The sequence below is a fragment of the Lissotriton helveticus genome, chromosome 5_1 (genome assembly GCF_964261635.1).
Source record: "Lissotriton helveticus chromosome 5_1, aLisHel1.1, whole genome shotgun sequence".
Taxonomy (NCBI): domain Eukaryota; kingdom Metazoa; phylum Chordata; class Amphibia; order Caudata; family Salamandridae; genus Lissotriton; species Lissotriton helveticus.
In genome coordinates this window covers 335,866,382-336,154,739 of record NC_136065.1, presented here as the reverse complement: position 1 = coordinate 336,154,739, position 288,358 = coordinate 335,866,382, and the positions used below count along the sequence as shown (strand labels likewise).

At 45.2% G+C, this 288,358-nt stretch overlaps 1 protein-coding gene across 1 annotated transcript; it reads left to right on the top strand.

Moving 5' to 3' along the window:
* The first annotated feature begins 67,050 nt into the window (after window positions 1-67,050).
* On the top strand, window positions 67,051-277,850 carry LOC144754518 (taste receptor type 1 member 3-like). The gene is made up of 6 exons (XM_078642415.1): window positions 67,051-69,471; window positions 127,085-127,385; window positions 129,882-130,664; window positions 167,207-167,404; window positions 264,599-264,719; window positions 273,040-277,850. The coding sequence occupies exons 1-6, from the start codon at window positions 69,272-69,274 to the stop codon at window positions 273,939-273,941; spliced, it is 2,505 nt and encodes an 834-aa protein (XP_078498541.1). The 5' UTR covers window positions 67,051-69,271; the 3' UTR covers window positions 273,942-277,850.
* Window positions 277,851-288,358: the final 10,508 nt, after the last annotated feature.

Here is a 288,358-nt window from a genome sequence, read left to right as displayed (position 1 = left end):
AGTAGGATAGATTGTGTGGATCAGAGTAATGTAGATTGGATTGGAGTGGGGTAGTTTGGATTGGAGTGGGGTAGATTGGTTTGATGTGGGGTAGATTGTGTGTATTTGAGTGGGGTAGAATTGGAGTGGGGTGATTGGAGTGGGGAAGTTTGGAGTGGGGTAGCTTGGAGTGGAGTACTGTAGATTGGAGTGGAGTGGGGTAGAGGGGGGTTGAGTAGAGTTGGGTGGAGTAGAGTTGGGTAGAGTAGAGTTGGGTAGGGTAGATTGGAGTGGGTGGGGTAGTGTAGGGGGATGGGGTAGAGTGGTGTACATTGGAGTGGAGAAAATTGGTATGGAGTAGATGGGGTAGATTGGAGTGGGGTAGATTGGGTAGGGTAGATTGGAGTAGGGTAGATTTGAGTGGTTAGGGTGGGTAGATTGGACTGGGTTAGATTGGAGTGGAGTAGGGTAGTTTGGATTGGTGTGGGGTAGATTGGTTTGGTGTGGGGTAGATTGTGTGTATTTGAGTGGGGTAGAATTGATTGAAGTGGGGTAGATTGGAGTGGGGAAGTTTGGAGTGGGGTAGATTGGAGTGGAGTACTGTAGATTGGAGTGCAGTGGGGTAGAGGAAGGTTGGGTAGAGTTGGGTGGAGTTGAGTTGGGTAGGGTAGATTGGAGTGGGTGGTGTAGTGTGGGGTGGATGGGGTAGAGTGGTGTAGATTGGAGTGGAGAAGATTGGAATGGAGTAGATGGGGTAGATTGGAGTGGGGTAGATTGGGTAGGGTAGATTGGAGTAGGGTAGATTGGAGTGGTTAGGGTGGGTAGTTTGGAGTGGGTTAGATTGGAGCGGAGTGAGTAGATTTGAGTGGAATGTTGTAGATTGGAGTAGAGTGGGGTAGACTGGAGTGAAGTGGAGTGGGGTAGATTTGGGTAAAGTGGAGTGGAGTGTGGTAGAGTGGAGTGAGGTAGATTGTACTGGAGTGGGGTAGATTGGGTTGATTGGAGTGTGGCAGATTGGAGTGGAGTGGGAGTAGAGTCATAGAGAGGGGTAGATTGGAGTGGGGCAGATTGTGGTGGAGTGGGAAAGATTGGAGTGGAGTGGGGAAGATTGCAGTAGAGTTTAGAGTGGAGTAGGCTAAATTGGAAGGGAGGGGGTACATTGGAGTGGGGTATATTGGAGTGGAGTAGATTGGAGTGGAGTTGGGTAGATTGAAGTGGGTTGCAGTAGGGTACATTGAAGTGTGGTGGATTGGGGCAGATTGGAGTGAATAGGAGTGAGGTGTGGTAGACTTGGGTAAATTGGAACAGAGTGGGGTAGATTTGAGTGGCGTGCTGTAGAAAGGGGTGGAGTGGGGTAGATTGGAGTAAGGTGAGGTTGATTGGGTTAGATTGAGTGCAGTGAAGCCGATTAGAGTGGAGTGGAGTGGAGTAGATTGGAGTGGAGTAGATTGGATCGCAGGGGAGTGGATTGGGGTAGAGTTTAGTGGGGTAGATTCGGTTAGAGTGAGGTACATTAAAGAGGGGTAGATTGAAGTGAGGTAGATTGGAGTGGGGTGGGTAGATTGGAGTAGAGTTAGATAGATTGGGGTGGAGTGGCGGTAGATGGGAGTGAAGTGTAGTGGGGTAGATTATGGTGGAGTGGGGTAGATTGTGTGGATTACAGTAGGGTAGATAAGAGTGGGGTAGATTGAAGCAGGGTAATTGGAGTGGGGTAGTCTGGAGTGGGGTAGATTGGAGCATGGTAGAGTAGAATGGGGTACATTGCAGTGGGGTGTGATAGATTGGGGTAGGTTGGTGTAGAGTGGGGTAGATTGAAGTGGAGTTGATAGGGGTAGATTGGGGTGGGGTACATTGGAATAGGGTAGATTAGGGTGGAGTGAGGTAGATTGGGGTGGGGTAGTTTGGAGTGGGGTAGATTGGAGTGGAGTAGGGGATAGTGGAGTGGGGTAGAGTGGGATGGTGTAGATTGCAGTGGGGGTGGGATATATTAGGGTAGAGTGGGATAGAATGGAATAGAGTGCAGTGGAGTAGATTGGAGTGGGGTAGATTGGGGTAGAGTAGATTGGGGAGGAGTTAATTGGAGTAAGGTAGATTGGGGTGGAGTGGGATAGGGTAGATTGGAGTGGGGTTGAGTGGGTTAGGTTGTAGTGGAGTAGGTAGATGTGAGTGGAGTGTGGTAGATTGGAGTGGGGTAAATTGGAGTGGGGTAGGTTGGGCACATTGCAGGGAGTCTAATCGCTGAACTTTCAATTGGCTTTAAGGTGACACACTACCATTATATAGGGGGAAAACAGAGAGGAATAATGTAGGCATGGAAAGCAAGAGGGAACCACAGAGCATGGGGAAAGAACAAGAGTGCAGTGGAAGCAACACGGAGGGTGGGCGGAAGTAACAAAAGGGTGCATGAGAGAAGCAGCACTGAATGTACGGTTGGTGGAAACCAAACGAAGAGACCAGGGAGGAAAGAAGAGATAGAGCAATGTCTAGGGGCGTTGGAAGTGAACAAACAAGAGAGCAGGGGTGGCTGACATCTACGGGGAGGTGGGCGGCGCACTCTCAAAAATAATATTAAAAAAAGAAAACACTTACCTGAAGATGAACACGACGTCCTCTGCACCCAACATCTTTTTCCTCGGACTGTAGCCTGCCAACAGGAAACTCGCTTGACCAATCCTGACGCTGCTGTCATGCAGCATGAGAGAAGTGCCCTGATTGGAAAGAGTGGACTCACTCTGCACTCCACAGCGCCTTGGAGGCCTGCACTTGCTCTAACCCGCTGTGAGCTATTTAAAGTGCGCATATGTAGCTGGTCGTCGCAGGACGGATGGCCAAAATGACATGCACACTTTAAAAAGTGCATTCACGAGCCTCCCTTCTGATGTCACTCAGGAGGTCCTGCGCTGTCCTGAGGCTCTGTTTGGGACAGGGGGAATCAGATAAAACGGTAATAAATTATCATTTTATTTTTCATCTCTGGAGGTAATTTAAGTGGGACAACGCTCCACTCCTCCAACGGAGGAGCCACCCCTGCAAGACGGAGCGCATACTGGAGCTAAAGAGCACAGGACAGCAACTTGAAGGCGTAGTTGCATAAAAATAAAAGCGTATGCAAGAGTGTCTCGAATGACAAAGTTATGGAAAAGGAAATATTTCTGTTATTAAAGAATTGTGCTCAAAGAAACGAACAAATGCGCTAAATGCAAAAAACACATGCACTATCATGAAATGCTCATTAAAAGTGCTGCTTGCGTTTTTGAAATTATGATAAAGTTAACAGTAGGGAATTAAATGTGCACCTAGAAGTATAAGGAAGGCCTTCGATGAAATAGCTTAAAAGTGATAATGCACAGGAGACCAAGTGGCAGAGTGAATCTATATAAAACGGTAAACACACCAAGGGCAGCTCACAGGAAAAAGGTGTTGAAAGTAGAATTTTTATAATGCTATGAAAAGAAATGTTCTGAGAAAACACAGAGACCTTGAAAAACACATGCACTCTTGACTTAAGCGTAGCTTTTAGGGGAAAAAAACGCCTTGGAACAGCAGACACTTGTAGAAGGATAGTAGGAGCCCAGCCGAGAGATGGTAAACAGATTATGCTCCGTGAGAGGGACAACAATTAAATATGTAGAACAAAAAAGCAAGAAAATAACAGTGACAAAACAAAAAAGACAACGGAAGTAGTGGGCAAACTTGCTTTCCGGGTTAGCTGTGAACATGTACTCAATAAGTATTTCGCAACGAGTCACTTGGGCTTTCTTACAGGCAAAGACAATAAAAAAAAGAATGCATCACATGTGAATGAGTATGCCTTGAAAACTTTTCTAGAGTACCATTCTAGGTAGGAACTGTTGCAATACCCTTTTGGCCACCTGCTGTATTAATTTTTCTTCCGAATGTATCTTTATTAAGGGGTCATTTGCAAATAAGTGCAGATAGCGAGTGCTAATAACCCAATGCAGGTGGTATTAGTGTGCTATATGTAAATACATGGAAAATAATTGGCCAGTTTTGCACATTGGAATATTGGTAGCAAACTGGCTAACCAGAGCAATCACTACCAGGGGAAAACCTGGTGGTAAGTGCCTGGGAGAAAGGGCTTGAAAAGGGACACATGCAATTTCCAGCAATTTTAGCACTACCTCATTGGTTGATAGAGGCCCATGAGCGTTCATGGCATGTTATAATATCCCTACTGGCTACTGAGTGACATTGAACACATTTACATGATAGGTGTCTTGTAGCAACACGACAACTATACACAGGGAGAATTGGTCAGCTCACCTGGACTGAGACGGGATGGCAGCTGGCGAGAAAACACAGGATAATCCTCAGTTGTTGAGTGTAAGAGAAGTGACATGCAAATTCTCGCTGGTGAATGCAAATGCGTATACCCAGAAGAGATTTTACAGCATGAAAATCCTTTGTATAGGGTTACAGACATTAACAAAGACCATCTGAGCACGTTTGGTGTTTAACTAGTCTGCGAATGGGAAATACATTACATTTGTAATAGTTCGGCTTGCATCAATCAACACATACAATAACTCACTGACTAACATCAAATCATGCTCAGTAGAAGATTCATCTAATTAAACCTACATTCAATACATACATACGTAATTATTAAACTATCTATAGGTATTCTGATAATTTACCCTATCATCTAATTGATTTGCGTAAAAAATCACATTATTAAAATAGTTTGAATGAACGGTGTAATGACCTCAAAAGTAATGGTTGAAATCTGTGCTTAATATTCAAACAGCAAAAAGAACAATTAATGGACAGAATGCAGACCAATGTCATACATTCACCACAGTACAGAGATCTGGTCCTAAATCCATCGTTTTTTTGCTCTCCATGCCATTCCAGTTTGGACCCAGCCATACGCAAATCAGTCTTGACCCTGCGCCCAATGGGAACAGTCCAGCCTGAACTGCCAGGCCAGGTCCTCCCTGGACTGGAAAAAGCATCCTGGGACTGGTTTTGGGCTTTCAGCCCTCATCAGCCAGGATAGCTTGACTCCAGTGGCATGGAGAGCACGGGGCCCACGTCTGGGCATACCCGTCCCACTCGGGGTGACAAATGTAAAAAGACCAATTGATGGACAGGATGCAGAACAATGTGATACATTCACCCCAGTACAGAGATCTGGGCCTCAATCCATAGTTTTTTTGCTCACCATGCCATTCCAGTTTGGACCCAGCCGTAGGCAAATCAGTCTTGACCATGCGCCCAATGGGAATAGTCCAGCCCGAACTGCCAGGCAGGTCCTCCCTGGACTGGAAACAAGCATCTTAGGACCGGTTTCGGGCTTTCAGCCCTCATCAGCCAAGATAGCTGGTGGGTGAATGTTTGCATTGTCCAGCATTCCTTCCATCAATTGTTTCTTTTGCATATGTTTTTATTTATTTATTTATTTATCTTAGAGTTTTATCGAGCACAAACTATGCCCGTGAGGGTATCAGAGCGCTTTACAGGAATGACAAGTGGTAAAAACAGTCTTAGGATGGGTGTATACAATTAGGGTAGGAGCAGGTAGATGCATTATACAAGGTAGAAATAATAGGCAGTAACATATCCCGGATACAGTTGGGATAAAAACAGGTAGATACATTATATGAGAGGACAGCAGTCTCAATTCCCGGATGGGATGCCCAGAAGTGCCAGGTAGGTATCATCCGGAAGAGCCATGGATAATGCCGTAATAGAAAGAGAAACAAATCGTTGAGGTGATTGAAATGCAGGCGTTAAGCGAGGAATTTGCCCATAAGGAACATGTTGGCCTCTTTTTTAAAATGTGCCAAAGATGGAAGTCTTCTGATGGTGGGCGGAAGTGAGTTCCATATTCTTGGAGTGGCCTCAGAGAAGGCCTGATTATAAGTTTTTTTTTCCACAAGCGTGTTGGTTGGAGCAAAAGATCTCTGGTGGATCTTGAATTTCTGGCTCCTCCGGATATCACGAGTTTCTGGGCGAGAAATGCTAGGGATTTGGAGCACAGAGCCTTGTGAGTGTTGCAAGCCAGCTTAAGTTGGATTCTGGCCTCGAGACGAAGCCAGTTTAGAGCTTTGAGCTGAGGAGAGATATGGTTGAATTTCTTAGAACCTGTTAGGAGTCCGGCTGCGGCGTTGTGGCAGGCTTTCAATGGGGCCAAAGAGTTTTTGGGTAGACCTGCTTGGGTAGAGCACCCATATTCTAGTCTGGAGATGACGAGTGCCTGGGTTGCCATTTTTAGGTCGGGGTGTCAAGGAAAGGTTTCAGGTGTCTTAGGTAGCTCAGGTGAAATCTAGCCGTTTTGGTTACCAAATTGATATGTCCATGCAGACTAGGGTTATTCCCAGTGATTTAGCAGAGTCCACAATGGTAGGAGGGCAGTTTAACGCTGTGATAGCCTTGATCCATTCCTGAATGTCTGAGTTGGTTTTGGGTGGGGGGATAAGGAGAAATTCCGTTTCATTTGCGTTAATTTTTTCAGCTGGTTAGAGGTGAGCCAATGCACCTTCAGCTTCAAGGCCTCATTCAGGGAGTGAATGTCATCAGGGGAAGAGATTTTAATGTAGATCTGCATGTCTTCGGCATACATGTAATAGGCGATGTTGGCAGTACGTAGCACCTCTGTGAGCAGTTCAAGGTAAATATTGAAGAGGTTATGGGACAAAGTTGATCTTTGGGGGACTCCAAATGTGATCGGAGAGGGGGCGGATAAGTTACCGTTGATTAGAATTCTCTGTGACCGATTCTGGAGGAAGGACCTAAACGATTCAAGAACGGTACCCTCCAATCCCATCTGGAGTTTGAGGCAATCAAGGAGTGTTTCGTGGTTGACCGTATCGAACGCTGAGGAGAGGTCTAGGAAGATTAGGAGACAGGTTTTGCCTTGGTCAAGGGCTAGGAGGGCATCATCCACGATGTGGAGGAGCAAGGTTTCCGTGCTGTGTCCAGGTCTGAACCCGGATTGAAAGTCATCAAGTAGGTGGAAGTTGGTAATGTGTTGGCTCACCTGATGTTGCACACATTTCTCCAGAACTTTTGCTAGGAGTGGGATGTTCGAGATCAGTCTATAGCTGTCAGGGGAAGCAGGATCCAGCGTAGGTTTTTTAAAGATGGGGATGACTTGTCCTGCTTTGAGAGAGTCAGAGATCGATTCCTGTAGTAGGGATGAATTGATTATTGCAGTCCAAGAAGGGATGATCACCTGAGAGGCGGCGGCTATCAGTTAGAAAGGAGAGGATCATTGTAATGATTGTTTGGGTTTAAGGAAGAGCGAATTTTTGAGACAGAGTGTTCGTCATAGTCTTTAAAGTTGGACCAGTGTGCTAGGTTTTTGGGTGAGGTGTGGGAGGGCAGTGCGGAGAGAAGAGGTAAAGCAGGCGGAGTTTGGGAGTGCATTGTGGAATTGAGTTTGTGTCCTAGGGCAGTGATTTTGTCACAGAAGAAGGAAGAAAATTCCTCGCATGATATTAGAGATTTGTGGTTTTCTTTGGAGGTTTTAGCCAGTTTGTTAGATTGATGTTTGACCAGGTCGAATAGCTTGCGAGGATAACCAGTCAAAATATAGAGTTTTTTTTATCGACTAGACATAATATCGAGTCAAAAATAAAGAATAGACATAATATCGACTAGACATAATATAGACTACCAAAATATCGACTAGAAAATTTTAATATCGAATAGAATGGACATAATATCGAATCAAAAATATAGAATGGACATAATATCGACTAGACATAATATAGACAACAAAAATATCGAATTTTAGGTAAGTTAATATAAATTTTTATTTTTTGTGTAATATAATTCTGTAGCGGGTTGTGGGTTTATAGGGGAATAGGGTGGGAAGTAATTTAATTATAATTGATTAAATATGTTAATTTATTTATTGTTATTTATTTAGAATTTATTGTTAATTAATTATTAATTGGTAATTAATTAAAATATAATTGGTAATTAATTTTAATTGATTAATTGATAAATATTTTAATTTTAGTAATTTATTTTCTGTAGCGGGTTGTGGGTTTATAGGGGAATAGGGTGGGAAGTAATTTAATTATAATTAATTAAATATGTTAATTAATTAATTGTTAATTATTTTGAATTAATTGGTAATGAATTTTTAAGTGATAATTAATTAATTGTTAATTGATAATTAATTTTAATTAATTGTTTAATTGACAATTATGTGAATAATATTTTTTTTTCTGTAGCGGGTTGTGGGTTTATAGGGGAATAGGGTGGGAAGTAATTTAATTTTAATTAATTAAATATGTTAATTAATTAATTGATTGGTATTTATTTAGAATAAATAGTCAAATAATTTTTAATTGGTAAATAATTAATTTTTAATTGATAATTAATTTATATTAATTGAATAATTGATAATTATGTGAATAATATTATTTTATTTTTAGTAGCGGGTTGTTGGTTTATAGGGAAATAGGGTGTGAAGTATTTTAATATAATTAATTAAACATGATAATTAAGTAAGTGGTATTTTTTAAATACATTGGTTATTAATTTTTAATTGGTAATTAATTAATTCTTAATTGGTAATTAAAATGTAAAAATTGATTAATTTATAATTATGTGATTTATAATAATTTATTTTCACTACAGTGGGGATATTAAAATTTACTCCTACGCTATCCAACGCTTTCCCTACTGATGCACTTTCTGGAGGTGTAATAGTAATTTTTACCCCTATGCTATCCAACGCTTTCCCTACTGTTGCACTCGCTGGAGTGGGAAAAGTAATTTTTACCCCTACACTATCCAACGCTTTCCCTACTGTTGCATTCGCTGGAGTTGGAATAGTATTTTTTACCCCTACGCCATCCAACGCTTTCCCTACTGTTGCACTCTCTGGAGTTGGAATAGTAAATTTTACCCCTACGCTATCCAATGCTTTCCCTACAGTTGGACTCGCTGGAGTGGGAATAGTAATTTTTACCCCTACGCTATCCAACGCTTTCCCTACTGTTGCACTCTCTGGAGTGGGAATAGTAATTTGTACCCCTACGCTATCCAACGCTTACCCTACTGATGCACTTGCTGGAATGGGAATAGTAATTTTTACCCCTATGCAATCCAACGCTTTCCATACTGTTGCACTCATTGGAGTTGGAATAGTAAATTTTACCCCTACGCTATCCAATGCTTTCCCTACTGTTGCACTCGCTGGAGTGGGAATAGTAATTTTTACCCCTACGCTATCCAACGCTTTCCCTACTGTTGCACTTGCTGGAGTTGGAATAGTAATTTTTACTCCTACGCTATCCAACGCTTTCCCTACTGTTGCACTCTTTGGATTGGGAGTAGTAATTTTTACCCCTACGCTATCCAACGCTTTCCCTACTGTTGCAGTTATTGGAGTGGGTATAGTAATTTTTACCCCTATGCTATCCAAAGCCTTCCCTACTGTTCTGTTCTGAAGAATTTCTTTTTGCGTTGAGGATTTTCCAATTGTAAGTGTTTCTGGACTGACGGAGCAGTTTTAGATGGGCTGCTGACGGGTGTTGGTTCCAGTTACGTTCTGGCTGCTGGAGGGATCTCCTCTCCATTTTGAGGGAACTGTTGAACCAGGGATTCCTGTCTTTGATCTGGGTTCTTTTTAGTTTTGCGGAGCAAGGTCATCAAGAATGTTGGATATAGCTGTAGAATAATGGTTGGTTATTGTTGACTGTAGTGAGATGGGGGGGGGGGAGGTCAGACTCACAGCGTGCAACTAGTTTCCTGTGGTCAAGTTTCTTGGTGTCTCTAGCCCATCATTTGGGAGTCACGGTTTGCGGTGTCTAACACTTGTGGGTGCCACCCAGAAGGAAGCTGATAGCATGGTGGTCAGACCAATCACATGGGTCTATAGAGATAAGTTTGACCGGTGAGTCCTTGGCAATGATCCAGTCCAGAGTGGTGCCTTTTGAGTGAGTTGGGAGTAAGCAGGCTTGGGTAAGGGCTTGGACGGCCAAAAAGACTCAGATGGCATTGACCTGAGGGTCCTTGGGCCATTCCAGTGCAAGTTGAAGTCACCAAGGAAAATGTCATTAAAGTTAGGGGAGGCCTTGGCTGTGATAATTTCCATGAGGAGGTCGGTTAAGGTGTCATTCGTGCCTGGGGGGGGTGGTAAAAGATGTGCAGTCTGCACAGTTGGGTGGTGGTGTTACATAAGGAATATGCAAGGTATTCGCAGGAGTCTGTAGGATCAGTTAGAAGTTCAGTAACATGGAGGTTAGAGCGGTAGATGTAGGCAGTACCTCCCCCTTTTTTATGGGATTGCTTGTCCAGCCTTACGATGTTGTAATTTGGCGGTACTAAGAGGTCTAGGCACGGCGATGAGGATTCATTGAGCCAAGATTCAGTCAAGACCTCTAAGTCCGATTTTTGGCTCAGGATGACATTGGCGACATCGAAGGCATGCTTTACTGCTAAGCGGAAGTTAATTAGGAGGCCGGATAGTGGGGGGTCAGAGTGAGTGTCTAGAGTAGGGGCAGAGATAGGTACTAGCGCTAGGTTGCTGTTGATCACTCCTCTGTCACAGAGGGTAGCTGATCTATTTGGGTTGGTTGCAACCGCGGGGATAGGGTGTTTGTCACTCAGATCTGGGGGGTATGGGCTAATCAGGGCCGAATCATAGCTAATGAGGAAGTCTGCAACATCATTCTCCATGAGGTCTATAGGGCTAGGCATTGTAGGGGGCGGTTTGTAAGCTCAGAGGAGGGCCAGTTTCCTCCTCTGAGAGGTGGCAGGAGAGCTTGCGAGGGCGCAGGTGTCTCAGGGATAGTGGTAATTAATTTTAATTGATTAATTGATATTTTAATTTTAGTAATTTATTTTCTGGAGCGGGTTGTGGGTTTATAGGGGAATAGGGTGGGAAGTAATTTAATTATAATTAAGTAGATATGTTAATTAATTAATTGTTAACTATTTTGAATTAATTGGTAATGAATTTTTAAGTGATATTTAATTAATTGTTAATTGATAATTAATTTTAATTAATTGTTTAATTGACAATTATGTGAATAATATTTTTTTTTCTGTAGCGGGTTGTGGGTTTATAGGGTAATAGGGTGGGAAGTAATTTAATTTTAATAATTAAATATGTTAATGAATTAATTGATTGGTATTTATTTAGAATAAATAGTCAAATAATTTTTAATTGGTAAATAATTAATTTTTTATGGATAATTATTTTATATTAATTGATTCATTGATAATTATGTGAATAATATTATTTTATTTTTAGTAGCGGGTTGTTGGTTTATAGGGGAATAGGGTGTGAAGTAATTTAATATAATTAATTAAACATGCTAATTAGGTAATTGGTATTTTTTTAAATACATGGTTATTAATTTTTTATTGGTAATTAATTAATTCATAATTGGTAATTAAAATGTAAAAAATGATTAATTTATAAATATGTGATTTATAATAATGTATTTTCACTACAGTGGGGATATTAAAATTTACCCCTACGCTATCCAACGCTTTCCCTACTGATGCACTTTCTGGAGTGGGAATAGTAATTTTTACCCCTATGCTATCCAACGCTTTCCCTACTGTTGCACTCGCTAAAGTGGGAATAGTAATTTTTACCCCTACGCTATCCAACGCTTTCCCTACTGTTGCATTGGCTGGAGTTGGAATAGTAATTTTTACCCCTACGCCATCCAACGCTTTCCCTACTGTTGCACTCTCTGGAGTTGGAATAGTAAATTTTACCCCTACGCTATCCAATGCTTTCCCTACTGTTGGACTCGCTGGAGTGGGAATAGTAATTTTTACCCCTACGCTATCCAACGCTTTCCCTACTGTTGCACTCTCTGGAGTGGGAATAGTAATTTTTACCCCTACGCTATCCAACGCTTACCCTACTGATGCACTTGCTGGAGTGGGAATAGTAATTTTTACCCCTATGCAATCCAACGCTTTCCATACTGTTGCACTCATTGGAGTTGGAATAGTAAATTTTACCCCTACGCTATCCAATGCTTTCCCTACTGTTGCACTCGCTGGAGTGGGAATAGTAATTTTTACCCCTACGCTATCCAACGCTTTCCCTACTGTTGCACTTGCTGGAGTTGGAATAGTAATTTTTACCCCTACGCCATCCAACGCTTTCCCTACTGTTGCACTCTCTGGAGTTGGAATAGTAAATTTTACCCCTACGCTATCCAATGCTTTCCCTACTGTTGGACTCGCTGGAGTGGGAATAGTAATTTTTACCCCTACGCTATCCAACGCTTTCCCTACTGTTGCACTCTCTGGAGTGGGAATAGTAATTTTTACCCCTACGCTATCCAACGCTTACCCTACTGATGCACTTGCTGGAGTGGGAATAGTAATTTTTACCCCTATGCAATCCAACGCTTTCCATACTGTTGCACTCATTGGAGTTGGAATAGTAAATTTTACCCCTACGCTATCCAATGCTTTCCCTACTGTTGCACTCGCTGGAGTGGGAATAGTAATTTTTACCCCTACGCTATCCAACGCTTTCCCTACTGTTGCACTTGCTGGAGTTGGAATAGTAATTTTTACCCCTACGCTATCCAACGCTTTCCCTACTGTTGCAGTTATTGAAGTGGGAATAGTAATTTTTACCCCTACGCTATCCAAAGCCTTCCCTACTGTTGCACTTGCTGGAGTGGGAATAGTAATTTTTACCCCTACGCTATCCAACGCTCTCCCTACTTTTGCACTCTCTGGAGTGGGAATAGTAATTTTTACCCCTACGCTATCCAACGCTTACCTTACTGATGCACTTGCTGGAGTTGGAATAGTAATTTTTACCCCTACGCTATCCAACGCTTTCCCTACTGTTGCACTCTCTGGAGTGGGAATAGTAATTTTTACCCCTACGCTAACCAACGTTTTCCCTACTGTTGCACTCGCTGGAGTTGGAATAGTAATTTTTACCCCTACGCTCTCCAACGCTTTTCCTACTGTTGCACTTGCTGGAGTTGGAATAGTAATTTTTACCCCTACGCTATCCAACGCCTTCCCTACTGTTGCACTTGCTGGAGTGGGAATAGTAATTTTTACCCCTACGCTATCCAACGCTTTCCCTACTGTTGCACTCGCTGGAGTTAAAATAGTAATTTTTACCCCTACACTATCCAACACTTTCTCTACTGTTGCACTCGCTGGAGTTGGAATAGTAATTTTTACCCCTACGCTATCCAACGCTTTCCTTACTGTTGCATTCTTTGGAGTGGGAATAGTAATTTTTACCCCTACGCTATCCAACGCTTTCCCTACTGTTGCAATCTTTGGAGTGGGAATAGTAATTTTAACCCCTACACTATCCAACGCTTTCCCTACTGTTGCACTTTTTAGAGTGGGAATAGTAATTGTTATCCCTACGCTATCCAACGCTTTCCCAACTATTGCTCTCACTGGAGTGGGAATAGTAAATTTAAACCTCTCGCTATCCAACGGAAAAAATATTGTATATGTTTTGTTAATAATATGTATATATATATATATATATTTAAAAAAATATATATATTTTTTAAGTTACAATAATTATTTATTAATTTTAAGTTTATTTAAGTATTTTAAGTATGTTTTAATTAATTATATTTATTATTATAGTACTTTAAATTTACTTTTAAGATATTTAAAAAAATTGATATTTTGACTGTCTATATTTTTTCCTATTGATATTTTGGAGTCGATATTTTTGTACTTACCTGTTTGTAGATAGGAAGTCGATATTTTGACATTCTATATTTTTACCTCGATATTTTGGTAAGTCGATATTTTGACTGTTGATATTATGTCAGTGATCTGCTTGCGAGATCTGTTCTTGGCGTTCTCCAGTTCTGTTCTGAAGAATTTTTTTTTGCGTTGAGGATTTTCCAATTGTAAGTGTTTCTGGACTGACGGAGCAGTTTTAGATGGGCTGCTGACGGGTGTTGGTTCCAGTTACATTCTGGCTGCTGGAGGGATCTCCTCTCCATGTTGAGGGAACTGTTGAACCAGGGATTCCTGTCTTTGATCTGGGTTCTTTTTACTTTTGCGGAGCAAGGTCATCAAGAATGTTGGATATAGCTGTAGAATAATGGTTGGTTATTGTTGACTGTAGTGAGATGGGGCGGGGGGAGGTCAGACTCACAGTGTGCAACTAGTTTCCTGTGGTCAAGGTTCTTGGTGTCTCTAGCCCATCATTTGGGAGTCACGGTTTGTGGTGTCTAACACTTGTGGGTGCCAGCCAGAAGGAAGCTGATAGCATGGTGGGCAGACCAATCACATGGGTCTAGAGAGATAAGTTTGACCGGTGAGTCCTTGGCAATGATCCAGTCCAGAGTGGTGCCTTTTGAGTGAGTTGGGAGTAAGCAGGCTTGGGTAAGGGCTTGGACGGCCAAAACGACTCAGATGGCATTGACCTGAGGGTCCTTGGGCCATTCCAGTGCAAGTTGAAGTCACCAAGGAAAATGTCATTAAAGTTAGGGGAGGCCTTGGCTGTGATAATTTCCATGAGGAGGTCGGTTAAGGTGTCATTCGTGCCTGGGGGGGTGGTAAAAGATGTGCAGTCTGCACAGTTGGGTGGTGGTGTTACATAAGGAATATGCAAGGTATTCGCAGGAGTCTGTAGGATCAGTTAGAAGTTCAGTAACATGGAGGTTAGAGCGGTAGATGCAGGCAGTACCTCCCCCTTTTTTATGGGATTGCTTGTCCAGCCTTACGATGTTGTAATTTGGCGGAACTAAGAGGTCTAGGCACGGCGATGAGGATTAATTGAGCCAAGATTCAGTCAAGACCGCTAAGTCTGATTTTTGGCTCAGGATGACATTGGCGACATCGAAGGCATGCTTTACTGCTAAGCGGCAGTTAATTAGGAGGCCGGATAGTGGGGGGTCAGAGTGAGTGTCTAGAGTAGGGCAGCGATAGGTACTAGCGCTAGGTTGCTGTTGATCACTCCTCTGTCACAGAGGGTAGCTGATCTATTTGGGTTGGTTGCAACCGCGGGGATAGGGTGTTTGTCACTCAGATCTGGGGGGTATGGGCTAATCAGGGCCGAATCATAGCTAATGAGGAAGTCTGCAACATCCTTCTCCATGAGGTCTATAGGGCTAGGCGTTGTAGGGGGCGGTTTGTAAGCTCAGAGGAGGGCCAGTTTCCTCCTCTGAGAGGTGGCAGGGGAGCTTGCGAGGGCGCAGGTGTCTCAGGGATAGTGGGAAAGGGTGAACGGGGCCTCGAAGGGAGAGGGGGGAGTAGAAGTCTGCGAGAGCTTGAGAGGGAGAGTTCTGTGAGGCGCAGGAGGTTCTGTAGATCCAGAATGGAGTTGTGGATGCTTAGGGTAAGTTCTGTAGCTCTGCAGTGGAGAGTATCCAAACCCCTAATGGAGGGATGCTCTTGCGGGCAGGGGGCCGGAGGGGTGGGAGGTGGAGTGGGAGCCCTAAGTGGGAAGGGTATGCCCAGACGTGGGTCCCGTGCTCACTACACCACTGGATTCAAGCTAGCCTGGCTGATGATGGGTGATGCCCTGAAACCGGTCCCAGGATGCTTGTTTCTGGTCCAGGGAGGACCTGGCTTGGCAGTTTGAGCTGGACTGTTCCCACAAGGAACAGGGTCAAGACTGATTTGCATATGGCTGGGTATAAACTGGGGTTTTGTGGTGCGGTGAGCAAAAGAATGGTGGATTAAACCCAGAACTTTGTGACTGGGGGTGAATGTTTGCATTGTCCAGCATTCCGTCCATCAATTGTTTCTTTTGCATATGTCACCGTAAGTGAGAAAGGTATGCCCGGATGTAGGTCTCGTACTCACTACACCACTGGATTCAAGCTAGCCTGGCTGATGAAGGGTGATGACCTGAAACCGGTCCCAGGATGCTTGTTTCCGGTCCATGGAGGACCTGGCTTGGCAGTTCGGGCTGGACTGTACCCACAAGGAACAGGGTCAAGACTGATTTGCATATGGCTGGAACCAAACTGAGGTGGTGTGGTGAGCAAAAGAATGATGGATTAAACCCAGATCTTTGTGACTTGGGGTGAATGTTTGCATTGTCCAGCATTCCATCCATCAATTGTTTCTTTTGCATAATATTCAAACAGAACATAAGTACAGGGGTCCAAACTTTTTCTTTGGAGCATGACACTGGCCTTACAGAATGTTAAGGTTTCTACATAATAAGGCAATCTAGTATTGACGCCTCTTTCCTTCACCACCCTACACTGCCTCTCTCATTATCCCACACCTACAAGTCTTAAGCCCTGCTTTCTCCTTTTGTCACTGTTGTCCTATTATCTTTCTTCCTCCTCCTTTTTCCCTTTTCTGCCTTTTCTTGCTATGGATCAAAGTCTAATGACGAAAAAGAAATCCTGGCCCCAAAACAATACCTGTAAGGCATGTGCTTCAACACCTCATCAAGGGTAGCAAGCGCAAATGTTGTATAACACTCAAATGGCCAGATGTAGGTAATCCCAGATTACCGATTCTTAAATACCGAATCATACCGATTCGGTATTTAAGAACAGGCAAATGGGATGTAGGTAATTTTTCTTACAAAATTACCGAATCTGTAAGTTTCGGTAATTACCGAATCAGTATTTACTGATTTGGTAATTGCCATTAAGTTGCAGCAAGCAGAGGCTTCAAGAGAGTACAAGAGAGAGAAGGAGGGAGGTAAAGATGGAAAAAAGAGAGAGGAGAGAAGGGATAGAGAGAAAGAGAGAAAGGGAAAGTATGCATGGAAAAAGAGAGTGAAGAGAGGAAGGGAGCGGGCTGGATTGAGCATTTTTTGTCAGTGCTGCATTTGGTTCCCCAGTCCGACCCTGGAGTTCAGACATCACAATGCCTGCAGCCAGAGCCTGCAGCCATGAGGAAAGGCAGTAAAAGGAGCATAAATTAATCAACAGTTTAAAAAAACGAAAAAGAAATCTGGCTTTTTCTTCGTCAACTATGTTTTTCTAGATGAACAGTGATAAGCAGAAAGGAGATATTTACGCAACGTTTCTTCTTTATATACTTTATGTAATAATAGGGGAGATTGAATCCCTCAGCATGTTTCTACATATTCTGAGCTACAGAGTGTTTTTTAAATCTGACTTGCTTTACACTGATTCTAATTTATGTTTGTAACAAATACGTAACTGCTTTTGGTGTGTTTAATTTTGCACTAGAGATTTTACTTTTATTCTTCATGTTTGCAAACATCCTATTTCTTTCATATTATAGAGCAACACCAAGGACATGCAAAATTTATTAAATACCACAGGGGGTACTTTATCCCATATAACCAGGGGCATAACAAATGCCCCCGCAGCCCTCGCGGTGCGGGGGTGGGGGCCCACTCTCTACAGTTAATGAAGGGGGCCTCGGCCCCTCAGCTCTTCTCCAGGGCAAAGCTCATATGAGAAGGGATGAGGCAGCAATATGGTGCCCTTAGGTAAGCACTCTTGTTAGAACACACCATGGGCGTCCGCAGGGAGGGGCGAAGGGGGGCCAAGAAGGGTGCAAGGCAGAGGAGAGAAGGGTGCAAGGCAGAGGGGAGAAGGGTGCAAGGTAGAGAAGGGTGCAAGGCGAAGGGGGAGAAGGTTTCAAGGCAGAGGGGAGAAGGGTGCAAGGCAGAGAAGCGAAGGGTGCAAGGCAGAGAGGAGAAGGGTGCAAGGCAGAGAGGAGAAGGATGCAAGGCAGAGAGGAGAAGGGTGCAAGGCAGAGGGGAGAAGGGTACAAGGCAGAGAAGAGAAGGGTGCAAGGCAGAGAGGAGAAGGGTGCAAGGCAGAGGGGAAAAGGGTGCAAAGGCAGAGGGGAGAAGGGTGCAAGGTAGAGAAGGGTGCAATGCGTAGGGGAAGAAGGGTGCAAGGCAGAGGGGAGAAGGGTGCAAGGCAGAGAAGAGAAGGGTGCAAGGCAGAGGGGAGAAGGTTGCAAGGCAGAGGGGAGAAGGGCGCAAGGCAGAGAGGAGAAGGGTGCAAGGTAGAGAAGAGTGCAAGGCGGAGGGGAGAAGGGTGCAAGGCAGAGGGGAGAAGGGTGCAACGGGGAGGGGGAGAAGGGTGCAAAGGGGAGGGGGAGAAGGGTGCCAGGCAGAGAGGAGAAGGGTGCAAGGCAGAGAAGAGAAGGTGCAAGGCAGAGGGGAGAAGGGTGCAAAGGCAGAGGGGAGAAGGTTGCAAGGTAGAGAAGGGTGCAAGGCGGAGGGGGAAAAGGGTGCAAGGCAGAGGGGATAAGGGTGCAAGGCAGGGGAGAGAAGGGTGCAAGGCAGAGAAGAAAGGGTGCAAGGCAGAGGGGAGAAGGGTGCAAGGCAGAGAGGAGAAGGGCGCAAGGCAGAGAGGAGAAGGATGCAAGGTAGAGAAGGGTGAAAGGCGGAGGGGAGAAGGGTGCAAGGCAGAGGGGAGAAGGGTGAAACGGGGAGGGGGAGAAGGGTACTACGGGGAGGGGGAGAAGGGTGCAAGGCAGAGGGGAGAAGGGTGCAAGGCAGAGAGGAGAAGGATGCAAGGCAGAGGGGAGAATGGTGCAAGGTAGAAAAGGGTGCAAGGCAGAGGGTGAGAAGGGTGCAAGGCAGAGGGGAGAAGGGCGCAAGGCAGAGAGGAGAAGGGTGCAAGGCAGAGGGGAGAATGGTGCAAGGTAAAAAAGGGTGCAAGGCAGAGAGTGAGAAGGGTGCAAGGCAGAGGGGAGAAGGGCGCAAGGCAGAGAAGAGAAAGGTGCAAGGCAGAGGGGAGAAGGGTGCAAGGCAGAGAGGAGAAGGGTGCAAGGCGAAGGGGAGAAGAGTGCAAGGTAGAGAAGGGTGCAAGACGGAGGGGAGAAGGGTACAAGGCAGAGGGGAGAAGGGTGTTAGGCAGAGGGGAAAATGGTGCAAGGTAGAAAAGGGAGCAAGGCGGAGGTGGAGTAGGGTGCAAGGCAGAGCAGAGAAGGGTGCAAGGCAGAGGGGAGAAGGGTGCAAGGCAGAGGGGAGAATGGTGCAAGGTAGGAAAGGGTGCAAGGCGGAGGTGGAGTAGGATACAAGGGGGAGGGGGAGAAGGGTGCAAGGGGGAGGGGAGAATGGTGCAAGGCAGAGGGGAGAATAGTGCAAGGTAGAAAAGGGTGCAAGGCGGAGGTGGAGTAGGGTGCAAGGCAGAGAGGAGAAGGGTGCAAGGCAGAGGGGAAAAGGGTGCAAGGCAGAGGGGAGAAGGGTGCAAGGCAGAGGGGAGAAGGGTACAAGGCAGAGGGGAGAATGGTGCAAGGTAGAAAAGGGTTCAAGGCGGAGGTGGAGTAGGGTAGAAGGGGAGGGGGAGAAGGGTGCAAGGGGGAGGGGAGAATGGTGCAAGGCAGAGGGGAGAATGGTGCAAGGTAGAAAAGGGTGCAAGGCGTAGGTGGAGAAGGGTGCATGGCAAGGGGAGAAGGGTGCAAGGCAGAGGGGAGAAGGGTGCAAGGCAGAGGGGAGAATGGTGCAAGGCAGAGGGGAGAATGGTGCAAGGTAGAAAAGGGTGCAAGGCGGAGGTGGAGTAGGGTACAAGGGGGAGTGGGAGAAGGGGGCAAGGGGGAGGGGGAGAAGGGTACAAGAGGGAGGGCGAGAAGGGTGCAAGGCAGAGGGGAGAAGGGTGCAAGGGGGATGGTGATGAAGTTAAAAATGTGCCCTCCCGGAAACATTTCTGCGGACGTCCATTGGACGCACACTACTTTGTGAGGGAGAGTGGGAGAGAGTGGAGAGAGAGAGAGTGGAGAAAGAGAGAGTGGAGAGAGAGAGAGAGAGAGAGAGTAGAGAGAGAGAGAGAGAGAGAGTGGCGAGAGAGTGGAAAGAGAGTGGAGAGAGACAGTGGAGAGAGAGAGAGAATGGAGAGAGAGAGTGGAGAGAGAGTGGAGAGAGAGTGGAGAGAGTGGAGATAGACAGTGGAGAGAGAGAGAGTGGAGAGAGAGTGGAGAGAGCGTGGAGAGACAGTGGAGAGAGTGAGCGAGAGAGTGGAGAGAGAGAGAGTGGAGAGAGAGAGTGGAGAGAGTGGAGAGATTGGAGAGAGAGAGAGTGGAGAGTGAGTAGAGAGAGAGAGTGGAGAGAGAGAGAGAGAGTGGAGAGAGAGTGGAGAGAGAGTGGAGAGAGAGTAGAGAGAGGGTGGAGGGAGACAGTGGAGAGAGAGAGTGGGGAGATTGGAGAGAGAATGGAGAGAGAGAAAGTGGAGAGAGAGTAGAGACAGAGTGGAGAGAGACAGTGGAGAGAGACAGTAGAGAGAGAGAGAGAAGGGAGAGAGGGTGGAGCGAGAGAGTGGAAAGAGAGTGGAGAGAGAGGAGAGAGAGGAGAGAGAGAGAGAGTGGAGGGAGACAGTGGAGAGAGAGTGGAGAGAGAGAGAGAGAAAGAGAGAGATAGTGAGAGAGTGGAGAGAGAGTAGAGAGAGAGAAAATGGAGGGAGAGACAGTGGAGAGAGAGACAGTAGAGATAGAGTGGACAGAGTTGAGAGAGAGAGAATGGAGAGAGTGGAGACTGACTGACTGACTCTGAGACTGAATACTGACTGAACGAGAGACTGACTGGCTGAGAAACTGACTGAGAGAGAGACTGGCTGACTGAGAGAGTGACTGACTGACTGACAGAGAGAGAGAGAGAGAGAGAGAGACTGTTTGAGAGTGAGACTGACTGACAGAGAGAGAGAGACTGACTGACTGACAGAGACTGACTGACTGAGGTAGAGAGATACTGACTGAGAGAGAGAGAGACTGAGAGAGAGGCAGAGACTGACTGACAGAGAGATATACTGATTGACTGCAAGAGAGACTGACTGACTGAGAGAGACTGACTGAGAGAGAGACTGACTGAGAGAGAGACTGACTGAAAGAGAGACTGACAGAGAGAGAGAGACTGACTGACTGAGAGAGGCTGACTGACTGACAGAGACTGACTGACAGAGAGAGACTGACTGGGTGAGAGAGAGACTGGCTGGGAGAGAGAGAGATTGACTGACAGAGCGAGGGACTAAGAGAGAGAGAGAGACTGACTGAGAGAGAGAGAAACTGACTGACAGAGACTGACAGAGAGACTGAGAGACTGACAGAGAAAGAGAGACTGACTCACAGAGAGACTGACTGACAGAGAGAGACTGACTAAGAGAGAGAGACTCACAGAGAGAGACTGACTGACAGAGAGAGAGACTGACTGACAGAGAGAGTCACTGACTGAGAGGGAGAGAGACTGACTGAGAGAGACTGGCCAACTGCGAGAGAGAAAGAATTACTGACTGGGAGAGACTAACAGAGGGAGAGAGAGACTGTCTAGAAGACTGACTGACTGAGAGCTAGAGACTGAGAGAGAGAGACTGAGAGAGAGAGGCTGAGAGAGAGAGCCTGACAGAGAGACTGACAGAGAGAGGGACTGACAGGGAGAGGGACTGACTGAGAGAGAGAGAGAGACTGAGAGAGAGACTGACAGAGAGAGGGACTGACAGAGAGAGAGACTGACTAAGAGAGAGACTGACTGAGAGACTGACTGACTAAGAGAGACTGATTGAGAGAGAGAGACTGAGAGAGAGACTGACTGAGAGAGAGACTGACTGACAGAGAGAGAGAGAGAGAGAGAGAGAGAGAGAGACTGAGACTCTGACAGAGAGAGAGAGACTGACTGACAGAGAGAGAGAGAGAGAGAGAGACTGGAAACAACTGGGAGGTTTTTTAGGTATTCCAGAATTTCTAGGCGCACAGCCAGAGTACCCGTAAGGTAAAGGTGAGAAGATTGAATAGTCAATATAGGCAATAGGGCGAACGGTAAATCCTCACAACCGCTCAGGGATGGACCAAGATTGATCCATACGAAAAACAAGAAAACAACAAGGCCCCTGCGCTATATGATATTGACAATTGATTGTTAAGTGTAAAGAATGTCAGTTCAATAAGTGGAAAACACCATAGAACAACACCCCATTCTGTTGGACACTTGAAACATGGGCGAACAGTCTTTGACAAAATAAAGTTGTAGAAAAATCCGTTGTTGGTGTGATAGTTCTGTTTATTGTTCCTATATGTAGGCCAACACGTGTTTCATCGCAGGGAAACAGACTGCGAATCTTCAGGGCTGAATAGAAACATAGAAAATACATTTGCGATCATGTTTATAATGCAAGTGTATAAATAGGTGACTTGGTAGTGTCACCCATTGTGAGAAAAGCATGCCATTTTGTGACTCCGTGGCAATGTGCATAAAGAACATTACTTTAGTGAAATGAGTGAATTTCAATGATATCTAGTCTACTCAGTATGAACTGTAGACAAAGTAAAAAGAAAAGGAAACTTGGTCGCGGAAGATTATGGTGATGAAGTGAAAAAACGTGAAGTGTGTGCAAAAGAAGAGTTCGAAATCCCAAGTGACTGATACAGTGTCTTTATATATAATACTGAAAAATCCTATGAAAGTCTATACAGGAAAACTTTGTACAGTCCGTATTTGAATCTAATAAGCGTCTGTATTCATTCAAATTCAATTAGTTAGTTTTATGGGCTGTATGAATGGTAGATAACTGAGCTGCACTGTTCTTTGCTTGTATATTTATTTTAATACCGAAATGTTCCCTGTAGTTATTGCAGCTCTATGTCGACTCAAAGAGAAAAGGCTGGATTAATTAGTCTCAGGAGTTTCCGAAATGGTGCAGAGTACTGATCTGCAGCACGGCTAATATATATGTCTACTTTTCATTAGTATTAAGATTGGGAGTAGATAAAAAGAAAAATACGAAGGAGGTGAACCAATTATTATACATTTCAACAAGAGATGTCCATGTTTGTAATCTCTCTATACTGAAGACAGCATATTTTTAAGGCAAAAAATACAAAAAATACTCTGGAGACAGAGAAATATATCGTAAACAAAGGGGACGAAAGACTCACCCTAATGGGTGAGGGACATAACCACCTCGATCTGACGCGTGATAAGGAATCCTGTGTTTGGAGTTTCAAAATATACGTGACATCCAACTCCAAGAGACCCGATAAGTCTATAAAGAATGTAGGCAGGTATTTTGTTTACAATTCGGTGAAATGTAATACTGGTGGTACGATAGTCTACACATGGAAAGAGAAAACGCACAACACTAAAGAGACATACCTCAATGGTTTCGCAAAATTGTGTAAACCGGGAGGAGACGAACTATAGGTTACTTCCAATTAATGACGTTGTTTTAACGAAAACAAGGCGGGTACACCTGTAACAATAATTAATGGGGAGACAAACAAAACGGAGTATTGGAAATCCTCAAGTGTAATGCCTGCGAATAGCGTCTGGTTTTTGGTTGCAAAGGAACACGGAAGGGAAAGCCCGCTTACCTCTTCGTTAGTATTCTCCCTCTTGAATTTCCCGGCGCCGTTTTCCTAGGACGGTCATGTGACAGGAAGTGATGCCTGAATATGTACCGGCGAATCACTTCCTGGACGAAAACGACTAGACTGTAACTCCTGAGAGAGAGACTGACTGATAGAGAGAGACCGGCTGACTGAAAGAGAGAGACTGTGAGAGTCTGACTGACAGAAAGGGAGAGACTGACTGACTGAGAGAGACTGACAGAAAGAGAGAGATGGAGAGACAGACAGAGAGAGGGACTGATAGAGAGACTGACAGACAGAGAGACTGACAGACAGAGGGACTGACAGGGAGAGAGAATGACAGGGAGAGAGAATGACTGAGAGTGAGAGACTGAGAGAGAGACTGACAGAGAGAGTGACAGACAGAGAGAGTGAGACCGACTGACTGACAGACTGACTGAGAGAGAGAGAGACTGACTGACTGACTGACAGACTGACTGACTGACAGACTGACTGACTGAGAGAGACTGACTGACTGAGAGAGACTGAATGACAGAGATAGATAGACTGACTGACTGAGAGAGACTGACTGACTGACAGACTGACAGAGAGAGAGAGAGACTGACTGACTGACAGACTGACTGACTGAGAGCTGAGAGAGACTGACTGACTGAGAGAGACTGAATGACAGAGAGAGATAGACTGACTGAATGAGAGAGAGACTGAGAGAGAGAGAGAGAGAGAGAGAGAGAGAGAGAGAGAGAGAGAGAGAGAGAGAGAGAGAGAGACTGTGATGGAATTTGGGTCAAAGTTTGTATGAAGCTATGCAATGCCTCTTAAGATTGCTATTGTCTACTAATAAAAATGTATTATCAAAATGTGCTCTTTGTGGTTACATCTGCTTTTGAAATACTGCATTGTCGCATTGTCTAATGTTTTAAAACGGAAACGAGAAGGAGCAGTGGATGCACTTTTGTCAAAACTGAACGATGAGTGGGCCCGATGTTGTATATCATGACAGGAGTCTGCATCAGGAAACCCACCTAACATTGGGCAAACTTCCCCGGTATACCGATGGCAGGGACCCTGTAATAAATGGACCACCACGTATGATAGCCTGCAGGCAGACTAAGCCCAACCTTTAACTCCACCATCCAGTGTTACTTATAACGGCTGTATTGGTGACATGGCATAACAATAGCCCCGCATCCCCTGCAGTATGGCGGGTCGCTGGCCTGAGAGCTCTAGAATGGCACAGAGAATGTGGGGGGGGCCCTTCATGTAGTTTGCAGGGGGGCCCCCTCAAGTTTTGTTACAGTACTGCATATAACATACATGATTAGCCCTTGCTATTATCAACAAAAGTAACCATCGGCTTGACAAGAGCAGGGCCGGACTGGCTACCGGGCAGTTGTGTGTGCTGCCGAGCAGGGGGATCATTTCGTTGATGGGTACCTGTGTGTGCAAAACGAAATTCGTTTTGCTTTTTTTATTTCAAAGCGCACGCAGTTCCCCATCATCGAAATAAGCTCACAACACGGAGAAATCCTCCCCCTGCTCGGCAGCACACACAACTGCCCGGTAGCCAGTCCGGCCCTGGACAAGAGAAGTGCTATATATAGCCTTAATTAACCATCTCACCCGACTTCCCTTTGAGTGATGGCAGTGCTCTAAGGATCATAGACCCTGTTATGGATACCTCATCTTTTAACCAAGTCTGCTCTGTCAATAGGCTGTCAAATCCTTGATGCAGCTCTATATAGTTTCAGGGTTCTAATAACAAGATACACCTCTTCTATCCCACGACACACTTCCAAAACTAAAGACATTATTAGGGGTAATGGTCCCAATCACGCATTACACATTTGGCAGCCATGACAAGAAATGTGGCTCTAATTTTTGTAATGCTTCAGCCACTTCGTGTAACTCATACTTATTTTGCAGCCGTGATTTGCATAATTTGAGAAATTTCACGTTACTTTTTGTAGTATATAATACGCCTCCATTTGTGGCTCCATTATAGCGTGGGAGCATGCAGGTAGATGTTTTTAGCAGCACGTGTATGTTTTGTGAAATTTGCGGAATTACATTTTTGAGCAATTATCCTTAAATTGTGCATGAATATATGAAAGCAAATTACGCGAATGTCACTCACAAACTCCTAAACCCATCCTCTGCTAAGAAATCTAATCTTCTGCATTCATTCACAAGTTCAAACCTTGTGAGTGAAGGTGAACCCTTCTGATGCCTTATTGTGCAGGTTCTGGGGGCTGAGTGCACTAATGCATCATCTGCAGAGATCTGCCTTTCACCTCATGGTCAAGAGTTTGGTTCGTTGATAAAATGAGAACCATTAAGTTCCTCTATTAATAAGCCCCAAGAGCTGAAGTTTCATGATTTCTTTATATTTTGAAAGCTAATCATGACTTCATAAAATTCATTTACTTTTTAGAAAATGTTTAAACGATTTATTATGTTAAAGTTAAAATACATTTTATTTGAAAAGGTTTTACATTATAGTAGAAGATAAGTATGGTTTGGGCATTTTCGAACTGCATTTTGGAATTGGTAAGCTTATAAAAAAGTGAGATGAAATATTTCTTTAAAAGCACAACATCCGTGTAATTACATAAATATAGTACAGTTCATCTATACAAAAAGTGTTGCAAATAAAAGAGACAGCGATGTAAAGGTATACTGTGTAAATGTTGATTCAATTAACTAGTGTAACATGCATTGTAATTACATGTATTTTAAATAATGTGTTGCCAATAAATGAGTTGTACGTGTTTCCCAACTACGACTATTATCACTTACACATGCATATTCTGTACTTAAACCCCTCTTTTTTTAACACCAGGAGGACGTTGACGACCCCCCACCCACCCACCCCTCAAAGAATTCATTTCTGCAATGGTAGCATGAATTACATTTGTCACCTGTGGAAGACACTTTACAAAATCTGATCCCCACATGTTGAAGCACTTTCTAGAAGCTGTAAATCAACCACCATATGTTATCGGATTTTGGCGTGATCCTTTTCGTTGTTCAAAGATCCTCTTTGTGTTTAGCAGGGGCTGGGCTCTCTGTTTTTTACTGTGTGTGCCTATGCTTACAATCTCTTTGGATTGAGCTTAGTTCTACATAGACCCAAGCTCATGCTGTCTAGCTTTTACCCCTTCAGAGACCTTTTCCCAATTGGCAGGTCTCCTTGGGTTTACTACCTCAATGGGCCGTGCGCTACTTTCCAAAACTTCATTCCTTCCACCTATTAAACAATAATCAACTTCTCTCATTCTCCCGTCCTAGTCTCAATCAGTGCCAAAGAGGACAGCCTCATAGACCCAACCAAAGCAAAACTGTTTGAGCACTAATTCCAACCAATGAGTATGTCCCACTGTACTACCCACTGACAAAAATATGCCTCATCAGACCGAGCTTATCCAAAAGTGCATGTCTAGTGATAGCCATTGTAAACCACAGAAGACCCAAACAGCGATAAAGATGGAAGTAATGATAGAACAATGGGTGGTGGTAGTAGAAAGAGTGACTATGAAAAGGAGAGAAGAGGAAAAGATCTGGCGAAGCAAAGGAAATAATGATGGGAAAAGGGAAAGATAGAGGGGAAGAAGGAAAGAACATAAAAAAGAATCAAGGAAAGACAGGCGAAAGAATGAGTGGATGGATGAGTAGAAGAAAAGGAAGGGAAGAAGGGATGACAGAAACCAAACAGAGAAGAAAGGAAGGTAGGAAGATAGAAAAGAAATCATAAAGGAGGAGTGAATGGTTTCCAGTTGCAAAAAAGGTGCCACTGGTTGGCAGGGTCAACACAGAGTAAAAAAACACTGTACAAAAAATCCATGCGAAAGAACACATGCTTTTCTAGAAAGATTCACCACAGCTAAATAAAGTGAATACCAAAGTGCTATGGTTTGTATACATAGGAAAACACCCCTTTAAGCCCTTAACTCGAGTGCAATTTAACTAAACCACGCGTGCCTAGAGCGAACTATGCAAATTCAGAAATGCAAATAGTAGTCTTAAGGCCAAGCCATGATTCACCTCCCTCAACATAAAGCAATCATATCTGTTTACTGACTATTTATGGTTCAGTTTTGTATACTTGGGTCTAAAATGTTCTAAATGGGCATTGGTTCTTCTCATTGACAACATTTGCATTGCTCAAGTAATCGAACATAAGAGGCCCTACTCACAAAGTTACATTTACATGTGCATATTTAGTTACATGTAATTTTACTCCAGCAACTTTACACTTTTTGCTAGTCACCACATCCAAGTGTAAAATTACTCAAAGGTGTACACTTACAGGTCTCCACTTCTTGGCGGAGTCTCCCAGAACAGGATTTATGATAGCAAAGGTACTACTTGTAACTTTTCACACATAGGCAAAGGTCTCTACTAACAGGGCACAGATCTCCCCACAGGAAAGTATTGGAAAATGTATTAAAGTATATTAAGCGTAAACGAAATAAACAAAATATCCAAGCTATTTTGTTATAAAATAATTGTATATATTTATTTTACATCTGGAACTCATAAAATAAATTGTTACAGCACATCAACTTAAATGCGTATTAAATAATTAATTATTCAAAAAGTATGTATTTAATTTAAAAATAATATTCATAAGGGATCATTTTAAAAAATCCCATGTACATCAACATTTTTAATTTGTTATAATATGTCTTACACTTTATTGAAAGATAGGTACTGGGTTAATTTTAAATAGTAACACTTATTGAGAAAATGTTTTAGAATGTGTTATTATTTTAATATTAAAATAACTTAAATATGACATTGCTAAATATAATAGCAATCATTTGTTTTATATATAATACCAAACTAAACTGTAATGATATATTTTAAATGTTGAAATATTTTCTAATATTAATTCTGATGGGGTGTTATTTTAAGTCCCTGTCTCCATTCTTTTCTATTGAAGTTTGTTGCAGAACTTTTGAGTGCTGAACTTACTTGAAAACCGGGCTGGAATACACTTTGACAGTTTTGGGATCCCCTAAGATGCAGTAAATTTAGAAGTACAGTTTATCAATAGCAATGGGCCTACCCCTGTGTGGGTGGGTGGATTTTTTTATTGCCTCTCCCTAAAATCTGCCATTCCCCTCTCTAAATCCCCCCACCATTTTGATGTAAGTATTGCCCATGTTGCCTCTCCCTCCAACGTTCACTACTAAAGGTAAATCTACAATTGTGGATATCTTCATGCTCACAGAGGAGAGCTCTGCATAGAAAGGAAGGAGAAGCAGGGATTTTCGCATGTAGATTTGTGAATAACATTTTGTAGTATGTACGAAGCACGACTTTAGTACTAACATACATACCACAAGCTGCAGTTTGTGCAAAAGTCCCATTGTATTCTATAGTTATATTTACTGATGGGGCCCTGTGTCAGACTCCTTCACCCATTTTTTGCTGTGGACCTTTCTGCTATTGGCCCTAGACACTGTCAATCATATCTTGAACCAGCTGGCAGGAATATTTTAGTCTTATTGTTTTTCCATTGGCTGTTTGGATGTGTTCTTCTGCCTCCGCTGGGAAGCATAGGGGACTTTTTAAATCTTAAATCATTTGGAAAGTAGTCCAGTATCAGTGGGAAAACAGCACTGACAAACATTTGAAAAATGGATACAACCTTTCCTTAGGCTTCCTTATTTTTAGTATCATACACTTTTCAGATGCTTTTGTCAAGACTTACTTCCTAGTGCTAACGATCAAACAATCCAATTGATTTAGCATTCGAAAATCAAGTGCACACCCAATCTGCATGATTGATATACAAGCATCAAACCTATTGACTTTGCTAATGCTTGTTTGTCCTCCTTCTTCCCCTTTTGTCTGGGAATTGAAGACCATCAGATGCAGAAATGCCCTCTCTTGCAGCCTATGAACATTCTACATGCCTCCCATATCAATTTTGTCACCAATAGGCCATGTACTGGTATTTGCTCCACTCCAGTCCCTCTTTATTTTTAGCCAGTTTTCTAGCCCTCATAAGGTTTTTTTCTCTGCAATGGCATGAATCCTTGCAATTGAAGAGGCACTTTAACAGCAATGGGGCACCCATGCATTAGTTTACCCATTACATTGGCATACCAATGGGGAGGGCTTCGTCCATACTGTACATGCATTTTAGTAACTCACGGTCGCCCCGTAGATACCTGTTCACATTAATAGCACAGCATTGCATACAGTTGTCAGCAGCAGTGAATACATCCACATGTCCACCAAGCCAGTAAAAGTCAGTTAAGATCTTATGGCACTAAATCTATGCACCTCCTTTAGAGGTGGGTAATAACTGGACATTTGCAGAAGATTGTGGATATCTGTCAGGATGCACTATCCTTTGAGCGCAGATTCCAACAAGAGCAATGCACTTTAACACTCGTCCCCTCCACTGACCACATTCACAGGAATATGAGAGTTAGTAATAGAAACAGAGAAAGGGGAATGGGATAAGAGAGAAAAGAGAGACACAGAAATCCACCACTCTGATCCCTCACTTCTGATAGTCAAGGATGTCTGCAGAAATTAGTGTATTTTTGGAAGAAAAAAGATGTCTAAAGTGCCTTGTCAGTAACCGTTGTATATATGGATATATCTTAGCAATATCAAAGTGTAACCAATTCCTCTGTGTGTAGCAATATCTCTGTGTAACCAACTCTCTATATGTCACCAACTCTCTTTGATGTAAAAGGTTCACTGACACAACCCTGATGTCATTAATATAAATGTAAAAAGTATAGAGTAAAAAATATAGACAACAAAAATATCGACTTCTATTCTTAAACAGGTAAGTGCAAAAGTATCGGCTAAGAAATACTGATGTAAAAAACTATAGATGTATAAATATTGACTTTGATATATATATAAATTCAAATAATATATTAAATATTACAATGCATTTTAACAAAAGAAATACATGTAATATACATTTTAATAAAATATAACAAATAAACTTAGGAAAATAAGATAAACACACAAACATAATTATTTATACATATATAAACTTTAAAAGAATAAATAAACAATTATTTGTAATTTATGTTAAAAGTTTAGAATTATATAACAAATATATATATATATATCAATGATTTAAAATATAAAAAAACTAACATCTATAATAAATTAAAACATTAAACTATTAAAAAATGTTTAAACTTAAATTACAGAATACAGTCAGTGCAACAGTAGGGAAATTGTTGGATAGCAGAGGGGTAAAAATAATTATTCCCACTCCAGTGAGTGCAACAGTAGGGAAAGTGCTGGATAGCGGAGGGGTAAAAATTACTCTTCCCACTCCAGTGAGAGTAACAGTAGGAAAAGTGTTGGATAGCAGAGGGGCAAAAATTACTATTCCCACTCGAGTGAGCGCAACAGTAAGGGAAGAGTTTGATAGCGGAGGGGTAAAATGTACTAGTCCCACTCCAGTGTGTGCAACAGTAGGGAAAGTGTTGGATAGCAGAGGGGTAAAAATGACTATTCCCACTCCAATGAGTGCAACAGTAGGGAACGTGTTGGATAGCGGTGAGGCAAAAATTACTATTCACACTCCAACAGTTACTATATATATATATATATAACAAATTTACGAAAAAATGTAAAAATGAATAAATAATATTTTACAAATTTAAATATAAATATATTAAATATATAAAAAGAAAACATATTATAATATTGATTACATATAACAAATATCTACAAATATTGTATATATTTAAATAAAATTATTCTTTCAAACTAGAAAACATTTCCAAACAAGAACATTAATTAGTTTTTATTCAATTCCTACCCTATAACACCACACCAACAACACACTTCAACATATTAATAAAAGACTAATAAACATTAATTTACCACACACACTTTAACACTATAATGCCCAAAATACACACCTAATTTAAACTATACAATAATAAAACACAATTAAACCTTATTTTTAACATAAAACCTATTACGACAACTAATTATAAAGTAATCAAAATGTATTTGATACTCACCCTTTGCCCCTTTAAAAGTAAAAACAAACACCCAAAAATAAACAATTACCTAAAATAAATATTAAATAATTAACGTTAATTAACAACTATATATTGATTAATTAAACACAAATTACTTCCCATTCATTGCCCCTGTAAACACCACAACACACATAAAATTAATTACACAATTGCCATATACATTTTTTATTAATGTAATTAATATCAATTAACAAATAATAATTAATAAAAAATAAATAAAGTACCTAACACCCTTCACCCCTATAAACCCCAAAACACACACCTAAAATTAATTACATAATTACCATAATTAATTACCAATTAATTCATCATAATTAATTAACAACCCTTCATTTATCAATTAAAAATACATTACTTCCCACCCTTTACACCTATAAACACCAAAACACACACCTAAAATTAATTACACAATTAACATAATTAATTACCAATTCATTAATTTAAATTAATTAGCAACCAATTATTAATTCATCAATTAAAAAGAAATGACTTCCCACCCTTTACACCTATAAACACCAAAATACACACCTAAAATTAATTACACAATTAACATAATTAATTACCAATTCATTAATTTAAATTAATTAGCAACCAATTATTAATTCATCAATTAAAAAGAAATGACTTCTCACCCTTTACACCTATAAACACCAAAACACACACCTAACATTAATCACACAATTAACATAATTAATTACACATAAAATAATAATTATTAAATGACAGCAACGGAATAATTAATTAATTACTCATTTAACACTATAACATCTCAATTAAACAACTATTAATAAATACAAAATAATCAATTTATTTAATATAATTAAATTACTTCCCACCCTATTCCCCTATATATCCACCACCTGCTATGCAACTAAAAACATAAAAAAAATCAATAACTACACATTTTTTTAACATATGTTAAAAATACAAACAATTCTTATACAAAAAACATATATCACATACATTAAAAACATATACTGAAATACATGACACTATGTAAAAAATCGATATTTTTAACAACTATACTTTTGCAAACGATATTAAACACTTCGATATTTTTTACATCGATATTGCTTACCTTAAGTCGATATTCTTCACCACAATATTCTTGCAATCGATATTTCTGAACCACGATATTTCTGACTCGTTATTTGTGCAACTCAATACTTTAAATTTAATATTCTGTCTGCATACCGATGTAAAACCAGTAATTCCTGAAAACAAAAACTAACCAAGAATGAGTGTCAAATGCCCATGCGTACACCCTACACACACAAACACACACACACGCACTTTCCCTATGATATGAAAAATTTCCTCAGGTTTCATCACTATGCACTCTATTATTGATGATAATTTCGACTTTACGTCTGTAGAACTACAAAATAACCAACAATATTTATAGTCTGCTGTACCCTTTTCTTAGTGATTTGTGTGTACTAGAACTCTTTTAACTTTAGTGTACCATTGATTCACATGTGGGCAAACATTCAGTCCAAGAATCCTTCCTGTTCCATCATAGGGTAATACATAGGGGTCCATTAGGATGACGGGCGGACTTTGCCCGCCCGTCATCCCATCGTAAATCGGGACCGCCCGCCATAAGGGCGGGGGTTCCGGGGGTGCCATTAGGATGTACCCGCCACAGTGGCGGGCACATCCTGTATTTTCAGCATTGTGGCGGGCGGTGCTCTCTGCACCGCCCGCCACAATGCTGAAAATGCACTTTCACATTGTGATTTGCAAAGCGGCAGGCACCGTGCGGTGCCTGCTGCTTTGCAAATGATCATGTCCACCCCCCACCTGTACTTCACTCTGGGGGCCCGCAGGGGGCCCCCAGAGTGAAGACCGCATGCCTGCCGCCACGGAAAGGCACTTAACACCACACATCATAATATGTCTGCGGTGTCTATTAGACACCGCCACCATATTATTCCTTTTCTGCCCCGGCCGCAAGGCGACCAGGGCGGAAAAGTGGCGGGCGATGTTTCCCTCGGTTGCGGTCCCCCCGCCATTGTAATGTGGCGGGGGGGGAAGGGTGGCGGGCTGGCCTTAATGTCGGGCGGATCGCCACCGCCACCATGGCGGTGGCGATCCGCCCGACATCGTAATGGACCCCTTAATTCTTAATATAATGCAACAGGCCCAAGTCTTAGAAAAGTTCAGATAAATTTTCAAGAAATAGTTCATAGTTTGTTTTCACCAACACGTTTCTGAATACTTTTTTATATTCCTAATGTTCATTCTTAAAAATGCCTTATAAAGCAAGAAGTTTTGACAAGAGAAATCAGAGATCAATGTAGAGAGGTACTCGGTGTAATACATTGTATTACGATTGCCTAGCAGAGACGCTGTAAAACAAAAGAGCAGTACCAGATAATCGAGTACTGCTGGCACCTCCTCAGGATATGCAAAGATTAATGGACTGCTGAGAATTGTAGTTCATTCTAAGTATTCTGATGCATAGAGCATTATCTGCGTACACGCATCTGCTGCCCATACAGAGATGCCACTCCATGATGAGTGCCAGCCTTTCGTTTGCTGAAAGGAACTTAGTGCAAGGAGGGTTGGAGTGCCACATCCCCTTGCTCGAGCCATACCAACCTTTAAGCAGTGTCTCCAATCCACCTGCCAACCTTCTGGTTCTACACACCATTTAATGGCTGGGAACCCGTAGTTTAACACAAAATTAAGGGCCCCACATACAGAATGCAAACAGGTAGCCTTGTGTCTCCCATATCTCACAAATATCCATTGGTCCTGGGCTGAATGATGGCCACCAGAAGGATTGGGGGCACCTGAATTGTTGGGGTCAATCTGTGCTGCAGTTAGCAAGGCTATCTGGGACTATGTCCGGAACACAGTCAGGGATTTGGGCAAGGACTGGTGACTGGCCAGGAAAAGTAAGCAGAAAGAGGTGTACAGCGCTGCCCAGGATCACAAAGCGAGTCAGAGGAGAAAAGGAATTCAAAGGCTCTGTGGGGATGTCCAGAAAGCGAGCTGAACTTAGACACAAAACAGCTTCTCCCCGACACAAAGCTTTATTCAGGTACGGGCAGTCACGCTCACCAGTTTCTTAAAAGAACTTGAATGCACCGACGCGTTTCGAGAAGATCTCTTTTTCAAAGGTGACGCAGTCCATGAGCGCATGTACACCCAAAACCTCCTTTTCAGCAGTATCGCACGCCATTAATTGGACACTCATGATGAAAGTGCGTGGCTTTATTGGAGTTGTAGTGTATGAATTCTATCCTTGATGGATGCGCTCCAATTCCTTGCCAATTCAAGGCTCGCACATGAGCTCCAGTGCCCAGAAATTGTCCTCAATCCTAGTTTTGTGTCCCACTTTGTAAGCCTTGTATATCCAGTACTCCGTGGCCCCATATATTCTTGAGTGGTGCAGCTCAGGGGCATATATATATATATATCGTTCTCCGTATTGCTCTCCTGCAGTTGCATGCTGTACACCAAATCGAAGGGCGCGTCGCCAACCGGATCTCGCAGAAGATGGTCTGAAATATTATTCTAATCTCTGAACCAAGGAGGATGACGCCATGTGCGATTGTAACAATCCTTTATTCGTCAAACCGCATCAAACACGTTTTGGTGATCTGGGATCAGCCGAAACTTGTTTAATGGCGGTTTGATGAATAAAGGATTGTTACAATCGCACATGGCGTCATCCTCCTTTGTTCACGGATTGGAATAATATTATATATATATATATTCACTGAAAAACCCATAGGTTTCAGGCCTTATATAGTTAGGAATTAGCATTTAAAAAACCTTTAAAATTCACTCAAAAAACTATCAGTTTTAGGGGTGTTATAGTTAGCTGGACATTTCACTCATACAAAACCATTGAAATTGCTCCTATATAGTTAGTTGTACTAACTATATTTCGCGCACCCGCAATCCACTGCTGATGATGTCACATATTACATCATTCATGACATGGTCAGTGACATCACTGATGACATCTCAAATGACATCACTGATGACATCATCCACGTGACAATCACATACACCTTTTAATACACTAGTAAAATCTTTCATCACTCTTTGTAAAATACAGAGTATCATATTTAGGAAATCCGCAACATTCTATTGGGAATCACTCTGGCGCCGGTTGAGGAATTTGCGTGTAATTTTCCAAAATTTTGGCCAGCTCCGCTCCCCTCCTTCCCTGAAAGTTTTGGGGGGATTCGTGAAGTGGGGGCTAAGAAAAAAGGGGGATCCCAAAACGTGTTTTCCCCCATGTTAATTTCCATAGGACGGTCTGACAAGTCTACAGCCTGAACCGCTGAACGGAATTACGCCAAACTTGGCAAAATTGTAGAGACTGGTACGCAGATGTGCCTTTGCTATATTTGGTGAAAATTGCTGCAGTGTTTTTTTTTAAAATTAACTTCAAAAACACATATATATCTATAGGCGCGCTCCGAGCGCTCACCGGTACGCGTACCGGGGAGCGCACCCGGCGCGCTACGGGAGTGCGCGAGCGGAAAGCTGATTGGTTGTCGGGTGTCTGTCAACATTCTAAACAGTCCGGAGAGTCCGCCATCTTGTGTCTCGGTAGAATCGAGACACAAGAGGTGAAAAAGAAAGGGGGAAATAATTAAAAGGGGGCAGAGTAGACACCCCCTGACCCCCTAGGTTTTCTGAGGGGGCCTAGAAGGACCCTAAAGGGCGAAAAAACTTTTTTTTAAAATTTTCGCGGGGTAAGCGCTGGGTGCATTCCCAGGTGCACTCTCCGGTACGCGCACCCTGAGCGCACCACAGGGAAAAACAGTGTAAGAAAATAGAGTAAAAAAATAATTTTGAGAGCTTAGAAGTAGGGTAGCTCTGAAAAGAGCTGCTGTATTATGTGGGTGTTTTTTGTACCTACAAGTAGGTACCAATGCAGAGTCTTATATTCAAGAGGAACATGGTAACAGAGGAAAACTCTATTCCCCTCATCTGTAAAATGCACACCATCTCTCCTATAGATGCCTTGCATGTTGTAACGCAAGTTGTTGTGGTAAATGGAACCCATACCATAGTCTCTGAGGAAAGCAGAAACAGATTTATTTACATGTTTCCTTGCTTTCTCAATCTGTGGACAAAATTGGTTGGACCAGTTCCATTTTTGCCTTTGGCATATATTAGAAAATACCAAGGCAGTTTTTGGAAAAAGTGACATCAATTGCCCAAAGATGTCCTTTAAAAGCATTTCCAGACCTACCCCAGTCAAAGTGCCTAGGTCATTTCCACCACAGTGCCCAATTATAAGGTCAGGGTGTGGAAGATGCATAAAGGATTTTACCAATGGTATCGATTGGTGGCATCTTAATCCTCTCTGTACAATCCATACAATGTCCACATTTGGTAAATCAAGGTTGTAAATATCTCTGTTAGCTGCATATTTTTGACTCCAGTGGATAAAGCTATGACCCACAAACCAGACTTTTGGCATCTAGAAGGTAGATGTGCTTATATTCAGATGAGTTGTGGAAATGAAATGGCAGTTTGAAAGTAGGAGTTATGTAAAAAAGTGGTTGAGATTCAGTGCACTTGAAAAACAAAAAATGATTGGTGCTTTCTTAAAATCCAGCACTGAAAATTAGGGTACATGCTTTTTTTTGTGAAAGAAGTCATTTCAATGGTTGAGGAAAAGTCATTTCAAGAAACATTGCACATGATTAGCTGGTACATTGAGAGGTCAAACACCCTTGCTGCATTTTTTTGCAACATAGTATGATGAACTTTTCAACAATGTGCTGGGTGAGGAGGGAGTTACCATGGTAACAGGGGAATGAGCACTGGGGGGATGGGTGAATGTTATGTGACTTTCAAAGTGTTCAAATGTACAACCAATTAAAATGTGCAGTTTCTTACTCCACTTCATTAACTCCTTCTCTTTCTTCCTCTGTCCTCTTTGTTCTACACTCCCCTTCCCTCAATCTCTCTCTGTTAGCTTCATTCTCTCCGTCCCCTTAGTCTCTCACTCTTCTTCTGTCAAGCTCACTGCCTATAACTCAGCCATACTCCTACACTCACCTTCTTTCAGACCTTCTCCTTTACTTTCCTTCCTGTCTCTTCCCTTCTTTTGCTCCTTCACACTTTTCCCTTCCCTTACTCTCCTTACTCCACTTCATTAAGTCCTTCTCTCCTGTTAGTTCTACACTTTCCTTCCCTCATTCTCTCTCTGTTACCCTCATTCTCTCCTTCCCTTTAGTCTCTCACTCCTCTTCTGTCACGCTCACTCCCTATAACTCAGCCATACTCCCACACTCACCTTCTTTCAGACCTTATCCTTTACTTTCCTTCCTCTCTCTTCTCTTATTTCATTCCTTTACTCTTTTCCCTTCCCTTACTCTCCTTACTCCACTTCACTAACTCCTTCCCTCTCTCCTCTTACTTCTACACTCCCCTTCCCTCATTCTCTCTCTGTTACCCTCATTCTCTCCGTCACTTTAGTCTCTCACTCCTCTTCTATCACGCTCACTCCCTATAACACAGCAATACTCCCACATTCACCTTCTTACAGACCTTCTCCTTTACTTTCCTTCCTCTCTCTTCCCTTGTTTCGCTCTTTCACTCTTTTCCCTTTCCTTACTCTCCTTACTTCACTTTACTAACTCCTTCTCTTACTCCCTCTGTCCTTTTAGTTCTACACTCCTCTTCCCTCATTCTCTCTGTTAGCCTCATTCTCTCCATCCCCTTAATCTCTCACTCCTCTTCTATCACGCACAGTCCGTTTAACTCAGCCTTACTCCCACACTCACCTTCTTTCTAACCTTCTTCTTTACTTTCCTTCCTCTCTCTTCCCTTACTTCATTCCTTTACTCTTTTCATTTACACTACTCTCCTTAGTCCACTTCACTAACTCCTTCTTTAACTACCTCTGTCCTCTTACTTCTACACTCCTCTTCCCTCATTCTCTCTCTGTTAGCCTCATTCTCTCCATTCCCTTAGTCTCTCACTCCTCTTTTGTCACGCTCACTCCTTATAACTCAGCCATACTCCCACACTCACCTTCTTTCAAACCTTCTCCTTTACTTTTCTAGTACTCTCTTCCCTTCTTTCACTCCTTAACTCTTTTCTCTTCCCCTACTCTGCTTACTCCACTTCACTAACTCCTTCTCTTAGTCCGTCTGTCCTCTTAGTTCTACACTCTCCTTCCCTCATTCTCTCTCTGTTAACCTTATTGTCTCCGTCTCCTTAGTCTGTTACTCCTCTTCTGTCACGCTCACTCCCTACAACTCAGCCACACTCCCACACTCACCTTCTTTCAGACTTTCTCCTTTAGTTTCCTTCCTCTCTCCTCACTTACTTCATTCCTTTACTCTTTTCCCTTCACTTACTCTCCTTACTCCACTTCACTAACTCCTTCCCTCTCTCCTCTTACTTCTACACTCCCCTTCCCTCATTCTCTCTCTGTTAGCCTCATTCTCTCCGTCCCCTTAGTCTCTCACACCTCTTCTGTTACGCTCACTCCCTATAACTCAGCCATACTCCTACACTCACCTTCTTTCAGACCTTAACCTTTACTTTCCTTCCTGTCTCTTTCCTTCTTTTGCTCCTTCACTCTTTTCTCTTCCCTTACTCTCCTTACTCCACTTCACTAACTCCTTCTCTTACTCCCTCTGTCCTCTTACTTCTACACTCCCCTTCCCTCATTCTCTCTCTGTTAGCCTCATTCTCTCCGACCCCTTAGTCTGTCACTCCTCTTCTATAACGCTCACTCCCTATAACACAGCCACACTCCCTCACTTATGTTTCTTTCCTCCCTCACTCAGTCCTCTACTCTCACTTTTTCTTTCACTTTCTCTGTCTCTTCACTCCCTTACTCCCCTTGTCTCACACTCACTTGCCTTTATCCAGTCTGTATCTCCACTCTTTCCTCAACATCACTGCTCTTTTCTTACCCTTCCACACCCCCGTTCCTTTACTACATTTTCTTCACTTATCCTCATTCCGCATGTTCACTCTCCTTCTCCTCACTCACCTCCCACACTCACCTTCTTTCAGTCCCCCTACTTCACTTCCCTTCCCCTCTCGTCCCTTTCTTTGCTTTCTCACTCATTTTCCTTTCCTCTCTCACTGCACTCCACTTCAGTTACTCTTTTTGCATTTTTTTGAGAATTGGAGGTAGTTCTAAAAAGAACTTTTTTTTTTCTTCTTTTTTTGTTTTTTTCTCAACAAAAACAAAAACAGGGAATGCAAAACTGCTCAACAGGAGCAAAAAAAAGGGGAAAAATTAGGGCTGGGGAGGGCAGCGGTGTTTTTGCCTCCTGCGTGTAATGATCTTGATGCTCTGCTCACCATAGCAGAGCAATTCATCGCATTGCCTGCATTTTATAGTAATGTCATTAAAAACAGGTTGAATGTTCGGAATCATCTCTAATTCCGCTGCACGTCCTCTCACTGAAGTTGTGGCTCCTCCTGTTGATGTAGAGGCACCATCCCTTGGGGGATTACGTGCCAGGTCTCGGACACACTCCCGGGCATAGTTCTGAGGATGCCTGCGTTGAACGTGGCGAATCCTTGTTGAATTTCCAAAACTGTACTTCCTTCTGGGGTCTCCTCGGGAAAGCACAGTTTGGCAGATTTTACATTCAACTTTGGGAGCATTCACCTTTTTTAATCCTTCAGGTATTGAAAAAACTTCCAAATAAAATGTTCCTTGACCTTGGGCTGAGGATGCTCTTCATCAATGAAACCATCTGACTCCTCACTGCTGCTGGGTGCTCTGGCAGCCATTCTTTCCACAAAATGGTAGGACAGAAAAAAACAGGTCTTGCAGTCTCCAAAGTGAAAGAAGAAGTGAAGGAAAAGGGTGGGGTTTTCATTAGTTGTAAAAAAAACTGTTAACAACCAATGAAAAGAGTTATTTTAAGGTCACATGACTTGACGCGCTTATGCTGCGCGCACCGGAGCGCTTCCGGGGGCGCTTACGCGGCGCGAACGTAGGCGCTTCTGGGGGCGCTTACGCGGCGCGCCTGAATGACGTTTTGGTAGCTTTACGGAAATGCAAAATAATTTTCATTCGGAAAATCCAAAATACTACTTTTATAAGTATGGTACTGAATGTCTTGCATTATTATTTAGTTTTCAGGCATATTTTTTTTTACGTTCGCAGAAATAGCGTTCTCGCTGCGCTCTCGGGAAAGCTTACCGGTGCGCGCACCCTGAACGCTCCAAGTCAAAATGATATGGGTAAGCTTACTGGTGCGCGCACCCTGAGCGCTCCGAGACAAAATGATAAAGAAAAAAAACATGAAAAATACATTGAAAAAAAAAAAAAAACAAATAATAATAATAATTAATAGTTATAAAAAACAGCTAATAAAAAACAGTTTAAAAATCGTAGGTTACAAACTCGATATATAAAGGAATTAGTTTTTAAAAAACCTTTGAAATTCACTGAAAAAACCATAGGTTTAACACTCGTTATAGTTAGGAGTTAGCATTTAAAAAACCTTTGAAATTCACTGAAAAAACATAGGTTTCACATCAGTTATAGTTAGCTGGACATTTTACTCATACAAAACCATTGAAATTCCCACTTTATAGTTAGTTGGACTCACTATAACTCGCGCGCCCGCAATCCACTGCTGATGATGTCACATATTACATCATTCATGACATGGTCAGTGACATCACTGATGACATCACTGATGACATCTCAAATGACATCACTGATGACATCACATGGTTTGTTTTTTGCTATGCTGGCTGTGATCACAAGGAAATAAAGAGGATTGGGATGTAACTCCGTGAGTGCCGACTCGTTCTTCTTTTTTAAGAGGATTTGTGCAATATATATATATATATATATATATATATACATACATACATATACACATATATATTTATATATGTTTTTCATTTTTTATTTATCAAAATTAACAATAAAGGGAATGTGGGGTAAAGCACTCAGAAGCTCCACATTGTAATATTGAAGCTGAGTAAGTTCCTCACCCACACTTTCAGTTACAGATGCTGACTGCAAATACCCACATATAGGATATACATGCAAAAGCAGGGTCTGTGGAGCTGATACCTCCGGTGAGACCATAAATGCAACTCAAAGACAATACTCACAGTGGACAAGAAACACAACCTAGGTTGTCAGTTGTGCTCATGGATCCCGGCGATCACCAGGAACACGTAAGTTGGTAACAGCATGGGTGGCAAACTAAATACACAGCCAAGATAGACAAGGAGCTAGTAAGGAGGAGAGCTTAATATGAAAGAAGGGAAAACAAATGGCAGACTTGTAAAAAGTGAAGAAACAAAACTCACAAGGATACTGGAAGCTGAATACTAGAACAGGAAGACAGCAAGGTCAACACTGGAACAAAAAGTGAACGGAAAAATGCAGGGACTGGGAAAACATGAATGCAAATATGGGAAAGAGGATTCCAGGCATGCACAAAATAGTACTGGTTCAGAAATCTAGGAACTAAAGAATAGCTAAGGCTCAGGAGTCAAGGAGGCACTGAAGGCAGTGCTATTTCAGGAATAAGGAATCAAGGAATAGCTATAGCTCAGGAAACAAGGACTCACAGAATAACTATAGCGCAAGAACTCGGGAAACAAGAATATCAAAAGCTCAGGAGATAAAAGTGGGTCTCACAGGAGCATAGCTACAATGACCAACCCGGGACTGAAATTAGCAGGGGTTTAAAAGAGCTCACAGAAATCACAAACATCAGGTGGGAGCAGCCTAGCAGCTGCTAGCCACAGGTATGCAAATTCCTCCACTCATCCGTTGCCTGCAGGGGTGGAGATGAAGCAGTACAATGGGGGTACGGCTCGTACACCCATCGTACAATGGGGGTACGGCTCGTACACCCATCGTACAATTGGGTACAGCTCGTACACCCATCGTACAATGGGGGTACACCTCGCCTCATACCCCCCATGATCGCAGGGGTACGCACCGTACCCCTGCGATCATGGGGTGTACGAGCCGTACCCCCATTGTGCGACTGGTGTACGAGCCGTACCCCCATTGTACGATTGGTGTACGAGCCGTACCCCCATTGTACGATGGGTGTACGAGCCGTACCCCCATTGTACGATAGGTGTACGAGCCGTACCCCAATCGTACAATGGGGGTACGGCTCGTACACCCATCATACATGGGGTACGGCTCGTACATCCATCGTACAATGGGGGTACGGCTTGTACACCAATCGTACAATGGGGGTACGGCTCGTACACCGATCACCCATCGTACAATGGGGGTACGGCTCGTACACCAATCGTACAATGGGGGTACGGCTCGTACACCCATCCTACAATGGGGGTACGGCTCGTACACCCATCGTACAATGGGGGTACAGCTCGTACACCCATCGTACAATGGGGGTACGGCTCATACACCCAATGATCGCAGGGGTACGGTGCGTACCCCTGCGATCATGGGGGGGACGCACCGTACCCGGGGGGGCCGTTCCGTACCTGTTTCGACGCGAACTCTGCTTTTATGGCTGTTTTCAGCTCCCGTAGAAAAAGGGTCGTACGGTGCGTACCTGACACGTATCGTACTTGCTGGGTCGCAAAAACCAGCCGCGAACCGTACGTCACGTACAGCGGGTTCCGAGGGAGAATCGTACGGAGATTAGAGTCGTACGGTGTCTTGTACGACTCGTACAGAGTACGGCTCCTGGTACGAATTGTACTTCGTCATACATACGGGGGACGTTGCAGGGTACGATTCGTATGGGAAAAACGCTCCGAACGGCTATTTGGAGCGGTTTTTCCCGAATCGGAATCGACCCCTTAGTATTCTTAACTCCACTGCCACCTACCTTGAAGATTTGGTTAGTCGAGGCAGATATATGTGGAGTTAAGTATAGAAAACAGCTTTTTGCAGCTGTCCTCCCACTTTTTGGCCCCTTCTTGACTACTAGAGTCTGGCTTTCTGACTCTGACTGTACCCTGGGCTCTGCTAACCCCAGGCCCAGAGCCAGTGCTCTGTTTTAAAGGTAGGTGGTAATTAGGTGTAATTACAATTCGTACTGACACACTACCTATAAGTCCCTAGTATATGGTAGGGCATGTGGGTTTAGAAGCCTAGTGGATTAAATGCACTTACGTGTGCACTGCTGTGGTGTCTGCTGTCATTTTAAAGCCAGCCCTGCTTTGAAGGCTGCTTTTAAAATCAAACTATGTCCAAATTTGACTTTGGAATTAAAAGTAGTTCCATAATCTTCAACTACCTTATTTGTACATATAAGTCACCCCCAAGGTCTTCCTAGGGTGTCCCCGGGGTAGGGTGTATTGTTAAAATAAGCAGGGACACTATAAAAGTAAGAGAAAAACTGCCAATTTCATTTATCTCCATTCTATACTGCTAGCTCCATAGGCTAACATAGGAAGGCTTTATTAATCCTTAATAAAGTGTAACTTTTGACAGGAGTGAGCTAGAAAAATAATGCAAAGGATGAATATAATAGTTGTAATAAATCCAGCCACTTGCCGCAGTTGGATTTAATAGAACGGTGGCAGGAAAGAAGTTATAGAACTGCTTTCCTAAAGTTACCAAATTAGCCCTGTAGCAGCCTCTTCTGATTGGGCAGCCTTTGACAGGCTGAGCCAAACTTCCTTTATTGGGTGTGCAGTGGCCTGGCATGAAACAAATGAGACATCTGGTGGGAGGAGAGCTGCTGCAGCAGATGCCAGTACAGGAAGGGGACTGGGTAACCAAATTGGCCTTCAAAGAGAGAAAGACAGTAGGACAGGAACCAAGCCCATCTCACTGCCTGCACCCCCCCAGCCAGATGAGAGCCCTTCAATTGGATTAGGAGAGGGGCTGGAATGGGAGTGTAGGGAAAAGTTAGCCACATCTGTGGGTTGGGTTAGCCAGACCTGAACCTTTGATTTTTGTTGAGAAGTGCTTTCTGGGACAAAAATATGTCACACTTTTAAGGAAGTTGTCATCACAGATGACACTGGGCACCCTTTTGGTCAGGGTGCCCTGTTGGTCAGGGTAACCTCCTTCTTTTCAGCCTAGAAACGGCAATAAATATGGGAGAGCTGCTCAGCAACTCAGATCCCTGCCTGGAAATATCAAGGAAAGAAGGGCTGGCTTGCTGAACCCTTGACCTGCACCACAAGAGGACTGTATTCGTAAGGACTGCACCTGCTGCCTAATTTGGGCTTCACAAACGAGGGCTTTGCCTGGCTTCAAATGATTAAGGAGTGGACTTCCTGAAAGCAACAGGTACAAAAGAGCTTAAAAAAGTCACCTGCATCAACTCCTTCAAGAGAAGCCCAGCTGACCAGTTTCACATGGACGTTAAAGGTTTTGACCAGGTGCATTGTGGGAATTGTAGACCCAAACCTCCAAGAGGCAAATCAGAGCTTCTGGTCCCTTGGTGGGTGTTGTGGATCCTCAAAGACACAACAGAAACACCTGGGGGAGAAGGACTGCCTTGCTGGACCCTCGGTCTGTACAAGAGAGGACTGCACTATTAAGGACTGCGCCGGCTGCACTCACAAGGTTTCACAACAATAGGTCTTAGTTAGGGAGTGGACTCCCTGATTAGCAGCAGTTAGAAAAGTGCTGGAAGGGCTACCTGCAGCATCAATAACAAGGACAACTCCAGCTGACAAGCTTCACCTGGATTTTACTTGGATTGACCAGATGCATTGTGGGAGTTTTAGTTGCAGACCCCAAGAGGCAAACCCGAGTTTCTGAACCCTAGGCTGGTGCTGTGGACCACTTTCCTGCATCAAGAACACTTCTGGAAGTAAGTGTAAAAGTGTTACATTGCAGGTGGCCTAAACCCTTGACTTTGTCCCAGAGCAGTGTGACCTTTTTATAACCCTTTGAGCACTACTTGCATCTAACTGCTAATTTTACTTTTAATCTTTCAGCATTCAGATCTCTGGTTCCCTACATAGGATTTTTGTCTTTTTGGTGTCATTTTAATCATAACAATATTTCCTTTGTTTCTAAATTGGTGTTGGATTTTTATTGAATGTTGTGTTTTACTTATTTACTGTTTTGGTGTTATTACATTCTTTACACACTTGTCTCCCCAGTTAAGCCAGACTGTTCGTGAGCCAAGCTCCCAAGGGTTGAGCACAGATTTATTTATTGAGACTTGAATGGACGTCATTTGTGATTGTGGTGCTGTTACCAGCTGTAGGTACTTACCTGCACATACTAATAAACCATCTTCCAACAGAAACGTAAACTAATCCATATATAAATATCTTAATTATGATTTATTTTAGCCATAATATTTTTGTAGGACAATATTTTGTACACCATATTCTATTTGTAAACGTTTTTCACTGAAAATATTAGCTAGTAATTAGTTGGCTCCTGCCAGTCACAACTAGAATTAGGTATGATGAGCCAGCAGATCCTTGCTATTTAATTGCCTATGGTGGGAGTTACTACAGTAATTGTCTGAAGAGAGGTTATGCTCTAAGGTCTATACAACGGAGGACTGTCCAAAATTTGCACACAACCAAACCTCTACATATACAAATCCTTAAGTCGATGTTAATACCTTTAACTTAGCTGTTTACAGCCGCGGCCGGTAGTGGGAGTACCGGCCGGGCGGTGACGTGGGGAGGGGGAGAGGCAGGGTGGGGGGTAGTAATGTATGGATTACGGACTTTAACAGGTAAGTAAACATAAAAATAAATATAACGAATTTCGTTGCACGCACTGCATCGCATTTGGTGAAGCAACTATTTCACTATTAGTGAAATCGTGCCTAGTATCGTATGGCTCATGTGGCACTGGAATCATTACATAACAGTATGTTTTGTTCTCTTTCTCTTTATTTTTCCTCATTTTTTTCACTGCACTAACTTAAATACTCTGGATCCCATAATAACAACGATGGCATTTCACTGAGCAATCAACCTTCCTTCAGCCAACTATGGTAGTTTTTAGAGTGTGTGATTTATGTTGATTGTTTGTTAGTCTTGTCTGTACCCTTTTTTTCATACTATGCACGATTTCACTAATAGAATGACAAATTTTGTCTAGAGATCTGAGCCACACGTCTGATTTTTGTCCACAGGTCACTTGGCCTCTGATGTTTAAGGAGTGGACCACCACAAACTTTTTTTGTCCTCTTCCTTTTCAGGTCAGCTATTATGCGACAAGATTCATAAATTTGTAGGTACATTGCATAACCTATAGTATATCTCACTTTTTAGAATCACACAATTTTTAAAGTAGAGAAACGTGAGTAAGGTGGGGATTTGTGTACCCCAGTCCTGAAGAAGGAGTTACGACTCCGAAACATGTTGACACACACACACAGGAGGTAATTCACATTGTCCTGCATACCACACCTCCATTTCTTTCACCCTTTTAATAGCGCCCACGAGCCAGGCTCTTTTTAAACATCACTCGCCGATGACCTCACCACTCACGCACATAAAACTAAAACCTTCACACACCACACATAGTCATTTGTAAGTGCTCCCGCGTAATCGTAGGTTGCAGCACGCCGTATCCCGTAGAGGGGTGCGAAGACCCCAATGATGAAGCATGACACCAAGGGGCCTGTTGGTGTGTGAGGGGTATTTTAACAACTCTGGTGATCCCTACCACTGTAAGGAAACCTCTCCATTCTAGAAATGGATTCATCTTGTTTATACATACTTGACTAGGGAGAACGAATCCATTTTCAAAACTCTCTCTCCCCCCTTTGTTATTTACTTTTGACAATAAAACTGGGCCAGCTTGTCTTGATATTGGCCAAGCTCTAGTATAATTAGAAGTGAGATTAACTCTTGTTAAAAACCACACCTAACTGATGTTTATATGCAGTTAGTATTGTAAGTCCTCATTCAGGGTTGCAATCTGATGGTTCATGACTATTATGTTGAGGCGACCAGCAACAACTTGAGTCGTCTGTTACTCATCATATAGAACAAGGGTGTGGGCATAAAACCTTTATAGCAACATCCAGGGGATTGCATCGTTCAGTCCCTGGGGGTCACTATGCAATTTAAACACCCATTTCTGTTCCCTGTTAAAAATGAATTTGGCTTTGTTATTAAAATGAGGTGGTATGTATGGTTTCTCCAACACTGTCCATGAAAAATCATCTGGCATACTAGAGCTTGGCCAATATCAAGACAAGCTGGCCCAGTTTTATTGTCTACTGACCAATAATTTGTCAATTGGTATATCGGAATATGGATTGTTAAAAAAAACTTTGGAAACTCCACGTTTAATAAATCACTGACATCTATGAGCACCCGGGCTATTTACTAGTTGTTTTCCTGTGTTAGCGATAAAGCATTGAATATATCGGCATGAATATAGGAATTACAAGTCGCTTTTAGATGATGTCATCTTGTAGTCCTTACTTAGGGTACGACGACATCACGTATTCTAAACACGTGATGCGACATCAACAATGGGACACGACGTGCATCGGCAGGCCACCTCGTAAATGCAGACTCTCCAGTGCCTCGGTACCTCCCACGAACTCAGGTCAGGTCCGAGGCACCGACCGAGAGGTAAGTGCACGGGATAACAGACCGCTTGGCTCTTGGTTATCGTTGCTAGAGCGGCTATATTTTGTTGTTGTTGAGTATGGTATTTCTTACTAGTGCACGGTACAATAGACCTCTTTGCGCTTGGCTATTGCTGCGACAGTGGTGATCTAGATGTTGAGTATGTTATCTCTTGCAACTGGATCTGCCTCTCGTATGCGGCATACTTGTTGTTACACACGCTTAAGAAGTAACCGTGTGGCAAGATTGGACTTGCCATGATATTGGACATGTGGTGAGTAAGGAGGTCATTATTACATGACACTGCTCGCGTAGTTGGAAAGCGACTTTAGAGTTAGCTCCATTTTGGGGCTGGGAGCCATACCTCGAGGTCGCTACGATAAGGAATTAAGGCTGGGGTTCCCAAACTGTGCGCCGCGGCGCCCTGGTGCGCCGTTATCAGGAGCCAGGGGCGCCGCGCACGGTCTGGGAAAGGAAGTGTGAAAGTCACACTAAGAATGTGTCACTTTCGCCTCCGTGATGAACAGGTTGCTCTGCCCCTAGTCTCTGCCTTTCTGAAGCAGAGCTTCACGGAGGCCGGCGGGGTGGGTGTGTGTGTGGGGGGGGGGCAATCAACTCTTTCAGCTGCTGATGAGATGTAAAAGGGATGCTGGTCAGTGGCAGAAAGGAAGGTGTTGCAGCACAGGAGGGGGGTCATGCTCCTTGTGGAGTCATGAGCACCTTCGGTTATTTAGATGCAAATAGCATTGAAAAAGTAAATTAAACTAATCTTTTCATTTTTTCCCCTCAATTTTTATATAGAGCAAACCCAACCTAAACATATTGGAGTGCTTTACATGAGCACCAATGACATTTCATAAGGACATGTTCCTTTTTTAGATACGGAGAGATTAAGTCATTTGCCCAGGATCACAGGATGTTGAGCCAAAACCAGAATCAAACCTAATTGCTCAGTTCCAAAGTGGGTAGCTCTGACCTCAAGCTCCATCTTCTCCCCTCCTCTACCCATGCTCAGGACCTGTCCAGGGAGTACACTCTTAATATCTATGTCATACATCTGTGGTTCCCAAAGTGTGCGCCGCGGTACCCCGGTGCGCCATGAAGGGAAGCCAGGGGCGCCGCGCCGCTGTGCAGGATGTGGGTCTGAAAAAAATATATAATTATCCTCAAAATGTAGTGAAACTGCAAGCTGCCAATTTTGGAGCTGGGGAACCGGGTTCGACCCTCGACGTCAGCTCAGAATCCGGTGTCATTCTGGGCAAATCACTTAATCTCCCAGCGCCTACAAAAACAGAATACATGAATGTATCCTTGTGTAATGTGACTGGTGCTCTTCGGGTCGGGTGCAAGGTCAGGGGTCTGGTGGAGAGCGTTGGGTGGATGGGTGCGGGGTCAGGGGCCTGTTGGAGAACGTTGGGTGGGTGGGTGCAGGGTCAGGGTCCTGGTGGAGAGCGTTGGGTGGGTGGGTGCAGGGTTAAGAGCCTGGTGGAGAGGGTAGGGTGGGTGCAGGGTCAGGGGCCTGGTGGAGAGCGTTGGGTGGGTGCAGGGTGGGGGGGCTGGTGGAGAACGTTGGGTGGGTGCAGGTTCAGGGGCCTGGTGGAGAGCATTGGGTGCGTGCAGGGTGAGAGGCCTGTTGGAGGGCGTTGGGTGGGCGCCTTATGCCCTGATGCAGCCGCACTCTGCCAGCTTCTGTCTTTGCCTCACTCCTCGTTGAGGGGTCGTCACTCGTGACTGCTGCATGTTGGAGAGTGTGAGGGGAGAAGGGTTCAAAGCAGAGGGGAGAAGGGTTCAAGGCAGAGGGGAGAAGGGTGCAAGGCAGAGGGGAGAAGGGTGCAACGAGGAGGGGGAGAAGGGTGCAAGACAGGGGAGAAGGGTGCAAGGTAGAGAAGGGTGCAAGGCAGAGAGGAGAAGGGTGCAAGGCAGAGGGCAGAAGGGTGCAAGGCAGAGGGCAGAAGGGTGCAAGGGAGAGGGGAGAAGGATGCAAGGTAGAAAAGGGTGCAAGGCTGAGGTGAAGTAGGGTACAAGGGGAAGGGGGAGAAGGGTACAAGGTGGAGGGGGAGAAGGGTGTAAAGCAGAGGGGGAAAGGGTGCACGGCAGAGAGGAGAAGGGTGCAAGGCAGAGGGGAGAAGGGTGCAAGGCAGACGGGAGAAGGGTGCAAGGCAGAGGGAAGAAGGGTGCAAGGCAGAGGGGAGAAGGGTGCAAGGCAGAGGGGAGAAGGGTGCAAGGGAGAGGGGAGAAGGATGCAAGGTAGAAAAGGGTGCAAGGCTGAGGTGAAGTAGGGTACAAGGGGAAGGGGGAGAAGGGTACAAGGTGGAGGGGGAGAAGGGTGTAAAGCAGAGGGGGAAAGGGTGCACGGCAGAGAGGAGAAGGGTGCAAGGCAGAGGGGAGAAAGGTGCAAGGGGGATGGTGATGAAGTTAAAAATTTGCCCCCCCCCGAAAACATTTCTGCGGATACCCATGATCAGAGCCCACCTCACGTAAACTTCTTGTAACGCCACAGATCTCCTTTAGCCTTCCTCTAGCCTGGTTACTTTTAGTGCGAGTGCTTTATACTACTCTATGTATGCATTGAGATGTACTTTATAAGATCTTTGTGATTGCAAATAAAGTTTTATGACAGATGGCTACTCTCTGAATCCTTCATCACGTCTAGGCTTGATTCTTCATGTAGACCAGTGGTTCCCAAAGGGTGCGCCGCGGCACCCCGGTGTGCGGGTAAAAAAATTGTGGGGAGCCACGGCCAACTGCCAATTAGGTCAAGGGAGCCACGGGTCAAAAAAGTTTGGGAACCACTGAATTAAGGGCTCATGTGGAGCCGTTACTACCTGACAAGCCTGAATAGCCAATGTAGGATCCCTTAGGCGACAGCTGGGCGGGGTTTGCATGACTCATGTAGCAGGCTATGCAGTATGCAGTGTTGAGATGACTCCTATTGACGGCATACCCATTTGAGATGTCTAATACCATATAACCAGTCAGAGAAATATGGCCATTTTTTGAGAGGATTGCGCATTGTCAACATAAGGCACAGAAACAGCGTAATGCGCACATCTGAGCTCTGTCATCGAGGCCGCTAGGCCGGGGTATAAAGGCTTAGAGATGTTTCTTGCAAAAGGACATTTTTCCAAATGAATTGAAGGGACTGGGAACAAGAATAGAACCATCCCAGCAATACGATTGGGGGGACTCTGACTGAAGTAAACTGATTTTCTTACAGGGCGGGGTCTCTGAAACCTGAGTGGTTACCAGGTGAGGTGAGGCCAATACCTCGCACAGGACAGGTGAGTGTATCTGTCCCAGCATTTTTTAATGATATGAAGTAAAGGAAATGTAATTACGGGTTTTACCGTTCACTGTGTGTTGTGTGTCACCATCTCTTACAGGAGTGAAGATCACCCTGCCCGTATGGAGGTATTAATTTGATAAATTACATTTAGAATAAGTATGTCTGTTCACGATTGCAGTAGCTCAACAAAGATAGGGTCCTGAAGAAAGTCAGGGCAAGAGGCCCTTTTTTGGCTGAAACTAGCAGACCGATTAAAACAGCGGCATATTTGGTACAAGCCGCTCCTGCACTATTTTTAATAGGTTTGAAAGCAATACTGGAATAAAAGTGTTTTTTTGCTTCCATATCCTTTGTAAAACTTTCACATTATTTGCACTGCACCCACACTTCTCATCGACTGCTCTTACATAGGAACGTAGGCATATATTGTCCATACTGGCGACCAAGTTGGTTACTGCTTTTCCAAAGGCTTTCCTTTCTTGAGGAATTGCCAATGACTAGTAGGTCATCCCATCCACAGAGGCACCTTCCTTAACCAAGAGGTGTTGTGGTAGGAAAGCAGGAGTTCCAGATAATGACACTGGCCACAAAGGGCAGTTGATGGAAATCCTATAGCTCCTTTCCTATGTTGTAGGAAGATCACACTAATGAGAAGGTGTATGGTGTCACATACGGTTTGGGGGCTGTTTGATCAGTAATTGCATTTCTTACTGTAATTTTATGACCACCAGATTCCTGTTGTGAATGTACTAGCACTGAGACATTGACAGAGTTGCCTATAACACGACTTAATTTTCTTTCTTTACCTTTACCCTAAACCAAAGTGCAGAGTTCGCTGTAAAACCCTAATGTGCACTTCTATTGTCACTTGATAAATGACAAGGCTGGAACCTTGATATTACATTAAGCTGTATATTAGTTAGCTAAACTTCTGATCAATTCACAAGCTGTATGTCATTAAACAATTGGAAAATGATCTACTGCTTACGGATTTATCTTTCGGTGTGCTGTATGTAGTGTGCAGATCAATTCTTATGATCCATTACCGGCTACATATCTAAAGTGGAGCTCTCACTCAACTTCTTCAGCACTGTGATTTAGGATATCAGTAATGAATCACTCAATATTGGTCAAAGTGCCACCCATACCTTACAGTGAATATTAATGGATACAAAAGCAATGCAGGCAGCAATATAATAGATATCTGATAGAGCTCTGAACGCTGGTTGCATGAACCCAGGTGTTTGTTCAATGAGGGGCTTAGACCATGAGTAACAAATTGTCAATGCCGTCTCAAAAGAAGTTGAAGATATCTTGGGAGAGAACGTCGGCTGCACAGGTTGGAAATTTACTTCAAGAAACCAAGAGGTCCTGTGCGACAGCGATGACATTTAACATGATTCCTCTCACTGCAGAAGACCTTATGAGTTGCCTCAGTGACCTGCAAGGAACCTTTCTCATATCAATTCAAAATCATGTAAGACCATATGGTAAAATGACTGTCCGTGTTAACGAAAGAAGCCCAACAAAGAGAAAAACTGTCTTCCAGAACTGGCAGGTAAACTTAATGAAACAAGAGAACTAATGTTTATGAAAACCCAGCCGTGGGAAATGCAAGTGAAATCTGGTGACTGAGAAGATTGTTTACCTGAAAAATATCAAATAAGGTCTACAATGTTTTTTGTCTGGACCATTCCAGGAGACGCTCAATGAGTCAAGGTCCATCTCAATAAATGTCGTAAGAACACATAGATTTAAGAAGTAGGGACTTTCTAGTGAATCTACTCTCCTCAACGCTCAAGGACCAAACTATGATGTAAGAAGGGACCAGGAATCCACATTCTACTAAGAAAGTGAGGTTATAGGTCCGCAAAGACTTGCAAAAATATGCATAAGCCAGAAGGAGAACTATGCATTAAATCATGAATGAGCTCAAAAGGTATCTAACAAGAAAACTATGGTTCCTCCCTCTAGCGCCTTTCAACCTGAAGTAATTGATCAGATCTCCAGTAGAACGCATTAGCCACATAAAGTAGTGAGCAGTGAAAGCAATTTCTCTATGCTCCCCGATAATAGAACCCTATGGACGTGAAAGTGATCTGTCAGAGGCAGATCATGAAGGATACACAACCCAAAGATTTATTTTGAAATGGACCTTCACAATACCAAATAACAGTAAAAAAATGTTATCCTGTGCATTACAGAAGGTAGTGAACTAAGCTAAGAGAAGGTTGAACCTAAGAATAGGCACATCAGGTCATGAATGGATACATTTAGTAACCTGGCGGGGTCTCACTTGCCTCCGGGAATGTTGTGAGATACGTAAATGCTCAGTATTCCCTAGTACAAGGTCAAACTATGTTGCTTAACTCTTGTGAATTTGTATTGCTGGAATGCAGGTATTTGCAGTGCTGGATATGGACATGACACACACCCAGAAGGATTTGCCTACTCAAAACTATTATGAGTAAAAGGGTTGTACAGTGAATCAATATGCTTGTAACTAAAGTTGAACTTATGGAAAGGGAGAGAGGGTCACCACACAGTGTAATCCATGCTTGATTTGAGATTGAACAATACCAATAGAACATATCTTACGTTTGGCTTAATAACACATTCCTTGTTTCCCTGCCTACACGGTTAAATAATCATCTTGTAATCTTAAAGGGTTTTAGATGAATATTAGAGAAGAAGTCTGTTATAATATACACACAAAGGGTGATGGGGGGAATGCTTTCATTAAGTCTAACCACTAGGAATCGTGCAGGGTAGCATTCCAACCTATTGTTCTTTTAAACACCAAACCACCTCAGTTTAGAGCCAGCCATATGTGCAGACCTGACCCTGCTCCAATTGGAGCAACCCAGCCTAGCTGCCAGGCCAGGTCTTCCGTGAACTGGAACACAAGCAACCCAAAACCGTTTTTGTCCAGATTGAGGTTCTTCAGTTGGGTGTAGCTTGGTTGCAGTGGCACATTGAGTACGGGATCCACATCTGGACATAACCTTGTAAAATGGACCCACAAAAGGGAAAGGGAAGAATGCTTGCATTAAGTATAACTACTGACAACTGCTATGGGGAACATTCCAACCCATTCTATTAATTACCCCTCTGCCACCACAGTTTTGACCCAGTCATATGCAAATCAGTCTCACCCAAGTCAGAACAGTCCAGCCTGAACTGCAACGTCAGGTCCTCCCTGAACTGGAAAGCAAGGAACCTGATTGACTGATTTCACCCTAAGTGGGGCTCTGCCAGTGGTAGACTTATTGCAAGCATTCCTCCCATCACCTTTTATGTAGTGGATATCTGTTAGAGTGTACATGCAGAAAACGCATTTATTATGGCAAAACAAACAACTGTTTTACCACAAACACAATGCAGAAACATTATTTAAACTTACATTGCTTTACAGAAAGATATTCTGCTTCAAGTGACGGAGGTAAAGTGTGATAACATTTAAGGTAGAATCATTTTTCTACGGGTAAGCTATTGCTATTAGGGTGATATATCCCCAAAGTCTCTCTGGTTTAATTCTTGGGTGCCCGAGTGAACGGTATCTCATCCCAGCACCAGGGTGCCAACCAGCACTGACGGAGACAAGTGTCACCATAAGAGGGTCCCAGGTACGAGGAAAGAGCCTTAAAGGGAAGAAAAACCTCCTGGGCAATATTGGTTATTCTTGGCTGAAGATGATAAATGATGCACAAGTAGTTAAGCAAGGCACAAAAATTCCCATGAGACAGGGTTGAGAAAGAACACACATATTTCTTGAAACTCATATTCAGGTTGGTCTTGCATAATCATAAAAGGTGAATCAGAAAATTAGGGTTTACATCTATAAGTTAATCCATGCCATAATAATGCCATCTGGGTCCTCACAACCCAAGTCGTTTCAGCTGCCCTTTGACGATAAAGAATCCCCTAAGTCAAAACCTCTATACTACCCAACTGAATATCACAAAAAGTCTTCTCAAAAGGAGGACATTCAAACATCTTCTTAAAAGCAAGTAGGAAAGCAGCATAACTATCCAAGCTATCAAAGCTACGATCTGAGGTGGTACTAAAGATCTGAAATGTAACACTCAAATACACTTTTTTAAAGACTGCTAAACTTCACTGAAGGATTTGGCAAGGGAGAAGTGATCCAGGCAAAATAATGCAATTTAGTTGAGGGAAAAAGTGCAAAATAAACCCTCAAATGATCATCACTCAGAAGCGGAGCCAATGCCCAGGAGGCTGTGACATGGATTCAAAGACTTGGCCCTTAAAGATATCTGCATGGAAATCCAACCAAATGCTAATGTTGTCACCTTTCTTCCTACATTGACCTAATATATTTTTTTAACAGTGCTTTTCTATTAACCAGTGCACAACATTATAAGTTACATACAAAATAGTGGTGTGAAGACAAAGATCAGACAATAGTGCATTACAGTGTACATGCCAATGGGATACAATAAGGTATAACGATAACAATGTTGGTGGTTCGTCAAAGGAGGGGAGAACAGGTGGGACATAAATATTCCCTCGATAGGCATTCCACTTTCCCCATACAGCAGACCATTGTTTGGGGCAGCCTCTCGCAACATATACTGTTTTTTCTGAGCATACACCAGCCAATGTCCGCCTGCCAGGCATTAAGTTTTGGTGACACTTCTTCCCCCCACAACTGTTCGATATTTATTTTGGCAACCATTAAACCCAGAGTGACCCATAGTTTATCTCTGTTGTTTAGGTCAGTGGGTTCCCACACGTTTAACAGGCATCTCCCATACAATCGTGAATCTTCTTCCAATACTTCTAGACGCCCCCACATTCCCATAAAGTGTGCATAATGGTGCCCACCTGTCCACACTGTCTCCTGCAGCGCTCGTCAGTCACCCTCCCCATTCACACTACCCTGGGTCCAAAGACGTAATCTCTGTGCAAAATGTTTAGTTGGACGAGGCGCAGTCTGGAGGAGATCACCACTTCCCGCGGGGAGGCCACTGCCTCTTGCCACTCCTCGTCAACAAGCTCAAGTACATCTCCCACCCAATGCTCTCGTAGCTGCCCGAGGGGATCAACAGTGTTATTTATTAACTTTTTATAGGTCAGTGAGATCGCTTTTTCTGGTAGGTAGCCGTCAAGTAGTCTGTCTTCCAATGGAGAAGAGTCTGGGGGGGAAGTGCCTCCTGTCAGGTTCACCTTGAGTGCATGCCGGACCTGCAGATATCTAAAAAAACTCAGTGTCGGCACACATTGACCTAATATTAACTCAAAATTCACTCCTACTGAACTCTCACAACATAGAAATATACCACATTGCTATCTCCAATCATGTACTCTAATTTAAAATGTGAAGATGAATGATACATTGCAGCACAGAATCTCATGGAAATTTAACTTGGATACGTTAAGTGATCTGGCCTGTAGTTAGGAATTGAGGCCAAATATCTGAGCATTTTGATTTGACCACTACATATTGGACCTCTGTGTGGCGATCTTGGAGTCACCTAACATCTGCCATGCCACTTAAATGTGTAGCTTTTCAGGTGGACAGGAATATGGTATATAGACAATTGTGAGCAAAACTAGGTAAGGAATTGCAACAGGCAGTATAACAGCCAAACAAACAAATTGGACTGGATGACACATTGAGATTTGCACAACTGTTCAACTATACAGGATTCACTCTGGTTGTACTAGGTGAGTCACAACCAAATGCGGTTTGGTTGTTTTTGGAACACACGTAAAAGAAATATGCCTAACTCGTGCTCTGTATAAATTTGCAGGCTGTCAACCCTCCCTCTCCCACCTCAATGTCCTGATGAAGACCGGCAATGACCACTCAATAGTGCGTATATTGGGTTGAAACGTCAACGCTACTTCTCGGTCCAGTTCAAGGCTCTGCGTGTGAAATAAATTTGGATTAGCAGCAGAGTAATTGCCCTAAGTCTGGCCTGGTCACCCCATTGTTAGCTTGATAAGCCCTTTGTGTGGAGGCAGGACACAGCCTTTTCAAGTGCAAGTGGTGCTATGCCAAGATCATCCCTCCCATTGTGCCAGTGATGGCCCAACCAGGCACACAAAAACTCCTTATTGTGTGTGGTTGTGTAAGAGAAATACAACTGTCAGCTACACCCAGTCATGTGATCCAGGTACAGGCTACAAACACTAAGGGCCAGATGTAGGTGCCTAATACCGGTCGGTAATGGACGAAATTACCGAATTTCGGACGTTACCGACCAGTATTAGGCTTGTGAGATGTAGGAGGCCAAATTGAAGGATTCGGTAATTTACAGAATCAGTAATTTAAGGAATTGGTAAATTACTGAATCCTTAAGATACCGAATCTGTAATTTACCGAATCCTGAATGTAGGGAGCACTCAAGTGAGTGCATTCCTCTTTTAAGGATTCGTTATTTACCACCAACTACAAGTTGGTGGTGAATATCGAAAACCTTAAAAAAAAGCAATTTTGTGCTTTTTTAACTGAGCCATGTGGCAGACATACATGCCCTTAGGGCATGTTTGTGTGCCACATGTGCACACATGCACGATTCAGGGGTGCAACAGGGTGTCAAAGTGACACCCTGCCACCCTTGAATGTGTTCCCCATTTTATCGAATCGGTATTTACCGATTTGGTAATTCCTATTAATTCCTATGGGCTTCCAGGTAAAATATACTGAATAATCATCTACATCCCATTTACGTATGCTTAAATACTGAATCGGTAAAATTCTGTATTTAAGAATAGGTAAATTGAGATTACCTACATCTGGCCCATAATGACTAGAGCAGGAAAATGTTAACTTTCTAAAAGTGGCATTTTCAAAATTGTTATTTAAAATCCAACTTCCCAAAGTTATGACATTTCATTTCAATTGAAAAGGCACCAAACATGGACTCGTACCTGTTCCCATTTGGAAATTACATCGTATTAAATGTAATAACGTCACTCCAAAGTTAGTCTATGGGAGAGCTAGATCTGGCAGTAGTGAAAAATGAATTTAAGAGTTTTTCACTAACAGGACATGTAAAACTTAAAAATACAAATCCTACTTTTTGAATACATTGCACCCTTCCCTGAGGGCTGTTTAGAGCCTACTCTCGGGTGACTCATATAGCCTTATGAACTGCCATAGCAGGTTATACCGGGCATTAAAGACCCGCTCCAGTGTTAAAGGCCCTAGCCTCCATGCTCGATGTATTTTGAAAATGCAGGGGAAAGACGAAGGCAGAGGCTGTTTATTAGTACCATTGTAATTAGGGCTCCCGGTTTCATGGTATTTTTTTTTTTAACAATTCTGTCTAAATGTATCCATATTTATTTTTGTGTCATTTTATCTGTATATAACTGCATTTATTTTTGTCGCAAGAAAAAAAAGACGCTGCAAAGAGTATTTTTCTACATTTATTTATATAGACAGTGCACCCGGTTGATATATGTTTAGCTATATGTCAATTTTTTCAATTTCCAATCTTTATTTTGACCATTTGGTCATAAAAGATACACAATACAAAGAAGGAAAAACACATATTCACACATCATTACATTTAAAATATGAATACGTAACAGGGTTCAGTACAGGGATAAACAACTTTATAGTGAATTTAAAAAAGTTCAGTCACTACCCAACATTCTTTAAAAGACGGTTTCGTGTAAACCACACATTGGTAAAAAACTTAGAAAGTGCAAAAACAGTTGGGCCAGTAACATCAGTTTTTAAAACCCTGTACATTGGTGCGTATTCCCTGCCACCCATGTTCCTTATCAACGGAAGCAGCCAATACTTTCTAGCTGCCCTATAGGCTGGGCAAAAAAAGACCACATGCAGGTCGTTCTCCTCCCTATCCTCACACACAGGGCAATACTTGCTGGGGGCAGCCATCGACCATCGACTAGTAAAAGACCGGAGGGGCAGTGTGCCATACCGCCACTGGAGATACAGTCTTCTTGCCAGTAAGGGAAAAATAGGGTCCAGAACCTTTTCAAACTTATAAGTATCCTTGCTTTGCAGGAACACGGCTGACAAAGACCCATCTGGCTGGGCAGCTATGGCCCCTGCCAATTTATGTTCGTGATATAAATTCGACAGAGACTTCTTAGAAATATTGAGTGCTGCCGTGGCCGGGTCTGTCCATAAATCAGGAAGCCCCAAATCCATGCAGATGGCTTGGATATTTTTAACCCAGGGGACACTAAGCACCTTGGGGTGTTTCAGTATTTCGACCAATTCTGCCCGGTAATCCGTAAGATCTTTGCTACTCCATAGCCTGCGCCAGAAGGCTATGGGTCTCAGGCCTATCTCATCCGCTAGTGGTCGTAATCCTAAATCAAGCCTCAATGGAAGAAGCGGAGTGCTCGGGGGGAGAGCAGCCACCCTTCTTATAAACTTGTTTTCTGTTACAGAAAGGCTATGACAAGGCATGTGCCCCCACAGTTCAGCCCCATACATAATTGCTCCCCTCGCCTGGGCCTTATATATCTGAACTAAGGCGCCCAACGGCCGGTACGTCGAGCCGGTCATAATTTGTGCAATACCCCCAGTAGTTTGCACGAGTTTGAGATTTGCCCTGCTCTGGTGGGATCCCCAAGTCATAGTTTCATTGAGGGTTACACCCAGGTATTCGAAGGTGGCCACTCTCTCGAGCCGCACGGTTCCCAGTAACGGACTCTGGCGCAATTTGTGACTCGGGTTTAAAACCATATATTTGGTTTTAGTGGCGTTAATTTCTAACCCTCTATCCAGGCAGAATGCGTAAAAGGAGTCAAGTATCCTTTGGATACCCATAGGGGTTTTTGAAAGCAGCAGGGTGTCATCCGCAAACATGATTGCGGGCACCCTGCGGCCGTTTAGTTTAGGGGCGTCGGTATGATCAGTGGCGTTGAGATGGGCGATTACCCCGTTGACGAAGAGGCAAAACAGGGTCGGCGCCAGCACACAGCCCTGTCTTACCCCTCGGCCAACGGGGAACCTGTCAGTAAGCTCCCCAGACCTCCCGCACCTCACTCGGGCATAATTCCCATGATGCAGCCTCTGTAAGATTGACAGGATGTCCGGGGGGACGCCCATCTCAGCCAGGACGCTCCATAATTTCCCCCTGGGGACCAGGTCGAAAGCGGCCCGTAAGTCCACAAAAATTGTGTACAAACTGCCGCCGTCGAACTTTGCTGTCTTCCAGTATATCAGATTTAGTCTAAAAACCTGGTCCACTGTGGATACCCCCTTCCTAAACCCCGCCTGATAGGGACTAAGGGCATCCACCTCCTCTATCCAGTCCTGGAGCCTATTCAGCAAGACCCTGCCGAACAGCTTCTGCGGTACAGCAATCAGGCTGATTGGCCTGTAGTTGGCTGGGAGAAGAGGGGAGCCCTTTTTAAAGATAGGGACCACCTCTGCCCCCAGCCAAGTACCAGGGATTTCCATCCCACCGAGAACACTGTTAAAAAGAGCCGTAAGATAGGGTGCCCAGACAATGGGCTCCTGTTTAAACAGGTCCCCCGGTAAGCTATCCAGACCTGGCGCCTTTGCAGAAGCCAGGCCCGAGATAGCGGCAGTGACCTCCCCCAACGTTATTGCCTCCCCTTGGTAGCCCGGCCCCTCCACCTCGATAGATTCTGGGACTTCACCTGGTTCAGAGCTATAGAGCGATTGGAAATGACCCTTCCAAACCCCAGGTGCTATATTTGGCTCCAGTGCCGATTGTAGATTTCCTGACCCCCCATTCACTATCCTCCAAAACAACCGTTGGTTTTGGAGTGCTAGGGCCTTTGTGAGTTCTTCCCACTGATTTTCTTCCCATTCTATTTTAGCCTGATCCAGAAGTCTTTTATAGACTTGCCTGCTATGTTTCAGGCGTTCTCCTCCCACCCCCTCCTTTACTACTTTGAGCAATTCTGATTTAGCCCGTCTACAAGTTTGATTATACCAGCGTGCTTTACCTCGGGGCCTCTCTCTGGTCTTACGTGCGCTACTAGTAAAATGTAGTGCCGCAATTTTTGTGAGATCCTCATGGGCTTTAAATACTCTCGTCTGGGAGTCTATATTATTATTATCCCTCATGTCTTCACTCCCCACAGCTTCCAAAATGGGGACAATCTCAGCATACAGCAGAGGAAGTTTGTCCTTGGTTGCAACCATATTTTCCCACCTAATTCTTCTCCTGCTATTATCTAGGAGGAGCGCCGGTTTATTCCCTTCCACTATAGTCCCCGAAACTATGGGGCCTGGGTGCACCAAATCAAGCTCCAGGGGATTGTGATCGCTCTCGCTCCTTTCCATCACCCTAAAGTCCCGGATTGTAGCCCACCTCGTTAATTGGACCATAACATAGTCCAACCGAGACTCTCTCCCCCGTCTATTGTAGGTAGTTTTGCTTGGAATATCGGATTCCATCCGCCCATTACAGGCTCTAATTCCGAACCTTAGGGTAAGAGCAGTAATTTGTAACGCTAGAGGGGACCAAGCTTTCGCAGGCGGTGCTTCCACCGCGGGAACTGACCACCTTGCGTCTTCTTCCACTGTAAGCCCTTCCAAAAGGCCGGGCAATGGCTCAAAGTGAGAGTTAAAATCCCCATCCACCACATAGTATGAATCATTCGACAGTTCAGATAAAAGGCTCGAAAGTTCATCAATGGTTGGTGATTCCTTTGCCCTTCCCATCGGCCTGGAATACAGGTTAACCAACACAAGTTTAACATTATTTGGCCAGAGTAATGAGACCACAAGTATGTCTTTCGAATTAAATGGTAGACGGGTGGCCACACAGCCCAGATGAGAAGCCACCCAGGTCGTGAGCCCGCCAGACGGACGACCTTTACCTTCCCACTGCGCTGGAATATAAAATGATGCAAAGCCTTGGTGACCATAGTCCTCTCGTGCCCAAGTTTCCTGGAACATACAAATGTCCCCCATTTTAATGTAATTTTCCCAGTCTGACTCCCCCAGTTTGTTGGCCAGACTAGCTATATGTATATATGTGCCAAATTAAGTAAACACAATACAATGCGTGAGACTTTATTACAGACATTTGGAAGACAAATGTTGTGTATGTTTCATGCAACATCCACAAAAAAACTTTTCTGTTAGATCAAAAGTGGACCTCACGTATGTGAAATGGGAGTGGTGTCAGAGAGATTACTTGCAGTAATATTAGTGAGCTGCTGCTGTGTTACAATATTGAAAACACGGTCACTAGCCATGATAAACACATTTAGAATTTAGATGAGTGCACCTGTGCACTTTCAGTGACCTGGCCAAAGATGGCATGAAAGAGCTGTCTACTTTTGTGATAAATTACAGATATTGGATGCCTCGTTCTCTTTATTGTCAGTTCCATGCTCCTCTCTGTGGTGCGCGCTGACTATCCACAGCTGAGGGAGCAAACAACGTCCTCTGAAGCAGGGAGCTCTCATTTAAGAAATAAAATAAACAATTGTAATACTGTAATCCCACACAGGACAGCTGCCACAGATCTTCCTCGCACAGTGGAGAAAAAAAATTATTTAACTTGAAAAAGGGTTTACAGAGATGCCGGGGCTGTCTCTGTCTCTCAGTAATGTTCGTGTTTCTTCGTGCAGTGCCAAGTCAGGGAGGAAAGTTTCAATTTAAGGCCTGAAAGTATCCCAAAGCTAATGCAACCTAATTTCCCTAAATGTGTTTATGCCGCTGGTCTTTTTGACCTTGTTGGGTCACACTCATTTCTGCTTGCCCTACATTAGCGCCAAGTACTCGAGCTACTAACTCCCCTGCCTCATCAAACCTGAACTGCGGTGCAAACAGTGATATACAAGTCCACCCCACCCCCACCTTTTCACTTAACTGTGACCTAAAACTAACTGCTGTGCTGGCGCAGCGCTCACTACAGAGCCAGAGCTCCGGAGATATTGAATGATCAGCTGGTTGGCTAAAAGGATGTAACAGGCACGTCATCAGGCCTATGGTGGGCAGGGCAGAGGTCAATGCAAGACGCTCCTAGGAAATAATTTCCTGCACCTACCAAAGATTAATGGCCCAGCAGGTGTTAATGTGGGCAGGCATACAGGGCAATAAGCAAGAGATGCTTGGCGAGGCAACCCTGGGCTGGAGCACGGATTGTCGAACAATTCTCAGAATCCAAGAATCCAATTTGGTCGTATTATTCTGTTTCTATTTATGAATACAGACTGAAAAAAAATATTTTTCCATCTGTATTTATATGTAAAAATTAGTTTAAACGAAAAACCGGGAGCCTTAATTGTAATGTTGAGAGCAGGGGGTCTATACCAGTTCATTTAGGCCGCTGCTGTTCCATTGTCTTCAATAGAGCTCTCAGCATTCCAATGTTCTAATATGTATTATGATGTTGTGCTTAATTTGTAAAACAATAAGTGTCAGGGCTCTTGCCATGCTGCCAATGACAGTTCCAACACAACTACTAACTATCACACTTCTACAAGTGTGGCAATTCTGACTATTTCGGGCCCCCAAAGCTATAAGAAAGGCCTTGGCAACAGGTAATAGTATTTTGAATGCAAATGGAATTAATAATCAACTATTGTTGTGGTCACCTCTATATTAGCCTGACATTGCCACCTTTTTGCAGACTGTCACAAGCGCAAGCGCGGACAATTAAGTGCTGGTGCTGAGCACCAAAAACCACCACCTCAAAGTAAGCACTGTTCTAAAGGAAGTTTTGGGCCTTGCTAGAGTTTTTTTTTTACCAGGTCCAAAACAGCACACAAATGCTGCAATGGCGGGTCAAGACATATTTAAAGGGCTACCTAAGTGGGTAGCACAATCAGTGCTGCAGGCCCATTAGTATACAATAACAAATTACAGGGGGTAGCCCGTAAACCCTGTAGAGACCAGGGCAAAGGTGTGTAACATACAACAAAGTTTCATAGGGTATTATTTGTCAGACAATTTGTAAGGCGCCTCTTTCATATTTACCTAGTCAAATCACCCTGTATTCATTTGTATTCACTGTATGGGTATTACTGTGAATGCACCTTGTATATAATTTGTTTTGTTGTGCGCGCCCTGCCCGCTGTACATACTTCCTCACGTGTCACTTGCACCGTTCCCCATTTTGCAAGCACTTGTGCACAGTATAAACACAGGTTACATGTCATTTAATGTAACACAGTGCTTTCTTTGCCTTTCAATATATGGTATCTTACACAAAAAAAGGTTTTTTGTCTCTGCACATTATCGTCTCCCTCCTCTCCTTCTGTGCTCATAGCAACTCCTTATGCTTCCTTAAAAATTGTCTGACAAATAATACCCTATGAGACATTATTGTATGTTGCAGGCCCGTTAGTAGCATTTAATTTACAGGCCTGGGCACATGTAGTGGCACTTTACCAGGGACTTACACGTAAATTAAATATGCCAATTGGGGAAGAGCCAATATCACCTTATTTTAAGGCGTGAGCATGTGCACTTTAGCACTTGTTAGCAAGGGTAAGGAGCTCAGAGTCCAAAGGCCAGGAAAAATGAGATCGGCAAAAGTAGAAAAGGAAGGTAAAGAGTTTGGGGGAAGACCACGCTAAGGTGGACAGGTCTAACAAATATAATTAAAAGTAAATGGTTGTAAATGTTTATGTAAGTAAAACATATATATATATATATATATATATATATATATATATATATATATATATATATATACTAATATAATAAAGAGAGAGCCCAAACTTTTGAGGCGGGTAATCTCAGGAACCACAGCACCAATCACAACACCCAATACAGCGTGGGAAAGGGCAGTTGCAGCAGAAGGACATAGGCTATGCAGACGCCCACCATATACATTTAAAAGGTAAAAGAACCGTGCCAGCAAAGTAGTCCCTTGTGGGCGTGTCTGCATTGTGCTGTGGGCGCGTGCTGGGGCGTGACAAACGCTGGGGGCGTGTGGTACGTTCCGCCCTTCATGCCATGTCTCATATCGTGTGCTGTGGGCGTGTGCTGGGGGTGTGGGCGTGTGCGGGGCGCGGGATTAGGGAAAAAAAGCGAGCGTTGTGCCCAATATTTCATTGTTTTTTCTTCCCAGGTTCTGTACATTCCAGCTCCGGGTGTCCACCCTGCTCCCTTTAAATACCCCTGCACCCAATAATCATAATCCACCCATACTCCTTAAAATATCCCAACACCCTTAAACACTAACCCATCTTAACCCTATAAATATACCATGTACCCCAAAACCCAAACCTATCCCTAAACCCTAAAAATACCCCTGTACCCCAAAACCCAAACCTAGCCCTGAACCCTATGAATACCCCTGTACCTCAAAACCCAAACCAACCCCTGAACCCTAAAAATACCCCTGTACCCCAAAACCCAAACCTACCCCTGAACCCTAAAATACCCCTGTACTCCAAAACCCAAACCTAGCCCTGAACCCTTAAAATACCCCTGTACCCCAAAACTCAAACCTACCCCTGAACCATAAAAATAACCCTGTACCCCAAAACCCAAACCTACCCCTGAACCCTAAAAATACCCCTGTACCCCAAAACCCAAAACTACCCCTGAACCCTAAAATACCCCTGTACCCCAAAACCCAAACCTACCCCTGAACCCTAAAAATACCCCTGTACCCCAAACCCCAAACTTAGCCCTGAACCATAAAAATAACCCTGTACCCCAAAACCCAAACCTACCCCTGAACCCTAAAATACCCCTGTACCCCAAAACCCAAACCTAGCCCTGAACCCTAAAAATACCCCTGTACCCCAAAACCCAAACCTAGCCCTGAACGCTTAAAATACCCCTGTACCCCAAAACCCAAACCTACCCCTGAACCCTAAAAATACCCCTATATCCCAAAACCCAAACCTATCCCTAAACCCTAAAACTACCCCTGTACCCCATAACCCAAAACTATATCTGTACCCTTAAAATACCCAAACACCCCAAAACATATACCTCAGTACCCCAAAACATATACCCCTATACCCATACTTACCTTATCCAAACATTTTTAAAAAAACATGCTTTTACCATTCATGCATTTACAACGAATTTCGTTGTAAATGTATGCGTGGTAAAAGCATATCAAATGTAATGCCATGCGTTATAATGGCATTGCGGAATCATGGTACTTTCGTAATGAAAGTATGCGGAGTGATGGTATGCGGAAAGAAAGTTGCGGAATAATGGGTGTTTACCCTCCCCCAGTAAGTACATTGGTGGCACGGCGGCCCACATCTCCAGCAACAAACTCATATTTTTTCACCACCGATTTGAAAAATGCACAGGCCTCTCTCATTGATGGCCAGCACCGACATACACTTTTAGACACACCTCCCGCCACAAGTTCTAGAATTGCAAACTTTAGAGTTGGGGAGCTACGTTCGAATCTCGGCATCAGCTCAACATCCTGTGATTCCAGGCAAATCGCGTTGTCTCCCCGTGCCTACCACAAATGAATGTGTTCTTCTGTAATGTAAATGTAATTGTGCTCATGCCATGTTGTCGAGTTTGCGCTATATAATATTGCAAGGAAAAATAAAGTAGGGAAACTCGAGTTCACACACTACTGAACGCGCACTCTTAAGTGCATCAGCAGTGCACTGTGAATCGGAGAGTTTCAGAGGCCTGTCACAGATAAGAAATGCTATCAAAACGAAATCCTACAAAACAATATACTACTGGCCGGCAGCAATTCATACCCGGACAACGTCGGGACGGGCTGCTAGTATATAAATATAGAGGCAATAGTTAAACAATGTAAAAACAATAAAATATAAATAATATTAAAAATTGAAATTAGTAAACATATATAAAACAAAAACATATATCATACTGAATCAAACACAAAAGTAATACAAAACCAACAAAAATATATTTTACTTTTAAAAATTACATTTTCGGTAAATAAATTAAAGATGAAATAAAAAACTAAAAATAAATAAAACATAATAACAATCCAAAATAAACAACACTAGAAAAAGTGTTGGATTTTGTAGGAATTCGATTTACTATTCCCACACCATATCTAAGCAATAGTAGGGAAAGCATTTTAGTGTGAAGGAGTTATATGTCATCCCTGATTCAAGGATGGCACAAGGAAGCCCAATCTGTTCACCAAATATTTATGCCATGCTGTATTCTCATGAGTAGAAGCGCAGAATGGAAAACTTGTGGCATTAAGCCATGTTTGCACTAGTCAGTTAAGCTCCATTTGGAACATGGAATATTGAGTTTTACATTTGCATCTGTGTTTATTAGTTCACCTATTCCAAACAAGCTATGTTATCGAGACACATTCATCGAGACACATTCATTGTTACTGGCATGACATAAATATATGTTGACGTCTTAAAAAATGTCAAAGGAAAAAAAGGAGTGCACAGCCAGACCTCAAGCCTTAGTTGCAGGGACCCTCAAAGGAGCCAATCGTGGTTTTATTAAAAAAAAATCTAAAATGTGTCCCACGGACCGGTCCCGGTATATTCGCATTAAAAATTGCTCCATGAGTCCTTGGTACTACAGACGTTATGTGCCATTACAGATGTCAAAACACCATGAATCCTAAAACCGTAATAGTTAGTGCACATTCATATGATTATTACTAGTGAACAAGGCCATATTCCAATTCATTTCAACAAAACAGAAAATTAAACACGCAAAAAAAAATTTCCTGCCTCAAGGATTGCATGATAACTTGTAAGGGAAATAACTCTGCTAACTTGTAAGGGAAATAACTCTGCTAATCATCACAGGGTGTCTTCAGTGTGATTTTATCTGCCCCCTGCACATACTTAAAACATGGGCCGCGGGAGGCGGTGCGGGAGGCGGTGCCAGCCATGATAGCCCAGTCAAATGTCACCCGGAGGAGGGAACCTTCCCCCTACAACAAGCTTGCGAAAACGGAGGGCACCTGATTGGTCGCCCCCCAGTCCCGCTGCTAGCCCCCCAATCACTGCATGAGGCTGTAAGCGGTCAGGGTGTTCAAAAGGTGGTGTAGATCCCAAACTGGACACACAACCTCCCCCCCCCACCAGTCGAAGCGGAATCCCACCCATCCACGCCAAAACGAAGTGGGCATCACAGGCCTAGGAAAGGGCGGAAGAAACCCAGAAGATGTCCAAATGAGGAAATTATTATAAGTAGATGAGCTGCTCACACAAGTGTCCTTGGGATGCTACACGGCAGGGACACTGAGGGAGCGAATGGCAGGACACAGCCACTGGCAGAGTAGATGAGATGCTCACACAGGTTCCTTGGGATGCCACATGGCAGGGGCACTGAGGAGCAGGCGAGGGGCCAACAAGGGTACTGGGCAAGCAGAATGGCAGTTGCAGCCTGCGTGGGACGGTCCTAATAGACACCCACAAATCCGGTAGCAAGGGAAGCCTGCAACTGTAAACACAGAGGCCTTGAGTAAAGGGGCACCTCGAACAGGAGTGCAGTGCCGTCATAAAAGGAACAACAAGAAAATTAAAGGACAATGAATGGTGTAAAATGACATGGATGTTTATGAATGACCAACCAAAAGTTGCGAGATGTACAAAAAATGTTGTAATAAACTGCAGCCTTTCTATGCAACATATCATGTCGTCAATGGAATGATTTATGGGTGAGGGACGCAGGTTTGGGCAGGTCGCTGAAAATGAGGGGGGAGGACTCGCACCTGGGGGGAGTTAACTCCTTGCACACTAGTTTTTGTTAAACATATTTTCTTAAAACAAATGCACATTAAAACACAGGGCAATAATCATATATGCAGATGCGCAGAGTGGATTCGCTTTTTTATCACGGAGCGTAGGATTCACTCGAGGGCTCGCTCGCCTCTCTCTTGAGCCAGTGTACCTGTGGCACATGGAACCTTTAAACCCAACGTAAAATCCTCGAAGTGCGAGTTCCTCCTCTTTTTCCTGGGGAGTTCATAGCAAACACAACTCGGATTTGAATTCACACATCCGGCTGGGGCACGAGGGGTGTTTTTACTGCATGTTAACTGGTCCGTGCGCAACAGCTGCCTTTGGTTGTTGATGTTAGTGCACCTGTGCACGGAGTCTAATATACAAATCTCTTATTTTCCCATTAAAATTAGATTTTCGAAGAAGTTCCAGGCTCAGACAGAGGATTCTTCTCTTCGGAATAATAAATCGGCTCGTTTTGGGAAAACAAAACTTTCTTCTCCAGGAGCGGTATATGTCGACACTCTGAAGTGCCGCCATTTTCTTTTTAATTTTCGACGACGCCTTGGTCCGTCCGTGTAGAATACCAGCCAACAGCTTCCGGATCGACCTTCTTTCCCACCTCCACTGGTGCTGCTGTTCGTGAAATATGCCTCTGCGGTGTGTCCATGCTCTGGCTTTCTTAATGGGACTAGGAATTCTACCGAGGCTGACAGAAGGTGACGAGCCCGTCGCATATCAGGTCTTCCAGGAAGTCGGTGACATCATGCTCGGCGGATTGTTTCCTATCCACTCGAGCGTGAGTGACGTGGGTGACCCCTCGAGGCCGGAACCACTGACCTGCACGAAGTAAGCCCGGCTGTGCAACCGTCCGAAATTTCAGGTTTGGAATGGAGGGTGGATATTTACATGGTGTAAGACGGGAGGTCAGAGGTCATACCTGAAAAAGGTAGCTCAATAGATTATACTTGAGCCAGTACTGATACCTATGTAACCTGAAGGTTAGATGTTTGAATATAGACTGGGACGATCCCTTTTATATTCCCATGAGAGAGCTACAGTTAATACTATTGAGCTGGGAAATAATGGTCCCTTTCCTTCAATTCGTTGTATGGTGTGCACTGCAGAAATGGGTAATAATGATATAGAAGCTGGAAGTAGAGCTTTGGGTAAGGTTGCTCTGTGGTTCCATGTCACCCAGAGTGTAATAACCAAGTCATGCACCCCTCTTGTGCAAATGTTTATTTTAGGTGTACTGGTGCAGTTGGATCGACTTGAATATACCTAGACTACAACTCCAATAAAAAAATTAGATTGAGAAGGGCTGGAACTCTGTTATATGGTAACCTAAGGATTACCAAAGGTTAACTATTTTCAAAAGTGTCCATTTGTAGTGCATAAGAGATTGCATAATGGTCAATTTTATTTTGAGAGATGTTTTTCTAACAAATTAAGTTGAATGTAGTGGCGTCTGCAAAGCAAGATACCTGACAATATATTTGAGGACAACAAGATGAATTTGTCGTAATAAAATATGCCTTAATTTCCTGGCAAACCAGTGATGGGCCCTTTTACTCTATCGGAGTGTTATAGCAACCAAATTGAATATTGAAGGTTGTTGAAAAGGCAATATTAACTGCCTATCTTTCAATTCTTTTGCCATCAGAATAGAAGTGTGTTGTGATGTGAGATTCTTAAACACATATGTTGCAAGAGCAATGTTGTACCTAATAGAACACAGTGAAGAGTGGAAGTTGGGGTTTTCCTCTACCCCGCTGTTATCTTTGAAACAGAGGTTCTCTGTTAGTTCGAGTTGGGTAGGAGAACATTCTTGGCATGATTTGTAGGAGGTGCATGTTTTGTGAAAACTGGTTACAAGCCCTTGTTATAAATGATTTCGTCTTTGGTGAAAATAAATCAGCCTTTAGCATTGTACAGCTACAGTACAAACTAGTCTTCTTAAATGTACTAATTATAATCGCCAGAAGTTACTTTGCCTAGTTTACAGCCGAAGTATAATGTTGATATTGAGAAGAAGCAGAGCGGATGGATTTAGTTTGGATAATGTGGCAAGTAATGGAAGCCCCTTTGCGCGTAGTAGAATCAGCAGTGGAAAACAGCAAATGCTTTCATTTTCCTGGCAAACAGTACAGAAAATGCATAACTCAAATTAGCTTTTGATAATATGGAACTTTTCAGGACCTATTATTATATGATTGCATTTAAGGAAGCGCCACAATATTTTTAGCCAAAATGTCCAGAAATTAAGTTTAGCAAATATACTGCAATAGCTGTAAGAGTGTCAGTTAACACTCTAGTAGTTGGGGGGTGGTAGTGTGGGTGGAACCGGACAGGGAGGAGTCGGGGAAGGAAGTCGGCAGTGTAGAGTAGGGACAGGGAATGAGTGGACGTGAATAAAGAGTTCACACAAATCAGTCGAGTCCGAGCCTTATTCTTGCGTCTAGACTCGACAAATGGCGACGAGGATGAGATGTGAGCGCATGGCCTAAACGCGCTATCCCGAACAAGCACCTCCGTTCCTGTTCCGCCGCATGTGCGGTAGTACCGCCGCGATAAGCGTGACTGCCGGGGCGCTCAACCCCGCCAAACTGATCGCGCCGAAGTCTGCCTGCCCAGCCTCCCTGAAATGCATCCACGTGCTGAGGGAGAAGAGCGCTTCTGAATGCGAGCACAGGCCGAGGTCCGGGTGCTCACCCCAGCCTCGTGAGCGAGGAAGAATTGCCGCCGTTGCCAGGAGCCCACCCCGGTCTTACCTGCCGCCAGGAGTTGGTGGAGAACGCCGAAAGCCTGCTCCCCCACGCCACTGCACCCGCCGCTGAAGCTGCTTGCCCGGTGAGTGCCTGCACATACTGCTTGTAGACACCGAGGCCCTGGGAGTGCAAATTGGAGCCAAATCTCGTGGGAGACGAGATTTTGATGGCGGCGGCCATCTTGGAGTCAGGCAACTGCTTCTAACCCCTGTTAAAGACATAGGGCGGCCATTTTGGAGTCAGGCAGCTGTGACTTTTCAACAAACCCTGGCAACTACAAGACCAAAAGATACCATTAGGTGCTACGAACTTGTTTGTACGCAGTGACAACACGTAAAGGCAAGCGCTCTGCCAGTGCACAACCCTTTGCAGTGGGTACACACAGTGAAACGACCCACAACGCCACAGAGTGAGTGATTGATAGACACTGATCTTGCCACAGGTCACTGCCGGAAGAGAGTTAGAGGGACGCGCACACTTGCTGAGATGTCAAGATCACTGACACGTCAAGCCCAAAATCCAGCTGGCGACCGCCGACCCGGCATGATGGGCATTTCGTTCCTACGCCCCCCCGAGCCGCTCGCACTTGTGGCTGGAGGAGGAATGGGCCTCAGATGGCAAGAATGGCTTGAGGACTTTGAGGATTTTATGCAAGGTCCCAGGTGACGGAAGAAGATCAGAAATTAATTGCGATGCGCAACCTCGTTGGAAAGGAAATTAGTCAGCTTATCAAGGAACTGCCCACAGATGATACCGGATCTTACACCAAAGTGCGTGATGCGCTCAACAAGAAGTTCCTACACAAGAAGAATGTCGATTATGAGAGGTATACCTTCAACCTAGCATCGCAGGAGAAAGAAGAACCAATGAGCACGTTCATCACAAGGCTTCGACGGCTAGCCCGCTATTGTGAATTCGATGCTTTCTCCACTGAAGATGCTCTCAGGTTACGCATCATAGAGGGTTGTCAATCAGAATCCCTGAGACGACGGCTATTGAAGAAAAGTTATACCCTAGATGAGATCGAGGAGATGACCAGAGTCCATGACCAGGCGGAGGAACACGCCAAGAAGATGAAGGCCGGACGTACGGAGAAGCGTGAGCAAGCCTTCCGACTTCAATCACGCACCACTCGCAGGTCCTCTCATGACCGACCAAGAACATCGAGGCAAAGAACCCATCATCAACCCACCACTCGCAGACACCATGGGTCAAGCAAAAGGGACAAGAGACGAGAACGTCCGCTCAAGTGCTACAGGTGCGGATATGACTTTCCCCACACGGATGGATGTCCCGCCCTTGGGCAACAATGCCGGAAGTGCGGAAGAGACAACCACTTTGAAAATGTGTGTGGAGAATACCGGAAAGACAAGGAGAAAGATCCTGGGTGGTCCTCTCATCCGACGACCACACGACACCATGCCAAAGCAGTCCGTGACCACCGAAGGTCGTCCACAGGATCTTCACATTCAAGGAAGGCCTCACACAGATCATACTGGTCGAGAAGGTCACCTTCTCAAGAGTCGAGATCGCCATCTCCTGCGTCCCAGGACAGTGACGAATATATCTGCATGGTGGCTGACCCCGGTCAACTCAAGAAATACCCGCAACTTGATATCCGTGTGGGTGACCACGCAACCAAATTTGTGCTCGACAGCGGTGCCTCCCTGAACTATATTCCAGTAACAGAATATCAGAGAATGACTCCCATTCCCTCATTGAGTCCAGTGCACGTGAAGGTGTACACGTGGATGTCCAAGAAACCACTTCCCTGTCTGGGAAAGTTTGCAACCACACTCACTCACAAAGATCCCACTGTGCCTGCTCATATACATGTCATTGAAGGACCGGAAGCTGACTGTCTTCTCAGCCTCCCTACCGCTGAACGTCTCCGGCTGGTGGAGATCCTATATCGCGTGAGTGACGACCCAGACATCATTCACAAATTTCCCAAGCTGTTCACCGGGCTTGGTAGAATGGCTCGCTGTCAAGTACGGCTACACGTCAATGAGCAGGTGACACCGGTAGCCCAGCATCATAGAAGGGTCCCATTTCATCTCCAGCAAGCCGTTGAGGAGGAAATGCAAGAGTTGCTACAAGCGGAGATCATCGAGAGAACCGACGGACCCACTCCATGGGTTACGCCGGTTGTGATTGTACCAAAAAAGGGTACTCCAAACAAAGTGCGCCTCTGCGTTGACATGAGGGTACCCAATACTGCCATCGAGCGGGAGCGACATCCTGGACCGCATCTGAGTGACATGATTGCGTCCCTCAATGGCGCCCAAGTCTTCTCCAAGCTGGACCTCAACAAGGGGTACCATCAACTTGAGCTACATGAAAAATCACGCCCCATCACCACGTTTGCTACTCATCTTGGACTTTTCAGATATAAGCGGCTCAGTTTCGGAGTCTCTTCCGCCGCAGAAATATTTCAAGAAGCCATAAGGAAGACAATCCACCACGTTCCAAATGCCCTAAACTATAGTGACAACATACTTGTCTATGGCGCAACGGTACAGGAACATGACACAGCATTGGACAGAGTCTGTCATGCCCTATTAGATGCAAACCTCACACTGAATAAAGAAAAAGTGTGAATTTCACAAATCCACGTTGAAATATTTTGGACATATATTCTCTGGAGCCGGGATGAAACCAGACCCTGAAAAAGTTGCGGCATTGAACGACACCAAAAGCCCTCAGGATGTAGGCGATGTAAGATCTTTTCTAGGAATGGCAAGCTATTGCGCTCGATACATATGGGACTTTGCTACCATCAGTTATCCCTTGCGCAACCTCAACAAACAAGGGCAGCCCTTCGACTGGACCTCACAATGTGAGCGAGCTTTTCAGGAGATCAAGAAGGCAGTTGAATAAGCAGACAATCCGAAGAGGAAAACAGAAATCACAGTGGAAGCCAGCCCTGTTGGCCTAGGCGCCATCTTGGCACAGTATGATCAGGGTACGGACCAGCGACACATCGTTGCATATGCCAGCAGGAGTCTCACGGGCACAGAAAGAGCTTATTCTCAGCCCGTGAAGGAGAGCCTCGCCGTCGTGTGGGCCTGCGAACACTTCCATATATTCGTATATGGCAAACATTTTACGTTGGTCACAGATCATCAGGCCTTGGTCACTATCTTTGGCACTCCACGTGCTAAAATGCCTCCCAGGATAGAGCGATGGGGACTCCGTCTTCAGGAATACACATAAACCATCATACACAAACCCGGGAAGGCTGCCAATCCTGCGGATTTCATGTCGAGACACCCCAAAACCACAAACACCGCGGGGTCGTCTCTTGCTGAGGAATATATCCATTTCGTGGTTGACCAGGCCAGACCACCTGCTGTCCCGCTGGAAGCCATTCGGAATGCCACCACACAAGATGCTGTCCTACAGCAAGTGAAGCGTCACCTTCAAATGAACACATGGCGACACTTAGATGAGGATGAAACCAGAGATCTGGGTGAGAGGCACGAACTGAGTGCGTTCAAACATGTTAGGGATGAACTATCCGCCACGGAGGACGGCCTTATACTTCGAGACCAGCGAATAGTCATTGCTTTGCAACTTCGCCAAGGTGAAATCAATTTGGCACATGAAGGACACCGAGGAGTGGTGGCAACTAAAAGAGCACTCAGAGAGAGAGTGTGGTTTCCGCTCTTGGATCAAATGGTGGAACTGACCCTCAAAGACTGCCCTCAGTGTCAACTGGTGAGTCAGGGAGAACCTCCCGCTCCCCTACAAATGTCCGCACTACCTAATGGCGTCTGGCAAGATGTTGCCCTGGACTTCTTTGGCCCTCTCCAATCCGGGAAATACATCCTAGTTGTCATGGACAAATATTCAAGATTTCCAATCGCCCAATTCGTCTCGTCCACGAAAGCTACCACAACCATCGCTGTCCTAGATGAAGTCTTCGCTGCCTGGGGCATCTCCAAGACAATCAAGACAGATAATGGACCACCCTTCAACGGTCAGGAGTTTGGGGAGTTTGCCAAACATCTTAATTTCAAACATCGTAAGGTCACACCCCTGTGGCCACAGGCCAATGGCATGGTTGAGCGGTTTATGGCCACTTTGAAGAAGACACTCCAACAAGCAACGCTTGCCAAGAAGGATCCCCAAAGTGCCCTGAACGAAGTGTTGCGAGCATACCGCACAACTCCATACGCGACCACTGGCAAGTGCTTGGCTACTCTAATGTTGGGGCGATCCATACGAACCAGGATACCCACTCTGGACGATGCATTGCTGGCACACAATCACGAACTTGAACACGACGACCTGGTTGTCGCAGACCGAAAGGGAAAGGAGAAAATGAAATCTTATGCAGATGCCCGGAGGAGAGCCAGAACCCCGTCTATTCATGAAGGAGACTGGGTTTTAGTCAAACAGGAACAACAGAGGAAAACGGACTGTCGATTCCGAGCCGAGCCGTTGATGGTCACACAGCAAAAAGGGACTATGATCACCGCAGAGTCCGAAAACAAGAGAGTCACAAGAAATGTATCGCATTTCCAAAAATGCTCTACGGCAGTCAAAGACGTCCTTGATGATTCGTCTAGAGTTGTGGTCAGTGAAACTGCGGTTGGCAGCAGCGCCATGACAATGCCCGCGCGTCGCGCCGAGTCTGAAAATGAGAGCTCAGAAGTACATCTGAGACCACGACGAATCATTCGAAGACCAACGCGGCTAATTGAAGAACTGTAAAAGTGTTCACACTGACTTTGAAATGGTGAACTATTGACACTATAAGTGATTGTTGTTTTGTTTAAGAAGAGGGGAGATGTAAGAGTGTCAGTTAACACTCTAGTAGTTGGGGGTTGGTAGTGTGGGTGGAACCGGACAGGGAGGAGTCGGGGAAGGAAGACGGCAGTGGAATGACAGGGACAGGGACAGGGAATGAGTGGACGTGAATAAAGAGTTCACACAAATCAGTCTAGTCCAAGCCTTATTCTTGCATCTAGACTCGACAATAGCGAACTTAATCAATGTTCTGAGAGAAGTTTCCCATTGTGAGGTTTACCTGAAGGGTTCCAATGCAGAATTATTTCCGCTGCAAAGCCACGGAAATTTTCTCAAAGAATTTGAAGTGGAACATCTACCCTGGTTATGATCCGACAAACAACAGATGCACTGAAAGGTTCAACAGTGTGTTTAAACAGAGTGTTCAGATTGTTCAAGGGAAAGGTATGTAATGCCTGAAAAAACTGAATTTGTATTTGGGAATACAGGAATATTGCAGGAATATCTCACAGTGTGAAACGTGTAAGTTAGTCTCTATTGGAAATATGTGCATGGTGGCTGAGCAATCATTTGGGTAGAAAGAAGAACGCTTGAAGTGCTGGAAAGGTCATGACTCATACGAGATTTACTAATGTCGAAGAATTTAACAATTGGGAAACATCGCGGTCATTACCACACATTACCTTTATCACGCATCCATTACAACTTATATGCCTTTACCACACATGTCTTTACAATGAAAATGTAAGTATATTTACATATATATGTATATATTTATATATATATCTTTATATATATATTTCCTACAACTTATATGCCTTTACCACACATGTCTTTACAATGAAAATGTAATTATTTAGCAGTTAAGTATATATGTGTAAATATATCTTTATATATATATATATATATATATATATATATATATATATATATATATATATATATATATATATACATATATATATATATATCTTTATATATATATATATATATATATATATTTCCTACTGGCGACAGCCAGTAGATAGTTAAAGTTAGGACCAAAGTTTCCATAGGAAAAGCATTTTTTGTTTTGACAATAACGTTAAGGCCGCTTGACGAATCTCCACAAAAGTTTTCCCAAAACTTCCCATTTTTGGTTGAGCTGCTGTTTTGAAAGTTTCGGGTTGATCCGTCAAGCAGGGCCGACAAAAAAGACGGGTCCCAAAACTCGTTTTCCCCTTGTTAAGTCTATGGGGATTTTTCATTTTTTTAACACTACTTCAGCCTGAACTGCTTACCGGAATTACACCAAATTTGGCAAAAAGCTTGATGTTGGTCCAGGGAGCGTGCTTTATGTGATTTAGTGTAAATCCGTTAATTCGTTTTTGAGATATCTATCTTTAAAAAACATAGATATCTGGGGACGCGATTCCTTGCAGTGGACTTCTGAATCCTGCTAAAATTTGATTTGTTGTCAATACTGTGAGAAGTTGGCCTGGCATATGCTGTCCCCTATTCTCATGGGCACCTTGCACTAGTCCAAATGACCCTTATTGATGGTAGGTTTAAAGATAACCTATATCGAAAGCTATCCTAGTGGTAGCTGTGGAGAGCAGCCTTCAGGCTAAGTCTTGAAGGAATGTAAAGCAGCTTGTTTTACCAGTCTATAATCTCATGAATGACCAAATGAAAGGAGAACCACACCAGGTATATATATAAAATATATGTATTTATTCTCAACACATCCCTCTAGTCTCTTTATGAGGCTAGAGGCAAAAGTACATTCAGTAAACTTATTTAGCACACAGTAAATTAGCACAATATGTGTTGAGCCCTAGGGGTGTACCAAACCATATATTAAGAAAGTGGTATAAGAACCACGACTGACATAGATACAAGGCCTAGTGCCTTTAGAACCGCTGGGGCCACCAGGAACCACCCAAGGTAGTGACACAGGGGACCCATGGGGGATGCGTGCAGTGTCTAAACACAGCTGCGAATCACCATTAACTTCTATGGGGAAAGTCGCGGTTGGAATTTTAAAGATAAAGGACACTTAGAAGAGGACTTGGAGCAAACCCCTTTAGAACTAGGCAGTTCTAGAGTCAATGCCCACGGGAGCACCGGAGTACTCGAGTTACCTCACCCGGGTTTCGTCGTCGATTTCAAAAGCGATCTGCTGCAAAGTGCTGTTGGTCGACCAAGTCGAAAGTGTCCGGGTGGATCCAAGGGTGTATCGGAGATGTGAAGAACCTGAAAGCAGAGGGGACATAGTCTGGGTCACTAGCCAGTGACCAGGAAGGCGATGAGCGGATGCCCACTGATGGGTGGTTGCCGGTGATGAAGGTGAAGCTTGACTCTTCAGCCACGAGGACCAGGAGATGTCGACGATGACCAGGTTCTGGATTCGAGCTGTGCCACAAAGGATGTCGAGTGCTGCGGTGTCGGTTTCCGGATTGGACCCAACAAGCCTTGGCAACAGCAACCCACGCAGAAAGCAAAGATTGGCTTTGGTGCAGACCAGCAAGGTCTAAGGGACTCACCACTCAGTGGGGAGTCAGGGCACGTTTGGAGCAACCAGGAAAGCCCAAAGGAAAGAAGAGTTACCTTCGTGGGGACCCACCAGTCGACGGACCAGGGATCGCGAAGGAGCCTCAAGCGGAAATGCTAGAAGCGGACCCACGGAACACTGGTGGAGTGTAGGCCCACAATCTTTGGTGCAGATAGTGCTCGAGGCTTGGGCTGCAAGTAGCCCAACGCACAACTTCGGGAAAGCTCGGGAAGTTGATGCACTTGCAATTGTGCAAGGTGTCCAGGAGTTCCGGTTCCACGTCACTCATGAGGGCTGCGGGTCTCAGATTTGCTGGGATCTCGTGTCGGCTTCTGAGAAGTCTGGAAGTCCATATCCTGAGTCGCAAATACTTTGGAGTCCGGCGGGAGCTTCGGAAATGCAGACCGGCAAGATGCTTCTTTGGTGCCTGTTTGAACAGGGGAGTCACTCCTTGACCCCAAGGGAGATTCTTCCGTCTTCTCGTCGTGAGGAATGTCGAATTTCCAAGATATATGTTGCAGAGTTTCGTCCAGGTGTAATCTGAAGTCCTAAGGACTGGGGTCCCATACTTATACTAAGAAAGGGGGCTGGACATACTCCGGGGACCCACCTATGGGAGGGTCTGGGAAGAGGGCTGGTTACACCATTTCCTTTGTCCAGTTTCGCGCCATAGCAGGGGCTGAGTGCCCCTGCAACCGGTTTGAACTAGGGTATGCACAGGGACACCAAGTGTGCCCCCAGCACTGTCTGAAAAGCATTCTCTGAATGTACCCACCCAGCCCCAATGCACTAAAGCCTTTCTGGGGAGTGGTTACACCTCCCTGTGACAGGAAACCTATTGTCCAGGCCTCCCCTGCCGGAGTTTTGTTCAGCAGCAGGAGGTCAGACCCGTGTCTGTGGCATCCATTTTGTATTGCCAGGGCTCTTTTAAACTATTACCGGTTAGACCAGTGTGCAAATGTCTCTCCCTCTAGAAGGGTGGAATTCTACCCCCGCCGCCAGGACTGGCGGGGGGTAGGATTCCAAAGTGTTTGACACCAAACACAACATGTTTCCATACAGCCATTCCAAAGTTAGCATTTACCGCGAGGTTATAATGCACTTAAGAGTATATGGTCTGGCTGCATCACAGAACAGCCTCAGAGAACAGCTTCCGAAAGCTGCAGAGGGGTCCTGCTCATGCACGGGCACCCTCTCACACAAAACCAAGCACTCTGCCTTCAGGATTGAAAAGGCCTGCCATAGAAGTGACTAATAGATTTATATGTGTCAGTGATTTAAAGGTAGATATAGGTAACCTATATCTTAGTAAGGGATGCATGCACCACCTTACCCAGGCTGCAGTAGAAGACCTGTGGTGCCATTTTGGAAGGCTTCCCAGGGGTGGCATAATATATGCTTCAGCCCCTGGTAGGCCTCTGGGGTACCTATGCCCTTGGTACCTAATGTACCATATACTAGGGACTCACAAGGGTAACCAAGTAACCAATCTGGAGTGTACCTAAAGTACATGCAATCATTTTAGAGAGGAAGCAGCTAGGCTGAGGTCCTGAATAGCAGGGCCCCAGCCAGACTAAAGTAAAAAAAAACTGTGAAACACCAGCAAAAAGTGGGGGTAACCATGGTAAGCAGATCCTACTCTCCTACAAATACTTCAACCAGGAAGTGTTGACAGCCATCTTGGGACTTGGCTTGAAGCGGTCTCCCAGAAATAAAGTAAAAAGGGGAGAGGGTAGTCTTGGAAAGACGATGAAGCTGTGGGTTGATAGAAATGATCTTTATTAAGCTAACAGGAATGGCCCCCGGTCAGCCCCAACAGTCACTGCAGCTCCCAACTTCTAGAGCGCCACACAGGTTCTTGAAGTGGAAGCAACAGCGCGTCAGTAACATGACATGTGTGAGCAATAATAAGGATTACAAACACAACATAACACATCTCCCCTCCTAAATGGAAAATGTACAGCTTACATACTGATAATAAAACCTATGCGCACAATGCAAACTATGAATACAAAGCTAACACGCTGAAGTGCCAGGCAACATGTTGCACTCCAGCATATAGAATATAACATAAGCAGACAGCAAAACTCAATTGCAATCATACACTTCCAAATATCTGGGCCTGATTTGCATCACGCACTAGGTTCCCTTCCAATTTCCAAAGACCCTCCATTCTCAAACCCACTTCTCCTCACCCACTCTCTTCTGACTGACTGCATATGGCCACTTTCCTGGTGTTCCACTATTTTCCATCATCCAACTTGACAACATTCCCCTTTACTTCAACAATCACCTTAGGTGTTAATAGCTTGGAACATCCTTTCTTATGGAGATGATCAGTGTACACTCTGACCATCATGCCTTTGTTAAATACTGTGCTTTCTTTCCTCAATCTATTATTGTGACACAGTCTGTACCTTGTTTGATACTTGTCCACATTCTCACACAATTCTTTATAATTCACTTTAACTGTACCTTCTCCAGCCAGCCATGCTGCTGTACAAGGCACCCTACTGTTAAGCAGACTAAATGGTGTGACACCTGTTTCCAGTGGCGGCTGGTGACATTTGAAAGGGGTGGGAGCGTAAAGTTACCGTGGTACTGCACTCAGGCGAGCGCTCTTTGCGCGCGAGCCGGAGCAACCTATGGGGGGTTCGGGGGGTTCAGCCCCTCCGAGAAAAATTTGAAAAAAAAGTGGATAAAGGGATCTTTTTTTAAGCAAATTTGAGGAAGCAGGAAGGTTGATAAAGCACTTGCGAAAGTGTTATGACAGGATCTGGAACAACATCCTCATATCCATCAACTTCACCTCAACACTGCTGCAATGTATGAAATATTTGAAGACACACTTCTTCAAAGAATAGTATATCACAATGCAGTAACGACACTGATTCATGATGCAAGTAATAGAGGAGAAAATGTGTCAGAATGATGGCCCACATTTTATTAGACTGAACAAAGTTAATTTTCTTAATCAGCAGAACATGCTAAGCTACTAAAGCCTATTTGTAATGCAATCTGTTGCACCAGGCTTGGCACCAAAGCACTTCATGCTCCTTCTACAGATATTAAACAGAAGAGAGGCGCCCTCCGCTGCACTTGATCGAAACAGGCTGTGCCCAGGTGCAAACCGCTTTATTACATTTTAGGCAAGATACTCTTTGCAGTCCAAGGAGACTCGACTGTGGCATGTACTCAAGTTGACCATGAGACGGAAATAAAATCTCAAAATGCATCTTTTGTGACATCTTTGTGCACCTACTCCAAGACAGACATAACTTAAGGCAAGCCACTTTTAACGATTTTGCTAGACAACACTTCACACACAAGCATCACACTTGCATGCTGTTTAGAATGGCCATACAATCGAACCAGGCTTTTTCACCTTTAGAGCCCAATCAAGGCATAGATATTTTGCCAGATCACAGTTCTTACATGGTGGATGAAATACTTTCCACAGGTGGCTAGAGTAGACAAAGAAACCCATGCTATGTACCCACAGTCCCAAAAATAGCATGCATTTTGTTTTATTCTTGAGACGGGGCAAAAACCACAGCAATGTGCAAAACATTGATTGCCAAATGACGTATTCCTGGTACCGAGTCAGCTAGCCCCCATCAAAATGTTCATGCTGCACTGATCTAGTGACTCAGGACAAGTCATAGTGTAAAGTGTGCTGCATAGGAGTAGATATGAGTTATTGTTACTAGTACCATTATTTCCATACATGTTTTCCCAAAGCACACTGTTTTCCACTATTCTCCCTCTTGCACCCGAGAGATCTGGGAATGGAATTACAAGTAATTGCAACTGAACAAGGCCTTTGAACACCCAAAGATGAATCATTAATGTAGGAAGTGTATTTAAAATTCCACAATGGCATGTAATATTTATCCGTCCCATGTAAAATTCATGCCTGTAACTTGATTTAGTCTATTCGTGATCGGCATAACATTCAATGGCATAATTAGATGCAAGAAATTCCTTCATTCTCGAGCTTACATACTTACAATCGGCACACACGCGCTTTGGAACCCCTGAACCTAAAATGGAGTAAAAACTATTGGTTGTCTCAAAACAACAACCAAAAGCACTTCTCCAGAGTTGCTGGTCACCAATGCCCAGAAATAATATGCCCCCATTAAGAACTAGGCAAAACAGAACAGACCCTGATGTAATCAGGAAATCACACGAAGGTTAAAACCAGCCACAGTCACATTAAGCATAGCTAACAGTCGCGGCCGGCATTACGTGCGGGTGGGGGGGGTTGGAAATGGGGTCCCACTCGCGAGGGGATGAGGGGGGAGGCGGGAGGGGTATGGAAACGAAAAATAAATATATAAAATAAAATACAGTACTCTCACCGTCCGAGACTTCATCCCGAATCCCGCCGTCCTCGATTTGAAGTCCTGCAGCAGCACGTCATCAGGAAGGCGGCGCTGCAGGCAGCCTCCCGCCCCTCCACCGCCTCGTTCTTGATTGGTGCGGCCGGCTGCCCCAGGCTAAGTAATTTTCTCGCTGAGAGAACAGGGAGAGTGAGTGGGTGGTGTTACTCAAGGGCAGGGGGAGTGGCTTGGGGGAGTGGCTTTCCCACTATTGTTAATACTGTCTGTGTGGGCGGCCTCAGGCAGCCCACACAGTCAGTATTAACAACAGTGGGCAAGCCACTCCCCCAAGCCACTCCCCCTGCCCTCGAGTAACACCCACTCTAAACCAGGAAGTTAGTTCTGCTTTCTCGCCGTGCGAGAAGGCAGAAACAAATGGTAGTTATAAATAACTACCATTTGTTTCTGCCTTCTCGCACGGCGAGAAAGCAGGGGGGGCGGCGCCCTAACGCCCCCATGGGAAAACCGCCACTGCCTGTTTCTGAATAAGATGTGACACGATAATTCCATAACATCTTTCACCTGATCCTTCTAACACATATTGGTATGCCTTGCCAACTAAATGCTCTCTCCCAAAACACGGTTAAACCGTTCAATCATACCATTCCCACTTGGATGATAAACAGGGGTTTTGCAATGTTTAATGCCCCTTTTGTTCAGAAAACTGCTGAATTCTTCTGACACAAATTGAGGACCGTTGTTGGTTAACACCTTTGCCGGACGCCCCTTACGCTGATGTATGTCCTCACAGAATGCAATAACATTTTCTGTCTTCACCTCCTCCACAAATCCCACTTCCGGCTATTTTCAAAAAAATAATCCATCAAAACAATAGCATATTTTCATTAGCACCTTAACTTTCAAAAGGGCCACAAAAGTCCATAGCTAACCATTCCCATGGTTGTCTGGGTAATGATATTGGGCATATTGACGTCTCCAGAACCTTGTGAGATTTATCGCTCCAAGCACAGGGAATGCAATCACATACCCATCTTTCTACTTGCTTATCCATCCCTGGCCAACAAAAATCTACACAAGCACTTTTCTTCATGCCCGTCATGCCACCAAGCCCCTCATGAAGCAAACTCATGACTCTCTCCCTCAGTATCACACCCCACATGGCTTTAGACCACGCCACCCCACGGAGTCTGCCCTGATTACGGCTACGGAGGAGATTCGTAAACAACTGGATGGGGGCAGGAAGAGCCGTCCTTATCCTACTTGACCTATCAGCAGTATTTGGCACCGTTAATCATATGGTGTTAGTGCGGCAGCTGGAGGCAATAGGAATTAAAGAGATGGCTCTAACCCCACCCTCCTCCTTTCTAGAAGCCAAAGAGCAGAGGGGTTTTGGGACAATCTCAATTCTGAGAAATTCTACCTCTCATGTGGGGTGCCACCAGGTTCAGCTTTATCAACAACCCTGTTTAACATCTGTGTCACCCCAGCAGGGCTTCATATCCATGAAATAGGTTATACACCACAGCTCCTTAAACAGGGTACTCTTCATACATTATTATTGCCGAACACTAGGATCCCGCCTGCTGTTCCCACTTGCTTAAAACAGCTCTATGGTACTGGAGGCGAACAGTGCAATACAGTAAAAGAGTCTCCCCATACTCCCCCAATATTCCCTTACTTGGGATGCCTACTGGAACGGGGCTAATTTCTAAATGTGCTGTGTCCCAATGAGCACAAGAAGGTGTGACATCGTTCAGAACACTGACAGACCACGATAATTTCACTCGCACTCAAGGGGTCCCTGCGACACTGTTTCTCCTCCATGCCACTATCTCCCATTATATTAAATGCTGCTGGTTCCCTGAAGGGATTGAACCCCCTACCCACGAGCTAGTCCATGCGGTGCATCTCATGGGAGAGGGACGTCACCTTATCCGTTGGTTATACAAGGGCATCAGGGCACACTCAGGAATACCACTAACTCTACTCCGAGCTAAGTGGACCATGGAGTTGGGCAAGAACCTAACGGATAAAGAGTGAGCCTCCATATTGGAATTCCCAAGGAAACTGTCTAGGAACGCTAAATTTAAATATATACAATACATGATTTTACACAGGGCATATCTCACACCACACCGCCTTAATAGTATATACCCGAATGCACAACTCCCTTGTCCTCGATGTCATGAAGCTGATGCTGACCTACTCCACATGTTGTGGGATTGTTTGCAGTTACGAGGTTTTTGGCACACGATTCGATACAGGGTGCAAGAAATCACTGGTATTGATGTCTGGTCGACAGCAGAGAGTTGTTTTTTGGATCTGCACAGGTGTCCCAAAAAGCAGAAAATCCGTTACAAATTTGCGGACATGGCTATTTTAATAGCGAAACGTGCCATCATCATGAGATGGAAATCTGCCTCCCCCCACACCACTTTCATGGAATGCAGAAATGACTCGCTGGGGCACTGCAGAGAGTGTGATTATTAGACAAGAAGAATTTTGTGGCTTATGTAAAATACCCATCTTTATGGAATGGGATCATATGCTGGAAGCTTTGAAAACTATAGATCTATTGGCCACTCCAACATCTCAGGCCGCAATTACACCTCCCACATCCATGTTAGCTAACTCGACTGAACCCATATAATGCCATATATCTCACACTGTCTTATTAACCAGCTGCATAAAATGAGTATTATTAATAAGACTGTTAGACCTGGCATCTTTGGCGTGGTTTCCCCAGTCTTTCTGCCTCTGCCTCCTGTATTTTTGACACTGTGCCTGATTTCGTTTTTGCTGGTTTAGATGCTTTGGGCACTTTGCCACTGCTGATCAGTGTCAAAGTGAAAGTGCTCCCTGTGTAAATTGTTATTGTAATTGGTTATCCATGATTGGCATATTTGTATCACCAAGAAGTCCCTGAGTTTGCCAGGGCTGGTGACACAAATGCTACTAGTGGGCCTGCAGCACTGTTATGTTATGTTATGTTATTTTAATTTATATAGCGCTCAGATGCTGCAGCCAAGAGGCGTCCCGGCGCTTTCCAGAGATGGTAAACACAACACAGCAAAGGTGTAGGGGAGCAGAAGAAGTTAAACTGAGGAAAATAGGAAGGTTTTTAATGCCTTCCTAAAAGGGAGCAGATCAGGAATGGCGCGGAGAGTGATGGGTAAAGAATTCCAGAGAGTAGCCGCCAACACTGAAAAAGAGCGACCGCCCATTCTAGCTCTTTTAAAGCGGGGCACAATGGCGAGATTTGAGCCTAAGGATCGGAGGGTTCTGGACGGAACATAGTGTTGGATAGTCTGCGATAAAATAGGAGGAGAGGCAGATTTAAGAATTTTAAAAGTTAAGCACAGAGCTTTAAACTTAATTCTTTGCCCAACAGGCAGCCAGTGTAGATTTTGAATAGTACGACGGGCAGAAACAAACTTCGGAAGGCCGACAAGCATCCTGGCCGCCGCATTTTGCACCCTCTGAAGGCGGGCCAGTTCTGCTTGATTCACGCCCAAAAACAGAGAGCTGGGATAGTCCAATCTGGTAAGAACCAGAGCTTGGACTATAATCTGTCTGGTGTCCGCATCAAAAAACTTGAAGATGGGTCGGAGACAATGCAGAGCACCAAAACAAGTACCAGCTACACGTTTGGTATGGGAAGAGAAGGAAAGTTTGTCATCGAGCCACACCCCGAGATTTCTGACTTCAGCAACGGGGGTGGTAACAAGGCCCAATTCAGATGGCCACCATTGATCTCCCCAGAGTCCACCTTCCCTACCAAAGATAATAACCTCGGTCTTAGAGGCATTAAGTTGTAACCGATTGTTCGCCATCCAGCCTGCCACAGCTTTGAGGGCTGACTGAAAGGTAGGGGCATCCATATTGGAATCACCATTAAGTGCCACCGCCAACTGCGTGTCGTCGGCGTAAGACACCATGGTGAGACCAAAACTATGGGCTACCTCCGCCAAAGGCTGAACATATAAATTAAAAAGGGTAGGACTAAGGGCCGATCCCTGCGGGACACCCTGATGAATAGAGCGAGAGGCCGAGACAAACGGAGGTGTGGAGACTTTGAAGGTTCGATCCGAAAGAAAGGATCGAAACCACTCAAGTGCCTTCTCTCCGACTCCAGCCTCCATGAGACGGTGCAAAAGGATCTGATGGGAAACCGTATCAAAGGCGGCACTTAGATCCAATAGGATCAGTGCCGCCGTCTGACCCTGGTCCAGCATCTTCCTAATGTGTTCCACCACAGCCAAGAGCGCAGTCTCGGTGCTGTGGCCCGCACGGAACCCGTTCTGGGAGTTATCCAGAATATTAGATTCCTGCAGGTGAGAAGATAGAATCTGATTAGCATGGGACTCTGCTAATTTAGCTAGCCAGGGGAGAAGGGAAATAGGCCGGTAGTGTTCAGATTTAGTAGGGTCAAGGGCAGGCTTTTTAAGAATAGGGATGACAGTTGCCTGCTTCCATGCCCTGGGAACCGTACCGGTGTTAAAAGACAGATCCAGCAGACTATGCATTGCGGGATAGCAACACTGGGCGAGTTCCCGAAATTGCAAGGGTCTCATAGGGTCGTCTGGGGAGCCAGATTTAACTTTTGTCGTTAAGGCTTTAAACTCCTCCAGTGTGGGGCTGGGAATAATAAGCAGTGGTTTAGAGACTGCGGAAGCAATGATATTTTCCCTGTGGGGGGCTTGAGAGAAAGACCTGTAGATAGCTTCTACCTTTTCCACGAAGAACGAGGCCAGGTCCTCACAGTGGGCCAACGAGGCTTTGAGAGTGGTAGTGTTGGTCTTTTTACTAGTTAGGTCATTGCATACCCTGAATATGACCTTGATGGGGTTGGTGCTATTCCTGATCTCCTGAGAATAGAAGGCAGCCCTAGCTGAACAAATGGCCCGATGGTAAACTCTGGTGCAGGCCCTGTAAGCCGACTTAAGGTCAGCATCATATTTTTTGCGCCAAGCACGTTCCGCTTTTTTACAAGAGGCTTTGAGCTGTTTAAGGGATTCGTCATACCATGGACTAGAGGGACTAGATCTAGCCTTACTCCATCTAACTGGTATGAGAGAATCCAGAGATTGGTTTAACCACTCGCAAAAATTGTCGTAACCAAGGGAAACTTCGGTAGGAGGTTGGGGATGATCTTTCATCAGAAGCTGGTGAAAGTGTTCAAGATTGAAATTTCGCCAGGGACGTTTAAGGATGTCAGGAGGATTATTTCTGGGGGGAGAATTAGGGGTCGAGATATGGGTCTCGATCAAATAATGATCGGTCCAGGCCATGGGTCTGGGTTGAAGCACTGAAATATTGGTGGTCAGATTTGTCAGGAAAGGATCTAACAAATGACCACCTATATGAGTCGATGACTGTACCAATTGGCTAAGTTGGAATGCTTCAAGATCCGCCAGCAGGCAGTGGACCGAATTGTTAAATGGAACTTCCATATGTAGATTCAGGTCACCAATAATCGTAAAATTCACGGTTTTCATGACTAAAGAGGCGACTACTTCCGGAAGGCTAAGCCGGAAGGCACCTTCAGGGCCAGGAGGCCTGTAAATTAATAGTCCCGAGAAAGTAAAGTGGGGATTCACAGTAATATTATAGTGAGCACTCTCACACCCTGCTATGGTAGTGGGTTTCCAGGCGCAAGGATAGTGAGATTTTACCGCAACTGCGATGCCACCACCTCTGGCGTTACGATGATGGGAATACATAGTGTATCCCGCCGGAAGGGCTAAGTTAATAATTGCCATGGATTGGTCATGAAGCCAGGTTTCTGTGAAGAAGAAGATATCCGGATTATCATCAGTGATCAATGAATAAACTTCTTGATGGTGACATGTTAGAGATCTAACATTGAGGTGGAAGATTTTCAAGGTGGTTTGAATAGCTCCACCTGCAACTGGGCGAAGCTTATGAACCCCAGGCAGTCTAGGTTGAAGACTGACAATGAGCTGCGGTTTAGGGAGTTGACACGAGCAGGAGGGGCAATGAACAGGCCCGCTAAGAGGGTCCAAGGTGCCATGACGGCAGCCTCTTACCTCGTGTCGCATCGAACGCAAGCTCTCAGCAGATAACATCCTATGTAAGCCAGAGTCCCCTGCCCTAGCCCTGCCTTAGCGCTGACGGGCGCAGACGGGCAGGACTCTGGCGAGACTCCGGCGTAGCGAAGTCGCGACCGCTACGCTAGACCGCTACGTTCCAGGCGAGCATTATAAAGGCGAGTGGCGGTGAGAGCGCTAGCGCGCTAACCCCCAAACAAAACAGGGAACAGCCTTCCCAAGATGGCGGTGTCACGTCGTAGTCACGTGACCGCGATGCCCCCAGGAGCCCGGACCCGCAAAATAGCGGTGCTTAGGTAATTTTATGTGCAGTAAGGGCCAGGGGAGGGATTACAAGAGGACAGTAAAAGCAGGGGAAAAATAAAATAAATAAACACAAATACGAGAATAGGATATTTAAAAATAGCAGCGCGAGCCACAGCACAGCGCTGAGCGAATATAACCCAGCAGACGCGGTGGTCACCTTCTCTAGGCTGACCCCGAGTCAAAACTCACCTTATAAAGGCGAGTGGCGGTGAGAGCGCTAGCGCGCTAACCCCCAAACAAAACAGGGAACAGCCTTCCCAAGATGGCGGTGTCACGTCGTAGTCACGTGACCGCGATGCCCCCAGGAGCCCGGACCCGCAAAATAGCGGTGCTTAGGTAATTTTATGTGCAGTAAGGGCCAGGGGAGGGATTACAAGAGGACAGTAAAAGCAGGGGAAAAAATAAAATAAATAAACACAAATACGAGAATAGGATATTTAAAAATAGCAGCGCGAGCCACAGCACAGCGCTGAGCGAATATAACCCAGCAGACGCGGTGGTCACCTTCTCTAGGCTGACCCCGAGTCAAAACTCACCTTATAAAGGCGAGTGGCGGTAAGAGCGCTAGCGCGCTAACCCCCAAACAAAACAGGGAACAGCCTTCCCAAGATGGCGGTGTCACGTCGTAGTCACGTGACCGCGATGCCCCCAGGAGCCCGGACCCGCAAAATAGCGGTGCTTAGGTAATTTTATGTGCAGTAAGGGCCAGGGGAGGGATTACAAGAGGACAGTAAAAGCAGGGGAAAAAATAAAATAAATAAACACAAATACGAGAATAGGATATTTAAAAATAGCAGCGCGAGCCACAGCACAGCGCTGAGCGAATATAACCCAGCAGACGCGGTGGTCACCTTCTCAGCACTGATTGTGCAAAAGCAGGGGAAAAAATAAAATAAATAAACACAAATACGAGAATAGGATATTTAAAAATAGCAGCGCGAGCCACAGCACAGCGCTGAGCGATTATAACCCAGCAGACGCGGTGGTCACCTTCTCAGCACTGATTGTGCCACCCACATGAGTAGCCCTAAAATGGTGTCTCAGGCCTGCCACCGCAGTGCCTGTGTGCAGTCTGTGAACTGCCATGTCCTCCTGGTTAGTGCCCCCACTGACTAGGCCTAACCCGTCCCTTTCTGTGCACATTAGTCACCCCTATGGAAGGCCCAAGGTACCCCCTTGGGCAGGGTGCAGTGTATGTGAAAGGTAGAGCATGTACTAGTGCAGGTGACATGCTCTGGTAGTGAATGATAGTCATTTTCGTTTTTAGGTTGAGCTGTGTTAGCAGTTCGAAGCACTGCGTCAGCAAAGCATCTATTGTTGCCGACTTGCCGGGAATGTGAGACAGGGGATGTGCACGAGCAAGCCCTCGGCGATTTCATCTCGTGGGCGCGCAAGCCCAGCCCGGCGCCGTGCACATCTCCTGTCTCACATTCACAGTAAGTCAGCCTCACGCCTCTCTCAATCGCGCACACACAGCCACACTCACGCATGCGCACACACACACATACACCCACGCAGGCACAATGCATCAGGACGCACGCACACAGACACACAGCCCACATATACACACGCACAGCTAACAGCCACACAGCCACACATATACACATGCACAGCTACACACACGCACACACACAGCTACACCCACACACGCGCACCCCCCCCCACTCACCAGGCTCTTTTCTCGCTGCGCTGCTACGGGATGTTCTGTAAGTTGGAGAACCTTCCTCGCACCGTTATGCCTTGCCTGCTCTCTCCCGGGAACCCCATCACTCCCGGAATCCCTGCTTTCTTCTGGGCTCCCTTTGCCTCCAAGGTGCCGCGCTCCAGACGAGCTACGTCACCGCTAGCCTGCTACAGAGGCGGGGAATCTCCCGGAACTTCGCAGGCTCCTGCTTATCAAAGTAGAGCCTGCCTCTCTCGCCTGCGTTCCACGCCTCGTTATTAGTCAGTGCTTGTTTTTTAAGGCGTCCATCCACAGACCTTGAAACAAAAGTAGGACTACATCGGGATCAACCTCTGCGCCACTCGTTTTAGGTAAAAAAGGCAATGGTTTCCAAGACAGCGAAGCAGTGATTTCAATTTGCATAAATGGGATCGATGCACCGCACTAACGAGAAGGTGCTACATGTACGTACAGCAATACAGGCTGTAACGTGTCACTTTGATTTTTCACTAAGATATGCATCAGATCACTTTGAAGGCTTCTAACTGAATCGCATGAAATTGAAGTGCATTTCTTTTAAATTAATTAAGTTCAATGTAACTGAAAAAAGCAACACTTCGATTTTTCTGGTAAAGATAAAGCTAAAATAACTAACACCCTACAACGCAGCTTGAGATAAACTCATCTCCACCTGGGACATTAAACAAATGCAATCATACTGGTTAACCATATTCCCTCAAACCTTCTACCTTCTTTAACCACATTTTTCTAAACCCGTTGCATGTCAGAAACTAGATGGACGGTCACGCTGTAAATCTAGGCTGTGAAGCCATGTTTGCATAATTTCAAATGCGTCACAATTAAATTAACACACTCCGGATTGCACTTCAGTTTCTCTAGTTATAAAAGAGCCACAATTTGGAGCTGCCTGGTTTATTCCATTGCTTATGTAGTAAAATGGGAAATCTTTCAATAATAATGGGTTCCGCTGTTTTAATTAATAGTGGGATTGAAAAATTCTCTTTTTTTTCGTGTTCCAAACTAAAAATGTATCTTCACAAGCATATGGGGGCATGAACATTATGCCTTTGTGTAATATCTGTTAGCTTTTTCTGTTTGAGGCTCGAGAAAAGAAAACACAATTAAAAAAGATCCATTCAGGGGCACTTTCAGAATGTGAATTCACAGCCCCCGTCGGGCACCTGGGATCCCCTCCCACTCATCACACTTTGTAATTCATTCACCCACAGACAGGCACGAGACAGGAGACAGGGTCATATGGGGCCTCGTCTCACCGGGGGCGGGGCAGGGAGTCCCCATAAGGCTGTGTGGCACTAGGCCCCAACATGTGAAGCTACAGGCAAACACACCCCCAGGAGCAAATGCAAATCTCACGTGCACTCCGCGGAAAGAAATAACAACTGTGATAGTGCAATAATGATATATACGATAAGCCCTACAAAATCACGATCCTAACGAACTTAACAACACGCTAAACGATTCTATAGATGTCCATGGGGTGCCTTTTAACAGGAAACAGTTGACGAAGATAATGTATTTGTGCTATGATGAGGATCTTCAAACAGCCAAGCTGAGCCATGCTGAGCGGGCTGGCTCGATGTGTTCAACGCTCACCGTTGAAACGTGCGGTGGATTCCAGGTCTCGAGTTTTACTCCACTACTCCTCAGTGTCTGTCGTGTGTCTCTTTTGGGGGGTGAGGGGGGTTTTGTTAGTCAGCCAGCAATCCTGACGGTGTTGTGGTGAAATTGGTATTCTATGTTAATTCGCATCAGCAGTTTTAATTTAGGATGCTGAATGACAACATTTTCAGTTTTTGCTGGGGATGGTGAAAGAAGGTAAATGGAAGTGATTTCATTGTATGCAGGGCAACTAGAATTATGTGGCAGGAGAGAATCAAATTATGTGGCAGGGTGGACCAATTTATGTGGCAAGAAAAGGCAAATTATGCTTCATACTGCAGTACATTTTGTGGTAGTATTACTTGATTTTTTTGTAATTTTTACACATGGTAACACTATATGGGCAAAGATTTCCCCTTATTAGCACCAGCTTAAAACCGAAATACAGCACTAGGCAATTGAAAGATGACCAGTCAATCTTACCAAAGGACTTTCCACTGCATGAGAACACCTGTCGCCCAAAGTTTAGTATCTTTTGATCCGTTTGAGCTAGAAACTATTTTAGGGTTTTTCAATCTGTAGATCACGCAGCATAGGGTGAATTATGTGGCAACGGCAGCAAATCCATATTTATTCAAAAAATGCATCGGCCGCAGTATTTCATGATTCCAGCGGCCATGTATATATGCAAGTATGGTTTAAGGAGAGAGGCATTAAGCATAGATCTTGCACATTGAGGTAAAGAAGAGGGTGACATGATTACTGTGTTCCTGTGTGTTATATAGAATGGCGATCTCCTAGCGTTGACAAGAGAAATCGCCCTCACTCTATCTATCGCCCTCACTCTATCTATCTTTCGCCCTCACTCTATCTATCTACCGCACCACCACAGCATCACTCAGGGGCACCACAACATCACTCAGGGGCACCACAACATCACTATTCGCTACCACAGCATCACTGAACGCCACAACATCACTCGTCGCCACCACAACATCACTCAGCGCCACCACAGTATCAATCTGTGCAACCATTCAACAACAACTGGTTCAAATAGGTTCTCTCAATGTTTCAAACTTTATTACAAATGTCACAAAAAGATGTTAATATTTCACTTCTGTTCTTGGATTTTCATCACAATCAAATACACTGAACATAATCTTCACAAAAGTTATTTACAAAAGTTTAAGCTATTGCCATTATAAATTACAATAACTTTTATTTAAGTATTAATTATATAAAAAAATTAAAAGCCATTGTTATTTGTAATATCAATACATCTAAGTCACGTAAATACAAAACATGTTGCATTACAAATGCTATAGGTGTCACATTTGCAAAAGATAAAAGTATTGGAATTGTAAATGACAAAGCTATTAATTTCGCTATTTTCAAAACCAACATAAATACAAAAAAATTGTCATTTACAAGACCAATAGCTCAAACTTTCCTAATGCGAGACCTATTGCATTGCAAATGCTTGTTCACTATTGTAAGGCTACCTTGCCCATAGGCTATCATGGGGGATGCTGGCTACAGTGGCTACCAGCATATCTTCCCAAAGGAGCAAGGTAGGACATAAAAGTCTGGTATCCCTGAACTCAGAATTTAATCACACATCTTTTAGGAAAGGTGTTTTGTAAATCCTGTGTTTGAGAACAGCACTTTTAGAAAGTTGCTGTTTTCTTGTCTGACCTTTCTGTGTGCCTTGGCCTGTTTGTGAATTGACTGTATGGTTTGAGAGTGACAGGGGCTGGGGAGCCCCCAGGAGGCTGGCTGGGTCAGCCCTAGGCTGAATGACTGCATCTGCATCTTGAGTGGTGGGAGGGGATAGCACATGGGCCTGAATAAGGCTGTGCCTGCCTTCCACAATGCTGGCTTCACCTCCTGCTGGGCGGCTGACAACCCTGCCCCTCTCTCTGAAAGGAAAGGATAAGCCAGGAAAACAAAGTGCTCAAGGAACACCCAGAACTGGTTCAGACCGGGCTCAGAGCCCTCCTGCACAAAGGGAACAAAGACTTTTAGGGGTATAAGTACAGGATCCCTGATTGCAGAAAATTAGATCATCCTGGAATAATGAAGGAACCTCTGCCAAGGAGAAAGCTGGAAGACTGAAGAAGGAAGACTGTCCTGCTGTTGCTTTGCTGGACTGACCTGCAGTTGCTTTGCTGCCAAGGAGAGGGGAAGGACTTTGCTTTGTGCGGTGTCCCCTTGCTTGAAGGAATCTCCAAGGGTCTGAGAAGAGGTGGCTCCCTGTCAAGAAGTCCCAGGAACAAAAGGACTTCACCCCCAGCTTCCCTGAACTCTACTGAGAGAGTTCTGTCCTTCCTAGAGTGCTTGGGCTAGTTGTGGTGCCTCTGGAAGTTGTACCTGTGTTGGGAAGCTGGAAACCAAGATTTTAACCCCTTCCATGCTCATGACGAGCTCAGCTCGTCATGCAGTACACTGGTCGTGTGCTTATGACGAGCTGAGCTCGTCATGAACAATGGAAATCTGAAGACTTCAGCAACGAGCGGGAATTACTGTAGCATTCAAGGTGTTAAAGACTTTCAGCAAGTTTTATCGCATCGCTTGCTTGCGGAGCGCATCCCCGTCAGTGCAGGAAATTCCCGCCGCTACGAAGCCAGAGATCGTCACAGAGCCTATTGACGCTGCAAGAGTCGTCGCATCCTTCGTTTGCGGGATGCACCAGGCCGGTGCGGGAAGATTACCATTGCTGCGAGTATCGTCGCAGAGCCTGTCGTCACTGGGTGAGATCGTCGCACCGCTTGCTTGCGGACCGCATCACATCGCTGCGAGAGTCGTCGCAGAGCCATCGCATCGAGTGGCCGCGAGAGGAGAAGATCGCCGCTGAGCCACGCATCGCCGTCGCACTTGAGATCGTCGCCGCCCCAAAGATCGTCGCATCGTACCTTTTGCGAGCCGCTTCAACCGGAACCTGTGCACCGGAATACATGCAAGGTATCGCATCCCTCCCCATACAGACCAGAGTCATCGCAACACGCCCGCTACAAAGAGCGGGGTTGTCGCATCGCCTCCCCAGGGTCTCAGGAGTGACGCATCGCTTGCTTTTCAACGCTACAGCTTTCATTTGGAACTTTTGTCGCATCTAAAGGTACTGTTGGCTAAAACGTGACGCAACTGTGGATTATTTTAATGCAACCATAAGAACTCTTTTGAAACCATATGCTTGAACTGTGAATGTTGGATTTTTGTCGTTTTGGTCTTGTGTAGTTTAGGTTAAATACCTTTATTTTTCTAAACTATTGTGGAGTCAGGTTGTATTGTTTTCACTGTGTTACTGTGAATGTTGGTACAAATACTTTACACATTGCCTTTGATAAGCCTGACTGCTCGTGCCAAGCTACCAAGGGGGTGAGCAGGGGTTATCTAAAGAGTGTATCCTCCTTACCCTGACTAGAAGCAATGGTCCCTATTTGGACAGTGGTACCTACCTCTGCCAACTAGAGACCCCCAGTTCTAACAAAGACTATTTGGGTTTTTGTAACGAGAAAATATAACCTTCTGTTACAACCACAATTACATAGGAAGCAGGAGAATTGGGGGGAGGGGGGTGATCTTAGGATAAGTTATAGTAGTTCATAGTTGACTGCATATACACAAGTTTTATAGCATGAGGCTGTTTAGTTACAATCGTAATCCTCATTCAATATAGATGTTATACTGCTGTAAAATAAAATGGTAATATGTACAATTGCTCATGTATACGATTGCAACTCAGTTATATTATTGTATTACAAGACCATCTGTTTAAATTATGTTTTTCTTTTTATACAGACCAGCTGTGCACATCCCATGCTATAAGAAATGAAAAAACTCAATAAAATTGTGTTTATAAAAAACCCCATCTATGTCACTCTCTGGCCAAGCTAATTAGACAGCATGGTTTTATGTTAGTCTCATATGCTGACGATACCCAGATAGTCATATCCATAGCATAGAGGGCCGAAATCACAGCTGTTAGATTCCACAACTGTCTAAAGAATATCATGAGCTGGATGAACCAAAACTTTCTGAAGCTCAATACGGATAAAACTGAGGTCATGGAGTTTGGGAAGGATCCAACCCTATGGAGGCAGCATGGTAGCTAACTGAGGCAGGCAACTGTCGTCCTCTGTCTACCAAGGTGAGAAACCTGGGAGTAATTTTTTTTTTTTTTTGGAAGACCTTTATTAGTAATGCAAAAGAATACAAGTATGGGCCTACAACCGCCAGGGCCGGCCGCTAATCTGGTTTCATCACAGCAAGTCAATTATATCACAGCTCGGCAGCCCGTGAATCGGAGGTAGTATAGAGGCAGTTAAAACCTGTTATTATGCGTACAAACTAAATTACAGGATTCAAAAGGCTCCATTTTATAATAGAAAAATAAAAGGATCAGGTGCCATACAATAACACAGTCAGTCGAAGTGCGATCAGAATAATAAAACATCCACAAGTAAAACGACCGCAGTTAGAACAATGGCGCTAAGGCTTATGAGTCAGGATAAACAAGCATATAGTCACAGTTCGCACCAATTAAGCGCCTACCCATTGACACTGATAATACTGTAGGAAATATAGGCACTGATAAGAAATATCGATAGTATACACAAAAGTGGACCCACTACGCTGACCCGAAAAAGGAAGAAACGAAAGAAAAGACAAAGGAGAAGAAACGAAAGAGAAAAAAGGGCCATAGAAACAAGAACAAAATGAAAAATCACCTCCCCCAACCCCCCACCCCGCACCCCTGCAGATGGCTATGGCCAACCCCCCCTAGCAGCGTGCCTGTCGCCCCAAATAACCGGAACCCGATATATAGAGAGAACGAAGAGATATAAAAAGGGAACTAAAAACTAAAACAGTGTATGGAGGAGGGCCTTCTTACAGGCTCCCGGCCTCTCCCCCGCCCGCTAACACTTGTCCTCCCCGGAATTCCAGACACAACAGTGACTACACTATTAGCAAAAAACGGGGGGGATTCAATACGCGCCAGCCTAGCCTCCCGGTACCATCATTCAAAGTGAACCCCACACCGTTACCACTCAGACCAATGTCCCGAAAAGTAAGTCGTCCTCAGCCTTGACCCGCACGATCAGGCATACGTTTGTACTTCATCCGAACGGCCGCCATCCCAAAAGAGTCAAAGAACCGGTGGTATACGCTTGAATGCAGACAGGAGCAAACCCAAGATGATTTGAAAGATTCAAGCTTATAGATTCTAGGTCCCATCCACGCTGAGAAGGACTCTTGACGTCGCTTCAAGTCCAATTGCACTAAGTCCGAAAAGGATGAGTGGACAGCTCTGCCGTGCCACCCCCGAGTCTTCACAGAAGCCGTCGGCCTCAATACGTGGCGCGGTTTCCCTCCCATCAGCCGCAACTTCGCACTCACGGACACAGTCAGGACATCCAATTTGTGGTCATTGACATAAACACCGTCTAGAGTCTTATACATCCCACATGTCACAGAGTCGACGACCTCAATCAATCCGGGCTCAATGGACTCCGCTACTCTCTCAGTGCAGCTAGATTGGGGAACAACCGCCTTCACATGCCCCCATTCAAAGGCAGCGGCATCCAATTTTCTTTCCAGGTTTCGGACGCTCCGGCTCAAGAAAAGGTGGAGTTCACCGATCGCTACCATTATTCCTCAGGGCGTAGGTTCAACACCGAACCGCTCCAGATGTTTCCCCACATAAGCAAGTTTATGGTCTGGGTTTGGAGACCCCGTACAGAGGACATATCTTCCCAGGTCATCAGCACGACCTTGCTCGGACGCCTCGGAGGAGCAGGTCCGAATCTCATCAGAGTCGACGTCAGGCGGCATGTCTCGCTCTCCACTCCCGGTCAGGCACCCGAGCTCTTAAAGACAGACCCCCCAAACAGACTCCCCCAAAGGTTAGGAGCGAGAGCCCGTAATTCAATCCGTCTGCGTGCCAGGACAGGTCGGAGCCTTGACCAGGATATACCCGCGACCATCAGATCGCATGTCGGATGGTTCCAGCCGTTCAGATGTCGAATTCCGTCAGTATATCACTCCAGTTGCATCCACAGTGTAATTAAGTCACTCCATTACGGCGCCAACAGTACGGATGTTTTACATCGAGATGGGACCAAACTCCTCCTCCGCTCCGGTGGGCCGAGTCCACCCCAGTTTTATGGCCGATGTTATTCAACTGATAGCCGGGTGCACTCCTACTCGGGGTCCCGGCTCAACCGTCGATGTGGGCCACAAACTTCGAGACGACAGTTCTCCGCACTCAGAGGTCATGGAACCGTCGGGGTTACACGATACTGCAGCGTTTCAATTCACCTTCACAGGGGCGTTGCACCGGCACAGGAGAACTAGCAGGATTTCGTAGCAGGATGGGGAGGCTTACGGCGCCAGGAGCCTAAGCGGCCATCTCGGTCGCCAGCTTGGCTCCTCCCCCCCCCTGGGAGTAATTGTTGATAACCAGCTACATGTTGCAGGACAGATCAATCGTGTGACATCCTCCTGATTTTTCCTATTAAAGATTCTAAGTAAGATCCTGCCATTTATCTCCCAGAGCTTATGAAAACAGTAATTTGTGCGCTAACCCTTTCGAAAATGGATTATGGCAAAGCGTGAATACTTCATAACATCCCCAAGTATCAATCTACTTCAGCTGGCATAAGGCAACTCCACTGGCTCCCGATACGGCAACGTGTAGAATTCAAGGCTCTCTGCCTGGTTCATAAGGCTTTGTGTGGTGGGGTTGCCTTGGCCATGCAGAACCTATTCTTATGGCACGCCCAACACGGAATCTTAGATCAGCCAACACAGGACTGGTCAAAGTTCCTAAAATTTGAAAAGTAAGATGGGGAGGCAGGAGCCTATCCCATCTATCTGCCAGACTATGGAACAGGCTACCGACCACCATCATGCTGCAACCAAATAGGCTCCAGTTTAGGAAAACGCCAAACAGCACTGGTCACACTCTGTAGCTCCAAAACGCCATGGCATTCGCACGCTTTATTAATGTTCTACTTACTTACTATTTACTATCACCAATCTCTCCTTCCTCCTGACAATACCATTTTCCACGGATAGTTCATCCCATACAAACTTAAATGGTAGCAATTTTTCCTCTTTGTTACACCCATTGTAACTGTGAAGAGCATCTATGAGTTTCACCAAGGTTGGGTCGCCCAACAGCTTCCTTCCACTCCTCTTCTCCAGTGGCATAACCCAAGTCTTGTATTTTGGTCACCATCCATTCCTCCTCACTGTGCCACAATGGTAATCTGGATAGGCAATCTGCATTGATATTTTTCACACCAGGCACCTACTGTATTGCAAAGACATATTCTTGGAGATTATATAACCATTTCGCTATGCGAGGTGTAGCTTTATTTGCCCCAGTTGTGGTAAATAGATTCGCTAGGGGTTTGTGATCAGTTCGTAACTCGAAGTCTAGCCCCCACACGAAAACTCAAAAATGTTGCCAACAGGCAAGGGCTTTTTTCTCAATGGTTGAATACGCGCTCTCCACCCCTTTTAGGGTGTGTGAGGTGAACACAGCCACCCTTGCCTTGCCCTCATGTACTTGCACGAGTACCGCCCCAAGACCACAATTGCTGGCATCGGTTACTACTATGGTTTTATCCTTTGGGTCAAAACATTTGAGGGTGACAGCATTTACAATGAACCTTTACACAACATCAAAAGCGTGTTGACAATTATCAGTTCAGCTTACATTTACCCCTTTATTCATGATCTCTTTTTAAGGATGTACCATGTCAGCGAAATGGTGTACAAATTTACCATAGTATTCCGCCATACCAAGGAAGGACCTTAACTGGTCTTGTTCCTGGGGTGCAAGAGCTTCTTCAATTGCTTCTACTAATTTGAGTTTTGGTTTAACTCCTTCAATTGGGAGTGTGTGTCTCAAGTACTCCACTTCCTCTGTACAGAATTTACATTTCTCCAACCCAATGGTTAGTCCTGCTTTCTCCAGGCTCTGTAACACCACCTTCGGTACATTGTCTTGGTGATTTACATTGTTTCCCCAGATCAACACATCATTTAGAAACACCAAGACATTCAACATGTCCTTCAGTATTCCCTGCATGACTCTTTGGAAAACTGCAGATGCAGATACCAGAACGAAAGGCATGTGAATGAATTGGTAAGCTCCCTCTGGTGTTATAAGTGAGGTTAAATAACTCGAACCCCTCTCAAGAAAATCTGGTGGTATGCATTGGATAAATCCAATGTAGTGAAGTACTTCCCGCCCTTTACACTGGCTAACATTTAGTTGATTCAGGGTAAGGGATAACGATCAATCAAGATGCAACTATTTAGAGCTCTGAGGTTGACACACATCCGAATTTTGCCATTCGGTGTCCTTACAATCACTATAGGACTTAACCATTCTGAGGCTTCAGTCGGTTCAATCACCTTTTCATTACATAGCCTTTGCAATTTGTCTTTCAACAACAACCCTCTTAAAGAAAGTGGAACATTTATGACCTTATGAACTTTAGGCAACACCCCTTGTTTCAACACTATGTGGTGTTCCAACTTAGTGAGGCATCCCAACTCCTTCCTGAATAGCCTGGGAAACATGTTGACCCACTTGCTTTCAACTGGGACGAAGTTAATAGAACCTGTTTAGGATGATTGGGGTTGAGTATCATACCCAAAGCCTTTTTTTCCCTCCAACCTATCAAGGATCTTCCTTTTGCAACCACGCACACCTTGCTCACCGCCTTCCTATCGAAGTATTCTAATTCAGTTAAAAAACCTCTAAAACAGGTAGTTTCTCACCATCATACCCCTCAGGCTCAACATCAGTGGTAGATAATTTCCTGATTCTACTTTCCCCCATGTTTTCCTGTCGAATTAATGTAAAAGGAGAGCCTGAATCTGCCCACATCAGTATCTCTTTCCCATTTATGGGAATGGTACACTTAGGCGGGCAATAAAGACAAAGGCTTAGCTCATTTTTATCACCATTCACAACCAGCACCTCAACACTGTCGTCATCATCACTACCATCCATCTCGCTGGCCACAAAGGTCTCTTTGTTTACCATATTCACTGAACTTCTAAACCTGGTTGTTTGGCTTTGTTTGCAAACTCTGGAAAAATGTCCTAATTTCTTGCATTTGAAGCATGTATTGGTCACTGCAGGACAATTGCTAAATTGCACTGCGTGCCTTGTGCTTCCACACGTGAAACATATTCTGGTCTTAATATTTGCTAAAGGTTTGGTTCTCACATTAGTTTCTGCATTAGATTTGTATATGTTTTTTTTATAGCACACACATCGCAAGACTTTTCTGCACTGACCTCCCCCTTGATGGTTCCACTACTTAATTGCTTAACATATAAGCATGTGTTTGCAATACGTTAGCCTAATTCCAATGTTATTTCAAGAGTGGGATCCTTGAGACCTAATAGTTTTTCCTGTATTATAGTATTGCATGTCCTATTGGTCATCTGATCCCGTATGATCTCATCTCTGAGCTCACCAAATTCACAAGAAACAGCTAATCTCCTTAATGCAGTCACAAGCTGATCTTTTAACTCACCCTGAGAGTGAGACCGGGAAAAAAAATGGTGAAGCTCTACAACAATGCTAATCTTTTTCTCATAGTTTTCTTATAACGCTTTCAAAGCATTATCAAATACATCGTCTACATCATCAGATTCTGCATCGATGTTCCTACCTTCAATACTTTTCTACCCTCTACCCCCAAACTATGTTTCAATATAGCTAATTTCCTTTTAAATATGTTGTCATCACCACCAATTGCTTCCAAATCCATAGTGAATGCCTCCTTCCAGTCCTCCCATCCCATGCAAGTCTGGCCTGGTTGTTCCAAAAATGCAGGAGGAGAGGCAATGATATGGGTAGCCATGATGTGGTACAGGCAGACAGGCCAAGTGTTGACCAAGTGATTCAGCCACCGAAGGACAACCGGGATATTAAGAGAAAAGGTGTGCCTATCACCGGGTTACTTGTGAAAGGCTAGTAAAATTCTTGTTGTTGTAGTGTTGCTAAAAACGACTGCCACCACAGAGCAAACGGAAATATTGAGGAGGAAGGTGTGTTACCAAACGTAATCCAATGCCACAATTTAGAAAGCAGAGAAAACAATGGACCTAGCTGTGCTTGTCAGTGTAACTGAAAAAAACACTGACAAGCGTTTTTAAATAACTTGGAAACAAAGTTGATGGTAAAGGCTGTACCCGTCAGCCTTTGTCAAAACTGGCAGGTGACTCTGAAATAAGTAAGGGAGCATGCTGGTAGCGTTGAGTGGTTGCCATGCAACATGCAGTGTCCTTCCGTGCTTCAGGCACAGAGTGTGTCATGCTTCCGAGAGAGGCAGGACGGACGTTCTTTTGTGCTGCGGGGATCCCCGCAGAGAAAAGACGCCACACCGGAATCTCCTTGTGGCAGACGCTCCACGGTGGAACAGCGGTCCCTGCAGTTGCCAGGTAACGGCTAGTTTAAGCTGTGCCATAATAACGTTTGCTTTGCAATTTTCTAGTTTTTATGCTTTCACCCCAGTCGCTCGCCGCAATCACTTGCCTGTAAGTCCTGACTGTGGGCAAGGAGATCATCTTCTCATAAATCCTTTTCCGATCGACCCGGGGGCCCAGCTCATCGAGAGCACGTAGAAAATCGGGTGCCAGATTGCCTCACAGCTTCATAGCCTGTAGATTCACACCCTGCATTCTGAAATCCCAGCTCGTTGCAAGTCTTAGAAAGACGATGAAGCTGTGAAATGATAGAAATGATCTTTATTAGGCTAACAGGAATGGCCCCTGGTCAGCAGCTTTCCCCAACAGTCACTGCCGCTCCCAACTTCTAGAATGCCACACGAGTTCTCGAAGTGAAAGCAATAGCGTGACAGGAACATGACATGTGTGCACAATAATAAGGATTACAAACATAACATAACAGGTAGGAATACCCTGACCCTCCAGAGTGACCCTGCCAGAGGTAAAAAGCATTTATTTTTAAATTTTGCTGCAAACCTGCTGGTGAAACCGCAGCAACAACAAACAAAAAAAGTACGCGCGGGCTCCTGTGCTTGCGTTGCAATAACCCCTGGGTGGCCAGGTCCCTGGGGCATATGCTAAATATACGAGGGGGTGCATGAGGCCTCCATCCTTGGGCTATTCAAAGCCCTGGGTTAATAGAAGGGGTAGTTGGCCCCCAAGGACGTCCTTGGGGGCCAACTACCCCTGCTGTTATCTCCAATAAGTCCCACACAGAGGGATTGTTAAGAGGTCTTCGTAGGCCACGCCCCCTTTCTCCACCACTCTGCAGACATGGCTCGTGGTGTACTACTGGTTGGATATGAAGTACACTTTAATTCTGAGGGACCTTGGCGGCCAAGAAGCCCTCCTGATACCTCCTGTAAGTCCTACAAAGTGAGATTCATGAGAGCTGGTCCGGGGTCCAGCCCCCTTTCGCCACCACTCTGCAAACATGACTACTAGATAAAAAAAACATAGAAATTCACTGAAAAAAACAAAGGGTACAGTGATGGTATAGTTAGGCTCAGGTTTCACTCTTACAAAACCAGAGAAATTCAGCAGTTATAGTTAGCTGACCTAACTATAAATCACACCCTCGCAATGCTCTGCTTATGACCTCACACATTACATTACTCATGACCTGGTCAGTGGCATCACTGATGACATCTCAAATGACATCACTGATGACATCATACACAGAATCTATGGCTCACCCACACATCCCAATATAACCTTTCATACACCCACTCCAACTTCAACACTACCATTCTCAAAACCATTGACACAACCATACCAGTACTTACGCACCCACTCGCTGATTCATAGGTCTACACACACATTCACTCAGTCGCCCATACAGCCACTCATACACCAACTCACTCAGTAATACAGCTACTAATATATCCATTCAAATACCCATACAGCTACTCACACACTGTCAGTCACCCATAGATCTACTCACATACCTACCCACTGCAGTGGTGGCTGACAGAAAACAGGGGTGGTGGGGTGGGGGACAAAAAGATAAAGTACACTTACCTTTTGCCACCCGCTGTCTCTCCTCAGCTCTGGTCTCTACCGCCGCTACCATTTATTTATTTATTTTATTTATTTATTTAAATTTATATAACAGCGCACAGCTACCCCATGGGGTTTCCCGGCGCTGACAGTGAACAACAGGGGGAAAAGGAACTATTGGCTAAAAAGCCAAGTTTTTATAGATTTGCGAAAAGACAGAAGGTCAGATTGTAGGCGGAGGGGCAATGGAAGCGAATTCCACGAAGAAGGGCCAAGATAAGAGTAAGAGTCCCCTTCCATACGAGACAGTTTGACTCTGGGAACTCGGAATTTCTCTTGAAAAGAGGATCTAAGAGTGCGGGAGGGGGCTTAAGGGATGGCAAGGTGTTGTACATAGTCGGGAGCCTTTGCATGCTTAATGCGGAACATGTACGTGAGGGCCTTGAACTTGACACGATTTTCCACTGAAAGCCAGTGGAGATCGATCAATGACTTGGACGCTGAGACAGTTTTGGGAACTCGACAGAGTAGTCTCGCGGCATCTCTCTTCAGCTTCCGTTGCAAACAGGAAGCACCCAGGCTCCCTCCCCTAAGCCAATCACAACACTGCATTGCAGTGTTGTGATTGTCTGAGTGCCGTGGTTCGGCACTCAGACAGGTAGTGGGAGGCTGTGCATGTTCCTCACCAGGCTGGGCTTTGCAGCCTGGTGGGGAACATGAAAAGTGTGCATGACTATTTGGCCAGCCTAAGATGGACGGCCAAGCATTTATGCCCACTTGAAGTGTGCAAACCACTCACCCATAGAGTCAATCGCAGAGCCACTTACTGACCTATACAGTTATACACCCACCCACTCACTTATTCATGGATACTAACACATACTCACTCACCTATACAGTCAGTGACTCAAGCACACACTCACCCATACAGCCACTCGCACAATCACTCACACATTCAGTCACTCATATAACCCAACACTCAATTATACTGCCTTTCACATATGCAGTTATTCACCCATATACCACTGACACATCCATTCACTCACTGACAAAGTCATACACCCATTCAATCACCCATAGAGGACCTCACAGATGCACTCACTAACCCATACAGCCACTGACTCACCCATCCATGCAGGCAGTCACACACACCCTCACCCACCCACACAGACACTCATAAACCACACAGGTACTCAGACAACCAATCAACCACCTATACAGCCACTCACATACCCACCCATGTACCCACTCATCAACCCATACAGCCACTTAGACACTAGATGACAGACTGATACAGACATTCACACAACCTAGTCACTTACCCATACATTCACTGAGACACCTAATCACTCACTTATACAGTCAGTCATGCACCCACTGAATCATCCATACAGGCACTCATACATCCACTGATTAACCAGTACACCACAGTATAAATTTTTAACACTCATCAACTTGTTAAACCCAATCACAGTCACTGGGTGATGTGATCAGTGATGTGATCAGTAAAGGCATTTGAGATGTCATTAGTGATGTCATTGACCATCTCATGAGTGATGTAATATGGGAGGTCAAATGCAGTACATTGCGAGGGCGTGAGCTATAGATAGCTCAGCTAACCATAACTGCTGAATTTCTCTGATTTTGTACGAGTGAAATGTCTGCTTAACTATGACATCTGTGTAACCTTTGTTTTTTTCAGTGACTACATCTTTCTAAATCTCTCTCTCTCTCTCTCTCTCTCTCTATATATATATATATATATATATATATATATATATATATATAATTTGCAGTTTGTATATAAATAGTATCGGACAGTGGAAATGTTTTTTAAATGTATTATATATTTTTCACATATTTCCGCCAAAATTATAGTGTTCTGAAATTGTGACATTATTTAAGGTCTGAATTTATGACACATACTATGTACATCCAGTGATTTTAAAACTGTAATTTTGTGATTTTGTATTTTAAAAAGCCTACCTTTGACTGCCACAAGCACTTTGCACCTCGAGGGCGCCGTGTAGCGGACCCAGCGCTCACGTGACCCCCTCCCTTCGGCTTCCTTCGCGGCTGGCCACGCCCATCTAGAGGCCACGCCCCCTTCCCGCCCTTCTTAAGCGCTGACCTGCGAGCGCCCAGTAGGTACGAGTCTCCTGAGGCAAAACAGCCGGGAGCAGTAATTTTAAAACTGTAATTTTGTGATTTTGTATTTTAAAAAGCCTACCTTTGACTGCCACAAGCACTTTGCACTTTGCACCTCGAGGGCGCCGTGTAGCGGACCCAGCGCTCACGTGACCCCCTCCCTTCGGCTTCCTTCGCGGCTGGCCACGCCCATCTAGAGGCCACGCCCCCTTCCCGCCCTTAAGATCTCCTATATCAATGTGCAACCCCAGAACGCGCAGCGGACGTGCGCAGCGGGCGCGCCGTTTGCGCGCCGAAGGCGCGCCTAAGGCAAGCCCGTCTGCGCCCGTCCGCGGCCGGGCGGGGCCAGGGGCACGTCCCCATGCCAATTTTATTTGCTACTCCTCTGAGGAGATTACTTCTCTCCAGAGCCAATGGCCACTTTCAGAACCCATCTGTAGGCACATTGCGTCGTTAGACCTTACCCCCTCCTCTACCTCTATATTGCCGCCGCCATTGCCGGCCTTACCGTCACATTGCCCCTCCTTACCTGATCCTCCCCCCTCTACCCCTCAATTATCTGTTATCTTACTCAATACCAGATCTGCGGTCAAACACCATCATGAGCTGTCTGTCCTTCTCGACTCCGAGAAGCCGGATTTATTGCTCTTGACCGAAACCTGGTTCTGTGACTCGTCCCTCCCCGTTCTCCTGGCCACCCTCCCCCCTTCCTACGTTGACCTACGCGCTGATCGCCCGGCGGGCAGGACAGGCGGTGGTGTGGCTTTGATTGCCCGGGCTGATTTAAATTTTCAAATCCTCCCCTCTCCCTCTATCCCCCCCACTGAATGCCTTGTTGCCCGTTCCCTTTACTTTTCTCCCCCCATCGCATGCCTCCTGATGTATCGTCCGCCCCAGTCTTCCTCCCTATTCTTACCAGCATTTCAAGACCTATTGGCCACCTTGGTGGTCAACTACGCATCGGTTCTGGTGCTCGGTGATTTTAATTACTGGCCTTCTGACCCTTCCGAGTGTACTACCTCAAAAGAATTCACAGAATCTCTTCTCTCCCTGAATTTTGTTCCGCATATCTCGGTTCCCACCCATTCTCACGGTCACATACTTGACCAGGTGTGGTCCCTTAACCTTCCAGTTTCCCCGGTGACTGTTTCTCCCTGTCCCTGGTCGGATCACGCCCTCATTTCCTTTTTCATCTCTATTAAACCGGTGCCTAAAATCCCACACGTCAAAAACACCTGGGCGCGAAATTGGAATAGAGTTGATTTTCCCGCCTTGACCTCTCTGCTCCGAAACTCCACTCCGACCCTCTCTGGCTTATCTTCAAACTCTCAAGCCAAGGCAATTAATGCCTGGCTAGCAGGAGGGTGTGACTCAGAAGCTCCCTTGCGCCGTATTTCCACCCGCCGACCCAAGGATTCAAATAGGTGGTTTAACGACAACTTAAAAAAACTTAAACTTACCGTTCGACAGGCAGAGAGACATTGGAGGAAGACTATTGTCCCTCACTAAAAATCCCTTATCTCTCTGTACTTGCCGAGTATAAAACAGCAATTCTCGCTGCCAAAACCACCTACTTTTCTACCAAAATAACGTCAGCTGAAAACAAACCCAGGGAGATTTTCAGCATAGTTAATGATCTAGCCTTCTCCGACAGAGCCTCACCCCAAATTCCCCCATCCCAATCTCTATGTGCCCAAATAAACTCTTATTTCTTAGATAAGATTGTCACCATCAAGGCCAACATCCCTCCCCCTTCATCTGCCTTTATCGACCCTTCCCCTCCGACCGTCCAATGCTATCTTACCTCTATCCCCCCCCTCACTCAGGAAGCGTTCTTGGAGATTCTCCCTAAAGTCAAATCGGGTTCCCCGGCAGATGTCTGTCCTGCACGCATTCTGCAACAAATCTACTCTTTTTGCCCCGAACCCCCCATCACTTTCCTTAATAGCTCTCTGACCCAGGGAGTCGTGACGCCTGCACTCAAATCTGCCACCATAGTGCCCATCCTGAAGAAGCCTGGCACTGACCCATCCATCTCAGCCAATTATCGCCCCATTTCCCTACTGCCCTATTTGGCCAAGGTGCTGGAGCGCCATGTTACCGCGGTACTCAGCGCCCACGTAGAGGCAAATGGGGGATTGGCTTCCCGCCAGGCTGGCTTTCGCCCCAGGCACTCGACCGAATCAGTTGTGGTATCGGTCCTAGATAAACTCAGGAAGGGAATGGATCATAACCAATACCAGGCGCTGGTGCTCCTGGATCTCTCCGCCGCTTTTGACACGGTGGACCACAACATCCTTCTGTCCCGTGTCAGGGCGGCTGGAATCCAGGGAACTGCCCTGGTTTGGCTCTCCTCCTTCCTGAGGGACCGTACCCAGGCGGTTCGGCTAGGAGACTTCACGACCACCTCACTCCCCGTCACCTGTGGTGTTCCCCAGGGTTCTTCCCTTTCTCCCCTACTATTCAACCTTTACATCTCTCCTCTTATTTTCGCTCTTCAGCAGCTGGAGGTCACTGTATTTAATTATGCAGATGACCTCCAGCTCATCTTTGATCTTTCCTCCTCTTCTCTTTCTGTTTCTAATTTCCAGTCCATTATGATTTTCATCAGGGACTGGATGAACCACAACCATCTCAAATTGAACCCGGAGAAGACCGAGTTGGTTCTCACTGGTGGTTCGTCCAGTCCCTGGAACCCCCTCTTTTGGCCTTCCACTCTGCATGACCTTCCAGGCCCGGCAAGGCACTGCCCCTGCCTTCATCTCTTCGCTGATTAGCGAATATGTTCCCTCCAGAGAGCTTCGTTCCTCCTCCAAGTCTCTCCTTCAAATCCCACGTTTTAAGCGCAAAAAGTGGGGTGGTGCCAATTTTTCTACCTTGGCCCCCACTTTTTGGAACTCTCTTCCCGATCACCTACGCTCTGCCACCCAATATGTCTCTTTTCGAAGAGACCTCAAAACGTTCCTGTTTAAACAGGCCTTTCCCGTGTAACCCGCCCACCCCGTAATTTGACGGCTTTTCTGCCTCAGTGGCCGGACCTTTTTGCTAGCGCCAAGAAACCGTACGGTGAACGATGCGCTCTATAAATGTTTTAAATTGGAAATTGTACATAATCTTTTGCTGCTTTTTGCACATCGTGTATTATACAACAGGGATTAGCCTTTGATTGAAAAGATTCTATAGTCTTTTCTCCATGAAATTTATTCTGGAGTAAGAGCATGTGACTGAGAGATAACCAATCACTGTTCAACCAATCACGCACTTGCACTTTAAATTCTGCCTTCCTCCACTTTTGCGTCATGTGACCAAGGCCTCTGGGTAGGCCAAAACGTTATGTCGAGGTGGGCCTTCCAAACAACTGAATAAAATTACTGCTCACCTGCACTTGGGTCTTCCTTCTGCGCCGATGGAATCCGTCACTGGGCTCTGGTGAGAGAAAGCTGAGATCGTAGCTATATATATAGGCGGTCGCCAGTAGGTATATATAGTTAGGATTTTTTCTCTATGGGATTTTTGAAAATTCTATGTCTAATAACTTTGGCGTTTGTGGACGGAATTGGCTGAAATTTTCAGGAAAATGGCACATTTTGTTTCTGAGCAGCCCTTGAAAATTTGGGGGGGGTTCGTCAAGGGGGGGCCGAGAAAAAAGGGGGGTCCCAAAACGTGTTTTTAACATTGAGTTTTCCATAGGGCGGTTGGCCTCACTTTTAGCCCGAACGGCTGAATGGATTTGCACGAAACTTGGCAAAATTGTAGGGACTGGTAGCCCGATGTGCCTTTGCTAGGTCTCAATATATGTGCTCCAGTGGATTTTGAGAAATTAACGTTTAAAAAAAGATATATATCTGTAACAGCGGACCGGGCAGCGTCCCAGGACGCGTACTTTTCGCGCAACGGAGCTTTGTGAAGCGAAGCTGATTGGTTCTCCGGCGTCTGTCAACATTCCAAACAGTCCGTAGCGGCCGCCATCTTAAGAGGAGGCGAAAGCGAAGGGGCAAATGACCATAAGGGGGAATAGTAGATCCTCGCTGACCCCCTAGGTTTGATGTGGAGGTTTTAAAAGGGCCCCGCGGGGCAAAAAAAAAAAATAATAATAATAATCGAACGGCTGAATGGATTTGCACGAAACTTGGCAAAATATTAGGGACTGGTAGCCCGATGTGCCTTTGCTAGGTCTCAATATATGTGCTCCAGTGGATTTTGAGAAATTAACGTTCAAAAAAAGATATATATCTGTAACAGCGCTCCGCTTCGAGTACTTTTCGTGTTACGGAGCTTTGCGAAGCTGATTGGTTCTCCGGCGTCTGTCAACATTCCAAACAGTCCGTAGCGGCCGCCATCTTGTCTCTCGGTAGGATTGAGAGACAAGAGGAGGCCAAAGCGAAGGGGGAAATGACCATAAGGGGGTATAGTAGATTCTTCCTGACCTCTTAGGTTTGATGTACCATTTTGCCAAGTTTGGTGTAATTCCGTTCAGCCATTCAGGCTGTAGACGTATGTAAATGTCCTATGGAAAATTGCATGGGGAAAACACATTTGAAAGTGTTGAAATTTAGAACCAATTAAAATGTTACTTTGGTTTTGTATTTGTGTGTGATGAAAGTTAATTGGTTATGTATATATGTCAAATGAGAGGAAACCACAGCCATTTTGTGATACTACTGTCTGAGGTACATTTGTGAGGAATTGTTGGTGGTGAATTTCTGGTGTTTGATTTACACAGTACTAACACTTCTCCTACTTTTAAAAAGGTGAGTTGTTAATTTGTAAGGGGAACTATGTTGTACACCTGAAGTTAATTTGAAAATTTTTTTCTGTTATTTATTTGCAGTCCTTCTGTTATACTAAATACTTGATAAAGTTAGTTTTATATTATGTATTACTAAAAACGATAAATGAAAGTGATTATTTTTTTCTGCAATTTACAGCAAGCAATTTCAAAATAAATGGCTCACAATGAAGAGACCGTGGCAATTTCTTTGTAAGGGGAACTATGTTGTACACTTGAAGATAATTTGAAAAATGTTTTCTGTTATTTATTTGCAGTCCTTCTGTTATACTAAATACTTGATAAAGTTAGTTTTATATTATGTATTACTAAAAACGATAAATGAAAGTGATTATTTTTTTCTGCAATTTACAGCAAGCAATTTCAAAATAAAATGGCTCACAATGAAGAGACCGTGGCAATTTCTTTTGAATTGTCGACTACAATGATTGAAATTGAGAGCACCAATAATGAAATATTGTCACAAGGAGGAGATGACTTGTATGATTCCATTAGATTGATTGAAATGGACAGCACCAATAATGAAATATTGTCACAAGGAGATGACTTGAATGATTCCACTACATTGATTGAAATGGAGAGCACCAATAATGAAATATTGTCACAAGGAGGAGATGACTTGAATGATTCCACTACATTGATTGAAATTGACAGCACCAATAATGAAATATTGTCACAAGGAGGAGATGACTTGAATGATTTTTTTGATCAATCTGTTGATGGCGAATTTATCGAATGTTTGGAGGCCATAGAGTTAGAAGAATTATCATTGCAGACTTTTCATGAGGAAATTGCTGATGAGGACATGGTACTAGTTCTTTCAAATTTAGAAAATTCTGAAGAATAAATTTATATTTAGAAATCAAAAATTGTTTGAGACATTATTCATTTTTATTTTTAATTTATGAGGTTGTAGCGAAGTGATTGTAGTATAAAATGAGACTTATAGTATAGAGTGCAACATTTTTATGTTACATGGTAAGTTTACTCATATTTACTTCCCTTCTGCCACTATATTATCTCCAATGTGTATTTGACATCTCTTCTTCATCTCCGGCCTCCTTTCTCTCACTGTGTGTCTCCGATGCATCTTATTGCTGCGATTTTGTGTAATTACAGAAGAGAGTAAAATAAAATAGTTCGGAACGTGAAAAGGGAGCAAAGTAGAGTACCCCTCACCCCCTAGGTCTTTTTAGGCGGTCCCAAAAGGATCAGTTTCTGCTTTCCTGAGAGATTATGGTATGAGTTCCATATACCACAATAATTTGCATTACAACATGCAAGATATCTATCTCCTATTACCAACTTTTGGAGATATTCGCGCTAAGCGCGAATATCTCCAAAAAGTAACACCTGCCCTGAGCAGTTCTTAGCCATGTTATCCAATGGGAGGTGGATAACATGGCTAAGAGCATTAGCTCGGTAATGCATGAATATCGCTGACTTTTTAGCGATATTCATGCATTGCGGCCGTTTATTATCGCATTTGCGATAAACCTTGGTAATAGCAAGGTTTATCTTCGATAATTTCAGACGATGCTTAGCGGTAAAAAAATTCGTTGGTAAGCATCGTTAGCGATAAATATCGCTTAACTTTGGTAATATGCACCAACGTCTGTTAACGTTCGATTGGAAGGAAATGAGGAAGTGTTGAAAAACAATGTCTGCGCCATCTTGCCTTTTTTGAAATGCCACACTTTTGTCGTGCACGGCAGCCATTTTAGATGCCTTGAGCAGACCCACTCTCTGCACGCTGTCGATTCGGAGCATGGCTCCCCACCCTCGCAAGCATCTTCCCCAGGCACTGGTCACCCCCGCTCTCTGTCTTATGCATGGGCAATAAACCTCCCCCCATCTGCGCTGCTCTTCCCTGAAAATCACACTCTGTGCCCGCCCGACACCTCCCTTTCCCCCTATTCACTACCGCACCCTCTGACACTCCTCTTCCTCTGTGTCCGATTGTCCAGACTATCAGCTAGCCCTGCAGATGTAGTTTATGGCTCCAGCTGTAAAGAATCACCCCTCTTCAAAGGAGTTATAGTAGATCAAGGCCCACACCCGATGAGATCCGTCACACCACACGTGTTCCTACTATCTGAAAACCATCCTGTATTGTGATTGGGGAGGGGACCGAGCCTGAAGCGGAAGATTCTAGGAATGACTCTTTGTACATCAAAGTTTTTACAATTATGTGTCACATTAAAAATATATAGCACTCCAACAAAGTAGTAGGAATATAAAACTTTAATAACATATAAATATATACAACAAAACAAAAACAGTAAAAACATTTAAACAACGAAGAGACCATGGCAATTTCTTTTGAATTATCCACTACATTTATTGCAATTGACAGCACCAACAATGAAATATTCTCACAAGGAGGAGATGACTTGAATGATTTTTTTGATCAATCTCTTGATGGCGAATTTATCGAATGTTTGGAGACCATAGAGTTACAAGAATCATCATTGCAGACTTTTCATGAGGAAATTCCTGATGAGATGATTGAAGAGGAAATTCCTGATGAGGACCTGTTATTAGTTCTTTCAAATTATGAAAATTCAGAAGATGTTGCCTGGGGGTGGGTCGTCAGTAGTAGTCTGTTGTGCGAATAGTTCCAAGGCAGCAGAACGCGCTGAAATCTAGATGGCACGAAAGTGATGTCTAGTAAGTTGCCGCCCAGCAAATAACGGCGTGGGGCGCCGCGGGGGTGAGTGAGTCCAGTAGGCACCACAGCTATTCTTACCGGCATTGCAGAATTACTGCTGGGGACAATGCCTGTGCTGTAGCAGGGTCACAGCAGAAACAAAAAGGATTCTGTTGAAGATGTTGTTGGTTTTCAATTTGAAAACAGTTCTGGTGTCAACTGCTATGCTAATGTAGTGGTTAATGTTTTGTTTTCTCTAGAAAATGTAAAAGAGGGGGAGGCAGTCCAAAGTTCCGTTAAAAGGGCAAAGGAAAGGATCGGTGGTTTGAACTATCAGTCAAAAAGGGGAGGGGGTGCAACAATTTTTCCTACCGGGTCACACTGTGCTTTTACCGGAACTGAGGTCTGCAGGATTCTAGTAATTCAAAGTGAGGCTGGCGCCAGCATGGGAGCGCCGACGTCCCGCGGATACAGTTTCGTCACTCCACGGGCGATCATGGCAGTCATTCCCCATCGGGGGTCGGAGACTCCCGCGGCTGCTGTAGAATCTTCAAGGTCGTGGAGGACTACGGTGGTGGAGTCAACCAGTGACCGGGCCATTTCTTTATGCTGGGCCCGCTCTTGCCAGGTCGACCGCCATTTTGAGAGTTCGGTAGCTACTGGCGATCGCGGGGTCAAATGAGCGGACGGGCTCCAGCCTGCCGGGCGAGACTTTGCAGCATGGCTACAGTGGAAGAACCCTTTTCCGGGCGCCTGGAGCGCTGAGGGTGCAGGTGGGAAGCCTCCACCTGGGGAGGCGGGAGAGGCCTGTTCGCACCGTCTCTCCCTCCCAGTGCACCCCACGGCGTCTCGCTTGACATTTGTTATGGCCGGACCAGGCGATGAGGACGAGGGGGGGGGGTCGGAGGCATGTGCAAGACATCCCCCCCCCAGTGTTGTCGCAGCCATTATTCAAGAAAGAAGAAGTGTCCCGTCCGTCTTCGGGCCGGGCTTCCGGTAGATGTCGGCCGGACGCCCCTGGCTCTGGCCCCATGAACGGGTTTCTTGGTTTATCGGCTGCAGCCGGATCCCGTCGGCCTCGCCCCCCCGACCGTTGGTGGCCGGACCGGAAGAGCATGTGGCGGGACTACCTGAAACTGTCAAGGGCCACCGCGGCCGGACTGGGAGAGAGAGGGGAGGGTCGAGGAGACATTCCCCCCCCCCTGCAACTGTTCAGCGTTGTAAAGGCAATCCCCTGGCCGGGTCCCGCTGGCCTCGGCCTCTCCTCCGGCTACACCGTATGTTAGGATCTCCTGGCCGAGGCGTGGCAACAGGATCCGCCTTATATGGGCTGCTCCCGGCTGGGCGTAGCCGCAACCCTGCCCCACCTTGGTAGTTTCCAGAGTGGGGGCGGATGTTCTACTGACTTGCATTTTCCCTAGTCTATCGATTTTTTTGGCGTGGCAGGCGGTGGGACAGCGAGGGGTGATTTGGTTTCTCTTACTGTTTTTCTGGTCTCTCACCACTGGCATATTTTAACGTTTTCTTGTTTCTAGGACATTAATAGGTTTTATCATTACGTTATGTTATCGTTTCTTTGTTCGTTGTTTAATAAAAGTTCATGTTCATCAGTGGCCTACTGATTTTCGTTTTCCTATTCTTTTCTTTCCAGGTTGTTTCATGCTAAAGTTTCTGTTAACAGGATACAGTGATCACTTCGTTATTTTTGCATATGTCCTTTTCACTAGGGGTGCTCTCTGGTCGGGCCAGATGACCTATCTCTAGTAAATGGTCCGGGTGAAACAGGTGCATCAATCAGTGGGGAGTAGATAGGCATGACAGATTACAACGGGGGAGAAAGGTCCGCATTACATACCCTTTCACTACTTGCAAAGATTTTCCTACGTTTATTTGCAAACCGGGAATACTTCCAAAAAGAACTAATTCCCAAACAGTCAATGTTCGGACAATCAATCAATCAATGAGGAATGAAATAGGTACGACGTGTTAAAGGCTTGCGTTACCTACCCTTCACTATCTGCAAAGGGAGAGAGAATATTCCTATTCTTCCTCGTTTGCAGGCAGAGAAGATCCTTAAGAGAACCAACTTCGAACAATTCAATGCTCGATTCAAACAATCAACAAGGGGTACTGTGAACACAAATGAACGCCGCTTATGTACATACACATTGCTATTTTCAACAGGTTGTTCCTAATGTTTCTATTTTAGCGAGGTCAAAAAGAGATCCCATTAGTGGCCTACTGATTTTGCTCGATTCCTTTTGTTTTTTTACACGATTTTTCGCTATCTGCAAAGACTAAACAGAGTATTGCGACTGTGCTTGTTTATAAATAGAGAATGAACCAAAGAGAACAATCAATCAAATGGAGAGAGAAGCAGGCACGACGGATTACAACGGGGGCAAAGGCCTGCGTTAACTACCCTTCACTATCTGCAAAGAGAGAGTACTCCTAATAGAAATGAGGGGTGGGGAGCAGCATTCAAAGCAGATCAGTGTGCATAAACACGAAAATGTTTTTACTTACCACGTACTTGACATTCGACAGTTTATGATATTTGCTATTAAAAAACCATTGAAATTCACTGAAAAAACCATAGGTTATAGACCATATATAGTTAGGAATTAGCATTTACAAAACCTTGAAAATTCACTGAAAAAACCATAGGTTATAGACCATATATAGTTAGGAATTAGCATTTAAAAAACCTTATTTTACTCACACAAAACCATTGAAATTCCATATATAGTTAGTTGCACTAACTATATATCGCGCACCCGCAATCCACTGCTGATCATGTCACATATTACATCATTCATGACATGGTCAGTGACATCACTGATGACATCACTGATGACATCTCAAATGACATCACTGATGACATCACTGATGACAACATCCAGTGACTGTATGTTTCTGTAAAGTTAAAATATGTCTTACATATTGAAGAATGAGTGGATGTATAAGTGTCTGGATGAAGGATTTAGTAGGTGCGTGACTGACTGTATGAGTGAGTGATTAAATGTGTCTCACTGAATGCATGGGTTAGTGACTAAACTGTCTTAATTTGTGCATTATTATGTCTGTTGTGATATAAACTGCTGCATGTGTTGATCATTAGCTATACGAGAGGCTATATGTGTTATTGATTGGTTGCCCAAGTATTTGTATGGGAGATTGAGTTTGTGTAGGGGTGGCTGGGAGGTGTGTGACTCTGTGCATAGATGTGTGAGCAGTTGATTCACTAGGTGTATGAGTTCAAGAGTGCATGTGGAAACAGCTACATGGGCAGTTGACTGTGTGCATGAGTGTATTGGTGAGTGAATGGATATCTCAGTGCTACATGTCAAAGTAAGTACATATGTAAAACACAGTACATGTGAGAGTTGACATATATAAATAACTGTGCATAAGAGCCAGTGAATGTGTGAGTGGCTGTATGGATCATTGTGAACTTGTATCCGGGATTGTATAAGAGAGTAAATATGTGTTAGTATGTGTTTGAATAAGTAAGGTGTGTATAACTGTATAGTTGAGAAAATGGAGGTGTGATTGATTCTTAGCATGACTGACTAGGTGTGTGTGTAACTTCATGGATGAGTGACAGTCTGTGAGTGTCTGTTTACACTGAGTGTATCTAAGGTTATATTAGAGTCTGAAGAGGTTCATCGTATTATCACATGAATGATGTCATCAGTGATGTGATCAGTAATGTCAAATGAGATGTCATCAGTGATGTCATCAGTGATGTCATTTGAGATGCCTCAGTGATGTCATCAGTGATGTCATTTGAGATGTCATCAGTGATGTCATCAGTGATGTCACTGACCATGTCATGAATGATGTAATATGTGACATGATCAGCAGTGGATTGCGGGTGCGCGATATATAGTTAGTGCAACTAACTATATATGGAATTTCAATGGTTTTGTGTGAGTAAAATAAGGTTTTTTAAATGCTAATTCCTAACTATATATGGTCTATAACCTATGGTTTTTTCAGTGAATTTTCAAGGTTTTGTAAATGCTAATTCCTAACTATATATGGTCTATAACCTATGGTTTTTTCAGTGAATATATATATATATATATTAGGGCATGTGTGTTTTATAGGGTACTAGCTTACCCGTCACCGATCTCCAAAGAAAGGAAATTCAAGGAAACTCGTTATGATAACATTCAATTTACATTGCTTCATTTTTATTGAAACTTATTCATTTTAATATGGAAAACATTTCAAAGTGTCGTTTTAATTCTATTTATTTATTCGAGTGCTTGTGGATACACGATTTTTAGTTTTTCCGTCTGGTGCGTACATCAGTATTCGAAAGAATATGAGGGCCCTGGGGGGGGGGGCGATATTTAAAAATAAATTATGCCAGAAACCTTTGCGGGAGTGTACTCAACAACTTCCCAAAGTTTCATGGCGATCGGATGAATGGTGTAGTAATGCATAAAGGACAAACAGACAGACAGACATACATTCGTTTTTATATATATATAGAAGATAGGGGTGGGTGTGGGTATTGGGAGGCTAGGGTATTTTTAAGGTTTAGGGAGGGTATTTCGGTGGCAAGGGCATTTTTATGGTTTATGGTGGGTAGGGATATTTTGGTGGCAAGGGTATTTTTAGGATTTATGGTGGGGAAGGGTATTTGGGTGACGGGTATTTTTAGGGTTTGGGGGTTGAGTTTGGGGATGGGGTCAATAAGGTAATTAATATATATATATTACTTTTATCAATCATGGGTTTGTTGAGCGCGACTACCTTCCCGTAAGGGTCTCAAGGCACCGGGGGGAAGGGGGAGCTGGGAGACGCAGGGTCCTGTCCATCAAGGCGGCGGTCATCGAAGAGCCATGTCTTGAGGTCCCTCATAAAGTTGGGGAGTGAGGTCGTCTGTCTAATGTGGAGCGGGACGGCATTCCAGGCTCTGGCCGCGAGGAAGAAGAAAGAGCGGCCTCCCGATCTGGACTTCCTGGTGCGAGAAACTACGGTGTGGGAGAGCTGGGCTGATCGTAGGGTCCTTTGGAGTGCGTGGAATGTGAGTCAGCTATTCAGGTATGCTGGTCTGGTGTTATGGAGGGCTTTGTGTGTGTGGGTGAGAATCTTGAAGGTGATTCTTGCCTCGATGGGGAGCCAGTGGAATGTGCACAGGTGCTGGGTGATGTGGCAGTGTCGTGGCAGGTTGAGGACTAGTCTGGCGGCGACGTTCTGGATGTTTTGAAGTTTGCGGGTGAGGTTTTTGTTGATTCAGGCGTAGAGTGCGTTGCCGTAGTCGAGTCTGCTGGTGTAGTGGGCGTGTGTGACGGTCTATCTGTGTTCGAGGCGGATCCTTTCGAAGGTCTTGTGTAGGAGGCGGAAGGTGTGGAAGCAGGAGGATGCAACGGAGTTGATCTGGCGGTCCATTTTGAGTTCAGAGTCCAGGAGGATTCTGAGGTGCGTGCATGGTTTGTGCGGGTGGGCAGACTTCCGAGGGTGGGGGGCCACCAGGTGTCGTTCCATGCATCGGGGTGTGGGCTGATGTTGAGTACTTCCATTTTGTCTGTGTTGAGTTGTAGACAGCTGCTCTTCATCCATTTGGCGACTGCTTCCATGCCTTCTTGAAAGGTGTGTTTGGCTGTGTTGGGTTCGTTGGATGGGGAGAGGATGAGTTGGGTCTCGTCTGCGGATGAAACAATGTTGAGTCCGTGGGTTCTGACGATGGGGGTGAGCGGAGCCATGTAGATGTTGAACAACGTGGGGCAGAGGGAGGATCCTTGGGGGACTCAGCAACTGGTCGGTGTGGGGTCCAAAAGTAAGGGAGGGAGTATGACCCGCTGCGTTCTGCCAGAGAGGAATGAGCGGGTCCACTCGAGTGTCTTGTCTCGGATCCCTGCGCCGTGAATTCTGCGTGTTAGGATGTGGTGAGAGACTATGTCGAAGGCCCCTGAAAGGTCGAGGAAGATGAGGGCTGCTGTCTCTCCTCTGTCCAGGAGGGAGCAGAAGTTGTCTGTTGCGGCAAGTAGGGCGGTTTCCGTGCTGTGGTTCTTTCTGAAGTCGGATTGGGAGGAGTCAAGGATGTTGTGCTCTTCGATGAAGTTGGCGAGTTGGCTGTTGGTGGCTTTCTCGATGACTTTCGCTGGGAACGGGAGCAGGGAGATGGGCCTGTAGTTTTTGAGGTTGGTGGGGTCCGCCTAGGGTTTTTTTGAGAAGGGGTTGATCTCAGCGTGCTTCCAGTCATAGGGGAAGGAGGCGTTCGCGATGGAGCGGTTGATGGTGTGATGAAGCATGGGGGCGATGGTGTTGGTGGTTCTGTTGCAGATGTGGTGGGGGTAGAGGTCTGTGGGGACCCCGGAATGGATTGACATGATCGTCTTCAGTGTGTCTTCGGTGGTGAGGGTTGCCCAGTTGTCAATTGTTGGCTTCAAGGCGTCAGAGGGGATTGGTTTGGGTTCTGTGTGTTGGCTATCTTTGTTGAAACTGTCGTAAATGCTCTTGATTTTGTGGTGGAAGATGGTGCTGAGTTTGTCGCAGAGGTCTTGTGAGGGAGGGATGTCTGTAGACTTGCTGATGGGTTAGGTGAACTCCTTGATGATGCTGAAGAGTTCTCTGCTGTTGTGTGCGTGCATGGAGATTCTATCTTCGATCGCTTACTTTCTTGTATTTCTGATGATTTGGTGGTGAGCGTTGGTGGCGGCTCTGAAGTTGTTGTGGGCTTCTGTAGATTTGGAGTTTCTCAAGGCCTTTTCAAGGCGGCGGCATGTGCGTTTCGACTCTCGGAGTTCGGTGGTGAACTAGCTGGCTTTCCTGGAATGTTTGTTGGTCTTCTTCTTGAGGGAAGCCCAACTGTTGGCACATCTGGAGATCCATCTGTGCAGGGTTCGGACTGCGGTGTCAGGGTTGTCGTTGTCCGTTATGGTTGGTGTTGGGTTGGCGAGTGTGGGGGTGAGCTGGTCGTCGGTGATTTTAGTCCAATTTCTTCGTGGGAGCAGGTGCTGGGTTCTGTGGATGGTGGGTGTACTGAAGGTGAAATGGATGCAGCGATGGCCTGTCCACGGGAGTTCGGTGGTGTGGGTGAAAGTGATGGAGTTTCCTGTTGTGAAGATGAGGTCGAGGGTGTGTCCTGCTGAGTGAGTGGGTTCAGTTACAATCTGGCGGAGTCCTATGTTGTGGAAGTTGTCCATGATGGATGTGGTGTTGGGGTATTGTTGGTTGTGGAGGTGAAAGTTGAGGTCTCTCAGCAAGGTGTAGTTGGTGGACGCAATGGCCTGCAGGGTGATGCTGTCAGTGATGGCGTTGGTGAATGGTCTGCTGGGTCCGGGGGGGTCGGTAGATGAGGGTTCCCTGACGGGTGGTGGCAGGGCTGGCCTGTATCTTGAAGTGTAGGTGTTCCGTCAGGTCTGTGGGCTCGTCAAAAAGTGTGTTCAGTCGGAGGGTGGATTTGTGGACGTCGGCGATTCCCCCCCAGGGCGGGTGGGGCCGTCCTTCCAGGAGATCTTGTATCCTTGGGGAATGGCGATGGCGATGTCAGGTCCTGAGGTGGTGTTGGTCCAGGTTACAGTGAGGAACGCAACGTCCGGGGTGGTGCTGTCGAGGAGTTGAAAGCACAAAAGGAGGTAAAGTCTGTTGCAGCCCATACTAATATGGCTGGCGGTGTCTGATAGACACCGCCACCATATTAAACCGTTTCCGCCCCGGTCGCGTCCGCCGCGGACCCCCCAGCCATGCTAATATGGCGGGGGGTCATTCTAGTTAGGATGGCAGGCGGATTGCCCCCGCCAGGCCGGCAGTGGCTACTGCCAGCCTGGCGGGGGCAATCCGCCCGCCATCCTAATGGGCCACATAGTTCGGTCGCATTCCTATATTTTACCATGGGAGCATGCATTATGGCCGTAAACCGGCCTTAAATCATGCTCCCATAGTGAAATGGGAGGTGTGGTTCATCCCTGCATCCTGTGGCAGGCACCTTGGTGCAGGGATCAACAGGGGCACCATAGGTGCCACCTCGGCCTCCAACCGGAGGCTGCGCACCAAAGGGGCCCCTGCTGAGGGCCCCCATACACGTTTTTAGGCATGGTTTCCATGTCGGACGGACCGGCATGGAAATCTTGTCGGAAAACGTAATTGTAATCTCAGGGGGAGAAAGAGCCATCCTTGAGATTACAGGCCGGATTCCATCTGGCTAACAAGCTCTCTGAACCTGCCGAATGCCAGCTGGAATGACCATAATGAGGCGGTCCAAAAGGAAACCGACCTGCCCATTACGATGTGGCCCTAAAGGCTTATCGTTATCGGCCCCTTAGTATTTATATAGACTTTTTAATGCAGGCTTTAAAAATAAGGCAAAGAAGTTGTTGACCATTGTTAGAGGAAACAAAACATCAGGATAGAATTCTTTAAGGTTCACAATGTGGTTTATGTCTTATTCCATTTGATTATGGTTAATGTAAATTATTTGAACACAGTATTTTTACAACTGCCAAATAAGTGTACCATTTTACTAACTCCACTTGTCTAGAACCGTAGAACAGTTCATAAGAATGAACAAATACACAGGCTCTACCAGTGGACTTACCCACAAAGGTCTTAAGTTATTTGAATAAAGTTTTGAAGATCACTTCATCACCAAGCTGCTGGGGAGAGTGGTTTATTCAGTGTGCCACCAAAAGGAAAGGGACTTGTCTCTAGTAGTAGAGGATGTTTGATTTGCAACCAAAAACCCTGGTAAAGAAATACAGATTCTTTGAGGAAAAGTATTTACAGAGTTGTGTGATGGTTGAGGAGATTGGCATGCAGTACCATTTTAGTGGACAAGTGGAGCTTGGATTCCACTAAGGCGTGTACCGCCCGTCAGTGTAGTTGTCCAACAATAGGGCGGACATGAGCTCATTGTTTGGTACAGACTCAGTCCTGGGGAAATTTTATTTATGCCAAAGTAATCTTGTGCAGTTGACAGAATTTTGCAATATGCTTGGTACACAAATGCCCACCATTACTCCACGTCACATAATTGAGATTTCGTTAGGGTAAAATTCCTTTTGCGGGAGCACAGGAACAACGGCCAGGAGAGAAAGTGGTATATTATTCCCCTTTTACGTAAACATGCTTTTAGACAGTGTTTTCCAGCTTTATATTTTACTCAAATATTGGCAGATCTATGTATGTAATACAATTGCTTTTTTCTCTGGGCAATTTTAAAACGTCGCCGTTGTTATTATATCAAGATCTTAAAGGCTGGCTTATAATGACACTTTTCAGGGGAGGTGTGGAGCATAGATTATCTTTTTAAGTCCCGTCTTTACCTAAGCATTTTTATTTAGATTTAGATGATCCAGAAGGAAGGAATAAATGTAGGTTGTTTAGGGATTCTCAACTATTATTATTTGAAGTAATGGATTTTATCAGCATCTTAGTATTGAACATAGTACAAATATGACTAGTGTTTTAGAAATACTTTTCTAGTTTCAATACAGTTATGTGTATATTGTACCTTAATGCTTTTCAATGAATGCGAAAAGAGTTTGTATGACTGACTGACAGACACCATTAAGCCAAGTCACATAATGGAGATTTCGTTAGGGTAAAATTCCTTTTGCAAGAGCACAGGAACAACGTGAACAAGCATGATGTAAGGTACATGCATCATGGGGGATTTTGTACTATTTATGTTAGTGTGAAATGCTTCCTTGCTTCTAAAACGGACGTTAAGTTGCATTTTGGGCTAAAATAAATTGTGCAAAATGCAGGGCAGCATTTTGCATAATAACGCATAACTGAATGTACGTTTTTGGGCACTTTGTATAATTTCCAAAAAGGAATCTATGCAAGCTTTGCTGTGGCCTAGTTGATACGATAATCCTTACAACAATGTTTTGCTGTTTTTAGGCGTTTTGTTCTTCTTAGGATACCTATAAAAAGGGCTATGCACTATGACTATTGCTTGAGCATCGTTTGTAAGAAAGGGATGGCGTTTCTTCAAAATGTCTCATATGGTTGTGGCTAGGGTTTTCGTATTTATCTGCGCCTTAATTGATAAAGACCTCAAAAAATAGACCTGTGTGTTTACTTTTTATAGGCTCAATAGGCGCAATTTAAGTTAAACATCTTGTGTTATGTGGAATGGGTTTTAAGAGTGTGTCAAAGACTAGTGAAGGGCAGATATTATTTTGAGCTAGTCAAACTCATGCAATTCATTTCCACCGAAAGCATTGTTCAGTCGACTATGATACCGTTTTATACGTGCCTTCAGACTAGCTTCGAAAAATTGAAAAAAGACTTGGTGGCACCAGCTAAACAGAGGAACCAAATCCCATTCTGGTGTAATATACTGTGGATAGGGTGGAGGTAAACGTTGCAAAGCAGCTGCACTGGTGCTGCCCCTGAAGGACTCCTATGTGATGCAGACGTAAATAGGCAAGTGAGTCTACCGATAGGAGTGTTAGACTTAGAAACCCGTGCCACTATATTAGAACACTGCAGAAAGGCATGTGGTCCAAGGGGTTAGCGTGTTTATTGCCTTGGACAGTTCTCAGAGATCTACTTTGAGCAAGAGAATTTCTTCGACAACTTGGAGTGCCTTCTCTGCTTCTCCTTTTAGCCAGAATATACGTATTTCCAACATGAAATTGCTGTGCACTACAGGTCTTTTGTCCAACTGGAATATGCAACATAAATATTCTTTATGTGCAACCTTAAATCAGCCTCGCTCAAAAAATGGTGCGGACTCAGTGATATGTGAATGAGAGAATTGATCACAGTCCTGGCTATTCAGCATGCAAAATCACCAAAAAGCATGTTCCTCTGTATAAGGGATGCTGTAGACCTCTTGAAACACAAAGCAGTCATCACGCTGTGCTGCTACAATTGGACAAAACTCTGGTCTATGTATGCAATCAAACAAATATATAAATAAATAAATACACTTTTGGGTCAAAAGACCACTTCTGGCATGGGGTGAAACTTCTCTCAGAAACCAGGTAGGTTGAAATTCCAATTCAGAACCTATTAGGAGGAAAATGAGAGGGATCCATAGCTCCTGGATCATTCTGTGGTTTGAGTTTTCTTCCAGCACTACTGCCATATTCTATATCATAGTGATAATAAATCGTCTGTGCTATGCTTTCCTTGTTCAGGTTACCTGTAAAGCATTGTCCGCTGTGGAAGTCTCTTGATGGTTTACATGATCTCCCACACACAAAGCAAAATTAGGTAAGCGTAATTAGTACTCAGAAATCGCGTAAAGTCACATGATTTTTAGTATATATAGAGTAGGAGCCGGTTCCCACGTGACACCAAGGAGCTACATTTCACAGTTGCCTGCTTTGCCAGTAAAGCCTGTGTTTCCTTCAGAAATATCCTCAATGTGAAGAAGCATAGAGTGGAAGCATAATTGGGGAATGGGCTGCCCTGTTGTCATTCAGTGGGCAGCAACAACCAGCATCGTATGTTCTCCATTTATATAACAAAAAAGATGTTTGTGACTCTCAGTAATCATGAAGGCAGGTGCAAAAATCATGATCGAGATCATCCTTCCATCTGCAGTCTTTCCTGTATCTTCAATCATTGTTGCAAATGCAATCCTTGCAGACATTCACATTCATTTATAAAAAGGATAAGGATAATTGATTACCATAGATCAGCATCTCCTCATTGTGCAGCGTCTGCACTAAAAAATCTCCAATTGTTCCTAAAAGTCAGGACCTTGGTAAATGTTTCAATGGCGAATGGCTCCTCTAGGCTACGTGGTGGGGAGACCAATTCAGGATCTCCCCTATCCAAGATCACACCAAGAGTCTCCTTGTGAATCAATAAATCTACAGTTTGAGGGTCCCCAAAACTCAGCCAAAACTGAGAAGGACAGGGAATCTCAAGAACCAAAAACAACATGGTGAGGATGTACAGCTTCATGATCAGGCAGGAAGAATTGTCCTGTTAGAATGTTTATGCCCTGTTCATGGATGCTTTGTAGTCAGTTAGGGACTATCGTTCACTCTTTATGGATCTGCAATGCAGTGCTGGCATCTACTAGGTTTGCCTTGTACTTCTGTGAAGAAACACCTTCCCCACCTTTTTCTGAAGTGAACCTTGCTTTTTTACAGATTGTACGAAGGCGACCTAGGATAAGGAAGGAAGAGTTAAAAGGTTTTAGAAAGACCAATAGAAGAACTTCATGTGGAAAATTCAGTGTTCTTGAAAGGGAAAGTTGATTGGGACACCTTAAAAGGTGTACGGAAATAGCTTCTGGAGGTGGCACCTGTCAGTTGAATATCAGTTAGTGAGGATGGGATACTTGTTGGTTGCCAGTTACAGGCCAAGAGGCAGACCTCAAGGTATGGATGTGTGTTCTATTTACAAATAGTGATAAAGTCTAAAAAATTCTCAACCCCCAGCAGCAATGGTCAAATGTCCATGTTTGCCCTAGAGAAGAGTGGCATTTGTACGTATCTGTATTTTGATATATCTATTGTACCCAGGAGGCTACTATTCATAGTGGCCAACATTTCAATTGTTCTTGTGCCTTTTAAGGGCATCATAGAAAAATTGGATCTTATCTTTACTCAAGGAGAATCTTCCACAAAAGGCAGCATCAGATCGTCCAGGAACAAATAAGCAGGTTGAGCACTTCAAGGTGACCTCAAATAGATATGATCAGTTAGGTTTTTTTCTGACTATGTCAGAGCAGTGGCTCAAAATAGAGGGACAAAATATCTGATGAAAGTACCTACCTTCGTATTATGTGTTCCTATTTAATGCTTATGGCTCTTTTTGCAGCTGGAACCGTGAAGGTTTTGTGCAGGCGCTGGCCATGAGGTTTGCTATTGAGGAAATCAACAACTCATCGATTTTTCTCCCTGGAAGGCGTTTGGGTTATGAGATTTATGACACCTGCATGCAGCCCAGAGTCATGATGCATAACGCCATGCTGTTCATCACCAAGAGCGGTACCCAAGATATTTCAGCCCGCTGCAATCTCACAGCGTACAATACCCGGATCTGGGCAGTAATTGGGCCGGGCTCCTCTGAGGTCGCCATGCCAACAGTGAAACTGCTCAGCACCTTCCTCATTCCACAGGTTAGAGATTTGATGGATTCTGCTCTTGCTTGTAAGAGCAAAGTAACGTAATATTTTTAAAAAACATTTATTAAGAGGGTGTGTTTAGAAGGATTCATTTCGAATTCTGGAGAAACTCAGGATAGCGTGGCTTGTAGCTAAATATGGGTTGAAATTACTGTTGCCCAATTGCAAATGGTTTCCAATAGAACCAATGTTATCATATTTGTAGTTGAACATTGTTTTATGTGTGTTTAGCTGGAACATTATTAGTGTATGTCCAGAAATAACAAGTATGCTGCCACCCAGAACAAAAATAAACAATTGGTAACTAATTAAATGTTTTTTTAAGAGGGCAATTTACATTTTTCCTACAATCCATATGGCAATTGTTAGACTTCATGGCTTACTTTCTCTGCCCATGAGAGCCCAAAGAGGGGACACTGTATAAGAGAAAAGAAAACATATATACCTCTGCTACCCCAGTTATTCTCTATTTTCTCCCATGAGGTACAAGTCATTTTATTTTTAATTTATTAGAGTACCACATTTTTGGAGGTATGCTTAGTGAGCGTGGCATAATGTGTTTTTACAACTTTCTCCTTTATTCTTTATTCCTGATTAAAGTATTATTTTACTCTTCCCTCTTCAAACAGAGAGTAGGGATGCCATTTGACACACTTTAATGCATTGGGTGGCTCGGTACATGGTAGGTTAAGCCTTACCCACTTGAAGATTGACCAAGACATCTCACCCAAACAGGTGATATCATCCCTTAAAAATTAATGTCCTGCACCCCAGGTAGTGACAACACAGGTTGTAAGACAGACCCACTGTCCTTGCCCCAATGGCTTAACCACCAGCTGAGTTAACCCTGATCTGGAAGCCACTCTGTTGGAAGTAACATGAGCAGTTTCAACAAAGCTCCCACCCAAGCACTAACAAGTCAGAAAGTGAGATAGGCAATTGACACACTCGCTCTTCTGAATTACGAACCCATGCTGAATTCTGCAAGATCCAGAGGTCAAGCGTTAGCAGCGTTAAGCCAAGAATTAATTCAGGCTGCCCCCACATATCCTTTTCATGTTAGATGAGGTTCTAACCAAGCTAACCTTGACTAAAAAAACATGCCTCCGGAAGTGACATTGGTACTTTCCCTCGAAGTCCTGCTCAGGGCAATTTCATACGTATATTACATTTTTGCAATTTGCATAGTAAAAATTTGCCATTGGACTGGCGTTGTAGGGCTTTCAATAGTCTTGTGGTGACTTCCCACTAGGTTCCAAAAATTTCCACATTATTCCAGTCCAATTTGGCGTGTGGTGACATTTTACAGGTTTTTTGTTCCTGTTTATATATTGGCTAATTTCCTCTATCTTGTTTTTTGAGCACCAGGTAAATCATTTGGTATATGAGTGCTGATGGCTGACTGAATCCCCAGTTATTTAAGCATACTCTGGGTCAGTAGGGATGTCAGTTACTGGGCATATGGAGGTTCGTGTGCACCATTTCTTGGTGGAAAGTGCAGTTGAGGTACTGGGAAGGCCAATAGCATGGTATTTCTGGACTTTGTAGGATGACAGGAGCTAATTGTGATGTATTATGTTGGGTTTTAATGTGTGTCATGATGGTAGCTGCCGTTTTGAGTATGATGATTTCCAGTTACATAGAGAGTCGGAGGTTTTTTAGATTTACAAGGGGTGATCACTTCAATATGTTCTTTTATTTTTTCGTGTCTGGTGTGTATATCAATGAAAGTGTTGTGAGCAAGTGAAAGTTGGGTATAAGGAACACATGTATTGTGTTGGGTGCGTAAATAAGTTTCCTTTCAGTTTGCTTTATTGGGAGTAGAGTCATAACTAACTATAGGTGTATCTGACAATGTTTTATCCCCAACCTGAAAAATTCTTGACCCTCAGAGTCATTCAATCCTTGAAAGGAGTATTACAGAAGGTGATGTTGGTAATGGCTGTGATCTTGATGGATGCATTACAATCACACTAAAAAACGTGTCTCGCACCCAGACAACATTTCGATGAGACAAGCATGCCCAGAATTGCTTTGCCACACACATGTGCGGCAGTGGGTTGACAGGATTTATCCCAGGAGTAGCCTGGCTGCCTGTCACATTTGTGTTTGATGAATGGTATTCCTTTCTTTCCCTCTTTCCTACCTTCCATAGATCCTTATTTTTTGACATCTTCAGTGCAGCACAAGGGACATAGTTACTGCTAGGCACAAGAGACTGGCATGGAATCAGCCCACCAGTGTCTCAGGTACAAACTTTATGCTAAGATCTCCAGATAGGCCCTAATAGTGCATTCTTCCTTTAAATGATTATTTTTATGTTATCAGTATAAGAACTATGAGACCAGCAATTCACAGTTACAGATAAAGCATGTTACCAAAAAGATCAGGTGCACATTTGGGATCCTTGATGGAGAGTCATGAGGTGTGGCAGTCAGTCTAGTCCTAGTATATTCTTGAAAACTTATGAAGACGTATTTTGTTTTTCAGATCAGCTATGCAATCACTTCTGACAAGTTCAGTGATAAAAGCATCTTCCAGTCATTTCTACGGACAGTGCCGAGTGACAAGGGCCAGGTGCGAGGGATGATTGAGCTGGTTGCTCACTTCCATTGGAACTGGGTAGCCACATTAGCCAGCGATGATGAGTACGGAAGGGCGGCACAAAGTCAATTGTCCAACCTTGCTTTGCAAAGTGGGATCTGCATTGCACATGAGGGCTTGGTACCAACTTACATCACTGCTGCAGAGACGGCTGCAAATATCAGAGACATTCTAAGGCAAATTGACCAGAAAAATGTCAAGGTGATAATCGTTTTTGTCTCAGCCACTATGTCTATGACACTCTTCCAGGAGGTTATACAGATGAACATGACCAAGGTGTGGATTGCCAGTTCTGCATGGGTGCTCTCTGACATGGTTCTGTCCCTTTCTGGAATAGAGAAAATTGGACCAGTGATTGGCTTCTCACACAGAGGGGGCATTGTGCCCGGATTCCAGGAATACCTGGCTGAGGCTTTCTCTGAAATGGGACAAAGAGATAATACTCTCTCTTCTGTGAGTTCTACCTCCTCAGTGCACTCATCTATCAATGAATATAAAGATGACACCATGCACAACTTTTCTGCTGCAGGTGTGTCCTGGAAACGTTTGGCTCAGCCTGCATACAGTGTCTACACAGCAGTGCACAGTGCAGCTCGCGCCCTGCATGATATTCTCAACTGCAGCACAGAAGAATGCAGAGAGATGGAGTCCAACATCTTCCCCTGGCAAGTATGTTATTAGGCCTTCATTGTGCACATTGAAATGTATGTACGGGTTGTGGTTCTATTTTGTAGACATGCTCTACCACCCATGTCAATGGATACCCCCAAATTAACTATGTGTCTGTATGTTCACATTAGTTCTAGGTATACAGAAATCGTTCAGTGGCTTTTGTAAAGATTATCATTATTGACGGTGAAACCACATCCCTTTTACCTTTTTGGTACTTAATGCTATAATGACCGATATTTTTCTTACAATCGGGTGTCTTAGCTAAATATAGGGTCTATAGGGTCATTACTCATCACAGTCCCTTCTTAGAATGCCTGCAAACACCACACTTTCATAATACTTACCTAAGAAAAGAATAATACTAATAACTAAAGATGTAATAGGAGAAAGAAATAATAAAGATATAATACATCATAGCTCCGAGGAAATGTATAGCAACATAATCAACAAGGCAACGCAAAATCAGCACCCTTCTGGGGCAGCAATCGCGACAACAACACCTTCCGGTGAATCAGCAAAGCAAAGTGAAATCAGCACCCTTCTGGGGAATTATATCAGCAATCACGACAATAACACCTTTCGGTGAATCAGCAAAGCAACGTAAAATCAGCACCCTTCTGGGGAATTATATCAGCAATCACGACATCAACACCTTTCGGTGAAAATCAGTACATACCTCTTGCACTATATTGGGGGTAAGTTTACCTGTATTTTGGATACTCCTATTTCAGAGACAATCTCCCTTCCGAATCAGCAATTACCCATTGGAGGGGAAATAACCCATCCCTCCGTAAGCACTTGGTCAAAAAGGGGTCCAGTCTTCCTCCACAAGAAATAAGGACACTAATGTATAATTCAAGGGGGCTTTATTACATGATAAAAGGATGACAAGGCAAATAAAAGAAATAACTAAATATCACAATCATTCATTAACACATACCCATACATAGAACCTGAAAAATGAAAGATATAGTTAGAAATAGCATAAGTCACATAGAACACCTCACCATATTGGGCATTCTTTATTGGAATCCAACGCTCTGTCCCTCTTCTGAGTGGGTCAGGTCTCTCTGCTGCACAAACAAGACTACACGTCTGCAGCGTGATGCTTCATTTGATCATCAAGACAGCCAGATCAACAACTCTCCCATCTGATGTTATTCATGGCCTTTCCATCTGCCTCCAACTTGCAACTGGCTGAATAGCTCCTGACAAATGGCAAATAGCAAAATGGCTCTTCCATCTGCCTCCAACTTGTAACTAACTTCCTGCCCTCTAACTCTCTTGCTAATGTCGAATGCAGGTTTTCCAGAGAAGCTTCTAGCAAGCGTCCAGCCTACCACCAGATTCCTGCACTACCCCCTGTGCTAAAGACGCACCCCCAGCAGACCGAACTGTTGTTGCGTCTGCAGCACAGGTGAAGCACATTCCTCCGATAAGGAACCGGTCCTGTCTGGTTCCTAGATAGTGAACAACACATTGAAACCAAAATACAGCCCTTCACCTACAAGCTGCCCAGAGAGATCATGTCAGAAAAGAACATATCATTTCTCAAGCATAGGCCTCTAGGCCCGAAAAAGAGCAACGATTATAGAAAGAAGGCATAAGATCATGCCAAAGCCAATAGACAGAACCCTGCTACTAAGAACTTCAGGCCTACACATCCCTATATTATGTGATGATGTGAATTGCAAAGCATGTCAAAGGCAATAGTCAGTGCTGTCTAAGTGTCTACAATATGCTGAGATGGTGGTGGGCAATGGTCATAATCAGACCCAATCATTAATTACCCAAAATATCAGTCACTACAAATGCTATAGACAACATACATCCCCTACAAACATCAAAGACAGAAGTGTCCAGTTTAGATCCAAAGGACCAAATCCAGACCAAGTTTTTAGGATATTATCAATAGATGAGATTACATGCATACTATACATGTAATCAACCTTTGCTGGGAAGCCCTGATTTTCACATCCCATAAACTTCCTCTCACCCACCTAAGAATATATAAATCTTTTTTAAAGAACAGCTGTACCAAAGTGGAAGATCGGATGGTAGTTTGTGTAGTTTGGTCCTGGGTTGTGGAGGGCTTTTAGGCGTGGGTCAGGAGCTTGAACTGGCATCTCTTCTGGACGGAGAGCCAGTGGAGGTCTTTCAGGTGATGGGTGAATTGTATCCTCTTGGGCAGGTGAAGATCAGTCTGACTGCTGCGTCCTGGGATTGTCTGGAGTCTGTGTATGAGTTTGGTGGTGGTGCCGGCATAGAGCATGTTGCTGTAGTCAAGCAAGCTGGTGATGAGGGCTGCATGACGGTGTGCTTGGTTTGCGAGATGAAGGGAGGTAGATTGACAATTTGGGTGCGTCCCACAAGGAAGGATGCCATCCATATGAGCGCATCATCAGTGAATCAAATCTGGTGTCGTTGATCGATGAGTGTGTGGTGGGAGATGGTGTAAAAAGCTGCAGAGAGATCAAGGAGGATGAGGGTGACGGATTCTCCTCTGTCGAGTATGGCTCAAACTCAATATCAAGGCACCAGCATTACCCTCAGGTTGCACATTTCCTGAGAAACAGTCACTCTTTAGTTGCAGTGTTTCCAGGTGAATATTGTTATAATCGAAAGACTGTGTCACAATAACTGTGACTTAGTCAGTCAAAGATGACCATCTTGGATGAAAAATTCTGCGACCCTACATAAGTGGGAGACCACGATGGATTGCTACATGTGGGCAGAGGAGAAAATATAGCAAGAAAGAGGGTGCCTTGCCAAGTTTGCAAGAATATGGAGTTCATGGAATTCTGGGGAGTTAAGGGGTGGGGGTCATGATGCTGGGACCAGGTAAGTAAAATGGGTCGGCTGCATCCATAGACAAAAGGGGAAAGGGGGACACCTCCAAAGCTAAGATACTGTAATGGAACTGTTGGAAATAAGGTGAATATGTATATTTTGAACTCTGTAGATCCTGAAGTGCTAGCTTACCAAATACTCTGTCTGATTGCAGTAGTGGCTGGCAAATGTAAGAGTGATGAGGCAGGGTGGGGCGGGGTGGGGTGAGGCTCCGCTAAGTCAAGCGATGTGGCAAGCACAAGATATTGTTTCATTTAATTTTACTTCTCTTGTGGTATTTTGACTTACCTGAAACTCAACCCGCCCTGCCCCACACACCCCGCACACCGCCCTTACCTGTGCCGGACACCACTGTCTGATTGGGGTTGCTGATGTTTCTAGTTGATATGTGTTGCAAAGCTAAATAAACTGAGTTTAAAAAAATGACTGTCTAGTTCACCATTGTTCAGCAAATAAAAAATGACAGATCAGTTTGATGTAGTCAACCTGATATAAAAGTAGTAACCTTGAGGGTTTGCAAAAGCCACATATCCTTATTGCTGGAAAAGAAACATTTCTACTAGAAATGCTGTAAGTAATTACAAGGCAGTGCATGATATCATAGGTGTGGAGTGTTTACACAGATCAGTGGTAAACACAAGTGGTTATAAACAGAACACTACAATGACTGCATTCCATACAAATTGCATTCTTTTTTTTTTTCCTTATAGATTTTACATTTCCAGGCACAGGCAGATGAAATGACCTGCCCAGAGCCACTCAATGTTTGTTTACGTCATGATCTAAAAGCACAGATCAGCCACAAGCTCCTTGGTGCACAAAAAGCATACATAAAATTACATTGCATTGCCTAAAACGAACTATTTCAAACCAATTATTATGGTTAAGAGAAAAAGGGAATGGGACCTTACAAGGTAGGGTGGATGCCTGATTGTTACATGTTCATCAAGAACATGGGTCTAAAAAGCAAAGGTGGTGTCAGAGAGTAAAAAAACAAGCAATAAAGTAAAGAGTGGGGATGTTCATTAGATTAAGGGTGGGTGAATGTTTTAGCGATGCCCACGTTTTTGACGTACTTGGAAAACTTTTCTTCTGTTCAGTATACGGATTTAAGAATGCTGCAGACTTTGCCCGAGATAGAGCCAAAACCCACCCTGCTCTGTGCACTTGGCACCGTATTATGGAATCGATGCACTGTCCCTGTTTGCGCTACCTTTAAACAGGTGCGCTGGGTGCACCAGCAATGGTTCACCTTATTGTAAATAATGCACACAAGTGTCCGCGATCCCCTTTGTAATTCCACTGAACGTCTGAGGCACAAAAGAACAATTGTTACTTACCTGTAAACATGTGGTTCTCCAGTATTGGTGTTTTTCATAGATTCACATGCTTGAATATTCCCCGTCGTCGAAGTGGGAGTCCCACGGTAAATAAAATAGCAATAAAAGAATCCCAATAAAGTATGTATATAAAAACATATCACATAAATTGCAACACCAGAAATACTTATAAGTACCTGGCTAGCATAACCACGTAGGAATACATGGAGAAAAGAAAAAACCTGTATAACATATCCATGTCATTATGTTAGTCCAAACTGCAGCCAATCAGGCGCAAGCACCCCTCCAGAACCTTCTCCTCAGAGGCTCAGGCCCTCAGATTTTCGTAGCACAGGAGTGACAAAAGAGTCTAGGAGGAGAAGCGAGCCTCTGAGGGGAGGCGGGTGGGTCGCATGTGAATCTATGAAAGACACCAATACTGGAGAACCACCTGTTTACAGGTAAGTAACAATTGTTCTTCTCCAGGATTAGGGTGTCTTTCATAGATTCACATGCTTGAATAGAAAAGTGAGCAGTAACATCTGGCTGTAAGAGCAAAACTAGCAATGCATAGGTATGAAAATGCAAAGATAGCATAACATAGCCAGATAGCGATGATAAAAATAATATTAATAATAATAATAACAACAATATCATCACAAAAACCATATAGGTGGAGGGAAGAAAGCAGAGGCTCACCTTAGTAAAAAGATTGCGAAGCACCGCTTGGCCCACTGCCGTATCGTTTCAAGGCAGTAATGTCTTGTGAAAGTGTGCCTGATGGACCACGTAGCTGATCGGCATATTTGGTGAATCGGCACACCAGCAAACAAGGCAGTAGAGGATGACATCGCTCTGGTGGAATGAGCTCTCACTGATGATTGAAGAGGCTTGCCAGCTTTGTGATGACAGAAGGAAATTGCTGAAGAAATCCAACGAGCAATAGTTGGCTTGGTAACAGAATGCCCCTTGCGTATGCGTCCGTAAGCAACTAACAACTGATCAGATTTGCGAAAGGGTGCCGTCCTGTCGATGTAAAATTTCAGGCATCGTTTAACGTCCAGTGAATGCAAACGTTGCTCCGCTGGAGATTGAGGATTGGGAAAGAAAGTCTTTAAGAAAACAGGTTTATTGAGGTGAAAGTCAGTGGGCACCTTAGGCATGAAAGCCGGGTTGGTGCGAAGCACAACACAGTCAGATTTGAATTGGATGAAAGGAGGTTTAATGGTAAAGGCGTGAATATCGCTGACGCGACTTGAAGATGTTAAAGCAAGGAAAAGAGCCACATTCCAAGTCAAACTTTAAATCCGCTTTGTGGATAGGCTCGAATGGCGCCTTCATCAATTGCGCCAAACAATATTGAGATACCAGGTAGGGGGAGGACACCAAATGAGCGGGAACTTCCTGAACAGTCCCCTGAAAAATTGACCAATGATTCTGGAAGAACAGAGAGAGGAGGAGCCATGCTGCCGGAAGCGAGAGATTGCCGCCAAGAAAACCTTCAAAGTGGAGTGGGAAAGTCCTGATTGTGCCAGTTGTAGAAAGAACGGCAGTAACTGAGTCGGAGTGGAAGGAACGGGATGGATGTTGGCAGCTGCGCACCAGTGACAGAATCTTTTCCACTTTAGCTTGTAGGTTTTTATTGTGGACGGAGCCTTGGCATTGGTAAGAATGTCCCTGCATGCTGGTGAAATGTTCAAATGGGCAAATTCAATTTGCTCAGGTTCCAGGCCGCTAATTTGAGAGAGGAGGGGTCCGGATGACAGATCTGACCCTCGTCCATCGTGAGGAGATCCGCTCGAGGATGAAGGAGAATGGGTTCGCACTGTGAGAGAAGCAGCAGTTCCGAGAACCACGCTTGGCGAGGCCATCTGGGAGCGATCAGGAAAATGTGGCACGGCTGTCTCCGCATCTTCCATAACACTCGAGGAACTAGTGAAATCGGTGGAAAAGCGTAGGCGAATAGATCGCACCAGTCCATCAAAAGAGCATTCCCGGACGATTCTGGATGGGGAAGCCAGCTTGCAAAGGAGGGGCATTTCCGGTTCACAGGGCTTGCAAAGAGATCCATGTGCGGATGACCCCAGCGCCGAAAGATGAAGTCCAGAGTCAGCTGATGCAGCTCCCCCTCGTGAGTCGAGGATGCGGACCTGCTGAGGGAATCCGCCAGGATGTTAGAGATGCCTGGTAGGTGAACTGCTGTCAGGGTAATGTGGTGCCGAAGCGCCCAATCCCAAATACTCTGTGCCAGCCGAGACAGGAGAGGAGATTTGGTGCCGCCCTGCTTGTTCATATAGTGCATACTGGTGGTATTGTCGGTTTGGATGAGCACCGATTCTCCCTGAATCAGAAGATGGAATGATTTGAGCGCCAGGAAGGTGGCCATTAACTCCAGCCTGTTGATGTGCCAGGAGCGTTGAGACAGAGTCCACTTGCCCTTTATGGACAGCCCTTGAAGGTGTGCGCCCCATCCTTCCAAGGAGGCGTCCGTCGTCAGAATGAGTTCCGGAGCGGTGGTGAGGAAAGAAGTCCCGGCAGCAACGTTGGGTGGTTGCGCCCACCACTGGAGAGCCGACCTCATCTGGGCGGTCACTAGGACCAGATCGTTGAAAGAGCTGGTGACCTGACGCCACTGTCTGTCCAATTCTTCCTTCTCTCTTGAGCCTGCAATTCGGGATCAGAGAGATGCAGGAGGACACCATCCCCAGAAATGACTTCAATAGACGAACTGAAACGGACTCTTTTGAACAGATAAGAGCCACCAAGTGTAGAATCCATAGTTGACTCTCGTGAGACACGAATGCCTTGGCTAGGGACGTATCCAGAGTGACGCCTAGAAACGTTGTGCAAGGAGCTGGGTCGACCTGAGACTTCTCGGTGTTGATGGAAAGACCGAGGGAGCGAAATAAGGTCTGGCAGAGTTGAGTGTCCTGGGACAGCTGGTTGCGAGATTGCGACTTGATTAGACAATCGTCTAGGTATGGAAAAATGTGAACTCCTTGTAGACGCAGGTAAGCCACCACTGGAGCCAAGACCTTCATGAAGATGCGAGGGGCAGAGCGCAGGCCGAAAGGCAGCACTCTGAACTGAAAGTCTCTCCGCCCTACCCGGAAGCGCAAGTACTTCTGGTGCAGTGGAAGAATTGGCACGTGGAAATAAGCGTCCTGGAGGTCGATGGTAGTCATGAAGTCGTCCTTGGAGAGAAGACGTAGGATCTCCACGAGCGTGAGCATGCGGAAGGATTGGTACTTTAGATATTTGTTCAGTGCCCGTAAATCGAGGATTGGACGCCAGTCGCCTGTCTTTTTGAGGATGAGGAAAAATTTGGAATAGAATCCCATCCCTTTCTGAGACTTGGGAACCACTTCGATGGCACCTTTTTGAATCATGATGCAAATCTGTTGGAAAAGTTCTTTGAGATGCGCTGGAGGCGGACCAGTCGGAGGAGTGTGAGGAGGAATCTTGACAAACTCCAGGGCATGGCCCTTTGATACAATGTCCAGCACCCAATGGTCCGAGGTGATTGAGGACCATTGAGACAAGAACAGGGAGATTCGACCTCCAACTTTGAGCGGGGAAGGCAAGTCATTGCCTTTTGGAAGCAGAGCTTCTATAGGAAGACTTTCCTCTGTACGATCTGGAAGACTGCTGGTGAGAGGACTGCTGCGACTGTGAGGAATATCGCTGATTTCCTTGACCATAGGAGCGGTACTGATTGGATCCGCCGCGAAAAGAAGGGGTGGTGCCGCGTCCGCATGCACCACGAAAAGGCTGTTTGCAGAACTGCAAAGTGCCTATGGAACGAGCTGTTTCTGTATCCTTCTTTATCGTCTGCAATGCTTCATCGACGTGCTGACCGAAGAGCGATTCGCCGTCATACGGCATGTCCAGGATTTTTCCCTGAACCTCCTGGCGAAAAGAGGTAGAGCGAAGCCATCCCTGATGCCGCAGAACAGCTGCCCCTGCGAGCTGACGGAAGCCAGTGCAGGCGATATCCACCGAGCAGTCTATGATCTCTTCTGACGCTCTCTCCCCCTCCTGAAGAATTTTTAGAGCCTCTGCTCTGGAGGACTCAGGAATGAGAGCAACAAAGGCAGACATGTCAGACCACATCTGGTGGTCTTTGCGTCCTAGTATTGCCAGAGAATTTGCAGCCCTCACAGTAGTGGAAGCCATAATAGAACATGTTTGCCCAATGGCATCAAGGCGACGACCTTCGCGATCAGGAGGAGAAGTAATTGGAGAAGAGGGGTGTCTGGAACGGCAAAACACAGCCCTTCACCTACAAGCTGCCCAGAGAGATCATGTCAGAAAAGAACATATCATTTCTCAAGCATAGGCCTCTAGGCCGAAAAAGAGCAACGATTATAGAAAGAAGGCATAAGATCATGCCAAAGCCAATAGACAGAACCCTGCTACTAAGAACTTCAGGCCTACACATCCCTATATTATGTGATGATGTGAATTGCAAAGCATGTCAAAGGCAATAGTCAGTGCTGTCTAAGTGTCTACAATATGCTGAGATGGTGGTGGGCAATGGTCATAATCAGACCCAATCATTATCTACCCAAAATATTAGTCACTACAAATGCTATAGACAACATACATCCCCTACAAACATCAAAGACAGAAGTGTCCAGTTTAGATCCAAAGGACCAAATCCAGACCAAGTGTTTAGGATATTATCAATAGATGAGATTACATGCATACTATACATGTAATGATCCTTTGCTGGGAAGCCCTGATTTTCACATCCCATAAACTTCCTCTCACCCACCTAAGAATATATAAATCTTTTTTAAAGAACAGCTGTACCAAAGTGGAAGATCGGATGGTAGTTTGTGTAGTTTGGTCCTGGGTTGTGGAGGGCTTTTAGGCGTGGGTCAGGAGCTTGAACTGGCATCTCTTCTGGACGGAGAGCCAGTGGAGGTCTTTCAGGTGATAAGTGAATTGTATCCTCTTCGGCAGGCGAAGATCAGTCTGACTGCTGCGTCCTGGGATTGTCTAGAGTCTGTGTATGAGTTTGGTGGTGGTGCCGGCATAGAGTATGTTGCTGTAGTCAAGCAAGCTGGTGATGAGGGCTGCATGACGGTGTGCTTGGTTTGCGAGATGAAGGGAGGTAGATGGACAATTTGGGTGCGTCCCACAAGGAAGGATGCCATCCATATGAGCGCATCATCTGTGAATCAAATCTGGTGTCGTTGATCGATGAGTGTGTGGTGGGAGATGGTGTAAAAAGCTGCAGAGAGATCAAGGAGGATGAGGGTGACGGATTCTCCTCTGTCGGGTATGGCTCAAACTCAATATCAAGGCACCAGCATTACCCTCAGGTTGCACATTTCCTGAGAAACAGTCACTCTTTAGTTGCAGTGTTTCCAGGTGAATATTGTTATAATCGAAAGACTGTGTCACAATACCTGTGACTTAGTCAGTCAAAGATGACCATCTTGGATGAAAAATTCTGCGACCCTACATAAGTGGGAGACCACGATGGATTGCTACATGTGGGCAGAGGAGAAATATAGCAAGAAAGAGGGTGCCTTGCCAAGTTTGCAAAAATATGGAGTTCATTGAATTCTGGGGAGTTAAGGGGTGGGGGTCATGATGCTGGGACCAGGTAAGTAAAATGGGTCGGCTGCATCCATAGACAAAAGGGGAAAGGGGGACACCTCCAAAGCTAAGATACTGTAATGGAACTGTTGGAAATAAGGTGAATATGTATATTTTGAACTCTGTAGATCCTGAAGTGCTAGCTTACCAAATACTCTGTCTGATTGCAGTAGTGGCTGGCAAATGTAAGAGTGATGAGGCAGGGTGGGGCGGGGTGGGGTGAGGGTCCGCTAAGTCAAGCGATGTGGCAAGCACAAGATATTGTTTCATTTAATTTTACTTCTCTTGTGGTATTTTGACTTACCTGAACCTCAACCCGCCCTGCCCCACACACCCCGCACACCGCTCTTACCTGTGCCGGACACCACTGTCTGATTGGGGTTGCTGATGTTTCTAGTTGATATGTGTTGCAAAGCTAAATAAATTGAGTTTAAAAAAATGACTGTCTAGTTCACCATTGTTCAGCAAATAAAAAATGACAGATCAGTTTGATGTAGTCAACCTGATATAAAAGTAGTAACCTTGAGGGTTTGCAAAAGCCACATATCCTTATTGCTGGAAAAGAAACATTTCTACTAGAAATGCTGTAAGTAATTACAAGGCAGTGCATGATATCATAGGTGTGGAGTGTTTACACAGATCAGTGGTAAACACAAGTGGTTATAAACAGAACACTACAATGACTGCATTCCATACAAATTGCATTCTTTTTTTTTTTTCCTTATAGATTTTACATTTCCAGGCACAGGCAGATGAAATGACCTGCCCAGAGCCACACAATGTTTGTTTACGTCATGATCTAAAAGCACAGATCAGCCACAAGCTCCTTGGTGCACAAAAAGCATACATAAAATTACATTGCATTGCCTAAAACGAACTATTTCAAACCAATTATTATGGTTAAGAGAAAAAGGGAATGGGACCTTACAAGGTAGGGTGGATGCCTGATTGTTACATGTTCATCAAGAACATGGGTCTAAAAAGCAAAGGTGGTGTCAGAGAGTAAAAAAACAAGCAATAAAGTAAAGAGTGGGGATGTTCATTAGATTAAGGGTGGGTGAATGTTTTAGCGATGCCCACGTTTTTGACGTGCTTGGAAAACTTTTCTTCTGTTCAGTATACGGATTTAAGAATGCTGCAGACTTTGCCCGAGATAGAGCCAAAACCCATCCTGCTCTGTGCACTTGGCACCGTATTATGGAATCGATGCACTGTCCCTGTTTGCGCTACCTTTAAACAGGTACGCTGGGTGCACCAGCAATGGTTCACCTTATTGTAAATAATGCACACAAGTGTCCGCGATCCCCTTTGTAATTCCACTGAACGTCTGAGGCACAAAAGAACAATTGTTACTTACCTGTAAACATGTGGTTCTCCAGTATTGGTGTTTTTCATAGATTCACATGCTTGAATATTCCCCGTCGTCGAAGTGGGAGTCCCACGGTAAATAAAATAGCAATAAAAGAATCCCAATAAAGTATGTATATAAAAACATATCACATAAATTGCAACACCAGAAATACTTATAAGTACCTGGTTAGCATAACCACGTAGGAATACATGGAGAGAAAAAAAAACCTGTATAACATATCCATGTCATTATGTTAGTCCAAACTGCAGCCAATCAGGCGCAAGCACCCCTCCAGAACCTTCTCCTCAGAGGCTCAGGCCCTCAGATTTTCGTAGCACAGGAGTGACAAAAGAGTCTAGGAGGAGAAACGAGCCTCTGAGGGGAGGCGGGTGGGTCGCATGTGAATCTATGAAAGACACCAATACTGGAGAACCACCTGTTTACAGGTAAGTAACAATTGTTCTTCTCCAGGATTAGGGTGTCTTTCATAGATTCACATGCTTGAATAGAAAAGTGAGCAGTAACATCTGGCTGTAAGAGCAAAACTAGCAATGCATAGGTATGAAAATGCAAAGATAGCATAACATAGCCAGATAGCGATGATAAAAATAATATTAATAATAATAATAACAACAATATCATCACATAAACCATATAGGTGGAGGGAAGAAAGCAGAGGCTCACCTTAGTAAAAAGATTGCGAAGCACCGCTTGGCCCACTGCCGTATCGTTTCAAGGCAGTAATGTCTTGTGAAAGTGTGCCTGATGGACCACGTAGCTGATCGGCATATTTGGTGAATCGGCACACCAGCAAACAAGGCAGTAGAGGATGACATCGCTCTGGTGGAATGAGCTCTCACTGATGATTGAAGAGGCTTGCCAGCTTTGTGATGACAGAAGGAAATTGCTGAAGAAATCCAACGAGCAATAGTTGGCTTGGTAACAGAATGCCCCTTGCGTATGCGTCCGTAAGCAACTAACAACTGATCAGATTTGCGAAAGGGTGCCGTCCTGTCGATGTAAAATTTCAGGCATCGTTTAACGTCCAGTGAATGCAAACGTTGCTCCGCTGGAGATTGAGGATTGGGAAAGAAAGTCTTTAAGAAAACAGGTTTATTGAGGTGAAAGTCAGTGGGCACCTTAGGCATGAAAGCCGGGTTGGTGCGAAGCACAACACAGTCAGATTTGAATTGGATGAAAGGAGGTTTAATGGTAAAGGCGTGAATATCGCTGACGCGACTTGAAGATGTTAAAGCAAGGAAAAGAGCCACCTTCCAAGTCAAAAACTTTAAATCCGCTTTGTGGATAGGCTCGAATGGCGCCTTCATCAATTGCGCCAAACAATATTGAGATACCAGGTAGGGGGAGGACACCAAATGAGCGGGAACTTCCTGAACAGTCCCCTGAAAAATTGACCAATGATTCTGGAAGAACAGAGAGAGGAGGAGCCATGCTGCCGGAAGCGAGAGATTGCCGCCAAGAAAACCTTCAAAGTGGAGTGGGAAAGTCCTGATTGTGCCAGTTGTAGAAAGAACGGCAGTAACTGAGCCGGAGTGGAATGAACGGGATGGATGTTGGCAGCTGCGCACCAGTGACAGAATCTTTTCCACTTTAGCTTGTAGGTTTTTATTGTGGACGGAGCCTTGGCATTGGTAAGAATGTCCCTGCATGCTGGTGAAATGTTCAAATGGGCAAATTCAATTTGCTCAGGTTCCAGGCCGCTAATTTGAGAGAGGAGGGGTCCGGATGACAGATCTGACCCTCGTCCATCGTGAGGAGATCCGCTCGAGGATGAAGGAGAATGGGTTCGCACTGTGAGAGAAGCAGCAGTTCCGAGAACCACGCTTGGCGAGGCCATCTGGGAGCGATCAGGAAAATGTGGCACGGCTGTCTCCGCATCTTCCATAACACTCGAGGAACTAGTGGAATCGGTGGAAAAGCGTAGGCGAATAGATCGCACCAGTCCATCAAAAGAGCATTCCCGGACAATTCTGGATGGGGAAGCCAGCTTGCAAAGGAGGGGCATTTCCGGTTCACAGGGCTTGCAAAGAGATCCATGTGCGGATGACCCCAGCGCCGAAAGATGAAGTCCAGAGTCAGCTGATGCAGCTCCCCCTCGTGAGTCGAGGATGCGGACCTGCTGAGGGAATCCGCCAGGATGTTAGAGATGCCTGGTAGGTGAACTGCTGTCAGGGTAATGTGGTGCCGAAGCGCCCAATCCCAAATACTCTGTGCCAGCCGAGACAGGAGAGGAGATTTGGTGCCGCCCTGCTTGTTCATATAGTGCATACTGGTGGTATTGTCGGTTTGGATGAGCACCGATTCTCCCTGAATCAGAAGATGGAATGATTTGAGCGCCAGGAAGATGGCCATTAACTCCAGCCTGTTGATGTGCCAGGAGCGTTGAGACAGAGTCCACTTGCCCTTTATGGACAGCCCTTGAAGGTGTGCGCCCCATCCTTCCAAGGAGGCGTCCGTCGTCAGAATGAGTTCCGGAGCGGTGGTGAGGAAAGAAGTCCCGGCAGCAACGTTGGGTGGTTGCGCCCACCACTGGAGAGCCGACCTCATCTGGGCGGTCACTAGGACCAGATCGTTGAAAGAGCTGGTGACCTGACGCCACTGTCTGTCCAATTCTTCCTTCTCTCTTGAGCCTGCAATTCGGGATCAGAGATATGCAGGAGGACGCCATCCCCAGAAATGACTTCAATAGACGAACTGAAACAGACTCTTTTGAACAGATAAGAGCCACCAAGTGTAGAATCCATAGCTGACTCTCGTGAGACACGAATGCCTTGGCTAGGGATGTATCCAGAGTGACGCCTAGAAACGTTCTGCAAGGAGCTGGGTCGACCTGAGACTTCTCGGTGTTGATGGAAAGACCGAGGGAGCGAAATAAGGTCTGGCAGAGTTGAGTGTCCTGGGACAGCTGGTTGCGAGATTGCGACTTGATTAAACAATCGTCTAGGTATGGAAAAATTTGAACTCCTTGTAGACGCAGGTAAGCCACCACTGGAGCCAAGACCTTCATGAAGATGCGAGGGGCAGAGCGCAGGCCGAAAGGCCGCCCTACCCGGAAGCGCAAGTACTTCTGGTGCAGTGGAAGAATTGGCACGTGGAAATAAGCGTCCTGGAGGTCGATGGTAGTAATGAAGTCGTCCTTGGAGAGAAGACGTAGGATCTCCACGAGCGTGAGCATGCGGAAGGATTGGTACTTTAGATATTTGTTCAGTGCCCGTAAATCGAGGATTGGACGCCAGTCGCCTGTCTTTTTGAGGATGAGGAAAAATTTGGAATAGAATCCCATCCCTTTCTGAGACTTGGGAACCACTTCGATGGCACCTTTTTGAATCATGATGCAAATCTGTTGGAAAAGTTCTTTGAGATGCGCTGGAGGCGGACCAGTTGGAGGAGTGTGAGGAGGAATCTTGACAAACTCCAGGGCATGGCCCTTTGATACAATGTCCAGCACCCAATGGTCCGAGGTGATTGAGGACCATTGAGACAAGAACAGGGAGATTCGACCTCCAACTTTGAGCGGGGAAGGCAAGTCATTGCCTTTTGGAAGCAGAGCTTCTATAGGAAGACTTTCCTCTGTACGATCTGGAAGACTGCTGGAGAGAGGACTGCTGCGACTGTGAGGAATATCGCTGATTTCCTTGACCATAGGAGCGGTACTGATTGGATCCGCCGCGAAAAGAAGGGGTGGTGCCGCGTCCGCATGCACCACGAAAAGGCTGTTTGCAGAACTGCAAAGTGCCTATGGAACGAGCTGTTTCTGTATCCTTCTTTATCGTCTGCAATGCTTCATCGACGTGCTGACCGAAGAGCGATTCGCCGTCATACGGCATGTCCAGGATTTTTCCCTGAACCTCCTGGCGAAAAGAGGTAGAGCGAAGCCATCCCTGATGCCGCAGAACAGCTGCCCCTGCGAGCTGACGGAAGCCAGTGCAGGCGATATCCACCGAGCAGTCTATGATCTCTTCTGATGCTCTCTCCCCCTCCTGAAGAATTTTTAGAGCCTCTGCTCTGGAGGACTCAGGAATGAGAGCAACAAAGGCAGACATGTCAGACCACATCTGGTGGTCTTTGCGTCCTAGTATTGCCAGAGAATTTGCAGCCCTCACAGTAGTGGAAGCCATAATAGAACATGTTTGCCCAATGGCATCAAGGCGACGACCTTCGCGATCAGGAGGAGAAGTAATTGGAGAAGAGGGGTGTCTGGAACGGCAAAACACAGCCCTTCACCTACAAGCTGCCCAGAGAGATCATGTCAGAAAAGAACATATCATTTCTCAAGCATAGGCCTCTAGGCCGAAAAAGAGCAACGATTATAGAAAGAAGGCATAAGATCATGCCAAAGCCAATAGACAGAACCCTGCTACTAAGAACTTCAGGCCTACACATCCCTATATTATGTGATGATGTGAATTGCAAAGCATGTCAAAGGCAATAGTCAGTGCTGTCTAAGTGTCTACAATATGCTGAGATGGTGGTGGGCAATGGTCATAATCAGACCCAATCATTATCTACCCAAAATATTAGTCACTACAAATGCTATAGACAACATACATCCCCTACAAACATCAAAGACAGAAGTGTCCAGTTTAGATCCAAAGGACCAAATCCAGACCAAGTGTTTAGGATATTATCAATAGATGAGATTACATGCATACTATACATGTAATGATCCTTTGCTGGGAAGCCCTGATTTTCACATCCCATAAACTTCCTCTCACCCACCTAAGAATATATAAATCTTTTTTAAAGAACAGCTGTACCAAAGTGGAAGATCGGATGGTAGTTTGTGTAGTTTGGTCCTGGGTTGTGGAGGGCTTTTAGGCGTGGGTCAGGAGCTTGAACTGGCATCTCTTCTGGACGGAGAGCCAGTGGAGGTCTTTCAGGTGATAAGTGAATTGTATCCTCTTCGGCAGGTGAAGATCAGTCTGACTGCTGCGTCCTGGGATTGTCTGGAGTCTGTGTATGAGTTTGGTGGTGGTGCCGGCATAGAGTATGTTGCTGTAGTCAAGCAAGCTGGTGATGAGGGCTGCATGACGGTGTGCTTGGTTTGCGAGATGAAGGGAGGTAGATGGACAATTTGGGTGCGTCCCACAAGGAAGGATGCCATCCATATGAGCGCATCATCTGTGAATCAAATCTGGTGTCGTTGATCGATGAGTGTGTGGTGGGAGATGGTGTAAAAAGCTGCAGAGAGATCAAGGAGGATGAGGGTGACGGATTCTCCTCTGTCGGGTATGGCTCAAACTCAATATCAAGGCACCAGCATTACCCTCAGGTTGCACATTTCCTGAGAAACAGTCACTCTTTAGTTGCAGTGTTTCCAGGTGAATATTGTTATAATCGAAAGACTGTGTCACAATACCTGTGACTTAGTCAGTCAAAGATGACCATCTTGGATGAAAAATTCTGCGACCCTACATAAGTGGGAGACCACGATGGATTGCTACATGTGGGCAGAGGAGAAATATAGCAAGAAAGAGGGTGCCTTGCCAAGTTTGCAAAAATATGGAGTCCATTGAATTCTGGGGAGTTAAGGGGTGGGGGTCATGATGCTGGGACCAGGTAAGTAAAATGGGTCGGCTGCATCCATAGACAAAAGGGGAAAGGGGGACACCTCCAAAGCTAAGATACTGTAATGGAACTGTTGGAAATAAGGTGAATATGTATATTTTGAACTCTGTAGATCCTGAAGTGCTAGCTTACCAAATACTCTGTCTGATTGCAGTAGTGGCTGGCAAATGTAAGAGTGATGAGGCAGGGTGGGGCGGGGTGGGGTGAGGGTCCGCTAAGTCAAGCGATGTGGCAAGCACAAGATATTGTTTCATTTAATTTTACTTCTCTTGTGGTATTTTGACATACCTGAACCTCAACCCGCCCTGCCCCACACACCCCGCACACCGCTCTTACCTGTGCCGGACACCACTGTCTGATTGGGGTTGCTGATGTTTCTAGTTGATATGTGTTGCAAAGCTAAATAAACTGAGTTTAAAAAAATGACTGTCTAGTTCACCATTGTTCAGCAAATAAAAAATGACAGATTAGTTTGATGTAGTCAACCTGATATAAAAGTAGTAACCTTGAGGGTTTGCAAAAGCCACATATCCTTATTGCTGGAAAAGAAACATTTCTACTAGAAATGCTGTAAGTAATTACAAGGCAGTGCATGATATCATAGGTGTGGAGTGTTTACACAGATCAGTGGTAAACACAAGTGGTTATAAACAGAACACTACAATGACTGCATTCCATACAAATTGCATTCTTTTTTTTTTTTCCTTATAGATTTTACATTTCCAGGCACAGGCAGATGAAATGACCTGCCCAGAGCCACACAATGTTTGTTTACGTCATGATCTAAAAGCACAGATCAGCCACAAGCTCCTTGGTGCACAAAAAGCATACATAAAATTACATTGCATTGCCTAAAACGAACTATTTCAAACCAATTATTATGGTTAAGAGAAAAAGGGAATGGGACCTTACAAGGTAGGGTGGATGCCTGATTGTTACATGTTCATCAAGAACATGGGTCTAAAAAGCAAAGGTGGTGTCAGAGAGTAAAAAAACAAGCAATAAAGTAAAGAGTGGGGATGTTCATTAGATTAAGGGTGGGTGAATGTTTTAGCGATGCCCACGTTTTTGACGTGCTTGGAAAACTTTTCTTCTGTTCAGTATACGGATTTAAGAATGCTGCAGACTTTGCCCGAGATAGAGCCAAAACCCATCCTGCTCTGTGCACTTGGCACCGTATTATGGAATCGATGCACTGTCCCTGTTTGCGCTACCTTTAAACAGGTACGCTGGGTGCACCAGCAATGGTTCACCTTATTGTAAATAATGCACACAAGTGTCCGCGATCCCCTTTGTAATTCCACTGAACGTCTGAGGCACAAAAGAACAATTGTTACTTACCTGTAAACATGTGGTTCTCCAGTATTGGTGTTTTTCATAGATTCACATGCTTGAATATTCCCCGTCGTCGAAGTGGGAGTCCCACGGTAAATAAAATAGCAATAAAAGAATCCCAATAAAGTATGTATATAAAAACATATCACATAAATTGCAACACCAGAAATACTTATAAGTACCTGGTTAGCATAACCACGTAGGAATACATGGAGAGAAAAAAAAACCTGTATAACATATCCATGTCATTATGTTAGTCCAAACTGCAGCCAATCAGGCGCAAGCACCCCTCCAGAACCTTCTCCTCAGAGGCTCAGGCCCTCAGATTTTCGTAGCACAGGAGTGACAAAAGAGTCTAGGAGGAGAAGCGAGCCTCTGAGGGGAGGCGGGTGGGTCGCATGTGAATCTATGAAAGACACCAATACTGGAGAACCACCTGTTTACAGGTAAGTAACAATTGTTCTTCTCCAGGATTAGGGTGTCTTTCATAGATTCACATGCTTGAATAGAAAAGTGAGCAGTAACATCTGGCTGTAAGAGCAAAACTAGCAATGCATAGGTATGAAAATGCAAAGATAGCATAACATAGCCAGATAGCGATGATAAAAATAATATTAATAATAATAATAACAACAATATCATCACATAAACCATATAGGTGGAGGGAAGAAAGCAGAGGCTCACCTTAGTAAAAAGATTGCGAAGCACCGCTTGGCCCACTGCCGTATCGTTTCAAGGCAGTAATGTCTTGTGAAAGTGTGCCTGATGGACCACGTAGCTGATCGGCATATTTGGTGAATCGGCACACCAGCAAACAAGGCAGTAGAGGATGACATCGCTCTGGTGGAATGAGCTCTCACTGATGATTGAAGAGGCTTGCCAGCTTTGTGATGACAGAAGGAAATTGCTGAAGAAATCCAACGAGCAATAGTTGGCTTGGTAACAGAATGCCCCTTGCGTATGCGTCCGTAAGCAACTAACAACTGATCAGATTTGCGAAAGGGTGCCGTCCTGTCGATGTAAAATTTCAGGCATCGTTTAACGTCCAGTGAATGCAAACGTTGCTCCGCTGGAGATTGAGGATTGGGAAAGAAAGTCTTTAAGAAAACAGGTGTATTGAGGTGAAAGTCAGTGGGCACCTTAGGCATGAAAGCCGGGTTGGTGCGAAGCACAACACAGTCAGATTTGAATTGGATGAAAGGAGGTTTAATGGTAAAGGCGTGAATATCGCTGACGCGACTTGAAGATGTTAAAGCAAGGAAAAGAGCCACCTTCCAAGTCAAAAACTTTAAATCCGCTTTGTGGATAGGCTCGAATGGCGCCTTCATCAATTGCGCCAAACAATATTGAGATACCAGGTAGGGGGAGGACACCAAATGAGCGGGAACTTCCTGAACAGTCCCCTGAAAAATTGACCAATGATTCTGGAAGAACAGAGAGAGGAGGAGCCATGCTGCCGGAAGCGAGAGATTGCCGCCAAGAAAACCTTCAAAGTGGAGTGGGAAAGTCCTGATTGTGCCAGTTGTAGAAAGAACGGCAGTAACTGAGCCGGAGTGGAATGAACGGGATGGATGTTGGCAGCTGCGCACCAGTGACAGAATCTTTTCCACTTTAGCTTGTAGGTTTTTATTGTGGACGGAGCCTTGGCATTGGTAAGAATGTCCCTGCATGCTGGTGAAATGTTCAAATGGGCAAATTCAATTTGCTCAGGTTCCAGGCCGCTAATTTGAGAGAGGAGGGGTCCGGATGACAGATCTGACCCTCGTCCATCGTGAGGAGATCCGCTCGAGGATGAAGGAGAATGGGTTCGCACTGTGAGAGAAGCAGCAGTTCCGAGAACCACGCTTGGCGAGGCCATCTGGGAGCGATCAGGAAAATGTGGCACGGCTGTCTCCGCATCTTCCATAACACTCGAGGAACTAGTGGAATCGGTGGAAAAGCGTAGGCGAATAGATCGCACCAGTCCATCAAAAGAGCATTCCCGGACAATTCTGGATGGGGAAGCCAGCTTGCAAAGGAGGGGCATTTCCGGTTCACAGGGCTTGCAAAGAGATCCATGTGCGGATGACCCCAGCGCCGAAAGATGAAGTCCAGAGTCAGCTGATGCAGCTCCCCCTCGTGAGTCGAGGATGCGGACCTGCTGAGGGAATCCGCCAGGATGTTAGAGATGCCTGGTAGGTGAACTGCTGTCAGGGTAATGTGGTGCCGAAGCGCCCAATCCCAAATACTCTGTGCCAGCCGAGACAGGAGAGGAGATTTGGTGCCGCCCTGCTTGTTCATATAGTGCATACTGGTGGTATTGTCGGTTTGGATGAGCACCGATTCTCCCTGAATCAGAAGATGGAATGATTTGAGCGCCAGGAAGATGGCCATTAACTCCAGCCTGTTGATGTGCCAGGAGCGTTGAGACAGAGTCCACTTGCCCTTTATGGACAGCCCTTGAAGGTGTGCGCCCCATCCTTCCAAGGAGGCGTCCGTCGTCAGAATGAGTTCCGGAGCGGTGGTGAGGAAAGAAGTCCCGGCAGCAACGTTGGGTAGTTGCGCCCACCACTGGAGAGCCGACCTCATCTGGGCGGTCACTAGGACCAGATCGTTGAAAGAGCTGGTGACCTGACGCCACTGCCTGTCCAATTCTTCCTTCTCTCTTGAGCCTGCAATTCGGGATCAGAGATATGCAGGAGGACGCCATCCCCAGAAATGACTTCAATAGACGAACTGAAACGGACTCTTTTGAACAGATAAGAGCCACCAAGTGTAGAATCCATAGCTGACTCTCGTGAGACACGAATGCCTTGGCTAGGGACGTATCCAGAGTGACGCCTAGAAACGTTCTGCAAGGAGCTGGGTCGACCTGAGACTTCTCGGTGTTGATGGAAAGACCGAGGGAGCGAAATAAGGTCTGGCAGAGTTGAGTTTCCTGGGACAGCTGGTTGCGAGATTGCGACTTGATTAAACAATCGTCTAGGTATGGAAAAATTTGAACTCCTTGTAGACGCAGGTAAGCCACCACTGGAGCCAAGACCTTCATGAAGATGCGAGGGGCAGAGCGCAGGCCGAAAGGCCGCCCTACCCGGAAGCGCAAGTACTTCTGGTGCAGTGGAAGAATTGGCACGTGGAAATAAGCGTCCTGGAGGTCGATGGTAGTAATGAAGTCGTCCTTGGAGAGAAGACGTAGGATCTCCACGAGCGTGAGCATGCGGAAGGATTGGTACTTTAGATATTTGTTCAGTGCCCGTAAATCGAGGATTGGACGCCAGTCGCCTGTCTTTTTGAGGATGAGGAAAAATTTGGAATAGAATCCCATCCCTTTCTGAGACTTGGGAACCACTTCGATGGCACCTTTTTGAATCATGATGCAAATCTGTTGGAAAAGTTCTTTGAGATGCGCTGGAGGCGGACCAGTCGGAGGAGTGTGAGGAGGAATCTTGACAAACTCCAGGGCATGGCCCTTTGATACAATGTCCAGCACCCAATGGTCCGAGGTGATTGAGGACCATTGAGACAAGAACAGGGAGATTCGACCTCCAACTTTGAGCGGGGAAGGCAAGTCATTGCCTTTTGGAAGCAGAGCTTCTATAGGAAGACTTTCCTCTGTACGATCTGGAAGACTGCTGGTGAGAGGACTGCTGCGACTGTGAGGAATATCGCTGATTTCCTTGACCATAGGAGCGGTACTGATTGGATCCGCCGCGAAAAGAAGGGGTGGTGCCGCGTCCGCATGCACCACGAAAAGGCTGTTTGCAGAACTGCAAAGTGCCTATGGAACGAGCTGTTTCTGTATCCTTCTTTATCGTCTGCAATGCTTCATCGACGTGCTGACCGAAGAGCGATTCGCCGTCATACGGCATGTCCAGGATTTTTCCCTGAACCTCCTGGCGAAAAGAGGTAGAGCGAAGCCATCCCTGATGCCGCAGAACAGCTGCCCCTGCGAGCTGACGGAAGCCAGTGCAGGCGATATCCACCGAGCAGTCTATGATCTCTTCTGACGCTCTCTCCCCCTCCTGAAGAATTTTTAGAGCCTCTGCTCTGGAGGACTCAGGAATGAGAGCAACAAAGGCAGACATGTCAGACCACATCTGGTGGTCGTTGCGTCCTAGTATTGCCAGAGAATTTGCAGCCCTCACAGTAGTGGAAGCCATAATAGAAAATGTTTGCCCAATGGCATCAAGGCGACGACCTTCGCGATCAGGAGGAGAAGTAATTGGAGAAGAGGGGTGTCTGGAACGGCGCTGGGCGTCCTGTGTGACCACGAAATCTGGTTTAGGCTGTGCAACCAGGCAAGCTGGAGAACCATGGGGCGCCTTATACTTCTTCTCCAAACGAGGTAACTGTGCCGGGATGGAATTCGGCGTTTGCATCTACTTGACACCCTCGTTCCAAATAAAGTCGATGATGGCGACTGTCCGGTCCTGTTTGAAAGGTTGACTTTTAAAGTCGTAAAGAAAACAGTCTTCGTCCTTTTGGACCATAGGAAGTTTAAAGCGGAGCGCCGCTCTATCCATCAGCTAGTGAAAACTTGCAATGTCAACAGGAGGGGAATCTCCTGGAGTCGCAGGAGACGGGGACGGTGTTTGGATCTGGTAATCGTCACAATCTGCCATATTGCCATCATCATCATCGTCATCCTGAACCTCGCCGTCCTCTCGCTCTGGGCGAGCATCATCATCTTCATACAATGTAGCGTGGACCTGAATAGAGGTCGTAACCGGAACAGATGGCGCTGCTGGTTGAGGCTGCGGAGCAGAAGCAGGAGCTGCTGCAGGCGCGGGTGCTGTAGGCAAAGGAGAGCCATGGCGAGATGGCGGAAAGTTCCTGTTGTAATCTTCCAACATATATTGGAGATTGGAAATGAGGGAAAGTGGTAGTGTCGCTGTAGGAACCTGAGTAAAAGGTTCCTCCTCTTGTAAATAAGAACCATCCTGATCATCCCCATATTCTTGACATTTTATGACAAGTTCAGAAGAGCTTCGTGCTGCCCGGAATTGTTCATCCTCGTCCTCCTCAGAACTAGAGTCCTATTTAGAACCTGTGGCAAACAGGGGTGATGGAGGCTGTGTGTCACTTGGAATATTGAGCTGGTCCAAAGGCGCCTGGCGACGTTGATGCAGAGGGTCAACAGTGGAAGAACCGGACCCAGATGAAGAAAGTGGCACCAGAGGCAAAGATGCGAAGGATTATGATACCACTGTCGACGGAGTCGTAGTCGTCGACGACGACAGTACAGACGTCGACGGAGCACTCGTCGACGGAGCCACCGACGACGAGGAGGCACTCTTCACAACCTTCGTCGACAAAGATCCTGACGACGACGATAGACTCTTCTTCGACGTTGAGGCGATAGGAATTGTCGACGAGACAGTTTTAAAACTGAGGCATACCTTCGTCGACACAGACGACGTCGACGCAGCCACCGTCGACGAGTCAGAAGCAGAAGTCGTCGTCACTGTCGTCGTCGACGAGCCAAAGACGGCAGATCTCGTCGTTGGGACGATCGTCGACGCTCCCGTCGACTATTTTGCAGTTTTTTTTTAAAGAAACATGCTTAGAAGAAGCCGAAGACGCCTGAGAGTCAGATCTCGAGGCGTAGGCGTAGCAGGAGGAGGTAGAGACACCGCAGAAGCCTCCATGAGTGAAAGTTTCTTCTTCTTCATGAAGGGAGATGGCAGATCTTGCACACTGCTACGCTTAGAAGCGGCTTTAGAAGTACCTGATGCCAGGCTTTCTGCGTCAGAAAGAGCTGAATCTTTGTCTTTCAATCTTTGTAACCAAAGAAGGAGACGACCCTCCCTTTCCTTAAGGTTTTTAGTGGAAAAAGTCCTGCAAATTTTACATTTGCCTACCTCATGGTCAGGATAGAGGCAGTGTATACCCTTCTTGTGGGGGTCCTCAGAGTAGAGCCGCAACTTCCCACAAGAAGAGCAAGGTCTAAACAAAGACTCCTTACTTGAAGACATAGTAGAAACACTGGAAAACCATAAGAAAGTAGAAAACTGAGCAGAGCTCAGGGAGCTCAGGCCTGCAGTTTGGACTAACATAATGACATGGATATGTTATATAGGTTTTTTCTTTTCTCCATGTATTCCTATGTGGTTATGCTAACCAGGTACTTATAAGTATTTCTGGTGTTGCAATTTATGTAATATGTTTTTATATACATACTTTATTGGGATTCTTTTATTGCTATTTTATTTACCGCGGGACTCCCACTTCGACGACGGGGAATATTCATGCATGTGAATCTATGAAAGACACCCTAATACTGGAGAAGTAAGGCTTACACGCCAGCTGAGCTCCAGGGCACTGTATGTAATATGACTTCTGATCTCCTGGTAAAGAGTGTGGGGTGTTATAAACTGTACGCAGTTGAGGGTTCAGGACAGGCTATAATAGCAGGTTGCATGTTTCTAAAACATTTGAGGACTTTACAAATTCTTGCACTACTTCTTTAGATGTATTTCAATGAATAGATCATCATAAACCTCACTAATATAGAAGTGTAGCGGGTTCAAGGAGGAGTGACAGTGACTTAGGTTTGTTGTAGTATTATCTTCATAGAATGACACATTATTTAACTAAATATGAGCCTCTATTTAATGTATATTTGAGGATTTATCATCAAAAGTCTCACTGGCTCCACCATACGTCTCAATTGATGCAGAGTTTTTATATATATTTCAGCAAATACATTTAATTACAATCAATTTTGAGCACATTAACATAGTAATTCTCAGGACCTTACAGTTTTGTTCTGGATACTGCTGTTCAGGCATGTTGTCCCTACCACTAACAATAATACAGTCATTGAGGAGGAGCCAAGACGGGATCCAAAATGGCGGCTTAGAAGCCCGGCTCCGCGGCTCGCCCTCTCCCTCCCTTACATCCTGTATTTGATCCTGAGTCCACATCATACCCCCGCATGGCGGAAGTAGTGAGGTGCCATCCCGTGCAACTCCGGGTTCGCGATCGCCTCAGATGGCTGAGTAACGTTGATGCGAACAAAGCGGCCTGCACCAGCCATACGCCGGGACCTCGTGCTGTGACGTGGCGGGGGTGGAAGTGAACAACAGCGGGCGCGGCCAGCAGGAGAGACCGGTCGACACCCGCGGAAGTCGTAATTTGTGGTTTCTGACGGATGCCAGCGGAGTGAGATGCTGGCGCCTGGGATATCGCAGTACGCATCTGGCTGACTTTCTCGGCGCCGCAGAACCCGAGACCGGATGATAATCCAGCCACCCACATTGTCCCCTTTGATGTACTGCCCGGGGTGCAATGGCCCCAGTTGGATCGCTCGCCGGCTGCGGTGGGCGTTGGATTATGGATCTCCCCTGGGCATGGCGGGTGAGGAGCTGGTGAAACTGACTTTGTTAAGGTCCTATTTCTCTTTGCCCTGATTCCGGCGCGCTCTGCCTGGCGACAATGACACCCCAGACGTCTGATATGATGTTTGCTATTCTGACTGGGAGGCCCCCGGGGGCGAGGAGCGTCGCCACCACAGACATTGGAGAAAGAGAGCTCACACTTGGGGATGTTCTTTTGGCCGTTGATGATCTTCATTCCTCCCTGAGCTCTATATTGTTTGCCCTCCATGACTCGCTGGCTGCTATTGTTCCTGACGTGGGACCTGGGGGCGCAGATGGAAATATGTTAGACCGGGCGCCTGTCGCTGCTCAGTCGTTTGTCTCCGTGGATTCTTTGGGGCGAGAGGTGCTGGATTTTGACTACCGTGAGCCTGCCGTCTTGCATTGCGAGACCGATATTCCTGCTGGATCCTTGTTATATTTCCCCACCATCGAACAGTTTCACGGGGCAACTTCACTATTGGACAGTGACTATTGGCGAAGGGGACTTGTTGCCATCCACCTGCCTTCATTCAGCGCCTGGGTGTCTCCTGAGAAGCATACTTGGGTGCCTGGATTGCTTGCCTATGGAACTGCTGTGTCGGAGTGTCTGTCTACTTTTATTCGGACTGGCCAGGGATGAACATCGCATGATTGTTTTGCCGATTTGGTGCTCTTGGTGATGACGCAGGGTTTGGCTTCTTATTGTGATTGTGGGGGTGTGTAACGGGCACATGATGATGGCTACCTCCTCTCTGGGGATGGGGACGGGTGAAGGGCTCCTCCTCCTTCTTTTTCTTGTAACTGGGGGGTTTTGGTGCTTGGGGCGACAGGCATGCCTATAGGGGGGGTGGGCCGTAGCCTTCTGCTGGTATGCGGGGTGGGGGATGGGATTTGTTTTCGTTCTCTCTTTTTTTCTATGGCCCTTCTTTTTCCTTTGTCTGTACTTCCTTTCTTGCCTTTTCCACACTGCTGCTGGGATGGGGGGTCCAGTTTTGTTCTTTCTGGGTCACAATTTGGCGATGTGCGCTTGCGTTTATTGTATTACATTTATTGACCTTAATGGGTAGACAATGGGTTAGCATGTGATTATTGTATATTGGCTTATTCAGATTCACACGTATTCCTTGTAATTCTCCTTTTATGTCGATATAGCAGGCGAATACCCTATTCTAGGACTTGTTCCGAAATTGACTTTGTGTGACTGTATGTACTAGGATCCTTCCTCCGGTGTTATAAAATGGAATCCTCTCATATCCTGATTTTGGTGCCCACGCTAACATGTACTGCATGTCCCTCCAATTTACTATGATTCCGGCGTTAGAGATGCTGAACTGTACTCTTTTATTATGTACCGTTTACCGATTTACCTAACGGCCGGCCTGAAAGGTTGTAGGCCCATACCTGTATTGTTTTGAAGAAACGTTTTGGAGGACTCCAAATAAAAATCTTATAAAATAATACAGTCATTGCATGCCTCCCATTCTTTGATCTGGGCTCTTTCTCAAACATTTAGGGCATGATTTATACATTGGCATAAGGGTACTCTGACGCAATAGAGTTGCTAGGGTAAAATAAAATTAAACAAACATGGCTTTATCATTTTTTTTTCTCCTCGGAGCCGCCCCTGCTAAATTTGGCAGTCAGGGCCACCGCCAGGGCAACAGAGTAAAATACTCCATCACCCTGGCAGAGGAAGACCTGACCGCCGACTTTTAAACTAGGCTGTTGGATCCTGAAGCTAGATGAACCTGAATCTGACATATCTAGATCACTGACCCCCATGATTACCATCTGGTCACTGACAAGGATTTTGGGCCTGATTTAGAGTTTGGCAGTCAGGTCACTCCATCACAAACGTGACAGATATCCCATCCGTCATATTACAAGTGCCAAAGGATATCCGTGACACATGTCCTTTAAGGGTCACTAGGGTTTGCAGCTGTGAACACCTGGCTTTCACTCTGCTACCCCTGGTACTTCCTTAGCGACCCTTATAAAGGGTACAACAAAATTAATGAAGCAACTCGTAAATGTCCGAGGTTTACAGAGAAATTCTGTGCTATTGACACCTCAGATTCATTCTTGTAAGCATCTATTCCAAACAAAAATGCAACCACAGAACAGTGAATCTGAACAAAACAAAAAACAATTTTTGAAGAGCAATTAATCAATAAGGAAATAGATGAGGTTGTCGACGTTTTGATCTTGTTGGTATAGACATCCGTTAGACCATCTTCAGGACGATGAAATAGGCTGTTATATGACCCTTAAGACCATTCATTGAGGAATATCAAATCATGATTGAATCTGCAGATAATAAAGTCTTTCTGGCCAATTACACGAAAGAGGAAGAAACCATTGAAAAGCTAGTGGAATTGATAAATTTCCAAACTCAAGTAAACAACAAAGTGTTACTCCTTTGAGCCGCTGTCACTGCAATCGGCGTCCAATGTTAAGGCTTTAATATAATCGCCAATTGGCCGGTGTTTGTGCTTGCAAATGTCGAAAACAACAGAGAATGGAACTCTACTGACACGCCGCTCTCGCGTTAGTCTTAAAGCCTTAACATTGGACGCCGACTGCAGTGACAGCAGCTCATCAACGGAATAACACTTTGTTGTTTACTTGAGTTTGGACCGTCAAACTCACGGTTGTGGTCACCTGACCGCACTATTACGACTCGGATGGTCGGGCTGCCCTGGGACCACTGCAACTGCTGGGGAAACCGCTGTTCCCTGGAGTTTGTGTGACGGTCCTGAGGCCACAATATGCTTGGTGGGGTCGCTGCGGCCCGCTAAGCACCTTTCAAAGTGTGGGGTGAGGAAACAAAGAGGGCCCTACAGGGCCCCCTTGTGCCTCACACCATGTGGATCCACACAGTAGGGGTTACAACAAGAGCCCCCTGTGTGCATGTGCACCAGTACCTGCACGCCATAGACTGCAGCAGTCAACTACTGCTTTTGACACTTCCAGGCACCGGCCTGGGAGCACCAAATAACCACCTGCCAGACCAAGAGAAAACTCTTGATCTGGCGGGCGGTTCCTACACAGGTTTGGTAGTGCGGGAGCAGGGTGGTCCTGCTCCTGCACTGCCAAACTCATAATAAGGCCTTTAGTTATGTACTAGTGCTCCCATTGGGATTCAATTCTTTAAAATAAGAATATTCTTCTGAATCAACAAAAAATGTGAAATAAAGCACACATTAGTGAACAATGTATCACGTTTCTTTATTGTGATTACATAAAAAAATGTTACAACCATACCTTCACATTTGTGCTTAGAGTCATCAAGTGAATATAAATAAAAACACTTTAACAATCCTAGCAATACTGAAAGCCAATAACATTTTTATTTTATAGCACAATATCCTGCAGTTCAAAAGAAAATAAATGCCAGCACACTAATTAGAATGCAGCTGCAATAAAATAGACATCTAATTATGTTATTAGCTGCTATTTTATACTGGGTTCTTAATGTTGTGGTGTAGCGCTCTAGTGGCTACACCACGTGACCCAATGAGGAATGCTGGGAGCGGCGGCGGCCATCTTCTGCACGGCAGTGCTTCTGTCGGAAGTGACCCGGCGCTCTCCCATTCAATAAAGATTTACTTGAACCTCAACATATTGTCGCACAGCCTCATTTAATTGCGGAACCCCCCTCCTACAATTGGCTACGAGGCTGGCTCGCACCGCGCGCTACAGAGCTCAGCACAGCAACCAGGTGCCCTGCAGTGTCCCACAACATGCCACAGAGCTGAGCTCAGCAATCAAGAGCCCTGCAGGGCCACACAAAGTGCCACAGAGCTGGGCACAGCAACCAGGAGCTCTGCAGTACCTCACACCGAGCTACAGAGCTGAGCATAGCAACCAGGAGCCCTGCAGTGCCACATAACGTGCCAAGCACAGAGGGCACATCCCAAGTCAGTGCCTACAGTGCCTGCTGGCCAGCACCTGGAGGAACCACCCAGCAGGCCAAGACCACGAGGAAGCAGCCGTAGGCCACGGAGCTGAGCACGGCAACCCGGAACCCTGCAGTGACACACAGGGTGCTACAGACGGTCTGCGCCTCCAAGTAAGTGCATGGGGTGCCTGCGGCCCAGCATATGGAAGAGCCCTCCTACAGGGACGCTACCCCTGGCTGCTAATCCTACCAGTCTACCACTGTCCAGCAGTCACCAGTCTCCGTCGGGCTGATCACGGTCCCATCGCCCAGTCAGGATGTGTGCACAGACATTTTCCCTCACAAATCCAGTCCCCTTCCTGCTGAAACCAGGAGAACCTGCCATGAAGTGGTATTTTCTGAAGTATTTGTCAGCTCTGGAGGACGAGGGCGAAGAGGCATTTTCCAGAAAGCGCAGGAAGAAAATCCTTTTGCACAATCTGGGGCCGGAAGGTCTTCGAGTGTACGAGAGCATGGTGAAAAAAGACTAGACTCCCTGATGACAATGATGTCTTTCAACAAGCGTTGGAAAATTTAGATAGCCATTACCAACCAGTAGTCTGCACGGCCATAGACCGCTATAATTTCTTCCAGCGGAAACAAACAGAAACGTCTGTGGAAGACGCCGCGCTTAGACGATTAGCGGTCACTTGCAAGTGTGGACACCTCCACGATGAGCTAGTACGTGACCAGATAATAATGCACACAGTCAATGCGAATATACAGGAAAAACTGTGGGTTAGCAGAGTTAAACCCCTCAATGAGATCATAGCCCTGATCGAGAAAGCAGAGCTCTCTAAACGGTGCGCTGTAGCTGCCAAGAAAGACTGTGCCAGTGCGACTACAGTGTGCAAAGTGACTGAATCCAAACCCCATCACAACAAAACCCCACCCACAGCTGGGGCCAGGTACAGCAGGAAGCCACTATCTAAAGCGGCCGGACCCCACAGGACACCCAGTGCCCACAGAGTGGCTGCCACAGGTGTGGCAGTTATACGCATGCAGCCAATGACAGGCGGTGCCCAGCGTTTCGAGTTAAATGTTCCTATTGTGGGGTGATGGGTCATTTTGGGAAAGTGTGTAGACGCAAGCCCAGCAACTCTTCTGTTAAATGCGTCCTACAGGATTCCGACACAGTTGGGGTGGAGGGAGAAGTTGAGGAGGACAGTGTTCTTTTCATTGATGACCATGTTCTCGGTATTGATTGTAACAGCATCTAGAAACCCTCTTGCTTATTAACAATAGGAGGTATACCAGTCTCCATGGTGGCAGACTCATGGTCACCATACACTACCATTCAACGCCACATCTGGGAGAGAGACTTTACGTGCACCTTAGGCACTCACCTACACCCCACAGATTTTCACCCCGTCACATTCACGGGAGAGAGGATTCCCATGGTAGGCTTCCGCCCACTCCGCTTCGAGTTCAAAGGCAGGATCTCAGAAGGTAAACTGTATGTGACGGAAAAAGGTCCCTCAGTACTGGGGTGGGCAGACCAAGGGGCATTAGGGATTCAACTGAATCTAGGTGGTGCTACACAAGTGCTCATGACAGACAACCCCGACATGGGCGAAGGCGGAGCTTGGAAGGCCAACTTTCCAGCAGTCTTCGGAGGCACAATAGGCAAACTCACCAAGTTCACGCACAGAATTTGCCTCAAAGAAGGAGCCACACCAGGATGATATAAAGTGAGGAACATCCCATTCAACTGCAGGGAGGCGGTGCAGATGGAACTACAGTGCCTGGAGGACAACGGGGTGATCGAGCCAACCGAGAGCGCTGAATGGTTGGCACCTTTGATAGTCGCACACAAGCCAAACAGGAAGGTGCGCCTCTGCATTGACCTGAGGGAACTCAACAAGAACATCACAGTGGACAAATTCCCGTTGCCCAAAATCAACGAAATGTTGGCCCAGACCAAAGGAATTAAATGTTTTTTGACCATTGACCGTACAGCGGCGTACCATCAAATCTCGCTGCACCCCTCCTGTAGGAAACTGACATCGTTCATTACACATTCGGATGCTACAGGTTCTGGCGGATTCCAGGCAGCAGTGTTCCAGAAGCTGATGCACAAGCTGTTTAAAAACATCAGTGGAGTGCAATACTTCCAGGATGACATCCTGATCATGGGAAAGACCAAGCACGATGATGGTGAAAAACTCTCCACGGTATTGCGAATATTATCACAAAACGGTCTCACGGCAGAGTGGGACAAGTACAAATTTGGCCTCGACACTGTCTGTCACTTATTTGGGGAACGAAATTAGCGATAAAGACATCTCTCCCAAGAGTGCCAATGTGGAAGCAATAAAGGCAGCACCGACTCCGCAAAACAAGGAGGAAGTGCGTTCCTTCCTCGGATTGGCCGAATTTTATAGCAAATTCGTACAAAACTTCGCCACCAAGACACACCATCTACGTCAGATCCTCAAAGAAAAGAACGCCTTCAATTGGTCCGCCGACGCAAATGCTGAATTTCTATTAATCAAGAATAACATTTGCGACTCAGTCCCTCTACATGGATTTGATCAATCTGCACTCTCCATCCTCACCACGGATGCCAGCGACAAAGGACTGGGAGCAGTCCTGTCACAAATGTCCAAGGAGGGCGCTGTGACCACCATCAGCTTCACGTCTCGCTCCCTGGCCGACAACGAGGAGAAGTTCAGCGTGGTTTCTCTGGGGCTCCAGGTTCCTCCTCCGGACGGACCACAAGCCGCTTGTTAAGGTTCTCACATCCAGCAGACACGACAGTGCCACTCCACGCATAGCAAAAATGACTCTCAGGTTGTTGGACTTCGTGTATGACGTAGAATACAACCCTGGCACCAAGAACAAAGTAGCGGACTACCTCAGCAGATCGGCGGCGATGGAAGATGCGCCTGGAAAATCTGAATGGGATGAATACATGATCACGTTCACCAGTGATCAGGATGAAGTCATAAGCGCCCATGAATGGCAGACAGCGTACGAGGAAGAGCCCCATCTCAAGAGTGTAAAAAGGTTCGTCCGCAGGGGTGCCCAGAGAAGAAGCACTTGGACACCGACCTCCGAGAATTCTGGGAAGTGCGGGAGGAGCTGTCGATCAGTGAGAATGCCATATTCCTCTTACGAGGGGACAAAGTGATTCCACCGCAACAACTAGTGGCACACCTGCTAACTATCTTGCACGAAGGCCATTTAGGATTCGTGAAAACAAAGAATGGAGTCAAACTGTCTTATTGGTGGCCTGCTGTTGACAGCCATGTGGAGAATTATGTACGGGCCTGGGAACAGTACAGCAATGGAGACAAAACACAAACCATGCTCCAACCACCCCTGGGGAAGTTCGCCACTATCCCATGGGAGGAATTTTCGGTCAAAATACTAGGACCCATTCTCGACAAGTGGGGAGTCTCCAAGTACGTCACAGTGTTAATGGACCGGTACTCCAAGTGGCCAGAAGTGGAACTGTGCGAAAAAGCGGACACGTGCGACAACGGCCTCCAGTTCACTTCCGACAAATGTACTGCCTTCATGAAAAGAAACGGCATTGAGACCAGACACACCCCGGTGTATCATCCAGCCGGAAATGGCCTCGCAGAGAGGTTCAACCGAGTGATCATGGGGTTGGTGCAAGCAGCCATCAGTGCGGGAAAGGATTAGGAGATGGAAATTAGACACACTGTACGGGCTTATCGCATTACTCCCACAGCTACGGGATACAGTTCATTTAAGATCCTACGGGGCCGAGACCCATTTACACGAGACAACACAGCTTGGAAGAACCTGATGCTTCAGAGTAAGTGGTCTCCTGCGGTAGTCCGGAGTAAATTGGAGAAGAACCAGAAAATGTACACAGACCACTACAACAAGACGCACAGGGTGAAAGAAGTCTTGCTCGAAAAAGGGGAGTGGGTCCGAGTAAAGCTGACACAACTGTGAAGGAAAGGCGACAGCAAGTTCAGCGAACCTCTGCAAGGCAAAGAAGTCTACTCACGGTCAGCCTTATTGAGTGATGGAAAAATATGGTCCTACAACAGAATGGCCGGGTGTAATAAAGTGTACGGATGGGACAAGGGAGAAACCTCGGAAAGCACCAGTAACACCAGCTGAAAATTGGATAATGAAGAGTTTGGTCCACAGACAGACACACAGAGAAATGGCACAACAAGAGACAATGAAGACAGAAGCGACAGCACACAAGGACAAAGGAGCATAGAGACCTCACGACAACTTAAGTAACAAGAAGACCAAGACATCAGCGAATCAGACAACATGCGACAACCCTCCACAGCTCCCAGCGGTAACCTGCAAGGGAGTCCAAGGGAAACTAGGACACACGTGACACAAGCACCCGCTACACGTACTCGCACAGGCAGGACAGTAGTACTACCAAAAAGATACAGAGAATACGACATGTAAGCTTGTGCTATGTTGTGTATGCCTCCTCACCTTGGTGTCCTTTCCCCACCCCCTCCCCTTTTAGCACTCCAGTAAATCTGTTATAGTACAGTGTCAAGGTAAACCCCTGGCACCCCTGATTGTTATAGTTCTGTTATGAGGTTATTAAAGGAGGGAGATATGTGGTGTAGGGCTCTAGTGGCTAGACCATGTGACCCAACGAGGCATGCTGGGAGCGGCGGCGGCCATCTTCTGCTCAGCAGTGCTTCTGTGCGGGAGTGACCCCGGCGCTCTCTCATTCAATAAAGATTTACTTGAACCTCAACATATTGTCGCACGGCCTCATTTAATTGCGGGAACCGCCTCCTACAAATGTCTGGAGCAAAAGTCATATGATGTCACATCCTATGACATCATAAAGTCAAAGGTTCTGTGCACATTTCTACTTTCTCTAGCGTTCTGGTGATTTGATGCCCATGCCGTCACGTTCGTGACTGAGTGACCCATCCACCTAACGCCTAATCAGGCCCTTTATTATTAAACTATCCTTTGAGTTACATCACTACATTTAATGGAGGCTATGCCAATCTTGCAATCATTGAAATCAGCAGGTTTTATTTGTAAGGAGCCTTGATGGAGAAGGACAATCTGGTGTGTCTGTGACGAGTGAAATTTTCTCAGATCAGACAGCGCAATTTTCTTTGGCTGCTTTTCCTATTATACCTTGGACCAGAACTTTTTCTGAATTTGTCAGCATTTTCATGGTGTGATGAGATCACTTTCTTTTTGAGGTTGATATTGCACAACCACAGTCAGTAGATAACGCCTTAATAAGGACTTGATTTTTTCACAAGGAGGCTAAACGACCCTGGATGGCTTGTCATACCTCTTTCTTTAAATGTTCATTTTCATTGTTGAGATTTTCTAAAAAATGCAATCTTCCTGTAAATAAACATACTAACTTTTTGATCTATCACCTCCCTGTTTTTGTTTCCGTTTACTCTTTCGTGTGCATTGCACTGGTTTTAGGGACATTCCATAGGCTGTTATGCATGTTTATGATGTTGTATTCTATTTTCATTTATATAGTGCTTAGTACCCATGGCGAGGCTTTATGCGGAAGATCCAATGTCTTATTGCATTGGATGCGATGGGGAAGTCAATGATGTACATTTGGCCGTTCAACTAAACATTACCATCTTCTTAAGGGCATCCTGTCTTCTATCTCTCTACAACTTGTCTCTATTCTTGAATCGATATTCCTCTTTTAGAAAACATCTTATAGAAATTTGGAGTTAGGATTCAGAGGCATTTAGTCTCTCCCATTTCTTTCTAGCCTGAGTATAATTTCTTTAAACTCTGCCATATTTGAATATATTCATCCCTGCCTTGTTGATTTTTTCAAATGTTCTGCCCCTCATTCCTCTCACTGCTAGAGCTCTTGGTGGTCACCTCTGTGATGCTGATTGCTCTTGTAGTTATAAATGATGTAGCTGGGAGTCTAGTAGGACTATTGCTGCTTACCATGCAGCTCAATATGCAATGTGAGGTGGGAGAGTTTTGATGGGGGTGGTGGGTGCTCGGGTTTGATCCAATATATAGTTTCCATCTCTAATGGATGATTTGTTTTAATAGATCTGGCGGGTAGTGGTGAAGGAGATAGGTGGTGGAGGATAGCATAAATGGTGAGATAAATATTGAGGTTAAAAAGGTCTTTAGCACAACATTCCTGCCAAAATATCTCGGATCTTCCTTTGCTCTCTTTTCTGAGGAGCAGTAGTAATATTAGTAGGAGTAATAGTTTGTAATAATTTTTTATATTTCAGAGGCCCAGCCCCCTTTGTATCCTCACCACCACATTTTTCATGGCAATCTCACCACCATGAAAAGCGCGGCGGTGAGGAATCTCGTAATATGCTTAGTAGGGCTGCAGTGACTGGACCAAGCATATTGGGGCCTAAAGATCGCTACACCACCATGGATCTCTGATTCCTGGCAGTTGCGGGGGTCCCAGGGCGGCCGACCACCCTGATCGTAATAGGATGCTCGGAAGAACGCCACTGCAGCACCTATGTGAGTCTGGCGGTCCGTGGACTGCCAGACAAGTAATAAGGCCCTAAGCCATTTTCTAGCAGGTGAATGTAGGGCTTGTCAGCATACCACTAGAGGGTCCTCTGCTAACTTGTCAGAAGCAAAGACATTATCAAAGGCATATTTTATTTGTACGTTTTCTGGTTGCCTATCTGTATATATGTATACATTTCTCATGCTCCTGTTGCACAAGTACATTGCACCTAGACTGATGGTTTGTTGAGAACCTTTTCCCTTTCCCTTTCCCTTTCCCTTTTCCACCAGCTCTCCACTTACCACTGACCAGGAAACGCAACAATAGGTAATGCAGGAATAAAGAGAGAGAGTTAGAAGAAGCCTATCTTTCTTGGTAGCTTTGGAGATGGTGACTGAATTCTCAGCAGGTGAGGGCTTTGCTGTCCTCAACTGCAGCATTCTCGACAGGTTAAAGTTTCTGCCACAGCCTGAATTGTTGTAGGCAATTTGTATAATTAGATTACAGCTGGTTTTAACCCCTTCGACGCTCATGACGAGCTGGGCTCGTCATGGCGTAGCCTCCTCGCACGCTCATGACGAGCCCAGCTCGTCACGTAACATGCGATTTTTAAAAACCCAGCGTACGGGCGGAATTCCGCCCGCATGCACGCGGTTAACATAGAGCAAAATGTAAATGTACATTAGCACAGGTGATATTTAATAAAGAAATTGGCATACAATTATTTAATATATCTTCTTTCTATGTTTAGTTGCTGGAAGCAGTGAAGAAGGTGAATTTTACCATCCTCAACACCTCTTTCTACTTTGACCAAGACAGTAATCCCAATGTTTGGTACGATGTTGTGACTCACAGCACAGATATGATCGGGTTCATGAAGATTGGAGAGTACAATGGACAACTGGATGTCAATGACTCACTGATAAACTGGCAAACTCCAAAAAATCAGGTCTGTAGGGTGATCATATATTTATTCTTAACATGAAACTTAAGTTGTTCTTTTTTTCCTTACATCTATGTGCCATTCACCTTAATTTATGTGCCCTAGTTTCCTCCCTAGAGGCTGTTCCACTTAAAGTGAGCATTGGAAGTGCTAATTTAAGACCAGTTTGCCATGGAATGGGGTTGAGCATCGAGTGTTTATCCCCTTACACATTGGTAATGGTGGTATATCACTGGGAATTCAAAGGCATATGGTGCCTTTGGTTGGAAATTTGGATGCATCTACTGACTCTGTAGTAGCTACAGAGCACAATAAAACATAAGACAATACATATAATACAAAGTAAAATGACAAAACAAAAAACATTAAAAGGCACAACAAAACAGTGAAAAGTTAATGCCATGCAGCACCCACAGTAAAATACAACACAAAGCAATCATGCTGTACAAAAACACATTTGCACAAAAACAACTCAACACATCAACACCATAACAAAATGCAACACAACAAACATTCACAAATTATCTAGCCACATATTTCCACTTTCACAAATCTCCTTTCATAATCTAATAGTAAAAGTTGTTGACACCACAAACTGCCTTGATTACAAACAAAAACATTTAATAGCTCCAGTCAGAACGGTTTTGTAATCCGGCCATAGTTGTTCAATGTCCATTCATGATTACTGTGTAAATAATAGTATCCAATACAACAGGCACACTCTCACAAACTTTAGCTGATTTAACTTCGCTGCTTATTTCATAATATAGTCCGAGTCCCTCGTGAAATTATCTACCCAGTCTATCAGCTATCTCTATTATTAAATGCAATAGGATTTTAATGTTAGAATTTATGTGCAACCTTCAATGTGCTGTCAAAAATTCTTTATTTTTAAGTGTCAGAACTTAGGCAAAACTTTAGAGTAAATTTTAGTAAAGTCTGCCCGCCATACCCTCGGGAACCGGGAGCGCCCGCTGAGGGTGCGGGGGTCCCGCACTCCCGATTAGCATGTGGCCGCCACACTGGCGGGCGCATAGAGCATCTGCAACATTGGCAGGTTGTGCGTTCAAATGCACAACGTGACAGGCACCTCGCGGTGCCTGCCATGCTGATCATTGAAAGGCAGGCCCCCATGTGCACCCCCACCACCCTGGAGACCCTGGGGGCCCGTAACGGACCCCCCAAGCAGATTTTGCATGCCTTTCTGTGGCGGCAATGCTGCCACGGAAAGGCATGTTCAAGGCCTTATTCTAATATGGCTGGCGGTGTCTTTCAGACACTGTCACCATATTGAACCCTTTTTCAACCGGGCGACATGTCGACCAGGCGGAAAAGCGGCGGACGGTCTTTCCGTCTGCTGCGCAGCCATTGTAATATGGCGGGGGGTCTTTTCTGCAGGGATGGCGGACGGATCGCCCCCACCGGTGACTACCGCCAGCCCGGCGGGGTTGATCCGCCCGCCAACCTAATGGGTCCCTAAGTGTGTATTTTATGGGCTAGGTCTAGTTGAGTTAAACTTGGAGCAATTGAAACCATGACCCTATCACTCATGATACACAGTTATCATTGTTAGGGGGTCTGGAATTTTAAAACCCTTGTTTATGGTCCTCTTTGTGATTGAGGAGTGCAGACCAGTCCTTTGAGTAATCAAGTATCCACAAAAAAATTAAAAATGCTATAACAAAGTAATGTAACAACTACAAATGATATGATGGATTGGAAATTACAAATTAAATATATCTAACAGGTGTACATTTCCCTATATGAAAATGAGATCTAAAAGTTCTTAATCGGGAAATATTTGGAAATACATTTCCCTAGTGAGGAACGTTTTCCCTTATACCTGCATCAATTCTCAGAGTATTCATTTTCCCTTGCAGTTTACAGGGGCAAATCTACAAATGCTTCTAGGAACCAACCTACACATTGTTGTTCAGTGCTCACATTTCTGCAGTTATGTGGATGTCTGACAACGTTTGCTGGTATACCCAACCTGAAGGGCAGCAAACTCACACTAAGGAGCAAATTTGGCCACATGTAAATTCCACCACACTGAATTTTTTATTTGAACAAATCTCATTTGTGGGAGCGAAATCCCACCAGTAATGAGAATAAGGACTTTAGGCCTAGTAATGTATGAGGTGAATTCAAAGTAAAAATAATCTCAGTAATTTGGGTGCAAAGAGATAATGAGCATATACAATAAAGACATCTCTAGATCTGAAAGGATTGGAGGGAATGTTGAAATTAGACTGGGGCCGTGATTCCTCTTCTGCCACGTTCTGCTACCTGCACCTTAAAGGTAGGAACATATGATGCATCAAAACAGCGTTTAATACGATGGTTCAAGGCTGCATACGAGCTCAAAAAGGGGAGAAGAGCTGGTTACAGATATAGCTTTTACTACCCAGGGGGAAAAATTAAAACTATAAAATGGAACTTAAAACTACCAAACCCACAATGCAATGGGCTAAGTGAGACTTCGAAAGATCTACACGTATTAACCCCAGACTTGCATATGTCAGAAAGAGAGACTCAAGGCTCCCAGGCTTCGGGATATACTCTTAGGAGCAAGGGGGAAAAGCAACCTAATTTAAATGCCCCTCTAGATACTCCTCCTACTGCTATTTCAAAATCGAAAATAAAATCTCTAAAAAAAGCTGGGAAAAAAGGTGCTAAAGCTCAGAAAAAAGTCGAAAAAACTAAACCACCTCCTTCCTTGAAGGCATATTTTAAAGCCGTGCCTTCAGTGTTAGAACTTAAATTGTCGGAAGAGGCTTTAGGTGGGGTGGCCATAAGTAGTTTAGAAACTACCAACAAGTACCAAGTTTTGGAGGGGCTAGAGATGGACTTGGGGCTCGAGGAAGACTCTGAGCCTGTAGAAACCTTGAAACAAAACATTATACATAGTTCTGAAGATAAGGATTTTGAATCAAGAGAAGAAACTCTAACACATATAATGAATTCTAACAGTGAGGACAGCTTATCTACAGTTCCCACAAATGTTTCAGATATGGACCAGTCAGTGATACTAATGTTAAAAGCCCTGAGTCATGAGGTTAAAAGTGGTTTCGAGGCAACACTAGTTAATCAGCAGGAGATTAAGGAGAAATTCGATGCTTTAGCTGCTAGAACCACTGATTTAAAATCCTCAGTAGCAGAACTAAAAAAGTCGGCTACTCAACATACAAAAAAGCTGGAGGATCTCAGACTGAAGGAGCAAGGACTCCAAGAGAAAATGGAATCCTTAGAAAACGCACAAAGGCGAAATAATCTACGCCTTTTAAAAATTCCAGAAGGATCAGAAGGGGGGAATATCAAAGCTTTTGTGGCCAGACTGGTTAAACAAACAATAGATCTAGAGATGTCTGAAGAAGAAATAATAAAAGATATCCAACGAGTTCACAGGGACCCATTCAGGCAGAACCCAAACAAGAGCAGGCCTAGGAAGATCCTAGTACACTTTCTGACGTACACTCTAAAAGAAGAGATCCTCAACAGGGCATTAAGAACTAGCGAGCTTATGACAGATGGCTTCTCTTATCAGATCAGATCAGATGTGTCTTCCATCACAGCATCTAGACAGTGGGAGCTTGGTAAGCTGCTAGAACCCTTTAAACAACTTGGCGCCACCGCTCAGCTAAAATTTCCGGCATCACTGAAAGTGATGTATAAGAATAAAATGAAAGTCCTAAAAAGGTTGGATGAGGCAGAAGAATACCTACAACTACTCACAGATGACAAGTTAAGAGAGCAAGATAAGGAATAGTCAAGGTACTGAGAATTTCAGCTTATGCATTAAACTACCATTAATTATCATTAAAACTTAGCTATACATTAGCTATATATTATATATTTTCAATGCTCTCTTTGTATATAGAGTAGACACCCGGGAGAAAGAGTCTCAAAGGCCTAAGCAGGCCAGGAAAAGGAGGGGGGTTCTCCAGGGGAGCACGGGAGGGTCAGGATGGGGGGGGGGAGGGAGGGGAAGGCACTGGGTGGGGAGCATCCGGGGGGAAAAAAAACAAAAAATGTCCAAATCGCCATACTCAAAGTTTGATTTTAAACACATTCATTATGAGAAATAATGCAGGATAGGGTAACTCAGTCATCATACCTTAATATTCTTTCATGGAACGTTAATGGGTTACGGGTTAAGCATAGAAGAGAGAGAATTCTTCAGTACTTAAAGGATGCACCTGAAAAAGTTCTTATTTTACAAGAGACCCACTCTACCGAACAAGAATTAAGAGATATCTTCAAGGGAAAAAAATGGATTCAGCAGGTGATAACCACCTCGCAACCAACTACTACCAAAGGGGTGGCTATACTGATTAAAGCTAATTCAGAGATAACTTTGTTACAATCCAAGTGTGATAAAAAGGGAAGGTGGGTCATAGCAAAAATAAAAAAAAGAGGTGTTTTATAAAGCCCTTCATTTACCCCAAAGGGGTATCATGACACTAAGAAACTAAATCAGAACTCAAAAGATCTTACAACCAAGAAGAAACCATAAAAGAATAGGTAAAAATGAAAAATAAACAACCAGTATTTGGACAAAATATCACGCTGTATATATTGGAACTTATAAATATTGAAAAAGAATATTGTCATTAAGCATGGGCGGATCTAGCGGATCTCGCGTACGCGAAATTGCGGATTTACGGATTCGCAATCCGCGAAGATACGCGAACTCTAGCGGATTTGCGGATTTTCCCGTTTTTTGTGTTGGCGCGCGTTCGCGACGATTTTGGGACAATTTCGCAATTGCGAACTTACTTTTCGGCACGCAACGGCCGCGACTATGTTGTTTCTACGTCTGGTTTATCATCACAGGTTCACAGCACCCTCTGCTTCACCACTGCCACCCTCTGGGACACCCATGCCACCCTCTGGTACATCCTCACTGCCACCCATTAGGTTTGTTTATCACTGTAGTTTATGGGGGGTGAAAAAAGCAAGCACACCTCCCCTACTTCAACTGCCATGAATTAATTGGGGGTTGATTAATGTGTCAGTTATTTAGAAAGGTCCAGTCTGGCTGGCACCTGCTTCCTTCCTTATCTGTAATTTGCTTTCTGTTGCAGTGAAATTTTTTTTCACAGGACCTTTATGGTCTACTTGTAGCTATTCTATGAGCCTGCTGTTTGGGTCATAGCAGGGTCATAGAATAGTTGCAAACTCTGGAGGGGCCCCTCAGGAAGCACTACAGTGAATGTTACAAATGTTAAGTTTGAACTTTTGCACCTGCTCATTGCTTTCAGTTTAGCAAAAACCGTTTTTTCTGCAATTTCGCGCGTTTTTTGGGGCGCGAATCCATGCGAGATCGATTTCGGGAGCCGCGAATGCTTGCGAATACACTTTTTTTTTTTTGCGACGTGTATGTTCGCGGGCTTTTGCGCGTGTTCGCGAGGCGCTTGTAGCTATACGTTTGCCAAGTTACCCTAGCGGTCGTACACGGGCGCGGCCATCTTGTTTGCGTGACGTAATTCCGTTTCCGGCCGCTATGTGTAATCTCGCAAACTGTGCTGCTCGCTAGTACAATTTCGCGCGTGCTCGCGAGGAAAATCTCGCGCGAAGTTACCCACGCGGTTGTGAACGGGCGCGGCCATCTTGTTTCTCATTCATTGCTATGGTTCTGGGCATGCTTTCTGTATCCTCTCTGAATCTCTGCCATCCTTTGCTTGTTTGAAGTTTATTTAATCTATTTTACTTATTATCTATCCCTCTATTTTTCTAGCTGTATATTTTTGTGTTTTCTGCTACTTTTAGTTACTTTTAAACTACTTTTTTAAACTCTTTTCTTTTCTTCTTCACTATTCTATTTCTTCTTTATCATTTAAGTTTATTTCTGCCCAGACCATGGTAAAGGGAGCCGGGAAGCACCCTGAGAAGGGGAAGGGTCCCGCACCCCGTGCCCGGCTCCCGTGCGGGCGTTTGAGGGGGGAGCAAGTGGTGCCGCGGGAGATCTTCAGCGCGGAGGAAGTGGCGGCACTCATCTTCCACGTCCAGCGCCGCCTCCCCAAGACGATCCTGGGAGGCGGCAAGATCGCGACTGGCTATGGCATCCGGGAGCGCCGGAAGCAGTGGGAGAAGGTGTGCCGGGCCATGTTTCAGCTCTCTGGGGTCCGGCGCACATATAACCAGGCCACCCACCGCTGGACCGATGTCATGGACCGGGAACGGGACTTGCTGGACGCGCTCGGCGTAGAGGTCCCCGGGCTTGGTGAGTAGTAGTAGCTATTCATCACTACTCTGTTTTATCCGGCTCTGTTATTTGCAAATCTTTGTTCTTTACCAAGAGCAATAATGCTGCCGATTACATTGTAGGTAAATTATATTTCAAAATCTTCTATGCATTTCAGGTGCACTGCTCTCCTTCTCAGTAGCCTTGCTTGCTACTATGCTTATTTTTTTTGTACATTGTGTTCATTTCATTGGCCTGAGAAATTATGTATGAGTGTAGTGTAAAGATAAGAACTGCGTAATGCTAGACACTAAGGGTCATATTTTCAATTAACGGCGCATCCCTGCAAAGTAGCAGGGATGCGGCAGTAATTGTGTGCCATGCCACCACCACCACCCATTGGCCCAAAACGTCACAGAAGCCTTACGCATCTGTGCCGTAAAGGCGGCGCATTGCTGGAGTTGCGTGCCAACGATGGCGCAGCTCCAGCAATGCTCTGGGGTACCCTATCTCCCCAATGCTGCATCAAGCCGTACGTCGGCTTCAAGCGCGCAGGGTTTGACTCATGCATCATTGTCTTAAAAGTGACTGATTGACATCTTGTAGATTTCCCTCAGCCACTTTTAGGATTCGTCCCTGCGCAGGTACGCCCTCCCTTGCGCCGGAATGCCCCCTGATGGCGCAGGGCTTTACAACGTGATGCATCGCCCATAATTTCTTTTTTTTTAATATATACGCCGCACCAACACCATGGCGAGTCTTTTGTTCTGCCGCAGCGTCACAAAAGTCACGCAACAATGGAGGAAAATGAGCCGCAAGGGACTTCTAAATCAGCCCCAACAGACTGAAGTCCACTCCTTCCTTTAGACACATGGCTATAAGAAGAAATAGTGGTGGTGGTGGGTGGATTGATAGTTTGAGTATTCACTGATCTGCAAGCAGGATGGACTTTGTCTGTCACTTCGCGTGCTGCGGACTGCTGCCTGCAGTGCCAGGCCTAGGCAAACCTCTTTAGTAGTCTGTTTATTGAGTTACATAGGAACTTTCTAAGTCAACGTTCCACAAATCAGGCAATACGAATAACGTAGTATACCACATGAGATAGATCCCGTGGAATAGTTGTCTATCTATTTGCTATTTCTCCAAAAAATGTTGTTATTGTTCTTTTGAAATGGTTGATTTGGTTGACAAATCTCATCCATGTTTTGTGGTCTTTCTTTCTTTCATGTTGTACATCAGCTCCCCCCAAGGGCAAGAGGACACAGGAGGAGGAGGGTGCTCAGGATGCAGGCCAGGATCGGGCAGGCGAGGGCTCCTTTGCTGGCCCCAGTAAGTTTTAATTGTAATAAAGAGTACCTATTTTTTCCTAGCGTTCCTCATTCGATTTTTTCTAAATCGTCTTTGATCTTCTTGTACACTGGATATAAATTCTTATCCTGGCTCTAATATGACTCCCTGTGGTATTACTAGATTATTCTTATTAGTCTGTCTGTGTAGCTAACTAAGATTGGACATTGGGCAATTCCATTGGACTCCCATTCTATTCAGCAATAGCTCTATGCACTGTCTCCTTACTGACTAGATAGTGTGGCAGAGTCATTCAGCTCTGTAGTCACCGATTATTGATCCCCAATGATCTCTAGATTATCGTACGCAAGACAAGAGAGTACGGAGTCACAGCACAGTCAAGAAGTGTCAGAGGCACTCATGCTTGCAAAAATTCCAAAACCTTTAGCTCATCCACTCTAGTCTGGAGGACCAAAAACCACAGAGTCTATTTAAGTTTAAAAGCTTTATTAAAAGTAAACACATTTATTAAAATCTACTTTGTCATAAAACTATTTAACTGAAAACAGAAAAGTGGTTAGTGCTGACGATTAATTGGACACATTTCTTGTGGTCGAGCCGAGCTCTCACCTGGTTTGAACTTGATCCTGGTCGTGTTCTTAGGAGTCAAGCTTCTGTCTGTTAGGAGAAAAAGTGGTGCGTGTTAAAAATAAAAAGCAAGCATTCATCAGTTGTGCATAAAAGTGCAGCAAGACAACAGCCTTCCCTGGAAAAAGGGACATTTTTACTTTGGAGTAGACAGTCACAAATTATTACATTGTATTCAGTTTTTTTAACATTTCTCCTAGACCAAATATTATATAGTAGTGAGTGGTGTATTCTAACATTCTTAAATGTACTTTGTAGGTGTAACATCTGGTGACGGGGCCAGCGCGGAGGTGGCTGTGTTGGGCGAGGACTCGGAGGACTCTGGGGAGGAGGCGGTGCAAGAGCCGGCGGACGGTCCTGTGGGGGTTCAAACGGTGGTGGCGGAAACAGGTAAGCTATATATTCCTTACTTATTGAGATTGAAGACTGCATAGTGTGCTTTCTGCACGGGTGTATTACAAATCAACCAGGTAGTAGCCTCCTCGAAATGTACTTCGACTTAGCTGTGAAGTTTTTGGTGAGAAGAATCCCAATAAGTTCTTAGACGAACGTGATGGATGGGATGAACGAAAAGCGAAAGAAGGGTGTAAGTAAGTGGGACACGAAATTGTATGATGGCTGGCAAAGAAGAACGATATGTGTTTGCTTGGCCCCCGAGGTGGCTTGGAAGGAAAGAATATGGTATGGTGCATGGCTGGGTCAATGATGAAGCAAGGATGGGTGGAAGGACAGCAGCCTGGGTGGGTGAAACAGAAACTGTATGTGTGCGTATACTTTGACTGAATGGATGCCTGGAGCATGGTATTCTCTGACTCTTAGATAGCACATGTGTATCTAGAGAGAGTAGATGGTCGCCAGATGTACTAAGTGTTACCTTGAAGAGCATGTACCACCGCACCCGCACGTCCGTTCCAGTGCAGGGAAGGAAAGGAAAAGGAATTGTAAATGTGTCCAATACTACCATGAATAGTAGCAGTACTTTGTATTGCGTCTGCAATCACAGCATATATCTGGTTATTACGGTGGACACTCCGTACCTCTCTTAATAACTTTAGTTTGCTTGTAGTACGTCATTCATGTGTGGGTGTATCACTGTTCACTCAATATTAAGCAAAGCACCTAAAGTCATCCCATATGTCATCAAATACGTCCCATGTGAAGTGATAGATAATCAAATTAGTTAGCTTCTTCATTGTCCTTTTCTAGTACTCATTTGCACTGTAGGGTGAAAGGTAAATTAATTAAGCAGTAGCCCTTGTAACAGAGTATTCTCAGTGCCACCCGTAATAGAAAAGTAATAGCTTCACCACCTGCATGTACTGGACCGGTACAGTAACGCAAGTCTGTCTCACTCATCATGGTGTGCAACTTTTTTTCTCGGGTGCAAGTTCACTGTGCTGTCCATGTCATTCTGCCGGCTTACCTAAGATAACGTACCAATTTTCCTAAACAAGAGAGAAGAAGAAGAATAAGACTGGTGTACTGTCATAGTCGACTGTAATGGAAGTCCATAGTGGTCGTAGAATTTGTTAATTAAAGTACCACTAATGTTAGAGCAAGGATGCAGGAGTGGGAGGTTACATAGATACTGTCCTCAATAGTTATGTACTGTGCTTTCAATTTGCTACTTGTACTGTGACCCAACTTTCGGCTCAATCACTTTGTGTTATTAATGCTAAGGAGCATTGGTTACAGACTATGTCTTTCTTTCTTCATATAGTTGCTCCTTCCAAATCACACAACACGGAGGGAGCAGGCTAGAATGGCCCGGCAACGGAGGCTGGAGGCCACTGTCGCCGAATATCGGCGGCTGGTGGCCCTGGAGGAGGAGGAGGACACGCAGTCGAGCGGTGCAACAACAACATCCTCGGCTGGGACCGCTGCATCCTCCTCCAGGTCCCGCAGTGCTCCAGCGGGACCGAGCCGGGCTAACAAAGCCAACCGCCACCGCCAAGCAACAGAAAAACCAGCTGCCCCCCACAGGAGCTGCAAGGAACGCCAACGCCGCCTACGAGTCCGAATGTCCAACCTGGAGCAGGAGGTCCAGAAGTATAAGAACTTGGTGAAGGGCCTCCGCTCCGAGCTTGCCACCCTCCGCAAGGAGTATGATGCCCATGCGGCAAAATGCACCAGCACCCTCCAGTAGTGGAGTGTCCCTTGCCCTTTTTTTATAGACTTTTGGGGGGTGGGATTTGGGAGTTGGGATCGTTTTGGGACGTTTCAAAGACAATCGTTGGGGTTAGGGTGGGTCTTGAGGGAGATTATTTTGTTAGGGCTACATAAATATACATTTTTAAACTTTATCTGACCATACCTGTTTTTTACTGCTTTTCAGTCTGGTGGGTGGGGGACGGGGGTGTAACAGTAACTTTGTTTTCCTGAACAGTCGTAGGACTTTAGTAGTACAACCGTCAATCTCTTGTCTACTCCGAAATAATACTCCATTATACTACCTCCCACCAAACGCTTATCTTACCTGTAATTAGTGTTAGAAATTAGGGCTAGGTCCAGGGCTGGCTCCACGTGAAATGGGGATTAACGTTGTCAATCCTGGGCGGGTGACATTTCCTCATTGCGGTGGTACTAGTGGTGTGACACAGTGGCAGTTGCATGCCTATGGAAAAAAAGAAAACGAAACCTTGTTTGTCCTTACTGTAGCATTACAACGGTTACGGTACGATCGAGAATGTAGCAGGTGACAGTACACTAGAACAGTGCCATAATGTAGCCTAACAAATGGTAAAGTATTTGCTTGCAAGTATAACTAGTACTTGCGTTGAATTTATTTGACATTGGCTACTACTACTAGAAGATATAGTACTGAAGCTGAGTAAGTCTAGAAGATATCCTCGTATTCCTTCACCAGCCTGTTGCTATGACCTTATCCTCCCCAGCAAGTGTGTGGAATTATTGATGTCATTTTAGTCAGATATCAAGCAAAACAACACAGCCCGGGGGAAGAGGGTTAGGGTTTGTAAAATGGATGGGAATGGGGGTTTCTTTTTGGGTAGGTTTTGTTGAGAGAAGAAAAAAAAAGCAGAGCATGGACAAACAATAATTGAAGATAAAGACAATCTTTGGTTACAAACTAAAGCTAAGCACATGCAGTCACACTCATAGAATAAAACAATGGATACTGTATCTGTATTGCGTATGTTGTTGGAGTTGTCCTGTTGAATTTGGTAAGTAAGTTGCATGCAGCAAACAATTCCTCTTATTGGCGGCACTCCTCCATTCCAGCTGACGCTTCGTCCATCAATGTTGGTGACCACTGACAGAAGACACCCTGTCCACTGCCTGCCTGGCGGATGTTGACTGAAACCCGGCCTGTAATTATTGAACGGAAAACAGGAAGTGCTATTACAATACCACTGATAAATAAATAAAAGGTATGTACGCTGTGTGGTTCAAAAAGTGACACTTTGATTTCCCTAATAGACAGTACAATATTTTTGAAATTGCGTGCTCTGTCTGAGTCACCTTTTTAAGGATAAATAAGTATGGCCAAAATATTATAGCGGATCTTTCCCCTCAAGGTAGGTGTACTGTAAACTGTGTTTTAGAACAAAATTTGACCTTCCCAGCAATGCTCCCACCAAGACCCTTACTAAAGCCAGTCACAAAAATGTAGCAGAACCCCAATCAGATCTCCAAAAACGATGCCTAGCAGAAAAATGGTTACAAAACATACTTTGAAAGTAACAGTAGGCCCAAATACAGACCGTGCATTGTATTCAAACCACTTGCAAGCAAGCAAAAGTATCCATAGCCAGCATCGCTCCAACAGTGCTCTACAACACCAGAACTGCGTTGCAATAGAACCCCCCGAAACACATGCAATCCTGCTGCTAGGGCTAACCCTAACGAACCCTAACTTACAAAAAGTGCCAAAACTGGTGTTTCCTTATGGATTTTGTCCAAAACACTTCTATCCGGTATTAGACCTTCCCAGGAATGCCCCAGGCAAGACCCGCCAACCCACCCGGAAAAAACCACCCGACAACACCCCCAAACAGCGAAAAAGCTAAATCTCATACTTACAATATCTCTCGGCCTTCGGTCCAAACGCGGCGCTGTGCAGCTAGGTCATCATCATCAATCATCATAACTCCTGTTTTCCACCACGGATTTCCTGAAAAGCAAATGCAATCAAGATTAGATTGTCGCAGCAGTGCTTCGACAGAGACCCCGGCCGCAACCCACCCACGAACAGCAGGAAGCCCCCCAAAACGCTACATTGAGCAAGATGACAGAAGAAATAGCAAAAAAAAGGCTGTTCCTTAAGGATTTTGTCCAAAACACTTCTATCCGGTATTAGACCTTCCCAGGAATGCCCCAGGCAAGACCCGCCAACCCACCCGGAAAAAAACACCCGACAACACCCCCAAACAGCGAAAAAGCGAAATCTCATACTTACAATATCTCTCGGCCTTCGGTCCAAACGCGGCGCTGTGCAGCTAGGTCATCATCATCAATCATCATAACTCCTGTTTTCCACCACGGATTTCCTGAAAAGCAAATGCAATCAAGATTAGATTGTCGCAGCAGTGCTTCGACAGAGACCCCGGCCGCAACCCACCCACGAACAGCAGGAAGCCCCCCAAAACGCTACATTGAGCAAGATGACAGAAGAAATAGCAAAAAAAAGGCTGTTCCTTAAGGATTTTGTCCAAAACACTTCTATCCGGTATTAGACCTTCCCATGAATGCCCCAGGCAAGACCCGCCAACCCACCCGGAAAAAACCACCCGACAACACCCCCAAACAGCGAAAAAGCTAAATCTCATACTTACAATATCTCTCGGCCTTCGGTCCAAACGCGGCGCTGTGCAGCTAGGTCATCATCATCAATCATCATAACTCCTGTTTTCCACCACGGATTTCCTGAAAAGCAAATGCAATCAAGATTAGATTGTCGCAGCAGTGCTTCGACAGAGACCCCGGCCGCAACCCACCCACGAACAGCAGGAAGCCCCCCAAAACGCTACATTGAGCAAGATGACAGAAGAAATAGCAAAAAAAAGGCTGTTCCTTAAGGATTTTGTCCAAAACACTTCTATCCGGTATTAGACCTTCCCAGGAATGCCCCAGGCAAGACCCGCCAACCCACCCGGAAAAAACCACCCGACAACACCCCCAAACAGCGAAAAAGCTAAATCTCATACTTACAATATCTCTCGGCCTTCGGTCCAATCGCGGCGCTGTGCAGCTAGGTCATCATCATCAATCATCATAACTCCTGTTTTCCACCACGGATTTCCTGAAAAGCAAATGCAATCAAGATTAGATTGTCGCAGCAGTGCTTCGACAGAGACCCCGGCCGCAACCCACCCACGAACAGCAGGAAGCCCCCCAAAACGCTACATTGAGCAAGATGACAGAAGAAATAGCAAAAAAAAGGCTGTTCCTTAAGGATTTTGTCCAAAACACTTCTATCCGGTATTAGACCTTCCCAGGAATGCCCCAGGCAAGACCCGCCAACCCACCCGGAAAAAAACACCCGACAACACCCCCAAACAGCGAAAAAGCTAAATCTCATACTTACAATATCTCTCGGCCTTCGGTCCAATCGCGGCGCTGTGCAGCTAGGTCATCATCATCAATCATCATAACTCCTGTTTTCCACCACGGATTTCCTGAAAAGCAAATGCAATCAAGATTAGATTGTCGCAGCAGTGCTTCGACAGAGACCCCGGCCGCAACCCACCCACGAACAGCAGGAAGCCCCCCAAAACGCTACATTGAACAAGATGACAGAAGAAATAGCAAAAAAAAGGCTGTTCCTTAAGGATTTTGTCCAAAACACTTCTATCCGGTATTAGACCTTCCCAGGAATGCCCCAGGCAAGACCCGCCAACCCACCCGGAAAAAACCACCCGACAACACCCCCAAACAGCGAAAAAGCTAAATCTCATACTTACAATATCTCTCGGCCTTCGGTCCAATCGCGGCGCTGTGCAGCTAGGTCATCATCATCAATCATCATAACTCCTGTTTTCCACCACGGATTTCCTGAAAAGCAAATGCAATCAAGATTAGACTGTCGCAGCAGTGCTCCCAGACACCAAAAATCACCCACAAACACCCGGAACCCCGCCAAAGAGCACCCCAAAGGCAAGCAAGTCAGCAAAAACGGCAAGAAATTTCCACCTCATATTTGGTCCAAAACACTTTTGTCCATTATTAGAGCTTCACAGCAATGGGCCCAAATCCGTCAACTCACCCGCAAAGAAGTACAACACCCCCACAAGTGCTGAGTCTTTCTTCATTGGGCGTAATCCAGCACTCTGCTTTGAGGGAAATCGCAGTCTGGAGGAGGAGGATAGAGGAGCATGTTCTTCAGAACTTGTGAACCTGAGGAATGTAGACTGCGGCACCTTCAAATCAATAAGCAAACAAGTGAAGACAGTTCTGCTGATGGTCTTGTTTTTGGGATTAGGTGATTAAAGTTTGAATTAAATTAACTGTGCAAACCAAAGAAAGAGAGACAAACAGGAATAAAAGTGAATAAGGACGGAAAAGAAAGTTCTTGATTCATTGTCTCATTTTCAGGGCTCGGTGTCAGGGAATAAGAAGAAGATTTCGTCATCATACTCTGCGAATTCAGGCAGGATGAGGTCAGTGCCACCGAACAGAGAACAAATCCCCTCATCTACGTTGCCGTCCTCCTCGTCTTCATGCGACGTGATTTCTCGTACTTTGTAATCTGGTGGTATGAGGTGCTGATTCATCTTGATCATTGTCAGCCGCTCCACATTTTTGGGCGAGAGGCGGCTCCGTTTGGGAGTTACAATGCCACCAGCAGCACTGAAAACACGTTCAGAAGACACACTTGCGAGTGGGCAAGACAAATAGTTTATAGCCAGGTTGGAGAGCTGTGGCCACAATTGTTTTTTGCCATGCCAATACTGCAATGGCTCATCATTAAGAAAGACCTCTGTTGAGTCATTCATATAGTCCTGCACCATCGACTCAAGGTCATCAACGGTTCCTCCACTTTGCTTACTTTTTGCTGTGCCTTTGACATTTTTTCGAGAACCATACCCAAGCAAACTTAGCCAATCCTCTACAACAGCCACTGATACTGTTGTGTGTGGTGCAGATGATCCAGTTGCCTTTAACGGCTGAGAGGTCACTTGTGCCCCAGCCACAGGTGCAGAAGTGGATTCTTGTGACTGGGGATGGCCTGCTGATGCTGATGCTGATGTACTGTCTTCTCCTTCAATAACCTGCCGTTCTTTTTCAAACCTCTTGGCTGACAAGGCTAACCAATTTTTGTACTTTTGAACATCTGCATCAGCAAAAGGAAAGAATGCTTCGCCTGCCAGTGCCTTTTTGTAGCGTGGATCCAGAATAGTAGCACAAATGTAATGCTGTTCTGACTTGATGTTTTTAAGACGTTCATCACCACGTAGGCGCTCTAATAATTTCTCAGACAAAATAAAATGGTCTTTTTTTTTTCCATCTTTTTCAAACTCAGAAGACACCGCCATCAGTTGGTGCTCCAGCATGCACAACAATGGGATAGCTTTTCCCAAATTACAGTCCTCCTGGCTGACTGCACGCGTGAAGAACTCAAAAGGACGAAGCATGTCTGTCAGGCTTTTAACTATGTCCCATTGCGCCGCACCCAACCGCATGTCCTCCTTCTGAGATGTACCCTCTGTGAAGAAATAGTGATCGAGTACCGTATACTGCTCATACAGACGCTCAAGCATGTAGAAGGTTGAGTTCCAACGTGTTGCCACCTCCTGGATGAGTGCTTTCACTGGCATTTGACGTTCAAGTAGCAGTCTCCTCAGATGCTTCCGGGCCTTAAAAGAATGGCTGAAATGGTTGCACATTTTGCGGCAGGTGGCCATTACCTCGAACGCTGGACTGTGTTTATCACTCAAGAATTTTTGAACTACCAGGTTGATACAGTGCGCCAAACACGGCACTCTAAAATAGTCACCCTGAAACATGGCCTTAACTACATTGGCGCCATTATCCGTGGAAACATAACCAATCATGCGTTTTTGGGGGGATAGCATTTTCAAGACCTTTTTGTTAAACTCTTCCAAAAGGTTTTCTGCTGTGTGACTTTTCTCCAAGCCAAACATGGCTAGTGTTGCATGTTTCCGAGCAGCTTTAAAAACTTGGTCCGGGTCAACACCTGCGTTTAGCTTTGCTTTAACACCTGAAAAAGAGACCCAGTGTGCAGTGATGCACATGTAATCAGCGCCTGCGCCACTGGTCCACATGTCTGTTGTCAGATGTATTGTGTGAACAGCACTCTTCTGCAAAGCTGCCCCAATCGCCTCCAGCACATCTTCATGTAGTGCTGGAACCGCAACTCTGGCAAAATAGAACCGGCTAGGAACCTTCCATTTAGGGCAGAGCGTTGCCACTAATTCTAGAAAACCTACCGCTTCTACAAAAGAAAAAGGGAGAAGGTCCACAGCTAGCATTTTAGCCAGCTTAGTGTTATACAGACGCGTCAGTGGGTGGTTGCGTTCATATGGCACGTCTGAAGTAAGCATTGTTCTAATGTTGCCCTGGACCAAGCATTTGCGGGCTGATAATGACTTCGTTGACCCAATTTTGCTCGCTGGTGAACTTTTGTGCGTTGGTGTCTCAGTCGCTCCAACACTCTTAGTGTGCCTCACATTGGGTGTGCTGCTGACAGGGGTACTGGGTGTAAGGGAAGTGTTTGACACGTCTTCTTCCTCCTCGTCATCATCAGATGAAACATCAACGTTTCCTTGAATTCGGCCTTTCTTGATCGCATCTAGGTGCGCAAACCATTTGACAGTGTGCTGTCTCCTAAGATGACCTCTCTGGCCTCCGGTACCATAGTTGGTACCTGGCTTACCACGACTAACTGCTTGCTTACAAATGGTACAAATGGCAAACTTTGGATTTTTTGGACAAACAGTAAAGAAGTCCCAAACTGGGGACTTGAAGTGTCTGTGGGACATGGAGGAGGCGGCGATACTGGTGGTGGTGGTCATGAAGCTAATGCCAGATGAAGTGGAGGATCTGGATTGCCCAACTTTTGTACGTTTTGCACTTTCACCGCCACTAATTAAGGTCGAGGTTGACGGAGGTCTCTTCTTGCCAGAAAGAAATATGGAAGCGGGACGAGTTGGTGTACTACTTAACTCCAATGATTGTGGTGTTTCCACTGCCTCCTCATCGACAACATCATCATCATCATCACGCTCAGCAGCTCTTCGGGCTAGGGTCAAAATGTCTGTTTGCTGCATGCCCGCTGGGGCTGCAGTGACCTTTATGATGACTGGGTCGTCGTTGGCAGAGTCTTCATCAGCAGCAGTATCCGCCACTTCTTGTTGAGCCTCATCACACTCTATAACTCTGAGACTTTGGACGAGCTTCCTTTTACGCTTAACTACCTTTGTCGGATCATGGTGTGCCTCACTCTCAGACGGCTGTGGTGCTGGTTCCCAAGTTTGATCCGTATCATCAGAAGGAGGTGTGCTTGAAGAAGATGTAGACACCACCCTTGATCTCTTCCTTGCTAGGGGTGTGGAAGACAATGAAGGATCATCAGGAGGAGTGGCTTCCTCAAATGATACCTCGCCTTGATTGTCGATTTCCTGATGTGCCCCTACTTCGGGAGGAACAACTATTGTGGCCACTTGTGACCCTCCATGCACCTCTGCTTGCGCATCTCCTTGCGCTGCCTCTCCTTCCACATGTACTTGGGCTTGTACTTGCACATGTGATTGTTGTTGCGGCTGTGGTTGTTCAACACTCGTCAGATGAGCTACAACAACCTGTGTTGATTGAGGGACATTGCTGCTGCTTTCTTGCGATGAGCCAACATCACTGGTCGATGGTGATTGAAGAACTATACTGGCTGCCTCTGCAGCACTCAAGGGCTTGGACTTAAGTTGGAGTGGTGGTGGTGGTGGCACTGAGCCCAATGGAGCGGGGGTGCTGCTGCCAGCTTGGTCCCCAGCAGATCCCGCTGCTGCTGCAGGCATACTTTTTTTTTTACTCCCAAAAAAAGGGGCGGGCGGCACACCAGTGTCCTTGGTAACTTGCTTCTTCTGCTCCTTACTGGCACCTTTCTTGCTAGAGGAGCTACGGGTTACTTTTTTTGGGGCCATCTTCTTCAGAGCAGGTCAGCAGGCAGCAGTTGCACGAGTTGCTGAGGGTTCTGTGTCCAGACGTGACGTCGCGTGACGTTATGCTGCACACACACACCGCTGCAGGACTTCTTCCTGGCACTGGTGGTTCTCTTGAGTCTTCTTGTGCACCTAAAAGCAATGGAAGACAGAGGAACATCAGTTCAGTTATACACCCCAAAAAATGGACAAAACACAGAAAAATGAGCACAATCCCATGCCATCCATGATGTTTACATTGAAGACACCCCACAGAAAGACTAGGGACATGCAAGTATGCAACACTCACTACCCCTGGGCATAATGGATGAAAAGTAGGCAAAATAAGTGCATGCCTCAGACACTGCCTCTCTTCAAAATGGCCCCTTACACCCCAAGCACATGTTGCCTGTACCAGCCAGCACTCAAGATGGCCACCACCACCACCCACATGGCCAGTCCACATCAACAGTACACCCCCAAAAAACAGAAAAACAGCCAGAAATCACCACAATCCAATGCCATCCATGATGTTTACATTAAAGAGAGTGAGACCAGACCACACCACAGGCACACTCAGTCCATGCACCACCACCCCTGGGCAAAAGGCCACACCAGCAGCCCCCAAAAAACGACAAAAAACAATAAAATAAGCACAATCCCAGCCCTTCCATGGCCTCAATTATGTTTACATTCAAGAAGACACCCCTCAGAAACACTAGGCCCATGCAACACTCACTACCCCTGGGCATAATGGATGAAAAGTAGGCAAAATAAGTGCAGGCCTCAGACACTGCCTCTCCTCAAAATGGCCCCTTACACCCCAAGCACATGTTGCCTGTACCAGCCAGCACTCAAGATGGCCACCACCACCACCCACATGGCCAGTCCACATCAACAGTACACCCCCAAAAAACAGAAAAACAGCCAGAAATCACCACAATCCAATGCCATCCATGATGTTTACATTAAAGAGAGTGAGACCAGACCACACCACAGGCACACTCAGTCCATGCACCACCACCCCTGGGCAAAAGGCCACACCAGCAGCCCCCAAAAAACGACAAAAACCAATAAAATAAGCACAATCCCAGCCCATCCATGGCCTCAATTATGTTTACATTCAAGAAGACACCCCTCAGAAACACTAGGCCCATGCAACACTCACTACCCCTGGGCATAATGGATGAAAAGTAGGCAAAATAAGTGCAGGCCTCAGACACTGCCTCTCCTCAAAATGGCCCCTTACACCCCAAGCACATGTTGCCTGTACCAGCCAGCACTCAAGATGGCCACCACCACCACCCACATGGCCAGTCCACATCAACAGTACACCCCCCAAAAAACAGAAAAACAGCCAGAAATCACCACAATCCAATGCCATCCGTGATGTTTACATTAAAGAGAGTGAGACCACACCACAGGCACACTCAGTCCATGCACCACCACCCCTGGGCAAAAGGCCACACCAGCAGCCCCCAAAAAACGACAAAAAACAATAAAATAAGCACAATCCCAGCCCATCCATGGCCTCAATTATGTTTAAATTCAAGAAGACACCCCACAGAAAGACTAGGCCCATGCAACACTCACCACCCCTGGGCAAAGGGCCCCACCAGCAGGCCCAAAAAAACGAGAAAAAACAATCAAATCAGCACAATCCCAGCCCATCCATGGCCTCAATGGTGTTTAAATTCAAGAAGACACCCCTCAGAAACACTAGGCCCATGCAACACTCACTACCCCTGGGCATAAAGGATGAAAAGTAGGCAAAATAAGTGCAGGCCTCAGACACTGCCTCTCCTCAAAATGGCCCCTTACACCCCAAGCACATGTTGCCTGTACCAGCCAGCACTCAAGATGGCCACCACCACCACCCACATGGCCAGTCCACATCAACAGTACACCCCCAAAAAACAGAAAAACAGCCAGAAATCACCACAATCCAATGCCATCCATGATGTTTACATTAAAGAGAGTGAGACCACACCACAGGCACACTCAGTCCATGCACCACCACCCCTGGGCAAAAGGCCACACCAGCAGCCCCCAAAAAATGACAAAAAACAATAAAATAAGCACAATCCCAGCCCATCCATGGCCTCAATTATGTTTAAATTCAAGAAGACACCCCACAGAAAGACTAGGCCCATGCAACACTCACCACCCCTGGGCAAAGGGCCCCACCAGCAGGCCCAAAAAAACGACAAAAATCAGCACAATCCCAGCCCATCCATGGCCTCAATGGTGTTTAAATTCAACAAAACAGTTGTATCATGCACCCCTAACCAACCCTGGTCCTACTGGATACTGTGGCTACCCACAATATAATTTATTTAATGTTCTGAAAAAGTTCCAAAATTTTACTTGCAGCAACTGTAATGCCCCAAACAAGCTTACTTGTGAAAGTTGATTTCTAATCCAAAAGTGATCCAAAGACAGTCAAAAAGGCCTCAAATCCAAATATCCAGCAGCACCCACAAAAAGTAATCCTTCCAGCTCCAGATCCAAATGAAAGTGACCAGGAGATGGACAAAGCACTGGGAGGAGCCTGCTGGACAGGAACAGGAAGTTGGAGACTGTGGGGCACTTCCTTCCTCCCCCCCCCCCAAAAATGGACTCCTTGCAAAAAAAAAGGGCATGCAAATGTCAATCTGAGGAGTGATTCTGATAAAAATCATAATTTTCTGAAGGTTTATCCTGTTTGCTGGTGATTTTCTTGTGCAGAATTGCAAAAGCTCTATTTCGCGAGTGCGAGATTGTTCCTTTCCGCCGCAACTACGTGTTCGCAATTGCGAACTCTCGAGAGGTGTGCTGTGCAAGGTGGCAAGCCGCGATTACGTATTCGCGGGCGCCAAACTCCCGCGGGATCACGCAGCAAGATCCAAAATGGCGCGTCACTCGCAAAGAAAAACAACTCGGCAAACGCTAAATGACGGAAAGTGAACGCCGTGCACCACGCCGCGCGCCGCAACCAAGCAAAAAATCCGCCGCGAGCGGATTCACGGATTTTCGACAAATTCGCGAGAGTTCGCGGATTGCGAATTTGCCGAAAATCCGAAAAATCCGCGATCGGAGCGGATTTTACGCCCATGTTTAATTGTCATACAAAAATATTGTGAAGAAGAAATATCGCTGTTAAGAATATTGTTTTTTTAGGTAGGCAATATAGTTTTCAAGAATACTGTTGTTATAGTTTTTAATAACATAGTTGTAAAGAATAACATTTTGTTATTATTTTAATGTGTTTTAGTTCACATATTAATTTTATGTTTTTTTATTGTATGTATACTTGTTGATATTTTTTCTAATATACTTTGTAATTTTAAGTTATTTAGGAATTTTAGTTTAATTGTTAATAGTAATTTATAGTATCGTAGTGGATTGTTGGGTTTGTAGGGGGTAGGGTTGGAAGTTAATTAAGTCATTATTTAGGGCCTTATTATGAGTTTGGCGGTCTTGGAGCCAAACCCGGCTGGAATCCAGGTCGGGTGGTCCTGCAGCGGCTGGCTCACAATGATGCTGTGCTATGGCTCATATATGAGTCATAGCAAGGCACGGCAATGGAAATGCCATTTCACGTTCCCGCAGGGCATGGACTGTTAAGCAGCACTGCCAGTATATTACCAGCCTCACACTGCTGCAAGACCGCGAGGGATCGCAGATCCCTGGCGGTAGAAGATGTTCTGTGGACCGCCACCACAACTACGGAGCTCCATTGGACCTCCGTAATCGTAATAAGGCCGTCAGTCTTTAATAATTTTTAAGTGAGTACATGATTAATATTAATTAGTCATAATATGTACTACTGATTTAATTATTTATATTTTAGGTGTGGGTAGCTATGTATTCAAAATTAATTTTAGTTACTTTTTATGTGTGGGTTTGCTGGATTGTGTAAGGTTCTTGGGTGGGAAATTAATTAAGTAATTATGAATTAGTTAATGATTGTTAATTAGTTATTTAATAGATTATCAATTATGTAAATTGTATTGTATTTAAATATTTTAGTTTTGGGTTGCTAGACTTGTAAGAGCATGGGGCAGAAAGTTAATTGAATAATAATTAAATAACCATTGTTTTTAAATTGTAAATTGGTTAATTGCTGTCTATTTTTTATTTTTTAATAGATATATTTATATTTTGTGTGTTAAGTAATAAGGTTTATAGTTAGAGTTTTCTATTTTTTCCAAATTAATACGGTTATGCAAATATGTAATGTGTTTGAAATTAAGTTTTTTACCTACTGTTGCTTAGATTGGAGTGTGAATAGTAAATCTTACCACTACCAAATCCAACAATTGCCCCACTGTTGCTTAGACTGGAGTGGGAATAATAAATCTTACCCCTCCCAAGTACAACGCTTTCCCTACTGTTGCTTAGACTGGAGTGGGAATAGTAATGTTAACCCCTCCAAAGTCTAATGCTTTATCTACTGTTGAACAGATGAGTGGTAATAATAAATCTTACCCCTCTGAAGACCAATGCTTTCCCTACTGTTGCTTAGAATTGAGTGGTACTAGTAAATGTTACCCCTCTGAATTCCAACACTTTTTCTACTGTTTCATAAACTGGAGTGGGAATAGTGTATGTATTATTCACAGATTTAAATATATTTCCCGATATTGTTTAATATATTTATTATCATTATGTGTTAATAATTTATATGTTATAGTATTTGTTTATTATTTCATTTGTTTCAAAATTATTATCCCATTTTTTGTAAATGTATTTTTTTTTTTTAAATGCCTTTTTATTTTATTTGTTTAGTAATTTAGATAATGTTTTGGAATTTAACAGTTAATATTTTTTATGCAAACAGATATATATTTAAATATGATTTTTGTGGGGGGGCGTGGCCAAGCAACATGGCCGACAGGACGTGAGCTCCACCAGCTCCGTCCCAAAGACTCACTAATCCTGTCTTTTTATCCTGCCTGAGCTGTCCTAGCCCGTGGATTCCACGCCGGAACCCCCCCGGACTCGATTACGACCCCTGGGCTCGAGGAGAGAATCAGGGCTCGGCCGTGGGCGGGGGTGACGGCACTGCCGCCGTCCGTAGCGCCGCCCTGGACTACGCGAGGCCTCAGTCCGGGCCTGCGGCGGAAGATCGGCTGCGGGCGCTCCGCCCGACAAAGACCTGCGAGAGCTCCTGAGCCAGGCGACTACTACGAGGACCCCGGCGCCCTGCACTGCATATTGGTGGTGCCTCTACAGCTGGCGATCGGCGCCCCCTAGGTCCCGGAAGTGCCCGCTAGTCGGACCGTGGGGATCGCGGTGGCACGCAACGAAGATCCGGGTAGGACCTGCACCCCCTGGTGAGCGGCAGACTGAACCCGGAGCGCTGGAGGTCCTACGCGGCCCATTGCCGGCTGTGAGTACTCGGGCCCTGACCCCTCCTGGAGCCACGCATTGGGCGCGGCGTCTATTACCCTGCTGGGGCGCCCGGCCTCCTTTCTCTCTGGGTCGCGCTGCGTGGGACCTGCGGCCTTGCTCCCCCCACGCCCACGCTGGACTTGGCTTGCTCCCCCTGCTGGGTGCCACTGTTGGAGGCCATTGAGACGGGGCGCCTTGCCAGTGGCATCGTTCTTGAGCTCCGGCCAGCGCCCGTCTGCCATTTTCACCTCCATATTGGGCCGCTTCCGGAGTGGGGCTCGTGATCTTCACAAGTGAGGGGATTCCTGCTGCGGCCTGTGCTGCGGTTGAGTGCTTGTCTGCGGAGTTGTACCTGTGGCCCTAGTGACCAATCTGTTGCCAACTGAAGGTGGAGGCCCCCCTGGAGTGGCGTGAACTAAGGATCGGCTGACATTTCCTTGCCTTATTAACGGGTGCCGGACTTTCGGCCTCCGCCGTTGTATGTAGGGGGGGGGTCCGCGGCCATTATACCAGCCTTGCTGTGGGGTAGACTGGCTTGCTCCCCGTGGATTGTACTGAACATTATCCTTGCTTTGTCACTGCCTGCTCCTGATCTCGGCCTTTATACCTTTGGATTGTTAGACCTCCAGGGCCCTTTGGCAGGCGCTAACTGCGTGCATCATCTGCATCACAAGATGGCGGCTCGTGGTGGTCGCTCTTCGAAAGGCTCCCAGCCTAATACCATTACGCAGTATACCACCCCGCGCCTGCTGTCGCAGAGAATCACGCGTCAGACGGGGCCTGAGGGCGACAGCGAGAGCCCGACGAAGCCATCCAGGGCCGACCTCTTAAAAGCTATTCAGGGCTCCCACTCTGCTCTGGAACGACAGATAGAGACTGTTTCCATAGATGTGAATCTCCTCAGAACTGATCTTCACAAAGTGGCGGACAAAGTCTCGAATGCAGAGGGCAATATCACGCAGTGGCAGGGTGAGGTGGCCTCCCTACAAAAATCAGTTGCACAACTTACGTCTACTACCCGCGCATTGGAGAGACGGGCTGAAGACGCGGAAGGGAGAGCCCGCCGGAGCAACATTCGAGTCCTGGGAGTGCCGGAACGATTAGAGGCGGGGAACCCTGAACGCTTCCTTGAAACTTGGATCCGCACACGCTTGTGCCCATCAGGATTGTCTAATGTGTTCGTTGTGGAGCGGGCGCATAGAGCCCTTGTGCCCCCTCCGCGCCCGGGGGAGGCTCCCAGAGCCCTCATCGCGAAGATCCTGAACTATAAGGACCGTGACTGTATTTTGAGGGCTGCGAGGGAATCGGAGTCCCCCCTTCTGATTGAAAATAGCCGTGTGTCAATATACCCGGATTATACCCAACAAGTGCAGGAGCTGAGGAAATCTTATGTGGGAGTCAAACAAAAACTCCGTGAGATGCAACTTCAATATATGCTACTGTACCCGGCCAAACTCAAGGTACTCTCCCAGGGCCGTGCGCACTTCTTTGAGTCACCGGCGGAGGTGTGGGAGTGGCTCGAGATCAGAGGAGATGATCTCCCTCCGGGGGAGCGAGGTGGCCCACGTGACACTTGGGGGACCAGACCACGAAAGACACACCGCAGTCGGAGACGGCGCCGTTCTGGGTCTCGGGGATCTCCTGTACCTCGACCCACAGTGGGGGCAGATGGAGCTATCCATATGGAAGTATTATCGGCGAGAACAGTACCGAGCTCGACTGCAGCTCCTGACCCTGGGGACATCCTGGTGCCGGACACTTTGCTGGAAGCGTCTCTGGATGCGGACTTTACAGCCCCGGTGGTCCCGGAGACGGCCCTCACTGAACCAAGGTTGGAGTGAACTATTGACTGCTGTTGATTGGCCCTGTCTGTGTGGATAATCGTAATGTGGGGGCACTCCTATTGACGCACTGCTGGGTTTCCCTGGCTCGCTCTTGCCACTGTGGGGCTTTTCCTGGGTGATAGATCACGATTGAGCACTTGCGCCCTTGTGGCTTAGGGTACAGAGGAGGTGGGTGGGGCTACTTTTCCTCGTGTGTGACTTCTTACTGGTATTGCTAACGGGGGGGTGGGGACATGCCCAGGTACTGTTCTGACATTGCTGGGTCTTTTCGGGGAGCTGGGAGGTAGGGTGGGTGGGGTTGTTTTGTTGTGTGTGCGTGAGGGTTGAATGGGTTGTATGGGGTGGCTGTGTACGTCCTGGCACTGGCAGGGGAAGAGCGGGGTGGCGGTTCTTGTTGTTGCTATCCTCTTGCTCGTGGGTGGGGGGGGAACCGGTTTATACAAAAGCTCTAGGTTTCGGAGTTGTTGGGGGGTGGGTTGAAATTTATGGAGAAAGTATTTTTAGCATCAGGTGCACATTGAAACCGATTTCTAGACAGCTTACTGACAATGCTGCTCCAGCAGATTCCACTACGGTGGGGGCCGGGGGGCGACAGGTTATGTTGTCTCTATACTATAGCCTGATTAAGCGTTATCATGGGCCATGGGTTTTACATTTTTAACGTGGAATGTACGTGGCTTGGGTACTTGCACCAAGAGACACAGAGTCCTCACTTTCCTTAAACGACACGGGGTCTCGATCGCTTGTCTGCAAGAGACTCATCTGGATGACGACGGCGCACAACGGCTGTCCAGGAAGTGGAGAGGCCAGCTTTTTCATTCCTCCTTCTCCACATATGCTAGAGGAGTCCTTATCTGGGTGGCCCCAGGGATCCCCTGCGCGGTTCAATATGTGGAGGCAGATGTAGACGGTAGATACCTGCTGGTGCGACTTAGATTGGATGACAAGGAGCTCTTGCTCCTTAATACCTATGCCCCAAACACTGATGACCCCGCTTTCTTTTCGCAGGTCCAGGATCTTGTGGCTTCGGGGTTGGATGCACCCCTCCTTTGGTTTGGGGACTTCAATTGCGTACTACACCCTGACTTGGATCGACATCCGCCACGGTCGGGCACTAAGCCCCGTATGACGGCCCGTCTGCGTGACGTGATGCATAATCTTGGAGCTATAGACGTGTGGCGTTCCTGTCACCCTGCTCAGAAGATTTACACATGTTACACCCCGACGCATGGTACTCATAGCAGATTGGACCGCGTTCTTGCGGCCAACCTCACCCCGTCCCTGACCTTGACGGTTACGCACCAAGCCCGATAACTGTCAGACCATGCTCCAGTGACATGCGTGGCGCAGTGGCCTGATCGAGCGGCGTGTCCGCGCACGTGGAGAATGCCCGCTGACCTCCTCTTGGACCCGGTGGGCAGAGACCGCGTAGCGGAGTCGCTGTCGGAATATGTGGTACTCAACTGGGGGGGGATGATCTACCCTTCTCTACTAAATGGGACGCCTTGAAGGCAGTCGTGCGTGGCGTCTGTATGGGCCTCACATATGGGGTCCGCCAACAGTTGATATCTGACTTACAGAAAGAGGAGGCTGCGCTTCAACGCGCCCAATCTTGCTCTGACCCAGACGCAACAGATCAGCGAACGGAGTCTGCTGCCCTGGCCTCGGTCCATGACATACTTACCCGACTTGACAAGTTTACGTTGGGCCAGTATAGACAACGCCTCCACCGCGAAGGGGATAAATCCGGCCGCCTATTGGCCTGGATTCTTCGCCGTGAGTTCGCGCCTGAGAAAATAGTTGCCTTATGCGACTCGGGTGGCGCTGTGGTCCACTCTGAATCCGATCGCCTTGAGGTTCTCCGGTGCCATCTGCAAGCCGTATATAGGGCGGACCAGTCCATTACAGAGGATGCCTATCACTCGTACCTTGAAGGCCTAGACCTCCAAACTCTGTCAGAAGCGGCAGTGAAAGACTTGGATACGCAACTCACACTAGGTGAGATTAATGCAGCGATAGCCGCCCTCCCCCGTGCGAAGACCCCCGGTGGAGACGGTTACCCGGCCGAATTCTATCATTCCTTCGGGCATGTTTTGGCTCCCCTTCTATTGCAGGTTTACAATGAGGCTCTGCGTACTGGCACCCTCCCGTCATCTATGAACCAAGGAGAGGTATGCATGATTTTAAAGCCAGGAGGAGACGGTACCGATCCCGCGGCATACCGCCCTATAACCCTGATTAATACGGATGCCAAAATCCTCACTAAGATCTTAGCCACTCGCCTTGCCCCGTACATGACTCGACTAATCCACTCTGACCAATGCGGATTTATCCCGGGTCGTAATACGGCGATGAACTTGCGCCGCCTGAATCATGTCCTTCATGAGGTTCAGGGCAGAGAGGATCCTCAAGTCTTGGTGTCAGTCGATTTGACTAAAGCCTTTGACACAGTACACTGGGGATATTTAATGCAGGTGCTAAAAAATATGGGGTTTGGACCTGGCTTTTGCACTTGGATTAAGATACTCTATGGGGCGCCCCGTGCCAGGGTACGATTGGGTTCAGCCCGCTCGGACGAGTGGACATTGGAGAGAGGCACCCGTCAGGGTTGCCCCCTGTCCCCTCTCCTGTTTGCCCTTGCAATTGAGCCCCTAGCCATCGCCGCTCGCATGGAGCTACGACAGTGGGGGATAGTGGTGGGCGCAACTACCAACATAGTCTCCCTTTACGCAGATGATGCGCTTTTTTATCTGACCTCCCCCTCCGAGGCCCTCCCTGTCCTATTACGGCTCCTGGACCGATTTGGCGCAGCCTCTGGGTTGCGTGTTAATCTCGCCAAATCACTGGTCTTCCCGCTGGTGGGCTATGCTCAGGACTCGGGCGCAGATGTGCACTATTCGGGTTTCAGATGTGAACGATTGGCATTCAGATACCTTGGCATCCAGGTAGCTACATCGGATGAGACTCTACTGACCTATAATATTGACAGAGTGCTCTCAGCCCTTCACAACTCTGTTACCTTTTGGAACACGCTTCCCCTTTCTCTGATGGGGAGATTGGCGATTGCCAAAATGGTGATGCTCCCTAGGGTCCTCTATACCTTGCAGAACACCCTATGTCCATTGCCACCCCGTGTATTTCGGACCTTGAACTCGCTCCTCACCTCCCTACTTTGGGCGGGTGGTCGTAGCAGAGTGGCTTTACGTACGGTGACGCGGAGTTGGGAAGAGAGTGGCCTTGAGGCCCCAAGATTTGACCTATACTACTACGCAGCACAGCTTCTCCCAGCAGCTAGGTGGTTCGCTGACGCTGAGAACTGGGAATTAGCACTGCTGGCTGGTACGGCTGATGAAAGGACCCTACAGAAGGCACTGATGCAGGGCCGCGGCGCTGATCTCCCCAGCGCAAAAGAATAGCAATGAGACTGTTTTTTACACTTAGTCCTGCAACAGCCTCACTCACACCGAGACAATTGCATGGGGCAACATCTGAGCGCCCTACAACACTGGTCCTACACATTCTATATACCTGACCTTAAGGTGGCTGTCCTGTCCCCTGGAAGCAATGCTATCGAGCATATCAACCCTAAAGTAAGTCTTAGGTCCCAATAACTCCGGGATGGGTGCTGCCAATTGATCTATGACAACTCCCCCTGGACTGAAACCTTGAACATTGTGCTCACCTCGGAGCCGGATCAACATAGTCCATGCCCGGTGGAACTTTGATAGAACTTTCGATGGACCTTTGACCATGCCCCCTGGGCAGATACTGAAACTGTTTGTACTTACCTCTGTGCACGAGCAACCATGGCTGATGCCCGGTGAAGCTGTCATATGCAGCTATAGAGGAGTCGGGCCCTGGTTTCACCCCTTCAGCCGTCACATACCCAGCCGGTGAACTGACATTGTTTTTCCTCGTTTCCCTGTTTCCTTCCATCCACGTCCCTCCTGCAGGCTCCCGGCAGCAAAATGGTGCCTGCTGACTTCTGACCACAAACTCTGGGAGTCCGCCCCGGGCCGCATACCAGAAGCTTCATCTCAACACACAAGTGCGGGCACAGCAGGTGAGCAGGGACTTCCCGATACCACGGCAGCCCACCGTGAACCCTGAGGAGTGCTTACGGGGGCGGGCAGCGGCGGAGATTGAGGACGGCCCTCCATTTTGGCTGTCGTGATCTTCGCGCCGTAGCTCCACAACCCTGCTACTCCATTAAACGCAGTCGCGACACAACACGCTGCGTGAAGGCAACTCCTGCACCTGAAGATCGCTTATTGTCCCCAATCATCGTGGGGAATCACGAGAACCCCTGACCGGCCAGGAAAGCCTGACCCCAAAATGGTGCCCAGCACTGAACGCGGCCGACGGAGCCGTTTCTAAACATCTGGACACTCCTGGGGGAGTGCGGCATCATTTGAGACTAAAGTGAGCAGCGATTGCACATAATCAGGGGCACTTCCAAAGAGACTCCCTCACCCTGCTGCAAAGACATACCGGCTCCACGAGGGTGGCGGCCCTGTAACCCTGACTCTCCAAGTCCAGATCGCCTCACCGGGTTACTGCACAAACACGCGAACTAGCTCACCGACCACCTGGGTTCCCTACAAAGTCTGCTTCCCCGCCACACCCAAACCGCGCCACAGCACCCGCCTCCCCCCGCAACGACAAAGTGGCAAGATCAACTCTGAAGTGAGCCCCCTGCAATTCCAGACGCCCATCGAACGGCTACGCGTTCCCTCCTCCGTTAGGTGGGTGTCACTCCTTCGTCAGGATCACCCAGCATACATACAGTGGGCACAACACCGCGTACCACTCCTTCAGTCGCCGCAGCAATGGGGAAACCGAGAGAATCGCAGCACGCCGCGGTCCCCGAGACCGCCACAGAAAACATGCCAAAGACCCCGACATGGACCTTAACTACAGCACCTCCACCCGACCTGTCCATTTCGGACAAATTGGTCAAGGTCTTAAAGACCATGCATCCGGTCCTAAACATCGACCGCTACGTCACAGGAAGCCAATATAGCTGCTTCGTATGAATCGCCATGCGCCAGTAACTGTTTATAACCATGTAACTTTTACCAAACTACCTACCCCCTACCCCTCCCCGCTCTACTCCTCTCCACTTTCCTGCTACTGACCTCTGCCCTCACCTGTCCTGGCCCTAGTCCCCACCCTGTTTCCTGTGAATTTTCCCTCGTCATTTGAGATCTAGCTATTTTGTCTGATGCCTGAAGGAGCTACCTGGTTTAGCTATAGGGGAGACAGGTCGGGGATTCCCTCCTTGGATGTCACCTACCCAGTCGGTCTTTAGCCAGACTTCCTTTCATCTCTCCTGTTGTCTCTTCCCGCATCCTCACCCTATTTATGGCTCTCCTCTCTCAATGTATTGAGACTGAACTATTTTGTCTGATGCCCGATGGAGCTAACTGGTTTAGCTATAGGGGAGATCGGCCGTGGACTCCCTCCTTGGTCGTCACCTACCCAGTCGGCCTTTAGACAGACTTCATTTTGTCTCTCCTTGTTTGCTCTTCCCCTATCCTCCCTCTCACACCTTCCCTGTCCCTTCTACGCTCCATTTGCCTTGCCCTCCCTGTTCTTTAATTGTTTCCCATTGAGACCTAGCTACTTGGCCAAAACCCGATGGAGCTACCTGATAGCTATAGAGGAGATGGGTTTTTAGACTTCCCCCTTGACCGTCACCTACCCAGCCGGACTTTGGGCAGACTTTCCTTAGTCTTTCTGACGTATCTCCCTCCCACCCCTTTACCCTCCCCCCCCCCCCTTCCCCCTCTACTCTTCACTTATCTCGTTTTCTGTGTTCTTGTAATTGTTTGTCTCGCAACTGATGTAAATTGGAACTGATGTAATCTTGTAATTTTGTGGAATCTCATGTAAAGCGCTCTGATACCTCCGGGTCTAGCCAGCGCTATATAAAACTCTTATAAATAAATAAATATAAAATAAAGAAATGATTGCGCCCTACCGTATGTGGTGCGCCACACAGCCGACATCTGGCAGCGGTTCGTTGAAAAAGTGTTGAAGCGGGCGCCGTTTCATAGGGAGCTCCCGCTTTGGATCTTGGCCCCGATACTTCGATTGGAAGAGAATATGTCCTTCAGGGAGTGGCGCTCTGGCGGATGCGAGACTCTTGCAGACCTCTACCCGAACGATTCCTATGTGTCCTTTGAACACGCCTTGGAGTCCTTTGACCTAAGCGAGGGACAGTATCTCCACTACGGAGCCCTCCAAGACGTGGCCAGGACTACGTGGCCCCAATACCCGGAGGCACCTCCGCCTACCAACGCCCTAGACATCATTTTATCCTGTGGGAGAGGCAAGCGCTTGATCTCCCTTCTCTACTCGGCCATGCGTCGGGACTCGGCCCCACCGTTGGCGCCGTCTTGGGCGGCGTGGGAGGCAGATTTGGGAGTGGAATTGGAGCCGGACCAACGGAGACGAATCGGGCTTTTGACCCGTACAGTCTCCTGCAACGCACGTTTTAAACTTATTCATTTCAATTTTGTCCACCGTACTTATATGACGCCTGTCTCCCTACATCGCATATCGGCGGACAGACGACATAATTGCCCTAGATGTGGGGCGCGGAGAGCGGGCTTCCTTCACTTAGCATGGGGCTGCCCCCTGGTTCACGACTTTTGGCGGAAAGTGGTGACTCATGTTGCTCGGGCCACACGGATTACACTTCTTTTAGAACCCATCCACTGTCTCCTAGCACTGGTGCCGAAGCCCAGAAAGAAAAAGTTATCTTATAAATTCTTACAACTCCTGCTGGTCCTGGCGCGGAGACGTGTGGCTATTACATGGATGGGTCAAAGGGCGCCGGAGTTTTCCCTATGGCTGAAAGATGCGAGAGAATGGGCCCTGGCGGAGGAGACTCACATGCAGCGCACTCGCAAAGATAGGAAGCTGCAGGAGGATTTGCTGGCCTGGAGGGTGCTGTGTATGGAAGGGCTGGAGGAGGATGATTCTGATGCCACGAGCGCGGAGTTATTCTCCCCAGCTGATTCGGAATCCGACTGTACTGAGGGGGAGTGACTGTGAGAAGCTTGGGTCTGGTGTAGAGGCCCTACGTAGCCACACTGTTATTCCTTGATATGTATATGTCTAGACATAACTACGTCTCACATGAGCCTATGCAGTACTGTAACACCTGTGCCTCCCCTGATCCTCACATAACTGTCCTACTGTATTCGGTTCTGTGCTACTGATGCCGTTTCTGGGGTAATTGTTTGTTGTTCAACTGGTTCTTTTTGAAATGTGAATGCAACATGATAAAACTAGCGAATACAGTGATAAGTTTATATCTTTCGTGCACAAAGACAATTTGAATGTTCTGATACTACGCCGCCCAGCCCCCGGCATGTGGGCCATATTTGGCTGTGTATGCTCCCTGATACGTACTGGTACTATTATGTCCATGTGAACGGCTTTCATGATTATGTCCTTTGTGCCTCTTTTATGTTTTCGCAATAAAAACATATTTAAAAAATATATATATATATGATTTTTGTGGGAGTAAGTTCAAATAATCAAACCCAAAAAATTACAAGAATGTAAAATATTTTTTTAATAATTGAGATATAAATATATATGTATATTATATCTATATAATATGTATATATATATATATTATATAGCTATATTATATTTAGATAAATATATACATACATATTTATGTATAAACATGCACACATATATATGTATGTGTGTTTATATGAGTATATACTTTTATGTGGCATTAAATGTTAGATTTATTCAACTAACATTACATTAATGGTATATATTAAAATGTTTGAGATGTACTTCTTCAAACTATATAAATATATTACAAAATGATAATTTTGTATGTTTTAGCAATATAAGTGTGAAACTATATTTCTTTTGACATTTTTGTACTTACGCATAGAAAAACATTATTTTTGTTAATATTTTTGACACCGAATTTTTGTTGCATACTATTTTTGGTTCCGATATTATGTCATTGATCCAAACAACCACATCTTCAAGGCAAGGAATTCCATGCCTTAGGCGCTAAGATAGAAAAAAGTTTGGAAGTGACCTTTAGGGCCAGAGAGGAGGTGTTTATTCTTAGACCTTAATGATTTTGCTGGCTGATAAAGATTGATTCAGGGGCTCAAAACAGAGCCCAATGAAAAGAAGATGGTTCAGTGCACCGGACGCACAGCTTTAAAGAGGATGCAAGCTTAAGGAGGCAACCAGTGTCAAGAAGCCAGTGCTGGAGATATATGGTCTCTCATTCCAATCCAAGCACGATTATATACCCACATTATTATATATATATTTTTTATAATAATCAATTGAGAAAGGATCACTTGTCCTGCACAACCTTAGGTAAATTGCAGGAACAGGGGGTGCGTCCCAAATTAAAAGACCCTCATGCACGTGATGGGTATGATGGTGTTTTAGCGGTATATCTTGGTTCTCCGCTATCTAGTCACGTGTGTGCATAATCATCAGGTCGATCAGGTTATGCAACCTCCACCAGGAGGTACTTACCCAAGGTTGAAACAGTAGTGAGCCAGTGATAAGGGATTTTAAAAAAGGCCTGGAAAACCAGAAGTGAACTTTAATAGCTCTGGGTTCGGGTCTAGTAAACTCTGATCCAGTGCATCTTAGGAACTTTTTTATGAGCAATAGATGTACTCAGAGTATTATTAAAAATTAGTGAGAAGGAAGGGAGTTAAAAATTGGTCGACATGTTTCTGCCTCATTTGCCTTGATAGGACTTATGGGCTTTCATCAGGACCGTTATGTGAATAACGTGAAGGTAAGGGGGTGTGGTCAAGGTGCTCTCAATAAAGTGAAAAGAATTAGGTATATTGACCTGTCTCTTTTTTAATGAGGTCACAATGTACCTGTAAGGAGAAATAAAATGCAATTGTTTTTCAACACACAAGGGAGGGGGTACATGGGGATACACACCAAGCAGAAATCTGCTTAACAAATCTATCCATTGATAGATTTTCGTAACAACTAAAAAATGGCAATACTTCATAAAGTGGCTGCTATAAATGGCAATGTCAACTCTCACTTCAAACACTCCAAACTCAAGCAGAGGGCTATGGCATGCTCAGAGGTAGGTGCTGCATGCATGTAATTACAGCGTTTGTATAAGTGTGAGATATATTGTGGTTTTGACCCCGTATAATTCTATGATGGTGCACTTCACTCGATGTCGTTGTGAAATATTCAACATGTATAACTATAACTTCTCTGGTTCACACGAAAAAATTACATTTTAATGTGTAATATCGTGCCTATTCACACGTGTTCTCTTATAAATGTGCCCCTAACAGACCTCGGTCTGTTCTCTTAGAAAGTGCATATTACCTCGCGCGTATGGGTAACGCGCTCCAGTCGGGTGAAAGGGCTTCAGGAGGACTAAACAGAGGGAAAAGTTTAAGTTAAAGCTTGATTCAGCACAATACTTGCAGTTCTCGGTGTTCTTGTTCCCCAATCGCGCTACCTATTGCGTCCTGTCCTGGCGTCCTCTGTGAACGTGCTGCCCTCGTCGACCCGGAAACGGTTGAATCTGTTTCCGGGTCGGTAAAAACATTAGTAGTGAATCTCATTGGTCCTCCTGTGTATCACTATGGCAACCTGGGCAGTCGGTCACACTATTCCCAGCGAGTTGTTTAAGTTTGTGATGTACTCAATAACGTTGTGGAAATAACAATAAAATAAAATAAAATAAAGGGGGTGACATAGATGTTGATCGATGTCGTAGTAGGAAGTGGAGGCTTTTTTTGTTTACACAACCTGTATACAACGATTATAAAAGTTGATGCGTGCTTCGAAGACAGACTGTGGCACAGCAAAGTTATGTCTATTGGCAATATAATGATATTTTGCTGGTGATCCATTGAACTCACATTGCATCTTCGTTTGTGGGGTAGTTACGTTAGTTGCGTGCTATCCGAGTCACAGAGATATAGTACAGTGACTGGGTGTTCGCTCCCGTGTTCGGGTGACTTCTAATGAGGAACAGTATCCATTGTTCGTGGTGAGGAATTATATTCATTGGGCTTGTATAAATTATTCATTTCCTGTTCAGGCTGAGCCAGGGGATGTTATCATTCAACCCTTCGCGGTCGGTCTATGTACCCATCTTTGCTCCTTCTCAAAACGGATTTTCTCTGCATTACTGTCTTTGTTCGGTAAAGTCTCAAGGATGACCCAATGAAGGTCTTGTGTTGTATGGCCCTTTTCTAGATAGTGATTGGCCATTTTCGTGGTGCTCTTTTTACATTTCACGTTGCTTCGGTGTTCACAAAGTCTTTGTTTGGCTTTTCTGCATGTCATGCCAATATATCTAAGGTTGCAAGGGCAAGTAATCATGTAAACCACGTGACTGGTATTACAATTAGTGTGGCTACGTATGGTCCATTTTAAATCTGGTAGTAATTGGAGTTCTTTTGTGGGTCTTGTGAGGCTACAGACAGAGCAGGAACCACACGGATAGTGTCCTGTCACTTGGGGATTCCCCCATGGATTGGTGGGTCCTCTTGTTATCCTTGGGGCAGGTCTTGTGTGTACTAGGATATCTTTTAGATTTCGGCTTCTCTTGTTTGCGAACCTTGGCTTCGGCCATGACAGGTTACCTGATGTCAAAATACGCCAGTTCTTGTTTATAGTTTTTTTAACGTTGTTGGTCACTGGACTGTATGTGGTTACACAAGTTATGACTTCCTCAGACGGTGGTTTGGGTATAGTTTCGAGGAGTGCCTCTCTGTTCTGATTTCTGGCGTGTTTTTTACATTTATTTATCACCTTCCTTGGATAATCTCGAGCTTCCAGTTTGCTGCAAAGGTTGTCAGCTTGTGACTTGTACTCAGTGATGTTACTACAGTTGCGCTTCAACCTGAGGAATTGGCTGTATGGCAAATTCTCCTTCAGAGGGCGAGGGTGGAAGCTCTTGTAAGAGAGTAGGCTATTCTTGGCAGTGGTTTTGAAGAACGTTCGAGTCTGGAGAGTTCTGGCCTCCGCATAAACAGTTACGTCTAGGAAGTCTATGCTATTCCGGTCCGCACAATATGTGAATTTCAGACATTCGTCTCTTTGGTTGAGCCAATTGTGGAACTCAGTTAGGCTGCTTTGATCTCCTTGCCATATGACGAAGATGTCGTCGATATACCGTTTCCAGAACAGTATATGACGACGGTAAGGGTTATTATCCTCATTCAGAATGTGTAGGTCCTCAAAGGTGCTGACATAGAGTCTTGCCACGCTAGGGGCAAAGGTACTGCCCATCGACGTCCCGTGGCATTGTAGGTACAGGGTATCTTTATATTGGAAACATTTTTCAATGAGTGCCATCCGGCAGCATTCTAATACAAAATGCCTGGGAGTTTTGTAATTTCAGGTCGAGTTAAAGAGTATACTTTCAAGAGTGTCCATGGTTTTCCCCTGTGGAAGGCTAGTGTACAAGCTCTCTACATCGAATCCAACCAGGAGCATGGTGTTGGGAGAGTATTCGATGTCTTGTAATTTATTGAGCAGGTCTCTCGTGTCTTTTAAGTACGTGGGAGTCTTTTGGACCATAGGTCTGAGGTACTGGTCTGCGAACTGCGACAGGGGTTCTAAAATTGATCCGATACCTGACACAATCGTCCGACCGGGTGGTGGTATTCGCCCTTTATACGTCTTTGGTAATGAATAGAAATAGGGTATTCGGGGTGTAGTAGTCCCTAGATATTCCCCTTCTTTTTTCGAGATCCAGTTATTGGTCTCTCCCTCTTCTATCATCATCGTGATTGTTCTCTGTAATCTCGGTGTTGGATCTGTTGTCAGGACTCTGTAGAAATTGTTATTCGCAAGTAAGTCCATGCATTGGTGGGCATATCCCTCGGCTGTAAGAAGAACCACTCCCCTGCCTTTGTCGGCCGGTTTGATGACTATATTGTGGTCTTTTTTTAAAGCGTTTAGTGCCAATTGCTCCGCTCTGGTGAGATTTTGGAAGGGTTTTGGGGGTTCGTTAGCTAGTCCATCAATAGCTTTGAAGACGGCCTGCTCGAAAGTCTGTATTTCGATTGGGATTTGGGAATTCAAAGGGCAGAAAGATGACTTATTCCTAAGAGTTGTATCTCCTTCCCTGATAGGGAGTTGGTCTCCTTTGAAAAAAGCTTTCAGTTTCAGCTTGCGGCAGAATTCTGCTACTTCACATTTGGTTTTAAACAAATCTAGTTTTGGTGTAGGGACATATCCCAGGCCTTTATTGAGTACAAGTTCTTCATCCTTTGTTAGAATCTTTTCTGTAAGATTCACGATGAGGGATTCGTGGTTGTTCCGGTTTTGGCTTTGGTTACACTCCTGGTTTGTACCTGCCTGGATTGGTCGGACCAAGTTACTCCTCTCCTCCGTGTTCTTTGTGGTGCCGGGCCATTCCTTAAAAAAGGAATATTTTGTTGGAAATTCTGGCCTGCCTGGTGTGGCATCTGGTGGTTCATCATTTGGGGACCTTGAAAGTAGGGGTTCATCCACCCCTGGAAGTGAGGATTAAAGGGTTGGAAAGGTATACCTTGATGATTCGTTTGAAAGAATGGGGGACGCCACGAGTTGCGTCCTCGACGGTTTCCTCTCCTATTCTGGTAGTGGGTTTTATTAGGGTTACTTTGTTGATCTACTCCTTGGTCCGAACTTGTGCTTGATGCACCACTGTTTGATCCATAATTGGAGGCGTTGTCATCTGTCTTATAATCCTTACTGCTGTAAGGATGTATCTTCTCTAAGGAGAACTTCTTGAGTTCTTTTGCTAGCTTCTGTAGTTTGGTTTGTGTCAAATATTCATGAGTGTCGCTCATTTCTTTGTTGATTTCTTCTACTCTGTTTTTATATATAGTAATGTTCACAGTATTGTTCAGTTTTGTTTCCAAAATTTCGATTTTTACTGTGAGTTCATCTGTCAATCTTGTGGCGGTTTTGATAATTAGGACCAAATAGTCCCTTGTACACTTCCATGAAATGGCAGACCAATCTTTCCTAAATGGCAGGTCCTTCAGAAAAATCCTCGGTGCGTTGGTGACCCAGAGTCCTCTGGGTGCCGCTTTCACTCTTAAGTATTCTGTCATTATAATACCGTGAACGGCTGTTCTTACTTGTTCCTTCTTTATTTCCGTTAGTTCGTCCCACTCTGTGGAGCTGGAGAGGGTCTGAGTGAGGTCACTGTTCATAAATAGAGCCGGTCTGGCGAGTATTGCATCAATCTCTTCAATGGAATAACTTAATCCCAAGTTCTCTGCCATCATGAGATCTTCAGGGCAGTCTTCTGATCAATGAGATTGCTTGGTCAGAATTACTGTAAAGACTCCCACAGCTGTGCGCTGCTTATAATCTTCTAATCACAATGAGGGAGATGGAAAGCCGATCCATTCAGTTTCCAGGGTACATATAATAATCAATTGAGAAAGGATCACTTGTCCTGCACAACCTTAGGTACATTGCAGGAACAGGGGGTGCGTCCCAAATTAAAAGACCTTCATGCACGTGATGGGTATGATGGTGTTTTAGCGGTATATCTTGGTTCTCCGCTATCTATTTTTTTTAAACATATTTTATTGATTTTTAATTTCCGTTTACAGTCTTGTAAAATGGTCATATAAAGTTCACGGCATGTCATATATATAATCAATGTTACATGTACACCATCAAAGTACATATCAGTGGTCCATAACGGGTAACCGTAAAGAAACACCCCTAATAAATCCCTCCCCCACCCTAGAGAACTGTGGTCACATTTCAAATGCATCATCTGTCTCGATACATGTGCACCCCATTTAACTTTTTGATTTACATGCATGTGCATAACACAACATCACATTCCATTAAATATCCAGGTATGGGCAATTTGTAATATTGACTACACATTCATGGCAAACGTCAAACTAACACATCAAGCTCCTCTGATCTGAACTCCTCTAACATAGCCTCCCATTCTAATGCTATCGGCGTTTTCTGTAATCCTCTCGCCTCTTCTCTTCGCAGCGCTGCGCCCTCTGCACTACCCCACTTTAACATTTCCGTGTGCCATCTATGTATCTCAGGAGGTTTGCTGGATTTCCAACGCATTGTGATATTCCTACGAGCCAGGAGCAGTGCCAAGTCGATGAAGCGATATTGTACCTTGTGTTTAGACCTGTGTTTGTATAATCCTAGCATGCATTCCTCCATTGTATCTTGCAACACAAGGTGGGCTGCCATTCCCGTAATCTCCCTAATCCTAACCCAATATTCTAACAGGTTGGGGCATGCCCATAACATATGTAATAGTCCCGCCCCCGTGACGTGGCATCTCGGGCATGAGTGTTGTGTTTGGGGGAACATTTTATCCAGCTTTTTGGGTGTCAAATAGGCGCGATGCAGTATCGTAGTTTGAATGAACTTGAATCTCGAGTTTCGGGATACCTTTCTGGGATGTTCCAGAATCAACGCCCATTCGGTGTCCGACAGTTCCCTACCTATCTCCTCCACCCATACAACACGCAGAGAATCTAGGCGCATCCTGGTGTGGGTGCTGATCCCAAGATATATCCAGCGGATCAGATGCCGCCCTCTCCCCATATAATGTACCATCTTTACCAGTTCATTTTGGTCGGGCTCTTGGCCATGTGGTGCCCAGTATTTTTTAATGTATTGTAGCAGAGCAGCGTGGGTTAAAAATAAGTGCTGTGGGGCTCCTGTCTCGCGCACGAACGTGTCATGATCCAGTAGGAGCTCATGGCTAAAAAGGTCCGCCACTGTAGTGACACCAGCCTCTGCCCAGGGTGTTAGTTTTCGTTTAGTGAGGGTACCAGCGGCAAGCTGGATGCCCAGCAGTGGTACATTGCTTGCATACGTGGAGGTTGTCTTGGCGTATTTGAGCGCCGCCTTCCAGCATGTTAGTGCAGTGGCTAACAGTGTAGGCAAGTCTCTCCGTGCTTGGTAACCTGGCAGTAGCAGGGCGTGTAGGGCACCATTCTCCATATCAGTTGTAGTGTTTCCTATTTCATGGAGGTTATGTCCTGCTGTCCAGTAGGATAGCCACTGCAATTGGCAGGCGTAGTAGTACGCCCGGAAGTCTGGGACTCCCAGCCCCCCCATGTTAGTGCCTAACTGAAGTTTCCTCAAGCTAATTCGCCGCCGTCCTATACCCCAGATTAGGTCTTTAGCATCGTGTTCAATGTTTGAAAGGTAGACAGTGGTATTACTAGGGACAAATTCGTAAAGTAATAGAGCAGGCGTGGTAGGACTACCATCTTCGCTATTGCGACTTGTCCCATAATGGATAAGGGCAGTAAGGTCCAAAAGACAACACTGGATCGCAGGGACCGTATTGTTCTGCCGAGATTGCCCTCCAACATATCGGCGTGTGTTCTATACACTTGAATACCCAAGTATTTAAATGTAGTGGGGGCAACCTGTAGTGGAGTATCCCTGAATTCCACCTCTGTGGTGTCAGCGTGGTCCGTAAAGAAAAAGGCATGCGATTTGGCAATGTTCACGGCGAGGCCGGACATGGTCTCGAATTTCTTAAACAAGTCACAAATTGGAGCTAAGGGCTGGCGGAGGTCACGAAGATAGACAATTATGTCATCTGCATATGCCGATAAAAGGTGGGTAGCGTGTCTGAGTGGTATTCCCATATATGGGAAGGTCTGCCTCATTGCTGTCGCCCAGGGTTCCAGTGCTAGAATAAAAATCAGAGGCGATAACGGGCAGCCCTGTCGCGTCCCTCGGTGGATCATGTATTCACCCGAGATGTGTCTGCCCGTCCTTGTTCTCTCCGTCGGCGCTGTGTAAAGCAGTCGCAGCCATGTTATATAGCCCTCAGGCATCCCAAAGTGCGGTAGCGCCTTAAACATATATTCCCAGTGGATTGAATCAAACGCCTGTTTTAGGTTTAAAGAGAGACAGCCTGCGTGGAGGAATTTGCTGCGGTGCTTCCAACATCAAGTGGTGCAATTTCCTAATATTCAGTGAGGTGCTACGCGCTGGTATGAACCCTGTCTGATCTACATGTATCAAGTGGGTTAGGAAGGGTTGTAATCTATTAGCCAGTACTTTACTTAGTATTTTGTATTCAGTGGGTAACAGCGATAACGGTCGATAATTAGCCATTTCCGTATGGTCTCTGCCTGGCTTAGGCAATGATATAACCAGTGCCTGTGCGGTAGTGAGAGGTAGTGCACCCTCATCCCAGATCGTCTTATATAAGTCTGCCAGTTTGGGTACCAATGTTTCTGCGTATGTGGTATAAAATTCGATGGGTAGGCCATCCATACCAGGGGTTTTATTATGAGGAAGGCCCTTCATAGCAGTCCTAATTTCTTGTGAAGTTATGGGCCCTGTTAGGTCTTTTTGTGCCGGGGGCGGCAGTGTAGGATAGGTCAGGGTGGATAGGAAGGCATCCGTCTGCTCGGCGGGTATCTCCTCGGGTACGCTATATAAAGAAGCATATTATGTTTTGAAGGCCTCATTAATCTCTCCCTGCGTATAAACTCTCGTGTCATCTACCTTCTTGATTTCATTAATCACTATTGTGGGAGGAGTATCCCGGAGCAGTCTAGCCAGCAACGTGCCTGCCTTATCTGCTTCTACATGTGTTCGTCTGGTGTATTCTTGGTAATCTATGGTTCTAAGGGATTCTAACAGTTCAGCGTGTTTAATCCGCACTTCCTGGAGCGCCTCTGAGTGCGTGTCGTCAGTCGCCGCCAGCTGTTCTAACCTGCCCATTTGTGTTTCAGTGTCTACCAGAGACCTGTGAAGTTCTTGTCTTGCACCCACCGTCGCGCTAATCGCCCTGCCACGCAATACCACCTTGAATGCATCCCATTCTATCAATCTGCTGGTCGCAGTGTCGTTGTATTCCGTGAAATATCGTTCTATTGAGTGTAGTAAATCTGTGCGAAACACTGTGTCTTCTAATAGCTGTGGCCATAGGCGCCATGTGAGGACCGGTGAAGGCACCCTGCCCCATGTTATATTGATCTTCTGTGGGTTGTGGTCGGAGAATGTTTTGGGTAGGTATGTAGAATGAAGTACCTGCATGGCGATATCGTCAGAGCATAGAATGCTGTCTATTCTAGTGTGTAAGGCGTGTACTGCCGAATAAAATGAATATTCCCGGTGGTCATGGTGTCGCATCCTCCATACATCGCATAGTCTCCATCCCGTCATCCAGCGCACTAGCGCCTCAGTTTGCTTGAATAACCCCGCACCACGTAGTGGCGGGTGTGATCTATCTAAAGTTACATCTACCACCGTATTGTAGTCCCCACCAAGTATCCAGGGGAATGTATGCCAGCCTGCAAGCGCTCCACTAAGTAGATCCCAGTATTTGTCTTGATCAAAATTAGGGGCGTAGATGGATCCCAACCCCACCAGTTGTCCGTCTAATGCCCCCCGTACAAAAACATATCTGCCCTCATTGTCGATTTTTTGATCATGCGCTACGAAGGGCACCCCATGTCGTACCCATATCGTAGATCCTCTAGCATAGCCTGAGTAAGAGGTGGAGAAAACCTGTCCCCTCCATTTCTTTCTAAGTTTTACTATTTCACTGTTTACCATATGTGATTCCTGTAAGCAAGCTATCTGCACCTTGCGTCGTAACAGATGTGCATGTATCCTGTGTCTCTTGTGGGTGGTGCCCATACCCCGTACATTCCAGGTGATTACTGTATAGTTGTCCAGCACATGCATTGTGATGATCTGTACATCTTTAAGGGTGTGACTGTGGTGTGTGGTAGAACAACTAGATCGGTAGCTGCGTTATGAAAGTGACCAACCCTCCCTCCAACCTTCCCAATACACGGTCTGGAACTGAAACCATACCAGACCACAACGTAACATTGCAACAAGCAAATCAAAAATTGCAAACCAGGGCCCTTCGCCATGTGGGGGGCGGCTACCACACCTCGCATGCGTATGTGTATTACCTTGAGAGAACACTTTAGAGCTACAACGGTACCCGAGCCCGTTCTGTACTTTTCTGCAATAAGCATGTAAACAGCAAATAATAATTATCAACAGTGTACACTAGTTACACCCTAGAAATAAAGCACAATGTATACTTGCGTGAGTGCATCAACCAAATAAGTCTGTAATCAATTGAGGTGTAGCCGAGGGGAACAGGGCCACGCTGCCCTCAGAGTCCGAGCCATGTGATGTCTCTTCGTCTGTGGAAGATTTAGTTTCAGTATCAGTACGTGGGCCGTTTGTAAAGGTCGCCGTCGCGACGATCGCCTGTTGCTTAGATTGTTGCAGCCGTTGCTCAGGAAGGCCCTTCGGAGGTGACTGCTCTTACGACCCAATGCTGCAATCTGTTGAAAGCCTTTCGCGAGGTCCGCTCGGTTAGTGGCGTCCGCGGCGGCCGTCAGCTCCATCACTTCGATCCAGTCCTTAACGTCACCAGGGCTCTCGAAGAAGTAGGCTTTTTGTTCATGTAGGATCTTCAGGCGTGCCGGATCCAGTAGTGCATATTGGACATTCAGATCCAGCAACCGTCGCTTCACTTCTAAGAATGAGGAGCGCTGGCGTTGCACCATTACCGTGTAATCCGGGTATAGAGAGACTCTCGTGTTCTCAAAGGTAATCGGCGCCTTCTCCGGGCCTTCTGCAATAATGCGTCCCTATCTCTGAAATTGAGTAATTTCACAATAAGGGGTCGTGGAGGGGCACCCGGTTTTGGTCTCCCCGTAGGTATGCGGTGTGCCCGTTCGATGCAATATTGTGCGGAGAGACCTTCCAGCATGACGTGATCCCTAAACCACTGCTCCATGTAACTGGTTGCGTCATTCCCTTCACTTTTCTCCGGCAGACCGATCACTCTGACGTTATTGCGTCTTGCTCTTCCTTCCACATCCTCCACCCGGTCTATTAAGGCGGCCATCTGCGTCTGTGGGAGTTTCACATCAGCTGCAGCCTGTGTCTGTAGTGGGAGCACCTCCGCCAAGGTCTTGGTGTGGTCTTTCACTGTGTCTGCTACCTTCACGTGATCTGCCCTCAGCAGGTTTAGACCTGTGGTCAAAGATCCTATCTGCGATTCTATGGCTTTTCTGGAGTCGCGTACTTACGTACCTGCAGAATAAGGTCCAGCTTATCTATCTGTGCAGGCACCACCGTAGGGGGGACACCGTCTGACCCCGGTGTAGTATCCCCATCGTCCGGCGTATCTTGTGTGGGACCCGTTACAGACGGTCCCTGTTGTTTCAGTCTATTGCGCCCCATAGCGCCGCGACAGTGCGGCACCTTGTCGTAGTCTAGTTGTTCTACAGGACTAATAGGAACGGCGCACACTCAGGTTGCACGTGGGCACCAGCTGGGCCGTAGCTGCAAAGTTCTAGTGGCACCGTCGCCGAGCTACACAACGGGCAAAGTACGATCCGGGTAGGCACTATCCCAGTTAGGTGGGAGGAGGGGGGCCGTACATCCCCTGGGTCGCCTTCCTGTGGAGTGTCGGAGCTCAGTATTCAATAGCCCCTCCTATTGTACGCACAAGGGGGGGCCTCCAGGTTATCGTACCGGGGGGGAAAGGGAAAGTCCTCTTATGTAGCTCCTGGGCATGCCTCCGTATGCACTTGGGCAATGGCAGTGGGAGTGCTTATAATTTAGGCAGAGTTCATCCCCAGGCAAGCTCCCACTTCGCATCAGCGTTCCCCGTATAGTGATTTTACCTACATACACTTTTCCTCGGTGCGGAAGGCCGAGGCCTGTGCAGATTACCTCCCTCCGCAGTCGCGTCGTAGCTCCGCCCCCTCCGTAGTAGGCCGCACAGCCCTGGGCTCGCGTAGAAGCGTTGTCCGAGCTCAGAGGCCTCAGAGCTCCCAGTCAGCTAAGTGCCCCGCACCGCAGCGCCCTCCGCTTACATCGGCGTCCAACGCTTCGCCACAGCACTATATCATGTAGCGGGTGAGTGTCCGGATTATGACCAGCATTCCGGCGTAGAGTCTCCCGGTATATCGGCCCACTCGGGTCCTCTTCTCCGCCCGTCAGCAGTCACCGTCCGCAGCGGACGCCTCCAAATCCGGGGGTGGGCGCTCTGCACAGACAACGCCGGGTGTCCGCGGCTCCCTCGGCCAGGGGCGGATTGGCACTGCGGGCATTCGGGAATCGGCCGAAGGGCCGCTGTTTCAGTGCCCTCTGTGGGCCGTTTTTTTTCTCCCCTTTCCCAGTCCACAGAGAGTGCTCTCTGCTGTCTGCTCTCTGTCGACAGGGAAATGGGAGAAAAAAAACGGCCCACAGCACGGAGACAGAGACAGAAATGAAAGCGCTTCACTGTGCAGGCCATACAGCGATTATCAGCTGTGGCCTCTACTGCACCCCCTGCCCTGCAAAGCAATCACGCTGAGGGTGGCTGGGGAGGGGGTGATTGTTTACAAGAATCGGCCTCCCTGGGGGCCAGGTGTTTCTCAGGCCTTTTGAGCCATTTTCACCATGGCCCCCCTGGGGCCCACGCCGCCTGGGAAACAGTGATAGTCTTAACACCTCGCCCACAGCCCCTCACATTCAGGGCACAGTGGGCGAGGAAGAATGGGTCTGGCTGTGGGGGCCAGGTGATGTTTTGAAAGCGCACAATCTTCACCTTAGGCCCCCCCCCCCGGCACCCGTGTAAGCAGTTTAAAAAAAAAAAAGGGTTCTAGTTCTTTCTCGGTGTCATTTTAGAACTGATACATTTTCAATATTACATTCAAGGAAGTCATGGTTGCAGCTTTTCTATTTTATGCAACTAACAACCATTGACAAAACCTATAGTTCTGGCTTGTTGTAGGTGTAACATTACTTGCTGTATTATATATCTGAACGCAATGACAGAAGCAGCAAAATACCAGTCGGGCGGCACACTATGCTAAGCACAGATTTGTAGCTTAGGTGTTTTAAGCTACGCCCATAATTACATTGAACACCCCCTTTGGAGAGACCCCTCAGTTTTGTCATCCCACTTAAAGCCCTGGAAACAACACCATGTCACAGGCACCTCAGGGCCTGGCACTGTGCATCATGCATGACTCATGACTTCCAAGGTTTCAGATTGACTATGTGCAGGGGCATCTTGAATGCCTCCCTTTGCTTTAGGAACTACAGCGAGGGGTGAGTTCCTGATGAGTCTCTTCTGTCTGCAACGCTGCTTACAAAGGCTCAGCTCACAATTATTGTGAAAAGGTGGGTGAGAGAGTAAGTGAAGTGATGGCTGGATGGATCAGTGAAAGGGTGTATGGATGAATGAAAGGGTGAATGGATGGATGATGAGAGAGAATGGGTGGATGGATGAGTGAAATGATGGATGGATTGATTAATTGATAAGTGAAAGTGTGAATGGATGAACAGATGTGTGAAAGGGTGGCCGTAAGGATGGATGAGTGAGTGAAAGGGAGGGTACATGGGCAAAAGATTGGATAGATGAGTGAAGGAGTGAAAGGATGGATGGATGGATGATTGAAAGGATGGATGAGTGATAGGGTCAATGGATGGATGCATGAGTGGATGAGTAGATGGATAGTTGGGTGGATGGAAGGAAGGATGGATGGCTAAGTGAAAGGGTCGATGGAGAGAGAAAGAGAGAATGGATGGCTGAAAGGGTGAATAGGTGGAAGGATGAGTGACTGGGTGGATGGATAAGAAAGTGAAAGGATGGCTGGATAGGTGAGAGGGCAAATGGCTAGATGGATGAGTGAAGAGATGAATTGGGTGAAAGGGTGGATGGAGAGAAAAAGTGAGGATGGATGTGTGGATGACTGAAAGGGTGAATGTGTCTAAGGGTGAGTGACTGGGTGGATGGATGAGTAAGTGAAAGGGTGGCTGGATGGGTGAAAGGATAAATGGATGGATGAGTGAATGGATGGATGGGTGGAAGAGTGGATGAATGGGTGGATAATGGGTGGATGAGTAAAAGGGTGGATGGAGGGATGGATGAGTGAAATGATGGATGGAAGAATACATGATGGATAGGTTTGCAAATGGTTGAATATGTTTGGATCTGGATTAGCGGCATCTTATGTTTGCCACTTTACATCTCACAATGACTATCCAAGCAGATCTTCCCGACCATTTCTCTCACCAAACATGCCTGCTCAGAACCATGAATTGTAAACAAAATATCAGACTGGACAACCCAGTGCTGTAACCATATATATAGATTATTATCATATGAAATATCACAAAAAGACCTGCACAGTTGATCAAAGCTGCGTGCATACCGAAAAACCGTGAAGTACACGATTGGTTCAACCTGATATAAACTTATTTTGACTAGTGCTTAAATGGTTGTCTATTTACTTACTTACATAATAATGCGCAACCTCCTCTGATGGGTCTGTAAAACGTACCTTTTGTCCAGAAGGTTTGTTCTGAATTTTAACCCTTTGTCCTGCATTTTTACACTCCCCATCCTGAATTTGCACCCATGCCAGTTTGTCACCCTAGTCCTGACACTCCCATACAGAACTACAGAGTGTTCACCCTGCCTTTTCTATTTGGTTACTCTTGTAACCAGATGCACCACACTGCCAAGCTCTAACTTAAGAGGGGCCATCTAATCCCCTTGGCATCCCACTCTCCACAGGGCTGACCAAAGTAGGCTGAGTAAAGCTAGTAGCTAAGTACTCAAAGCTACATCGAGTGTGCCTCAATTGTCATCCCACCGAATCCAGAAAATACTGCACTAGACTCAGTTCAGTAGGTCTTCCTCAAAGGTTTACTTGACTTGCCACATCCAGCACCCAGAAATGCAATGTGTTGCTAGCCGATCCCTTCCTCTGAAGCAAGAAGGAACCGGTAGGAACCATTTTGTTTACCATTTCTTTGCACAATTTACTGATTCATTTGTGTGCCAGTTAATAATGTAACTTTATTTTAAAGGCCTCATCCAAAATGCAGACAAGGGGCATATTTCTCTATATGCGAAACATATTAATTAATAAGTTTTGGTTCGTTTTTGTTTGTAGTGTGTAGGTCTGACTGCACTCTATTTTAGGTCCTAGGCCAGAATGTGGCAACATGTTTGTGTGTTGATTTCAGGACATGTCTAAGACTTTATGTAATGTGATTTCTCAAAAGAGAGCTGTTTAGCCTCATTCTATGCTAGGCCTTGTTCGAGGCCTAAGCAAAATTTGCAAACTTGGCACTTCTTTCTCTGTGCAGAAGAATTAACTTTTCTAGCATGTTCAGGTTAGAATTCCTTTTTGCAGATTTTATATCATTTTCATGGTTAATTGAGTAATCCTCAGTCTCCTCATGGCCCAGACTTGAAGGCAGCAACAGATGTGAATAAAACTGTGTTTTTTGTATATAGACATCACTTGCTGGCTGTGAAATAAATTTATGACTAGATTGTACAGATACATTTTTTCAGCATTCTTTACACCCCAGACTGCCTTTTCCTCATTTGTGAATTCTTACTTTTGTTATTACATGTTCTGTTCCCAGAGATTCCAGTCTTACCCTTTCTCCTTGACTTTGTACTAGATTTCTGATTTATGTGATGATTAGCTGGTTGGGAAAGAGTATCTAACGACCTTGTGCAGGGCGTTAAGACTGCATGTAAGTATTCAGTTATCAGACCTGCAGTGCTCCTAGTCTTTACCAATGTTACTTGCTCTGTAAGCTTTAAAAGGCTTAATTTACTAAATATTTCTCTACGAATTAGACCTCAAAGAGTAACCAAATAGTGTTTCATGAAAGGGCACGCCCCTTGAATGTGGGCCACGCCCCTTAACTGTAGGCCACGCCCCTTAAATGTATGCCACGCCCCTTAAACGTGGGCCACTTTTTTCGTCAGTGCCCGGGCCAAATTGTGATCCCAATCTGACCCTGCCCTCGGCCACGGGAGATTGCAGTCTGGGGCACTCACGTATTGTTGCAGCATGTGAAAGACAGGATTTTGCGGGGCTCGGGTCCGGAGCTCGCTCAGTACACCTCCGCCATGTTCAGTGGCTGGCCACGCCCCCACCCACATTATTATATACGAGCTGAAGCTTGCACTTTAAATAATCTGGAAGACCAAAGTAGATTGAATTACATAAACAAGACACAATCAAATGAAGGCTTAATAACCTGGACCTTGTGAGAAAATGAAACCAGATATAAAATACTCTTCAAAGAGCAGACTTGAAAATAGCAGCTCTTTGTCACTGCTTTGACAGGGGGAGAGTTTTTCCACACATTGTTTATGCAAAGGACAGACGCACCCATGAAGGGTGGCCTGAATGAGAAATGTCAGAGAAGGGAGTGAGAAGCTGGAAAAAGTATCCTACTTGGTCCCCATTCATCATGGCATGATTAGCACTCATCCATCCAGCAACCTTGGATAGGCAATTCTAGATTCAGACTCTGTCTCGTAAACATCTTCAGTTAATTTCAACACAATCTTAGTGTTGTGAACATGAAAAAATAGGTCAAAACCACTGGAGCTAATCAGGTAAGTGAAAGAAATCATGTAGAGATTGAATACTATGGGAGAATACATCAAGATGAAATTGCCAAGATGTAAGGAAACAAACAGCCTGGTAATTAGATCTCAATATTGTAGGAAGCTGGATCTGTATATACTATACCAAAATGTGGTATAGTGTGTAGAGTCCAGTGGAACCCCAGAGGTAGGCAGAGCTAAAAGTAGATAGCACCTTACTCTCTATTTATCAGAGGGTAGTGGTATGCATTTGTTGTACGCACTCAGGCAGCAAATGATGTCACACACTCAAAGACTGAACTCATACCAATTTGTTTGTATACAAAAATATTATGTAGTTATATTTATTTCTAGAACCAAGAAGGTTGAACAATACAAGCACGTTGAATGAAATTGTCTTTGTAACAGGTTTGTAAATCTTTTCCATACAGTGGAAATTACTGTCAGATAACTTGTGATTACTTTACAGATTACTTTAGGGATTTCTTTTTTTACTCAGTGTGATATGCCTGGATATTACACTGGGACTTTTCCTAGAGTAAAGGTAAGTAAAGCAGTTTTTAGTTATTTGCAGTTTTTCAAGTTCTCATACAAACCCAACTCCACACTTAAAACAATTTTGAAGGAAAAACAGTCAATGTATTCCTATGGAGAAAATGTGGCTATCGATTAACAGGTAAGTAAGTACTTGGTTGTGGGAGTTGGTATTCTGGGGTTAGAACCATCAGGGTGCCCCGGTTGTAGAGTGCTGAGGCCCAATGTTATCCAATGGGTGATAGTGGGCTACTGGTTGGTGGTTGCTCAAGAGCAGGCCACAGGGTTGTGGGAGCAAAGCTCCTGGTGTTTGCCTCAGGACAAAAGTGGATCTAGTTTAGCACACAAATTCCACCCAAAGTGGCACAGGGGCGGCTGGGTGCAGGGTGCTGTTTTGGCATCGGGTGCCCTGTTGTTTTCAATGTTGCAATTGGTGGCTTTGTTTTTTAGGTGCAGGCTTGTTCCAGGAAGACTTCCGGGAGGAACCATCAGCTGGGCAGGTAAGTTGGAGGGTTCTGAGACGTAGGTGCACCTCAGGTTCTTTTCTCCAGGACGCAGGGCGGCTGGATGCAGGGGTGTTTTTTAAGGTCGATTTCACCTTACCTGGCCACTCCCGCTTGGTGGGGGCCTCTGTGCAGAGGCTGCAGGCGACGTCGGTGAGTCCTGGAGGGGTCAGCCCACAGTTGACTTGGACTCTGGAGTGCTGGGGAACCTCGCTGGGACCGGTGAGCCACTCGGTCTCGGGCGGTAGGCGTGGGTGCAGTGGTGGTTACAGGTGTCGAGTTTCTTTGTCCTCAGCAGGCTCTGAGTCTTTCTTGGCTGTTTCCTTTGAACATACCTGCTGTTTACAGGAGATCCGGTCTTTGGTGAAGGCAGTCAGTCCTCCCAGGTGTTCTGGAGGCCGCTGGCTGCAGGACAAGGCAACTTTTGGTGAAGGATCTCTGGATACTGCAGCCGGGCCGATAGGGCTGGGGCCAAGTCAGTTCTTCCCTGCAGTCAGTCTCCTCTGCTGGGCGTCTTCTTTCGTCCTTCTTTGTAGGTTGCAGGAATCTGTCTTCTTGGTTCAGGGCTGCCCCTTAAATACTGTATTTAGGGGGCGTTTAAGTGGTCTTGAGGTCAGTAGCCAATGGGCTACTGACCTTAGGGTGACTACACCCTTGGTGTGCTCACCCCACATGGGGGAGTGGGCACCGTCCCTAATCCTGATTGGAGAGTGCCTGCCATCTGCAAGATGGCGGGCACTGAAGAGTGGGCTTCACCTCGCCTCCCCACCTGAGGGGTAAGGTTGGCAGAGATGAGCACACCTTCTGGGCTGTACACATTCCCCCCCCTGTGTTCCTGTCGAAAAGGAGGAGAGACAGGAAGGAGGCCAGCTTCTGATAGCAGGAGAGGCTGGTGGTCGCGTTACAAAGGCAGCAAGGCCTTTGCAGCTCCCGTTCCACAGATGGCTCTTCCTGGCCTGGAGGAGATGTGGCCACCTCCGCTCAGGAAAGGCTTTGTTTCTGGGCTCAGGGAGCGAAGGCTCCCACCCCAGGGGTCCAGAAACATGTCTCGTGGTGGCAGGCTGGTGTGTACCAGTCAGGTAACCCACCAGAGGCTGATAATTTTTCAGGGGGGCATCTCTAAGATGCCATCTGAGTGCATTTTTCATTAAATCCCACACAGGCATCAGTGTGGGTTGAATGTGCTGAGAAGTTTAACACCAAACTTCCCAGTTCCAAGTAAAGCCATTATGGTGCTAGGGAGTTCGTAATGACAAACTCCCAGCACCATATACTCTTAATGACATTACTGCACTTACAATGCCTAGGAATTGGTCTAGACACTGTAGGGGTACAGGGCTCATGCACCTGTACCCTCACCACTGGTATAGTGCACCCAGCTAGAGGGGTGGCTGACCTATGCCAAGCCAGTGGGTTGTAGGCATGACACACAGGGAGATGTACCATGTCAACTCTTCACTTTGTTCTGCACCAAAACACGCAGCCTGCAATGGCAGTGTGTGTGTAAAGGTACAGGGCCTCTAAGAGTGGCACAATAAGTGCTGCAGCCCTTAGAGGCCTTCGCTGGCCACAGTACCCTTGGTACCCGTGGTACCTTTTACAAGAAACTGATAAGTGGCCAGAGAGGTGCCAATTGGGGGTACAAAGTACAATTTTGGGAAATAACACAGGCCCTGTGAACCTGATTGGCAGGGACCCAGGGCAAATCAAGTCAAAGTGCATCAGTAGTCTGGCAAAAAGTGGGGGGGTTACTGCAACTGAAACCCAGCTTCCTACAAATATGCAATAAAATTGCACCATATGACAAATAATAAAAAAGAAAGCCTCTAAAGCTGTACAGGATTTCCACGGCTTCTGTCAGATGCAAATGAAGGAAAAGACACTGAATCAATCATGTGTAAACTAAACATGTAAACAGATAAACAAAACAAATTTAAAGATTAAAGCAATACAAAATGACGTTGTCCAAGTCAATAATGACAAATCTAAACCTTAGCCTGGACATTAAATTGACAAAAAACAATTGCTTTCCCAGCTATCAAGGCTAATTGTAATAATCAACAGCCATATGTATCACTGGTATGGTTACATTACAGATGCTGTGTTTGGACTTCTCTGCGATGCAACTCGGGCAGTTCTTTGCATTGTGACAGTGGTATCAATCGGGCACTGCTCAAAAATGCAGGCCACACGGATTTGCAGAAAATCGTCTTTTACCAATATTTATGATAATCCTTGCAATCAGCTGAAAATGCTTTACTAGAATTCTGCAAGACACAACGGGCCTTCATGAATTCCCTCACATTGAAAAAGTGGCAAGATTATAACTACTTTCCTTTGATGAGAAAAATTTGCAGTGTCAATTACGTAGTTAATTAAGTAATTAATTATCTAAAATGGACGTCTGAGTCATCATTATTTTCCAAAGGGCCATAGTGTGCTCCCACTATGCCCACAGCAATATTTCATAATTTTGGTGCTGGCTTACATGGTACTACACAGCCCCAAATTACTGCGGCCTGATGCTGTTTTACTTTTTCAATGATGAAATATAATCACATCTTATTTGAAGCTTCACCACTAAATTCAAGATGGAGACGAGAAAATGTGTGATAATCTAGTTAGTGGAAGTGTTTTCACAAGAATCACAAGAACACAGCCTTATAAATGAGGCCAAGAGTAAGTTTTATATCAAGGGTCTCTAATCTTTCCTGTAAAAATAACTACTTATGTTCAATGAATATCATCCTTTGCTGCCATTAGTGATGTAAAAGTGACCACATCAGACACAATTACAATAGTGGCCACCATATGCTAGCCTACCAGCAAAGACCTTCTAAGTGAATCATGTAGGGTTGCCAGTAGTAGTGTAAACAATGTTTTGTCTATTTGGAAGGCCTCTGCATAAGTAATACAAAAGAGCCATAGCCTCTATGCCCTGGCACCTAGGCAACAAGATTAGTAATAAGCCTCCAGAAAGCTACATTATTTATCATTCAAAAACCAGCTTTGAATATGGTTTGGAAAATTCTTTAATTTTATTTCTCCAAACAGCTGGTGACTTCTGAAAATATACACAATTTCACTTTGATAAAACACTCTCAATTTTGGTATACACATATTACTTCAACCAAGAAAAAGCTTCTAATTTAGTACGCTGGGCTGCACACAGGAGAGTTACTTAAAGGCAGCTGGTAAGCTGCCTGTAGCTCACGAGCTACTCGTTAAAGAAAGCTGATTTAATTAGATAATTAGACTCAAGCTTTTTTATCACAACTCAATTTTATTGTTGAGAGCCAATACAGGTTTGGCGTCGCGCAGTACGCCAGCAACATATAATGACTAGCAGTATTGATTTCAACATTTTCAATAATAACATATCTGTGTTGATGTATGAAACACATTAGAAAAGAACTCATAACAACAACCGATAGTGCCTTAACAATATCGCTGAAAGCACCCAGCTATCTAGGACATGTAGGTCGAATCAGTCGGTATACATGTAAGTAGTACATCTATATCACAACACAGCACAGTCATCTAACAACTCTTTTTCTGGGGGCACCTTCTTGCTGTAAAGACCCTAATCTCCAAGCCCATGCAAAAGTCAAGGCCCTTCTTCCATGTTGCAACCGATGGCGGAGACTCACTCTTCCAAACCCTAGCGACATCGCGCTTAGCCAGTATAAAGCCTAAAAATAGAAAGTGCCGCTTATATCTATTGCCACCGAATCCCTCAGCTATATGAAGCATAAACAATCGAGGCAAGAGTTGAATATGCCATCCCAGGACCTCCGAGAGGCACGCAGCCACCCCTCTCCAAAACCGTGACAGGGACGCACACTGCCATATTGTGTGAAAGAAAGTACTCTCAGCCGCCCCACAACGCAGGCCACGAGGGGACGCGATCAGCCGTGCCCACCACAACCTATACCTTGTAAAATATACCCGATGCAGGTATTTGAAGTGAATCAGTTGCAAGCGGGCTGCGATCGCTGCGCCACGTGGGGATTAGAGTGCTCCACCCAGTCATCCTCGTCAAGGGGTCCCAGGCCCAACTGCCAGTCCTTGCGTGTTTTATGCAGTGTAGTCGGGGTATTATTTATGAGCGGACAATAGATTTTGGTTATTTTGTGGTCCCCCAAGTCTACCATAAAGACCATGGCCTTAATAGGGTTGTAGTCCAGCAGGGCATCTTGTTGCGCCAGATGTGGGAAAAGAGCATGCCGCAATTGTAGGTACCTATAAAATTGTGTGTGGAGCTTATTATATTCTATCCAAAGTTACTGGAAAGACTTCATGTTCCCTCCATGCATAACTGCACCCACTGTATCTATTCCAATGGCCTCCCAGCCTCGAAACCCAGACAGCTGCTCCAATTGTGATAGCTGACCATTGTTCCACAGGGGAGTTTCCTTCTCCAGTTTACCCCATCCAACCTGTTGTGCGCAGTGCTCGTTTCCATACCTTGAAGACTGTCCTGGTTGCCGGCTGCAGCACATTCAACAGCAGGCCAGAATACGAGACCCTGTGTATCGACATGGCCCCCATTAGCCATCGCTCTATTGCAAATGCTGGGTCTCTCCGGTCTCCGTACCACCAGTCGTTAAGGACTATTTATTATGTGCGAGGCCGCATAATAGGCCTGGACATCTATGGTGGCAATACCGCCACAATAGGTGGATTGAAAACAGGTCCTCAATGCCACGCGTGCTGCTCCTCCACCCCATAGGAAACGAGCAAGGACTGTGTTAAGTTACCAGAACCAGGTCGACGAATAGGATAAGGGTGATTTTGAAGCTGGTATAGTAGGCGAGGCAAGGATACCATTTTAAATATGGCAGATCTGCCAAGTAGGGAAACAGGTAGATGAGACCACACGGAGACCTAGTCTCCCGTCTGTGCCTACAAGGGAGCCAGATTTCCGTCCCATGAAATAGATTGAGATGTGGATAGAAACACCCCCAAATATTTAAAACCTTCAGGAACTACGGTCACCTCTCGAAACCATGCACCCAGCTGATCTCCCCAACGCAGGGGCCACAAATACTATTTAATTCTGTCCATGTATAGGCCAGAGGTCTCCCCGAATATCTGCATAATCCTGAGAAGAGGCGCGCTGGTCCTATCATGTCTGGTGAGGAAGAACAAAACATCATTCACGTATAACGCGATATGGTCGGAGACCTCTCACGACCACTCAAAGCCGCGGATCTGAGCATCAATCCTCAACCACGCCGCCAATCGCTCCATGGCTAAGGCGAACAACTATGGGTAGAGGGGCAGCCCTGGCGAGTACCCTGCCCTATAGCAAAGCAGCCCGAAATGGAGTCAGCAACCCTGACGGATGCAGAGATGTGAGTATATAGGAGAAGTATGAAGGTTAACAGGCGGGGGCCAAAGTTTAAGGGACTAAGCAAAGCAAAGAGGTAGACCCAGCTGAGCGAGTCAAAGGCCTTATTCATGTCAGCAAGGAGTAGTGCTACAGGCTCCTCTTGTTTCTCTACAGCTGCAATTGCATTATGTGCTCTACATATGTTATGACGTGTAGCACGGCTGGGCATAAATCCCGTCTGATAAGGATGAATAAGATCTGAAATGTATGGGACTAGGCAACTTGCGATCACTTTGGCCAAAAGCTTAACCTCTACGTTGAGGAGCGAGATCGGACGATAGGATGAATGAAGTTCCGGTGGTCGGCCCGGTTTGAAGACAACTACAATTTCGGCATGTCTTCAATCTTGCGGGATGCTGCCGTCCTCAACTGCGGCGTTGAGGGCCGCAAGGTATGGCTCCACCAGCTAGGATTGATTATATTCGAGAAATTCGCAAGGAAAGAAATTAGGACCGGGCGCCTTACCGGAATTCATGTCGGTTAATGCTGTTTATAACTACTCAATCGACAGTGAGGCATCTAGGGCTTCTGTGCCAGGGAGAGAGTCTTCGGGCGAAGATCATCAATTAACTTATCGATAGTGTCTGTAGATAGGGTTTACCAGTGGGCATATAGGGTGGCAAATTAAGAGGTGAAACTAGCAGCTATGTGCAGTGGATCTGTAAGAGTTACCCCCTCTGGGTCCTGTATAGTCGGGATGACCTGGGGACGCATCGACTGTTGACACAGGTGATGCAGCAGGGCACTTGACTTGTCACCCCACTGGTATATCCTGAAGCGCGTTGCGAGCCAGTAGAGTAGAGCCTCGTCCAATGGCTCACTGGCTTATGTTTGTTGGGCACTAAGCAGCTGTCAATGCACAGCACCCCCAGCCCCCTCTGACCCCCTACTGCTTTTCTCCATATCCATCAATCTGGCCTCGGCCTGTAGTAATTTTTCCCGTCGCTGTCGACGTCTCGCTGTGCAAAAGGAGATATCTATCCCCAAAGCGTAGGCTTCATAGCCTCCCATAGTGTTATAGGGGATGAAACCATCCCCGCGTCAAATGAAAGATAGTCAGTAATAGAGATGTAGATTTGCAGCCGATGTTGCTTATTCTGTAAGAGCCAAGGAGAGAGCCGCAAATGAAATGAAGAGTACTTCGGCACCATGATCAACTGGACAGACACCGGTGAGTGAACCGGAAGGCCCCGCGGTAATATCTCAGCAGATTTTAATCTATGGGTATGAATTTCTGATATGAATAAATTACGAATGCGAGAAAATTACTCATGTACACCAGAAAAGTATGAGTATTCTGGTTCAGTGTGGTGCAACACCCTCCAGGAGTCTGTCCAACCAATCCCTCGAATCATGGGCAACAATTGAGATTCTCGAACTGTTGGCGGTCTCCCTCCACTATGCCGTCTGTCTCATGCCGGGCATAGTACGTCGTTCCAGTCACCTCCCACTACCGTCAATCCAGACGGAATCTCAGTCCACAGTGTCAGTCGCTCAATCAGGTACCTTGCCGGGGGTAGCGTATATGCTGCCAAAGACAATAGGTTCCTCAAACAGCGTTCTGGAAACCACTATATATCGACCCTAGGGGTCGAACCATGACTTGCTGTGAACAAAGGGAATACTGCGATGCACAAGTATCCCTACTCCTCAGGAGCCCCTGGTAAACCCAGAATGGAAGGTCTGTGCGAATTCAAAGTGCACCATGCACGGTATCTTAGTACCCAATAGGTGGGTCTCTTGTAGGAGTAGGTTGTCTGCTGTATATTGTTTTGCTTGTTGCAGCACCGCCCGCTTAATTTTGTCCAGGAGACCACGAATATTCCAGTTAACAATCCTGAGTTCCCGCCCTCAGACATAGCCAGACTACGTATTGCGTCCGGCATACGAGCCCCACAAAGAGGTGTGAACAATAGATGCTAATGACCTGTCTGAGACTGCATGCGTGTGGATTACAAAGGCACTAACCAAAGGTGATAACTTCATAAACTTCCCAATAAACCACACACCCCTCCTCCCCCCACCCCAATACCTCATAAACATAGACGCATTTATCACAGCATATAGTGCAGCCGACCCCCAACAGGGGTGGTAGCGACATTCAGCCAATGGATCCCCTGCAACAATACTCTGCACATATCAGTGTGTTATGGCATAGGTAAGCACGGACTTCGTAGCCCAATTACTAGTGTCATCCAAAAGTAAGTTCAGCTAGGGAAAGCACAGCGCGGTACCAGTCAGGATGCCGCAGGTTCGGTTGGTCTTCTGTTAGGCGCCGGCGAGATTTCCTACGGGTCTTGCAGCACTTTTAAGCGTGTGAACGGTGACGCTGCTTTTCAGCACCCCCCCAAAGAATCTCGCCACAGCCCCCGAGGAAGAATCATATTCAAATCCAAGTGGAGTGTGCAACTTGAGTTTTACAGTCTTGTCGGTCCAGCGGAATACCTCTTCAGGTGTTTCAAAGAAATGTGTTAGCAACTGGTGAATCACTCTAAGGCGAGATGGAAAGAGCAGAGCGTACTGGATCTTAAGGCTGCGAAGACGTGCCTTTGCCTTGAAGAACGACTGCCGGCGCTGCTGCACCATTCTGGTGTAATCCGGGGAAATCATGATGTACTGAGAGGCGAACGTGAGAGTCTCCTTTAACGAGCCTGTCGTAGTATAGTATCTCAGTCTTTATAATTAAGAAGCCGTGCGATGATCAGTCGAGAACGCGCACCTGGCAGCGTTTTTTGCATCAGCGCCCGATGTGCGCGCTCGATTAGGAAGCAAGAGGAAACCATGTCAGGCGGGAGCCAGTCTAGCAGCCATTTAGCCAGAAAGTCCTCAACATTGCAGCCCGCTGCCCTCGGGGAACCCAACAAAACGGAGATTGTTTCGACGAGCACGCCCCTCCGCATCCTCCATCTGCATCACCAGGCCTTTTGTAAGTGTTTTGAGGGTGGATATTCTCTTTTGAAGCCCGGTCACTGTGTCCTCTACAGTGGAGATCCGGGATTCCGTCTCTGTAATCCGCTGCACGGCTTTTCTGAGATCCTGTCGAAGGAGCAGGACGTCTGATCCGACGGCCCCAATCTTGTCCTCAAGAGTTTCCCGGGACTGAGTGATTGCCCCTAGTAGCGCTGCATTGCTGGGCAAGCTGCGTCATTATCACCTTGGCCAGGCCCCTGAGATACTGGCCCGGTGAACTTGCCCATCGTGCTCTGTTTGGACGCCATTCCAGTTGGTTTGTTTTTTGCCATGCTGTGGGAATAGGCGGGGCGCAGCACCCCCGCACAGGGCCCCTGCGAATCCTCCAAAGTACAGTCCAGCACAGGCTGCAGGCACTCCGCCCTCCCCTCACTCAGCCACTAGAGAGGGAGGAACGGCCAGGTGGGGGCCACCGCGTCCACAAGCCGCACTGAACCTAGTCCAGCCACCTCCATGAGCAGGGAACCTCCACCTCCGGTAACGGGTGGCAACTTGCCTCCCCAGGCCTACCCGCATCTGCCAGGCAGCCACGCAATATTCCGGGGGGGCGCCGAGACATGACCAGTCCCATTTGCGCCGCTTCTCCTGGGAGGAACAGTAGCTGGGCGGCTGCCCTAGACGGCACCTCCACCCATGAGCACAGAAGGAAAGCAAGTCCAATGTTTGATCCCTCCAATCACACAGGCAAGGGATAGCTCCAAGCCCGCCTCCCCACCACATCCAGGATCTCCCACAAGAGGAAGTATCAGAGTCACGGCCAGTGTATCAAAGAAGGTGGGGGGATAGGGGCTCCACTTGTCAGCCACACCTCGCCAGGCCACTGCGCACAGCCAAGCTTGGCGTTCCAGCTGCAGCCTCCCGGAGAATGGGTGGGGCTACCCCACAACCCACAATGGCGAAATCCTGGGCCCTGCGTGGCTCAAATCAATGAATCTAGGACCCATCCGGGGCCCGCCTCTAAGCCTCATGTCGTCTCACTAGTCCAGTCAGGCGACACAGCCACGAAGGCTACAAGGCCGTTCACCGCAGCCTGATTAGACCGCCGGGATATTAAGCTGGCCAACGAGCGCCCGGGCTCCCTTTGTGAGCAGGAGGTTATAGCCTGTCCAGCCTGCCGTCACAGGTCTGTAGTATAAAGCCAGCAGAGCGGGGCCCAATCCAGTGTAGCCGGGCACTTATCTGAAGCAAAAAGGTAATCCCCTTGACAAAACAATATGTATTGAATGCTCAATTGCTGCGATGTACCTATTACATATTTAAACACCACAACAGCCACTCATATCACTGATTGTGAATTTCCACATTCAATTAGTACAGTCAAGTAGTATTTTATTAAAAATATATTGTTCAAAGACTAAAAACATCAAATATCACCATTGGGATCACAGGAAAATGATTTAAAAACACTTAATGCAATGCAAAAAGAAATGAATCAACCCAAATTACAAATATCGTTATGAACCAGCATAACGAAGACAACAACATATGTAAGACAGCACACTTTGTCATTCACTATTGCACATCATATAGAGTAATAACTTCAAAACATAGCTTGGGATACATGCATCAATTTTGCATCTACAAGTCTATGTCGATCCTTAGATTGTGCCTACAGATGCGTTGACGCGTTTCGATAGAGTAACTTATAGTTTCATCTTTATCAAGACAAATGGTTAGGTTCTCTCAAATGTCCTTTCTGGTTTCACTCCTCTGTGCAAAGTAAATGTATACAATCAGTATCTCCATTTGCATATCCACCTGGTCACCTGAGAGATCTCCACTGGCTTCTGATCAACAAAAGAATCACCTTAAAGCTCCTCATCCACCCCTACAAAGACCTCCACAATACCGGACCCGAATACCTCAACCACCGCCTTTCCTTCTGCACAAACCAGACATCTCTGCTCCCCCCATCTGGCCATAGTTCCACAGTTCTGCAAGACATCAACTGGAGGAAAATCCTTCTCCTACCTCACTACAAAAACCTGGAACTCCCTACCTCTGCACCTTATGCAATTCCGGAAGGACCTCAAGACCTGGCTGTCTGACTGAACTGCAGACCCCGCCCACCCCCCCAGCACCTTGAGACCCTCACAGGTGTTTAGTTTAACTCAATAAGAACCCTGATTGATTGATTGAGTAGGTGCCACGCTTACTTGTCCCCATCAAACATTCTTTTTTGCTTTTCTGAAATAAACTTCCAAAGAAGTAGTTTGTTTAAAAACATAACTAAACTAAAGAAAAAGCAGTGGCCCTGATATGGAGGGAGTTTATTGTCTGAGTCCCAGACCATTATTTGTGTTTTTCTGCCGGAGAATGTCATGCCTCTCATGGTGGACCAGGCCAAGGTACATGAGTATTTTCCCACCCTAAATAGGACAGTGTGTCTGCCTATGGGACCCAGCAATTTTGTGTCCGGTCAATGTTTCCACCAGGGAACCTCTAAATGATGCATAAACTGAGAACTACTGATTGTTACTAGCTCTCCTGTTCCACCAAACCTTAATTGACCCACTGTGTTTTTAACGGCAGAGCTATTTTTAATGTAAGTGCTTATTTAGAACTACAATATAATTTTTTTAATAAAATGTTGATCCACTTTACTTTGCCTATTATAAATCTATATCACATACATTTTAAAAGTATTTTAATACAAGGAATAGGACTTTTAAAAATAAAAACATAATTTTTGTGAACACTATAGACTTAATTTATTGCCAGCCATTTTTTGCATTACATATGGTATCTGAGGCCGTTTTCTCTCAGAATAATCTCAGTGAGTACTGGAGGCTTGAATAAAAGAGTACAGAACTCTATATGTCTATATAGAACCATGTAAACTTTGGTTACTAAAAGTTTCAGGCTAACTGCTTCTGCCAAGCGGTGTTTATATTATGGAAATATTATTATCTGGTTCCATGAATGTAAAGCTTCGTGCATACACCCGCAAAATACCCGTAGTCTGTTTCCAAGACAATGTTCATCTGCTTCTATGATGAAATATTGCTGGGAAAAATAACAGTGACAAAAATATCACACAAAAATATCAACGAAACAGATATCGATGTTACGTCTGTTGTATGTAAAGGCCACAATATTGTCCAAAAATAGGTGAGTAACACTTATACCCTACATTAACTTTAAAACACATATTAACTTTAAAAATGATATTACATTGAAAAATATACCTTACAAAGATAAATAAAAATATTGACTTTAAAATAATTAAAAAAAGTACATATTATTGAAAAATATATATTATTTAAACATAAATATAAAATGCTAATGAAATAATCATAATTATAAACATAAGAGATTAAAAAGCAAAAACATATACAATAACAATGTTAAAATAAAGATTAAATGAATAAAAATACAACTAAAAATTAATATTAATAAACAATTTAACTTAAACTAACTTTTTACAACGAAATCAAAAAATATGTTAAAACACCTTTAAAAATGAGATACATTTTTTTTTTTGGGGGGGGCTCAATTTCTCTTCTCCCACTTCCATCTGACGAAGTAGTGGATTTTGGATGGGTCTGATTTACTATTCCCACTCCATAGTAAGAAACACTAGGGAATCCTTTGGACTTTGGAGCGGTTAGTTGCACTGTTCCCACTCTGATATAAGCAGCAGTAGGAAAAGTGTTGAAATGTGCATAAGTATGATTTACTCCCCTCACTCCAACCTGAGCAACAGTATGGAAACTGTTGGACTTTGGAGGGGTCAAATATCCACTTCTCACTCCGACTACCAACAGTAAGGAAAGGGTTGGATTTTGGAGGGGTCAGATTTACTATTCACATTCCAATCTGGGCAACAGTAACGAAGGTGTAGGACTTTGGCGGGGGTATATTTACTAATTTCACCCAGAAGTAAGCAACAGTATGGAAAGTGTTGGGATTTTTAGCTGTTAGATTTACTATTCACACTTCAAAGTAAGCAACTGTAGAGGAAAGGTACAACTTTGTAGAGGTTAGATTTACTATTTCCACTTTGATGTAAGTTTGACTTACATCAACCATTAGGGAAAGTAGGGAAAGTGTTGGAGTTTGGAGGGATTAGATGTACTATTCCTACTATGATGCAACCAACATCATAGAAAGACTCAGGAAGGGTCAAATCATTATTCCCACTCTCTAACCTGAGCAACAGTAGAGAAGAGAAAGTGTTGGACTTTGGAGGAGTCAGAATTACTATTCACACTACAACCTGGGAAGTAATAGGGAAAGTGTTGGACTCACGAGCGGTCAGATTTACAGTTATCACTCCCAAGTAAACAACAGTAAGGCATTGTTTAACTTTGGAGTGGGTTGGATTATCGATTCCCACTGTAACCTGAGCAATAGTAGGGAAAGTATTCGAATATTATGGGGTCAGATTTACTATTCCCACTCCAAGCTGAGCAACAGGATGGAAGGTGTAGGGCTTTGGAGGGGTTAGATTTACTATTTCCTCCCTGATGTAAGCAATAGTAGGGACACTGCTGGTTTTGGAGGGTTTAGATTTTCTATTCCCATTCCAAAGTAAACAACTTTTGTGAAGGAGATGGACTTTAGAGGGTGAGATTTACTATCTCCATTCCACAGAAGAGGAAGGGTAGGACTTTTTAGAGGTTAGATTTACTATTTCCTCTTTGATTTAGCAACGTTGGGAAAGTATTGTAGTTCGAAGGGATTAGATGTAGTATTCCCACTATGACATAATTAATAGTACAGAAAGTGTTGGACTCTGGAGGGGTTATATTCATTATTCTCACTCCACATGAGCAACAGTAAGAAAAGTGTCAGACTTTGGATGGGTCCGTTTACTATCCACGCTCCAACCTGAGCAACAGAAAGGAAAGTGTGGGGCTTTGGGAAGGTCAGCTTTACTTCTCCCACATAAGCAACAGTAGGGAAAGTGTTGGATTTTGCAGGGGTTGCCATGTCTGATTCCAATTCAAGGGTAAACAACAGTATGGAAAAGGTCAAACTTTAGAAAGCCTTGACTTAATGTTCCCTCTCCTAAATTAATACAAAATAAAATACATATATTTAACATAAATAAACATAAAATATATTTAATTGAACAAAATAACAAATATATATTTTTAACATTACATAACTTATTCAACGTATTAAAAATGAAAGACATGAAATTAACATATAAAATATGCATACAAATATATTTAAAACAAATACAAATTAGATTTAAAATAATTACCATTGTATTGCCCCAAACTTTCAACAACCACAAGCACAAAAACAAATTCAACTGAAAAAATACCAATACACATTCATTTTAAATATAATAACACTATTAATCAGTCTACAAAAAACGTGAACTTAATATTTTTACTTAATATACAAATGTTTAGAAAACAATCTAATATTAAACAAACCATCTAATTAATGCATTAACAAATATTACTCTATTGTTAAAATTACCTATCAAACAACTATGCACATAATTATCTAATAACCTAATTAATAAAGCTTAGACAATTGTTATACTCAGTCAACAAATACATATTTGAAAAGCTTCCCATGCTATTCCCCAACAAACTTAACAACCTCCACCAAAAACAAAAATTGACAAAATATAAAAAGTTAAAATTTGTTACCAAATAATAAAAACAAAACCACATTACAATTAAATTAAACATACTTGGCATTAATGCAATAACTACCTGTAACAAAAATGAATAAATTTCAGAAGGTGAAGCTAGCCTGGCTGCGCTTTTTGAGAAAGCTCCCCATACCTCCAGTTTACCCATCACCATCCGCCTTGTGTCGACAATCCTCTCCCCTGGGTGCCTTGAGGCTGGTGCTGTTGGGGCCGAATCTGACACTCGCTGACACTGTTACATTGTGCCTCTACAGTGCTCTGGAGGCTGGTGTGAGGCCTGGGCCAGATTGTGACCGGTAGTGTGACGGGCACCGCTTTTTCCTGGACTGCTCGGCCAATGTGCTGACCTGCATGGTAGTCATCAGGGCCCCTTCCCCCAGCTCTCTGTACCGTGGGCGGGTGCTCTCTCTGATATCGAGGGGGTGGATTGCTGGCCTGAGGGGGCTACTGAGCGGAGCTGGTGCTGTCGGGTGTGGGATTGGATCCCCTACCGCCTAGACCCACGTCTGACCTGGACTGTGGGGAGTATGAGCACCGGTATGGGCCACTTGTATCACTTTGGCGAGTGGCTGGAAGGGGGTATATGACAGAGGATCACTCCTCCATGCAGACATCGCACGGAGGGGACATGTCGGAGCCCACATATCCTCTCAATACCAGCTATCGGACAGCTTGCTTGTGCTACCCTGCACCTGGCCTACATCAGGCGGACTTCGAGACAGGGCAACCGGTCTAGTCCTAGGACCCCTCTGAAAGGCCCAAGGAGGCTGCTGGGTGCTGTACTCCCTCCCACCAACTAGTTATGCTGCCTCTCATTGCTTCTGGCTTCTACGTACAGGGCAAGCGGGCCAGTGTGACAACTTGAGGAGTCGCACTGTATCTGATCCCATAAACACCAAGAGGCAGGACAGAGCACCAATGCAGACTGGTGATACCTACAGCTTGCTACACTCTCCGGAGCAACGATGGGCAATGACAGAGGCCAAGCGTCGCATGCCCAAACCAAGATAGACTGCTTTACTGCTTCCCCTTCGGGCAGCGGAGGGAACCAGGACAAACCTATCAGTCATCTCCTGATGCAGTCACCTGATAACAGAGCCTTTCTACGGGCTAATCAAGCCTCTAGGGAGGCGATGGAGATCAAGATAGGGGGGGTGAGGATGGATGTGACTTTACTCATACAAGATCTCCGGAATGTGGCCAAACGGGTGGAGGAGCCTGTGGACCGAGTATCCACCTTAGACGATGAGATGACCTCACTTAAGTCTATGGTCAATACACTGCTCCTCACGAGAAGGGTATACCGGCACACCCAACTGATCTTGCATTCTCGTGTAGCCCTGTGAGGTCTCGTGCAACCCCTAAGCCAACTCCCGCTTTGGTGAGATGGTCCACTTAGGCATCAACAAGAAATGAGTGATAGGATTTTATGGTGCCCACCTTGCTTCCTGAGGCCTTGACAGTGGTAGGTCCTATGAATGGCCATCGAATAAGGTGGTTGATCCCCTCTTCTCAGTTTCTTGAGGTCACCCAGCGTGATTCTCACACAAAACAGACAATGTTTGAGTGTTTTGAACATATCAGATGACAGATGATTCTTGGGTAGGAATTATAGGGTGGGGGTCGAGGTTTTGTTCTATTTGTTTTGTGCTATCCTTTTGCAGTCTGATAGTTCATTTTACTCTGTCTCACATCATTTCGTGACTAACACCCTTGATCCCCTCTAGAGGGACCAATGTGGTGCCTTTGGAGCCCTCTGGAAACATTCCATGACCAGTTGAACGAGTATGGTCAACTTCTCTGTATTGCCCTGGAATGGCAACAAACTTTTATATAGGATCAAAAGAACTGCCATTCTCCAACACACAAAAAGCACATTTCCTGGGCTCTCCATACTCCAAAAAACCCACTTGCTGGACACACATAATGTACCTTTCTCCTCCGCTTTGGTTATGACTGGGTGTATCATAACAGCTTCACCAGGGGTGTGAGGAGAGGGGTGATTCTTCTCCACAAGTCCTTTCCACTACTTAATACAAAAACCCATTTAGACCCACTAGACAGATTCTTCAGCATAGAGGTCCCTTGAGGGAGTTATATATATCCTGTTGAGTATTTACATCCCACCGCACACACCCCGTGCAACCCTGGACAACTGCCAGGCTCTCATCTGGAAGCTTCCTCCTGGGATCACTATCATAGGAAAGATTTTCAATGCTGTCCCGGACCCATACTTGATTCCAGGGCAGACACCACAACACATCAGGCTGGCAGTATGAAGGTGCTAAAGCACTGGATGAGCTCCCTAGGCCACTGTGATATGTGGGGAGTGTAGCATTCCCATGATAAAGATTTTGCACACGTCAGTGGCTCATAAAGCTCTTCCCCGTATTGACATAAAGCTCTTCCCCTTCCACTGATCTCCTTCACACGACTACAATCGAGATCCTCCCGCAAAGCATCTCTGATCACTCTCCAGTCCTCCTTCAAGTGGGTACTCTGTAGGTGGCACACATACCCATTTGGGGGCCCAATACCTAGTTCCCGAAGGAGGATTGACCCTCTTCCCTCTGAGGTGGTGAGCTTGGAACCTATTTTGACCTTAACTGTGGATCCATCTCCTCTCTGGGCACCATGTGGGCAGCTGGAAAAGCCACAATATGGGGCAGAGCTAAATGTATACTACATGCTCAAGAAAGGGCATGGCAACAACCGGTGGTGCCCCTAGAAGCCCAGGTTCTACAACTTGAGACTCACTGTCGGGCGGAGCCATCTTCTGCCTCTCTCGGGCAGCTGGATCTGGCCAAAGCCACACACTGCCAACTTGTTCTTGACAAAGCCCGGCAATGTTGGCGTACGACCATACAGCGAAGATATGAATTTGGCAATAAATCCAGTAAGTTGCTGAACTGGTTAGCCACTAGACAGGAAACAACCATTACAACGCAGTCATTACAACGCATTAACTTTACGATGCAGCTGTTACAACACAACTGCCTTTACATCGCATGCCATTACAACGCATGTCACTACAACGCATGCTGTTACAACGCATACCGTTACAACGCATGCCATTACGACGCATTATAAGGTAAGTATTGGAGATTTTTTAGTTTTAGGGTGGGTATGGGTTTTGGGGTACATGGGAATAGTAATTTTATCCCCTACACTATCCAACACTTACCCTACTGTTGCACTCACTGGAGTGGGAATAGTAATTTTTACCCCTACACTATCCAACACTTACCCCGCTGTTACCCTAAAAGTATTATGCGTTGTAATGGTATGCGTTGTAATGGTGATTTTTAAAAATGCGTTGTAATGGCATGCGTTGTAAAATCATGCAATGTAATGGTAGTTGCAATGTAAAAAGGCATGCTTGTGATTGTTTGCGTTATAACATATATTTGCCACTAGACATCTTTCCTTGAGAATAGTGCCTGAAATCCTCGACTCCCGGGGGTGAAACACTCCACCGCAGCTGCCATAACTGCAATCTTTGTAGATTATTTCTGAGACCCTACAGTTCGTCAGTGCAGCCCCTTGAGACATGTTTGGGGTCCATTCTAGGGGAAATCCTCCTTCCATGAATGTCCCCCCCGAAAGGTAGAAATCGGACTCCCTTGTCACAACTGAGGATATTGAGAAGGCCCTATCCGATATGAATTCGGGAAAAACTCAGGCTTCCCTGACAAATTCTATTAAAAATACCGCAAGCTTGTGACATCTGAGCTGGTGGAGCTATACCTAGAGGCAGAGGTTAAGGGGGCTTTCCCAGCGGAGCTGGATCTTGTCACCATAGTGGTCCTAAATAAACCAGGATGCCTTGCGGGTAAGTGTGCATGAACAGGCCAATCTCATTAATAAACATGGAACTTAAGATCTTTGCAAAGGCCTTGGCTAGTAGGTTACTGCGCATCATCACGGACATGGGCCACCGAAACCAGTTCAGCTTTCTGCCAAACCGTAGTATGAATGAATGAATGGGGTTGTGAAGTGCACTGCTTAAGGCGAGGAGAGAACAATATTTGGAAGTAGATTTCACTGACAAAGATGATTAAGTGAACCCCTGAAGAAGGGCTATGGAAATCCCGAAATGCATTGGGAATATGCGTTCAACTACTGAGGATGATTTATGAATGCTTCATGCTTCAGAAAAAAGCCTGGATTGGCATATTTGTCGCATTAGAAACCTTTGGAATACATAAGGATCTCAGATGTGAAAGGATAAAAGAAATGAGTAACATGAAATTTTGGAGTACATGGATAACGTGGATTGCATTGAATGTGGATAACTGTGTGGCATCTATGTTATGAATCACAGATTATGCTGAGCGTCTGGCAATGGACTGTTACCTCAATCCAGTTCTGATGTGTTCACAAGCGAGTGGTACCAGAGCAGATCACGCTTCCAGGCTGCACAAGAAAGTTAAAATGATGTACAAAATTCTACAGTGAAATATTGTGCCCCTGACGAAGGGATAGTATCCCGAAATGCATTGGGACAGGATAACTTTCTTCTTTATTTTGTAACCTTGTTCAGTCTATCTAATCAGTGAACTGAATGTTTGAGCAAAAAAGAATCAACAAGGATCGTTTCCAATATATGTAAACACATTAACTGTGGAAAAACAGACAAAATATTAACTTCAATAAACTGCTTGAAAATCTTTAGCAATGTTCTTTTAATTAAGAGTACGAAGGCAGATGGATTTCTGCCAAAGGTAGTGCGGAAAGGGTCTAATGACGACAGTCACTAGTACACACTAAACCATAGTATGAGACATTGTATTAGGCACCTCCATGTGGCCCTGGAGCTCCATAGCCGAGATCAGAAGCTCTGCACTCTCTCATTGATCAGTTTTGAGAAAGCATTTGCTTCGGTTATGGTCCAGGTCCTAGAGAGTAGGGGCTTTGGCCTGCAAACCTGTCGATACACAGTGCTCCTCTACTTCACACCCTCAGCAGAGGTGCAAGTACTCTCCAGCCCCTTCCCTATTTGTAGAGGAACCAGACAGGGCTGCCCCTTCTCGCCCCTGCTTTTTGCCCTGACAGTTGAGCCATTGGCTCTGCTCCTTCGCTGCGACACACAGGTGCAAGGCTGGCAAAAGCAAGGTGGAGTTGAGGATAGGATTGCCCCTAATGCAGATGATGTGCTCCTCTATCTACGGACACCTGCTCATTTCAGGTCCACAGGTAACAAGAGTTTTATCTCTCTAAAGAGAGGCATATGGCCTTCAGACCAACTTGTCCAAATCTATACTGATTCCCCTAACGAGAGGGACAGAAGCAATAGCATCCTCATTGAGCGGCTCAGCTTTTTGAATTTGGTAATACATAATCCAGTGGAGGCTGAACTTCCCTTGTTCCTTAGTATATCTCCACTCCTCAACACAATGAAAAGGGAGTGTACCTGTTGGACATGCCTGCCCCTTCAGATCCTTGTAAGGAGAGCTTTATTTAAAATGATGGCCCTACCCTGGTTCCTGTATTTCCTTCTGAACTTCCTCCGGCATATACCGACCAAGGGGGCCTGAGAGACCTGCACTGGCTTCCCGTCAACAAGAGGATCACCTTCAAGCTCCTCACCCACGCACACAAGGCACTCCACAACACCGGACCAATATACCTCAATGGACGACTCAGCTTCTACACCCCCACCCGCCAGCTCCGCTCCGCCGACCTCACCCTCACCACAGTCCCCCGCATCTGAAGAGCAACCATCGGCGGCAGATTGTTCTCCCACCTCGCCGCCAAGACCTGGAACACCCTCCCCATCCTCCTACGGCAGACCCAAGACCTGCTAACCTTCAGAAGACTCCGCAAGACCTGGGTATTTGAGCAGAAGCAGCCCACCCCCTCCTCCAGCGCCTTGAGACCCTCACAGGTAAGTAGCGCGCTTTACAAATGTTCTGATTGGTTGATTGACCACTTGGCTACGAAACCTCACTACCTTGATTCGCTCTTTCATCTGGGCTGACCGGCCCCCATGTATTGCTTGGAGTATTGTTTGCTAGTCATCATATGACAGAGGCATTTTTATTTTATTTATTTATTTTCAAAGTTTTACATAGCGCTGGCTAGACCCAGAGGTATCAGAGCGCTTTACGTGATCATGATAGAATAAGGCCACAAGTGGTACAAAAGCATAATAACAAAGTAAAAAACAACCATATTACAAAATCAAGGAGGAATGAAGCAAGAGATGAAGCAGTATAATACTGGTAAGATAGGTAAATTGGATTACAGTAAGAAAGCCACTATATTACAGGGACATATATGGTGTAGTAAGATGAGATCAGGAGTCAGGCACAAGATTGGGATCCCCAGTAGTAGTTAAGGAGGTGGGTTTTGAGGCCTTTTTTGAAGCTGGTGATTGAGGGGTTACAGCAAAGGTTTTTCGGGAGGGAGTTCCAGATAGTAGGGGCATTTCCAGAGAAGGCGTAAGATTGTGTTGCTTTCTTTTTGTGCAGAGGAGGGATTAGGAGGAGGGCGTTGGAGCTTCTCAGAGGACGAGTGGTACCAGCAATAAGGAGTTTCTTTGATAGGTACTGCGGAGAGTTTTGGTGGAGAGCTTTATGGGTAATGCAGGCCGTTTTGTAGGTTGATCTCCCTTCAATGGGGAGCCATTTAAGCGATTTGAGAGCTGGGGAGATATGGTCGAAGCGTTTGGAGTCTGTGATGAGCCTGACTGCAAGGTTGAGCACAGCTTTAATAGGAGCAAGGTGGACCTTGGGGATTCCGTTGAGGATGGGGTTGCCATAGTCAATACGTGAGAGAACCAGTGATTAAACTGCAAGTTTAAAATCATCAATGGGTAAGAATGGTTTGATTTTCTTGAGGTGACGGAGAGCGAAGAGGGCTCCTTTGGCAGATTTTTTGATGTGAACGTTTAGGGTGAGGGCGTTGTCGATAGTAATGCCAAGCGATTTCACGGAGTTGGACAGTGTGAGTGGGCAGTTGAGTGCATTAAGGTCTGAGATCCACGATTGAATGGGGAGATGATTCTTTTTAGGGGCGAAGAGGATGATTTCAGTTTTATTTGGGTTTAGTTTGAGATGGTTTGACTGGAACCAGGATTGGATTTTGTGAAGGGAGTTGTTAAGGTGTAAGATGCCAGCGTGAGTTTTGATCTTGTAATAGATTTGGGTGTCATCAGCGTATAGGTGGTAGTTGATGCCTGCTTGTTTAAGAATGAGAGTGAGAGGTTCCATAAAGAGGTTAAAGAGGGCAGGGGAGAGGATAGAACCTTGGGGAACTCCAAGGGAGACAGGAGAGGGGTTAGAGAGACAATTTTGAATTTTTATTTGCTAAGCTCGGTTTTGAAGGTATGAGGTGAACCATTTGAGGGCAGTGTCGTTAAGACCGAAACGGGTCATAAGAACATTGAGTAAGGCTGAATGGTTGACTATCGAATGCTGTGGAGAGATCCAGGAGGATAAGAAGGGAGGACTCTCCATTATCAAGTGATTGATGGATGTCCTCAATGACATTGAGCATTGCCGTTTCGGTGCTACAGCCTCTCCTGAAGCCAGACTGAAGGGGGGTCGAGTAGTTTAAAGTTTTCGATGTGTTTGTCAAGTTGTAGTAGGACACATTTTTCAAGGACCTTTGAGAGAAGGGGGAGGTTGGAGGTAGGGCGGAGATTGTTGGTGTCATTTGGGTCCGCGTTTGGTTTTTTAATTAAGGGGCGAGATTTGACCCAGTTGAAGAGAGGTGGGGACACATGCCGTGGAGAGAGAGGTGTTGATAATTTTTGTCCAGAATGGGGCGATGATGTGTTTAAGGGAGGGTACAAGGTTGGAGGGTACAGGATCATTTGTGTGGGAGGACGGTTTAAGATTGACAATTATTTTGAGGACTTCTAGCTCTGTGACAGGAAGGAAGTTGAGGAAGGATGCATTGTTCTTTAGTTGTGAGTCAGGGGAGTTGGTAGCCGGAGCAGTGGTATGAGGGAGGTCAGTGGAGTGATTGGGGTGTGTAGAGAAGAGGGAGGGTGAGAGGGGACGTAAGGGAGTGGGTTGGAGGGTGGTTTTGTGGGAGGAAAGGATTGATCAATTTTGGCAATTTTTTCGTCGCATCTGGCCGAGGAAGCTGCCATATTAGGAGGAGCTGGGGAAGTTTGATTACGTATTATATTGAAGAGTTCCCTGGGTCTGTTTTTGGCACGATCTAGTTGAGTCTGGAAGAAGGATGCCTTTTGATTGAAGATGTGCTTTTTGTATGTGGACCTAGCACGTATAAGTTGAGCCAGATGGGCGGGAGAGGGTTGGTGTCTCCAGGTTCTTTCAGCTAGTCTGAGTGCCCGTCTTTCATTATTTAACTCAGTATTACACCAAGAGTTAGAGGGGATGTTTCTTTGGGTTTTGAGTTTAGGTGGGGCCAGTTCGTCAAGAATACCAGTGACAGTATTGTTGAAGAGTTCAGTGAGCTCATTTGCATTTTGTGAGTCGGGAATGAGAAGGAGTTGAGCTTGGGGTTTAGATTGGAGAGCGTCTGGGGGGATACCTTTCAGGTTCCTAGTTAATTTCTTAGGTCTGTTAACTTTAGAGGCGAGTAGGCTTGCCGAGGTATCTATGGTGAACAGTATAAGGTGGTGGTCAGACCAGTCAGTGGGGATGATATTGGTCACGGATGTCAGATCGTCATTGGACAGAATGACGTCTAGTATGGAACCTTTGGAGTGTGTTGGGGATAAGCAAAGTTGTTTGAGTTCGCTGATCTCAAGGAGAGTAGTGAGGAGGGAGAAAGTGGGGTCATTGGTATTGTTCCAATGGAGGTTAAAATCCCCAAGAAAGATATTTTTTTATTTGGATAAAGCAGATTTCGTCAGGAGCTCAGATAGGTCCTCAATAAAGGGCTGTAGTGCACCTGGGGGGCGATAAAAGCTGTGTAGGCGAATTGGGAGGGAGCTTAGGGTTGATAGTTCCGCTTCTAGGTATTCGCAGGAGGAGTAGCCTGGGTTAGTAACAAGGGATAACTGGAAATCGTTTTTGAAGATAATGGCGAGACCACCCCCCACTCTGATTGGTCTGTCTTTTCTAAGAATAGAGTATCCAGGAGGGGAGAGTAGGTCAAGTTTGCTCGTTGACTGGTCATTTAGCCAGGTTTCTGTGAGGAATGCGATATCAATGGATTCACTCAGGATTGTTTCCGAGATTTCCGTGGCGTGTATGGCAGCGGATCGGCAGTTGACGAGCATGCACTTCAGAGGTGTGTGGTTGCATAAGGGGGAGGGCATGGGGGATCAACGTGGGTTGGGGTGGTGATCTGGGGGAAGAAGGGGAGGAAGGGGTTCTATTTGTACCTATAATAACCGGGATGTGGGCGTGGGAGAGTGGGGGGTTTGTGGTTGGTACATTAGGAAGGTAGGAGTTGCATAGGTCGGCAATGTCAGACGGGGAGAGATGGTTAGAGGAGCGGCGAGGTCTGTGTGCATCGCGGTGGAGAGGGATTGATCTCCAAATGTTGTGTGTGGTATGAGGGATTTTTGAGGGAGGGTGGGGGGGTTTATGGTGGGAGGGTTTTGGCCCGGAGGAGGATGAAATCTTTCCTGAGTTGGGTCAGTTCGGTGGTTACGTTAACAAGGTCCCGTTCAATGTTTTGTAGGCTTTGGGCAATTAAGGAGAGGTGAGATGTCGAGGAGGCGCGGTCTGAGTTATTTGTGGAGGGCAGATTTGTGTGTGAGGGGGGAGATGGGGTAGTAGACGTGTGGTGGAAGGCGATGTGGCTGGGAGTTTTGAGGGGTTCGGTGGTCACGTTAGATCGGTCAGGTTTGGAGTTGTGTGGGTTCTGAGGCATGTGGTTCAGGGGAGGGATAGAGGGGGTGTAGGAGAAAAAAGGAATATGGCCTGGGGAAAGGGGGTGGTCTTGAATATTTGCAGAAGGTAGCAAGTTGAGTGGGTGGTGAGATTGGGTGGTAGGTGAGGAGCGAGGGGTGACGGAGTTGTTAAGTGTCAGTAGAAGGGTTATGTTGTTTGGGGGGCAAAGAGTTTCAGGTGAAACGAGTGATTGAGGGAAGAGGGCGGTGGAGTACGTGAGTGGGTGGGCCAGGGGGAGGGCGTTTGGCGGGTCGAGGGGAGGTGGGGTCGTGGGAGGTGAGTGGTGAATGGGTGATTGGGAGTGGGTAGGTGAGGAGTGATGGAAGACGGAGCTGTTTAGTGTCAGTGGAGGGGTTAGGTTGTTTGTGGGACATAGAGTTTCCGGTGAAGCAGGTGATTGAGGGGGGGGGTGCAGAGGAGTACGCGAGTGGTTGGGCCAGGGGGAGGGCGTTTGGCGGGTCGAGGGGAGGTGGGGTCGTGGGAGCGGAGAGGTAGGTGGGGGATTGGGAGTGGGGGCAATCATTTCTCAAGGAGGAGTTCGATGTGAGGGAGTTCAAGGGGGTAGGGGGAGAGAGGGAGATAAGAGAGAGGGAGATAAGAGGGGGATGTGAGGTAAGTGATTGGGGATAGGGAATGTCATTTTCAGTAGAGAGGTCCCAGGAGGGAGATAGTGAGGTCCATTGTTGGGTGGTGGTGTTACTTGGGTGGTAAAGAGTGGAGGTTGAGCAGGGGAGAGGAGGGAGGTGTTAGGGGTGCTATTCGTTTGGGGAGGTGGAGTGTTAGGTGCCGAGTGCTCGAGGAGGAGGGACATAGTGCAGAAGTGGAGTTCGAAGATGGCAAGATGGGATGGCATGGCTTGTATGAGGATGTTACCTGTTTTGTAGATGGCGATATTAACATTACCAAGAAAAGCTGGGGAGGGAGTGGTGGATAGTTTGGATCCGTGTGGAATTTTGGTTATTTTAGAGATTGGGAGGTGTTGAAGGAAGATGCTCTTCCATTTGGAGGGGCGTTTGGAGTAAAAAATGTAGTTGGTGATAATGGGAGAGGTGAGGCTGATGTAGTTGTCGACAATGAGTGTTTCTGGGTTACGGATAAGGAGTTTATGCTTGAAGTTTTTTCTAGCATGATTAGAGACTGGAGGGGTAGAGAATGATCCAGGAGTTAGGGCCATGTTTGGCGAGAGTAGGGTCCGGGGTTGAAGGACAGTGGAGTGAGGAGGCATGTTGGGGGGACGAGGGAGGAGGACAGAGTGAAGACATGGAAGTTAAGGAGACGAAGGTTGAAGGGGGAGGGGGTTTGAAAATCCAAAAGTGGGGGGAGGGTCGCTGGGAGAGCAAAGGTGGAGCGGGATCAGGAATTAGGGTAAGTAAGCAAGGGATTAGAAACCAAAAACTGGGGGAGGGGGGGTGCTAGGAGAGAGAAAAATAGAGGCAGGAACGGTAGGCCGTGTAAACAGCGGAGGAGTTAAAGAAATCAGGCATAAATTAGAGAGCTAAAACCGGTAACATCGGTAAGATGGAGCCAATAACATAGTTCAAGAAACACAATAAATAAGATGATACTAATAGTGGCGAAATATAGGGGGTAGAGTTAAATAATAGCAATAGCAGGATAACATCGGAAGTAAAATTAAATAGGTTACATATAGCAGTGTAAACAGTGGAGGAGTTAAAGAAATCAGGCATGAATTAGAGAGCTAAAAACTGGTAACAGTGCTAAAAAAGGAGCCAATAACATAGTTCAGAAGACACAATAAATAAGCTGATAATAATAGTGGCGAAATATAAGTTTTTAGTCATCACTGACTGGTTGAGTGAAGGGTGGGGCGACCCAGCATATAAACTGGAATTGTCCCACCCAGGCCTAGCCAATGTGCTATATGGGAGCCCCTCTATGGAGGGGGCGGCGGTTGGAACAGGTTCTACATAAATGGGGCACTATAGGCATTACTTGCTTAGGAAATGTGTGGACGGATACATCATTGAAATCCTTTCAGGACCTACAACCCAAGTTTTCACTCTCCGTCATGCAATTCCTTAACTACGTACAGTTAAGACCTGCACTCTCCACGTACAGGGTGTCACTAACAAACCCACCAGAATACCATGTATTTGAGACTAAGTTTCTTCAGGAAACCATGGGGAAGGGAGGAATCCCCCAATAATGTTGAGCCTCTTAAACAGAACTGAAAAGCCTGGGTGAGACCCTTGCACAAGGCATATAGGATGCCTGCATTGCCTTCAGGGTGCTGCCTATCTCCTTGTATCTCTGACTTATCCAGCTCTGTCACTTACATTTTACATATCTTACACCTATGCATTTCTGGAGAGCAGGCACAGGTCTGTCTCTGACCTGCAAATGGTGCGCCTGCTCGGAGGCATACTTTTATTATGTAGTATGATCTTGCCTACTATTATGCACTACTGGTAGGTGATTTGGGGGAGCGGGGGGTACGGTTGGAGATCCTGGAGTGCACAGTGGAACTCTCCCCAATGGGATGCTCTGTTGGACATCCTGGAGGACCTGGGGGAGCCTGGGGAGAACGTGCATTGGTGGGTATGGGCACATTGCTCGACAAGAGAGACATTGTCTGGCATTGGAATGCTAAACACCTCCCTACAGTAGTGGATTGGCAGAGGGCTATGGATTGGTGCACCAAACTGGAGGAGCCCATTTATCTAGCCAGGGGCTGACAACGCATGCATACAAAAATATGGGGTCGATGGTGGACATACTCTGGACTTGGTACTGGTTTTGGTGATGGATGATAGGACAATTGATGTGGGTGCTTTCCTGTTTTAGGGGAGGGGACGACGAGCTTTATAGGCTTGGAAATGTTTATGTTTATGTCTCTTAAAATGATTAAAATTTCGCTGTAAAACAAAATACAACTAATACATCTCAACTAAATAATTTAAGCACAGGATTATGTGCAACTATATTTAAAAATAGAAATAAGAGACCTACAAGTTTATATTCTTACCTTCTATATTCTGTTCAACAATATTTTTGACATTGCAATATTTTTGCCTGGCTATTTGAGTCTTATGATATTTTTTAAACAGTGTTTATGTCGAATACCGTTCAACTGCCAGTGCTCAGGGACCACTAATGCGCTACTCTATTTTACCATGTGCGCCCGTCATCTCATTGTGGGCACATGAGGTGCTCGCTTTACTACTTATTTCCTTTCATGTGTGATATAATGCTCAGCAGGTTACAATTTCTTAGAACAAGGTTTGCTGTTCCACACTTAAGGCATTGTTCTTTTTACATATGTGCTGCTTTGAAGTTCTGTGGTTTCTTTTTTAACAGTATGAACAGATGAGGGTAACTCTGTTCTCTTTCTTCGCTCTCTCCATATTTTGGCCTTTTATTAATGGCACTACCAGGAGTAGCAAAGGCAGTTTTTCAGATGGCTAAAGTTGCGATTAGTTGAGACCTTCATGTAAATCTGTTTGCCATCCACCTACCTTGGTGTGTTAATGCTCTGGTTGACCAGGAGTGCGCTGAGTGGTTTCAAGTATGTTGAGGCTAGGGATAACCAGGTGCATGCTAATATTGAAGCACTGATTAAAACAAATAAGAGGGTGGAGGTGTAGGATCGAGGCTGTTTGAGTCTTTATAACACTAAGCCAGTGCTATTAAGTGAAACCTCCACAAAACAGAAGTCAAGTCAAAATCATACAGGTTTATTCAAAATTAAGTTCATTACAGATGGCAAAAAATGTCATTAGTTATATCATGGGGAATCAGCAATTAAAAAAAAATCAATGTGAATCAAAATCAAAATATGCAAGAAGGTTAACACATGGTCATTTACAAGAGCAAGTAGAAGCCATAAACAATCTATAGTTCAGCAAGAGGACCAAAACAGACTCTGGGGCCTATTCCGATGTCGTTCGGAAACCGTTTCGAACGAATCGGTCTTGGGATCGTTTCTGATCGAATCAGGCCCTGCCAGTCCAAATGACCGATTACAATGCTTCCCAACATCATTTGGTCGGACTCCCTTTGACTTTAATGGGAGCCTGTTTTCTGAACAAGAACACAGGCTCCCATTGAGAAAAGGGGTGGTTGGTGAAAACCTTGCACCCTGTGGCAGGCACCCCATGGTGTCTGCCACACTGTGCATGGTTGGGAAGAGACCGATTCAGAAGGTCCCAGGTGAAGGGGGCCTGCTACGGACCCCCAAAGACAGATTCCGACAGCCGTTTCAAGTCAGGCATATCGAATTGGAACGGCTGTCCGAATCGGTCATCGTACTCACTCGTTTGGTAACCATGTCCATAGAGCTGTACGATTCAGATCCGAAAGACTTGGGCTGTCCGAATGCCTTGCGGAACTGGTTCGGACTGCCCCAACGGTTTACGGACATCGTAATCAATCGTTGGGAAATGTGTACGATATACGGTAACAAAAATAATTGTAACACTTTTTATTTTAACTTTTCAACATGCGGCTCAGCACCCACGTTGCTCTACAACATAGCTTAACCCCTCCCATGCTCATGACGAGCTGAGCTCGTCATGAGCCACGGCGCTCCGGTGCTGTGGGACGCTCAGGTGCGGGGAGAATTCCCCTGCTGTGCTGAGCGTTCCACGGGAGCCGGTGCACCTGTGACGAGCTGAGCTCGTCATGAGCACAGGAGCGCCGTGCCTCATGACGAGCTGAGCTCGTCATGAGCATGGGGGCGCTGTGCGCGCCCCCTCCACCCCAGCACAGCGGGGGAATTACCCCCGCACCAAAGGGGTTAAAGACATTGCAAAGCCAATAGCTTTGTCTAAACACTTATAAGGTCACAAAAGGGAGATCTATTGGCTATTCAAGTGCTTATTCTGTCAGGGTCTTTTGTAGCCTAATGGCATCTTGCCACTCCGATTGCAAAGCCAGATTATATTGTCAGAATGGAACTACACAGATTGCAGTGTGAACCACCAGAAGGGCTTCTTCATGCCAAATACCACTCTTTTTAGGGCTCGCCTGGCGTTGGAGCGCGAAGCGCTCCCGCCAGCGAGTTCTATAGCCGCCTTGATCCCTGTCAAGGGAGTAGCAGCTGTGAACGAGCCCGACACAGAGCTGGGAACGAGCCGACTCAGGTCCGTGAACGCGCGGGAACGTCAACGTGCACGTTCACGCGCGTCACGCTCCTGTCCTCCCGCGTCTCTGCCGAGGCGCGCTCCAGGCCGACTTGCGGTGTGCGTCACAGCGTGTTCCAGCGGCCGGAGGTAGGTAAGTGAGGGCCGGGGGGTGGCGGGATTTGTTTGCTTTGTTGCTAGCTTGTGTTTTTTTCCTGTTGGTTTGTGAGCGCTGTATATAGAATGGGCGAAGTACATTGGCCTTGGGCGAAGTAGCATGTGCTGAATGTATATTTGAGACCCCCTCCCCCAGCCCCCGAGGCTCTTGTGCTATCGATGCCCTCGTGAGAATGTACTGACATTAAAATGCTGGACCAACTTGAACTTTACATTGAAATGCCTTAAGATGCATGAGTGAATTTAACTGAGAACAATTGACTGTATGATAAACGAAATTATTTGATTTGTTCTATTTTCGAGTTGTTAAGACCAAACGAGGTATGGGTAAAAGTTTTTCATATGGTGTTTGCAGCCATTAGAATTAGCACCTACGTTTTTTGCACAAGTGTTCAACTTTCGATTTGTTATCCATTTAATATTGGCTTCTAGCTGGCGGTGAACAGCACGCATGATAATTTTATGCGCAAAAACAGGAACAAAGTAGTGTTTCTACACTTTTTCGTTCCTGTTTACCCTGGTTTGTAAATTGGACAAAAAAATACTAGAGCCCACTGCAAAGCTGACATGCGAAATCGCGTGTTTACACACCGTCGTACTTGTTGGGTCTGAGTGATCTGTTAGTATATCGATATCCTGCTCCATTCTGTAGCTTCCCAGGTTATGTGATGAGTTATGCAAATGCCGATCTGACGCTGGTGCACTTTTGAAGTCTAGGAAGGGTGTTCTGTGGAGGATAGAGACGAAACAATGATTTCAAAACTATGTTTTCGCAACATCCAACAAGGCTCGCCAGTCCGCAGCAGGGAGTGTTGTTGAGTCTCCTTCCAGTGAGTTTCCGAGAAAATAACTACTCAGGTGCTTCCTTAGTAAAGGTATCAGTAAGGGTGCATGAAGGACTTTACTTTGTATTACAGTCTTACGTCTTGCAGAATCCTTAAACGTAATTACCTCCGCGCGCTTCTCCTTTCACGTTATAACAACGCATAACCCATTCAATATGGGGTACTACGAGGTGGGGCAACCCCCCCAAGTCCTCCACTTTTTCGGTCTAGTCAGTCAAGACCTTTTGATTTTACTAAAATTATATGTATAATGTCCTTTTTATAGGGGCTTTCAGCAGCCCTCTATATCCATTGCTCTGTTATTGTAATTCACCTTTCTTATGACCTCCACAGCATATATCTTGGGGCAGTGGGCCAGCCATTACCCAACTGTAGGGTGAATGTCTTCTATCTGCTATTTCGTAAGGAGATCATCCATACACAAAGTAGTTATTTTTAGTGCCAGGAACTACTGTGGCAATATGTGCTTTTTGATGCTAAAAATAGTAGTAAGGCTGGCTTTCATTGTATTCTCTGCTGGGATTTTACCCGAGTCTTCCCATGTATAAATACACCCTTGTTAAATGTCTTGCATATAAGCTGGTTAGATGGTTATGCAGGTTTCATAAACGCTGACTGAAGGGTGGTTCAATGAGCCTTTACTGGATTGAAAGAGAGGGGAGGCCATTGTGTTGTTATGGTGAGCAGGGGCACATGGAATAAACCACCTGCTCTGTTTCAAATCAGAAGCATGTGTTAGATGCGATATCCCCTTCCAGGAATTAACCAGATTGGGACCTTTGAAAAGGGAAAGAGGAACATGGCGGCTATCCTGATAAAATGCAGTACCACGTTTGTGGCAAGTATGGTTTGATTCAAGCATGCCGTACTATTTTTGGGTTTCACCTGCGCACATCCTAAGTGTGGGTCAGCGATTACCTATTCCACCCAATAGGTGAACAGGCATATTTGTGGAACACAAAATCACCCCCTAGGAGCTGCCCTGGTGGGGCCTCTGAATAAAGATAATGATGGAGAGTAACTCCTTTAAATACATTTACAGAACTACTACCGTATGAGAGATTGAGCCTCAGCTTTCATTCTGTTCTTTGTAGTTTTATTTATTTTGTGGCAGCAGTGGCTAGCTACTTTATTTTACAGCTGCTGGGAACGCACAGTACTTGACACGGATGCTGTTTTAATGAACTCTGTATGATCACAAACATAGTGGCACCTCTGATAGCTCTCTATAAATGTTTGCCCGCAGGGCTTAGTTTATTGAAGAATAAGTGATGGTGCCCAAAGCTTTGCCCAGAATCCCGCGGCTGGCAGCCACACACCGAATATCAAGGCTGCATAGTCTGGAATCAATCTCATGCCTCTTTAACCTGCCCCTTTATCTCTCTTTTGCAGGTTTCTGCTTTATCTCTGTATGACTCTTTTCCCCTCATTCTTGTTCTTTCTCCATTGTGATTTTTCGCTCTCTGGAAATATTGGATGAAGAAAAATAAATGCCAGTACCAAAAAAATTGTGCATTTGGCCCCCAATGCAACCAATGGCCCAAATTACATGGCATCCTCTGGAGAATGCTTGGAGGTATTCTAGTGCCATCAACTTGGCAGCATCTGAAGCTATGGAAAAACTCCTTGTTGTTGCCACTCAGAACAAGATAATGTTTGGCTTTTTGTCTCATACAAGAAAGGGCATACTACTCCCAGATTCAAAAGAAGGAAAGCTTGGTCTACCCTCAGGGCGAAACAGTTGCATTCATTTTTTAATTTTTAAGCAATTTAAATTTCACCAACCACACTAGTATCAATCGTAGTTTCTTGGGTTCACCACCACTTTTGTCCCCTCTCATCTGTGTTAATTCCTGGTTTGTCCAGAGCTCTCAGGACTTTAGGTTCTTGTCTACACAAGCAGTGGGGCTGGAAAATCACGTCAGGGGGGGCTTTCTGCTGTCGTCTTATATCAGGGCATGTGTCAGATGCTGCTATGCCGAGTTGTCAGCACAGTGGATAACAGCAGGATCAGAAGAACTGTACAACTGTGTTTCATTGAAGAGCAGGGGGATTTTCATTAGCATGCTAGGAGTTTCCACCCACTTCCCATTTCCCGCTATGGGTGGTGATTTATTCCCAGGCAGATGGATTGGATTGTGTCTTTTTTGTCCTCCCTGAGCGTTTTTGGTGCTAGACGTTGGCTCATTTGGAAAATTGATGTATCATAGCATGGCAGCTCCCAATCATACTGACTAGGAGCTATGTTGCCTTTTGTAAGCATTGCTAATTGCATCAATTCTGTGACTTCATTAAAATCTAATTTTCTTTGGGATTTGAAGGAGCCTGCTTGTGACCAGAGTCCTTTCAGGCCTTTTTTACAGATGTGCTGCAATTCCGCGTTGGACTGATAATAGAAGTTACTGGTAAGATCGTGTATTACAAACACTCTGAGGAAACTGCTTTTCCTGTGTATTTTCTGGGATTTTTACATTTTGAAAGCAGGAAAAAGGGATGTGAAAGTTGGCCAACTGAGGGGGAAACCTTTATGAATCGGTGCTGAAATCTAGATTGTTATTCTCCATTTCCAAGTACACAACATTTAATAGATTGGTACCAGTCCGTGAGATCTGCGTTCCTCTAATCTGGGCCAAGAGCCTTCCTCGACGTGCTCAAGTGGGTGTTAAATCGAGATGCCTATCTTGAGCACTTTACAAGGGTCATCTTCAGGTCTCGGCATTCTACAATGAAGTATTATGGGATGTACTGTGTGGTCTTGCATGATTGAATATTTCTTCCTTGATGAAGCCATTCCTGATTGTTCTCTACCTTCTTTAGGGGGACTTTTTGTATGATCTGTGTAAACATTTACATCAATTGGGCATTTTTCAAACCGTCGTTGGAGGAATGTTCTTTCCTCCTGATTGTGAACCACTTCCTGTTGAAGCCTGAGTTTAAACCATTCCCATCTCTTTGGGGTTGTGTGACACTGTTGGACTTCAGGGCCACCTGTTGGTCTGATGACTTAGCTTTTCTGTGTAGTAAATTTTTTAAGATTAGCGATGAAACTCGGAACCAGTAGAGGGGAGGAATAATGGTCCTGTGTGTTTAATATCTCCTACTGATTGTACTATATTATGGATGAAATATTTATAACCAGGTACCTCCTTACCTTTTTTTATAAGACGATCCCCGTGCTGAATAATTTATATCTTATGTATTGCTGTTAAACAGGTTTTTAGTATGGTTTTTACAATGTATGAGATACTGTTTTTTAAAATACTGTACGTTTATGGTATTGCTTTATGCCAAATAAAGTATATTTTGATTTGATTTGACTTAACTCAAAATATTTGAAGAGTTTGCGAGGCTTTGTGGCACCTGTTGCAGTAAGGAATCAGGAGAACTGTATGGACTTTACATTTTAAGGATCAGCGGTCTTCCTGTATGCAGGTTTTCTACAGCATTGGTTTTTTAGGTCTCGCCCTGCGACGACCTATAGTCGTCAGCTTAGCGTACAACGAGGCAAGAGGAGACTAGAGATGTGCACGCGCCGCCTTCCGTAATCTGATCAGGTCGCGCGCGCGTTCACCATCTCCTGTCTCCTTTAGCCTCCAACACACACAGGCACACCTCCCCCTGCTTTCGCACACGCACACAGACAGACACACACACGAGTGCACCTACACGCACGCACACATACGAGCGCACACATACAGAGACAGATGACACCACCTCCCACCCCCACACACACACGAGCGCATACACGCACACATACAGAGCTCCCGCCCCCCGCACACACACGAGCACACACACGCACACATACAGAGACACCCCCCCCCTCCGTACAACTAACGCAGAGGCAGAACAGTGCAGGATATAGTTGGTAAAGGAAAATGGTCTGAAATCGTGACAAGCTGGAAGGTCTACAGCCTTGTGAAAGGGTTCCGTTTCTGAGGGAGTGTGGCCAGCATTCGGTTCACTGGTAAAGGGACGGACTGTAACATGAATGCCGGCCCATAGGTGATGGGACAGGCTGGTGAGTGAGGGGCTTTCCGATTAGGTACCCGTCTGAAGGGGGCTAGCTGGTGGGCGAGCAGGCACGGCAGTGTGTAATGTGGAGACCGGGTGGTGAGGCGGACGGTAAGTGAGCAGGCAGGCTAGAGGGGGAGGGAACTGGGCTGAGGGTTTCTGGACGGCCGCTGGGCGAGGGACCGGTCCTTGGAGTTCGGGAACAGGCAGGGGGCGGGGAGCCGGGCTGTACAGAAGTGCTCTGGCCCTCCCTTTCGGGCCTGCTTTATACCAGGTCGCGCTCTCTAGTGGTCGCTAACCCCGGTCATCCGCTCCTCCCACGGGACTTCCCCAGTACCTGAGACCGAGGGCAAGCTCTCGTCGATCACCCCTTCCTGGCTCTCCGGCCTCCGCTCGCAGACTCAGCCACTGCTCTTCCTGCCTTCCTCGCCGGTGCCCCCTCTGTTCTGTGGGAGGTGGCTCCTCCCTAGCGCCCGCCCCGGAGGGGGAGCTGAGTCGATGACTGCCAGCGGTGAAGGAGTTTGGGGGTGGTCACATGGGGGTGAATTACACTGAGCAGCAGAGAGGAACGGAGAAGACTCACACGGGGAATCAAAAGGGGGTGAATATATGCAGCATTCAAATAAAACTTGCATTTAGTCAAAAATCGCGGGAGTTTAAATTTCTATATTTACTCGCGGCTTAAGTTGAGTAGGTTTTGGGGACAGGAGGAAGTTAAAATAAAGCATTTTTTGCTTTCAAATTAATCAAAGACTTTAGGTGTACAGCAGGAGAGGGCAGATGAAATAGTGGGTCTGCTGTAAGTCGGGCGGGTTCTGCCGGATCTAGGAAAACTATGTTTGAAAGGGGTCCCTATCAGATAATCAATGTCAGTGAAGCTTTCCCAGTTTGCATTTTAAGTTTTACTTAACTTTTAATTGCATTCATTAAGAGTATTTTATTTTCCAGATGTTGTTTTTCTGTGGCTTTGTTCAGGTCTTTAAGTGGTATGAAAAAGTGTATAGTCCCCTAAAGGTGCAGATGTAATTAAGGGTGTGAATTAAACACCGAAACTGAACTTCTGTTTCTCATAGTGTGCCCCCTTCTAGTATTTTGGTTCATATCTGAGCTTTCTGTTATTGTATACAGATATATAACACAACTGATATACACTTAAAACCAACCAGGAGTATTGGCTTTGTCAGTGGTTTAAGATAATTCAGTGACAACAACACACTGACACAGTTTGGGGCCAGTGCTGGGGTGAGATACCGTACCACAGTACGCACTTCTTGAACCTTTTGCCACTGCTGGCCCAGCTAGGGTGACCAACCGTCCGTAAATTTCACAGACCATCCGTAATTTGGGCCTCACGTCCGTTGTCCGTGAGAATCCCTTTTACGGACGCCCTTTGTCTGTAATTTTGGGCATTGGCTTGTGGAACATCACTGTTCCTTTGCCAGAACCCTCAGCTGTGACAGGGCGCCTCGCACTGCTCTGAGCACACACATAGCCGCACCGAGTACTTCACAGGTCTTTCAAAGACCAATTACGCGTTAACAAGGCTTTGTTGTTTTTTACGCCCCTTCATCTCCACACTCCCTGCCTATTGCTGGAAGAATTAGACCCCCACCACGGCTCTGAAATGTGTAGTAGCCCTCACACCCCCCCCCCCCCCCCCCCCCCCCGCCGAAAAATGTGGCTATCGTTGCGCCTCGGATTGTGAGTGACAGGTAAGGCTTGGCTGTTTAGCTGTCGGTGCTGTATTTGGATGTGTCCTCTGCGGGTGGTGTCAGGAGAAGAGAGACTGAACATTACTGACACGAACAGGCCTGCAGGGGGCAGTGCTGGGAAGAGTAGGCCCGCAGGGCCATGGCCTTGAAGAACAGCGCTCCCAGGACCTTGATCCGAAGCATATGGATGACAGCGTTGGGGTGTGAAGGGCAAGGACAGCACAGGACACTGTGGGCATGCCTCTGCGTGTTGGTGGGACAGGCCCATGGAATGTGGTTCTTGTACCGCCGAGTTGCAAACTGTGGGGCTCTGAGCCCAGTGGTGAGTGTATGGCTGCAAAGTGACAGTGTACGGAGGGCAATGCAATAGGTCTCTCGTTGACGCGAGTTTTAGCTATTGACATTGCAAATAACAATGCCTTTTATTTTTGTTTTCTTTTTAAAAACATAAATAAAAGGCATTGTTATTTACAATGTCAATAGCTCAGACTTGTGTAAATGCGAGACCTATTGCATTGCAAATGCTTGTTTTAGACTCTCAATATGCTGCCAGACGCTGCCACCTACTGGGCAAATCCTGCAAAATACCTCACACAGCTTTTATTTTTTTACTACTCGGAGGGAAAATGTAACACATTTAAAGTATTTGTATTGAATATAAGAGGGTTATTGTCGGTGTAAGTTTGTCAATAAAATATATGTCTTTGTATGTTATAATTAAATTGATGCTTCTTTTAACAAATGTATCGAAGCACTTAGGACACCGTGCGAGGCCTGGTGTCCGCTTTGTAATGCCTAAATAATTAATACGTGTTTCCTGTTTAAAACCCCTGGTTTTAATTATGGTTTATGAGTGTAGGGTCTATGGGTCTAACCTGCTAGATGTGATAAAACAGAGGAGAAACGTGTGAACTGCGTACTGCTGTTCCGAAGGGGAAAATTGAGGAGTGTGGAAATGTAAAAAAAAAATCAATCAGAAAAACATATAACCAATGAAATTGAAGTGGATGAAATTCTAAGTTGGTTAACGTATCGGACACAGGGAAAGAGGCCTACCTCCCATTGCGGATCGGACCTCAGAAAACAGCATTATTTCTCTCAAACCCGTTTACTAAAAGGGGAATGACTAAAAAGATGTCAAGGAAAAGTGACTAATGACAGGAACGATGTAAAATGTTTACTATTTGAAGGAACTCTTGCATCATTTCTATATTTCCTGATAGGCAAATTGAGTGTTGTTTTTCACATTTCGCGTTTGCACGAGGGACTAGCCCGAGCAGAAAAAAGGCGTTTGGGAACTGCAAAAGTTGATGTCATCCGCAGCTGAGAGACATTTTCAGCTCGGACCAAGCAAGTTTCCCTCTGGTTTCTTATATATCATTTGTGCACGAGGGGGCAGATTTACAAGCCTCTTGCACAAGTTTTACGCCACCGTTGCGTCACTTTTGTGACACAGCGGCGGCGCAAAGCCAGCGCCATGCTGTGGGGTATTTACAACGGCGACGCATCAGGGAGATGCCTCACGTTGTAAAGCCCTGCGCCACATTTAGGCGTTCCGGTGCAGGGGGAGGGGGGGGGGCGTTCCGGCACAGGAACGCCTTCTAAAAGTGGCTGAGTGAAATCTACAACTCAGACACTTTTAAGGCCATGCTGCGTCAAAACCCTGCGCCTGCTTGAAGCAGGCGTAAGAATTGACGCAGCATGTTAGGGATAGGGCACCCCCGTGCCTTGCTGGAGCTGCGTCGCGCTTGCGACGCAACTCCAGCAATGCGCCACCTTTCCGACGGGGGATGCGACACGCATCTGCCCATCCGTGTGCCACTTTGCGCTGCATTGTAAATGTGCCGCATCAGTGGTGGCGACGGGTGGGCAGATGCATCGCAACTCTTCTGGCGCATCCCTGCTGATTAGCAGAGATGCGCCAGAAGTAGTAAATCTGCCCCCATGTGTTCTCTTGTGTTCATTTTTCACTCGTGATGCGGGCCTACTACATGCGATGCAATATATATCATTTTTTGTAATTTCTTTGAAAAGTATGAGCATTTAACGGTAGAAAATGTCAACATGACGGACGCAATTAAGTTAGCAACGAAAACCGAAAAGGCGATCATGAAAAGTTGTCAGCCTACAATCCCTACATAAAAATTTGAAGCAGACTTAATTGGTATACTTATAACTCTACTCATCCATTACAAAGGAGTGTTAAATCCACATGTGATCTGGTTTAAACCGGTGGAAGAAATTAATGAGTTTACAAATCAAGCATTAGAAGATGAGGCAAACAAATCAAAATTTGATTTCAAGGAAAATGAGGAAGGCTCATAAGTTGTTATTCATAATTCAATTTTTTTGCCATTGAGAGATCATTATTCTCAACAACTGTGTTTGACAAATGAAAATGAAGTCTGTAACAAGTTGTTCACCAGGGGACTGAAAGCAGAAGCCAAAGTTCTTGCAAGTAGTGTGCTACACACCAAAAAAGCGCTTCAACACCCCATCAAAAGGATAGCGAGTGCTATATAAATGCAGACCTTTTTCCCTCTTCTATCCCTGCAACTCCCCTTGCCTATTTTTTACCTCATGTTTATGCTATGTTTATGCTATACTTTTGTACTCATGTAATCCCGGTAACTACGCGCCAGTAACTTTGTAACCCTGTTCTGAAACAATGTTTCTTTCTCATGTAAAACGCTCTGATACCTCCGGGTCTAGCTAGCGCTATATAAAACTAAATAAATAAATAAATATCCTTCTCAATACAAATAACTGACTCACATATTTACCACTCAAATTAGGGGAACATCCTTTTCGACGCGGATTTTACACCGCAGTATTTTTAGAACGCGTCCATTACAATGCAAGTCGTAACCACGACTTGCGCTGGAGGGCGCTAGAGGATAGAGAATAGTAAATTTACTATTCCGACACCTTCCCTTGTATCCACGGGGACTCGTGTTGGTATAGTAAATTATATTATTTACTATCCGCGCCCCCAACGACTTGCGTTGTAAAAGACGCGTTGTAAAAGCACGCGTTGTGACGGTACGCGTCGTACCGTCATACATCCCTCAAATTACTTTCATATTTTCACTGTACGAATTCACAACTAATCCTTTAGGGGTTCCGGAGTAGCGTGCTACTCGTCGAAAAAGCGCTTTTGACGCCTCGTCAGGGGTAGTAAGCGCTGTATAAATGCAATTACAATACAATACAAGTAAATTAAAAAAAGTCACAAGCAGTTCTTAATAGTCCTGGAGAGACAAAATCGAGAGATCAAGCTTCACTAACTAACAAGCCCATCAACAGAAGAGTAATATCGTGACCAGATTTTGAAAATTGAAAATGGTGGCATTCCACAAACAAAGAGGTAGGACTACAATTTTTGTCAACTGTGGGGCACAGAATAACTTAATTGACAGCTTTCAGCAACAAAGGAAACACAGACAATGAGGCTCTAAGAGGAAATACATGCAACTTTTAAGAACAGTATCTTCTTCATTAACTAAATTCCTTTCTAATGAGAGTTACTAACTAATTCTGTACTTGAGCACATGAAAACTTGTCTCTCTATGGACTAAGGTGACCCTTTATGAAACGTGTGCTAAAGGTATTGAAAGTTGTTGGACAGGTGGTGAAATACTGGAACTGTACTTTCCAATACGCAAGAAAAAAGCTACTTATGTAACATCTTGTCCGTTTTACGGTGGAACTTGTCTGGGAGTGTGAGCGGAAGTATTCCCGCCAGGTAGTTGATCACCAGGGTGATCATCATCTTAATTGTGTCTATTCTTCCCCACCATGTTATAAATTTGGGCGACCAGGAGTCTAGGAGCTTTTTTATCTTTTCTAGGATTAGTTTCTCGTTTTGGTCGAGTGTGGTTTTGAGGTTTTTGCTGAATTGGATCCCTAGATATTTTATGAACCAGGATTGTCAGGTTAGTCCTGAGTTTTCTAGTACCTCTCTGATGGTGTGGATGTTGAGTGGTATGCATTCCGATTTGTCTCTGTTTAGTTTATAGCCGAAATGGGCTGAGTATTTACCAATGGTTTCCATGAGGGCAGTGATAGAGGGCTTGGGACTCTCTGTGACTATGAGAATGTCGTCCTCATAAGCTGCTAGTTGTGCAGTGGTCTCGTTGATGGTGATTCCTCTCATTTCTCTATTGGCTACAATGTCTCTGATGAGGGGTTCCAGCGCCAGCAAGAACAGCGCGGGGGACAGGGGACACCCCTGTCTTGTCACTCGTTGGAGGGTGAATTGTTCCGAGACTGCCCCATTGATAGCTATCAGCGCCTTGGGGTGTGTGTACAGTGCCATCACTTTCCTCGTGTATTCATCTCCCAGGTTATACGTCCACATACACTGTTGTAGGAAGTGCCAGGAAACTCTATCAAACACTTTCTCTGCGTCTAGTGTGATTGCCTCAGCTGGTTTGGCAGACTTGGAGGATTGTTCAAGAACATGGCACAGAAGTCTTGTGTTATCATGTGACATACGTGTCTTTAGGAAACCTACTTGTGCATTGCTAATAAGATGAGGGAGTACCGAGTTGAACCTTACGGCTAGGATCTTGGCATAGATTTTGCAGTCTATGTTGATAAGTGAGATGGGTCTGTAGTTTTGGGGCCATTGAGTGTCTTTGCCTTCTTTCGGGATAACTATTATGTTTGCTTCCGACATGGATTTAGACACCGCACCCACCCCTTCGCAGTGGTTGAAAACTGTTTTCACAGTTGGGGTTAGGAGTGTTCCAAAGCTTTTATAGAAGGAGGCCGAGTATCCAACTGGGCCGGGTGCCTTGTTGTCTTTAAGAGACTTGATTGCCATATCAATTTCAGTTGAGCTTATCTCCCGTCCTAGTGACAGTGCTTCCTCGTTTGTGATCTTAAGAAGGTTTAGTCTGTCCAGATACCTGGTGCATCCTATGGCAAGACAAGAAACCGAGAATAAGCCTAAAAAATTAAGGCTAGATAAGAAACTAGGGGCTAGATGTAGGTAATTCTATTTTACCGACTAATAAATACCGAATTTTACCGATTCGGTATTTATGAATCGGTAAAATAGAAGGAGGGAGATGTAGGTAAAATCGTAATTTGATTTACTGAATCTGTAAAAATTCCTATGGGCATTGAAGCCCATAGGAATCAATGGGCATTACCGAATCGGTATTTACCGATTCGGTAAAAACCGATTTTAACAAGGGTGCAGGGGGTGTCACTTTGACACCCTCTAGCACCCCAAATACAGGCATGTGTGCCATGTCTGTCTGTCACATGGCATAGGTGTGCATGCACACATGTGCATGCACACCTGGATTCGGTATTTTACCACCCAATTGGATTGGGTGGTAAAATACCGAATCTGAAAGGCCTTTGGGACTCAGAAGAGTCCCACCTACATCTAGAAGTTACCGAATTGGTAAAATTACCGATTCGGTATTTTACAGAATCTGTAAATTTACCGAATCGGCCCCTACATGCCAATTCCTAAATACCGGTCGGTAACGGCCGAAATCGGCCGTTACCGACCGGTATTTTGTCTCCTACATCTGGCCCTAGGTGGTCTAAACCTGGCAGATTTCAGAACCTTCCAAACAGCCTTTATAGCGAGACTGGGTATCTACTGGATTCTGCCCAACCAGAACTACACGCCGGTCTGGCTCAGGCTTGAGAAAGCCATACTCAACAATCTTGACCCAATAACACTCCTCAACGCAAACAAACAGACACAAACCGATAGCCCTATACTTAAAGCACTCGACAAGCCCTGCTTATGGTAGACCAAAAACTAGAACGCAGCGTTAAAAACTCTAGTTGGGAATCTCTGTGGGCAAACTCAAAGATAAAATATAGAGGGAAACCCCTAGCCATAGACTCATGGAAAAGATTAGGGATCTTATACCCAGCCCAACTGGAAGAAGGGGGAATCTCCTCACCTTCAGCACGCTAAAAAAAGAGCATAACCTACCAGAGATAGAACTCTACAACTTCCTTAAAATCAGAGCAGCCCTAACCAAATCAAAATTAACAAGGCGCAAACCCTCAATTATCCAGTACATGGAGAATCCGACCAAAGTGGCCACCAGGTCTCCCACATCTACAAACTACTTTGACCCAGCTCCTCCAAGCTTAACAATAAAACAATTAATTATGGGAAATAACACCTAGGCACCACACTTAGCGAGCACAAAAGACGCACCCTCTGGCTATCCCCATCGAAAAATATGATCTCCCCGGTGCTAGCTCAGACAAAATTCTGGCTCCTGCACAAAACCTACTGGACACCGGTTTGGTTAGCGAACCTGGGTCTGAGGGAAGACGACCACTGCTGGAATTGCGACAGAGAGCAGGGATACCTGGCACACCTCATTTTCCACTGCACAAAGGTCAAAAAATGTTGGAACAAAATATTCACCTTCATAAACAAAGCTCTAGGGTGCCACTTAAAGTAGAATTTGCCACACTCACCACCGCATTTTTAACATCTGACCTTGACACATAAAACGACAGAGACCTCCTGGATCTCCTGCTAACAGCAGCAGTCAAAATTGTACTCACCAAATGGAAGGACACCTCCAAAGCCAACTTCAAGGGGTGGCTCAACTGGGTGACATACCTGAGAGGGGCCGACATCACAGCCCTACGCAACACGCCATGGAGAAAACCCAGCAAGAGTATGTGGACATCCTTGGACAAGTTCCTAAATTCATACGAACCTCCATGAAAATGCTGATCAGAAGTAATTATCAGAGCCACCACCTCACTACCCACTAGAACAGGACACTCTCCCTCTCCCCCTCTAATCTCTTCTCTCTTTCCCCCCTCTTTCTTTTTCGCTCAGAGTAGACAGAAGACAGGGGGCAGATCAGGCATAGACTTTGATATAGACCTACCAAGCTGACGGTTGCCTCCAACACAGTGCGTCAATACTATATGTTATATGTTCTATGTGATATGTGTTAGTGGAGTAATGCAGAGATGATCAAACTTAAGTGTTCTAAGGGTAAAAGGGTACACCAGCAACTAAGCCACTTGAGCGGCCACCACTATATGGAGAATGCGCTGAGGATTATATGTTAATGGTTATATTTTGTAAGTGTAAAACCCAATAAAAACAATTTAAGAAAAAAGCTACCATCTATGACCTTGAAAAATGTAACAAATCAAAATACATTGAGTACATACACCTTGTATGATGAACCTTTAAAAAGAAATAGAATATTGACTATACAATAAGCGGCCTGCAGTAATAACGATGAGATTAACTGGAAGTGGGTTGTCTGGGCAATTGCAACAGAGAAAGGATTGATGTTCAGTCTCATCCCCGGAATAACACCTTGAATACAGTAACTTTTAAAGTGGAGCAGTGAGGCAATGTTATTCCTGGTTTAAAAATGTGCTCAAGAGACAAGAAATAACAAATAAGGTAATACCAGTGAAAGTCAATTTAACAAGTAGGTGGTTTTTGGTGAGATAAAAAACAGAGTATATGGACATTCCCTCAAAGGGGCTGATAAATCTGGCATCCTCAACCTCACAAGCGATGCAGTGCAGAGGTCAATCAGCCACTACAAGTTTCTGTCAAATACTGCTCCCCCTTAATGTCGAGAGGAGGTGGGAGCCCTGAATCCATGTATTGTAATAAATATATATATTTCATCCTGGACTGAGCAGTGGTGGCTGGTGGCTTTTAAAAATGGTGGGGTTATTACAGAACCCAGTATAATGTGCAAGCGTAGCAAGAGAGCCCGAACTGAAAAAGTCGATGCATGGAGAGTGTTCTCACGACCTCAAGAACATTTTGAAAAAAAGAATTGAAATGCCATTATCCTTCTACATGCATACTGGGTGCAAAAGAAATGAGCCATACAACCGTGTGAAATATATTTTCAACAGAAAGACATCTGCTTAAACTGTAGTTGAAGATCAGGGTAGAGGACATTCTGGTGAGTTTGTTGTTTCCTTAGGCACCACGGGGCTAGATGTAGGTAAAAAGGTTTTACCAATTCTAAAATACCGAATTTTTCCGATTCGGTATTTTAGAATCGGTAAAACCTATGTAGGTAATTATTCGGTAAAATTACAGAATCTGTATTTTTTCATGCCCTACATCTCAATATCCAAATACCGGTCGGTAACAGTCGAAAATCGGTATTTTCGGCCGTTACCGACCGGTATTTGGATACCTACATCTGGCTAGAATTCCCCCACCAGTAATAACTTTGAAGAACTTTGACGTACCACATCGCTGTGTGCTGGATATTGCTCCTATCGCTGGGAAGAACTTCCACAGCATTCCGTAGAGTGAGCCTGTGCTCACCTGATACTGCTGTGTGTACCGCAAGCAACCTGAGTTCTCTAAGCAGGAATGGACAGCGCACGAGCCCGCACTGAGGGCATCCACTGTAACACTGAAAGTTACGTACTGCAGGAGCAGGTAAGATTCGAACTAGGGCCTTTGGGGACTCTGGGGATTCCCTGCCAGAGGTGATTTGACTGAAATCCTGAAGAGTCAAAAGGGAATTCTTGAGTCCGTCCTAGTTGTTTGCATTCCCTGATGGCGCCACCAGTGAATGGCGGAATAATGCTGAATACGTTACACAAAGGAAGGTGGGACAGAGATTCACCTGAGTTACAAATGAAATACTACTTTTCTTATAAAAGCAAGTATTTGGCTGGCCATTGATTTATTGTTCATACTGTTTGCACTTTGAGTTATGATTGAAGTTCACTGACCTGTGTCCTAATCCCCCCAAAAGAGCCTTGACTGCTCGACCACATCTACCACTGAGAGTCAAGTGCAGAAGGAGTACATGGCCAAGCTGAGCAGAATCCATAGTAGGTCAGGCCATGGTACATCAGGAGTAAAAGGGCTCAATCACCACGGTTGGGCCCAGTAACTCCTGCTTGCCCCTTGGGACTCCAAAAGGGGTTCTGCCAAGGACTGCCCACCATGTTTTGAGATCCACACCTGTCTGGAGAGGGCCTCTCTGCATTCTGTGCATCTTCATTTGTGCTGCACACACATGAGGCAAAGCAATATTCCAGGTGGGTGCCACGGTTACTTGGCCCCACTTTGAATACTTTTTTCCTGTAGTGAAGCAAATTCACATGGCAGGAGTTTACTTCACTGAAACAAAAAGTGTGATTGCCTTAACACAATGGGAGTTTTCTTCCTACAAGTTTCCTGCATGAGTCTGCATTGTCTTGCATGGCAAACAAGGACAAATAGTGACGTTTGTCTTGTGCAAATAGGGGGGCGGGTGTGGCGACCAAGACTGTGACCTAGTGGCCAAGATTCCATCAACATATAAATGTAAAGTTATAAGTCTGTTGCTACTTGGCTGTAGAACATTGGGGCTTAGATATTTGAAGACCATCCAAACTCGTGAAGCCACGTTCTGAAACCATTGATTGTCACTATGTTAAGGTACACAAGGGTTTGCAATTCCCCTGGAACTTGGCCTATTACATAACATCAAGCAAGACAATACCAAATACGTAGATAGGTGAGATTGGTAAGTTAAATTAGCGCCATGGAGTCTTAATTGAACTTCAGACTTGCATTTATTGGAGGCAGGCTTGTATACACACTCTGATTTATACGGCCTGGACACCATGCTTAAAAATATAACTAGAATTTTTTTATAAGTCTTTAATTGAGCATTGTGTGTCATCGACTTTTTTATGGTGCAAATACTACCATCACAGACAAACTGTAACTCTATGTTGATTTTATACAATCTTGTTAAACTGTTAAACTAAAGGCAGAGTGTTCCAGGTCTTGGTGGCGAGGTAGGAGAAGGATCGTACTAACGGTTTCTCATATATCACTATTCCTCAAAGTCTTAAGATATTTACATCTTTTGCTCCAGCCTACTTTTAGGAACTCAAAAATTCATTACTGTAAATAAAATAATGTGATAGGTGATGTCATGCGAGAATTAAGGTGTATGTATGAAATGGCACAATATTTTAAAATTATTACACAAAGAACCAAGGCAGAGATGCCAAATTGCGAATGCACATCCACACACTTCGTGCGTCGGAAAGTATTTTGCAATCTGTGGTACACAGTGGTGCTCTCCAGGCATTGAGTCTCCCTCCACCTCCAGGAGACCAAACAAACTCTCTGGACGATAAGACCCCTGTCAAGATCGACTTTTGGACTTCCTCTGTTTACTGTAATGGTTACTGCCTACCATACACAATTGGACTGATTTTTGGTATGCCTCAGCATTTGTGCAGGGTACAGTATATTAAAATGTTTGATGTAATATTGCATAATCGAAAGAATCTGATAACTTGATTAAATATAGTATGAGAATGCACATTTCATGATGTAGAATATTTTTTTACAATATTTGAAAATGTATAATAATGCAATGGTCACATATTAGCTCCCTCCCTGGTGCTGCAAACGACCGTTGACCGACGTGGCCCCGCCCACCCTTTAGAACGCCTGCACTGCGGCGGAATTGCCGCTGCGGTTAAGGTGTAAGAAGATGCATTAAAAAAATATTTTACTGTTATTTTAAATAGTGTAAGTGCTTTGTATCGCTAATTTTGTGGCATGTATATAACCTCTTAGAAACTTTCACACTTTACTGCTTGCTGTGCACTACAGATCAAACCTGATTTCGTATTTCCCTACTGCAGGTTCCATTATCCAAGTGCTCAAGGAGTTGCGAGCCTGGCCAGATGAAGAGGGTGAAGGGATACCATTCATGTTGCTTTGACTGTGATGACTGCTCAGAGGGAACATACCATACCCCAGAAGGTGAGCAGCTGAAAATACCCTGAAAAATGTCATGAAATATTTATTGTGACCAGGCATGTCATACGTTTATGCGGGGTCCTGGTCAACAAACTAAAGAGGGGTCCACACAGGATGAGTACTTGTTTCAAAGACTAAAAAAAAATCCTGCATGGAAAGAGAAATGCAGCAGATCCAGACTTTGATGCCATCAATTGGTATTACCTGCCTTGTCATTAAAAACTGGGGCAGCTTTACTTTAAAATCTATAAATAAATATTTCGGCATGCGCTTGAGGCCTGAAAAACCATGGTGTCTGGGGAATATGACACTCCAGTCCCCTGCTCCCTTCTCACAGGCCTGTTTTATGTCCAAATGCTTTCTTATGATCCGCTTTATATCCACTAGCAGGCTTGGCTGTCAAGTAATACCGACAAGGATGCATGAACGGATGGCTCCTGGTGGTAGGATATCAATACTTGATATATGGCCATCCAACACTCTAGTAGGCACAGCACACCTAGCCACTAATGTATGGGGCAGCTCTTGTTAATTCCCTTCCACTAGGTGCACAGGCTGACAGCATCTCTGAGTTCACACTTCAGCAGGCTGAGGCAGCGATTCATTTGTGCCAGTGGTTGCAGGGCGTGGGCACCTGTTATTTATTTTTGGGTGCCAGTATTTATTTCCCATCAGTAAACTGAGAGCAATAGATAGAGACACAGAAAAGATTACGTGAAGAAGGAAGACAAAGATAAGAAACTGTGACATAAGGAGAACGCAAAGGTGAAAAACAACTTTCTGGAGTGAAATGAAGATATATGATGTTTAGGATGGTCGAAGAAAGAGGCATGAAAAAGAACCAAAAATTGGCCGCTATGAGGTTAGACAACCCTATCATTCAACAACACTAGCAGCAAGCGCTCAAGAAACCTTGAGGGCCTATAGTTGTAGAAAAACAGTCACGGGTAAAGGAGCACAATATTCATCCCCAGTGGTGCAGTGGTATAAGGGTCAACTTTCCCCCAGGACCCCAAGTCAGTAGTACCACTCTATATAGCTAGGCATTTGCAGTCACTTTGAACCAACCCATTAAGAAAGATTGAGGGTCATCATATACTGGCAGTTGGTTATATCCTCACTGACATAAAATTGAGAGCTCCTGACAATCACAGCAAGTCTGAATAACATTGTTGTTAAAACCACACTTTTATTTCAGGAGATAACACATTTATCTTTCAGCATGCATCCTGTGGGTGGGGGGAGTCACACATATTTTATATGGCTGTTCCAAATGTATTTAATCTTCTCCATACTGTGGATCCCTCAAAAATATTTAGCAACCCAGAAAGTGTGTACAAGCAGACTAACGTACAGAATTCTGGACAACTGGCCAGTAGTGTTGGGTAAATGTAATTAACTTGCACTGAGGTTGGGCAGAGAGCGGACAGATCGATGAATTTCATAAGATAAATTTGTAGACCCCCGATCAAATCACGCCCTACTAGTGAATAATAGGGAGGAAAGCTCAGGAGCACAAAGAAAATCAGCAATGCTGGTATGTGCCTGCCTTTTGTCTACATGCTCGGATATCAAGTTATGATAGAATGACCTCCATAAGACAGGGCATGGTTTAGGATGTCACTACTATCTTACAATAAAAATTCCTGAAAGATACCTTTTTCTTATGTTACAAAGAGAGGTGAACCTCCTTGTACAGCTCCTGGGTTAATCAAGGTTAGGAATTTCTGCAATAAGTTGTTGTAACTTGTAGAACTAGAAATACGTGTGTTCGGGCTGCTCTCTCGCTCTCCCTCTATAGCTTTGCCTTGAAAGCTGCAGTGCAAAGTTTACTGGCTTGATGTAAATACTCTGGGTCGCGCAGTTGTGTCTCTCTGGGTCTTGAGACTAATGGAGAGTTCATGCCAGTGGCTTCTGAGACCTTGGAACTCTGAACAGGCTATCTGGGAACCAAGACACATAAGAATGTCGATGTGTGTGATCCACTAGAAATGGAACAGACTAGATATCTCAGATACGATAGGTTGGGTGAATGAAACAATGGCTAAAATAGAAAAGATGAGACATATGTGCAAAGGAGCAGAAGAAAGGGGATGAAAGAGCCTAAATGATTGTAATCTCTGGTAGTCTCTTGGTACAGATGCAACAGGAAGTTCCCTTCCTGAAGCTCCAGGCTTGCTAGGGCACCACTGAAAGAAATGGCATACTAACAAGGAAGTGTGAACTGAAGAAGCAGCTTCCCAAAATACTCAGTAGAAGATTAATCGTTATGTGGATCAAGAATTGAAGACAACCTTGAAACAGAATCACACATTTCTTGAAACTCTTAGTCAGGGTGTTCTTGTAGCATAACTGGTGGATGTACTGACGGAAGCTGATCATAAGGCTCCGGAACATATAGCTGCAGTTGGGATGAATGACAAACAGAATGAATGTTCCAAATGTGAGGCAGCTTCAACTAAAAGGCCGCAGGATTGATGTCATGAGTTATAGTAAAGAGACACAAAAAATTGTGGCTGAAAGTTAACTGGCAGTGAGCTAAAGGACATTTTTGATAAAGATCTTCAAATTTCTTTAATCCATATATTCTGGAGCAATCTTAATTTTTTTCTTAAAGAGACTGAACAATTCATCCACACATTAAGGGGCCGATTACGATGTCGGTTGGAAAGCATTCCGACCGGCTTGATTTCAGAATGCTTTCTGACCGACTCGGGTTCGGGGAGTCCCACCGACCGATGGCGATGTGTCTGAACACTGTTCGGTCAGACTCCCATTGACTTCAATGGGAGCCTGTATTTCGACCGACAGCATAGGCTCCCATTGAAAAAAAGTGTTATCCCGGAAAGCCTTGCACCCTGTGGTTGGCGTCCCATGGTGCCTGCCACGCTGTGCATAGTTTTAAAGAGGGGCCCCATGGGTGCCCCCATGGGGCCCAATCGGAGGCCTGTGGGTGGAGGGGGCCCTCTACGGACATCCAAAGTCAGTCTCCAACAGCCTTTACGTGTCAGACACACAGAATGGGAAAGGCTGTTTGAATCCGACATCGTAATTGGTCGGTTGGAAACGCAGCCCATAGAGTTCTACAAATTGGCTTTGACCGACTTTGACTCTTTGAATGTCACTCAGAACCGATTCGGAATGACCAAACGAGTACCTTGTATCGTAATCGGTTGGTCGGAAATGTTACAGAGTTGGTCAGAAACACAGGGTCCAACATGGATTCCGTTGAACCAAATGCCATTTGGAGCCGTTCTGACCAACATCGTAATCGGCCCGAAAGAGGGAACTACAAGCGCACTGTAAGTGATGACTTCAGATGACAATGAGATAGAGCATCGGTCAAAACATTTTTTGAACCAGGAGCTTAATTTGTACTAAAATTATACTGTGCAAAGAAAAATGTCCTTCCAGCTTGATGCCCAATCTTGCATTGAAGAATTTGCAAACACAGAAAGTTCTCATGATCAGTTAATATTTAAAATGGTTCTCTAGTGCCCATCAACAGATGTTCTTGGCTTCATGGCTACAAGTTCTCTTCAAGAACTGAGTAGTTCCATTCAGACTGTCAAAACATGACATAAATAAAAGACAGGATGTTTTTGTCCTCCATCTTCTTGCTCTTTTGACAAAAGTTCAATGACTCTCCTTTTGAAATTATCAGCTTTACAAAAAACATCTTCGATGTATCTGAATGGCAAAAGATTATTTCTGCTCTTTCGGCTTGATTGTTCCTGCCTCTCTTCATATATTGCTTTTGCAAAATGTGGGTGATGTGACTGATTATCAATTAGAAGTTCTTAATAAATTGACAATGACAATTTGCAAATCCACTGAAAGTTTATCTTTACAATTCACAGGCCAAGGCCAATCTGTAACAGCTGAAACCTTTTTCGGTTCAATGAAAGGCCAGAAACATTCGAATGAAATCAGATATCACCTTTTTTTCTTCTCAAACTCACACTTCTTGGATTTGCCAGAAAAATGATGCTGGTAAAGTCTAGATAACAAAAACACACATGTTCTTTATGCTCTGGAAGAGTCTTTCAAAATGAAATAATATTATTCAAATAGAGCAATACAAGCTGATTCAAGACATCAGAAAATATTGAATCCATAAAACGCTGAAAAATAGCAGAAGCATTGCCCTATATTCAGCATGCCTGATTTGGGGGTAGAAAATAGTTTTTCACTCACCTTTCTGTATTTGCAAATTATGACAATCACCTCATAAGTCAAGTCTAATTACACATGTGGTCCATGGATTGATTTCAAGATCTCTTTATTAAGAAAAAAGGACATCTATCCTTGATTGCAACTTGATTTAAATCTTTATAATCAATACAAGTTTAAAATAATTATTTTCTTTTGGTGTGAGAAAAAAAGTGCCCCAACAGATGATAAAGATGGTAAGATTAAACCAACTTTACAAGTTCTCCTGCAGATGTCCAAAAAAGAACAAAAGTTATGGCACAGCCATATTTCCTATGAGGGTAAAGTAAACAGACTTAGGCTTTGAAAAAAAAGCATGTCAATGATAATACTTAAATTTGATCTCTAATGAGACTTGCACTGGACAGGACATCTCGCGTACTCGGCCTAAAAGTAATGGTGAGCCGAACAGAAGTTAAAAACATTTCAGAATTGATATGATTTGCCTTAGGAATATTAGTCTTAGTGGTCCAATCTTGATTCGCGAGCATTCACCAGGAACCACTATCCAACAATGCAAAGGTATTAACAACGTTTCCTTATTCTGGTCACATAGAAATCGGTATAAGTAACAAATCATTATCTGTATTATTAATAGAAGATCCAATATAGGGAAGCCAACTCACACCTGATTTCCTTTCTTTCACAGGAGGTGATTGGATTCTTTCAACATTCTTCTGGCACGATAGATAGATAGATAGATAGATAGATAGATAGATAGATAGATAGACAGACAGACAGACAGACAGACAGACAGACAGACAGACAGACAGACATGCTGGCAGGCAGTCAGGCAGGCAGGCATTTTGCAGGAGCGGCCCATGCAGGTAAGAGCGGTGGGGGGATTCCACAGAAAACGCAGATGGAAAATTGAATAAATAATTAATTTTACCCCATCGTATGTCATATACCCCCCACCCCGCCCCATTGCCCCAACATTCTTACCTGCACGGGCTGTTCCTGGCATTTTGGGAAAAGGCAGTTTATAAATCGTTTCCCCGCCCTTTTCCTGAAACTTATTGAGTCGACTTGGCACATGAAGAATCCCAAGTGTGAGATCCTTGACTCAACACTGAACTCTGCAATTCCGCAGTGGAGCATCTCACCCAACCATGTGTGCAATTTGCGGAACTCCCACCCAGGTGAATGTGAGTGCAGAAACAGAGCGCGGTCTAGATGGTCAGGAGAGGACTCTTAACCATGTGCTGAATGCCCATCCAGCGACATGCTGCCTGAAATGTGGCGTCCAGCAATATGCTACCTGACTGTGCAAAGAAAGCACTGTGGGGCATATTTTCAAGGGGATATCGACACTAGAAAGTCACTTTTAGTGATGTTCTGGTGGCGATATTCCCTTCTCTTTATTTTAACGTGGCTCAATGCCTCCTTGTAAATAAGGCCCCTTTTCACGCTTCAGGTAGCGTGAAAGGGGCGTGCAATGGGTGTAGCAGTGGTCATTCCACTGCAACAACCATAGCTTTTTGACACTGCCCCATATTTACAAGGATTTGGCTGTGCCAAAAACTAAGGCCAGGTAAAACCTGGTCTTAGAATGGCAATAAGAGGAGACAATATTAAATTCTCCTCGTATTTTGCTTTTTCCATATGTGCTCCATTTTTCAGCACACATAGAAGCAGCAAATCGCCTTCAAAGATTTTTTATGTGCAGGAAGGTGTTCCTTCCTGCACATTAACAGTAGCCCCTGCAGCGCAGGCACGCTTGCAACATGGTTCAAGGGTACCTGTGCTGCCGCTAGGAAGCTATTTTAGCGCATGGGGAAATGTAAGTCTACGCCATTTTTTTGTAAAACTGTGCATCCTTGCGTTTAAAAAATGTCAGAGCGCGGTATTACCAATGTATGCGTAACACCGCGCTGTGGCGTTTTATTGTAAATATCTCCCAGAATTAATTTAAATGCTTGTAATCTATTTTTTTTATTGAGCAGAATTAACAGTTACAGTACATATCCTTAACCATACCAACAGTTGTAATTGATATAAATGAATAAAATACGATCTATCCTCTTAACTTATATATAAGATCCCTTCCCCTCATTTCGCATTTCCTATAGATTTTTTCCTCACCTACCTAACGATGTACAAAATAAACAGTAAAGTGCTATGCAGAATCATTGTACCATAACCCCTCACATTATAGATACATGATGAAATAAAGTGCAGTGCATATTAACATTTTACCATAATCAAATAGCTAAGTACCGCTTTTCCCAAAGAGGAGGAGCTAGTCCCTATATCCATAGCATACAGTGCAGTGGATAATAATATTTTGGCTGTAAGACTTGAGAATTTCCCCCCCACTAGGTCACTCACCTCCTCGCATTAAATATAAATCTGAAGTGTTGGGTCTGCTACTTCCCATTTTTTAGTCCAAAAATGTCCAAACTGCTAAATATTTCCTAGTGGCCCCTACCCTCTTTGCATAAGTTTCCTCAAAAACCTAACGGCTAAGGCGCTTGACCTCGGACCTGGGGAACTGGGTTCGAGTCTCGGTAATGATGCTAAACATCCTGTGATTCTGGGCAAATCACTTAATCTCCCCGTGCCTAACAAAAATGAATGTGTGTCCTCATGTAACGTAACTGGTGCTATGTAAAGCGCACTGATACCCGATTCGGATTCGGGTCAAGTTCGCGCTATATAAAACTCTGCCAAAAAAATAAAGTAGAGTTGGGATTTTTGTTGTCTTACAATTCTGAAGGATCAGGGAGCGGGCCACCAAAGCAGATATTGCAACAAATGATCTCTCACTTCTAGGGATGGGAGTATTCGATCTTTGTTTTATAAACACAAATAGTGCTATCTCTGGTTCTAGTTTAAGCTTTCTCTGTAAATTTTCATTAACAGCAGAGAATACATCCTCCCAAAACTGGGTTAAAGACGGACAAGTAAAAAAGATATGAATCCAGCCCCCCAGCCCCGACTGTTGACAACGAAAACACTTATCCTCTAGTTTGGGATACATCTTATGTAAGGTAGCAGGTGTATAGTAGGACATCCAGCAGGATAAAAAAGCCATTCTTTTAAAATTAGCAGCTCTTAATAATTTGTGGCCCTGTAATGAGATCTCTTGCCACTCCAGTTTTGAGAATGTGCATTGAGTTTCTTGGGAAACTTTATCTAGAAACCTTGATACTACAGGATTTCCCATTGGTCCCGCAATAATCTATACCAGTTCCCAACACCCCTTAATTTAACTCAAAAAAGAGCTGGCAATAGAGAGGTCGAGGCTTGTAATATCTGGTAAGCTCTCGCACAGATGTAACACTTTGGTGGGAAAAATGTGCATCCCAGCAAAACAGTACCTGGAGAAAATGTAGGAGATATACTGATACTTGTTGTTTTCTGAAATAGCATTCTTTCTCTTCTGAAATATGTTATTTTGCACAAGAAGCAGTTTGTGATTATATAAGTGTAAGCCTAATGACAGGTGCAGCATAGGAAAACAGAATAATGTCTTCATATGCACTAATTTTGGTTTTCACAATAAGTATTCCATTCCCAAACTTACATATCTTGCACACACAAAAAATATATAAATGTGAATCTGGTCATTGTTACCAGAGGTCACTAGACTTTTCTTTGCTCAGTTAGGTAACAAGATGGCTCCTCTGGGTGAACTGTGCTCAAAAAAGCATAAACCACTGCCACCCAAAAAGACCTACAGTGATGGTGTTGTGGAGGGTCAACCCCGTAAAGCATATGGAATGAGGAAATACTTTTGGGGCTCCCACCCATGCAAAACCAAGAGATGGAGTTTTGTTCTGTGGGTCCATTGCATTTGGACCACCCTTAACAGAATCAAAAAGCCAAAAACCAAAAGCACCAAACTTCACATAAATAAAACCGAAATATTGAGATGAGACAGGAGGGAATATTTTGTCATCACAGTGCCAATTTCCTTTATCAGTCCTTAGCACGTCTTGCACCTAAATCCATTGTTGATCAGAGGCCATGTGTGATCTGTCCAGTGTCCTCCCGGTGTCCAATGTTTCTGACAGATGGGCCTACTGTAGGGTAGAACCTACATCACTATGTTCACTATGTGCATGGATATGCCTCGCCAATTAATCTTTTTAATGTTATCTTCCAGATGACCTCCAGTGTACCCAGTGCCCTGAGGGCCAATGGTCCAGTAAGCGAAGTACCCAGTGCACTCAGCCAACATTTCTGTTCCTGCAGTGGAGCGACACATCTGTCATCATCCTCCTCATCTTTAATGCTGCCCTCTTCATTCTGATTGCAGCTGTGGCCTTCCTCTTCTTCAGACATCGCCACACGCCTGTTGTCCAGGCATCTGGGGGCAACATGAGCTTTCTGGCACTCTTTGGCCTTTCCGTCGCCTGCTGTAACCCCTTTGTATTTGTCGGTTGGCCGACAGATACAATGTGCCGTATACAACAGCCCTTTCTGTCCATCTGCTTTACTGCCGTCTTGTCTACTTTTCTATTGAAGTCTCTCCAGGTTGCACTTGCTGTGGATTTCAAAACTGCACCCAGGATTGCTTTTCACTGGCTAAAAACTAAACGGAAATGGACTGTGTTGACTGTGATCATTTCAGTGGAAGGCATTTTCTGTGTGTGGCACATGTGCAGCACCACTCCCTTGTCTTTAGCCAACAAAGAAGTCAACTTTCTGTCCAAACATCTGGAATGTGGTATCAAGCCATTCGAAAGCTGGGCTTTGATGTTTGGGTACAATACTCTGCTTGCCCTCTTTTCTTTCATGTGCAGTTGTATGTCTCAGAAACCCCCCAAGCAGTACAACCTTGCCCGGGACATCACATTCTCCATGCTCGGTTATCTCATTCTCTGGATTCTGTTCATTCCGACCTATGTCAAAGTACCACCAGAAATAAATAACCTCCTTCAGTTCACCACCACACTGATCAGCACTCTGTGGATAGTTGGATGTTACTTTCTCCCAAAATGTTACATTCTGCTCTTTAGATCTGCTCTTGAAATGAGAGAGTATTTCACAATTTATTTAAAGTAAAGCCCAATTACAGCCATGTAAAGTACTTCGAGGATTTGAATTAGATACAATCAGAAAAGGAATAATTGCAGCCACAGTTAATCCATTCCCATCCCTTCAGAATCCCTCTGCACCAATTTAATACATTTTTGTTCGTGAAAGGTATTGACACCAAACTAAACACCAAGGTTCAACTGGTGAATATGCCCCTTCTGACATACAACACACAATATCCTCCAAGGCATCAGCCTAAAAAATGTCTCATTAGCACACTCGTTTCTCAGGTGTCACCCTCTGTGCCTGCTTTACCAGAGAAGATTCCACCTTTCTCGCACGTCCATTGACTGACGCCTTTAACTTTGTTCAACCGTGTGAATCCCTAGATCCTCACACATTGTGGAAACCCACAATCTCCCTCTTCTTCTTAATAAACTTTCACTTGACCCCAAAAATACATCTAAGCTACTGCCCTGTAATGACGAAGTTAGTTGGGTGTACATTATAAGTAATATAAACAAATAATGTGCATACCTTTTGGTTCAATGCCAGTAGCATATAGGTAGTAAAGATATGAATTAAGTCACTTTCACAATAAAAAGTTCTCATTCCATTCAAACATACCCAGCCAGGAAAGGACCAATCCCAGTTAGACAAAACCAGCGTTGGCCCTCATTCATGTCAGAATGAGCCGACAGAGCCAATGGGCAATAAATGTCTATTTTCACAAGACATAGCTTGATTGCAGTGTGACAAAACATACAAAGGTTGAGCTCTTTTAAAAACAGCAAATAAAGTATCCGAATCAGTAAGAACTGGACAACATGTAGAGTCAGCTATGTATAATCAAAAAAGGCCTGAAGGACTTACAAGGAATATGGCAAGCACCAGATAAATACCAGTACTATACATTAAAAGAAACAGTCATAAGCTCAATCATAGTCAGATACAGCAATAATGCCCTGATAAGAATTACATGTATTGGGGGTGCAATTGCTGGACAAAATGATCCATAAAGCACATTTGGGTTAGAGCTTAAGTTAGCAAGAGTGGGTATCAGAGGGTGAAGCAAAGCATGTTTTGTGTGTTATTGTTCGGTCAATTGGTGGGTCACTTAATTTTGCTTGGTGTTAATTGAAGGGTGTAGGGGCCCTTTCTCTACATTAAGTTTTCAAATGTGAGTTGGTTATCTTAATGTGGTAGCCTTGTAATGGAATAAAGATTACTTGTGGATCCGATCACTCATACAACCAGATTTCAGTGATCCATTGTATTGTTGGTTAGGTTTCTATGGTATTCTATTTTCTTTGACTTGATTGAGAGTTTTTCTGCATCTCAATAAGAAGCCTCTTAGGGCTTTGGTTGGCAGGTTGCAGTTTGAAGAAAATTTCTCGATTGTTCAGATTAATTAGAAATTTCTGGAGATGTTGGGTTTCTACTGCATGATTTTGTGGCTGCTTCGGCTATGAGCATAGCAAACTGCGATACAGCACAAAACAGTGAAAAGATGTCTCTGTGATGTATGAGTAAAAGTTAGTAGTACCGATATAGTTTGGTCAGTGATTTGTTAAACAAGTTGATAAATTATCTAGACAGTGTCAACTTCAGGAATAGGAGCAAGTTAATGCTCAAGGACTTTATGACATGGAATCATCTTGTCTTGTGTCCTTGGGTTTGGGAGTTCAGCTTTGTGTGAAGTAACTAAGGGCCTGATTCGGATGCAGTTTGGAAATCTTCCAGATCAAATCGGTTTGGGAATGGTTTCCGACCGACTCGGATCGGGAGAGTCCGACCAACAGATTACGATGCATCCGGATGCTTCCAGATACAATTTGGTTGGACTCCCATTGACTTCAATGGGAGTCTATGTTTCGACCGAATGCATAGGCTCCTATTGAAAAAAGGGGTGGCTGGGGAAAAATAGGGCACTCTGTGGCTAGGCACCCCCTGGTGCCTGCCACACTGTGCATGGCTGGTAAGGGGGGCCCATGGGTACCTCCATGGAATGGACCTGATTGGGAAGGCTCCGGGTGCAGGGGGACCTGCTATGGGCCCAGAAAGTCTATTCTGACTGCAGATTTGAGTCGGATGGCATGATTCGGAAAGGCTGTCCAAATCCAGCATCTTAATCGTCATTAAGAAATGCGACCTGTAGAGACATACGATTCTGCTCAGTACGGCTCGGTCATTCTGAATGCCGTCAGGTTCGGATTGGGATATTCCTAAAGTCTAACTCAGTCAGTCGGAAAGACACATTCCCGATACGATTCAGATGGAGCAAATGCCGTTAGGAGGCCTTCCAAAGCACATCGAAATCGGCCCCTAAGTGTATAAAGAATAAGTGAGTCACTTGTGAGTAGGTGTTTAGGTAGAAATGTTCTTAGGGGAGGAGTAGTAGATATTGCAACCTGGTTGTACACATTGGTACTGTCAGGTGAGTTAAGGCTCTAGTCATCAGGTTACATTGTTTTGAGATCACGGGAAAATGTTGTGATTACTGGTTACAATCTATGTGGAGAGTAGAATCAGAGACCTAGTGAAGAATTTCAGGCTTTTTATGACTGTCTTCATCATGTAACAAGAAAAAGCTTAAATGAATGTTTTTGCATGGGAGAAGCAGAGAAGAGAGTTGACGCTGGACACAAAGGGGTATTTTGTAGCATGTAAGGTAATCACGCCCCTCTTTGGTCCTGGCTGTGTGTCTTACAGTTACTAAAGACCTTCTTACTATTGTATGCAACCCCTAAGAATCCCATGCCAAGTGGAAATACAGAGACATAAACATAGATGTATAATCATATAAAGCCAACACAATAATGTGTTGTCCTAATACAGCAAAGATTTATTGAGAAATTCATTTACAAACTCCATGTAGTAACAAGCACTAGCAAAGCCAGTAAGTAGGTCACTGACAATTTCTTTTCGCGGAATTGTACAGAGGTTGGACACTGTGCAGCATTATCAAAGTAAAAAAAATAAAAAGTGGGTGTGTCTTTCAATTAACCCAATTACAAACTGAATTTCGCAGGCACCGTTTGCTGTCATTCTTGATTTACTTATGCAATGTGCCAGATGCCACTTCGATCTGTAAACAAAAAAATAACAATTTATAGCGTGTAAGGACCATGGGTGTTGGGAGCGGATTTGGGATAACAGAGGAGCAGGTGGCAGGATGGAGGACAGAAAAATTCACATGGAGGGCAGAGAGAGTAGCTCATGAGTGAGGGAACACCTCAGAAGGACATAGGCAAGAGAGAGAAACACGGAGAGTAAGGAGGGAGAGAAGCACATGATAGAGGTAGATGGAAAACACATACACTGTTGTAGAGTGTGTAAGCAAAAAGAAAAAAGTTGTTCGCTAAAGATGATAAGGGCAAAATAAACAAGTCAAGAGGGTATGCTCCTGGGGAGGGACAAACAGAAGATGGACAGGCAATGCATAAAAAAAAAACAACCAATGGTAAGCTGACAATTGGTCTTTTGCAACCAGACAGTTTGCACCATCTGGTATGCTTACCCTAAAACTTGAACTTGTCATAGTTAAAAGACATCTTGATTTTCACTGTACATAACATTAGTCTTTCGTCTATCTTTGGAAGATGGTTAACCCAATGTTGATATAACGAGGTGTTACAAGGGATGTAAAATAATCAGCAAGAAACAGGTTACCCATTAAGTACATACCTAGGAATTACTAAATTGGAATTCCTGCTTTAAAAAGGTTTATAGAATTATATGGGAGCATTGAAATACCCGATGTACACATGATAAGAATTATGTCATCTTTGTTGTAAAAATGTCATAAATAATGTTGCATGTCATAAAAATTTGCTTTAAACAACGCGACAGACCATCTTCTATTACTACTGTTTAAGGTATTGAAAAGAGATCATATACAAACGGAGTAAATTATGGGCCATATTATCAAGAAAGGGCGATACATTATCGCCGCTTTTATCGGCAGGAAACTGCCGCTTAAGCGGCGATAATGGGCTTGATAATATGCTCTTGTGAATTCCCATAGAAGCCCAGGTTAACACCAGAACCTGGGCTTCTATGGGAATTCACAAGGCCATATTATCAAGCCCATTATCGCCGCTTTAGCGGCACTTTTCTGCCGATAAAAGCGTTGATACCGTATCGCCCTTTCTTGATAATATGGCCCCAAGTTCTAGGTAGCCATGAAGCGATTAAAAGAAAACTTTTTTAAACACTGATTGCATCCAAGGTGCATCCAAGGTGTCACTGCATAGCCTCTAAAATGGCCGATAATAAATCTGGTTTGACTTTGAAATCGAGAGCACAACTATGAGCACAACTACGAGCACAACTACGAATAAGATGTTTGTTTTTTCAATTATTTATTTACAACTATTGAAATGTTTTTCTTTAGGAAATGAAAAATAAAATTCTCATTATGATTGCATAGTATGAAGCAAGAAAACTCTCTAAATGTTTTCTCAATGTGAACATTGAATGCTTGTCAATAAAACCACAAAAGCAAGAAAACTCATGTGGGCTAGAGCTGCAAACTTTGTAAGTGAGACACTAGGTTTCAATCCTGGCATCCTCTTAACATCCTGGTGATTCTAGGCACTTCGCCTAACCTTCACATGGCTGCTGCTAAAAAAACATTAAAAGAAATTGTGACATTGGGCTCTCCTATAGTGCTCTAATGCCCTTGGACTAGTTCAAGCTGTATAAAAAGAACTGAAAAAGAATGGTTAAGATGCCCACTAGGACCTTGGAGTTTTCACTGGGTAAATAACAGCAAGGTATCCCTGCCAAAATTTACCGGATAAAATGCCCAGTAAATAACGGGACATGTGGATGTGATATAGAAAACAACAAAATCATCATGTTATTCCCCATTACTCTGAATAAAATTTGTAACGGGTTCTATTTATCGCTTTGGTTCAATTCTGTACGCAGCCCAAGGTATTGCTATCTAACAGATATGACAAATAGCATTAGGTTGTTGATTGCAGTCTTAATAGGGAACCAAGTATCTGTCTGGGAGGAACCCCAGAACCTATCTGCAGATCCTTACAGAAACAGACCAGAAGCATTGGTAAGTAGATGTCACCTACTATTTCAAGTAAAGCCCATATTTTTCCACGAACCCATACACATTTTAATTCTAGTTTAGACCCAACACGAGGCAATGTAGAAAACCTGGTCCACTCTTGACTTGACACAGGGAGACGTGCTGAGTCTGATTTTGGTAGGCAGGTCTTGCTGTCATTTCTGCTCTAACTTGGGTTAGTATACTCAATCTTCCTCCACTCTGTAGACTGTCTTGGGGTGTTCAGGTAAGCAACTTGCAGGGGTTGATACCCATTAGAACAATTACTCATCTCCAGTAATGGTAAGTTCTTCTTGAAGGATCTGAAGACACCCACAGATGACTTACAACCTCCCATCGTCCCCTTTGAGTGTTGTTTTGCTATTTGCTCTGTCTTTTTACTACTTATGTCTTTGGCGGAATTATTGGAACTGATGACATCAGTTCACATTTTTTCTTATATGCACGTGTTTCCTTATATCTTTGGTTTGCTCCTAATAGTCTGAAACCCTATCGGATTTCATCACATAGTTGAATAAGAAACTATTGTTAAATCAGTGGTGAGCAAGGTGGGCGCTCTCTTTCTATAGGTTAGTCTGCACAATTACATTTCTACCGGAGCAAGAACTAGAAGCTGTGTGCATTGTCACAGCCTAATGATGAATATTCACCTTATTCATCGTCCTAGTATTTACCATATTCATCATCTCAGTATTCACCATATTTATCATCTCAGTATTCACCATATGCGTCTCAGTATTCACCATGTTCATCATCTCAATATCTATCATGTTCACCATCTCAATATTTATCATATCCATCATCTCAATATTTATCATATTCATCATCTCAGTATTCACCATATTTATCATCTCAGTATTCACCATATGTATCATCTCAGTATTCACCATGTTCATCATCTCAATATCTATCATGTTCACCATCTCAATATTTATCATGTTCACCATCTCAATATTTATCATATCCATCATCTCAATATTTATCATATCCACCATTTCAGTATTCACCACATTTCTCATCTCAGTATTTGCATATTCATCATCTCAATATTTATCATATTAATCATCTCAATATTCACCATATTCATCATCTCAATATATAATATTTATTTATTTTATTTATTCAAAGTTTTATATAGCGCGAACAAGATCCTTACAGATATCAGAGCGCTTCACAAAGACAGGGAAGGGGCAACAGAGTAAACAGAGATAATGGGAACAGTATAATAATCAGTGACAAGGTAATAACATGGATGATAAAAACAAACATAAAACCAATCCATATATGATCAGGTAGGTAACATGGTAACATGGTAATAACATGGTAATAACATGGTAAGTAACATGGTAATAACATGGACGAAAAAACAAACATAAAACCACTCCATATATGATCAGGTAAGGGAGTAGTATATAGCAGCACAGGTCATTGATCCACTACCATGGCGTACAGGTGGATCAGTAAACCAACGTGTATCATATCTTGGTCGGTAGTAATAGAGTAGCGTAATAGTGCCCCCAACAAGTCGAGGATAGGCAGAGCAGCGATACAAGCAATGCAGAGTCTCTGACCCAACATCTGTAGCGATGTATTATGTAGATAATGTATTTGTGCAGTCAAACCCAGATACAAATAGCACCCACCTTGCTTGCCACTGGTTTACATGCCATTATTTACAGACACCCTTAATTACGATGACTTCAAAGAAACTTCAGTAACTTCTCCGGTGGCTTGCAGAGACATTTAACACTCAGTGACCAGCTGCTGAAACGTTGTTGTGCTAGGGGAAGTATTTTGCTTGTTCTGGTGATAGAGTCCATCATGTTTAAAGTGGTCCTCCATTTGACAGGTATTTTCCCCCTGAAAGAGCTCATGCCTATGGTGAAAAAGCTACAGGAAAAGATGGTGGTAGTAGCTCAGCCCCTTCTGTGGTGGTACTGGCAGAACTGTCATCATTTACACAAGTCCTAAAAATGGTTCCAGGGCCAGCATAACAAAAGTTCCTGGTATGTTGGGATTTTTCTACCAGTGCATTGGAGACATTTCACATGTTTTTGTGTTCTACACCACGATAGTTTCAATGATGGTCCCAGAACAAAGCAATGCTGGTGGAAATATCATCTGTTGCTCATCAAATGCTCAGTGCCACCACCGCATGGTATTTCCATGAAGTTGAGATCCAGTGAAAAATGTTTTCCCAATGATAGACCAAGCAACAGTCTCTGCATTTGGAAATTACTGCCCCCACCAACATCTTAAATGTTACAAGGCATTGTGTCGATGTCCATCGGGCAAAGGGTAACCCCTGACACCTCTTCAAGAGAAAATAGGCCTGGGCTTCAAAATGGATATTAACCTTTCACCCAGTCCCATAATTCTAACCATTACATCTTCACACCAGAGCGTGTATTTCAGTAGTAAGGGTCCTAGCCACAGCTTGGCTCAAGTCAACTGTGAATATATTGTAAACGAGGCCCTTCAAAATAGCTACTGAGAAGATTAGGGGTCTGTATGTAGCAGCCTGACTGCAGCTTTAAGGACAGAATATCGCCAGGTCAATCGCCTTCCTCTCTCGATATCCACCAGACTCTCATTGAAAATACTTTCTACTGGAGAATCTTTGGGCAGCATCTAAAGTTTGTAGCCTTAGACTCTCCAAATAGTCCTGTGGGAGCACTCTTCGGTGGAATGATTAACAGGTCCAAATTTCAAGAGACAGAGGAAGAAGGGTTTGGAGTCTTGCCCGCACATCCCTGTAGCACAGAACGGCCTTCGTGCACATCTTTGCTAGATTTTTAACCATCCTGCATCCCGCAAAAACTGAAAACCTGTCTCTTTTCTCACTTTAAGATACTGATAGTATTCATGCAGACACATGAGTAGCAGGCATACAAGTAGTGCCTAGAAACCCAAATTGGTGTTAGCGCTCTTGATAAAAATACAATAACAAAAACATGGCTTTAGATGAATCAGTCTAGAAGTACATCTGCGCTGTGTATTAAATATGAGTATAACTCGAATGATATGAGTTTGGGTGATACGGTGACCTGAGTGGCATTAGATAATGATACTGTGTACCATTAATTTCAATGATGAGCTCCTTTTTAGGTCTTGTCTAGACAGAGCATGCACTGTCTCTTCGAGACATGTTATTTACAGCCCACCCATAGCTTACCATTTGTTTGCTTCAATATCACTCTAGTATCATTCGTTCCTATTTGTCAGGGCATGCATGCATAATGCCTCTTCTTGTGTTTGGTCCTTCCCCGAAGCATGGCCTGAGTACTTGTGTCCATCCACTACTCCCGTTTTTGGAGCTACATTTCTACTTGTGTTTAAGCACTCCATATAAGTGATTCTGTTTTCAGTTGCTTCTTTTCACTTCCACCCACCTCCATCCCAGTTGCATCTGTGCCATCTAGAGCCCAGTAGCAATCAGTTTAATGCAGTGAGGATGTGATGTAATGGCCAGAGTTGCTGACTTTGGAGTTGGGTGACCAGATTTGAGTCTGGCGTCTGCTCGACATCAGGTGATCCTGGGCAAATCACTTAATCACCCAGGGGCAGATTTACAAGCCCCTTGCGCCACTTTTGCGTCACTTTTAACATGGGAAAAGTGACGCAAAAGTGGCGCAAGGGGCTTGTAAATCTGCCCCCCAGTGCCTACAAAAAATGAGCGTGTCCTTGTTTTATTGTAACTGGTGCTCTTATAAGCCCTCCAATACCTTCAAGTTGAGTTTGTGCTATATTAATAAAATGTAAGTCGCAGGCACAAATCCTGTGGTACACATGAAGCTTCTCGTCCTTCCAAAGTTTACAAAACAAAGACTTTATCTTTCTGAGGTTGGTAAAATAAGTGCCACATCTGTGCTTAAAAGAGAAGGATGTTGCCCGTTTTTGTTACTAATGCTTAGCACAAAGTGAATAGTTCGTTCTGGGACAGGGGGCGTGAATAGTAGGGCCAGTGATTAGTCTAGGAAGGAGACCGTGCTGCTGATGGCTCCACCTAAATACACAACTGCCGCATAGACTATTGTAATGTGAATTCCACTGCTGGGCCATTTGTGCATTGATGCTTGCGCATGTTTCTGTTTCCCGGGGCCTGGTCTTTGTCCTTGAAACAGCAAGAGACACGCCATGGGGAAGGGGACTGCCGCTGACCAGCTACGATGTGGCTTCTGCATCCACTTGTGTGTGGCATCAGTCCCATGCCCAGTGTGCCAGGGGCCCTAGAGCAAGACAGCAATGGGCCACCTGGCTACTGTTCGAATCATAAAATACAGCAATAATCAGGGTTTCAGTTGGCCTTGGTGGTCCTGTGCAAATGCACCTGCTGTACCAATGGAAGCTACACTCCTGTGTGGCACCTCTGACGATTGCTGGACACTTGGTTAAGATTTGGATTACAGATGTCTAGTGGAACAAAAAAGGAACTTGTTGCTGGATCATTAAATTGCAAATTTATACAATTTGGAAAAACGCATTCCACATACCTTTTACAAAGCCATATTTCAATCTACAGGTACTGGACTGTGATATTGACCGTATGTGGAGGCCATCTCTTAAAGAGGCCGTGGTGTAACCACAAGACCCGTGGAATTTGAAGCTGGAGAACAAGATTCGAGTCTCTGAGTTGGAAAAACATCCTGTGATTCTGGCCAAATCACTTAATGTCCCTGTGCATACCAAAAATGAATGTCTCTTTGTGTAATGTAACTAATGGTCAGGTAAAGTGCCCCAAGACCTTCAGGTCACGCTCCCATGTTATAAAACTGGGAAAAACACTAGTTACATTACACAAGAATGTATAGTATTTTAGGTCTCGTGAGACAGCGCTTGCGCTCTCTCTTTATTTTATTTATTTATAAAGTTTTATATAGCGCGAAGAAGATCCTGAGGGATATCAGAGCGCTTCATAATTAGGGAGGGAAGATGATCAGGGATGTACAAGCGGCAAATACATAACAAATGAAACAATTACAAACGGTGCATCAAAGATGTAAGTCCAGTATCTTACAGCAGATGATTCAAACCCAATTAAGGTAAGAACTTGTTCATAAGGAATCTTTTTACTTCCAATTTTAAAGCAACCGTGGAGGTGATTCTGCGTACTTCAGGAGGGAGAGAGTTCCAGATCCTCGGGGCAGAGCCCAAGAAAGCTTTTTGACAAGTTCTCTTTTTGCGAAAGGTCTGTGGTTTCAAGAGGAAGGAGTTAGCACTTCTTGAGGGTCTACCACCTCCAGATAGTTCCAGCTTTTGGACAAGATACCTGGGGGTTTTGAGCTGGAGAGCTTTGTGAGACAGGCAGTCAATCTTTAGCTGTATTCTAGCTTCAAGAGGTAGCCTATATAGAGATTGTAAGACTGGGGAAATGTGCACAGTTTTTCTGGTGCCCGTGGTCAGTCTGGCCGCAGCATTCAATGCAGCCCTCAGTGGGGCCAAGGTATATTTAGGGAGGCCACAGAGTGTAGCACTGCCATAGTCTAGCCTCGGCAAAACCAGCGCTTGGGCCCCCTACTTGAAGTCAGCTTGTGGAAGGAAAGGTTTGAGATTCCTGAGTAATCTTCTCTGGTGATTCGCTCCCTTGCACGCCTTGCTAATATGATTCTTCATATTTAAATGCTTGTCCAGGATGATTCAGAGAGATTTGGCTGAATCAATAATGTGGGGGGAGCAGTTGAAGGAAGTGAGATGGTTAATCCAGAGGTCTAACTTGAGGGTATGATTCGGAGGAGAAATTAGCAGGAATTCGGTTTTGGAAGTTTTGAGTAGGAGATGGTTCTCGGTTAGCCAGTTTTGAGTATTCATGAGGGTAGTGTTGAGTGATATAAGATTTTCTGGGGAGGAGATTTTCAGGTAGAGTTGAGTGTCATCAGCGTACATATGGAAGAGAATGTTCATTGAAATTGGTGCATTAGCTAGTGGTTCCAAGAATACATTGAAGAGTACATTGTCCTGCCCCTCCTGCCACACAAAAAAGCATTGTCCGCATCATAGCACTTTTTTCTGAGGTCTTTCAGCTATACTGAACAGCAGATGTCCTGCTATACAACATGGCTAAAAGACATTCACATTGAAAATGCCAATAGCTCTTGCATTGCCAATGCTTGTTTGTGATATGAGGACCTTAGTAGTAGTGGTTTTGCTGCTGTGTAATCTCAGTGTGCTTTCTAAGGCTGGGAGAACCTGAGAGTTGTGTGGAGTTTGGTGGACCCACAGTTAGGAACTGTTCTTGTTTAAGCCAGAGGGACTGATTTGGTTAGAACACAGGGGATGGACACCGGGTCGTATAGAGTGGCTCTGCGTTTGTGGTGTGAGGGTATCAGGGGAGAGGTTTCCTGTATCCCCCTTTCTTGTACATGTATGTGGTTGAGTGTTGTGGTTTGTGAATGAAGTGAGGCTTTTGGAATATTATGTCACTTAGTAGAGTAGGTGGTGGGCCACAGATCCTAGAGCAAGCAAGAAAAATGGTCCTGACCACTGGCTGGATAGTACAATATCAATAATCAGAGTTTATTTGGCCCCTCATGCCACTGGGCCCCAGTACCAGTGCACCTGCTGCACCACTGATGCCTAGGCCCCTGATGGCACTGCTTCCAGTATGTGTTCTTGTGTGTGATTGACGGCCTTGGCAGTAGTGGCAGACACAGAAAAATACCGGCGGGGTGGGTGGAGGGTCACGGCGGGGGCCAGCAGGAAACATGTGGGGGTTAAACACCTGGTGGGGGGGTTAATGATAAAAAAGAAAACACTTATCTGGTGCTGCTGGCCACCTTGCTCTCCTCCGCTGCAGTTCCTGGTCAGCATCATGACTCCCATTCAATCCCCGTGTTGCTCTCAAGCATGAGAGCAGTGTAGGGATTGGCCTAGGCTGGCTAAAAAAATGCTCGCACAGGCACAGGGAGTCTACTGTTTCTCCAACCCGGCTGTGCAATACAGCTAGGTTGGAGAAACCTAAGTGCGCATGTCACTTTGGCCGGTTTAAGACGGACGGCTAAACTGACATGCACACTTACAAGGGCCCATACCACTCCTCCTCCCCTCCCATGGCCTGCCCACGCTCCTCCCGCACACGCTGACTCATAGCCAGCAGCTAAAAAATAAAACATTAGTAAGATATTGTTTTATTTTTCAGGTGCTGGGTCTGAGCTATTGGAGTGACGATCCGCCGTCATTGTGGAGGAGCCGCCGCTGGGCCTGGGGTGCATGATTTAATTGTGTACGGCATTCAAGTGGAATGTTGTAACATTTAAGTCATGACACGTACTGCTGACCTCCTACCGTGCATTGGGAAGTATTGTTTTTCTAACAAACCACCTGTGTTCTGAGCAGCACCTTCTGTATACTAAGATAACAACCTATGAGGTATCTTTCATATCACATATGTACTCGAAACTGAAAGTCACTCAACTGTAGTCCAAATCCAGTTAAGAATATGGTGTATACAGAGGCAGTGTAGATTAGGGCTCTCCATCACTTGATGATCCACTCTATTTATCACTCATCAGTTCTTGAAACTATAACCTTCCAGTGCCTGGACCACCCCATGTCAGAGTGCAATGGAGCGGGAATTTGAACTCTGGGAACATTTTGGATTAGGCACGGAGAGGTAGACTCCAGTTAGGGTACATGTACTTGATTATCGAATCATATTGCAGCCAGTATTCATGCTCTGTGATATATGATCTTCTCATTGTAGTTTCCCCTGAGGAAGGGCATTTCTTCCCCGAAATGCATTGGGTTATTTAAACTACGCCGCGGTGTGAGGAATGGTGAATCCCGATATGTTTAGAAGAAAAGCCTGGATAGGCATTTGCTGAACTTGGATGAAATATACACAATTAAGAAAATTGGATCAACTGTGGATATCTGATTAAACTGGAGAAAATAAAAAGGAATAATAGTGAGAAAACTGGTGAAACTGTCTTGTTCGTGAATTAATTTTTCGCTCTGTGCATCCTGGGGTGGCACCTGACGAGGGTCCTCAATTGCTACAATGACCTCACGTGCACGGATGGAGCGCGCTTCAGGGTCGCAGGCTGCAACACATAGGCTCTGAGCATCTAAAAAATTTGGCAAAACTTGGTGTGTATCCTGCCACTTTTGTTGAATACAGTTTATGTGATTGTACCATTAATGGTCACTGCTGGGTTTCCTCTTTGTCAGTACTTTCACTTGTTTTTGGAGTGTCTTGGCAGACCTACTTGTTTGCTCGACGTTTCCCTTTGCAGCTATGAGTGTTCATGTCATGGATTAGCCCAGGCTCTTCTGTGAGTCCTTTTAACCATGGATGGTGATATCTCGTAGATGCGGATTGAAGTGCCATGACCTGCAGATCCACTCAAGAGCAGCTCGTATTTGACCTTGAATGGCTGATACTTTGAAGGGATGAGTTTCCCTTATGAACACGGTTTTCCCGTTTAGAAACATTAGTTTTCGGGTGTTTTAGTCAAATTACTTCAACAGAAGAGGATGAAGTAGGACTACAGCTCCCAGAATGCCCCAATGTGTGAAATAGCAGCCCTTGACTAGTAAAGTGCTGTACAGCCAACATCATGGGCGTAGGAAGTGTGGGGGACGCGGGGGATATATCCCCCCCAGATTTTAGAGTGGGGGGACACGGGGGACAAGGGTGTGGGGACGAGGGGACAAAAGAATTTCCCCTCTCCCTTCTGTCATTCACACGGCCATTAGCGCTGAGCGCTACCTAATGGCCCTGCACTTGACCTGCCTGGAGTCAAAGAGGCCACCCACCCTCTGCCCTTTGTTATGCTGCAGGAAGGCTGTGTGGCAGTCTGGGAAGGGCAGAGGAGGAAAAAAAACGGTATTTTCCTTCATACCCAGAGAAGGCAAGCACAGTGCCCACTTCTCCTGATCTGCCTCTGGCAGCTGCCCTCCTCCCCTCTCTCGTTATTCCTCCATCTCTTTCTGTCTCGCTCCTCCTTAAGTTCTGATTTCTAGAGACAGCTCTTGTACTCTCTCTTGCCTCTCCTTTTCTTCATTTGTTTCCCTGTGAAATGGATCCAAAAAATGGCGTACCACTTTGGCTGGAAATGTCCCCATTTACTGAACTTTTATAATTCCAAAGAAAAAACTCAGGACGGAGAGAAAAAAAATAATTAAATACCTAAATAAAGCGATACAGAGTGGTCAGCAGACAGGCCAGATTGTTATTTACACCCACAAACATTAGTGCCACTTTACAGAGTTTGCCAGTGAAAGCGCTACTTTTTTTTATCTTCTTTCTTTGAACATTGTTTTTCCAGGGTGGGTAAGTGCACCATTCCTAAAGGGACTGCAATACCTGGTTAATGGGTGGAGTGTAAACGTTTAATATGATTGTTCTCAACTGTTT

Bases quoted from the DNA above. Each gene is read 5' to 3' on its own strand.
- LOC144754518 (XM_078642415.1), top strand. From the start codon at position 69,272: ATGCCTCTGCGGTGTGTCCATGCTCTGGCTTTCTTAATGGGACTAGGA. The intron at 127,386-129,881 runs GTTAGAGATTTG...TTTGTTTTTCAG, and splicing joins GCACCTTCCTCATTCCACAG to ATCAGCTATGCAATCACTTC. The intron at 167,405-264,598 runs GTCTGTAGGGTG...TCCCTACTGCAG, and splicing joins GGCAAACTCCAAAAAATCAG to GTTCCATTATCCAAGTGCTC.